This window comes from Podarcis tiliguerta (assembly GCF_965153285.1).
Source record: "Podarcis tiliguerta genome assembly, chromosome: 14".
Classification (NCBI taxonomy): domain Eukaryota; kingdom Metazoa; phylum Chordata; class Lepidosauria; order Squamata; family Lacertidae; genus Podarcis; species Podarcis tiliguerta.
The window spans coordinates 635,920-923,560 of NC_139547.1; the positions used below are offsets into that span (position 1 = coordinate 635,920).

Consider the following 287,641-nt stretch of genomic DNA (forward strand, 5'->3'; position numbering starts at 1 on the left):
GAACTCACCATGAACACCTCCCTCTTTCTCTCAGAATGGTAATAGTGGCCACCTGGAAGGTGATGGAACCCACTGAGAGGTGCCAGAACAGAGCTATGGTGCGTTCCGGCTGCAAAGAAACCCTGGTTGGAGGGTTAAAGATGTGCTGCCTGAGCCTTAAAAACTTGCAGCCAGCTGGCAAGGGGTTAGGCATGAGGTGACCAGCAATGGTTTGGGGGAACTAAAGTTTTTTAGGAACTGTATGAAAAACCTGCTCTTCTGGTTTCCTGCCAATCGGGAAGGGAGCGTGGATCTGATCATCTGATCAGTCTGAGACCTGCAGGGGAAAGAGGAGAGAGCTCCAAGGCAACCCCCCCCCACAAGTTCCGCTATGTTGTGGAAAATTGAGAAGTCCGGCAGAGCGCCGATCTCCCGCCCCTGAAAAACACCACCAAAAGGCAAGTAGCGGGGAAAGAGTGGTCTAGAGCACTCATGGCTGCATCTCGAACCTGTGGGTCGAAGCCTCAATCTGCCACTGTAAGCAGGGGATTTTCATACCAACATTATAAAACCGAAAAATATCAGTAAGAAGATTTCTGTAAATGTTTGAAATTTCTTTCTTTCAATTCAGTGAAAACGGAAACTAGAAAGGAAGTCAACTTCCATTTTCTGGCTACTTTCCAACTGCTGGGGAAAGATTTGTAAGTGGAAGATTGACAAGCCACTTCAATCGCTCTGGTAATAAATCCTTTTTTTGAGCTTCATTAGCATATCTATCTTATTGGAATACTGGACATACTCTTTGATCTTTAACTTGAACTTGAACACTGAACTTGAACCGTGATATAGAATATTGGATATAATTTTGATCTTTAACTTAAACTTGCACAGTTTCTGATTTGGAAAATACCTTACTGAACTATTTGGAATTATTTGGAACTACCTGGAACTTCACAATCAAACCCAAACCTACGTAGGGGAACACTCATCTAACTTTGGACAAAAAAGTCCATGGAAAAGCCTGGAAATAGCTGGAGGCTGGGCAACTAATCAGGCCAAATAAAGTGATTGGTGAAGACCAGAGTATTTGGAACTTTGGAAGGAAATAATAACTGATCACAAAAAGAAAGTAGACTACATTTAATTGGACTTGGGGAAAGTTTCTCTTTGTCCTTGCGGCCTTTTCTTTCAACCGACGGTTCTGGATTGATGTTGAGAGAACTAATTAACAACTACTGCATACCATCTAGACATTGTAAACAGTATCATTTTGTTAACTTTCCCCACTTTATTAGCTTTATTTTCTGTCATTATTTTGTGGAACTGTCTTTGTTAATTTAAGGTATTTCCATTTCCGAATTGCTCCTATCCCTTTGTCTGATATTTTGCTTTCTATTTTGCTTGCTCCCAACTAAGGCTGGGTGGTGAGAGCAACCAAGGGGTGACTTGTGGCCTTGAAGGAGTGGTAAGACTGAGCTGAAAGAATTATTGTTTTGAGAATAAACCAGAAGACTGGCTAGTATAGAAACAGTGTAAACTAATTTAGAATGACAACATCAGAAAACAGGCTGCTGCAGGCAGAAGGAGATCTATGCAGGAGACACCAGACAGACCTGTCTCTCCAGAAATGGCAGATTTTCTCGCAGAATTTTAAAAAGACATGTTGAAAGAAATGCAAAAACAGTCTGAAATGATGGTAGTGGAATTGAGAAAAAATACTAAAATGGTCACAGAAATGTGCAATAAATTAGAAAATTTAACAAAAAACCCCCAGAAGCTTTGCCGCCTTGCCGACGTGGGGATCCAGGGCACAGTCCTTCAATGGCTGCGCTCGTTTCTCTCTGGTCAGGGACAGAGGGTGGCGCTTGGGGGGGAATTGTCATCCCGCCACTCCTTGGTGTGTGGAGTGCCTCAGGGTGCGATACTCTCTCCAATGCTTTTTAACATCTTTATGCGCCCTCTCGCCCAGCTTGTCCGGAGTTTTGGGCTGGGTTGCCATCAGTATGCTGATGACACCCAACTCTATCTGTTGATGGATGGCCATCCTGACTCCGCCCCAGACACACTGATCAGATGTTTGGAAGCTGTGGCTGGATGGTTACGTGAGAGCCGGTTGAAGTTAAATCCTTCGAAGACAGAGGTCTTCTGGCTGGGACGGGATGATATTGTTGGATTCCAAGCCTTTATCAGGAGAAACTGGCAACTCTCCCAGGCACCCGGCTTGGTCTCCTGTTGACCTCCCGGTCTGCTCTCCCGGCAGGATCCAGGCAGAGGTCGCGATAGGCGATCCTTCTCATCGTGAGAAGAACACACCCCTCTTTCCTGCCCCCCCGGCAGGGGAAAGAGATAGACAGAAATGTATTTACATGGCTTTATTTCTGTCTTTGCAGTGTTACAAAAAACATGTCTGCTCTCTTCAAACTCCAGCAGACGACTGAACAAACACTTCCTGTGCAGCTCATATTACACTCTGAGCTAATTCCGGTGCTGTCTGTTTCCCACAGACACTCCCAACATCATGTGACTTTTCCAAGCAATCAGCTCTCAGCAGCATTGTTTCTATATCGTAACATACTCCCCCATATGAATCAATGTGCACTGCGAGCAAAGCTTGACCCAGAGAAGAAAACAAACAGTTGTTATACATATAACACTCCCCTGTTGTTTCAGTTCCACCCTTGGAACTACCCGCCACTGGTTTCCCCAGTGTACCTCTCTGGTTGTCTGACCTCCAAGGAATGAGTGCATCTGCATTTCCTTGGCTAGGGAATGTAGTGTTACGCTTAGCAACTCCCTGTTGTGTCTCTGTCTCTGACTTAGACACAGCTTTAACCTGTCTTGAGTTGTCAACAATAGTAACACATGCTACAGCTGAGTTAGCAAACTCAGGACTCTTTGGAGAACCAGTTCCAATAGTAAACAGTGGTTCATCCTTCACCTGTGAAGGCCTAGCCATTGTGTGAGATTTCCTCTCAACGACTGTGTCAACTGAGCTCTTCGAGCTATCACTATCACTCTCAGTACCACTGTAATCAGTAAAATCATCATCATCATCTGAATTGTCCTCAGTGGGAAATGTGTGAACAATTACTCTCTCCTGTTCAGGAGCACTCTCTAGAAATTTTGTGAGAATCACCTGACCAGATTCAGACAAAATTACTCTGTAGAGACCCTTTTCATAACCCACAAAAATGCCTCTGGCATTCTTTACCCCATCTGGAGTTTCAGTCCTGATTTAAGATCCAAAAACCTTAAAATGCGCGACAGAAGGTTTTCTGTGGAACAGCTTTTCAAAAGGAGAACATTCCATACCTTTTGAAACCTTTCTCACCCAACAGTAACAAAAACATGATAAAGATTCAGCCCAGAATTCATGTGGCAAGTGTGAACTCAGCAATTGCGCCTTCATTCCATTTTGCAATTCTTTGTTCACTTGCACACAGACACTTTTGTTCCATGCATCTGCTGAAACAGCAATCTTGTGCCTTATTCCTTTCTTATCCAGGAAATTCTGAAAATCCTGTAAAAGAAAAACTGGCTTTTCATCTGTGAAAAGACAATCAATGTTAGCATCATGAATATACCTTGTCACAAAACTCTTTAAATCTTTCTAAGGCTTCTTGTGGTTTGTGCAATGTATATATCCACACATAATGAGAGAAATAATCCACACACACAAGATAAAATCTTGCATTGCCTCTAGATGGTGCTAGAGGACCAATCACATCAGCATACACTCGCTGAAAAGCTTTGGTGACTCTCGCCGTCTTCTGAACGTTTTTCGTCGTACCTGCAAGAGAAATCATGTTAGATTCAGATGCATTATGATTTATGCAATCACTTTGATCAAAAGTCAACAAATACAGTCCATCTTTCTCTCTGGCAGAAAGATACAGCTCTCCATCTTTGAAGATTTTGCAGCTTTCTTCATCATAGGACAAAATCAGTCCTTTCTTTGTGATCTGCGAAACACTCAGCAGATTGTACTTTAAATCAGGAACCAAATACACATTGTTAATAGTCAAGTTCAGACTTTCAAGATACACAGTTCCAAATCCGATCGCTTTCAGCTCCTGGCCATTGGCCTGTTTCACAGTGAAGCTTTGCTTCTTAAACGTGGAAAACAGTCCTCGGCGCGACGTCATGTGTTGCGTGCAACCCGTGTCAATAACAAAAGCGTTCTCCGTTGAAGACTCTGCTTTTGTTGACAGCAATGCTTTTTCAGGTTTCATCTGGGACTTGGTACGACTTTTGCCTGACGCCTCAGGCTTTGCAGAGCTCCCTTTTGCTCCTTTCTGTTGACGTGGCTTCTTACAATTCCGCTGAAGATGCTCAGTCTGTCCACAATTGTAACAACGGACAACGCTCAAAGCAACAGCCTGTTCTTCACTTGCAATAGCAGTGGGGGTGTCAGAACTCCGAGCTTCTCTCCCCCTGTCTTTGACATCTATTGCAGCAAGTCTGTCTCTCTCATTCAAAACAACTGAACAAATTCTCTCCACCGTTAGATGAGCGGCTGGTAGAGAACCCAGCTGACTTGCAACTGTTTTATAAGTCCGATTAAGGCTGTTAATAATCATGAAGCAGAATATCTCTTCCTGTAGAGGGAAATTGCGTTGCGCCATCTGCTGGCGTAAGAATTTCATCTCTGTCAAATGCCCTTGTACATCTCCATCAGGCGCTAGCCTTAGATTGGTCAGCATTTCGAAATGCAGCAACGCTGAAGAACCAGCATCTCTTTGATGTATTCTACGCAGCGTTTCCCAAATCTCACGCGCGTATTCCAAATCCTGAATATGCACGAGTTGATCATCTGAGATACACAGAATTATGGCCGTCCTGGCTCTCACATTCTGTGAATTCCAACCTGGCGTTGGTGCAGGAGGGATGGGGTTATCAATCACCCCATAAATCCTCTGATTCTGTAGCAGGGCTTTCATCTTTATAGACCATGAGGAATAATTGTCATTGGTCAGTGGAGGTGGGTAAGGTAAGCCTCCCCTCTTCTTGGTATCCATTTTGAATCCAAGCCTCAGCTCTCACTCTCGAGCCTGTAAAATCCAAGAGTCTTTTGGCAGCTTTGGAAAGTCCCTCCAAGAGCAGTGAGATAATAGACAAAACAAACGCTGGAATGTTTACTGGTGTTTTTCCAGCCTCTTACAGTCCCAGCCTCTCTTCCGTTGGCTAGTAAATTTCCACTTCCTTTTCAAGCTAACTTTCTCCGAAGTAGCTGAAAAGATTGACGTCTCGTTGCTTAGCAACTGGACATTCCAAGCTTGAGCAACAAGCTCCTTATCAAGCCCTGGTATGCGAAGAATGTGGCTCTCTCTCAGTGCTGTTTCTAATCCAAAAAACAGCTTTTGTGAACCAGAGAAGATTCAATCTGCGTTCACCCTTTTAGCCCATAAAATCAGCATACCTTGGGGGTTCCGTTGCTCGTTAGCTTATCAGCAAAAATGATTCCTCCGGTGCTCTGCCTTTGTTGTAGCCTCCATCTGCCCGCTACCATATCTTCCTTTATCTCCTTGCAGAGGATGAAGTTACGATCCATCAACCTCTCTTGCTGCCTTCATGGATCAAAACCATCCTCTGCTACCAGATGTTAGATTCCAAGCCTTTATCAGGAGAAACTGGCAACTCTCCCAGGCACCCGGCTTGGTCTCCTGTTGACCTCCCGGTCTGCTCTCCCGGCAGGATCCAGGCAGAGGTCGCGATAGGCGATCCTTCTCATCGTGAGAAGAACACACCCCTCTTTCCTGCCCCCCCCCCCCGGCAGGGGAAAGAGATAGACAGAAACGTATTTACATGGCTTTATTTCTGTCTTTGCAGTGTTACAAAAAACATGTCTGCTCTCTTCAAACTCCAGCAGACGACTGAACAAACACTTCCTGTGCAGCTCATATTACACTCTGAGCTAATTCCGGTGCTGTCTGTTTCCCACAGACACTCCCAACATCATGTGACTTTTCCAAGCAATCAGCTCTCAGCAGCATTGTTTCTATATCGTAACATATATGGGATTGAGGGGGCAACTCCCATCTCTTGCGGGGGTGCAATTAGTGCCAGCACCGTCCGTTAAGAGTTTGGGTGCAATCTTCGACACCTCCCTTTCCATGGAGGCGCAGATTATAGCTATAACAAAGGTGGCATTTTTTCATCTCCGCCAAGCTAAGCAGTTGGCTCCTTACCTTTCTCGCTGTGACCTAGCCGCTGTGATCCATGCGATGGTCACCTCCAGACTGGATTATTGTAACTCGCTCTACGTGGGGCTGCCCTTGAGACTGACCCAGAAACTCCAGCGGGTGCAGAATGCTGCAGCGAGACTCCTTACGGGGTCTTCGCTGCGAGATCACATTCATCTGGTACTATACCAGCTGCACTGGCTCCCGGTGGAGTACAGGATCAGGTTTAAGGTGCTGGTTTTAACCTTTAAAGCCCTATACGGCTTAGGACCCTCGTACCTACGGGACCGCCTCTCCTGGTATGCCCCACAGAGGAACCTACGGTCTTCAAATAAAAACATCCTGAAGGTCCCAGGCCACAGAGAGGTTAGTCTGGCCTCAACGAGAGCCAGGGCTTTTTCGGCTGTGGCTCCAATCTGGTGGAACGCTCTGTCACAAGAGACTAGGGCCCTGCGGGTCTTGACATCTTTCCGCAGGGCCTGCAAGACAGAGCTGTTCTGCCAGGCCTTTGGCCAGGGCACAGCCTGACTCCCTCCTTTGGCAATCTACGCGGAGCTCTGGCCCAATGGTTGCCATCAGTTTGATTTGAATTAATTTTTATAATGAAATGTTTTTAGAATGTTGCACTATTTTATTGTTGTTAGCCGCTCTGAGCCCGGCTTCGGCTGGGGAGGGCGGGATATAAATAAAATTTATTATTATTATTATTATTATTATTATTATTATTATTATTATGAAATACAAAGATCTTTTAGAGAGGAAAACACCCAGATGGCTTTCGCCAATGGAGGCAAAGGTCCAGAAAAAGTTAAATATGGAAACCAAGTGGTTGAGATACTCTGATCTGTTATTGGAAGATAAAGGATACAAATTAAAACCATTTGATCAAATTAAAGATAAAATAAATTGGCTACACAACCACCAGATCAATGAACTGTACAAATTAGATAAGAAAAATGGTTTTGCTTCAGAAAAAACTAAGTTAAAAATTGGTCTAAAATGTATAATTTACTGTTGGAGTGGCATACAAATGATAAACAAGTTAAATCTGTGATGATAGATTGGGCAATAGATGTGGGACATAATATAATGTTTGAAGATTGGCAAAGATTGTGGAAGAAAGGGGTCAAGTTCATCGCATGTACTTTGCTAAAGGAAAATATAATGAAAATGATGTATAGATGGTACTTAACCCCTGTAAAACTAGCAAAGATATATCATAATAGTAATAATCTATGCTGGAAATGTAAAGAAAAAGAGGGTACCTTTTATCATATGTGGTAGACCTGCACCAAGGTGAAAGACTTCTGGGAGAAGATTTATAATGAATTGAAAAAAATGTTGAAATATACATTTATTAAGAAACCAGAGGCCTTTCTTATTGGAATAACAGGTATGGAATTGCCCAAAAAAGATGTTAGATTGTTTTTGTATGCCACAACTGCAGCTAGAATTTTGTTAGCCAAGAATTGGAAATCACAAGAAGTCCCAACAGTAGAGGAATGGCAGATGAAGATGATGGACCTGACCGGAAGAATCTGTGACCAGAAGGAGGAGGAGTACTAGGAGGAAATTCAAAGACTATTTACTTAAATATGCTAAGATAATTTAATTGGAAAAACTTGCAAATATCAGATAGGCTTAGGATTTAAATATGTGATGTTAGAGAATAATATGTTTAAAGTTAAAATGAAAAGAAAAGAAATATGTTAAGTGATTAAGTTAATTTTATGAGAAAAAATGGTTTTGTAAAACTGTTACAATGATACACACTGAAATTCAGCCAGGGGGATTTGAGGAAGTCACTTAACAATGTTACTAAGATTGGATCAAGTACAGTTAAGATCTATGTTTGTTTGTCTGTTTAAAATTTTGGAAAATCAATAAAAAAATTTGGGGAAAAAATAGATCAGGGGTCAGCAACATGCAGCCCATGGGCTGGATGCCGCCCACGAAGACCATTTTACCGGCCCATGAGCCGCCTCTGAACCGAGCCACCTGCTTGGCCAGTCTCCTGCGCGCTTCGCTAAACCAGTACAGTGTGGCACAGGGACTCACCAAGCGGCGCCAGAAATCGTGCCTGTGCATGTCCAGACACCAAAAATCGCTTCCGCACAGGCACAATTTTGGCATCTGGGCATGCGCAAAATTGATTTCCGCCGCCGCAGACATGTGCAAATGCAATTTTTGCATTTGTGCTGCGCCAGTCTGGCCCACGGATGATCTCCGTGAGAGTGATTCGGCCCATGGCCAGTAAACCTTGCCGACCCCTGCATTAGATAGAGAGTTTACAGTCTTTTCACATGTCTACGAAAGTAGTGCAAGAAGTCATGCAATGTGGCTCTCTAAAGAATTGGAATTAAGAGAAAAGAAAAGAAAAAGAAATAAGGCCAAGAACACAATCCATTAATTTTAGAATTGCAAAATGAAAAACATTCCACTCTGAGATGGAGATTGAATGAAGATTTGTTAGACAATCAGAATCTGTTAGAGAAAACAGAAAATATTAGGGGATTATTCTGAGCTAAATTTTTAAAAAAGGAACAGACCTTCAGATTGTTAGGGATGCCAGTAAGGCTGTGATGAGAGGTTTTTTATTCAACAAAATGCATACCAAAAGAAGGTGAGGGAGCAGAAGAAAAGGGAAATTTTAGAGGCTCTGATAAAAATGGAAAGAGTTAATAAACAAACCAAATAAAGAGAGTACAAAGCAAGCTATTAAATTATTACAAACACAATATTCAATGATCATTAGTAAAGAATTAGACTGGAAAATTAAAAAAAATGAAACAAAAATATTATGAGAATGCTAACAAACCAGGGAAGTTGTTGGCATGGCAATTAAATAAAAATGAGATGAAAAATACTATAAGTAAAATTAAAGTTAAGGAAAAACTTATAGATAAGGAGATTAGGAAATAATTTTTCAAAAATTTCACAGATCTATATAGGACAGGACTAGAAAAGAAGATTGAAATAGAGGAATATATGAGAGCAAGCAAATTACCAAAAATCACAGATGAGAAATTAGTAATTCTAAATGCCCCAATAACAACTTCAGAGGTATTGGAAGTAATTGATCGGGCAAAAACAGGGAAATCGCCAGGACTGGATGGAATATCAGCCAAATATTATTAAAAAATAAATAAACAATTATTAGCACCATTACAAGCTACAATGATTGAAATTTTCATTCATTTTGAATGAAAGAGAGAGGAGTATATAACCCTAATCCCAAAACAAGAGACAGACTTGACCTCAATAAAAAATTATAGACCGATTTCGCTATTAAATAACGATTATAAACTGTTTGCCAGTATATTGGCTAATAGGAGGAAAACAATATTGGAGGAATTTATACATCACGGTCAGGCAGGTTTTCTTCCGGGGAGACAAATGAAGGATAATATAAGAAATATCATAGATGTGATAGAATACCTGGAAGTAAGAAATGAAAAACAGGCAGCGTTGATGTTTATAGATGCTGAAAAAGTGTTTGATAATGTTTCATGGGAATTTATGAAAAAAAGTCCCTGAAGAAATGAATTTTGGAGAAAACTCTGATCAAAAAGCCAAACTAATTGTAAATCAGCTGGTAACAGATAATTGTAAGATACAGAAAGGAACAAGACAGGAATGTCCATTATCACCTTTATAATTTATTTTGATTCTAGAAGTCCTGACAAGAAACATCAGGGCAGATGAAACCATTAGAGGAATTACGGTGGGGAAAAAGACATAGAGGCATATGCAGATGACCTTGGAATTACAGTTGAGGACCCTAATAATTCTCTTCCAAACGTTTTAGAAAAAATACAGAAATTTGGGCAAGTAACAGGTTTTAAGTTGAATAAAAATAAGACAAAGCTGTTGGTGAAAAATCTATCAGAAAAGGATAAAGAACTACAGCAGAATATAGAAATAGAGATCCATAAAAAAGCAAAATATTTAGGAATTTGGTTGACAACCAAAAACATTAACATTATTAAAGACAATTATGAAAAAAAATGGGATGAAATAAAAAGGAATTTAGAAATATGGGGGAGAATGAATTTATCATTGTTAGGAAGAATTGCAGTGATCAAGATGAACGTATTGCCAAAAATGTTATTTTTATTTCAGTCAGTACCGGTTATAAGTAATGCAGCATGCTTCAAGAAATGGGAAAGAGATATTACAAAATTTATCTGGAAAGGGAAGAAACCAAGTATAAAATATAAATTACTTACGGATATCAAAAATAGAGGAGGTTTCTCTCTTTCAGATTTTAACTTATATTACGAAGCTGCTTGAATTGCTTGGATCTGGGACTGGATTAAATTAGAAAATAGAGATCTGTTAGACTTCGAAAGACATAACAGATTTGGGTGGCATGCGTATTTGTGGTATGATAAAGGGAAAGTGTATAAAGAATTTTACAATCATATAATTAGGAGATCACTTCTAAAAGTCTGGGAAAGATATAAAGATTTATTAGAACAAAAGACCCCGTGGTGGTTGTCACCAAGAGAAGCAACATTAATAAAAATTAAAAAAAAAAGGAAAGAAAAATGGCTTACCAGAAAAAGAAGGGAAATTAAAACTGAAAGATTGTTAAGAGATTTGAGAACATGTCAATGACTGGTTGCAGTACAGTGGTACCTCGGGTTAAGTACTTAATTCGTTCCAGAGGTCCGTTCTTAACCTGAAACTGTTCTTAACCTGAAGCACCACTTTAGCTAATGGGGCCTCCTGCTGCCGCCGCGCTGCTGGAGCCCAATTTCTGTTCTTATCCTGAAGCAAAGTTCTTAACCTGAAGCACTATTTCTAGGTTAGCGGAGTGTGTAACCTGAAGCATATGTAACCTGAAGCGTATGTAACCAAAGGTACCACTGTATTTCCAAGTAAATGAGATATTTAAAGAAGATAAAAAGAAAGGATTCAGTTATACTTTATCTAGAGTTCAAAGAGAAATTATAGATGACAATACCAAATTACTGAAGATGTATAATTTATTGCTAGAATGGGAAACCAAAGATGAAGAGGTTAAATGTGTATTGATTAAATGGGCACAACATTTAGGACATAACATACAAATGGGAGATTGGGGAAAATTATGGCAATTGGATTTAAAATTTACTGACTGTATAACTTTGAAAGAGAACTACTTGTATATGAAAACGATGTATTGATGGTATATGACTCCTGTTAAACTTGTAAAAATGTATAGAACAAGCTCCAATAAGTGCTGGAAGTGTAAAGAGAAAGAAGGTATGTTTTATCACATGTGGTGCACTGGTGGAGGGACGGGGGAGCGGAGGAAGTGAACCGCCCCTGGCACCACTATTCCGGTAGGGTGCCATCACAGCACCCCCCTGGACACACGCTGTGTACCCCGCGTGCACCGGGCACCACGCCCCCCCAGACGGCACGCCACACCCCCAGAACACGTGCCACGCCCTTACGGGAGGCATACCACACCCTCAGGATACGCGTCCCGCCCCCTAGGGGCGCCAGTCATGCTCCCGCCTGCTCTCCACCCCCGGTAGCGGAGCATGCAGCTTCGCCACAGATGTGGTGGAATTGGACAGGAATTGCCAAAAGAGCGGAAGAAGTTGTTTATGTATTCTGCAGTGGCAGCTAGGATTCTACTAGCTCAAAAATGGAAAGAGGACAAGATACCGACGAAAGAAGAATGGCAAGTCAAACTTATGGAATACGCTGGAAAAACAAAACTCACGGGAAGACAATGATAATGAAGACTTAAAAAAAAGATTGGGAACGATTCATGTTGTATCTACAGAAATATTGTAAAGAAATGGACTCACTAGCAGGATTTGAGGAAACACAACTAAGAAAACAAGTGTAAAGGTTAAGAAACAACAACATGGAAATTAATTAAGTGTAAGATGTAATTTGAAAGAAATTTGGTATAAAAATGATAAGAACATAAGAGCATTTAGCTAAAAGATCATAAAAATAAGATAAAAATTAAGCAGAAGTAGCAAATATTTAAAGAATCAGAAGGGGAAGTTGAGGGAAGTCACAGGATGGAGGGGTTTTGTTTTCTTTTTCCCTCATTTATATGATAAATGTGTTGAATACTAAATTGTAAAATTTCATATACAAAAATTTGAAAAGAAAGAAAAGAAAAGAAAGAAAAACCTGCTCCTCTGTTGCTGAACTTTTGATTTGCACAAGATGTGTCTGCATCCGCCTCTCCAAGGGCTGCCTCACATGGGTCTTTTTGCTGCATTGGCCAATGAGAGACTGGCCAATGAGAGATCTTGGGGCTTTTGGTTGTGGCACCCTCACCATGCAACTGTCTCCTCGCAGGTGCTATACTGGCTTGCTTAGCATTTGGTATAGTTAGAGAGCTGGCAATCATGTGGTAAACTTTAAAAACAAACAAACACATTCTCTGATATTATATTAAAATTATCTTGGGGATTGTTACTGTTACAGTGAAATTTTGTGCATTTTTTTAATATTAAAAAGTTATATTTTCCCCCTTCATTGCACACACTTTATTTAGTCATTTTAGGTTATTTATTTAATTTGCATAGTGCTTAAATGTAAATAAAACCTCAAGTGGTTATGAACTCTACAATTCTATGATATGAAATCATTGGACAGCAGAACAGTAGAGGGAAATGGGGGGACGACGACACCAAGCATGGTTTCCAATACGAGAAAACTTTTCTGATTCACACACAACACACAGCTTGCAACAAAACATTGCAATGTGAAGTTCCCCTGTTCAGTATTCCTGCCAACCAGCCTGCCATGCCCTTTCCCACAATACTCCATTCCGCCTCCCCCCCCCCCCCAGGTCTTTTGTTTCCCTCACTTGTCTGCTGCACACTTAGCCAGATCAGCCCTTCTGTTTTGCACCCCTCCTTAAGTTTTTCCCCGCCTCCAAATCTTGGAGTTCTTGAAGCTATGTTAGTCACCCCTAATCTGAACAAACATCCATGTTGCTGTTGTGTAAGAGCTGGAGGACTTCATTTCACGAATTTTGCACAATAGCTGCAGAGTCTCCCATGCTGAGATTAAGCAGTATGAATCTGGGTTTTGAATGATGTGTGCCCCACATTCCATCTTTCTGTCGGTCTGTTGCAGAAATGCCTTAAGAATTTCAACACCCTTTCCCCCAAGTCAGTGACTGAGTTCCAGTTCTGTCCTATAGAAAGAGAACCACTCACTATCCTACAAAATATAATATTCAAATAAGAGAACTGGAATAATTTGAACCAAAGATTAGAAGGGGGGGGGGGGAGCGAGCGAGAGAGAGAATTTGCATCTTAAAAAGCAGCAGTCTCATTGACATTCTTCTCATGGATATTAAAGAAAGGCAAAGGAAAGTTGTAACTGTTGAACACCATCCAAGCACTGATACATTTTTTAGCATGGTCAGTGAGAAATGGCTCCTAGGAACTCTGAGTCTCCTCCTATTGCATTACGTCTTTGACTAAGAAAGTGACCATTTGCTCTTGGTTTCCTAAGTCGTATCAGCTTATTTCTGCCTGGCCATACAAAACTCTTAGCATATTTGAAGCCAGCATTCGTCTGCCAAAGAAGTGGCACCTCTCCCCCAACTCCCATCAAGGATAAAACAATAAGCGGAGAGAGAATGACCGAAAGCAATGGAATCAGGTAAAGTAATTTTTGTAAATTTGATATTTCTTTCCTAAGAAATGGTGGCTGCAGTCCAATGCAAACTTACCAGCTAGAGTCCTACTGAACGCAGCGGGGCTTGCATTTGAGTGAACATGAGGAGGGTTGATTTTCTGTGCATTCTGAGAGCATGGACCTGATTCTGCTCTTGTAAGAAATTAAATGAGTGTACTCTCTCATTCCATGACAACAAGTAGTAAATGTTGTAGATTTCAGCGAACGCTCCCTGTAAATCAGCAGGCTATGGGTTGCTCATTTAAAACTGGTAACAAGGATAACCAAACAAGGAATTCTTTGTCAATGGAAGGACATGGAAGTTTGCGCACCGTTTCTCATTTGCTGACATTGACTTGGGAAAGAGATCTTTTGCCCTTCAAAAAATAGCTACTTTGCACCTTTTTTTTTTTGAACAACAACAACAAGCAAGCAATAATTATAAGTTGCTGAACCTTCTAATATTAGCATACTATGTATGTTAGTACATAGATGTGATACTATCCCCCCCACCCCCCCCCACCTGAAACCAGTAAATGGAGAAAATAGAACAGGAGAGAATGAAGTGGGGAAAGTAGCAATTTGCATTCCGACATGGAAACAAGTGCTGCTCAGTTGGGAGTGAAGCCAAGTCATAAGAATGCATGCAGAAAGGGGCAGGCAGGGAATGGGAAAGGTTTTGTAAAATCGCAAGGTATTCTGCAAACCACATACATGTACACAAAGCAGCAAAAATTGCTGTTATGGGAGTAAAAAACCAAACAACAAAAAAATAATAATAGTAACAACAACAACAACATAATTTGCACTGATTTTCTATACTAGACACCATTATGTTGTTGTTGTTGTTGTTGTTGTTACTATTATTATTTATGAGTCTCTGGAGGTGGTTGGAGGATGGATGGCGGCAAACAGATTGAGATTGAATCCAGACAAGACAGAAGTACTGTTTCTGGGGGACAGGAGGCGGGCAGGTGTGGAGGATTCCCTGGTCCTGAATGGGGTAACTGTGCCCCTGAAGGACCAGGTGCGCAGCCTGGGAGTCATTTTGGACTCACAGCTGTCCATGGAGGCACAGGTCAAATCTGTATCCAGGGCAGCTGTTTACCAGCTCCATCTGGTACGTAGGCTGAGACCCTATCTGCCCGTGGACTGCCTCGCCAGAGTGGTGCATGCTCTGGTTATCTCCCGCTTGGACTACTGCAATGCGCTCTATGTGGGGCTACCTTTGAAGGTGACCCGGAAACTACAACTAATCCAGAATGCAGCAGCTAGACTGGTGACTGGGAGCGGCCGCCGAGACCATATAACACCGGTCTTGAAAGACCTACATTGGCTCCCAGTACGTTTCCGAGCACAATTTAAAGTGTTGGTGCTGACCTTTAAAGCCCTAAACGGCCTCGGTCCAGTATACCTGAAGGAGCGTCTCCACCCCCATCATTCTACCCAGACACTGAGGTCCAGCACTGAGGGCCTTCTGGCGGTTCCCTCACTGCGAGAAGCCAAGTTACGGGGAACCAGGCAGAGGGCCTTCTCGGTAGTGGCGCCCTCCCTGTGGAACGCCCTCCCACCAGATGTCAAAGAGAACAACAACTACCAGACTTTTAGAAGACATCTGAAGGCAGCCCTGTTTAGGGAAGCTTTTAATGTTTGATGTATCACAGTATTTTAATATTCTTTTGGAAGCCGCCCAGAGTCCTAGACGGGCGGGTTATAAATAAAATAACAACAACAACAACAACAACAACAACAACAACAATAATAATTTGTTGTTGTTGTTTGGTTTTTTTTAACCAAGGTAATTCAAAGCAACTTACAACATATAAACAAACACATATGTTGAAACTGTCATAAAAGAAAGAAATCTAAAAGACAGTTCTGTTTTTAAAAGGCAGGATTAGAACATCCCACCAAGGATAATTAAGAGCCAAAGACCTGGAGAAAAATAATGGTGTCTGATGTGTGACATTGGGAGTGTGGCAAGTGGCAAGGCAAGGCACAGCTGGATTGGGTGTGGGGTTGGCTGTGGGGCCCAGTTCCCCATGGGGAACTCAATCATGCAGCTAATCCCCACTCAGAAAGCAGCTCTGCCAACCAAATGCAGGGTGCTTTGCTGGGCATAGAGCTTGCAACGCCCCTTGCGGTTCCCAACTTCTCCCAAACCAGGTCACTGTCAGATAAATTGTCCTGCCCATCCTGGAGATTAATGAGCAGGGCCAGCCACCCTGGGCTTACCTGAACAATGAATATAAGACTGAAATTATTATGCAGCTCAGGACCACCATACCTCAAGGACTGCCTCTCCCTATGAACCTCTGAGGCCCTTCTTTGTGTGCTGCCTCCTTGAGAAATCTGGAGGGTGGCAACATGAGAAAGGGCCTTTTTTGTGGTGTCTCCTCAGTTGTGGAATGCTCTCCCCAGAGAGGCTCACCTGGCGCCTTCACTTCATGTTGTTAGGCACCAGGTGAAAACATTCCTTTTCAACCACATTTTATGCAAATCTATCTCCTTTTTTCTTTTGGTGATGTGCTTCTTCTGAGTCCATGCAAAACTCTGCCTACAGACTTTCTTCCCCCTTCAGGAATTTGTCAGAAGCACAAAACAACTGGAAAAAATCTGGAACAGGGCAAGAAGATTCCTCAGGTAAGCATATGTCAGCAAAGGGGATGCCCACAGTGTAGTCCATAATTGCCTAATTGGGCCTTCTGTGAAAGGGGGGAGTGGAGGAGGACGCACAAGAGGCCAATTAACCTGCTCCAGGTGTAGCACCCATCTTTGCTGCAGGTAAGCGTGGGGGGAGAGCAACTGCTAAAGCGCAGCAAACGCAACCTATTCCTGCGCCTACAGAGCAGCCCAAACCGCCTCCTGAGTGCACCGGCACTTTCTCCCACATAAGTTGGATGGGAGCCTTCTGGATTTGTCCGTGGTAACTTTTTATACTGTTAACCTGAGTTTCATACCTCTCCCTGCTGTGCGCACAGAGTTTCAAATGCGGCTCCTTTCCCCTCTTGTGGTCTGCGACCTCTCTTGCTCAAAGCATAATCAGGAAAAAGCCAAAAATGAACTAGTTGTCGGTGTCTGCAGAATAAAGGAGCTTTTGTGGGGACCTAGAATGGCTTTTCTGTTCCTCAACAACTTTGTGCAGGGTTTTGATGGCACTCTGCCATTTCTTGCTATGGGAGCATTTTGCCATTTTTGAACAGAGCCAGCTTTAAAAAGGGGCTTCCTTGCTTCTGGGGCTCAGAAGGGCTTCCCCATTGTGTCTGTTCCTCCTTTGTGTGCGACAGCTTCCTCAGTGGTGAGAACAGCCCTCTTGGATCAGACCAAAATCCTGTCTGATCCAGCATTGGGTTCCCTAAGGGGGGGGGGGGGGCAGTTTGAATCAGTCTGCATTGAAAGGCAAAACTATCTCTACTTCCCCAAACAGTATTCTCACAGAAACCCAGCCATCCTTTGAAATTTGTACTTTGTTTAATTTTGCAATGCAGTTTTCCCACCAAATAATGCACACAAAAAGGTATATACTGAGGATAAAGTGTGCCACTGGGCTGCATGTTCCTCACCGCTGTCCCACATGAATGACTTTGTGCACGTAGAACCGTGGCACAGCAATGAGAGGACAAGGCCAGATCCTTTGTCCTGGCTTCAGGAAGTTCTTATATGGAAGAGCATTCAAATATTGTTATCTCCCACCTGGGGGGGAAACAAACAAACGGGTTTTGCACCTTCAACAATTCCAAACAAGAGGGACCCACAGGAATGTCTAGCTCAGGGATACAGAGGCCCCGTTTTGAATGGCGGTGGCAATCCAGAGTAGCTCCACCAAAGAGTTTCCAATCCCTTTCAAATCCTCTGCTGCCTTCCTCCCTGGCTTTCCTTCCCTGGAAAAATGCAAACTTTCCCTCTGCCTTTCTTTGGGGGATTTGTTCTCCCTTTCCATGCCTTGGTGGCAAAATGATCTTCGCCTTAGTTTTTCTCTCAGCTGAGGATGCAGCACATTCCAAAAGGGACTCTCAAACTTTCTTTCCTTCCCGCCTCCTTGTTGAAGTAAGAGTCGAGTAGCACTCCCCCCCCCCTCCATGGGTTAGAAACAAGTGCTGCTCTGGGGGCTACTTGAGAACTAAGTGTGTTGTTGTTGGGCTAAGCCTTGTCCTATTCTGACTGCCAAACCCTCTACCTCCATGCTTACCAAATGTCTGTCTCCCCTCCATGGATCCAAGTCCTCCCTCCCTGCCACTTTCTGGATCCCTTCACTTTGTCGCACTCTAGCACAGCCATGAAATAAAACACATGGCTCTGTAGCACCTCCTCGTTTGGAGGCAGTGATGCATCTGAGTTGCAGCTGCAGGAGAGAGGCTCCTTCTTATGCGTTGCACTTTTGGGCATCGGGCCGTGGTCCTGGGTTGGGGGTGGGGGCTGAAGACCTTTTGCTCTTTCTGCAGTGGGGTCTCTGCAATATCCCAGTCTCCAGGGCCCTGGAGTCACCCCACCAACATAAGAGGGGAGCTGTTTAGCCACTGCATGCTCCAAAGTTGAGCATTCAGGAACTCCGAAAACATTCAGTGCCTCCATTTCCAGACAATGGGATGCAGCAAGTTCTGTGACATGCAGTGGAACTTCCAGGGAAATACGACTTAGGTCACTCTGAAAGTGATGTTGGAGCAGCCTGCGTCCTTTGCCCAGTATGTGCACAGCAAATAGCAGATCTTGGTGAAAGGCAACATGTAGCAAGGATCATTCTAATGAATTCCTTATTATTATTATTATTATTATTATTATTATTATTATTATTATTATTATTATTTATAAGATTATTGTATCATCTTAGAAGGTTGCACAATCTTAGAAGGGTCATGGCTGTGACTATTGTGAAGGACCCCACACTTTTGAATTTGCTACCTCACTCCTGGTGTTGGGTTGGCCTCTGTGCGAAACAGGGCCCTGAACTAGATGGACCTTTGGTCTGAATCTTGGGCTCTTATTAGCTATGATTTTTTTTTTAAAAAAATATATTTATTAAAGTTTTCAATATGTTACAAAAATTAGAAAAAAGAAGGAAAAAAGTAAAAAAGTAAAAAAGAAGTAAAGAGAAGAAGAAGATAGAAACAGTTAAAAGCAAATCAATCTTTCCATATCATATCTTTCATTTACTTGTTTCCCCAACCTCCCCACACCTCCCTTTCTTGCATTTCAATTCAGTTGATTAATTCAGCAAATCCTTTCCCTCTTTAATTTTATCTTAATCTTTTATCTTAACATATTATAGCTTTAAATTATCACCTATTAGCAATCCATTTTTACATATTCCTTAACATTGCTGCTAAAAAATCCCACTTAACTTCAATCCAGCATCATTCTAACATTCATTAATTTTACAGTGTTTCTGTAAGTAGTCTTTAAATTTCTTCCAACCTTCTTCCACTGACCCTTCTCCCTGGTCTCGGATTCTGCTGGTTATTTCCGCCAATTCCATATAGTCCATCACCTTCATCTGCCATTCTTCCAGAGTGGGTAATTCTTGTGTCTTCCAATACTTCGCGATAAGTATTCTTGCTGCCGTTGTAGCATACATAAAGAAAGTTCTATCCTTCTTTAACACAAATTGGCCAACCATGCCCAGGAGGAATGCCTCTGGTTTCTTCAGAAAGGTATATTTAAATACCTTTTCATTTCATTGTAAATCATCTCCCAGAAAGCCTTAATCCTTGGGCACGTCCACCAAAGGTGAAAAAAAGTACCTTCAGTTTCTTTACATTTCCAGCATTTATTATCGGGCAAATGATAGATTTTTGCTAGCTTGACTGGTGTCATGTACCACCTGTATATCATTTTCATGATATTCTCTCTTAAGGCATTACATGCTGTAAATTTCATACCTGTGGTCCATAACTGTTCCCAGTCAGCCATCATTATGTTGTGCCCAACATCTTGTGCCCATTTAATCATAGCAGATTTTACTGTTTCATCCTGAGTATTCCATTTCAGCAGCAAGTTATACATTTTTTACAAGATCTTAGTTTTGGGTTCTAGCAATTCTGTTTCCAATTTTGATTTTTCCACCTGGAAGCCAATTTTCTTATCCAATTTATATGCCTCCATTATATGATAATAATGAAGCCAGTCTTGCACTTCGTTTTTTAACTTTTCAAAACTCTGCAATTTCAATTTATCTCCCTCTTGTTCCAAGATTTCCCAATATTTCGGCCATTTGGCCTCCATATCGAGCTTTTTCAGAGCCTTCGCTTCCATCGGTGACAACCACCTTGGGGTTTTATTTTCAAGTAGATCTTTATATCTTATCCAGACATTAAACAATGCTTTCCTGACAATATGGTTTTTAAATGCTTTATGCACTTTGACCTTATCATACCACAAATATGCATGCCATCCAAATGCATTATTAAAACATTCTAGATCCAAAATGTCTGTGTTTTCAAGAAGCAGTCATTCTTTCAGCCAGCAGAAAGCTGCTGATTCATAATACAGTTTGAGGTCTGGCAGGGCAAATCCACCTCTTTCTTTTGCATCCGTTAATATTTTAAATTTTATTCTAGGCTTCTTGCCCTGCCAGACACATCTAGAAATGTCTCTCTGCCACTTCTTGAAACAATCCATTTTGTCCATGACTTGCAATGTTTGAAACAAAAACAACATTCTAGGCAATACATTCATTTTTATCGCAGCAATACGGCCTAGCAGTGAAAGCTTCAAATATGACCAAATTTCTAAATCTTTTTTCACTTCCGTCCAGCATTTTTCATAATTGTCTTTAAATAAATTCCCATTTTTAGCTGTCATATTAATCCCCTTCTTATTAGCTATGATAAGAATGGAACCTCCATGTACAAATACAGTATACCTCTGAATATCAGGCAGCAGGGGTAAACATGAACAAGAAGTGAGGACTATTGCCTTCAAGCCTGGGCTTCCTGCTGGCAACTGGTTGGCTACTGGGGGGGGGGCAGGACATTAGACCCTAATGGATATTTAGACTTACTCAGCAGAGCTCTTACCTTCTTAGCGCTCCAAGCTTTCGTAGTTTTTATTCCTTTAAAAATCTTGACAGTGAGGAATTGCATCTAAATGCCAAATCCCACCTTCTCTATAGCAGAATAAGCTGCCTGTAGAATGGGTGGCAAGCACTGAGACATCATTAATGAGAAAATTGTTATGTGCCGCTCAATCGCTAAGCATGGAGAAACTTCAGGGATTCCAGGGCTCCGTTTCCTTGGAGATGGTGGTGTCTTGAGGATGTGTGGTTTTAGTTGCACACATATAGAACCTGAGCCTAAGATGGAGGGGCTCACAGCATTAACGCCCTGAAATATACTCAGAGTCGCAAAGTGATTTCATGCTCTTTATTCAGCTCATAGTGGTGAGAAGGAATGAATGAAAGTCCCCTCAAAGTATCTGCTTTATATACATTATTTACACAATGGGCTGCACATGATTGGCTAATTCTGGAATTCTTCTGTAAGCCAATCAGGTTGTGGATTCACTTATATCTGGAGCATGATTGGGTGGTTCCTGCCAACCAATCATACTGCTGCATTGTTCTAGGCCCAATCAGACTGCTGCATTCTGAATCCTATTGTTCTAGGACCAATCAGACTGCTGCAATTTGGATCCTATTGTTCTAGGACCAATCAGACTGCTGCAGTTTGGATCCTATTCAACTCAGTACATAACACCCCTCCCCTCTAAGTTCCAGTCCTGCCCGGGAGGTCGCATTCATGGTCCTCGAGGTACGCTGGCGGCCTACGTGTGCGTTGCGGCCTGTGGTGTTCCCTGGTCCGGGGTTCAGCTTCTGGCTCGTGTTCCAAGGATGCTGGCTGTGATGGGCCTGTTTGGTCTGGCGCAACCGGCTCGCTCAGTCGTGGTTCTGGTTCCGGTGTCCTTTCGGCTTCGCGGGTCCTCTCTGTATTTACTGATTCTGCCTCACCTGCTGGCCCCTCCTGCTCTATGGGCCTCACTGCCCCTCTGTTCCCTTGGGACTCCTCTGACCTTTCCTCCTCCTGGTTTTCTCCCGGGAATCGTCGCCGTATCTGGTCGCAGTGGCGGCCCCAGCATTGCCCCCCATCCGTTAGCACCTCGTACGACACGGGGCCAGTGACCCTGGTGACTGTGACGGGTATCCATGCTGGGTGGGCCTGCCCCAAAATTCTTTGCGTACACTGGGTCCTGGGCCTCGAAGGTCCGGGGGTTCCTGCCTTCCCCCACCACTACCTCATCCTGAGCTCTATCGGGGTGAAGGCGGTCCAATCTGATTGCAAGGTGCCGACCCATTAGTAATTCAGCGGGGCTCCGGCCAGTCATTGAGCTGGGGGTGCTGTGCTGTGCTAGAAGGAATGTGGCAAGGCGGAACTCCCAATCCCCTTGCGTCATGCGGCGAAGGGTGTCCTTGGTGGTCCGCACCATGCGTTCTGCTTGGCCATTGGTGGCAGGGTGGAATGGCGCCGAACGGATGTGGCGGATGGCGTTCTGCGCTGTGGAGGTTTGGAATTCTCCTGGCGTAAATGCAGTCCCGTTGTCTGAGACGAGAGTGTCAGGGAGCCCATGGGTTGCAAACAGCCTGCGTAGTACCCGGATGGCTGCAGATGTAGAAGTGGACGGTACCAGTGCGACTTCCAGCCATTTGGTGTAGGAGTCCACCACTATGAAGAATGTTTTCCCCTGAAAGGGGCCAGCGAAGTCCACATGCAGGCGTGACCATGGTGCTCGGGCGGACTCCCAGGACTGGACTGGGGCCCTTGGGGGATCTGGGTGGGATTCTTGGCAGGCCTGGCAGTGTTTGACCCAGGCCTCTATCTCTCCGTCGATCCCCAGCCACCACACATAACTCCTGGCCAGGGCCTTCATTCTTACTACCCCTGGGTGTGTCTCGTGTAAGGCTGTGAGGACCCTTTTGCGGAGGGGCTGGGGAACAACGACCCTGCTTCCCCATAACAGGCACCCCTTGTGGGCTGACAATTCATGTTTGCAGGTTGTGTAGCCAGCGAATTCTGGCCCAGGGCTGCTGCTGGGCCATCCCCTCCACACTCAGTCCAGGACCTGGGAGAAGACCCTATCTTTCTTGGAATGGTGTGCAACTTCTTGTACCTGAATGGGGCAGTCGGGAAGCAGCTCCAGGCTCATAACCTCTTGTGCAGGTGCTGGGTCGGGGCCTGTTTCTGGTAGTGGTAGCCTGCTGAGGGTGGCCGCATGGCCCATCGCCTTCCCCGGGCGGTGAATCAGTGCATACTGGTAGCTGGGAAGGAAAATTGACCACCTGAGGACGCAAGGAGACAGCACTTGGGGGGTCTGCTTTTCGGGGGCAAACAAGCCAAGCAACGGCTTGTGGTCAGTCACCACGGTGAAGGGCTGCCCGTACAAGAAATCATGGATTTTTTTTACTCCCTTCACAATTGCCAGCCCCTCCTTGTCTATTTGCGAGTAGTTCCGCTCGGTTGCGTTGAGTGTCTGGGAAAAGTATGCTACCGGTACCTCTCTTCCATCCGGGAGTTGGTGTCCCAGAACAGCACCAATGCCATAGGGCGAGGCGTCGCATGCTAGCACCACCGGCAGCTTCTCGTCGAAGTGTGCCAAGACCGAGTTTGAGACAAGCAAGTCCTTGACTGCCTGGAATGCGGCCTCCTGGCGCTGGCCCCACACCCAAGGGGCCCGCTTGTCCAGGAGTCTGTGTAGGGGCTCCGCTACCGCCGCCTTGTGGGGAAGGAAGGAAGGAAGGAATGCTACAAGTTCAATACTCCCAAGAAGGCCTGAAGTTCAGTCTTGCTCTTGGGCGCTGGGGCATCACAAATGGCCCGTACCTTGTCCCCAGTCAGGTGGACCCCTTCTGCGTCCACCATAAATCCCAGAAAGTCCACCTGAGGCACTCCTAGTAGACATTTTCCCCGCTTCACCTTGAGACCCGCCGTCTGGAAACGGTGCAGAATGGTGCGGAGGCGGTCCTCAAACTCCTCTGGTGTGGGCCCGGCAATCAACGCATCATCGAAGAAGGGGGTGACGCCAGGAATCCCTTTAAGGAGTGAGTCCATTAGATTCTGGAATATGCCTGGTGCCACACTGACACCGAATTGCAGCCGCTTTACCCTGAATGCTCCTCTGTGCGTCACAATCGTCTGTGCCTCTGCTGTGGCCTCATCTACTGGCAGCTGTTGATATGCTTGGGCCAAGTCCAGCTTGCCAAAAATTTTCGACCCAGCCAGGGTGGCAAGGACATGGCTGACCACTGGCACTGGGTATGCATGGGCCGTGAGGGCCTTGTTTATGGTACATTTGTAGTCTGTGCAGATGAGGTCGGAACCGAACCATTAGGCTTGACGGGTGTGACAATTGGGGTTTCCCAGGGGGCATTAGGCACCGGCTCCAGCACTCCTTGCTCCACGAGCCGGTCCAATTCCTCATCTATACGGGGTTTCGGGGCGAATGGGACCCAGCGGGCCTTGAGCCTGACCGGTCGTACTGCGGGGTCAAGCTGTAGAGCAATGGGGGGGCCCCGTATACTGTCCCAATTTCCCATCGAAAACCCCTGGAAATTCCTTGCATATGGCGTCCACGTCCACTTGTAAGGTAGTGTGGTTCACCCCGGTGATGGCTAGCCCCAGTGGTCCTAACCATGCCAATCCAGTAAGCTAATGTAGGGGCCCTTGACCACAAGCAAGTCCAGTTGCCGCGTCCGCCCTCGGTATTGCACCCTGAAGGTCCCCACCCCCATTGTGGGGACCTTACGTTTCTGGAAGTCCCGGAGGGTGAATGGGGCCGGCCTGAGTTTGGGACCCCCAGTAGGACACAGTTTCCTTAAGGTCCTTGCCGAGATTATGGATAGAGTTGAACCTGTGTCAAGCTCCATGCGGCATGGGGCCCCCTCTATCTGTACCTCTACATAAATTTTCTCTACGTTGGGGTGGGGCAACTGGTATACCTGGAAGTCCGTGAGCTCCGTTGAGTCGCCTTGGTGCGTTGGGCCCTGGGACCTGGGGCTCTTGGATTGGTCATCTGATGCCTGGCGTCGGGTGGGCTGAGCTCGACACACCCAGGCGATGTGTCCCGATTTTCTGCAATGCCTGCACTCTGTGTTGCGGAAACGGCAGGTCCTCCTCTCGTGACTTTCCCCGCAGCTTGCGCGGTTCCCTCCTTCTCGTTGAGGCAGCTGTGGTATGTGGGCTGCTTGAGTGCACTGCTGTACTCGGTGCAGCTCCTCCCTGTCAGATCCTGAGTCGTCGGTGAGGTCTTCATGGTGGACCCTCAGTTGGGATGGCAGGCTCGGCCGTGCCTCTTGCGTCAACCTCTTGGCAGCTTCCGTTGCCAGGGCCTCCTCCAGAGCGACCTGGAACGTTAGGTCCTTCTTAGCGTAGAGGTGTCGTTGCAGCTTCTCATCCTTCAGGCCATCAACGAGGCCGTCCTGAAGCATGTTCTCCAGCTCTGATCTGAGAAGTTGCAGAACTGGGCAGCTTGGCAGAGAGAGGTCACAAACACAGTTATGGTTTCCCCAAGGGCTTGCCGCTTAGCGTAGAAGGCATTTCGACGAGCCACCACTGAGGGCTGCGGCGAAAAGTGCCCCTTCAGCTGTTCCATTATTGTTTTGTATGGAACAGTAGCGACGTCTTCAGGTGCAAGGAGAGCGCGGGTGATTTCAAACGTCTCCTCTCCGCAGACGCTGAAGAATATCGCCCTCTTCTTGGCGTCTTCTTCATCGGTGACCCCTTCGGCTTCTAGGAGGAAGGTGAAACGGGAGGCGTACGCTTCCCAGTCTCCAGATGCTGGGTTGAATGGCGAGAAGCTGCTGTCGGTTGCCATTCTGAGTTCCTTGTGTCCTGGGGCTGAAGCCTGGATACACGGTGCGAGGCAGCGGTGCGGCAGGTGGCGGTGCTGCGGTGCTGTGTGTGGCAGTCAGCTCAGCATGATCCCACCTTCGTCGCCAGGGAAATATACCGTACTCAGAGTCGCAAAGTGATTTCATGCTCTTTATTCAGCTCATAGTGGTGAGTCCCCTCAAAGTATCTGCTTTATATACATTATTTACACAATGGGCTGCACATGATTGGCTAATTCTGGAATTCTACTGTAAGCCAATCAGGTTGTGGATTCACTTATATCTGGAGCATGATTGGGTGGTTCCTGCCAACCAATCATACTGCTGCATTGTTCTAGGCCCAATCAGACTGCTGCTTTCTGAATCCTATTGCTCTAGGACCAATCAGACTGCTGCATTCTGAATCCTATTGTTCTAGGACCAATCAGACTGCTGCAATTTGGATCCTATTGTTCTAGGACCAATCAGACTGCTGCAGTTTGGATCCTATTCAACTCAGTACATAACACGCCCCAACAGATGTTGCTTCTCCATTAGTCTCAGCTTGAGAAGTAGCACAGAACAAGCAGGGTTCTGGGTCTCCGGATTCAATGGCAGACCTTGGCAACTCAGATTTCAGTGGCCCCCTATGCGATGCCAACCTCTGGTGCCCCCCACCTCTCGCCTTCCATTGGACACCATAGTTGTGGCATCTGCTGCAGTGCCTGCAAGGCTCCCTGCCCTGTGCAACTGAACTGGCCTAGATCTGCCTCTGCCTGCTTCCAGCTCAGCTCTCTCCCCCCACTCTACCCACAGTTCTCCTCCCAAGCAGCTAGTGGGGGTGGGAGTAAAGGCCACCCAATAGCCTGGAGGGCAGTTAGCTCTTACAACTGAGCTCAGGTTTTTAAATATGCTGATGAAGACCCTTAAGTGGCCCCCTAAGGTCACTTAGCCTTACAAAGAAACCTGTCTGACCAGTCCAGCAACCTCCTCCATGAGATTCCAGTCCTCCTGGGCCCAAGAGCCCAAGATCTGGATGGGACCCAGGGCGTCATACAGACTGGCCCCGCTCCTGCAAAACACAAGAGAATATTTCATTGTCTGCATGGAGATGCATGGGTGCTGCAGCAGTCTTCTATTTCTCTGCCTGTTCCCCAGTGCCTCTCTGGACCACGTCTGCTGATGGGCTGGTTAAGCTGAGGATGGACCCCACATGTCTGCAAGCTCCCATAACTGTTCATCAGATGTTTCAAGAATCCTTAGAGAAATATGGGTCTCTCAATGCAATGGTCAGCAAGAAGGATGGGGAATGGGAAAAGATCACCTTTGCTGAGTATTACAACTATTCTCGCAAAGCAGCTAAAAGCTTCCTGAAGGTAAACTTGGGGGGCCTGAAGCGGGAGATCCAAAATGCTGTCCTTTGGGGTGTGGCTCTTGTGTGGTTGCTTTTCAGAGTAATTTTTAAAGCTTAAGGAGAGGTGTGAACAATAAGGCCACCCAATAAGAACAGACGAGCATCCTAGGAGGGTGGGCAGGTCCCTGGCAGGAAGACCAACAGCCCCAACGTTGAGAGCAAGCCTGAGAGATGTCTGGTCCAGAAGCTGTCTGTGTCTCGGGGGGGGGGGGGTTACTGATGTGCCAGTGGGCCAAGCTCATAGTGTTTCTATTAGTGTTTCAAGCCCTAGCAACTTGGGACCAGCTGACCTACAAGATGGCCTTACAAGATTGCTTCTATCTGCAGAACTGGCACTATTGTAGGTGCCACATAATCCCAGTTCCACATGTGCTGGAAACTGATCTTTTAGTGCAGCAGCACCTGCACGCTGGAACTTCCCACCTATTGACCTCAGGCAGCATTCAGACTCCTATTTCTTTTGCAAAAAAAATGTGCTTTATCTTCTCTCTCTCTTTCTCTCTCCAGCTTGGCCTTGAGCGATTCCACAGTGTAGCGATACTTGGGTTCAATTCCACAGAATGGTTCATTTCAGCCGTGGGAGCTGTTTTTGCTGGGTAAGCTTTGGAGGAGGCATACAGGACTTATTTCAGGCACTGTTCAGCCAACCTTGCTTTGCAAGATCAGAAACAAAAGGAACCACCATTTATTCCATTATGTCACCACCTCACCAGTATTTCATTTTATTTTTTTTTACTCTTATATTTTTCTTATTTTTTTACTCTTTTTTTACTCCTTTCTTCCAGCTTGGAACCCTGAGCACATGTGCTTAGCTTTTGCAAGACTATATCCTGGGGAACACATTCTATACTGTAAAGCCAGTGATGTGGAGCCTGTGGCCTTCCAGATGTTGTTGGACCCAACACTCATCAGCCTAGCCAATGGCAGGGGTCAGAGTCCGGCAACACCTGGGTGGTCCAGAGGTCAGGGTAAGGGACCCCTGACCATTAGGTCCAGTCGTGGCCGACTCTGGGGTTGCGGCACTCATCTCATTTTATTGGCTGAGGGAGCCGGCGTACAGCTTCTGGGTCATGTGGCCAGCATGACTAAGCAGCACATGGAAATGCCGTTTACCTTCCCACCTATTTATCTACTTGCACTTTGAGGTGCTTTCGAACTGCTAGGTTGGCAGGAGCAGGGACTGAGCAACGGGAGCTCACCCCGTTGCGGGGATTCGAACCACCAACCTTCCAATCAGCAAGCCCTAGGCTCTGTGGTTTAACCCACAGCGCCACCCGCATCCCAAGAGGTCAGGGTAGAAGACTCCAATTTCCAGTGTTACTTGCACTGTTTCCATTACACTGCTGTTTAGTTTCCAACAAAAATTACATCATTGGGCTTGCTGTTCACTGTGGTGGAATTTTGTGCAATTAGCTGCATTGTTATTATTATGTGATATTCCATACCGTTAGTTTCAGTGTGAAAGAAACACAATGACAATGGGTGTATATCATCCATTATGTGTTGATTTGTGGACTGAAAGCAACAATAACAGTAAATACAGTCCATATGCATCAGACTGATTTCCATTCTGGACACAGGACGAATGAGTAAACATTGTCAATTTCCACACCAGTTTCCGTCGGCATCCTCCGACCTCCTGAGCCACAGATTCCCCAGCCTTATGAGTAATTCTGGCAGGGTGAGGAAGGAGCCTTGGAGTACCATGGTGTGACCTAAGCCCTTGCAAGGATGGTCAAATTTCCTATCTGGACTTGGAATAGCCAGCCAGATTACCAGTGTGGCTAGAAGCTGATGCTGGAAGCTAGAGAGACAGAGGCATCTCTGCTCAGCACTGGACCCCCAGCTGGGGGGGGGGGCACTTCCCTGGCAACCTAATGGGGACGTGACATCTGCTGGAGGGTTAATGCTGTGACTGCCTCCATCCCATACTCAGTTTGTGTATGGGTGTAAATAAAACCACAGGTCCTAAAGACACCACCGTCTCTGCTGACCTTTGTTGCAAGGAAAGTGCAGGAACCCCTAGAGCCTCTCGGAGATTGAGGTGCACACAACATTGCCAGGAAGCAAAGCTTTCAATTTTTAAAATCTTTCCCTCCCCTTCCAGCGGCATTGTGACAGGGATCTACACAACCAGTTCTCCTGAGGTCTGCCACTACATTGCTCAGGACTGCCGAGCTAATATCATTGTGGTTGAAAACCAGAAACAACTGGACAAAATCACGCAAGTAAGAGACTCCGGCTTCTTCTTCTTTTTTCTGACCCGCACAAGAAGGTTTGTGCTAGAAAGCTAACCCATCCCAGAGGAATCGACTGGGGGCTGAAAGGCAAGGCTGGTTGCAGCTGGAGAAGGACCTTGCTCTGGGGTGAAGCACCTGCTCTGCATGCAGAAGGTCTCAGGTTCAATCCCTGCCACCCCCAGTTAACAGGATCAGATAGCAGGTGCTAAGAAATAACCTTCTGCCAAAGAGCTGCTGCCAGCCAGGGAAGACAATACTGGGCCAGGTGGAGCAGCGCTCTGATCTGTCTGCAGGAGGGCCTTGTTTTCTGGGAAGGCCTGAAGAGCAGAGTCAGGCCTCACTGAGTTGGGTTGTATTCTATCAGCCTGAGCAGCAGCAGATGAGGAGGACACTCCCCAGATCAGCAGACCTTGCACTGGTCCTGGCGAAGGGGGGGGGGGCTGTGTGGGTGGTAGTGCTCCCTGGGGTGGGATCACTTGGCAGGGTGCTGGGAGGCGAGGGGCGGCATTGAAAAGCTGGGCTCACTGGATCAAGTTCATCCATTTTGTTGAATTAATTAAACCAAATACAAGCACCCCCTACTTACTCACATTTTACTTGCATGCAACTGTGTATACGCACATGTCAGAGCGTTTCCTCGCTCCCTGACGGGGGTGTGGTCACTCCTGCCTCATGTTCTCCCGCTGCCCGCGCGCCACCTGATCCCGATGCCTGGGACTCCTCCCCCCTACTGCACTCTGGGGGGGACGCTGGTCCTGATTTCCAGCTGCTGCTCTCTGAGTCCCCTCTGGCCCCTTCTTCCCGAGGTGTCTCCTTGGGCACTCCTCTTGCCCTGACTATGGGGGCCCCTTTCTGTGAATCCTCCGAGTCACTGGAAAGACTCAGAGAACTCGGATTGCTGTCATCGCTGACATTTCCTTCGGACTCCTCCCCCTCGCTCTCCATTTCCTCCCTCTCCTGTGCCTCTGCTCCTGAACCCCTGACAGCACAGCACCAGGAAATACCGGTAAATAAATAGAGTCCAGCCAGGTAATGGTGGGAGAGAGCTGGAGAGTCCTCATGACTCTCAAGGAGACCCTCCCTGGAGCCTGAAGGGGGCAGCAGTGAGGGCAGTGAGTGAGTGAGCAGTGAGAGACCAGTGGCGCAGCGGGAGGACTGCAGGGCCTGTGCCCTTCCAGGGCCTTTTCCAGCTGGCCCAGGCCCTCATTTGGAACAAACTTTTGGGGAAGTGCGGGAAGTTGTTCTGCTATTGCTTCCCTGTTCCAAGTGGCTAATGTGTTTTAAAATGTCCTTAAGCAGTCGGTGGCATTTTAAATTTTTCTTTCTTTTTCTCCTTTTTTGCTTTGTTGGGGGTGGGGGGGTGGGATGGATATCTGGTTGGGGATTAGTTTTAGTATAATTGTTTTTGTTTTTTGTTGTTTTATTGGTTGTTGTATAGTTTGTATTTTGTTTTTAAGGGGCGGGATCAGGGCTGCCTGGGAGTGGGGCCCCAGCCAACACAATGGCTGGGGCAAGTTCCACAGGGGGGGGGATGCACTGGGACATCCGATCTCGGTGATCATGGGCAGGAGGCGGAGTTACGCTAAGACCAGACCATGTCATTACCAAGGAGGCAGGTTTAGTCGTTGTTTGAAGACTATCCCTGCCTCCGGGTCTGGTCTTGACCGGATGAATACTGGAATCAACAAGGGAAACCCACATGACCTGAAGGTGTTGCTGTGTAATGCCAGGTCAATGATGAATAAAACCACTGCCATCCATGACTTGATCGTGGATGGAGGACTTGACCTAGCATGTGTAACAGAGACTTGGTTGGATGAAGCAGATGGGCCTGTCTTAGCTTCTGCTTGTCCACCAGGTTGATGATCTCCGGCGAGCTAGGGACAAAGGTGAGAGTTGTTTCCTAGTTCTGCTGGATCTCTCAGCGGCCTTTGATACAATCAACCATAACATCCATCTGGACCGTCTAGAGAGGCTGGGAGCTGGGGGCACTGTTATACAGTGGTTCCGCTCCTTCCTCCTGGGCTGTGTTCAGAAAGTGGTGGTGGGGGATGAGTGTTCAGACCCCTAGGCCCTCACTTGTGGGGTGCCTCAGGGTTCCGTCCTCTCCCCCATGCTTTTTAACATCTATATGAAGCCATTGGGAGAGATCATCAGGGGGTTTGGACTGGGTGTCCATCAATATGCAGATGATACCCAGCTCTACCTCTCTTTCAAATCAGAACCAGTGAAAGCGGTGAAGGTCCTGTGTGAGTGCCTGGAGGCAATTGGAGGATGGATGGTGGCTAATGGATTGAGGTTGAATCCTGACAAGACAGAAGTACTGTTTTGGGGGGACAGGGGGCGGGTGGGTGTCGAGGACTCCCTGGTCCTGAATGGGGTAACTGTGCCCCTGAAGGACCAGGTGCGCAGCCTGGGAGTCATTTTGGACTCACAGCTGTCCATGGAGGCACAGGTCAATTCTCTATCCAGGGCAGCTGTCTACCAACTCCACGTGGTACGCAGGCTGAGACCCTACCTGCCCGTGGACTGCCTCGCCAGAGTGGTGCATGCTCTAGTTATCTCCCGCTTGGACTACTGCAATGCGGTCTACGTGGGGCTACCTTTGAAGGTGACCCGGAAACTACAACTAATCCAGAATGCGGCAGCTAGACTGGTGACTGGGGGCGGCCGCCGAGACCACCTAACATTGGCTCCCAGTACGTTTCCGAGCACAATTCAAAGTGTTGGTGTTGACCTTTAAAGCCCTAAACGGCCTCGGCCCAGTATACCTGAAGGAGCGGTCCACCCCATTGTTCTGCCCGGATGCTGAGGTCCAGCGCCGAGGGCCTTCTGGCAGTTCCCTCATTGCGAGAAGCAAAGCTACAGGGAACCAGGCAGAGGGCCTTCTCGGTAGTGGCGCCCGCCCTGTGGAACGCCCTCCCATCAGATGTCAAAGAGATAAACAAGTACCTGACATTCAGAAGACATCTTAAGGCAGCCCTATTCGGGGAAGTTTTTAATATGTTACATCTTAGTGTATTTTTGGTCTTTGTGGAAGCCGCCCAGAGTGGCTGGGGAAACCAATAATAATTTACATGGCTCAGCCTCCCCGCCTAACAGCTGGTGTGCTGGTAGCCCAGCAGCAGCCACAGAGGCCCTTTTCCTGCGCATCCTCCAGCCGACTCCAGAGCTTCAACTCCAGTTGTGTGGAGAGAGAGAGAGAGCAGGAGAGAGCTGGAGAGCAGGGTTAAAATGGGTGTTTGGAGGCTTTTTCGAGGGTGCTCCCCACTTTATGTGGTTTCCTTTATGTGCATGGGGGCCCAGAATGCACCCCCCGCATAAGTGGTGGGGGGACTCCTGTACCTTAAAATGGATTTTGAATAAATGTGGAATTGCTGATTGGTCATGAATTCAGAAGAATGCCTATTATAGGGTAAGGGGGAGGGATACTGGGGATGAGTTATGGAACCAAAGGCGGGGGTGGCCCCTAAAAGTTTGGGAACCCCTGATAAAAGCCAAGCCTGCTGGGCGGGAGTTGGGTACATAAGCAGTGGCTCTTGTCAATAGATTGCTGGGGACAGGAGGAATGCAGGGGGCCCAACCCGCAGAGAGTGTCCTTGGCCCAGGAAATCCTATGTACATGGCTGCTTGGAAGGAGCAGGGTCTCTTCCCTCCTTCTGCTTGCGTCATCCCTAGAAAGCACCGACCGAGCAGATTTTCCCTTGCCCTGCTCCTTTCCAAGGGAAAACCTGCTCTTCAGTGACAGATTGGAACCAAGGGCAATCCAGGGAAGTTGTCGTTTGCTCTGACTGAGCGCCAAAGAGTGGTTTTCCCTGAGGGAGGCCATGGGTGGTAGCTGGGGAGCAGTGGAACAAGAGGGGGTTTGGAGAAGCCCCAGGGCTGCGCTCCTGAGTCAGCTTGGTCACTAGCAGCTCAGGTGGCCCCATGGCTGAGAGTCTTTTCCCAGCTCTTCCGGGTTCACTAGCTATGGGGCTTTTTTTGGAACAAGGATTTAAAATGCAATAAATTCACATATGTTTCATCTCTCCCCCCCCCCTTTAAATGTTGCACAGATCCAGAATTGTTTACCACACTTGAAGGCCATTGTGATGTACAGGGGCCCCTTGGCTGAGAAGCATCCCAATTTGTACACGGTATGATGGGCAAGGAACCACAAACCATTCAAGAAATTCTGCTTATTTCTGCTTATCTGATTCATTTTGTCTCTTCTTCCTTGTTGCTGAAATGCCTGAAAAACAATGAAAAATGCCTCCAGGAGTGCAAGTTGTTAAAAATAGTAAAGAACAGCTTTTCTTTGGAATACATTGTGCATGCAGAATATAGCTTACATATGAAATAGTTGGTGAGCTTGTTATTCTGCAAGCAGAATGTCCCAAGGACTGTTTTCAGGGAGTCTCTTTCTTCCTTTAGTGCAAGGATGGGAGAACCTCTCTCAAGCCAAGGGCCGCATTCTCTTCTGGGCAGCCCGGCAGAGGTCACACATGAACTTGACACACATTTGCAGTTCAAGGGCACTTTCCAGGCAGGCCAGGGCACCAAGAAGGCAGGTGAGAGGGAAGCCCAAGAGCCAGGGAGCAGCCTAAAGGGCTGCATCCAGCCTCTGGGCTGCAGGTTCCCATGCCGGCTATACCAGCATTCTGCATGAATTCCCTGAAGCCTCTGCAGAAGAGCCCTGGGGCTCATTTCCCCTTTGCTCTTCAGATGCAGCCCAGCCTTTTCAAATGGCGGCATCAAATGTCTGTGGAAACGGAAACTTTACCCTGATGCAGGAGCTTGCCAAGAAATCCGCAGCCAGGCGGCTTGGGAGCAGAAGGATTAGCGCTTCATGGGATGACAGGGATCACTTGGCCAGGATGAGGGCATTATGAAGCGTCACCAGGGAAGGAGAACTAATCCTTGACCCATAACCAGAGGGATGGCACCTGCCCAGCGAGCGCAGAGGGCAGAAAAGGACGTTGGCTCACAGAGACTCGCCACAACAAGGAACGTGGATTCAGGAATCTTTAGCTCAAACATCCATTCTTTATCATCATGTAGCTATGCCTTAGACTTGACAAACAATTTGGTGTAGATAAGGGCAGCTTCAGATCAGCCCCTATCACTGACTTCAGTTAGATTAGCTCTCCAGTAAGTGTCTGCTTACACATTATACATTTAAAGCACCTCACCCCCAGAATCCCGGGAACTGTAGTTTGTTAAGAGTGCTGGGAACTGTAGCTCTGTGAGGGGTAAGCTGCCATTACCATCTGAGCGTGTTTGCAGCAAGTGTCTTTAGTACAGGGGTCACCAACCTAAGGCCCATGGGCCGGAAGTGACCCGTGGAGGTTGTTTGACCGGCCCATGAGCTGCTCCCAAACTGAGCTGCCCGCTCACACTGCGCTAAACCGGGACTCGCTTCCATGGCACTGGGAATCGTGTCTGCGTACGTGCAGATGCCAAAAATCGCATCTGCGCAGACGCAGAGCCCGAAAATTGCGGGTGCGCGGGTGCAATCCAGCCCACAGAGAAATCTCCATGGGACTGATCCGCCCAGGCAAGATAAACCTTGCTGACCCCTGTATTAGCTGATTCACATGTACTTGTACGTTGGGGGAATTTAGTAAGAGTAACAAAGATCAGAGTTTTTTATTTCTCTCTGATAAACAGGCTATCAAGGAACAGAAGTTCAGCAATATTCACTGATTTATTTAGCGCACGTGCGCCCTGCAAAAAGGCTCCCAAAGCAGAACACGACAGTCCCGACCCTCAGGCTTATGAGAGCCCACCTGCTTTTGACATCTGCTCCTGAATTCCAGATGGTGCTTATAAGAATTGCCACACAACTCCAAAAATTAGCTATTTAATTTGCTTGTTTTACTCTTCCCTCCTCTTCCCCTTTTTCTTTTGTGTCGTGTTTGGTTTTGCTTTCTTTTATAGATTGTAAGACAGCAGGGAGGGACTGTCTTGCTTTTATTATTATATGAGCTGTTCTGGAAGTCACGTGGCTGAAGGGCAGGGTAAAAATGCTTTATATAAATGATGTTAAATAAGCAATGTCTCTTCTTCCTGTTCTATTTCAGATGGATGAATTTATGGAGTTGGGCAATGAGATCCAGGATGGAGAGCTGGATGCTCTAATTGAGTCCCAAAAGCCAAATCAATGTTGCGTTCTGATCTACACATCCGGAACGACGGGGAAACCCAAAGGGGTGATGCTTAACCATGACAATGTGTGTATTCCAGGCACCCACCTCTCCATGGGCTGGCAGGAAAGTGCAGTTTAGTCTTCAGCTTCAAATAGCCACTACCTGGTCGTGGGAATGCTTGGAAGTGACTTGCCTTAAGAACACAGCAGGACAGGAAAAAATGTTTCTTAAACTCTAAGCAAGGGAGCAGAACAATCCATGGGGTTTGTTGGGACATCTCTCAAAAGCCTGCCTCCAGAATGTCAAAAATTTCACCCAAACCAGAACGGTTCAGGCCATGGCAGCTGCAGGTAGGGCTGGGAATGAACCCATTTGAAATCATGGAGAGCTGCTCCCAGTCAGTGCAGAAGAGCCAGTGGTCTGAGTCCGCATAAGGCTATATTCCACATGATTTGCACACTGAACTCCCAGGGTTCAGTTGCTGGCTCCTCCAGCTGGAAGAATAAGCAGACAGCAGGTGATGGAGAAGACTCACTCCCCCAGGCCCTAGAGAGCTGCTGCCTGCCAGAGTCTACCGTGCTGGGCTAGATAGACAATAGGCTACCTCTGCAAAAGGCTGCTTCCTGTGTCCCTGACGGTGGATGCAAAGTTGGTGACTCCTGTTTCCCTACGTGATTTCTATTCTGGCTGGTCGACCTGCTCCTGACAGCTGTCAGCGGAGAGGTTATTTATAATGTCACCCTCAGCCTGGAAAAATCCCTTGCCCACATGTGTGGGCTGATGCCCTCTTTATTAAAGTATGTTTCCCTCTGCCTGTGATTAAATTCGGAGCCACAGCATCACAGGATGATGCAGAAAAGCATATTTAGATGCGCAGGCGACACCAAAGCCTTGGACTCAGAAGAAAGCTTTCTCTGCCACCAGCTCTTGCACCTGCTTGATCTCAGCCTTTGCCCAGCGGCCTTCTCCTCACATGCCACAAAGCTTCCCAGTCTTACTCCGTTCCTAGTCAAAGTGCTGTGGTCAGAGTGCCGACTGGTGCTGGTCACATGACACAAGCTCTTCCCCTACTGAAACAGCTTCACTGGCTACCAGCCTGTTTCTGAAGTTTGGGCCCAAGAACCTAAGAAGAGGCTGGCTGCTGGATCCGGCCCATCTAGCCCAGCCCCTTGTCCCCCAGCCAGATGCCCCCAAGGGCAGCCTGCAAGCAGCACCGGAGCACAAGAGCCCCTCCCCTCCTGCTGCCTCCGACTGTGGACTTTGAGAGCCCTTTCCTCCATGAATTTGTCTAATCTTCTTCATCCCTCTTTACACATCTGCCCGGGTGCTAAGCTCCTCGGGGAGCACCTTCTCTGGGTCCTGACAACATCAGAAGCTCAGCTGGTGGTGAGACAAGAGAAAGCCTTTTCTGTGGTGGCCCCCAGGTTGTGGAATTCCCTCCCAAGAGAGGTCAGACAGGCTTCCTCTGTCTATACTTCTGCTGGGAGGTTAGGAGCTTCCTGTTCAGGCAGATGATGCTGAGCACGGGGCAGCTGTCACTGCAAACTGAACTTTAATGCTGATTTTAAATGTGCTTTTATGTATTTTAACCATTGTTTTAAGCTAGGGTTTACTTTGTATTTTATAATGATGTTTTAAAATGTTGTAAGCCACCTTGAATCCCAACCTGGGATTCTCCCAAATCCTTGGAGAGCTGCTGCCCTTCAGAGTCAACATTACTAGGCTAAATGAACTAATGGACCACGTAGCATTTCAAGAAGTGCTAATTGGTGAACACAAATTTGAAGTGGGCCAAAATCCCCCCTCCCGTCCCCTCTGATCATGGAGCGACAATTCCCAGAGTTCTCTGGGGAAAGGGATTGATTGCTAAACCACTCTGAAAACTGTAGCCCCCTGGACCAACTCCCACTCCCAGAATTATTTGGGGCAAGCCATGAACTGCTTCAAGTGGACTCAGTGTTTTCCATGCATGGTGTGAATGTGACCTTGGTCTTTGCTGATGGAGGGCTCCTCGTTGTCAAAGGACATCTGCTCCATTATCTAACGCCTCTGTATTTATCTGCACAGATAACCTGGACTTCAGCCCATGCCAGCCGGGCAGGGGACATGCAGCCGGCTGAAATCCAGCAGGAGACCATCGTCAGCTACCTTCCTCTCAGCCACATTGCAGCCCAGATTTATGACCTCTGGACTGGAATCAAGTGGGGAGAACAGGTCTACTTTGCAGAGCCGGATGCCTTAAAGGTCTCTGTACAAAAAAATGTAAAAAATAAACATGCCCCAGTTATTTTTCACTCTTCAAAACTGTCAAGTTGAACTTGGTGTTTTTCAGTGAGATGATGCAGAAGACCCTTTAAAGCTTTGGAAACCCCTCTGGGAAACAATAAGAAGCAGACTATATGGGGAACAAACAGTTAATTTACTGCCTTCGGGGGTGATTAAACCCTTCAACACCCTTTAAGTGTAAAGTCAGACTAGTGATCAGGATGGTTAAAGTATCATTGACTGCAGATATATGTCTTTATTCTAACTGTCCCTTCCTGGACAAAGAGTCTGTAGATTTTGAAAGAACTACAGAACTCAGGCTGAGCCGAAAGGGAGCACTTTTTGAGAATGTCTTTGGTAGCCACAAAAAGCCTTCCCCTCTTTTCAACAATGGGGTCTTCTCTGAAATGAAGCTTCACCCATTCCAAGTGAGGGCAATTCCTGTCTAGGAATGATTGCCTTCACTCTCAAGTGGCTTTGTTTGACCTCAGAAATATCAATAATATGTAGCCAAATAGGAGTAGCTAGCTAGTGTCAGGCTATATTGTGTTGTCTATGCAATTTCTGGTTGTCTGTGGTCTCTGCTTTCCAATTTTGCCATCCATTCTTGATCTTCTTAGGGGGGCTTGGTGGGTACCCTGAAAGAGGCGCTGCCCACCTCACATATGGGAGTTCCCCGAGTGTGGGAGAAGATCATGGAAAAGATCAAAGATGCCTCTTCTCAATCTGGATTTGTGAAGAAGAAAATCCTCTCTTGGGCCATGTCGGTCAGCTTGGAGCAAAACCTGAGTGCCTCTTATAGGTATGTCATACAGATCTGGCCAGCAGGAGATTCAGCAGAGATTAGCACCAGGGACTCCTAGTCCTTAAAAACAAGCTCAGGGTAGACTTCCATTTTTCCAGGTTAAAAAGGTCAGGTGGTTTTTGTAGGTGACAAAAGACTCAGCTGAAACTTTCAGCTTTCATTTTAGAACAAGCTAAAAACTAGCCAAGTTCATCAAAGTTAGAGTGCAAGAGACCCTTTACAAGTTGCATGGAACCAGGCAGAGGGCCTTCTCGGTAGTGGTGCCCTCTCCATGGAACGCCCTCCCATTAGATGTCAAGGAAAAAAAGAAAGATCTGATTTTCCATAGACGTCTGAAGGCAGTCCTATAACGTGAAGTTCTTAATTTTTGAAGTATCGCTGTGCTCTTTTATATTCTGTTGGGCGCTGTCCAATGTGGCTGTGGCAGCCCAGTCAGATGTGTGGGGTATGAAAAACAAACGATTATTAGAAATAGAAATAGCGCTGAATAAGACAAATACCAGGTGGAAATGGGGGGAAAGGCCTTCTTCTCTCCCTTCATTCCAGCCTTGCAAAAGACACTCCAAGAGAATGTGAGGCAAGGCCCTTGAAGGGGGTGGAAAACACCTGGAAAACCACAGGTGGCCCATCTCTGGAGCAGAGCATTTTTTGCCTCTGTCTGTCTCGGGAGACAATGGAAGAGAGTGTTTTTGGGAGTGAAGTCAAACTGCTGGAGGGTAGCAGCCCCTGCTGTGGCTGTAGAGACCAATTCAGGAGAGACAGGTTTGGTTGAAGCTGGGGCAGAGGAAGGTGTCTGGTTGTGCTGATGCAGATGCACAGTAGAGTAGACTGGAAGAGATATTATTCTAGGCAGCTTCCTGTGGGGGGGGGGGAGCCTTTTCCCTGTGGCTGCTTTGCATATTGTTCCATTCTTGATGTCAGTTAGAAAAAAATTCCATTTGGCCTCTTTTTCTGTATCTCAAAGCTATTGCCATTTCTCTTGTGGGGGGGTCTCCCTCCCTCCTCTTTTATTTTCCATAGTGATTTAAAGCCCTTTCGAATGAGGTTAGCAGACTCTTTGGTACTTGCTAGAATCCGCCAGGCTCTGGGCTTTTCTCGGTGTGAGAAGCACTTTTGTGGAGCCGCTCCTCTCTCGACAGAAGCGCTGCACTTCTTCCTGGGCCTGAACATCCCCTTGTATGAAGCTTACGGGATGAGCGAGACCACTGGCCCACACTGCATGTCCAGCCCATATGTTTACCGGCGTTACAGGTAAAGCTGTGCCATCTTTGTTCTTGCAACCTGATCAGAAACAATCTTGCGGTCAGGACAATGGCCCTCAGTTAGGGATTGGTAAGAAATTTGATTCTGTTCACATTGAAACGTGAACCAACCTAATTTGTGCTTTCTGAAACTGTTCACAAACCACAATACAGTCATCTTTGAAACTTGCATTTCTCTGAATCTTGCAATGCAATTCTCTAGCCCAAGTAATGTGGTTCAAAAATACATATATTGAGGTAAAGTATGTATTTGAATCCATGTGTCAGTGAAAATAAAGTACAGAAATGCTGGTATTGAGTAATGCTGCTTCTGGGACAAGAAGGGCTTAGGGGAACCAGACGGTGTTAGCTGTATTCCTTCCCACTGCTGATGTTTGCACATTTAACTTAAAAAAAAAAGTTTTTAAAGCTTCCAGCTGCCATCTTGCCTTTGTCCCCCAGTGCCATTGAAGTCGAATAATTCCGAAGCCTTGTGCATTAAAACAGATGCCCGCCATCTATTTTTATTTTAAGCTGGAGCCATCTTCCCCAACTCCTCCAAGACTACAGAATAACTCCAGTTCTGGGGCTCTGAGTTTTACAGCAACTGTGTGTCAGAACACTCACATGTTTCCCCCCCAACAAACATACACAATTATTTATTTTTCCACATGGGAGCTCAGAAAAGGGACCCAGGCAGGACTTTGGAGGATGTTTGGGCCCTGTCACCTGCCCAAGCAGGGCTTGGGGGGGGGGTCAGGCCTGCTGGGGGAGGACCACGATGATGCGACTGTCTGCTCTTTGGGCTGTTGCTGCTATTGCTGCTGCTCCTCATCTTCTCTTTCCCTTGCAGCTGCGGCAAAGCTGTCCCAGGTTGCAAAGTGAAGTTAATGAACAAGGACGACGATGGCAATGGGGAGATTTGCTTCTGGGGGCGAACTGTTTTCATGGGCTATTTGAACATGGAGGACAAGACCAGGGAAGCGATTGATGAGGATGGCTGGCTGCATTCTGGAGATCTGGGGAAGATGGACAGCGATGGGTTCCTCTACGTCACAGGAAGAATTAAAGGTGAGATGCCCTTGTGCAACACTTCCTGGGACCTAGTCATTCTCAGCAGGCCAGCATGCTTAGCACCAAGGTTGCTCAGTGGAGAGGGTCACACCTTCTTGGTGTGTTTTTAGGGGGACCCTCATCAACCAAGCATCCTGTGCCTTCTCCCCTTGTTAGCATCTACAGGGCCAGCCCACCCCTGAGGCAAGGGGAGGCAACCACCTCAGGCTGCCTGAGATGTAGATCTTCCCTCACCCCTTCTTCCTTGGTGGGGAGGGGGCTCCTTTTTGGGGTCTGGCCCTGGCAATCTCGCTCTCTGCTCTTTTGCTATTCCAAATCTGCGGTGAATTGTCCTGTCCTGCCCCCTTCTGGTGGTTTTGCAGCTGGCACTTCAGTCTAGCATTTCCACAGGGTGACACAGAGGCTCAGCTGCTCACCTTCTATGCTTTGTGCATAGAAGTTTCTGGGTTCAACACCAGGCATTTCCACTTTAAAGGTGATGGGGAAAATCTTTCTCTGCTGGAGGTTTTCTCCTCCGGTCCTTGTGGGAGTGAGGGCAGCTCAGGGTTTGTCTGCTCCCAATGCATAGAATCATAGAATCCTAGAGTTGGAAGAGACCACAAGGGCCATCGAGTCTAACCCCCTGCCAAGCAGGAAACACCATCAGAGCACTCCTGACATATGGTTGTCAAGCCTCCGCTTAAAGACCTCCAAAGAAGGAGACTCCACCACACTCCTTGGCAGCAAATTCCACTGTTGAACAGCTCTTACTGTCAGGAAGTTCTTCCTAATGTTTAGGTGGAATCTTCTTTCTTGTAGTTTGGATCCATTGCTCCGTGTCCGCTTCTCTGGAGCAGCAGAAAACAACCTTTCTCCCTCCTCTATGTGACATCCTTTTATATATTTGAACATGGCTATCATATCACCCCTTAGCCTCCTCTTCTCCAGGCTAAACATGCCCAGCTCCCTTAGCCGTTCCTCATAAGGCATCGTTTCCAGGCCTTTGACCATTTTGGTTGCCCTCCTCCAGACACGTTCCAGTTTGTCAGTGTCCTTCTTGAACTGTGGTGCCCAGAACTGGACACAGTACTCCAGGTGGGGTCTGACCAGAGCAGAATACAGTGGCACTATTACTTCCCTTGATCTAGATGCTATACTCCTATTGATGCAGCCCAGAATTGCATTGGCTTTTTTAGCTGCCGCGTCACACTGTTGGCTCATGTCAAGTTTGTGGTCAACCAAGACTCCTAGATCCTTTTCACATGTACTGCTCTCAAGCCAGGTGTCACCCATCTTGTATTTGTGCCTCTCATTTTTTTTGCCCAAGTGCAATACTTTACATTTCTCCCTGTTAAAATTCATCTTGTTTGTTTTGGCCCAGTTCTCTAATCTGTCAAGGTCGTTTTGAAGTGTGATCCTGTCCTCTGGGGTGTTAGCCACCCCTCCCAGTTTGGTGTCATCTGCAAATTTGATCAGGATGCCCTTGAGTCCATCATCCAAGTCGTTGATAAAGATGTTGAATAAGACCGGGCCCAAGACAGAACCCTGTGGCACCCCACTAGTCACTCTTCTCCAGGATGAAGAGGAACCATTGATGAGCACCCTTTGGGTTCGGTCAGTCAGCCAGTTACAAATCCACTGAGTGGTAGCATAGTCAAGACCGCATTTTACCAGCTTCTGGAATATCATGGGGCACCTTGTCAAATGCCTTGCTGAAATCAAGGTAGGCTACATCCACTGCGTTCCCTTCATCTACCAGGCTTGTAATTCTGTCAAGAAACGTACATTGAGTTGTGGTTCTCCAAGCCACATAGTCCCCCTCAGCACACCAGTGTAGTGGATGCAATCCTGGTATGGACAAATTTGTCCAGTTTCTCTCGGTTTCTCATTATTCTGACCATAAACTTGTCTTCTCACATTTCCACATCACTTTGCTTTTTTAAAAAATCCTCTATATTTCAAAAGATAATTGTATTTCAGTTCACATGTTGAAGTGTGAATTAAGTAGTTTTTCATTAAACTACAGAGAGAAACAAAATTTTCTCTCTTCCCCCACCATCCCCATAGTCCCATAGCAAGGGCTTTACATTTTCCCCACTTTCTTTTTTCTTCTTCCATGGAAAATTGGGTTAGCACTACAGATGGGCAAATAAAACGATTTCAGTTTCTCATCTTCCCAATCTTCAGTTCAGTTCTACACAGCCACACATTGATTGTTCAAAATTACTTTTTTAAAAAAGAATTAAATTGCCAGACATACAACCTGTTACAGTTCACCCCTCCCCCCTTGCAACAGCAACCCCAACTACATCCAGTTGTATCTAGTACAAATTTCTCCTGACATCCACCTTTTAAAAATGCAATTTTGGCAATTATAAACATTTTTTGCAAAGTAATTTCCCAAATACAAGGCAGTATACCCTGCTATTTTCACTATTCTAGGCAACTATTTTTGGCACACTTTTTGTATGCATTGCTTGACTGAAGAACTGTCCTCCAAAACCTGGAGAAGTGTGGATTTTGAAGGATGCCTGACGGGGCGTATATTTTGCAAATTTCTCCCCCATCCTAGAAGGCACATGCATGTCCTTTCTTTGGGCTTCCTAATGTCTCCTCTGGTGTGACTCATCAGAAAGCAAGCTAAGCCATCCATAAGTAAAAGAGTGAGATCTAAACTCCACAATGAGGAATGCCTTGTCTGTCTGTCTGTTTCTCTCTGAGTGCAAACCAGTGTTTCCTGTTCTCAGAGATCCTGATTACAGCTGGGGGTGAAAACATCCCTCCAGTCCCCCTCGAAGATGCTGTCAAGAGGGAGCTGCCTCTTGTGAGCAACGCCATGCTGATTGGAGATCGGAAGAAATTCTTGTCCATGTTACTGACTTTAAAGGTACAGGTCCAGCATTTCTGGCAGATGTACAAATGAGGCATAGAATTCAGCGGCTCACTCACTTGGTGTTGAGCAGGAGGGGGACACCTTCTCCACTGAAAACTGCTTATGGCAGTGGTGTCTCCTGAAGGGAGGGGGGAGGCCAGAGGCAGGGGCGTAGGAAGGGGGGCGGTGCGCCCTGGGTGCCATCATGGAGGGGGGGGTGACAAATTATCAAGGAACAATTACTGCCCTACTAGGGCGGTTCATTAAAAACATTTTTTTGGAAAATGGCTGAGGGGAAAAACAGAAGATGGGTGGCCATCGGTCAGGCATGGTCTAGTTGAGATCCCCAGGGGTTTGGCTAGATGACCCTCGGGGTCCCTTCCAACTCTACAATTCTCTGGCGCAGGCTTGTGCAGAGTTTTAGGTACAAGTTGGATGCAAGGAGTGCATAGGATTGCAGCCCATCTTACACACCGTCAGCTCAGGAATAAGTCCCACTGATCAGGATGCGACTAGATTGCTGCTGTGCAGTCCTGTTTTTTAAATCAATGTTTTCCTTTTCAGATGATAGAGCATGGTGAAATCACAATAAATAAAACCTCCCCTTCAGTAGTTTCAAGCACTACTACAGGTTCCACAGAATATCTGTACTGCATTGTTTACTGTGACGGCACCTGCACTTTGGAACTCCCCACCTACTGCAACAAAGCACGTGCCTTTGCTAGACTCTTTTCGGGCACCTGCTAAAAGCATTCTTCTTTAGGCAAGCATACCTAGATGCTTGCGGGACGTGGGTGGCGCTGTGGGTAAAACCTCATGGTCGGCGGTTCGAATCCCCGCGGCGGGGTGCGCTCCCATCGTTCGGTCCTAGCGCATGCTAACCTAGCAGTTTGAAAGCACCTCCGGGTGCAAGTAGATAAATAGGGACCGCTTACCAGCGGGAAGGTAAACGGTGTTCCGTGTGCTGCGCTGGCTCGCCAGATGCAGCTTTGTCACGCTGGCCACGTGACCCGGAAGTGTCTGCGGACAGCGCTGGCTCCGGGCCTATAGAGTGAGATGAGTGCACAACCCTAGAGTCTGGCAAGACTGGCTTGTACGGGCAGGGGTACCTTCACCTTTACCTTACCTAGATACTTAGGAAGTAGAAGTAATTTTAATCTTTATATTTTAGCTTTTGTATGTTCTAAAGTAGGATTGTTAATTTTTCTTGATTTTACTGCTGTGGTGTTTTTTGTTTTGCAGGTTTTTTAAAATAAATTTTATTACATAAATAAACAATAAATATAAATAAAATAACACAAGCCTAAACACACTCCATCCTGTAGATTTAAGTATCTCTCCACAGTCGTCTACTTGTTATTAGAGGCCCAGAATAAGAAAATACGAAATAACGTAAAACCATTTTTGCAGGCAATTTTTTTAAAAAAATTCAGTGTGGGGGGTGACAATAAATTTTCCGCACTGGTTACCACCTGACCTTCCTACGCCTCTGGCCAGATGCCGCCCCAATGTTGTCAGATTCCAGCTCCCATCAGCCTCTCAGCCAGGACTGCCTAATCTCAGCGATGGCGGGGTGTAGCTCTCTCCCTGGTCTGTGAAATGCCGTCCCCAAAATGGTTCAGCTGGTACATGCAGTATCATCTTTTCCAGAACTTTCTGTTCTCTAAATTTTTAACTCTCATTGTGCTGCTTTGGAAATTCTGTTTCTGCATTTTTTTTTAAGCATGTGCTTTTATTCCTTTAAATTCCAATATGCTTTCTGGGGCTTGCTGCAGTTTTTAGTTCTCTTTTACATTTACTTGCTGCTTTTATATTGTTGCATTTTAAATACTGTGGATGAGTGCATAGTGTGGAAAAGAAAATGGGACAGAGAGACGCTTCTCTACCTTTCTCCTGTTAGCAGAACTTGACTCATCCAACAAAACTGCTAAGTTCAGAAGAGGCTTCTTCCTAGGAGTCAATTGCTGCCCCAAAGGGCTGAGAGCTGCCAGCTTACCTTGGCCCTTAATTGGGAGTTGGCAAAGAGAGAATCCAATACTGTCCCAGGACCTGGAAGCTCTGGGTCTGAGATGAGAAGCCTCAAGACAGAGGTGCCCCCCTGACTCCACTATTGAACCCTCAGCTCTTCCCAAGCCACAACTCTCAGTGACTCTGCTCCCCCCCACCCCACCCCCCAGTATTTTGGCCTGACTGAAATGTCTCCTTGAATGCAAATCCTCTGGCTTGTCTGGATGTAAGACTCTCTGTGTGTAGCAAAAATGAAACAAATCCACATTTGCTGCTCTGCTCCCTTTTTGCCACTGGCAGGTGTCCTCTCCCCTGCAAAGGCTGCCCGAAAGGGCATGTGCCTGGCTGGAAAAGGTTCCTCCCTCTGGACTAGATGGAGCTTTGGCCAGATCCGGCAGTAGGGAAGTTCAGGCTGGGTAGCCTCCTTGGTACTAGCAGGTCCCCTTTCCACACCAGGATCACTGCCACATAAGTACCTGTGTGAACACTTTATGCTGTAAACCACCCTGTGATCTTCAGATGAAGGGTAGTATATAAATTTAACAAATAATAAAAAGCTGTTTATTTCACCACACTCTCCTTCCCCATTTCCAGTGTGCAGTGGATCCTGAGACTTCTGAGCCTACGGACAGCCTGACCCAAGAAGCCAGGGAGTTTTGTCAGAAAGTTGGCAGCAAAGCCACTCAAGTGTCTGAGGTTGTGCGGACAAGAGATCCGGCTGTTTATCGGGCCATTCAAGATGGCATAGACAGAGTCAACGGACGGGCAGCGGCCAATGTTCAGCGCATTCAGAAGTGGGCAGTTCTACAAAAGGATTTTTCCATTTCCGGTGGGGAATTTGGTAAGTTTTCCAAGGGCTGGGTTACAATCTGGAATTCAGTTATATTAAAAATTCCAGATATATCTCTTTGGAGCATAGTAAGACTGCTAAATTTGGGGTTTGACTTTGATAAATGTATCCAGTAAAGTAGAACTGCAGGATCTCTGGTGTGTTCCATCCGTCATATGCAGTTCTTCAGCTGGGATCATTAAGCCTCTGGATTAGAATCCACCTTTTCCACACACACTTTCCTCATGACAAACTGCTAATATCAATTCATTTCCATTTTAGGTCCAACCATGAAATTAAAGCGGCAAACTGTTGTTGAGAAGTACAAAGATGAAATTGATTCCTTTTACAAAAAATAAAGTCAGCCGTCCAGTATTGCTCTTCAAGCTCCAATAGAACAGAAACACGCATTCTGTAGAATATGTAAGACCATCTTTCCAAGGAAGCTGTTTGAAGACCACCACCATTTTGAAGAGGAGCACCAGATACTAACAAGAGCACGTTTTGGGTTCCACTTCTAAATGCCAATTAGGCTACAGAAGCCAGAGAGAAGCACGCACCCCAGAATCAGTGTTGGAAGTGGTCCAGAGGGTCGTCTAGTTGAGCCCCCTGCAATGCAGCAATCTCAACTAAAGCATCCATGACAGATGGCCAGCCGATCAATCCAATATTCATTCCAGTGAATATAGATTTTCATTCCGTTATTGATAGGGATGGACCAATCTGCCAGTTGTGATTTCTCATTTTCAGTCCAATCTTAAATAGGATTTGCAACTTTTCAACATCAGTTTGTTTCTTTAAAGAAAGCATTCACTAAAATTCACCATCATTTTAGTGTGCATTTCTCCAAATACACAAATCTCTCTTCTGCCTTGGTCAGACCACACCTGGAATACTGTGTCCAATTCTGGGCACCACAATTTAGGAATACTGACAAGCTGGAACATGTGCAGAGGAGGGCAACCAAGATGATCAAAGGTCTGGAAACCAAGCCTTATGAGGAACGGTTGAGAGAGCTGGGTATGTTTATCTTGGAAAAGAGGAGACAAAGAGAAGAAATGATAGCCATTTAAAAATATCTCAAGGGCTGTCACATGGAAGATGGAACAAGCTTGTTTATTCCTGCTCCAGAGGGTAGAACGCAAACAGTGGCTTCAAGTTACAAAAAAGGAGATTCTGACTGAATATCAGGAAGAACTTTCTGGTGAGAACTGACAGTGGAACAGACTCCCTTGGGAGGTGGTGGCCTCTCCTTCCTTGGAGGTTTTCAAGCAGAGGCTGGATGGCCATCTGTCAGGGATGCTTTAGTTTAGATTCCTGCATTGTATGGGGTTGGACTAGACAGTCCTCGGCTTCCCTTCCAACCCTACAATTTTGATTCTTTACTGTCACAATCAGTGAGTAGGATTCTCCTAATATACATATTTTGTATGCGGTTTTCCTAAGTATAATACATTTTGACATTAATTTTGACCAATATATGTAGTTTTATGCACACTTTCCTATAAGATATATACCTCTGGTTGGAGATCTGCACTGCAAAATTCAGAGAAGTATAATTTCGAAAGTTAGCTGCGTTTTTGTTTCCTGCATTGTTTTGGGACACGCTAATTTGGTCTGGTCACATTAAAATGTGAACTAAGCTAAATTTTTTCATCTTTATTTATAGCTTTTGGAAACAATTCAGATTCAAACACTATTTCTGTTGAAAACATAACCATATTTTTTAAAGTTATGTTTTCTAGCAAATGAAGTTAAACATACTAATTTGTACTAAATGCCACAGGACTGCTTTCATTGAATGGGTGCTGGTTGTATTTTTGTCAGCTGAATAACAAATTAAAATAAAATTATGTAGATCAGACTACAGAATTCAAGTTTTGCAACAAATGAAAAACAGGCATTGGCACAAGATGTAACTATGAGTTAAATCAAAGGTCTTTTAACCCAATCTTACAAGTTAAGGCTTTTTCTGGCCCTGGCGAATCCAGGTCTCTCTTAACTGAAGATATGAACCAAGCACCTTCTGAATGCAAAGGTTAAAAACACCTCTTGAATTTATGCTGATTCATTGTAGTAGCAAAGAACATGACAACACAAAACATATTCCTTATGTTCCTTAAAAGGACTTATTTCCAAATCAACATGTAGGATTGCATTGTTTGTGTTGAGGCAAGAGCAGGGATAGGGAACCCCTGTGGAGAACTAGCCAAGGATATTTTTACTGCACACCCATAATAATAATAATAATAATAATAATTTATTATTTGTACCCTGCCCATCTGGCTGGGTTTCCCCAGCCACTCTGGGCGGTTTCCATAGAAACCAAAAACACACTAAAATCACAGATTAAAAACTTCCCTGAACAGGGCTGCCTTAAGATGTCTTCTGAATGTCAGGTAGTTATTTATCGCTTTGACATCTGATGGGAGGGCTTTCCACAGGGCGGGCGCCACTACCGAGAAGGCCCTCTGCCTAGTTCCCTGTAGCTTTGCTTCTCGCAATGAGGGAACCGCCAGAAGGCCCTCGGCGCTGGACCTCAAGGTCCGGGCAGAACGATGGGGGTGGAGACGCTCCTTCAGGTATACTGGGCCGAGGCCGTTTAGGGCTTTAAAGGTCAACACCAGCACTTTGAATTGTGCTCGGAAACGTACTGGGAGCCAATGTAGGTCTTTCAAGACCGGTGTTATGTGGTCTTGGCGGCCGCCCCCAGTCACCAGTCTAGCTGTTGCATTCTGGATTAGTTGTAGTTTCTGAGTCACCTTCAAAGGTAGCCCCACGTAGAGTGCATTGCAGTAGTCCAAGCGGGAGATAACCAGAGCATACACCACTCTGGCGAGACAGTCCGCGGGCAGGTAGGGTCTCAGCCTGCGTACCAGGTGGAGTTGGTAAACAGCTGCCCTGGACACAGAATTGACCTGCGCCTCCATGGACAGCTGTGAGTCCAAAATGGTCCTTCAGGGGCACAGTTACCATATTCAGGACCAGGGAGTCCTCCACACCTCCCCCCCCTGTCCCCCCAAAACAGTACTTCTGTCTTGTGAACTTCAATCAATTGAACTTCAATCCATTAGCCGCCATCCATCCTCCAATTGCCTCCAGGCACTCACACAGGACCTTCACCGCCTTCACTGGTTCTGATTTGAAAGAGAGGTAGAGCTGGGTATCATCTGCATATTGATGGACACCCAGTCCAAACCCCCTGATGATCTCTCCTAGCGGCTTCATATAGATGTTAAAAAGCATGAGGGAGAGGACGGAACCCTGAAGCACCCCACAAGTGAGGGCCCAGGGGTCTGAACACTCATCCCCCCCCCCCCACTTTCTGAACACGGCCCAGGAGGAAGGAGCGGAACCACTGTATAACAGTGCCCCCAGCTCCCAGCCCCTCTAGACGGTCCAGATGGATGTTATGGTCGATTGTATCAAAGGCCGCTGAGAGATCCAGCAGAACTAGGAAACAACTCTCGCCTTTGTCCCTAGCTCGCCGGAGATCATCAACCAGCGCGACCAAGGCATTTTCAGTCCCATGATGAGGCCTGAATCCCGATTGAAAGGGATCCAAATGGTCCGCATCCTCCAGGCGTGCCTGGAGTTGTTCAGCAACCACGCGCTCAATCACCTTGCCCAAGAATGGAAGATTTGAGACTGGGCGATAGTTGGCCATACTGGCCGGGTCTAAAGATGGTTTTTTAAGAAGCGGTTTAATGACCGCCTCTTTCAGCGGATCTGGGAATGTTCCCTCACAGAGGGAAGCATTCACCACCCCGCAGAGCCCATCGCCCAGCCCTTCCCGGCTTGCTTTTATTAGCCAGGATGGGCAAGGATCAAGGAGACAGGTGGTTGGTTTCACGCGTCCAAGCAGCCTGTCCACATCCTCGGGGGTAACGGATTGAAATTGACCAGATAGAGCTCTAGCACTCTCCCGCCCCGGCCCTGCTCCCACGGTGGTATCTAGCTCCTTCCGAATATGAGTGATTTTATCTGCAAAAAACTTTGCAAAATCGTTGCAGGAGATCTTGGGGTCTTTACAAGGCCCCGGTGGTAAAGGTGGTTCTGTTAAATTGCGGACCACCTGAAAGAGTCTCCTGCTACTATTTTCTGCAGATGCAATAGAGGCGGTGAAGAAAGTCTTCTTCGCCGTCGCTATCGCCACTTGGTAGGCTCGAAGCTGAGCTCTAACATGTGTCCGGTCAGATTCGGAGTGAGTTTTCTGCCACCGACGCTCTAGCCGTCTCAACAATTGTTTCATCGCCCTCAGCTCCGAAGAAAACCACGGGGCTGTCCGGGCTCCATGCAATCGGAGAGGGCGCTTTGGAGCCAGACAGTCGATAGCCCTGGTTAACTCCGCATTCCAGCGGGCCACCAGGGAATCAGCTGAAAGGCCATCAACATGGGATAAAGCATCCCCTACCACTCTCTGGAAACCATTTGGATCCATTAAGTGGTGGGGGCGGACCATCCAAATTGGTCCCACCTCCCTGCAGAGGGGAAGGGTCGCGGAGAAGTCCAGTTGCACGAGGAAGTAATCTGACCATGGCACTACTTTTGTTTCTTTTACTTAGTGTCAGATCACCCACGTCACTAGAGGTGAACACCAGGTCTAAGGCATGTCCATGACTATGAGTTGGGCCAAACTTACAACAACACGATTTGTGCTCGTGATGCTGTCAGAGCAGTGGCATGCTGGCCTACCAATTCTGGGATGTTGCAGAATACACCCGCCATAAAACTGTGGAGAGGCCACTCAACTACAGTCAAACCTCGGTTCCCAAAAGCCTGTTTTGGAACGTTTCGGCTCCCAAATGCTGAAAACCTGGAAGTGTTCCAGTTTTCAAACTTTTTTGGAAACCTAACATATGACATGGCTTCCGCTTGAGTACAGGAAGCTTCTGCAGCCAATGGGAAGCCACGCTTCATTTGTTGAACATTTTGGAAGCCGAACGGGCTTCCAGAACGGATTACATTCAACAACTAGGTTTGACTGTACCTCTTTCTTCACCTCTACCACTGGCCATGCCTGGAAGCAAGACTTTGGGGAGATGGGAAAGGAAGCCTAGGTCAGCTTTCATCAACCTGTTGTCCTCCAACTTTTTTGGGGACTATTAAAGTTGTAGTCCAATAATTCTGGATCGTGCTCTAGGTTCAGGAAGGCTGGTGCACAATTGTTTTTTAGATTATGCAGCAGGCAACATTGATGTGGAGATGTTGCCTGTGGTACATTTTTTTGAATTATAAATTACACACTTCAAAGGAGCAACATGGCCATGTTACTTTGGGGCACTTATTTGCCCATCAAAAGGCTTTAAAACTGATTAACCAATCCATCCTCTGCTACACTATGAATGAAAACCAGTAGATTCTGGACTGAGGACATTGCAACATTTATTGCTTAACACCTCAGGCACCTGAAATGCATTTCTTCACACCAACACTATTTAGCACATTATATATTTTTAATGAGCCAGTTGTATGTTACTTGCAAAAGCTACTAAGGGGACTAATTTTTGCCTTCCAGTTTAAAGAAGATGTACTCAGAGCTGCCTTTTCCAGAAGAGCCAATATGGACTTCCACAGAGGGACATGAGCTCTCTGAAGGCTGGATTATTCAAAGCACTTAAAACTAGTCACCTAATTAAGAACCAAAACAAAGGCAGCATATCTTGGGGGGAGGGACTTTATTTTTTCCTTGCTTTGTGTGCGAATGGTAGCCTCAGTACAATCCAAGAGACAGACAGAAGCAGCAAAAATATAACACACACAGATCAAGCAAGAGCTCTGTTTCCCAAGTTCTTTGAGAAGCCCATCTTAATACACAATATTGAAAGGTACCTCTCAGTGCAGAAGCAAAACACAAAAAAGACAAGTTCCCAAGGCCTCACTCTCATCCCTACTTCTGGCTGTGCAGATACTACATGGAAACTGGCAAGGCAAAGCAATCCTGCACGACGGCTTTAATGTGTGGGAGAAAAAGCCAGACTGGTGGCACCAGCCAGCTGCAGGCCCAGCCACAGTTCTCCTATTCCTCTTGGATAGAGACACAATGGAGAGAATCTGGCATGGGACTTCTAGAAGATCAAAAGGTTTGTAACATTCATGCCCATAACAAAACGTGCAAGGGGCATGTTATGAACTTGCAGCAAGAGTTGTTGCAAAATACAGCATCCCTGAAAAGTTCTCTTCCTTTGCCCCTCGATAACATCTGCTCAACACAATCTACGCACAATGATGCTGTAAGATTGCCCACCCATTTTCCCACTTCATCTGTTGTTGCTCTGGGAAGGCACAGCTCAGGGGTACAGCATCATGCACTTTAGTGTTACCAAATGTCACCAGGAGGTGCAAAGCTGCTGTTTCAAGCAGCAGCTATGAGCCACGCACCATTATCTCCTGGCCTGGATTAACTATAAAATCTCTCCATCTGATTGGCTCAAAAAAATTAATGACCAAGCAGCCTATTTAACGGTAAACTGAAGATATGTATATATATATATATATATATATATATATATATATATATATATATAATTGAGCACAATACAAAAGCCATTACATACATACAGTAGTAACTGTAAATTATACATTTGGTATCCCATCTAGACAGGAAAGCATTAAACATTCCCTTCACAATCTGTAGCCGACAAAATCAAGTTGCGTAACTAATCTTCATTGAGGAATGCTAGAGCAAGTAATGTGCAGAGAAGACTAAAAAGGAGTAGTCATTTTTACTTTTAACACTTTCCCTTCAGTCCCAGAAGGATAGAAATACCTTGCATTTTATATATAACAGCTCAATCCCATGTTTCCACAGTTACAAGTCTTTATTTATGCTTCTGAAGGACAGATTCCAGGAGTACCTCTGTATAGCAAGCTTTCTTATTCTTTGCTTTAGAAAAATATATTGTGCTATTTTAAGGCTGCGCCACCTCCTGCATTCCTAATGGATAACAAACCAAGCCTCCTTCAAAGTTGTAGTGATAAAATCAGACTTTTGCATACATCAAGTGTTTCTGAAAAAGCAGGAGGACTCAAAATGGAAGGTTGCCAATTGCGTGCAATATGAGCTAAAAAAAAGGAATTTGACTTTACAAAAACGTGTCTGACATGTAATAAATAAAAATAAGCACTTGGAAAAAGTCCACCAGAAGCAGGCATAAGAAGAATCGCACCCATTTGGGCTGAATTTATTTAGCAGAGAGGCTCTCCGTCTAACAGTTTGCTTTCCTCAAGAGAAAGGCAAACAAAATGGAAATGAATTGCAGACAGCTAACACGTTTTAGTAACAGCTTCCATCAGGGGCAACTGAAACCAACAAGCTATGGAGATGCTTTATTCCATCGCCCTTACTCTGCGACAGATCTCTGCTGTGAACTCTGAACACTTTGAGTTACCTCCCAAATCTTTGGTCAAGACCTGAAAAGAAAGATGGAAAAAGATGGTGAAGAAGAATGGACACTTTAAACGCTTCAGTTTAATGAAATGTAATTAGCTAACTACAGCCACATAGTCTTTTCCAGGATCAGGACACATAGTGTGGTGTTGTCCTTCTGTGCCCAAAGTTAGAAGACTTGTGCTAGTTCTTGATTAAGGGAAGGTTTTCCAAACCATCATCTCAAAGGCTGGACATTTTGCAAAGTGGTGCCCAACTCAACTGGATGGACATCAAGTGTTTTGTGCTCAGCAGGGCCAAGTGCCAGTTGCTCCATCTGACTGTGTCCTCTCCATAATTACTGTGACAAGTCTGGGTTGAGCCAAGAAAGGCAATGGATTGAACCTGGGATCTTCTGCTTGTATAGCAGGTGCTATAGTATCCCCCCGTGTGCCACCTGTATGAATTTTGAGTGCCAAAGGCACTCTGAACGTCTAATCAAAATCTTATTCAGCACCTATATGCTCACTTAACACATAGCGCTGGGATGATAAGAAAGCTCTCCGTTTTCACCGCTGCTCAATTCAATCATAAGAAACCAATCTAGTTCACCCAGAAGAGAATCTACCTACCCTGCAGGTAGAGATAAGCACTCCTTTCTCCTCTTTGCAGAGCACACATGCTTGTTGCTGGATACAAACAGCTAAATATTGTCTCCCAACTAAATGCCAACCTCCAGTTAACAGATAATGCTAGCAGCACTGTTTATAAGCTACAAGCTAAAGCAAATACTGAGATACAAATTGGAGCTGGTGGCGCTATAGACCTAGTAGAGTTTTCGTGTATGTGCTGCAAAAGAGAGCATTTATAGACCTGGTAGAAGAGAGTGGGAGACTTGTTCAGTGTCAGTGGAACTGGACAACAGAAAATTCTTCCAACCTGGCATAGCGTGTGCTCTAGTCCTAGCTGAATCACATTCTGTAGAAACTGGACTGCAAGATCGCCAGTGATAGGTGAACCCTGACAAGGCATACCTTTCCATCTTTGATGGTATCAAAACAGGCATCTTCTATTTTCGTGGCGTATTCTTGCATTCCCATGTGTCGCAGCATCATCACTGCACTCAATAGAAGTGCTGTTGGGTTTGCCAAGTCCTTTCCAGCAATATCTGGAGCTGTTCCATGAACCTATGAAAATAAAGAATGCTGACCTGATTCTTTGGCTAAAACTAAAGCATTGATTCAGTGGATTATCTTGCACCAGCAGTGGAAAGTTGGTGCTTTTTACAAAGCCTGTCTATTATCACATGTCAACTGCTGCCAAGGTAAGTGGTGATGCTGGTAGTGGCAGATGCAGCTGGCCTCTGTGCTACACCAGTGTGCGACCAAGATTCTAAGCAATTTCCCAAGAGTGAATGCTAGTCAACATAAAAACCAAACCAAACCAAACCAAACACTACATCCTTGTTTGGAAGAACAACAAACTCAGCTGTATATTGAATAATATTTCCGTATGAGAAGTGAATTTGAACTCCTAATTCTACCTAATTCTTCCAAGGCAGCTTAAATGCTGCCTTGGAAGAGCCTCTTTTCAAAATATTGCTACGTTCAGTAATTCTTATTTGACAAAAATTGTATACCCTTTGATTGTAAAAAAATAAAATAAAAAACCTCTTAGTGTTTTACACAAATATAGACTAAAACATTAAATTGGTTTAAAAAAAGCATTTAGAAATATTCCAAACAATTGCTAGAAAGAAACAAAATAGTTGCAACTTCTACATATCTGGGTAGGCTTGTCTAAACAAAAATGTTTTCCTCTGGCATTAAAAAGAGTACAGTGAAGGCGCCTGCTTGATGTCAACAGGCGGGGAGTTCCAAAGCGTGCGGGTTGCCAGACTTGCAGATCTATTTCTTACAAGTGAGGAACAAGCATGATGCAGCACCTGAATAGACTGAAGCAGTTGAGTGGCCATATATGGGACAAGGCAATCCTGCAAACAAACATATCCTACCCTGTTATGCAGTTATACCTCTGTGAACATCCACCTTGTCTAGCATCCATTCCGTCGGACATCTGTGGCAAACCTGAAAGTACTGGAACAGGTTACTTCCGGGTTTGCCAATCGCGCATGCACAGAAGCACTAAATCGCGCTTTGTGTGCGTGCACAGAGGCGGCACTTTGCCCTATGTCCTTTCTGGCTAGCGGCCAGGACTCCAGAACGGATCCCGGACACAAAACAAGGTACAACTGTATAGCATTAGTAACCCTTTGAACCTGGCTTGGCAGCAAATGGGCAGGTAGTGCAGATCTCTGAGCAGAGGTGTCACCTGCTGACAGGTTCTCCCTTCAGCGAGCAACCATGCTGCAGTGTTCTGCACTAACTGCAGCTTCTGGACTGAGTGCAAGGGAAGCCCCCCTCAGAGCGCACTGCAGAAATCTAGTCCTGAAGTCAAGCTTCTTTGTTACATGCACTTGAACAGACCTGTTATGAACTTATTAAAACCCCGCAGAGAGAGGCATTTGCTTTTCCAGAAAGCAATTATGTCAAAAATCAGAGTTATTTCAGAATAGGAATCTTACTGATTCAAAGATTGCGACTCCATTGGCACCAATGTTTCCACTTGGTGTTACTCCAAGACCTCCAATCAATCCTGCACACAAATCACTGGAAGGAAAATGCAAACACACAATAAATATTTGAGTTGGTATATTTAGGCTCTTTAAATTATTATATACTTGCAGTGGGAAGTTCGGGGAAAAGGGGAGCTAAAAAGCAGAGCTAGTGGAAAACAGATGATCTTCACAAGGACCTAAAACACAAAAGGAGTGTTTGGTAGCAGAGTGCAGTCACGCACAGCCTGTTTACTGGGTGCAAATAGGAGCAGGCCAGTGCAAAGCATGGCTTGAGGAATGGAGGAGGCCAGACAAACTTAGAAAGCTGCAGCACAGGAAGACCCAGAGAAGCTGTGAGCAAGTGATGCACTCTGATGGACTTTTTAGGTATCCCAAAACCATTCCTCCAATCAGAAGTACAGGGTGGCCAACAACACAGACTTAAATGAATAGAACATACAATTAAAAAACAACAACACAAAATCAGTGGTGACAAATAACTATAATCACCTCTGAAAAATCAATTCCAATCGTGGTCCAAAAACCTGGACAAATGAGATGTCTTTAGTCTTCATTTAATACGTTTTTATTGTGGGTGTGAACTGGATGTCGGCTGGAAAAGTTTTATAAGCAGGGCATCACCACAGAGAATGCCACCTCATGACATTGTCCTGACAACTCCAACAGATGGGATGAGTAAGGCATCTCCTGCAGATTGTTACGCAGGCATCAGTTGGCACTGGGGAAGACACCCAAGTTACTGGGTCCCAAGTGGTTTAGGGCTTTACATGTAAAACAGCAAGACCCTGAATTGGGCTCACAGCTGACCAGCAGCCAGTGCAGTGCTTTAAGAAATGGAGGGATGTGGTCCTTCCCTGCTGGCCAGCAGCATTCTGCACCAGCTGCAGCTTCCAGAACATCGTGAAGCTTAGCCCTGAGCACAACACATTTCAGAAGTCTACCCAGGATATAACTAGTGTGTGTCTGAGAGGCCAGGCTATTCTGATCCAGGAAGAGCTGCAGCTGGCAAACCAGGTGGAGCAAGGCACACGTGCCCCTTGGGCATCTCCAGTGGGCACTTTCTGAGTCAACATGCTTCAAGTTCCGTTTTATGCAGCAGGCCAAAATTGGCTTCTGCAAGAAATAAGGCCTAGTTTTATGGCTGCTTTTCAGAGATTTGTTCATTATTTGCACACCACTTTGAGAGCTTGTGTTGAAGAGCAGTTTATAATCATCTTATAAATAAATACGTACATAAAATCCTTCACACTAGCTCAAGTCTCCTTACCTAAGGATGTCACCATACAAGTTTGGCATTACAAGGACATCAAACTGAGATGGATCCTGCACCATCTAAGGGACAAGAAATAAGCTGCTGTTTTTAGGAGGAAAATAGCAACTATGAAGCACCTTAATCATGAGTTTACTATATACTCACATTCAGACACACAGTGTCGAGATACATTTCATTAAACTTAATGTCTTTACAGTTTTCTGCTGCTTCCCTGCATTTTTTCAGGAACAACCCGTCAGACATTCGCCTGTGCATCAAGGGGAAAAAAGCCGCATTTTAGAGTCCTGGATGTGCGTACCAGATTAATGCTGCATTCAGACATGGGGGAGGGGACAGTAGTAGAGAGGGAAAGCACCTGTCGACGGCAACTATAGTGTAACATGCCGGGCGTTTAGTTTGAGTTCAGAAGCAAATATCCATGTTTCAAAGGTAATATTCCTTTCTAATCTTAAGCAATTCACAAATTTTAAGAGAATGAGAAAGATGGAAAGTTATTTTTATGCTCTCTGCCCTAAAAGCAGAAATTGTATTTCTCAGGGAAAATTTATAACCTCCCTTTCCTCCTAGATGCTTAAGGGAGCAAACGTGTGTTTTGTTCTCCCAATAAACCTGTGGAGCAGGTGAGGCTGAGACTGGCACAAGGTCTCCCAGTAGCTTCATGGATGAACGGGGATCGGAACACTCTCAGTCACTAAATTACACAGAGACCTTACAAGCTATTGTTATATTTGATACTGTTCTCTTGAATGGTCACAGAGATCTATACACATAATGATGCGCGCACACACCCCTCTGGAAGCCAGCGAGGTCAAAACGTTTCTCTTCTTTTTGGCTGTGCTCAGTATATATTATAGTAGACAAGTCCACGGAAGAGCACGAAAGGTCAAAACATATATGACCAGCCAAGAGAGATTTTTCACTTGCCGCTGTAGCTGATCCGCTAGGGTGGCTGGCAAGGGCCCTCCAGATATACAAGGGAAGGTCTCTTTCATGCCACCCAGGGACAATGCTGTGGTACTATTTGAGTCAGGATTGTTCAGTGACCGTAACATGATGTAAACTCTTCAGAGCAAGGATGGCTAAGCTGTGGCCCTCCAGATAATGCTGGACTTCAACTCCCATCAGTCCTAGCCAGCAAGACCAACGACGAAGAAAACGGTAGTCCAAGATCACCAAGAGAGACACAGGTGAGCCATTGCTGCTTTGGCCATGGTATCAAGTGGCCTTCAAAACTGTGTTTAAGATACATAAATACAAACTGTCTATATCCTCACCCATCATAAAATTTTCAAAGCAAGGTATTTAACCATAGACTATTAAAAAAAGAAGTCTGTGGTAAAACTGAAAAGTTGCTCTGCCTTCCTTGTTCAGGAGCATCGTGATTCCAAGTTATGGAGACAAGGGAAGTGGGCACACTCAGCTATAAATAATACAGCAACACTGTATTGTACCAAACGTTTGGCAAAAATTTCTTTTTTCCCCCTAGGTGCAGATTTGAATACAAATTCGATTACAGTATTCATGCAGCAGCATCAGGTTTAGGTTATTCTCAGTTACAGTTTTAGACAAATGTTGCAAAATTTAATTGTGCTATCCTGGATTACTGAAACATCCTTATTAATACAAAATTAGCTTTTTTCTATGCAAAACCTTTTTTTAGTTAAGGCTTACTTTCATAATTACCTCTAGTATGCACCATCTGCCAAAAACAGGAAAAAGAGGTGAATTATTTTCATCTAATAAACATACTGGGCTATGGGGAAAAAGGTTTTCTAACCGAATGGAATTTAGGAGGGAAGGTTTCTAAACAAGAGTGCTATTCTTACATTCTAATATAGAGCAGACTAAACTGGGGAGAGAGAGAAACAGGAGCCCTTCTGATGGCCCCAGTGGAAGATGAGAACCTGGCTGTTATTTATTTAGAGCATTTTTATCCCTCTCTTGAGCCAAAAAAGGCTCTTCAATGCGATCAGAAATTAAGAACGTAAGAAGTGCCTGAGGGCTCAGGGCAAAGGGGGCTCATCTAGTCCAGCCTCCTGTTTTCACAGGGGCCAGCCAGATGCCCCCATGGGAAACCAGCAAGTGGGATCAGGGGCACACGAGCCCCTTCCCCTCCTGGGGTTTCCAGCAACCACTATTCAACCGCATTAATGTCTCAGATAATGGAGGGAGAGCATAGCCATTGTGGCTAATAGCCAGTCCCAGCCTTTGCCTCCACGAATTTGTCTAATCCTCTTTTAAAGCCACCAGACTCTGCCCAACACCATTCCCAGACATGCACACAACTCCGTACTCAGCTTCTGGATGTGGGGAGGCTGGGAGCAGCAGGTTATCTTCCCACTCTCCTCCGTGGTTTTGACGGAGAGAGTGGCTAATAATTTCATAAACACGTGAAGAACTATTTTTTCGTGAGTTAACATATAAACTGGTTTTTTTTTAAAGTAGAGCAAGGGAATGGAGTTTAAACTTTGACAAAGGCCTGACTGCCAAAAGAAGGCTCCATCAAATGTATGGCATCCTCTTCCGGCAGCAAACCGACACACGCTTGTCCCTTAAAAAAAGCAGCATGACTTTTGCACATTAGAACTGGGTTACCATCATGGTCACGTACATAATGTTTGCTTTGTGCACAGCTGTAACTTTGCTTCTTTGATTATTTCTGGCATACTCAAAGGCAAAATCAGCAATGCGTTTGCTGGCATCTTCTGTGATGAGCTTGATACTCTGTACAACACCATCAACAATCTGAAAGACACAAAACGGTTACACGGGTAGTCAAAAGCAGACTCCTAAGAAAGTAATTCTGTATAGGTCCGGCAGGGCTGGGCTGGTGAATCATCCAGGCCTAATGCAGAATACTGCATTAGAAAATTCTACAGCAGTTAAGGAAGCTAATTTGTTCAAGTGCTTTCTAGCTTCTGGCTGCATTCTGCACTCATACCACGTGCTCGATTCCGCTGTATTCCCCTTCTGTGTTCTCTCGTATTGTGACTATGTCGACATCTGTGTAAGGGGTTTTGTAGCCTTCAATCGATACACAAGGGCGGACGTTTGCATAAAGGTCAAATGTTTTACGAAGCAGCAGGTTCATTGATGGGTGGCCAGCAGCTATGGGTGTTTTCAAAGGGCCTGAAACAGACAAAAGGAATGGACGAGGTACAATTGTCAAACCACGGCCTGCTCCTTAGCAACAGCATTCCTCCCCGCCACTCCAGAGTTAAACCCTCTGGGAGGAGGGGACGTTCTCCCTCCCTTGTTGCCAGGCTCTTGCTACAACTTGCCATGGCATACTGCTCAGCACTAAGCAGAATTTTACACAATGGGTGTCACGGATGATTGGTGGGTGCTAGAAGAGATAAGAGCCCGGGACTCCAGCCAGCTTTACAGGATTTATTAGGCCCATTTTACTATTTACACCACAGAGCTCTCAGAGCACGTCCGGCTCTTTCGGGATCAGTTGCCGAGACTGACCCCTCCTTTCGTTTTCTCCAGCATAACCATTTCTGGAGCCCTCCCCTCTTCCTTTCTCTTTTACGTGAAGAGCTACACCCCAGAAATTGCTCCCCCCTCCCTGATTCATTGCTTCCTGACAACCCTTCGTCATCCTCCCCCTATGATGAGGTGCAGCTGCTTATGATCAGAGGCTTATCTCTGTATTTCCCCAGCATTTCCCCCTTCTCAGCCCCCAGTTCCCTGACAATGGGGATATATTCTGCAGGAAAGTTGCCTTATTTCAAAAGGCAAGAATGATTTCAAACTTTTGGAATCTGCTGAAGGAAAACCTGTAAGAGAAGCGGCTGTGTGGGGATCAGGCAGGTCAGACTTCCCTGACACGGCACTGCCAGAGATGACAGAAGTGTTAGTCCAAAACATTTGGAGGTCACTAGATTATAAATCATTGCCATTTTTATTCTGTTTGGCAAAAAAAAAAAGGCTCCCAGACCAGCTTAAAAATATCACTGACAATACAGTCCCTGTCCTCGGGCCCACAATCCAAGAGATGCAACTCAAAAGGAAAAGGGACTGGGAGGGAGAAGGGGGGAAAGCAGGCCTTAATTCTTAGTAATGGAGACTTTGCAGCAGGAACAGAAAATTTTGGAGAGGAGTCAGAGATTGTTGGTTCTTCAGGAGAGGCAACGGAAAGGTCCTGCAGCCCCAGATCTTCCTCTCCTTCGGGAAACTGCACAGGAACCTGCTTCAAAGAAGGCCACAGTTTGTCTATTGTCTAGCATTGTATACAATAGCAAATAGCAGATCTGCAGGATTTCAGGATGAGCTCTTCTCTGTCACCTGCTGTGTTTCTTTTAAACAGAGCTGCAAAGAATTACTTTGGACCTTCAGCACGCACAGGATGCACTCCACCACTGAGCTATGTTACCTTTACAGTTAGCATAACACAGAAAATTCAGCATCAGAATTGAGAAAATATTTGGAGGCAATTTTGGGGAGAAGTATGCATGAAAATGTACGCAAGCAGAAGTAGGTAGAATATTTATTTAGGACTCCCCTCTATTTCTGGGAATGGAATGGGGCTGGGGCGGGCAGAGGCTGGGTTAGGTGTTGCTAGACTACAAGCCCTATCATCTCTGGACTTTGGGCCATACTTGCTGGACCTGATGGAAGTGGTTCCTCAGCCGTTATGTGAAGGGCTACAGGTTCCCTTCCCCAGTCATCACTCTGGACTAGAGATAGGAAGGTCTGGGAAAAAACCAGAAAAATTTGGGGGGAAACCAGGTTTCCCCCGGTTTTTCCCAAAGCCATTTTTTTTCGGAAAATTTGAAAAAAAAGTAGTTTGATATAGTTTGAATATTCCATACACTATTCTCCCCCTGCCCATTTTTCCTGAAAAAAAATGGCTTTGGAAAAAACCTGAAAAAATTGCCCCATTTCCCCCCCCCAGGCCTTCCAGCACCCCCCCCCCCCTTTGGAGCTCCCTGCCGACTGACACCAGGCAGGTTCTCTCACTGTACTCTCTCCGGCAACTGCTCAAAACATTTTCATTAGGGCAGCCCATCTGAACACGTGGAAGCTGCATGCGATTTACTTCCTTTTAACCATTGCTGATCTTCTGAATACTCTTAAATACCTGCTTTTAACTGTGTTTTATCAATCATTTTAATCTTCTGTTGTACATTTTTGTAAACTGTTTAGAAAGCTCTCTTACCATCATGCGGTTTATAATATATAATGACAAATTCAATTCAAAAACACACACACTCCTTTTCCTTTCAAACAGAGTTTGAGCCTTAGTGCAACATACTATTCAGTAACTGGATGTTGGTTCCATCTGGGCCTGGCATGCAAAAAATCTTCCTTATGCTTTGCCCCAGATGGAAAGGCCTGGGGGGGGGGAATCGGAATTTTTTTTTGGGGGGGACAGCCCCCCCCTTTTGAAGTCCATGAGAAAAATGACAAAGAAGGAATGATGGCAGTAGTTCAGAAAATGAGATAGAATAAAATGACTGTATATCTTGTGTCTCCCCCCCCCTTCTTTTTAAAGCAGTACTCAAAGGGTAGACCTCCTATGGAGTTTAAATATTGAGGTGGACCTTAACTTTATTTGCTGTTGGTGCTAAGAGGCAAATCTGATTGTTTTTTATGTTTATGGTTTCTTGCCTTTTTTGTTGCTTTTGAGGGAAAGGGGGTGGCTACCTGTTTTATTGCAAGCAAATACTTTTATCTACAATGTGTTTCATGCAATTTGTAACACTGAACTTCTTTTCAATTTTTCCAAAATGTCAATTATTTCTGGGGAAAAACAGGGGGGAAACGTTTTTTCCTTATGGCTTCAAAATTTCCAGAAACTTCACACCTCTACTCTGGACCTTCACACCCATCAAAAATTAGGCTTAGGGAATGTTTCTCATGACACTTCCTATACATACTGGGGGAAAGAAGGGGAGCTTGACATGAACAGAACAAATTGTATGTTAGATTTGTGGATCTTGTTTGCTCCAGGAGATCAGAGTTCATGGGGTTTTCCCATTTATCAACAACTCTTTGAAGGAGGTTAGGTTGAGTGATAATGATGGGCTCTGGCTAGAGGTCACCTAGTGAGCTTCATGGCTGAATAGGGATTTAGCCACAGGTTTCTCCAGCTGAAGTCCACTTTCTACTACACAACACTGGCTGCCCCATATGTAAGCGAGCTGAGTCATTAAGCACCAGTAGAAGGAAACTCTGAATGTTCTTCTGTATGCGGATGATGCCGCACTTCTTGCCAGATCCCCTATTGGACTGAGGAGAATGTTGCAAGCTCTACATGAATACTGTGATCAGCATGAGCTCCAACCCAACTATGCTAAGACCAAGATCATGGTCTTCTCTGCCCGACCGAGAATCCATCGATGGTCGATGAACGGGATCCCCCTAGAGCAGGTTAACTGCTTCAAATATCTGGGACAAGTAATACGGGCAAATAGGTCTTTTCTGGCCCATAGAGACTATATAACAACTAATGCATCTAAAGCAGCCATCCAGATTAGATCTCTATATGCTAAGAATCAGGCTCAATCAGTGAAGATAGCTTTGAGACTCTTTCAAATGAAAGTCCTCCCCCTTCTTTTGGTGGGCATCTCTTTAGGCTCCCGTAGGGATTTTTTGAAACTGGATTCTATTCAAACGCGATTCCTTAGAGCCATCCTTAGGATTCCCCCCTCGGTAGCGGGTGCGGTTATGAGATTAGAGGTTGGCTGGCAAGCTCTACGGTACGTGGCCTTGAAGACGAAGCTCTGGCTATGGCTCAAGCTTTGTTTTAAACCAGTGGGTATTGCCCCCTTGATATTGAGGGACGATTTCCAATCATCATGGGAAAGGGAGGTCATTAATGAGGTTCAATCCTGCGGATTGTCTCACCTTTACTTTGAGTCTATGACGTATAATCAAGCTAGAGCTGTGATCTCCCGGAGACTGAGTGACATTGCCAGGCAAGAGGACATAGCCCAGGTAAAACCAGGGATGGTCCTAGGGGACCAGATTTACCGGACCATACCAGCCCCCTACCTTGCAGAAATCTACTATGTGGAATACCGCAGACTTTTTACAGCGGCTAGATTAAATGTCCTTGACTCTGTGATATTGTGGGGAAGGTACAGGGGAGTACCATACGCCCAGAGAACCTGTCATTGTGCCATGGGTGTGGTTGAGTCCACCGAACACATTCTCGACTTGTCCTTCTTATGCAGAGCTTAGACAAAATTTTATAGACCCACTTTTATGTCAATTTAGCTTCCTACCCGGAGAAAACCAGGTTTTACACTTGCTGAATAATGTCACTAGAGCTATACCTTCCTTGGTGGCCAAATTTCTTTTTTTAGCTTTTAAGCGTCGTAAGACTATAATTGACTGTATTGATATGGGGCTATCGGTTTAGCCCATTTTAGTGTTGGCTAAGTTTTAAAAATCTTTTTCGATGTTTTAACTGTGTACTGACAAATGTTCCTTTTTTCTGACTGACGGTCGAATAAAAGGCTGATGATGGTAGAAGGAAACACTTTTGAGGTTGTTATTTTCATAGTGAAGGGTTCGTATTATTCTGGTGTCTTACAAGAAGACTTACATGGAGTTCAAATGCAATGTTTGAAGAATATATACAAGTTGTCCTTGAGAGGCTGCAATCCTACTCGCACAACCTGGGGGTAAGCCCCACTGAATAGTCAGACTTACTTCTGAGTAAACACACAACTAGGGTGCTCTGTGCACTTTACAGAGCTGGAGAACATGACATGCTGCAACAACACCATTTCTCCAATAATGATGCTTCTGTCCTTAGACACAAACTATTTACGGCTTTGTGGGCTTATAGAATAAGGAAGTTCAGAACATTACTAAGAAATTTATTTGTATAGAGCAAAACTCTGTACAAAATTAAACACAGGTTTGTTCAGTAAAGATGCGCCTTTTTTTCTTTCTTTCTCTCCCCCCCCCCCCGTCAACAGGAACCTCCAACATACCTTTCAGTCCTATTTTGTTCTTGTCCATGGATTCTTTGGCATCTTGAGGTATTGTCCATTTGCCTCCTGGCCCTTGTATTGCTGTCACGTTTCTCTCTTCAAACTGAACAGGTGCCTAAAAACAATTGTTTCACATTATCTTCTGATCTGTTTTGGGGGGAAATGATCAATTGCCAAAGGGACTTTGTCAAAACACACCCTGAAAAAGAGACACACCCTGCAAAAGAGAAAACACAGCCAGTGTTTTCAGGTTGGATAATGGGAAATATTTACACAGGAATACAAGCTAGCAGGAAGGATGAAAGTATTATTATGAGCTGCTGTTTCTGGATATTGTGGGCTCATGGGAGTATAAGTGGGTGATAAGAGGAAACACCATCAAGCAAGTTAAGTGGTTTAAATATCTAGGCGTTTATTTTCATTTTAAGGCTGGCTGGGTAGCTCAGAGAATCCGCCATTAATGCTGCTAAAAGCAGTGCGTCAGTGATCACTCGTTTCTATTATTCCAAAGGGAACCAGTATGTTCCAGCAGTCCTGAGGGTGTTCAATGCTAGATTAAGCACACAACTACCATATGGGATAAATGCCTTCAATCAGGCTACTGAAAGACTTCAGTTTTCCTTTGAAAAAAAATTGGTGTACCAAATCGTGTCCCCTACGCTGCCCAATGCCTAGAAACAAACCAATGCCTTTTAGTAACAAAAGCCTGGCTGCTAACATTCAAGTTCTGGTTGCAGCTGCATTTTAGAAATGAACCTAACAGTCTGGTTACAGACATGTTAGCTGAATAAGCAACCGTCATGATGGTTGAGAGGAATTGAGAAGAAAATTAAGCAGACACCCTGTACTCCTTACCGGAAAATTCTGCATTTCAGACAATTAAATACAGATTGTTAGACAACACATTTCACGAACTTAGTAGCCAAATCAGGAATAGTGTCTGTGTAAGTCTGGGGATGACGCGAGGCAGACAGCCAATGGTGACTTACCTTTTCCACTTGACCAACCCAAATCAACGCAGGGCAAGGTGGATAAAAATCAATGGTATTATTATTATTATTTTAAAAAAATAAATCGGATTTTAAAAATTTAAATTGGATTTTTATAATAAAATGTTTTTGGAGGGAACATCTTTCTAAATATAAGGTAAAGGTAAAGGTACCCCTGCCCGTACGGGCCAGTCTTGACAGACTCTAGGGTTGTGCGCTCATCTCACTCTAGAGGCCGGGAGCCAGCGCTGTCCGCAGACACTTCCGGGTCACGTGGCCAGCGTGACGAAGCTGCTCCGGCGAACTGGCACCAGAGCAGCACATGGAACGCCGTTTACCTTCCCGCTATAAAGCGGTACCTATTTATCTACTTGCACTTAAGGGTGCTTTCGAACTGCTAGGTAGACAGGAGCTGGGACCGAACGACGGGAGCTCACCCCGCCGCGGGGATTCGAACCGCCGACCATGCGATCGGCAAGTCCTAGGCACTGAGGTTTTACCCACAGTGCCACCCACGTCCCTCTTTCTAAATATAGCTTTCTATATAGTTACATTATAGTAATTTTTGATATAACTGTAAAAACTACTCTGAAAATTTATTATTCCAAAAATGAAACCTTCATCTGGTTGTAAATATTAAGATTATACCAGCAAGAATGCGTCTTCCTGTAAAAAAATAAAATTAAATCAAGTCTTACTGACCAGTGATTTAAATCAAGTCTTACTGACCAGTGATTTAAATCAAGTCTTACTGACTAGTGATTTAAATCAAATCCACCCTTATGCAGAGTGTACATCCTAGTCAGACTGAACGTGCTACCTTTGGCAATACTACAGAGGAGACTCTAGAAAATGCCATTTGCAGAATGCCATTTGCCCCTGTGGACAAAGGCAAATAGAAACCATCGCATATGTTCTTTTGTCCTGTCCCTGGCATCAGACAATTCTATCTAAGTTTATTATTCAGTTGGTTGCTAGTAGGGAGTGGCATTCAGACAAATGTTAGGTAGCTTCCTTATGCTTACTCAGGTTGGGGATAAGATGCAGATAGCAGCCAGGTTTCTGAAACATGCTATGAGGATTTGTGAATGTTATACAACATTATCATAAGTGTTAGTTGCAGGTTTTGATGAGCAATTTTATTGTACTGAACCCTACAGGAATCTTGCATATATGTCAATTAATGTTTGAGAATTTGAGCATGAGTGGGTTCATGTCAGCAAAGTTGAAAATTTTCTGGTGGATTTTTTACCCATTTTTAGAAATTCATTGTATTTTAGAAAATTGGTAAAATAATAAAATGAAACATTGCAAGTTGAATTAGGGAACAGGAAGGGACAAAATGTTGGCCTTCATTCGGTCTTCATTGCCTTCATTCCCTACCCCTTTAGGTCTAAGTGACTGGATTCTAATTTACAAAGTATTTTCACCAAATACACTCTAGTGATTCCCGATCCCATGCCCCACCTACTTCCACTACTATTGGCTATAGGGTGGAGTGGGGACTTCTTAGGTCTTTACTAAAACTAAGTGGTCTTTACTAAAGGCAAGTCAAATAAGCAAATCAAATCAGGTCTCCAACATCTTAGGGTAGGGATAGGAAACTTTTGACTCTCCCTGTGTTGCTGGATCCCTACTCACATCAGCATGGCCATTGCTTAGGAATGACTGAGGGGAGTTGTAGTCAGGCGGTCCATGGAGGAGCAAAAGAAATGTTTCCCAAAACACACTGGAACTAAATAACATCTCTGGTTCTGAGAGGTTTTGTTAGACAATGTTCACAAGGGCTTGGAACAAATCCAAGACTTCTGATATAGCAGTAGACTAATCTAAATTTAAGTGTTCCAGTTGGTGGAGTCTCTCTCACCTTTCTTAGATGACAGTCACCTGGGGAATATCCTTTTTTGCAAGCAGCTTATGTGACTCGGCTTGGAGCTCTCATTTGATTACAAGGATAGCCTATCACATCAAAGTCTCCTGCTGTTATGCGCAGAGTCACCACAGCCAAGGCATTTGTTGCTCTGAAAGCTACTGCTCTATCCTAAAAAGAAAAACAACGGTCCCCAAACAAGCAGATCGCTTCTCAAAGCAAGAGACCCTTGCTCTTTTGAACCTCTCCTTCAACTGAACTTTCATTAACTTATACCAAAAGTGAACAAATCCCAATGGTGTCCAACTGAACCTAAGACATGCAGTCAAAGAGTAACTTACTTTAGCAGCTGCGAAAATCTCCACGACAGCAGCAGATATTTCTGGTCCAATGCCATCTCCTGGGATCAAAGTTACTGTCTGAACCTAGATGTTAAAAAAAAAAAAAAAAGCCACCACATACCATGATTAAACACAGATTGACAGAAATCTGTATGCCACTTGGGGCTTGCATGGTTTTAAGTTTCTTCTTCTTTTTATTCTAACAGAAATAGAAAGAGCAAGAGCAACCCTCTCAAGCAGCAACTGGCAGAGAAGCAACAACAGTGCATACTAAGCTTTCAGAACAGCATCGCTACACAGCAAGGCACACGACTGAAAATAAAGTGGAATATGATACTCAGATGAAAGTGACAGTTCTGCTTGCCTGAGATTTATTCGTTTAACGCTAATCCTTTTACAGTTACACAAGTTACAATCCTCCAGATTTCCTCATTCTCCACTGACACATGGTTATTTCAGCATTACCACTGTCAGCCAATAATTTTTTGAAGTTCTCTTTGCCTATGAAACACTAAATGCTACTATGAGGGTTCCCTTACTCCCCATCAAGATGTACATGTGAGATATTTTAATATGGGTACCATATTCTTCGCTCTATGGGACGCACCGGACGATAAGACGCACCTAGTTTGGGGGGGAGGAAACAGGAAGAAAAAAATTCTGAACCCCAGAAGCCAGAACAGCAAGAGGGATCTGGCTTCTGGGATAGCCTCTTGCTGTGCTGGCTTCAGGGACAGCCTGTGAAGTCTCCGCAGGGTGAAGGCACCCCGCTGCCCTGTGGAGGCTTTGCGCAGCTAACCCCAAGCTAGAACAGCGAGACGGAGCGCGCAGCGCTCTGTCTCTCTGTTCTGGCTTTGGGCTTAGCCGCACAGCCTGCATTCGCTCCGTAAGACGCACACACATTTCCCCTTACTTTTTAGAAGGGAAAAGGTGCGTCTTATAGAGCGAAAAATACAGTACCTAAAGTGTGAATGTGACAAACACTTGGGAGGGAACCAAGGAGGATCACCAGGCACTGTCGTTATATCGCTTTAGGTTCCTTTCTTCAGGCCTCTGGCTTTTAACTATCTATGGTCTTCTTGCAGAGGTGGGATGTTTGAATTTTATTTTTTTTAAGTCTTTTAGACTTCTTAAATTGCTGGTTTTAAATGTATGTATGTGTTTGCTTTTTGCTTTAAATATTGTAAGTCACTTTGAGCTGCCATCTCAAAAAACTGGATAATAAATGAATTAAGATAGACTACAGTTCCTTGATGAACTGCATAATGTCTCCAATTTATTCAGTTTTCAAGATCCTACTCCTGCTGATTTTTATTATTATTGCATATGCATCAAGTATATACATCAAGCATATGTTTGCAGCAAAGTTAAAAACAAAATAAACATGCTCAAAATAAAGTCATGGACAAGCTTGAAGAAATATGGAAGATTGGCAAAAGGCAACTCACACTATGCTAATAGAAGCATATGTGACAACTGTAATTAAGCACTATAAAAATCGTTGAAATAAACCAATGAAACAGTTCTGAATATCATCACTGTTGAGGAATCATTCTAAAATAATTAAGGATTTAAGCTGCAGAGAAATCTACTCTAGATAGCAAAAATGAATAGGTCTACTGCCTGCAGGGGAAAATATTCAAAACAATGGTGCCAAAGATAAGAAGGTTCTCAACTGTCTGTCCTCCACCGCTTTGAAATTTTCCAACCGAGAAGCATTAAATACAAACTATTATTTTCTTTGTAGACTTAGACTCGTGATAAAAACCAAGGCTTGGGTTGGGATTTGGTTTTTTGCCACTATTCAACAGGGTTTCCTCCAAATGTGTGACCACACAGAGATCTATTTAGTCAAGTTAGACTGAAATGTGGTACTGCACTGAAGTGTATTGGAACAGAATTAGGCTACACTGGCAGAGAAATTCCACAAGCTTGGTTTTATCTTGGTATTTAGCACTTTTATTGAGAAGCTTCTCAAAAAGAAAAGAAAAAGTTATACTATTATACTCACAGAACTACCAAAACTTCTGGTCACCTGTTTTTGGCCTTTGAAAGCCCCTAGTAGACGAAAGACCTGTAGAAATGTAACAAAAGCAGAAATGCCAATATGTTACACAATCCGGGCAATTAAAAAAATAATAATTCAGTATGGCTATATTCTAAGTCAGCAGTGAAAAGACTTTTACAGTGGTACCTCGGTTTACGAACTTAATCCGTTCCGGAAGTCCGTTCTTAAACAAAAACAGCTCTTAAACCTAGGCACGTTTTCCCCAATGAGGCGTTCTGCCACCGGTGCCCTTCCATCGATGGGATTTGGTTCCTAGACCAAGGTAAAGTTCTCAAAACAAGACACTATTTCCGGTTTTACAGAGTTTGAAAATCAACTAGTTCTTAAAGCAGATTGCTCTAAAACCGAGGTACCGCTGCACTTCATAAAATGGTTTGCATGTATGATTGCAATGAACCTATTATAAGATGGCCTACAAGAAAAGAAAGAACTTTTTATATTACAAGAGTTCCTAACTGTGATTTCCCCCCTGATCTCATAGGTGTCAAAGAAGATGAGAAATTGACTGGAGCAAACTGCAGGAGGATTGCTGTTGATGAAGTTTTCCACTCCTGAAGCCCAATGTCTCCTTCCTTTCAAGAGTCAAGTGGGTACTCATCTACATATACATCTCTCTTTTCTCAACACAACCATAATTGCAAATACAATTCCATAAGTACTCTTGAAATTGTGATGAGGAAAGCTTATTGCATCCACAACAATCACATCAAATACAGAGTGTGTTGCAGTGATGTGCTACAGAGAGCTGCAATATGAAGTAGCATGAAAATCTGCAAAACATATTTAACTAGACACTATGGAAAGACATGATTTGCACCATATGCAGCAACAGACCTACAATGTCACCTCTTACATATCTGATAGAATACCATCACTACATATTCTGAGATTGAAAGATGCTGCAGTATGACCAGCCAAATTCACCAGCTCCAAAAGAGAAGTCAGAGTAGAATATCAATTTTTACCAAGCCCATTCTTTTTGTATCACTTCAGCAAGCCAGAAAATTGTCAAGATTACTTGAGGACAAGAGGCCATGTCACATTTAATCTTGACAAGCACAAGTAGCAACATGCTCCACTGACCCTGCATAATCCAAGCGCTCAACCATTCTCCCTAATGGACAAGACCAGCGCAGGAAAAGCCTCTTCACCCATTTGAGGAAAGGACAGCCAACATAATGTTCCATAGTAGTCTGGAATACGACACGTTTGTTGCCACACCTGGCTGGGTGCATACACAGATCACAGTAACTATCACATTTGCTCAAACCTGATTCGGAAACATTCAATTCCCACAGCCCAAACTGCCCTCTCTCCTGTTTTCCTCCCCATCTGGCAGGAACCAGTATGACCTATAGACGACAACTGGCAGGCTAGATTTTGGCAGCAAGCAGAGTGTTTTCCCTCATGGAGCAAAGTGTTCTCACCCCTTCTTCAGATTTAGGATTCACACTGCTGCAACCACAGGATAGCTCTGTATGGGAATAAGCCTCAAAGTTCAAGTCACACACTCAGCTGCAAAGCTTATTAACAAACTCTGACCATCTCTCATGGGCATTTTTGCACCAGCACTTTGGACTTTTCTTCTCTTTGCATGATAGTGAGCATCATACAGAGAAAACAGGGGTGATGAAGCATCTGGAACTGTCACATCGCTCTTTAGTAACACAGCTCCTTTGACATATTCAGCAAAAGCAATCTTCTGCTGATAAAGGATGCAAAGCCATGACAATAAACAGAATATCCCCTTCACAAAAGTGCTTCTGAGCTCGACAGGGAAGACTCCACAAAGTAACCAAACACTTTTAAGTGCATTGCCAGTCTACTCAACTCACTCTTTCACAGAGTTGCTGCAATTATTTTAAAATTTGAATACTATTGCTAACACACTTCAAGCCCTTGGGAAAGAGCAACAAAGGCATTTTAATTAGAAGAAAGCAAGCCAATTAAGTGTGTGAGGAAATCCAATGGAATAATACCTCCAATAAAGGATGGGATGAAAACGGGCTGAAGCTTAGATTTGAGGGAAAAAATACTATCAGTCACTTAAAAAACCAAAATATACCAAGAAAGATGACTGCCATCCCTCCCCTTTCCAGTCATTTATCCACATGTGAATGAGAGGTGAAGGAAATTTACTCAGAGGTTTTATCCGTGACTCTCTTCCCACACTAACAAAATAGTACAATAACACCACTGAGTTGCCTTCCAAACCTGCTTCTGAGCATCCCAGAGGTACCTGGTTGGGCACTGTGTGAAACAGAAACTAGCCCAGAATCCTGTTTACATATTTATCACATTTATATATCACCTTTCCTTCCAAGGAGCTCAAGGTGCAGTACATGGTTCTCCCTCCCAAATTTTATCTTCACAACCCTGTGAGGGAGGCTGGGCCAAGAGACAGGCCCAAGGTCACCCAGTGAGTTTCATGGCTAAGGATTTGAACTCTGGTCCCTCCAGGGTCAGAGTCCAACCCTTCACCACTGGGCCAGCTCACAGATGCCCCGAGGAGAAGCTCCCGTGGCCTCTCTTCCGCTTCAAGAGCGCTTCCTCCTTCGCCCCCTTCCTCCGTTACTTGCCCTTTCCTTCCTTCACTTTCCTGTCGTGATTCAACTGCCATGAACAAAATGCAGCAACACGTGGTTATGAGCACCCAACAATCACCAATGACCAATTAATAGCAATCAACAAATGTCCTTTGTGGGCCATTCGGGGTGGGAAGCTGCCGGGTCAAGCAAAGCCCAGCGCCGGCGCCACGGGGCGGGCAGCCAGCGGGCCCAGCGGGCGGAGCGGGGAGAAGAGCCGCCCGGGGCCCCGAGGGCTCCTTCCAGGGGGGGGGCCGGGAAGGTCACGCAAGGTCACGCGAGAGGGAGGGGCGCCGGGCGGGGCGGCCTGAGGGACAGAAGAAGCCTCGGCCTCGCGCCAGCCCCTCTCGCCTCACCTTCGGCGCCCACCAGGCCATGGCGGAGGCGGCGGCGGCTCCTTCTCCTCTTCCGGCTCCTTCCCTTCGAGGCGCCTCTTTCGCTCCGCGACGACAGAAGAAGCTGCGGCCTCCTCGACGGCCTCTGCCCGCTCAACCTCGCGCTCGCCGGCGCGGCGCGGCCAATCGGAGCCGCCGCCTGCCCCGGATGTGGCAGCTGGTTGGCCGGGAGCCGCCGGGCAAGGCGGGGCTTCTGGCGGGCACGCCTCCGCGCTTCCTCACTGGCGGCGTGGGGCGGGGCGGGGCCACCGGGCGACGGACTCCGCCCACTCGCCTCGGCCCGCTAGGGGGCGCTGCGGGCGAGGTGGGGGGGGGCGCTCCGCCCGTTCCCTCCCGGGAGCGCCAGGAGATCCCTGCTGGAGCAGCCGGCCAATGGGCTTGCCTTGCTTTATTTCTAGAGTATTATTTTTTACATACCGTACTCTTGGTTGAAAGCGCAGCGGAGGAGGCAGCCGCCTCTGGTTTCTCTCGCTGAGGAGGGAATGTCTTCTAACCTCAGCATGCTTGTAGTGTGCACGTGAGAATCATCTAACAAACAAAGGCCTCCGAAATATTGTTTTCATCACTTGCAAATGTAGTTGACAGATCAATTAGCCATCTAAAATCCATATGCTTAATCAACATTGCTTGTAATAGGGTTGTTACTCTATTAAAATGCTTAAAGTCTCCCTGAATGGTGCTTACTTCCAACTGGCCTGTTCCACAGAGTTGCTATATCCTGATGTGCATTGAGAAAACTTACTTTTTTAGGAAAGATGCCCAACTGCCACATTGTGTGCTCGCTTACTTGGGAATTCAGTAGCAGTTATTGCTGAATAAACATGGTACCTGCTTGCAGGGTCACTATATCCTGTGTCCAGGCACAATGGCTACATGTTATGCTTCCATGGCTGGAGGCAATATGCCTTGATGCATATTTCCCACAATGGGGAAGGTGCCGTGGGCAGAATTGGCAGGGGAGAAGAACTTCCCACCTGTCAAACACCTGATGACTGAGTGCACTGAAGTCCCAAAGCAAGAGCTTCAAAGGGCCCAGAGTGGCTTGCAAAGAGTGGCTTGCTTTAAGGTCCTTGAGGCTACCCACCAGCAGATGTGGTAGGGCCAAATCCTACTTTCCTTTGTCAATGCCAATCAAGAGAGCACTTTACCTCTCCACACCTGATGTCCCCACCTGCCGCAACCTTGTGCCACAGGCAATGCCAGGTGTGCGATAGGTGGCTGTGGTTTGAGGATAATGAACCCATGTTGAGCCAGATGTCTGGTTGGTGGCTGTGAGAACCGAATGCCAGACTGGACAGGCCTCTGATCTCATTCCACTGGGCTCTATGCCTACATTCTATGCATGCTTACAAGAGTGAGCTCCATTGAAAGCCACAGGACTTGTTCTGCATAATCACACTTCAGATCCATGGCTGCAATCTAATGCCCACTTGAAACTGAAGTCCCCTTCAAGTGAGTGGAGGTGGCTGCACTTCAGGTTTGCAACATGCAATACTGGGGCCAGCCCTATCATTGGCTTCAGGCCACAGGTGTATCATTTTATTTGTGTGCTGCGTCTCCACAGTTAAAACCATGTGAGATGTTGAAGCACAGAGCTGTGTGCACCATGTGTCTGATCTGTGTTCTCCTGCTCTTATGTGTGGTGGGGGACACGGTTGTGCGTGGTGAAATAAGACACAGCTGCCAGCCTGGTTGGCTTGTGTGGGTCAAATTGGGTGGCAGTGGCACCCACTTGACCTTCACCCCAAGCAGCCAAGCAGCTGGGCCCAGCCCCGTGCAATATATGGCTGTTTCTGTCCTCAGACAGATGGCAAAGAACACAGCTGAACAGCTTAGCAAGTCACTGACTTTTTGAGCCTGTTGAATAGATAAACCTCTGAGGACTGACACCCTCCGAGTAACCGGTGGTTGGGAGCGGCCGCCAAGGCCATGTAACACCAGTCCTAAAGGATCTTCATTGGCTCCCAGTGTGTTTCCGAGCACAGTTCAAAGTGTTGGTGTTGACCTTTAAAGCCTTAAATGGCCTTGACCCTATAGATCTGAGGGAGCACCTCCACCCCCATCATTCAGCCCAGACTCTGAGATCCTCCTCTGAGGGTCTTCTGGCAGTTCCCTCACTGTGAGAAGTGAAGCTACAGTGGTACCTCGGGCTACATACGCTTCAGGTTACAGACTCCGCTAACCCAGAAATATTACCTCGGGTTAAGAACTTTGCTTCAGGATGAGAACAGAAATCGCGTGGCGGTGGCACGGCAGCAGCAGGAGGCCCCATTAGCTAAAGTGGTGCTTCAGGTTAAAAACAGTTTCAGGTTAAGAACGGACCTCTGGAACGAATTAAGTACATAACCAGAGGTACCACTGTATAGGGAACCAGAGACAACCTTCTTGGTAGTGGTGCCCGCCCTGTGGAACGCCCTCCCATCAGATCTCAAGGAAATAAACAACAATCTGACTTTTAGAAGACATCTGAAGGCAGCCCTGTTTAGGGAAGTTTTTAAAGTTTGATGTTTTATCACGTTTTTAATATTCTGTTGGGAGCTGCCTAGAGTGGCTGGGGAAACCCAGTCAATCAGTCAATCCACCCATCCCTCCCTCCCTCCCTCCCTCTCCTATAGCCATCTCTAGCACTTTCCTCCATGGGAAAGTTTTAACTTTGCACTGCACAAACCTCCCAACCTTCTGCTTAATTGGATCCACAAATCATTGTGTTTTAGAGGCCCTGAGGAAGGAGCTGAAGATTTATGACAACACTGGGAGGTTATGCAAATGAAATTTGAACATGCCCTCTGCAAAAAGAGTCAACGGAATGTTCTTTTCCCCAGGGGAAAAAGATGATCTCTGTTCCGGGGGGGGGGGGAGTGGAGTGCCTGCAACCCAGAGGTGAAGAACCTGTGTTTCCATCAGTCCAGTCTTAATGGTCAGAGATGATGGGACTTGTTGTCCAGCAGCATGTGGAGGGCCTCTGGCTGGGGAAGACCAGTCAGTGTTGGGCATCAGTTTAGGAATGGATTGGGGGAGTGGCAGTGAGCACACTCAACACAGATCCAGACAAGGCAGGGTTGCTGTGGTCAGGAGTCTTGCTGATGGGAGAGAAACTGTTTAATGCAGATTTCCCCACCTGTTGCACTCCAGATGTTGGACTCCCAAACAACAACAACAACAACAACAACAACAATTTATATCCCTCCCATCTGGCTGGGTTTCCCCAGCCACTCTGGGTGGCTTCCAACAAAATATTAAAATACAATGGTCTGTTAAACATTAAAAGCTTCCCTAAACAGGGCTGCCTTCAGATGTCTTCTGGTAGTTGTTCTTCTCTTTGACATCTGGCGGGAGGGCGTTCCACAGGGCAGGTGCCACTACCAAGAAGGCCATCTCCCTGTAACTTAGCTTTTTGCAGTGAGGGAACCACCAGAAGGCCCTTGGCGCTGGACCTCAGTGTCCAGGCAGAACAATGGGGGTGGAGACGCTCCTTCAGGTATATCCCATCAGCAACATCCAGAATGGCTAAGGAGGGGAACTGTAAATCAGCAGCATCTGCAGGGCAGCACATTCCCCATCCCTGATGCAAACAAAGGAACACATGCAGAAAGGTGCTTGGTTCCTAGTCCTGTACACTTTCAACAATGTTGTTCCAAGGCTTTATCTGCAAAACCTTTGATTGCCTGTGATAAATTTTTATTTGGCCATGCAATCTTTGGGCAATTGGTTGGTCATTTGCAAACAATTCAAAACAAAGTGAAGCTGAAGCAACACCCATGATGAAAGATGTTGGAGCTGATAACACAGCAGCACCCACAGAAATGTGCTGATGTCGCATGGCAAGTTTATCTCGCTTGGATAAATATTGCAAAACAGCCAATGGGAGCAATGGTCAAACATCCTTTGGGGCTGTCAGGCTGAAGTCTCAGGCCCACTAACTTGGGAGTAAGTGTGACCTCAGAGGGACTTCACTTCTGCATAAACATGCCTTGGGGATAGGTGGGCAAAGAAAGCACCCTGGTGGCACATGGCTTCCCCCAAAGAATCCTGGGAAATGTAGTTTGTTGAGAGTGATGGCAATTGGAACACTGTAGTTGATAGCATCTTAAAAAGCAGAGACATCACCTTGCCAACAAAGGTCTCTATAGTTAAAGCTATGGTTTGCCCAGTAGTGATGTATGGAAGTGAGAGCTGGACCATAAAGAAGGCTGATCGCCGAAGAATTGATGCTTTTGAATTATGGTGCTGGAGGAGACTCTTGAGAGTCCCATGGACGGCAAGAAGATCAAACCTCTCCATTCTTAAGGAAATCAGCACTGAGTGCTCACTGGAAGGACAGAAGGACAGATCCTGAAGCTGACACTCCAAGACTTTGGCCATCTCATGAGAAGAAAAGACTTCCTGGAAAAGACTCTGATGTTGGGAAAGATGGAGGGCACAAGGAGAAGGGGACAACAGAGGACGAGATGGTTGGATAGTGTTTTTGAAGCTACCAGCATGAGTCTGACCAAACTGCGGGAGGCAGTGGAAGACAGGAGTGCCTGGCGTGCTCTGGTCCATGGGGTCACGAAGAATCGGACACGACTAAATGGCTAAACAACAACAGATGACCCCTCACAGTGTGGAAAGGGAAGAGTCACATCCAGTGACCCTGCCCACTGCCAGCATGTGGCCTTCAAGCAGAAGAAGATCCTTGGTGTATGCTGCAATAACTTGGTTAGTTTTTTAAGATGATATAAGACCCAAGTTCTGTTTTTAAGTACGGTGGGCAATCACAATGTCATATTCAGCTGCTTCTCCTTCCCATCGATTTCTTGAAAGGATCCAGAGTCCCTGGCTGGATCTTGCCTGACCTTTCTCCACCCTAAGACAGGAGCAAACAAGGACACACTATTTTTAAAGCTACAAGCTTATTGCTACAGGGGTAATCTCATGATTAAAGGGATCTAAATGTTTGCCTGTGTTATTCTATTGATCAACTAGGAGTTTACAGTGGGAACAGATTTACTTTCTTTAAACTATATCAGTGTTTTCCTTTTCTTTCTTTCATATGTCTGAACTCATTGAACACAGGCAGGGAGCTTGAAAAATCTGATGTGCTCAGAGCAAACTACATGTTCCATGTCTGCACACATGCTGTACATTTAAATCACAGGACTTCCTCCAAAGAATCCTGACAACTGTAGTTTGCACCTCACAGAGCTACAATCCCCAGCACCCTTGGCAAACTACAGTTCCCAGGATTCTTTGGTGGAGGTTGTGTGCATGAAATATAGGGTGCCTACACAGCCAATGTCTGGTGCACCCGAAGTCATTTTCTTTTTTGGCAATAGGAGGAAGCAGGGAAGAGGCCTTGCCTGGCACTGTTATTAGCTGTGGAGGGGAATACTTACATGCTACGACAGCATGAGGAAGGCACAGCACAGCCCACCCTCTTTTTTGCAGGGAGGACAAGCTAGTCTCAGTAGGGGTGGGGCCAAGGTGGTGCCCCCAGATGCTGTTGGGCTGCAATTCCCACCAGCCCCAGCCACCACGGCCCATTAGCCAGGATGAGGGGAGTTGTAGTCCATCATCCCATGAAGAGCATCCCACTGGCCACCCTTGCCCTACAGCCTGTTTCAGGTGGGTCCTCTACAAGCAGCAGCTTCTTCTGCCCCGCCTTTTGGCGAGTGCGGTTAGCATCACGCCTGAAGAAGAGTTCTGTGACACTCCGAAGTCGGCCCGCTCCCCGCTGCGCGATCTTCCTCGGCCCTAAGCGGGTCGGGCGGAGGCGAGTCTCTTGGCTGCCACCTAGTGGTGGAGAACCTTCCCGCACCGCGAAGCTGCAGAGAGGAGGGAGGGGTCTTTCGCCGGGGGCGCTGGAGATCAGAGGCAGCCGAGATGGTTTCTCCAGACCCTGGAAGCTCCGCATCAGATTTTCGCCCTTCGGAGAAACCCTTCCGTTGCACCCGAGGAAAACGCAGGGCAGTGAAGGAGGCAGCCTTCGGGGGCGATATCCGCGTGGGATTTTAACCCCCTGCCTCCTGCCTTTGCTGGTTGCTGCTGCCCAGACGGCAGCCGGGAGCCTCCCCGATGCGGGCGCGGAGATGCTCTTCCACTGGCTCCTCAAGTTGCATGTCTGCTCTCGATGCCTGCAGGTCAGAGAACTCCTGAATCTTGCCATGGGATGCCTGTGCGTGCGGAGAGGAGTCCCCCTTTAAGATGGGCAATAAGCAGACGATATTTACAGATGAACAGCTGGATGCCTACCAGGTGAGCGGCCCTTGCCTTGCAGGGACGGGGAGGTCGCTCTGCTGCTCTGTATATATTCTCTTGCCAGAGACAGAAAATCCAGGGAGCACCCCCCCCCCCAAGGTGGCAGTCCTCTCCCCCCGCCCCCAATGCACAAAATACTGGATGCTTTTGAGTTGGTCTTGGGCAGGGGTCAGCAAACTTTTTCAGCGGGGGGCCGGTCCATTGTCCCTCAGACCTTGTGGGGGGGGGCGGACTGTATGTTGCCATGATTATGACCCACATTTTTGGCAAAACCCCTTATTGGGACCAGCCCCAACGTTGCCCAAATGTGACTTTTTTGGGGGGGAGGTGTTCCCTCATACACCCACGCTGCTTCCTTTGCATTTTATACATTGACAGTTCTTATTTCTCCCGTAAGGTGGGGGGCTGAGGTAAGCGTGCCATTCCTGCCAGCCCTGGAGAGCGTGTGCGCATGTGTGTGCGAAGGGAAAAGCCGTTGGCCACGCTAAGTCAGGCCGGCGCCGCTCAAGCAAAAATGTTCTTTTCCCCACGTGAGGGAAGATGAGGCGGCGGTGGGGGCGATTTACCTTTCCTCATGAGTGGCCTCCCCAGCAGAGCGCAGAGCTGCATTGGAGTGCCGCCGCCCAGGCGCTCCCCGCTTCCTCCAGCACCGCTGCCACAGACTCCGGCGGGCGTCGCTCCCGAGGCGCCTCTGAGCCCCTGCCGCCGCAACTGCCCTTCCTGAAATCCAAACTGTGGCTCCTTTCCCCTCTCCCCCACCCCGGAAGAAAAGATTGCTGCGCATGCGACGGGCGGAGAAGGGGCTTGTCTTCAGCAGCCGCCCGCCTCACTTTTGACCCCCACACCTGGCTGAGTCACAAAAAGCATTGTGCATGTGCGCGCTATGCCGGCTGCCTGGATTCCTGGCGCGGGCCGGATCTAGAAGGCAATTGGGCCTGATCCGGCCCGCGGACCATAGTTTGCCAACCCATGGTCTTGGGGCTACATTTGTTTTAACTGCAGTGTAACAGTGTAATTCTGTATACAGCGGTACCTCGGGTTAAGTACTTAATTCGTTCCGGAGGTCCGTACTTAACCTGAAACTGTTCTTAACCTGAAGCACCACTTTAGCTAATGGGGCCTCCTGCTACTGCTGCGCCGCTGGAGCACAATTTCTGTTCTCATCCTGAAGCAAAGTTCTTAACCTGAAGCACAATTTCTGGGTTAGCAGAGTCTGTAACCTGAAGCATATGTAACCTGAAGCATATGTAACCGGAGGTACTGTACCACTGTATGTTTGGTAAGAGAAAAAAGAGCCTCACCAAGTCCAATGCAACTTTCACCTGTCTATGATGACAGCCCAAGAGAGCTAGCAATTTACAGAGAGGTGATAGCTCCATGGCAGTGCTCCTGTTTTGTGAGCAGAAGGTCCCTGGTTCAATCCCTGACATCTCCACTTTATAGTCATATCATTTATATTCTACTTTTCCTGCAAAGAGCTCCAGGGCATGGATGTACATCCTTCCCCCCCTTTATCATTACACATCCCTGTGAGATGAACAGAAAGCTCCATTTCCTTAGACCATTTGTGTACCTAGCTCAGGGTTTTCTGGACTGACTGGCTGTGGTTCTCTAGGACTGTGGGAAAGGGGCACTTCCATCCCCCCATGGAAACACCAGGATTGAAGTGAGAAAAGTCTCCCAGCTCAGAGTCACAGGAGAGCTCTGTCCCTCAAGGAAAGACCTGCCTATACAGAATCAGACCAGTCCAGATGTGTCTAACCCTTCTTTAAAGCAGTAACAGCATTTTCTAAACAAACAACTTTTCTATTATGTAGTGTAACTTTTTTGTAATGAATGTTATAACTGGAATAATCTTATGTAAACTGCTTTGTGAGGCCTGCCTGAAAAGTGATATATACATCCTACAATTTTTAGTTTATGAACATAAGGCTTTAGGGTTGAATCAAATTTGTGCTCTGCAGTTGGTCTCCCCCATGTGGCTCTTCCCCATGTTACCCATAGACTGGGGGGGGGGGTGTCATCCTGCCTCTTAGCATTCTTTGACACAGGGGAGAATCCATCAGGAAGCTCTGCTGTGGAAGTCCAACCAAATGTCATGGTAGGTTGCACCCTGTGGATTAAATCTGTCTCCCCCTGCTGCCCTCCATGGCTTCTTAATGGCACCCCAGATTTCATAACCCCCCCTCTCTTGCTGAACGGGGGGGCAGGGGGCAACAATGCACATCACTCTGCTCGCACTCACACTGAGTTTCACCTGCCAGTTCCACTCGTTTTGCAGAGACCCTTTTAGAACTCCCCGCAATTCCCTTTTGGTTGAATCCCTTTGAACAATTTGGCATCCTCAGCAAACCTGGCTCCTTCACTGCTCACTCCTGGGGGGGCAGTATCCATTTCTCCCCCCCCCCCAAATCAGGAGAATAGCTTGTTTATTCCTGCTCTCCATTCCTGTTTCAAGCCATCTTTTGTTCTGTAAGAGAAACTCTCCTCTAATTCCATTCCTACCAAGCTGGCTCAGGAGTCTGGGGGGACAAGTAATTCATCAAAAGCTTTTTTGACCTGTCAACAAAATGTTAGTAGACAGTCCCAGTCCCAATATCAAAAGCTTATTGGAAGTCCAGGCATACAGCATCAACTGGCCATTCTGTGCTCACACATCCACATTGTGAAACAGCAATAATAATAACAGTAGTAGTCGTCGTAGTAGTAGTAGTAGTAGTAATAATAATAATAATCCTGCTCTTCCTCTTAAAGGAGTTCAGGGCTGCAAACAACTACCCAAACTTTAAAAACAACTGGATATATTCACAGCTAAATAATATAAATGATCCAAGGAACATTATCTTTCAGCCACCCAGTGTCTGGATGGACAGGAATGTTCTTAAATTAAACCATAATATGGGTATCCACAGGGACATTTTCAACCGTTTGTGCAAACATCGTGTTTCGATATGGAATAGGATTCCCCCTTCCCAGGATTTAATATAGCTAATATATTAAATCAAATATATTAAATCATATCAATAGAGCCAAAGTAGTGTAGTGGTTAGAGACTCAGACTATGATCTGGGAGAGACAAGGGTTTGAATTCCCACTTGGCCTTGAAGCTCACTGGGTGCAGCGGCAGAGGAAGACTCTCAGCCACCTGGGGCATCCCTATGGGCGCCACATGCCCCATCCCATTCCTATAGGGACGGCACAGGGAGGGATGGAGCGTGCCGTGGGGCCTCAGCCGCCCTACAGCAGCCGGCGGACAGCGCGGAGCCTGTGGGCGCCAAGATGCGTGGCTTGTGCGCGCTGCAGGCCCTGCAGTGAGTGCCGCCGGCCATTTTGTCACCCCCCGTCAGGGTGGCACCCGGGACACACCACAGCCCTTGCATCCCCCTTCCTATGCCCCTGACTGGGTGACCTTGGGGGAGGAAAAATGGGGAGGAAGAGAACTCTGTAAGCCACCTTGAGCTCCTTGGAAGGAAGATGAGATATAAATGCAATCCATCAATCAATCAACCCTCTGGACAGATTGCAAAACCATGTGTTTTGAATTAACTCCATCCACTTCTTCCCTGACAGAGGAAGAAAGTCTAATGTGTTCATTAAGTCATTCTCAACGCTGGTGCAATTTTATAGCCTAGGGAAGCTGCCTGATCAGATGTGGATGATTCATCTCCATCTTTCTCCAGGCAGGCCAAAACATTTTAATTGAATTGGAATTCAATTGCCAGAGCTCCAGCTGCTACAAAAATAAATAAAAAATAAATTGGAAGGTAAAGTTGGCTTTGTGTTTGCCTGGTGGAATTGGCCAAAGATTTGTTTAAAAGAGCAGGATATTTTCTAGATAATGGCTTGGATCCAATTCTAGTCTTACTTAGAGTAGACCCACCAAAGTTAACAAGCATGGCTCATGTATGCCATTAATTTCAATGGGTGTACTCTGTATAGGACTGAGTTGGCTACAACTTGACATCGTAAACCTGATATTTAATATTTACTGAGCTGGCTTGTAAAACATGATGACCTAGATAGAATAAATAACGTAAAATAATTTCAGGCTACAACTTGAAAGCTGCAGAGAATTGCAGTCAAACTGTTTTATTGTGTGTTGCTTTAACTGGACAGATGTGCAAACCGCCCTGGGACTTTTCTTGATGAACAGGGTGGTTAAAACATCATGTAGATTAAAGCAAGGAAGCAAAGAAACAGGCAGGTGGTTTGGGCTGCCCATGAAAGAGTCTGGAGGCACAGCATGAGCAATCACTGCTAAATATCCCTTGTTCCCTCCTTGTTTATTTGCCCCTCTCTCCCTCCTATTTCTGTCCTGCAAGGATGGAGAATTTGTGACTTCCAGAAGTTGTTGGACACCATACAGTATCCCATCATTCCCAGCCAACTTGGCCACTGCTCTACTGCCTCCCCTGTGCCAATTTTTATATTGCACATTCCTCGGGGCAGGGACCTTTTCATTGTTACATAGTAAAAGCTATGGTTTTCCCGGTAGTGATGTATGGAAGTGAAAGCTGGACCATAAAGAAGGCTGATCGCCGAAGAATTGATGCTTTTGAATTATGGTGCTGGAGGAGACTCTTGAGAGTCCCATGGACTGCAAGAAGATCAAAACTCTCCATTCTGAAGGAAATCAGCCCTGAGTGCTCACTGGAAAGACAGATCCTGAAGCTGAGACTCCAAGACTTTGGCCACCTCATGAGAAGAGAAGACTCCCTGGAAAAAACCCTGATGTTGGGAAAGATTGAGGGCACAAGGAGAAGGGGATGACAGAGGACGAGATGGTTGAATAGTGTTCTTGAAGCTACCAGCATGAGTTTGACCAAACTGCAGGAGGCAGTGGAAGATAGAAGTGCCTGGCGTGCTCTGGTCCAGGGGGTCACGAAGAGTCAGACACGACTAAACGACTAAACAACAACAACAAAAAACAACAACCGTGCACACCAATGGTGCCTTGTATGCCTCTGAATTTGGGGGTGGCTAATGAAGATAGGGCCTTATTTGTGGTGGCACTGCAGTTGTGAAGCTCCCCTCTTTCACTACCTGTGCCAAGTGTCTGGTGACTTTTAGGAAGCAGGTGAAGGCTGCTTTATTGTCTGGCACGTCCAATGGTTCTAAACACATTTCTAGTGGCTTTTAGCAATCTAACAAGTGAGGTCTGCAGCAAAATGTTATAGTGTGGAGTGCTCCAGTTTAGGGGGCCAGTCAGCCATGCTGGATACTCTGTGATGCTTTATTCCATCCCCCCTGTCCTTGGTTTTCCATGCCTGCTTAACAGTGCCCAGTTCTCACTGGGCTATTTTTGTTTCATGCCCTAGCTATGGGGTCTTAGCCCACCTCCCATTTTTTATTGTACTTCTGCATAACTTGGTGTTTCACTGCAAGTCTTTTAAAGCCCCCTTTCTGAGTGTGGCTGGTGACTTTATTCCTAGGAAAGGACTGGCACTCAGAAAATAAGTTCTCTGTTTGTATACAGGATGATTTTACATAAAAACCTAAGTTGTTTGTGGTAAACTGTCTGGACAAATTCACAGAAAACAGATTTCGGTTTAAAGCTGCTAGTCCATGGCAGCTTACATATTTATTTGGAGATTTGACGATTCGCCACTTTTCAAGGCAAAATGTCTCTGCAAAACAGAGGGGGCCAGATGTGAGTGCAGGGATCAGATCAGAAGCTCAGGCCCTTTGGGAGCCCCCCCCCTCCCCAGCAGCCCTTCATTTGCCTCCTGGACAGGCTGGAATGTATCCTTGCTCTGCTGCTTTCCTGCCTGTGGAGAGGAAAGAGCTGGGGGCAGGCACAGAAATCTCTGACTCCTCTTGCCCCTGACCACGCCTACTTGGAAGAGACCCCCTGGCCCCTGGAGGGTGGCCTGTGGCGGGAACATGGCCCTCTGGGACTGAAGGTCATTTGGAAGAATCAGTGGAGGCTGCTCTGTATGGGTCAATGGGGCACTGCCCCACCAAGCTCCCTCTTCATTCCTCCAGACGACCTCCAGGCTGTCTACTCCCTCCTTATTCTGTCTTGCCATCCTAACAGCAGGGACAAGGGTAGAATTTCCCTTTCTGTCTGTCTCCCTGCCTTCTGCCATATCCGCCCTAAGAAGCAGCTCTGGGAAGAAGAAGCATTTCCAGGGCTCTTGTGTTTTCCTATCCTTGCACAGTACTGGGGAAAGGCATCATCATCATCATTATTATACTGCCCTATACCTGGAGGTCTAAGGGTGGTTCACAGAAAAGTCAAGGCAGTTCCTGTTTTGCTTCTGAGCACTCAGAGGCTTTCAGCAGACCACTGTCAGAATGTTGGGCTAGCCAGCCTTTATATTTTATAAAATAAATCCACGGTTTGATGGATAGTTAGATAGATTTTCTTTATTGAAAAATAAGTATAAAATTACAACTGTGCAAGGTAAAATAAGACATGAATAGTAATATAATAAAATAGCACCCATGTAAAAAACAAACAAAAAACATAAACATTACAAGATTGTTATTGTGCTTATCTTAAACCTAACCTAATACAGTGTTTATAAAAATGATTTCCAAATATCGTAAAATTTGTCCACAGCATGTCTATGTTTGTACGCAACTTGTTCATGTGTTGCAAGTTTATACATATCTTTTTTCCATTCGTTGAAGAGAACCTCATTTTTATTCTTCCAGTTCATCAATACCTGTATTTTTGCCATAGTAGGGGCACGGAGAGTCCATTCATATTGTCCCTTTGTATTGGATATATAATTCAAAAGTATATTTTGCTCTGCAAATTTAAGAGTTTTCTATACAGTCAGTCATTTCTATTCTCTGCCAAAAATTTACCAATGTAGGACATTGGAAGAACGTATGTTTTAAATTCACCGCTTGACTGTAACCTTCCCAAAAAAACCCTCAAAGTGGTTTCCCTAAAATATATAGCAATAACATTATCAATAAAAAAGAATTAATAATAATTTATGACTTTTGGGGGGAAAGTAGGCTAAGAATTTTCTAAGTTGCTAAACATGTGGGTAGGCTAGTCTATACAATGTTTTTTTCAGCAGACACCGAAAAGAGTGCAGGGAAGGCACCTCCTGATGTCAGTGAGCAGGGAGTTCCAAAGTGTAGGAGCCGCCACAATCAGGGATCTCTTTTCTACCAATGTGGAACAGATGATGGTAAGTGGCGTCTGCAACAGGGCCAGTTCTGCAGATGGGAGCGTTGAATTGGCCTATATGGGGCATCACGATACTCCTCCCCAGCAGTAGTGCAGTATTATTATTATCCCTGATTGAGCTCAGTGCCGCTCGTCTTCTTCCTTGCTGACTTGGACATTTGGATGACATTCCACTCCCTTTCTTGTTAAGTACTGGCCTTGGCTGCTTCTCCAGGCCGATATAATTACACAGCAGGTTGCTTTTGCGAGAGTTAACCCACTTCTCTTTGTTACCTTGCGCCAGCCTTTTGAAATGGAGCTCCCTGAAGTGATAGCTCTCAAAAAATGAGGTGTTTTGCACATTCCGGGATGAAGGCAGACGTGGCCCTGGCAGCTCTTATTTCCCTTTGTGCCGATTCAGACCAGGTGACATCACCGACCAGGTGCCTGCTCCCCCCTCCCCCTGTGCCACGTAATACAAGCCCAGGAAAGAGCCTCACTTTCGGATCACTTGGGGGGGGGGAGGGCTTAATAATTGATGCTCCACTAGGCACAGAGAGGGCCTTGAAACCCAAACCAGTTTGGCCCAGCCCAGGTCTGCTGGTACAGCTTCTTTCCTTTCTTATGGTTAGTTAGAGCTGGCAAATTAGAACATGTTTAGCTAGTCAGAATTAAACTAGTTTATTGGGGCATCCTGATTGTGTGTTTGGGGGTCTGTAAGAGCACCTCTTGCACCCTTGGCACCGGAGAGGAACACAGGCGCCTGCCTCATACTGAGTCAGACCACAGAGCTCAGTACTGACCACACTGACTGGCAGCAGTGGCTCTCCAGGATTTCAGATGGTGGACCTTTCTTCTATCAATAAAATAAAATAAAATAAAATAATTCACTCTCATGAGTGAAGTGCAGGGGCTCTTTTTTGGTCTTGCTTACCTAACTTTTAAGCTGACTGGGGGTGGTGATTATGTTTTTTTTTAACCTTTTTTATTTAGTTCATAAAATTTATATACAACTTGATTGGAAAAAAACCCCTCAAAGCAGTATTTGTGATTGCTCTTGCTTTCATTCTGTAAAGCATCTCACTGGCGCACCGACTATTGCAGCCTTCCTGGCTTCTTGCACTTCAGTTCAAGACTCCTCCCATGGGGCCTTTTCAGCCCAGGAAGGGCCGGCAGCCAGGGAGGCTGAAGAGAGATGGAGAAATGTTTGCAGCAAAGAAGCAAGCAACCCCCACCCCTCCTTGGCTACTTTGCCAGGTGTAAAGGTAAAACCCTCAGACAGGCACCGTCTCTTTTGACAAGTAAGAGGCAACATGATAGAAGTATATAAATGGAGAAAGTAGGTGGAGAAAAGGTTTTCTCCGTCTCTCATAATACTCAGACTCATGGACACCCAATGAGGCTGAACGCTGGAAGATTCAGGACAGAGAAAGTGCAGTACTTTCCCCACCGACACACAGACAAACTATGCCACTTGCTCCTCCAGGAGGCATTGGATGGCTTTAAAAGAGGATGGGAGGCTTTCATGGCGGAAGAGGCTGTTGGCGGGACAGGAGGGGGCTCTTGGGCTGGCATCCTGCTTGCGGGTTTCCCTGGTTGCAGGCACCTGGTTGGCCACTGTGAGAAGGGGATGCAGGACCGGATGGGCCCCTGGCCAATGTCGGAACCTGCGATCGGCCAAGCTCCTCCGGAATCGCCTCTGACGTGATTAACGACCTGAGCCTTTGATAAGGCTCCAGGCACATTCCATTATGCAGAGAATCAAAGCAGCATGTGGAAGTGATGAGATTTATGGCTACATTGCAAAGAGTTTTATTTTCCTAACTACGCAGACAGAAAAAGCCTGGTAGATGAAGGGGACGCAGTGGATGTAGCCTACCTTGATTTCAGCAAGGCATTTGACAAGGTGCCCCATGATATTCTTGTAAAGAAGCTGGTAAAATGCGGTCTTGACTATGCTCCCACTCAGTGGATTTGTAACTGGCTGACTGACCGAACCCAAAGGGTGCTCATCAATGGTTCCTCTTCATCCTGGAGAAGAGTGACTAGTGGGGTGCCACAGGGTTCTGTCTTGGGCCCGGTCTTATTCAACATCTTTATCAACGACTTGGATGATGGACTCAAGGGCATCCTGATCAAATTTGCAGATGACACCAAACTGGGAGGGGTGGCTAACACCCCAGAGGACAGGATCACACATCAAAATGACCTTGACAGATTAGAGAACTGGGCCAAAACAAACAAGATGAACTTTAACAGGGAGAAATGTAAAGTATTGCACTTGGGCAAAAAAATGAGAGGCACAACTACAAGATGGGTGACACCTGGCTTGAGAGCAGTACATGTGAAAAGGATCTAGGAGTCTTGGTTGACTACAAACTTGACATGAGCCAACAGTGTGATGCGGCAGCTAAAAAAGCCAATGTAATTCTGGGCTGCATCAATAGGAGTATAGCATCTAGATCAAGGGAAGTAATAGTGCCACTGTATTCTGCTCTGGTCAGACCTCACCTGGAGTACTGTGTCCAGTTCTGGGCACCACAGTTCAAGAAGGACACTGACAAACTGGAACGTGTCCAGAGAAGGGCAACCAAAATGGTCAAAGGCCTGGAAACGATGCCTTATGAGGAACGGCTAAGGGAGCTGGGCATGTTTAGCCTGGAGAAGAGGAGGTTAAGGGGTGATATGATAGCCATGTTCAAATATATAAAAGGATGTCACATAGAGGAGGGAGAAAGGTTGTTTTCTGCGGCTCCAGAGAAGCGGACACGGAGCAATGGATCCAAACTACAAGAAAGAAGATTCCACCTAAACATTAGGAAGAACTTCCTGACAGTAAGAGCTGTTCAACAGTGGAATTTGCTGCCAAGGAGTGTGGTGGAGTCTCCTTCTTTGGAGGTCTTTAAGCAGAGGCTTGACAACCATATGTCAGGAGTGCTCTGATGGTGTTTCCTGCTTGGCAGGGGGTTGGACTCGATGGCCCTTGTGGTCTCTTCCAACTCTATGATTCTATGAAAACACATCCTCTCTCTGTGAAAGCAGAGAGCAACTGAAACAAACAAAGGAACAGGAAACAGTAACATCACGTCCGTCTCCCGTCTCCTGTGAGACATCCAACAGCATGGAATGCCTCTGGAATGTAAACAGAGTCTTGTGACTCAAAGCACTGCACAGTGGCAAACAGAAACTAACATCCTCCCCCTTTCTGTGAACATCACTGGGCAGTGTGTTAGTACAATCTCAGTACAAACCCAATTTGTGTACATAGGTACAGTGTTGATCCTTTGAAACATCCTTGGACAATAAATCAGCATGAATTTCATTACCTGGCATGTAGGACACCGTTACGAGTCCTTTCTGAACACATTCTCTAGCATGTTGCAGCTTCAATTGCAAGTGCTTCGTGCTTTGCTTACAACCTTCAGAAGTCAGCAAAGCCAAACATGCTTTGTTGTCCTGATAAACCTGGATTGGACACTTTACAGGAATTCTCATGACTTTAAACAATTGTAACAACCATGCACAATCCACAAGTGAATAAGACAGTGCATTCAGTTCAGCTTCATAAGAACTTAAGCTTACTGTTGTTTGCTTCTTGCACGACCAATGAAATAGACCCTGGTTGTACATATAGCAAACTCCAGACATGCTTTTCCTGTCTGTAGTGTCACTTCCAAAACTCGCATCAGCAAATATCTCAAGACCATCAGACTTCTGATTGTTAAATCTCTGTCTGTAATGCATTTGTTGTTGTTGTTGTTGTTGTTGTTGTTGTTTAGTCGTTCAGTCGTGTCCGACTCTTCGTGACCCCATGGACCAGAGCACGCCAGGCACTCCTGTCTTCCACTGCCACCCGCAGTTTGGTCAGGTTCATGTTTGTAGCTTCAAGAACACTGTCTAACCATCTCATCCTCTGTCGTCCCCTTCTCCTTGTGCCCTCCATCTTTCCCAACATCAGGGTCTTTTCCAGTGAGTCTTCTCTTCTCATGAGATGGCCAAAGTATTGGAGCCTCAGCTTCACGATCTGTCCTTTCAGTGAGCACTCAGGGCTGATTTCCTTAAGAATGGATGCGTTTGATCTTCTTGCAGTTCATGGGACTCTCAAGAGTCTCCTCCAGCACCATAATTCAAAAGCATCAATTCTTCGGCGATCAGCCTTCTTTATGGTCCAGCTCTCACTTCCATACATCACTACTGGGAAAACCATAGCTTTTACTATATGGACCTTTGTTGGCAAGGTGATGTCTCTACTTTTTAAAATGCTGTCTAGGTTTGTCATTGCTTTCCTCCCAAGAAGCAGGCGTCTCTTAATTTCATGGCTGCTGTCACCATCTGCAGTGATCATGGAGCCCAAGAAAGTAAAATCTCTCACTGCCTCCATTTCCTCCCCTTCTATTTGCTAGGAGGTGATGGGACCAGTGGCCATGATCTTCGTTTTTTTGATGTTGAGCTTCAGACCATACTTTGCGCTCTCCTCTTTCACCCTCAATAAAAGGTTTTTTAATTCCTCCTCACTTTCTGCCATCAAGGTTGTGTCATCTGCATATCTGAGGTTGTTGATATTTCTTCCAGCAATCTTAATTCCGGCTAGGGATTCATCCAGCCCAGCCTTTCACATGATGAATTCTGCATATAAGTTAAATAAGCAGGGAGACAAAATACAGCCTTGTCGTACTCCTTTCCCAATTTTGAACCAATCAGTTGTTCCATATCCAGTTCTAACTGTAGCTTCTTGTCCCACATAGAGATTTCTCAGGAGACAGATGAGGTGATCAGGCACTCCCATTTCTTTAAGAACTTGCCATAGTTTGCTGTGGTCAACACAGTCAAAGGCTTTTGCATAGTCAATGAAGCAGAAGTAGATGTCTTTCTGGAACTCTCTAGCTTTCTCCATAATCCAGCGCATGTTTGCAATTTGGTCTCTGGTTCCTCTGCCTCTTCTAAATCCAGCTTGCAGTTCTGGAAGTTCTCGGTCCACATACTGCTTGAGCCTTCCTTGAAGAATTTTAAGCATAACCTTGCTAGCGTGTGAAATGAGTGCATTTGTGCGGTAGTTGGAGCATTCTTTAGCACTGCCCTTCTTTGGGATTGGGATGTAGACTGACCTTCTCCAATCCTCTGGCCATTGCTGAGTTTTCCAAACTCGCTGGCATATTGAGTGTAGCACCTTAACAGCATCATCTTTTAAAATTTTAAATAGTTCAGCTGGAATACCATCACTTCCACTGGCCTTGTTATTTGCAATGCTTTCTAAGGCCCATTTGACTTCACTCTCCAGGATGTCTGGCTCAAGGTCAGCAACCACACTACCAGGGGTGTACGAGACATCCATATCTTTCTGGTATAATTCCTCTGTGTATTCTTGCCACCTCTTCTTGATGTCTTCTGCTTCTGTTAGGTCCTTACCACTTTTGTCCTTTATTATGGTAATCTTTGAACGAAATGTTCCTTTCATATCTCCAATTTTCTTGAACAGATCTCTGGTTCTTCCCATTCTGTTGTTTTCCTCTATTTCTTTGCATTGCTCATTTAGGAAGGCCTTCTTGTCTCTCCTTGCTATTTTTTGGAATTCTGCATTCAATTTCCTGTATCTTTCTCTATCTCCCTCGCATTTTGCTTGCCTTCTCTCCCCCGCTATTTGTAAGGCCTCATTGGACAGCCACTTTGCTTTCTTGCATTTCCTTTTCATTGGGATGGTTTTCATTGCTGCCTCCTGTATAATGTTTCGAGCCTCCATCCATAGTTCTTCAGGTACTCTGTCCAGCAAATCTAAATCCTTAAACCTGTTCCTCACTTCCACTGTGTATTCGTAAGGGATTTGGTTTAGATTGTATCTTACTGGCCCAGTGGTTTTTCCTACTTTCTTCAGTTTAAGCTTGAATTTTGCTATAAGAAGCTGATGATCTGAGCCACAGTCAGCTCCAGGTCTTGTTTTTGCTGACTGTATAGAGCTTCTCCATCTTTGGCTGCAGAGAATATAATCAATCTGATTTCGATGCTGCCCATCTGGTGATGTCCATGTGTAGAGTCGTCTCTTGTGTTGTTGGAAAAGAGTGTTTGTGATGACCAGCTTGTTCTCTTGACAGAACTCTATTAGCCTTTGCCCTGCTTCGTTTTGAATTCCAAGACCAAATTTGCCAGTTGTTCCTTTTATCTCTTGATTCCCTACTTTAGCATTCCAATCCCCTATAATGAAAAGAACATCCTTCTTTGGTGTCATTTCTATAAGGTCTTGTAAGTCTTCATAGAATTGGTCAATTTCAGTTTCTTCAGCACCAGTAGTTGGTGCATAAACTTGGATTATTGTTATGTTAAAAGGTCTGCCTTGGATTCGTATCGAGATCATTCTATCATTTTTGAGATTGCATCCCAGTACAGCTTTCGCCACTCTTTTGTTGACTATGAGGGCCACTCCATTTCTTTTGCGGGTTTCTTGCCCACAGTAGTAGATATGATGGTCGTCCGAACTGAATTCGCCCATTCCCGTCCATTTTAGTTCATTGATGCCCGGGATGTCAATATTTATTCTTGCCATCTCATTTTTGACCACATCCAACTTACCCAGGTTCATGGTTCTTACATTCCAGGTTCCTATGCAATATTTTTCTTTACAGCATTGGACTTTCCTTTCGCTTCCATGCATATCCGCAACTGAGCGTCCTTTCGGCTTTGGCCCAGCCACTTCATCAGCTCTGGATCTACTTGTACTTGTCCTCCGCTCTTCCCCAGTAGCATGTTGGACACCTTCCGACCTGAGGGGCTCATCTTCCAGCGTCATATCTTTTATATGCCTGTTGTCTTTGTAATGCATAGTGCCTTTCAAATAGCGTTCTTAAGGAAATCAGCCTTGAGTGCTCACTGGAAGGACAGATTGTGAAGCTGAGGCTCCAATACTTTGGCCACCTCATGAGAAGAGAAGACTCCCTTGAAAAGACCCTGATGTTGGGAAAGATTGAGGGCACAAGAAGAAGGGGACGACAGAGGATGAGATGGTTAGACAGTGTTCTCGAAGCTACAAACATGAGTCTGACCAAACTGCGGGAGGCAGCGGAAGACAGGAGTGCCTGGCGTGCTCTGGTCCATGGGGTCACGAAGATTTGGACACGACTAAACGACTAAACAACAACAATATTTTAGTACACCAGTCACAGAAAATTGCTGATGTGTTAACCAAACTAAGCCTGATGGATGCTAACCCTGTAGACACACCAATGACAACAGGTTATCAGGTAGATGATACTGAAGAAGCATTTTCTGACACTACACTGTACAGAAGTGTGCTAGGCAAACTAAACTTCATTGCCAGATGTTCAAGACCTGACATTGTAGTTAGCACAAATTTGCTGAGCAGACAAGTCAACAATCCTACTGTTAAGGATTGGACAGCTCTGTGTGCAGCATCTGGAACAAAAAGAATGTTGCGTATCGATGCACCCAAGCTGTGAAGAACAACCCTTCCATAGCCTTGACTGGAGATCGTGTGGTCATCTGCTTGGTGAATCGCACCTTCCTGCGGAGTAAAGGACACAAACAGGTGTTTGTCTTTGCAGACGTGCCGGGTCGCTCCCGCGTCAACGATGAAGAAAGATATAGACGTCTTCTGGACCTTTGGAGTGAAGCGTGAGACCATAGCCTTGTGTTGCGTTGTCCTGGACATTGGCCCTTTGCCTTTGCCTTTTCCACGTGTTGAGCTTTCTCTGCGCTGCTCTGTTGTCTTGGCCTTGGGATGTTTGTACTCCCTCTTCACGTGGCCAAGACGTCCACATGAGTAGCATTTCACTGACTTCAAAGCTTTGGCACCATCTAGTGGTTGCACTGCATTCTGGGATGACGTCTGTGAGGACTCCCCCTTGATGATACAGCTAGAGCACATACCTCTCATCAATCTTCTTGACATGCAGAGAAGATAAGCTGCATCTTCTGGGCCCATAACCAAAAATGTTGGAAGCTGCGAGTGGCCGAGCTCCTCCGGAATCAAAGCAGCATGTGGAAGTGATGAGATTTATGGCTACATTGCAAAGAGTTTTATTTTCCTAACTACGCAGACAGAAAACACATCCTCTCTCTGTGAAAGCAGAGAGCAACTGAAACAAACAAAGGAACAGGAAACAGTAACATCACATCCGTCTCCCATCAGACTTCCAACAGCCTGGAATGTCTCTGGAATGTAAACAGAGTCTTGTGACTTAAAGCACTGCACAGTGACAAGCAGAAACTAACAGCCAGATCCAGCAGATGCTCTGCTCATGTTCTTAGAGTCTTGTCTTTTTGGCAACAACTGAATAAGTTCTTCTTCTAAATAGAGAGCTTTATCCCTGCTGTTTTTATTTAATCATTATTTCTTATTCTTATTCATTTTATTTCTATACTACTTTATATTTTTAACATTAATACCTCAAAGTAGTTTGCAATCAACATTAAAACATCAAATTTTTAGAATTAAACATTACAGAAGAAGATCAAACATGAAATATAAACTCAAAGCAACATAATTAACAAAAAAGTAAAATATTGTAAAATCATAGAATTATAGAGATTGAAGAGTCCCCCAAGGGTCCTCTCAGCCAGAAAGCATCCCTGGCAGATGGCCACCCAACCTCTGCTTAAAAACCTCCAAGGAAGGAGACCATTCCATTGCTGAACAGCAATTACTGTCAGAAAGTTCTTCCTGATGTTTAGTCGAAATCTCCTGTCTTGTTTGACTCCTGCCCTTCAGAGCTGGAAAAAGCTTGCTCCATTATCTTTCTTATCTTAAAGATTTCAAAACAAGACATTTTATGCAGCAAACTTTTTTTATTATCCTAAAGTTTTCAAAATAAGACATTACTAAAGGAGGTCAAATGTAGAATACACATTTAAAACAGCATAGTTAGCAAGAGAATAAAGCATTTTCTTAAACACAGAACATAATTGTGCTGTTGTTGTTTTAAGTTGTTTCTCTATATGTAATTGTTTTCTAATTGTTCTTACAGATTCCATTGTTTTAAATGTTTTCTATATGCCAGCTGTTTTTGGATGCCACACAGGAAGCGATTCATAAATGAAATTATCACCACCACCCACTTTTCTTACCACCTTCCCAATGAAAACACAATGTTTCCTTTCTCTTTTTGTCTCATTTGCAGGACTGCACTTTCTTCACACGAAAGGAAATCCTTCGGTAAGCAGATCACACTTCCTTCTGCTCTGCTAATTTGTGGTGGGGCTGGTGGTGGTGCTCACATCATTCCCAGTGGAAGGAATTCAGGAAGTTCAGATTCCTTTTTAGAAGAAAGGGTTTGTGTACTGAGATGTAATGCTTGGTGATATAGAAACCACCCAAGTGAAGCAAGATAAAACTAGTCCAGTTAAACTATGGAACTCCCTGCCACAGGAAGCAGCGATGGCCACCAACCTGGATGGCTTTAAAGAGGATTGCACCAATTCATGGCGGAGGAGAGGGCTATGGATGTCTGCTAGCCAGGGTGGCCATGCTCTGCCTCTGCAGCGATGCCTTTGAATACCAGTTGCGAGAAACTGCAGGGAGAGGGCTTTTGTGCTTGTCAGTTTCCCACAGACATCTGCCACTGTGAGAACGGGATGCTGGGTTAGATGGGTCCTAGGCCTGATCTAGCAGGCTGTTTGCATGTTCTTGCGTTCTTATCGGTTTGGTTTAAGAGGGAGAAGATGATCCCAGTGAGGGCAAGCTGCTGCCTGGCACCATCTGGCGGCCACCGCCTTGGTCTGCCTGATCTGGACCATCGTTGTCTCTGCTGAGGACTCATCTGCACAGGCCTTTGCTGGGGGCCCTCTAGGCACAAGTCCATCCAGGCTTCCCAGGCGCAGCTGAGCGCTTTGTTTTGTCCTGGTGCTTTCCCTTGGAAAACCTGTGTTTTGCCCCTGAATTGGAGCAAGCAGCAATTCTCAGAACCTGATAGCTGGTTGCTCCAATTCAGCGGTAAAATGTGTTTTTTTTCTGGGGAAAGTGCTGGGACAAACAAACACCCTGCTTGGAGACGGACCTGGAAAGTCTGGGCGTATGCCTAGAAACATGGAGCAAAGCTGAGTGGATGAGGCCCAGCTAGCTGTGCCCTTTCCAGGGCTCTGGCAGAGGTCTTTCCTATCACCTCCTGCCTTATCTATTGTGGAGATTCCAGGGATCTATGAAGCAGGGACCATACAAACCACACTTTCTACAACGGAGTGATTGTCCTGCTTCCAGGCACTGTCTGGCTTTCCTACCATTTAGCCCAGTGTTGTCTACTCTGGCTGTCAGCTGCTGCCCAAGAACTCAGGCCAGGGTTGCTCCTGCCCTCCTAGCTGAGAGCCTCCTGAGATACCGATCAATGAACACGCTCAGATGATGATGACCCAGACAAGGAGTCTCTGCTCCCTTTTACAGATGTTTCCCATACCAGAAGAAATGTCATGTCTTCATGCTTTCAGGCTGGTCTCATCACAAATGTTTTCAGCAGACACTGAAAAAAGTACAGTGAAGGCACTTGCCTGATGTCAATGGGCAGGGAGCTCCACAGAATAGGTGCTGCCACAACCAGAGATCAATTTCTTGCAGGTGCAGAAGGGTTTTATGTGGCACTTACAGCAGTGCCAGCTAGTGTAGACCCTCCCTAGAATTATATGTATTCATTTCAGCAAAAACAGGTGTCACTTCTGTGTTCAGTGTACCTAAAAGGTAAAATAAAAATGAATGATAATTCTCTGTCCAGCCAAGGCTGCAGGACTTTCAGTTCCCACAAAGAACATAATAGTCTGAGGAGAAGAGAATGTGTCAGGCAGGCACTGGAGGGTGGAATAAGGGAACTGTGCTAATGGGTACAGTCTCCGTTGGTTTATGGATGCCCTGCCTGGCTGACCCTTCCTCACAAATATTTCCCCTTAGGAACAGCCAACATTTTCTGTCTGCTAGGTATGCTGCATCTTTGCATGGCTCAGCCAAACCCCCCATCCTTCCCAAACTGGTGTTCTGTCTGCTTTTGCCTCTGGCCCCTGAAAACTTTCCCATGTGGAAATGTGGCCCTTGGACTGAAGGAGGTTCTGCACCCTGAACAACTTCTCTCTTTCATGGCTGCTCATCATCTACTGGTATTCAAAATCTTGAGATTAACTGCAGCCGTGATGAGTAGCCAGGGGTGGACTTTCATTCCAAGATGACAACTCCCCACCTTGCCCTTTCCCAAAGGACCTAGGGTCAGGCTCCATGGCCCAGTTCCACCTTCTCCTTCCTGTAAAAATGTTCAAGAGAGTAGAATAATTAAATCTGGGAGCCTCCCCTGGCTAATGGATTTTTGCCTGTCTCCTTCTTCTTTCAATGATAATTTGAAGAAAACCTTTAATGAGGGAATATGATTGATGCTTGTCCACAGCAAGAAAGAAAGAAAGAAATAAATGTGCTCCAAGATCCCATTAGTAACTGGCAATAGATGGAGATAAAAAGCAGGCTTTTCAGGGTAGCTCAGCAGGCATCCCAGTTGGAGCATGGATCTCTGAAAGTGTATGCGGCACAACATCCATGGGAGCACATAGCACCTCGGGACTTGGCCTCTGAGAGATGCAACACCCTCCCGCCTATGGATTCACGGAGGGGGCCGTGTTGCTTTCCACTGAGCCAGCTAATTGGTTCTGGGTCTGTCTGTCACAACATGAAATCACTCCTAAGGAGAATTGCTTTCAGCTTTGGATTTTTTGGAAGGCCACAGGCAGAGGTGTAGGAAGGTCAGGTGGTACCTGGTGCAGAAAATTTCTTGTCACCCCCCCTACCCATTGATTTTTTTAAAAAAAATTGCCTTCAAAATTTTGGTTTTACGTTATTTCATATTTTCTTACAAAGGAATATGGATTCTGCGCCTCTGATAACAAGTAGCCGACTGTGTACAGATACTTAAATCTACAGGATGGATTGTGTTTAGGCTTTACACAGAGAGGAACCCCACATGGGTTTCCTCGCATGTAACGTAACAGGCAGGGAGCCAGCGCAGATAGAGAGAAAGACCTTGAGGGAGGGGAAGACAAAAGAGTGCCAAAGTCCGCCCATTGGATCCTCTTTGGGGTGGGGGCGCTAGGGCTCTGGGACCACCCTCCCCAAAAGATTTACTTGTCTTCAATGTATTGTTACCAGTGTTATTCTATAGTACAGATCCTTTTGAAATTAAACACTTTCTCTAAAATTAAAACAGCAGAAGTAATCAGTAGCATAGATATCAAAGGAAAGGCGAGAGAATAGTCCCTAATAGATACAAGGGAGACACAGATACACCAGCACACAAAAGTAAATCAAATCCAGCCTTGGGGAGACGGGTGGGAATGTACTGTTTGCTGTACTTAGCCTTGAGATGGGAGACTGAAAGGGCTTAAGAAATAAAAAATAAAAGTCTTGCGTCTAGCAATATTTTTCTGCAAAAGCATCAGACTGGTTGTCAAAAGTGTGAACTTCATTAATAGACCCTAATTGGCCACAGAATAGCTTTGCTGCTTTTTCTCATCTTCTTTTAATTACACAACTGCTTTTGGGGGGTCCCAGCTTCACGCAGGGGAGGCTGGGGCAAAGGGGAGGCCGGCCTGCCGAGCGCCCAGGGCGGCGCTGAGCTGCTCCTCCCGGCGCCACACGCGGGCGAAACGGGGCGGCAGCGCTGCCATGGTCCCGCACGCTCCACTTTGGGGGGCAGCAAAGGTTTTTCGGAGGGGGGTTCGGGCCCGAAGGGGGTGCGCAGGACAGGCAGCGGCCTTGGCAGGCCTCCTCAGCAGCCCGGAATGTCGGCCTAGGAGAAGAAAAGGAGGCCGAGTAGACTAGGCCTTGCCTTACCTTCGCCCCGCCCCCAACCCAGCTGGCCAATCGGCTGTGTGCAGGGGGCGGGGCGAAGGCAAGGCAAGGCCTAGTCTACTCGGCGGCGTCTCATTTTCTTCACCTAGGCCGACTTTCCAGGACCCGGGAAGCCAAGCGGAGGGTGGGGCAGTAGGACGGGTCATAAAAAACTTTTTTAAAAAAATGCCTGCTCCAAAGGTCTTATTTTACTAAACTAGGGAGTATATAGCTATATACTTTTATGCATATCAGTTAATATCTCGACCCTGCTCCACTGAATGGAAATTTCAGCCTTCACGACATAGGAAAATGGCCAAGTAATCAGCTATTTGGAGGGTCGAGATACTAACTGATATGCATGGAATTTCACATATAGCTATATAATCCCTAGTGTACTAAGATAAGACCTTTGGAGCAGGCACTTTTTTTAAAAAAAGTTTTTTATGAACCACCCTAGTAGAGCATTAATTGTTCCTTGATCATTTGTCACCCTCACCATGATGGCACCCGGGGCGCCCCCCCCCGCCCCCTTCCTACGCACAGGTAAATTTTATGACATCAGCTATTGTCTGGCCATAGCCTCCCCCCCCCCCCCATTTCTGTGTTATTTATGGTTTTTGGTGTCCCAGGGATATCTTGAGAAGAGCCAAGCTTGATTGCTGTCCTTCACAGGAGTTTCCGAGGAAGCTCTGAAGGGACCTCTTCAAGCTGGGGGTGGAGGGGTCTCCTCACCAGCCAGAGGCTTCTTGGGGCTCCCCTCCTGCCCCTCTAGCCTAGTATTTCTCTACACTGACTGGCAGCATCTCTCCAGGGATTCTGGTAGGAGTCCCTCTGCACACCCTGCTTGGAGGGGTGGAGGTTGAACCCGGGACCTTCTGCTTGCAAGGCAGATGCTCTACCACTGAGCCCTGGGGAAGGCTGGTCTCATCCAGTCTCTAGCAAACCTCCCTTCCCAGCTCTGAGACGCAGTTCTTTAACTGGAGATGCCAGACATTCAGCTTGAGACCCTTCTATATGCAAAGTGGGCAGAGTTAACTTGAGTTGCTGTGGTGTCCAAAGCTTCAGCCCATAATTAAAAAAAAATTAAAAAAGAAAACCCATAAGCCATCATTTCTCTCCATCACATCTCTCCCCCCCCCCCCATAATGCCTACTCATTTCGCAGCCCATCTGTTTTTTTAAAAAAAATTCTCCCTTTAGGCTTCAGGACAAGAAACCCAATTCAGCAAATCCAGGTGCCCAGGAATGCTTTTTGCTCTCCTGCAGAAGCATCACAAATGAAAATGGAATGTTCAGTCAGCTGGCAAATTGCTGACTGAACATGGCCCACCCATCCATTGGCTGAATGTGATATTTATCCTGGATAGCTGCCCAGTTTCTGTCTCCACCTCACCTGGCCCCTTCTCCCCTCACATTCAAAGCTGCTCGTCTGGACAGAGCAGGGATTGGATAGGTCTGAGTGGAATCCCTCAGCTCCACCTCATCATTGCTCCGAGTTCCTGGCATCCCTTTGTATCTGCTCCAGTTGAATCCCAGAAGGACTTTGGGATTTCAGAAAGTCAAAAGGATTCTGCTCATGTATCCTAAATTTGTGGGGTGGGAAGAGAAAAATCTTACAAACTAATATGCAGAGAAAATTGAAATCCATCACTTCTGAGTTTGAAAAAAATGTGTAAATAAAATTTCTTATCAGCACCATTATCCCACTTTTAGAAGGTAGCAAATTCTTCTGAAGCAGTTTACAAGTTTTTTTAAAAAAATCAGTAATAACCTTACAATATCAGGATACTTCCCACAGTGGTGGTGTTCTTGTTTTTTATTTATTTTTTTTTTATTTATATTGTTACATCATTACAATTTTAATATAACCTTGCAATCTTTTAAAAAAAATGAACATTGATTTCCCTTCCTCCTTTCCGTGGGTTCTAATATCTTTTACTACTGCATATGATTATTACTCCGTATTGTCTCGTTTCTCGTTTCATCTCTGCATATTTTGTACTGCTGAATTTATTCTAAACCTGCTAACGTTTTTACCTGTTTACAGTAGTTCTTCATATATTCTACAAACATTTTTCTAATCCTCTTTAAATACTCTTTTATCTTGCTCTCTTATTCTGCTGGTTAGACTCACCAACTCATTGTTTTCAGCATTCCTCTCTCATTGGGACTGCTCCCTCCCTCTACATTTGGGCATATACAATTCGAGTTGCAGTTGTTGCATAGTGAAATAAATTCTTATACAGTAGTTCTTAGGAACATCTGACTCAATTATTCCTAAGAGAAACGCCTCTGGTCTTTTTGGGAATGAACTTTAAAACATTTTTTATCACATTATAAATAATCTCACCAGATTCTTTAGCTGCTCTGCATGACCACCACATATGATAAATGTCCCCTCTGTTTCTTGGCACAGTGTGGCTGTTCAGCAGTATTGGGTGGGAGAAAGAGGGCCTCAGGCACATTTTAGGAATGTAAGACTATATGTTCTCATTGAAAATGAGAAAATCCCCCACCAGTGAGGAAAACAGTTGCAGAAAATGCATCGAGCACTGCAAAATGTATGCTGGAGCAGTTTTCTACTAAATCTCATAAACACTGTTTGGTTCACGTCTCAGGGTTTGATGTTTCCTTTTTTGGTGGGGGTGCATCAGGGGGAAGGAAAGGATCCTCCTCAAATCCGAGGCTCTGGAAATGGTGAGATATGTACCCCGCCCCTGTCCATGCACATTCCTGGTTTGCAATCTCTTCTGCAGGCATTGTTGTGGAGGAGACATAATGAGATGCTCAGAATCTCTCATGGTCTAATGGCCACTCAAGCCTTCCTAATCAATGAGCTATTACCAGCTTTTATCTTCCATTCCCAGCAGTTTGCCTCCTGGGAAGTTCTTGTCACAAAGGTGGCAGAGGTCTGCATAGCCGGCTAGAGTTGGCCTTACAGCCTAGCAAAGAGGGCACTGCCCTGTCAACTGCAGCCATCCCCCCACCTGCCTGACTTGTTTCTTACAACCCGTCAGGTGCTGGCTTCACCTGCATTGGCTCTGGCGCCACCCTGCCTTTCACCCTACCAGTCCCAATATGCACCAGCTGAGATGAGCAGGCCCTGGGTCCACCTCCTGGTTCCCCGGCAACCAGTGAGAGCTGGAAAGACTAGCAACCAATCAAGAGGCAGAATGGAACTTAAGTTAGCTACTGACAGTGGGATAGGGACTTCCTGTCTGGGTAGGCAGAGGGATCATCTTCTCTCTCTCTCTCTCTCTCTCTCTCTCACACACACACACACACACTGTATTTTTCGCTTACCATAAGATGCACCTAGTTTTTAGAGGAGGAAGACAAGAAAAAAAATATTCTGAATGAAACAGTAGATGTATGATTTTTGTGGTTCATGCTGTGGCCATGTGATCTGATGGTGAATTTGGGGTGACCTAATGCAAAAATCCTGAGGATCCATGTGGATCCATACTTTGTAACCATGTTTTTGCTCCATTGCGGCCCCAGGCAACAGTGGGTGCGTGATTTTTTTGGTGCAGGCTGTAGCCATGGACATGTTATGTGATCTGATGGTGAATTTGAGGTGACCCAATGTAAAAATCCTGAGGATCCATGGGTTTTTACCTCCTCCCTCCCAGGCAGCTTCCGCTAGCATCCCTTATCTCTCTTCTGATCCCACTGATTAGCTGTTTCCTTTCAACCCTCCCTTCCCTCTTGTTTGTCTTAGGGTCTTTTCCATAGCTGGAGCAGTTTTTTGCTCCCCCTTTTCTTCTAATTTCTCTCCTTGTTGCTTTAGTCTTCCTGTTTCCTCACTTTGCAAGTTTGCTCTCCTTACCTCCCCCCTCCCAGGCAGACTCTTTTATCTCTAGCGTCCCTTATCTCTCTCCCCGATCGGCAAACGATCAGCAGCTCTGTTTCGACATCCACTTCCCTCTTTCAAAAAAAAAAAAAAAAAAAAGAAGGGGAAAAAAAGCACGATCTGCTTTTTGCCCCTGGGCAATTCGGCTCCAGGGACCACACATTCGCTCCATAAGATGCACAGACATTTTCCCTTACTTTTTAGGAAGAAAAAAGTGCGTCTTATGGAGCGAAAAATACAGTACTTTATCGAAACAATACTTTAAAAACAAACGAACAATAAAAACAAAATAAAACAATGCAGTAACAATACCAAAGAACAAAAAGACCCCCCAAAAAATCACATGTTCCTTTGATTTCCATTCATTCCACAATGTTTTCTAGGCTTCATTTTCGATTTCACACTTTGTATTATCATTTCTTAATTTTAATTATCACTTTATCTATTACTGTCCCATATTGTCCTGCAAGGTTCAGTCTAGACTCATCAAAGCGTTTACGTTTTTACAATGTATCTGTAAATATTCTTTAAAAACATTCCATTCTTTATTTAATCTTTGTTTTGAATCATCTCTTAAACTTCCTGTCATTTTGGCTAGTTCTATATATTCTATCATCTTCACCTGCCAGTCTAATTTGGTGGGTATCACTTCTCCTTTCTAATTTTTTGCTATCAAAATTCTAGCTGCAGTTGTTGCATACATGAAAATTCTTATAAATTTTTTTGGGGATCTCATTATACATGATTCCCAACAGGAAGGTTTCTGGGGGGTTTTTTGAATGAACATTTAAAGATTTTTTAAAAGTTCATTATATATAATGTCCCAGAATTCTCTAACTTTCACACAGTTCCACCACATATGTAGCATTGTACCTTCTGACTTCTTAAACCTCCAGCAAACATTCAATTTTTTAAATACATTTTGGCTAATTTGGCTGGAGTCAGGTACCATCGGTAAAACATTTTAATCAGATTTTCTTTCAGATTATAACATGCAGTGAATTTTATGTCTACCTTCCAGAGTCTTTCCCACACATCCATTTGGATATTATAGCCAAAATCCTGGGCCAATCGAACCATAACTGATTTTACCTCCTCCTCCTTGACTTTCCAATCAAGGAGGAGTTTATACATCTTGGATAAAAGTTTTTATTTCAATTGGATTAAATCTTTCTCTTATCTTGATAACTCTGCTGCAAAACCCCTTTGTTTGTCTTTTCTAAATATTTCATTATGTTGAGAATATTGGAGCCAATCAGTTAGTTGTGTTCGGATCTCCTCAAATTTCTTTAGGCTTTATTTATTATTTTTTTCTTCCAGCAAGGTTTTATAAGTTTTTATAAGTTGCCCAGTTCTTTTTCATATTTTTTTTCCCTAACTGCAAAAGCTTCTATAGGGGAAAGCTACCAAGGGGTTTTCAGTTCGAGTAAATCTTTATATTTAGTCCATACTTTGTAAAGGGGTTTTCTTATCATATGATTCAAGAAACCCTTGTGGACTTTTACCTTGTCATAAGCCAAGTATGTGTGCCAACCATAATGGCTGTCAAACCCCTCTATGTCCAACAGGTCTGTGTTTTGCAGTACTACCCATTCACGGATCCAAGATAGGCATGCTGCATTGTGATACAATTTGTGATCAGGCAAGGAAAAAACCCCTCTCTCCTTAACATCAATTAATAGCTCATGCTTAATCCTAGGTCTTTTCCCTTGCCATGTGAATTTTGAAATGTCTCTTTGCCAGTCCTTAAAGCAGCACATTCCCCCTAACACCGGAATAGTCTGGAGGGAAAAAATCATTTTCGGAAGGACATTCATCTTAATTGTGGAGATTCTTCCTCAAAAAGAAAGATGTAGTCCACCCCAAATTTCTTTTTATCTCATTCCAAGTTTTTACAGAATTATCCTGATATAGGTTGATATTCTTTGCCATTAGCCAAATCCCTAAGTACTTGACTTTCTTCTTCACCTCTAATCCAGTAATTTTTTTGTTCGTTCTTTTCCTCCGGCCCTATATTTTTAACTAACTTTTTTTTTTTTACAGTTAATTTTAAAACTGGCCACCTGTCCAAATTCTTTTATCACCTCAATCACTTTGGTAAACTTTCTTGGGGGTTTTCCATAGTAATGATAAGGTCATCAGCGTAAGCTCTCAATTTATAAGATTTTTTCTCTTACAACTTAATCATTCCTTATTTTCCTATTCAGAATTTCCAACACCAAGATAAATAGTAATAGGGACAGGGGACGCCCTTGTCTGGTTGAGGGGTCATCTGCACTCAGGGCTCCTCCACACTTCCCTTTGTCCCACTCCTTTTCCACTGTTTAGTGTGGAATTGGAACAAACCACAATTGGGGTATCTGCAGATTGCCAGAAATGTATTTGCCAATAACAACGAAAGGCTAGACTTTCCCAAATTGTTCCTGACCCAAATAGGAATTCAAATTATGGAAAAGGGGAAAGGAAGGTGTACTGTTTCAAGACTCCTGCCTATCCTCTTGCGGGTTCTAAACCATGGTCTGAAATTGTCTCATGGTCTATTAAACAGTAATCCCCCCCCAGCAGCAACCCCCCTAGAGATATGTGGTGCCATTAATTAGCAACTTATTTCTGATTTGGTTGCAAGAAAAGTGAGCATCTCTTGGAAGAATAAGCAGTGCTATTAGTACATTTTCCTAGCGGGGACTTCTTGAGGATGCATTGCTAGCGTTGCTCTAGTTCAACAATCAGACCTTCTGCAGAGATGATCAGTATAACATGCATGCCTGGTCTTGGGCTAAGCTGAAATTGCTTTGAGAGGAAGACTCAGCAGCTCAATCCCCAGCCTATTTTGTTTGCAATAAAAGAGGGCTTTAGAGCAGCATGTCTGCCTGAGTCTGTCTGCACTGTGGAATGGAAACAGTTCCTTACAGCCTCTTCTGTGTGTTGTTCTGTTTGTGTCTGTGTGCTTGTTTACAGGTTGCACGGCCGCTACCACGAACTGGCACCAAACATGGTACCTATGGACTATACGAAGAATCCAGATGTTAAACTACCTATGCAACTTATAGTGAACATGCCAGAGCTAAAGGTATTACTTTTCATGTCTCCATTCTGCCATTCTTCTGCAGCCCAACCCCACAAAATCTTTGACTGGGGGGACTGACTTTGGCTGTAAGGCTGCTTACACACCATACATTTAAAGCAGATTTGAAACAGATTCTTTCTGTCAAAAAATTCCAGGCACTGCAGTTTTCACCTTCACAGAATTACAACCCCCAGCAAACCTTAGCAAACTGGTGCCCAACTTTTTGAGGCGGGAAATGTGCTGTGCCTCCTCCTCACCACACTATCTCCATTCCTCCATTCTTCCTGGGAGTTACCAATGGGGAGAGGGCTGTTGTCCTCAGGTCCTGTTTGTAGGCTTCTCAGGGCCACCTGGTTGACAACTGTGAAAACTGCATGAGGGCCTTTGGCCTGACTCAAGAGCCAGGCACTTCTTGTGAGCTTCGTTTCTTTGCTTAGATCGGTTCCTCACTTCCATGTAAATTCAGCTTCTTTCTTTTTAAAAATGTTTTCATATTTGGCTATATGGGTATACCACCTCCCCCTGCCTCCCTTCTTCCATAGATTCCCAGGGCAATCCATGACTTCATCCAGAGTCTATTCTCGAGCCATTACAGCTTGGTTGCTTTGACCTGCTCACAACCTTGAAGATTACTTTACATCATATCCATGGCCTTGTAACTTCATATATGCACAGGGTGATCGACCACTCAAGACATTATATACAGGAGTCTAAATTCTTGGGTTGAGTCAACAGATGAGTTAATTTTAACGCTTCACATTTTGAAGGAAGCTTTGGGATGATCAGTTGCCATATGATATATTTGTATGCTCAGTATGGAACAAAGGAAGGTGGAGGGGAGAAAAAGGTACCAATTCATCAGATTGCAAAATGGGAGATCACAACATACAATATGGAGCCTAGACACTGAGGTCCACCTCCAAGGATCTTCTGGCGGTTCCCTCACTGCAAGAAGTGAGGTTGCAGGGAAGCAGGCAGAGGGCCTTCTTGGTAGTGGTGCCCACCCTGTGGAACAGCCTCCTGTGGAAGGGCAACCCAGTCAGATGGATGGTCTACAAATTATTATTATTATTATTATTATTATTATTATTATTATTATTATTATGCAAGGTGGTGGTCACCTGCTTAAGCCAGCATGTCATGGAGGTGCTGCTTGTATGAACCTGTGCCTTCACATGGAAGGTGGACTCAGGGTTTCCATGATTTATTGCAGGCTGAAGAAGAGTGGCCTAACTCCTGGCATGATGAATGGCATGGTGCCTGCCACGTGTCCAGCCCCATTTGGAAGACAGTGTTTACTTGCATTTCTCAGTATGTCTAGATGAGTCTTCCTGGCTCAGGAACTCAGCCAGTGGCCCACACACTGGTGGGTTCCAGGTGGAGGTTGCAGCCAGTTGAGGGTTTACAGCAGGAGTTCAAGTTCAGGGTCACACCTTGAAGTGGAGCTCAGGTTGGCAACTCACACAAGCAGACATGAGTGTTGCTTCCCCCATCCCACTCCATCAGCTCCTCAGAAGCCATGGCATCACCCTCTGAAGGGGAGGAATTTGGCTCAGGAGAGCAGGATGCAGGTGTTCCTGACTGTATGATCCAGACCTCTTGAGTAGCCACTGCATGCATTGGAGCACCCCAATATTCTCCAACTCTTTCAACTTTTTTTGGGGGGGGGTTCCCCCAAATGAATGAAATTGTGGGCATTTTTTCTCTGCACTTCAATTAAAATTAGGTAGGGTCACCTGAGGGCCAGATAACATTTGTTGGCAGACCGCATGGGGGGCCCTGGTATAAGAGTGCAGCCCTGCGGTACGATTTAGGTTCATTACCTGCTTCTGAGTGTCCTTAATTCATCACTTTGCAAACTGCCATCACCGTAACTGGATCCTGTGGCAATATACTCAGTTGTAAGAGAAACCGGTTGGTGGTAATGCAGGGGCGTGGAAAGGAGAGAGAGGCTGCTGAAGTCCTGGTTTGCCCAGGATGTTATGTCTGGTGCAGATAATAACTCTTCAGACGGCTGCTGCTCACGTTCCAACCTGGGCATGGGGGGAGACGGCAAATGGCTCTGCTTTGCTTTTTGCAATGGAAAGGCATGTCTTACTGTTTCGTCCCAGCCTGGCCCATCCTCCCGGTGGACTGGCAGGGGACTTGTGTACAGGGACTGCAAGAAAAGAAATGTGCCTTGTGTGGCCACATTGGCATCACTTTAGAGGAAGCAGTATGGAACATTCTTGGCATGTGCAAGAGATCTCCAGGTAGGGGCTGGGAAATATCCTTCCTAAAACCCAAAAGAGCTGCTCCCGGTCAGTGTAAACAGTGTTGAAGGAGATGGACCAATGGCCTGACTTTGTATAAGGGAGCTTCCTGTGTTGCTGGAACTGGCGGACTGAGTAGATGAGACCAAGAGTGGGTCCAACGGTCAAGAAGGCAGTTTCTGCCCGTGCTATGGAGGGAAGTGAGGGGCAGATGGGGCTCATCCACCTGGGAAGGGAGCCCATCTAGGAGAAGGAGAGAGAGAGCACAGACTTTGCAGGCCAAAGGTCTCCAGTTGAATTCCTAACTTCTCCAGGTAGGACTAGGAGATTTCTTCCTGAAACCTTGGGAAACTGTGGCCGTCAGTGCAGACGGGACTGAGAGTGGTGTGCAAACTATCTGAGTCAGCAGAAGGCAGCTTCCCATGATACACTGCTTTTCCAACTTGGGCTGGGATGTAAGCTTTGGTGAGACAGGCTTCACAAAATCCCGGCTCCCCGCTGCCCTCCCTGCCTGCTTTCTCTAGCCCTCTGAACAAACTCCTTCCCAGCCCCTCTACTTGCCAAAACACTGTTTCCCTTCCTGACGTCCTGGGTGGTAGTAAGAGTAGGGATGGGGTTGCCTGGGGAGAATGAAGTCTGCCCCTACCCTGCTGTGCTGAAAAGTACATTCCTAAACATTAGGAAGAACTTCCTGACAGTAAGAGCTGTTCGACATCTCCCATGAACCACTGGGCTTTCACCCGGGGCACCTGTGCCACTAGCAGGCTGCTCCTGGTCCTACCACTTGGGAAGTCTTGAAGGGGAAGCCCTGGGACATGGGTAGGAACCTCAAGCCCCCAGCCTGGAAAAGCTTATTCATTCTTGCAGCTCTACTTTCACGCTTCTTTTCCACTGGTTAACTTAGAGGCTCCAGCCATCTGACATTTGCAGCTTTACCTGTGCAACTAGTCAGTCAGTCAGTCAGTTTTATTGCACATAGCCAAAGGATACTGCAATGTACACAGAATCATTCAACAGTTAAAAGGAAATATGCTGAATTAATACAAAAAAATTAAAACATTTATATTATCAAAACATTACCTACTCTAAACAGAGCTATAGAAGTACCTTAATATACAGGTTAAGACTTTGAACAGATTTATAGGCTAAAATCACCACATGTCCACTAATATATTAAAAATAATGTTAATTAATACAGTATGCAATTATATTCGGAGTTTGGTGATAAAGATAGAATATATAGAATCATAGAGTTGGAAGAGACCACAAGGGCCATCGAGTCCAACCCCCTGCCATATCTTGATGTAAAGGGACCCCTGACCATTAGGTCCAGTCGTGGCCGACTCTGGGGTTGCGGCGCTTATCTCGCTTTACTGGCCGAGGGAGCCGGCGTACAGCTTCCGGGTCATGTGGCCAGTATGACTAAGCCGCTTCTAGCAAACCAGAGCAGTGCACGGAAATGCCGTGTACCTTCCCGCCGGAGTTGTACCTATTTATCTACTTGCACTTTGACGTGCTTTTGAACTGCTAGGTTGGCAGGAGCTGGGACTGAGAAAACGGGAGCTCACCCCATCATAGGGATTTGAACTGCTGACCTTCTGATCAGCAAGTCCTAGGCTCTGTGGTTTAACCCACAGCATGACCCGCGTCCCTTTAGCTTGTAGGGTCAAATAAATTGTAGGTATGGTCAAATAAATTCATCTCCTTTACAGTTGGTGGCTATCTTGGCTATATAATTTGCTCTAATTTTCCTAGCGGCGACTGTAAAGAGTGCTACAGGCCAGGTCACATACTTATCTATGTCTGCGAGCAGATATAAAATCATGTCAGAGGGGTTCTGGCCAGGGGAGCTTGTCATTATAGGTGCTAAAAATCATTCTCTTGCTTCGTTATATAAGGGGCAGCGCAAGATATAATGCATAAGGTCCTCTACTTCAGGACATCCCCTAATGCAAACACGTTTGTTTGTTGGTATGCCTCTGTGTCTCCCATCTCTATAAGCAGAGTTTATTGTATTTAATCGTAACTCTGTAAAAGCTTTGCGAAGTTGTACAAAAGTCAGTTCATTGAAATAAGGTGTTTGTTCATGGGCCTCTCTAAGTTTAAAATATAATGGGGTGCATGTGGATGTGTACATAGAGTTTAGGTTGTTTTTAATTTCCACTGCCCTTATGGTTCATTTAAAAATGTTTTTCTGGGAATATAAGGGAAGTTATTTGATCTCAGTCACTGAGAGGTCATATTTGCCCATCAGTTGGGCAGCGTGATGTACCCAGTTTTTAAGGGGTAATCCATTTGAGAGCTCAATCGGGCATTTTTTTGGTAGCCTAGCGTTGTCCATCTGTTGAATTCTAAACCAGTAGCAGATTCTTTTATTTATTTGGCTCTCTATGCTCAACATGGGAGTCTCCAACCTGACCATGGCAGATTGCATGTCTCTGGGTAAACCTAAAAGGACTCTTAAAAATAATTCTGTGGGGGTTCCAAACCAGAGACCTTTGAGGTACCCCAAACCTCTGCACCATTTAAAATCTGGGCCATTGATTTGGCTTTATACACAGATAGAGCTGGGTTAAGCAGATTTCCACCTTTACAAACAGCGAATTTCAAAATAGCTTTTGCTGATTTAAAGGCTTGCAAATTTAATATTGGAGAGCTGTATATTCTGAGATGATGCTTCTGAATAAACAAATCCCGGATATTTAAACGTATCTACTTGGTTTATGATGTGTTCATCCAGGTACCAAACATGCTTTTTAGGGCGCTTCCCAAATACAATGACCTGTGTATTTTATAGATAAAGCATTCCTCGTGCAATATGAACTTAATTTCGCAAGCAGCCATCTCAGGCCTACCTGGGTTCTAGATACAAGTACAGTGGTGCCTCGCAAGACGAAATTAATTCGTTCCGTGAGTCTCTTCGTCTAGCGGTTTTTTCGTCTTGCGAAGCAACCCTATTAGCGGCTTAGAAAAAGGGGGTGGGGAGCGAAAAAAAATCTCAAGAATCGCAAGACATTTTCGTCTTGCGAAGCAAGCCCATAGGGAAATTCCTCCTGCGAAGCGCATTGAAAAACGGAAAACCCTTTCGTCTAGCGGGTTTTCTGTCTTGTGAGGCATTCGTCTTGCGGGGCACCACTGTACTAGGTCATCAGCATACATTAAGACTGAGAATTTTTGGTCAAGAATTGTGACAGGGGCAAGCCGTAGGCCCTCCAGTTCTTTAACCATGTCATTAATATAAAAATTAAACAAGAAAGGCACCAAAATGCATCCCTGTTTGACTCCAGTAATGGTCATAATTCTAGTAGTAAGATGGCCGGCCAGATCCACCTTTACTTGTATTGATGTGTCAGTATATAATGTTTTGATGAGAAATAATAGATGACGGTCTATATTTGTCTTTTCTAATTTCTGCCACAATGCATGCCTAGGAACCGTATCGAAAGCTGACTTTAGATCGATAAAAGCAACATATAGTTTTTGCTTCAAATTATGGATGTATTTACATAGCAGAAAGCACTGGTCCTATGTGGATTTCCCTCTTTGGAAACCTGCCTGGGCTTCAGATATTACCTTATTTGTATCTGCCCATTCTTCTAGTCTTCCAAGAAGGAGCCTGGCATATAGTTTGGAGGCTACATCTAATAAACTAATGGGTCTATAATTGGCAGGATTTTTCTTATCACCACCAGCCAGTGTGGTGTAGTGGTTAAGAGCGGTAGTCTCGTAATCTGGGGAACCGGGTTCGCGTCTCCGCTCCTCCACCTGCAGCTGCTGGGTGACCTTGGGCCAGTCACACTTCTCTGAAGTCTCTCAGCCCCCCTCACCTCACAGAGTGTTTGTTGTGGGGGAGGATGGGAAAGGAGAATGTTAGCTGATTTGAGACTCCTTAAAGGGAGTGAAAGGCGGGATATCAAATCTAAACTCTTCTTCTCCTCCTTATATATTGGGGCAATTATACTCAGCTTCCACCCTTCTGGTATGCAACCTGAGCTGTTAATGTATGAAAACAGTTTTGCAAAAATGGGTGACCAGAAATCCGGTCTTATCTTATAGATCTCCATTGGGACCATGTCTTCTCCTGGAGCTTTATTGGCTAGTTGGCTTACGATTAGCCTCTTAATCTGATTGGGTGTGACGTCTGGCCATTCTGGCAGTTCTAATAACTGAGTATAGTAAACTTGTGAGAATGAGTCAGAGCGGGGGCTGTATATTCCTGTAAAATATGTCACCCAATCCTTTCCTTGTACAGATACTTCTAACGAGTAGCCCAGCCCATTTGTACCTTGGGCAACGAGATGCCAAAATTTTCGTGAGTTCTTTTGAAGTGCTGCATCTCCCAATGCTTTCCACTGTTGCTCATAATATATTTGTTTCTTGCTTTTAAGTAATAATTTATAATTGTATCATAATTGGGCTACCTCAGTTTGTAGAGCAAGATTGTGCTTGTCATGTTTTAACTTCAATTTTCTAAGATAGGCATTTTTTGCTATTCTGACATTCCTTATCAAACCAAGTCTGTCTTTGAAACTTTTTATTTTTTACTCACTAGCTGTGGACATCAGTGGGCGCATTTGGTTGATTATGTTCTAATAAAGTCTGATTATGTTTCCTGTTTCTAACAACATTTCCCCCTTTAATAAAGCAAATTCATGAAATCCAGGATCTGAATCATTTTTTCTTGGACCTGTGCATTCCATTTTAACCTCCTCTTTCCAAGTATCAGATATTCCGTTTCATCCAATAATTTAGGAAAGTCAGGAGAAACGAATGATGTCAGAGATAACTCAAGTGGAAAGTGGTCACTTTCAGCTCTGGGAATTATCCTAAAGGTGTCTCAGTCAATTGGCACATTATTGGATGTTAGGATATAATCTATGGTGCTAGTAAAGCCTCTGGGGGAGATAAAAGTAAAATAACCCTCGATTTACAGTCAAAGGGGGAGGCGAGCCACTGTTCTGTTATCATGTTTGGATTGTACGTCTGATTTGGCAAAAACTCCCCTGGAAAGGCTGATTTATGGAGCAACTGGTCTGGGAAAATTAATGAGCAGACGCTTAGACTTTATTTCATCGGAACTGTCAAAATGGCGCCTGCCGCTCAAATAGGACTTTTGGATCAGTGTGAAAGTCCACAGAACACAGAAACATAATAATGCTTGCTTCAACTCGCCTGTGGAAACAACTCAGAGGTTATTAAGAAGAAAAACGATAACAACAAGAAGATTGGAAGATGGGACTTGTGAACATTAAAGCAGCAGAAATATGAGATGATTGGATCCTAACTGAACTCGAAGCATGGGTAGCCCCAACAAAAAAAATAAAAATTCGGCAAAATATTTGGATTTTATGATATGTATTGGTATAATTCGGATTAACTAATGCTATATGATTGGATTGTTAAATGGAAAACTTAATAAACATTTTTTTTTTAGAAAAGTAAAATAACCCTCTTGATCCCTTTGACCATGCCCATTGCATAACAAAAGGTTATGCTTAATTATAAGCTCACAAAGATATTTCCCAGTGTGGTTAGAGGTGGTGTCCATTGCTGCCCTCTGACAGATTTCGGGTTTGTCCTCCAAGTTTAGTCCAGATAATATTGTATTTTGTGGGGAAACAAGGCCAATCTGGGCACTGAAATCACCTCCCAAGACAAGCTGAGGGTTGGGAGACAGAGAGTCTATACTTTCGAGTAGTTGGGAGCAACTAGTCATTCCTCAGGAGTTGAAAAGCACCAATGATTTGCAGGAGCTTGAGAAAAACTCAGCGTTGAAATGGACTTTTCACCAGTGATCTCTTGTGGGGATTCAGAGTTCTTACTTATAATTGGGATTTTGTATTAGGTTGTACACAGTGGTTTTCCCCCTAGAAAAATAGGTCCCGGTACTCAGCATGAAGTTGTAACCGTAAGTGCCGCACTTTTTAACAACAAAAAAAGAGGTGCTGGTACTGCGTACCCTTGAGTGCCCCCTGGGAAAAAAGCCCTGGTTGTACACTTGTTTTGGGTGATACAGAGAGACTTTTAAAGGGGTGTTTCAGCTAAAGTGCTGCCTTTTTGGGTTTCTTTTTAAAAGAGAAGCAAATCTGCAAGTTGCTCATGCATTCTGTCTTTCTGCAGGAGAACCCCTTCCGGGAGAGGATTGTCCACTCCTTTTCTGACGATGACGAGGGGAGCCTCAGCTTCAATGACTTTGTTGACATGTTCTCTGTACTCAGCGAAACGGCCCCTCGAGAGCTAAAAGCAATCTACGCCTTCAAGGTCTATGGTAAGGAGAGGAATTGGCATTGGGTTAGAACATCGACCAGAAGGGAAGGGAATTTTGTTTTGGTCCATTTCAGATTTATATTTAATAAAATTTATACATTGCTTAATTGTAAATAAAAATGTAATAAATAAATAAGTGATAAATTGGAAACAGATTAAAACACACAACAAAGTTCTACATATCAGCGTAGGCTTGTCTACACAAAAAGATTTTAGCAGGCGCAGAAAGAGTTCAGTGAAGGCTGAGGTCAATAGACAGAGAGTTCCAAAGTTCTGCCACACTTTTTTTTTACAATGCGGAATGAATATTATGCGACACCTCTGGCAGTTCTACAGATTGAAGCAGCTGAAGGGGCATATGTGAAGTAAGGCGATCTCATGGGTAAACTGCATGGCAGGGGTTGGACTAGATGACCCTCAAGGGTCCCTTCCAACTCTATGATTCCCTCAGCTTCCTGGGGGTGCTGTGTAGTTGGAAATGGTGCATTCACTCTTGCCGTATGGAACAACGGCAATTTTTTTTTTAAAAAAACAAACCTTGGGCTTCTGAGAAGCAACATTCTCAGAAGCATATAATTGATTTAGTATAACAACTTCTTTTAAAATTCACCAAAGCGTTTTTTGGGTGAGGTGGGGGCCCGATATTTTTTAAAAAACGCTTTCTGATTTATTTTTTTTATTTCAGAATGACCTACCAGATGCCAGAGCTTTTGCAAATAAATCCATGCCGACTGTTTTACTGACAATTACCCAACATGCTAAATGTCATTCTGCAGCTCTATAATTAAATAGGGCTGATGCTAATCCTGCTTCTTGGGCCAAAGACAATAAAACAAATCAAGGCAATGGCCTTTTAATTGCCATTCTCTTATGCATTTGCAAGATTAATCGGCAAGCACCTGGTGTAGAGCAGCCAACACCTGCCGAATTCACCCCCTTGGCCTGCTGTTTTGTAAAGTGGAACTGGGGAGGACTGTAATGGTCACTTAATGGTTACTTGGAAAAGTCGCCCCTGTAGCTCTAAACTCTGTGGAACCCGCCCCCCCCCCGTGCTGTAAAGCCTTCTGGGCCACAGACCTGAGCCTTCCCCTGGCCGTGAAGCAGATGAGGAGCCGTGACCAGGGGCAGGAAGCAGGTGAAGTCATGGTCTCTCCTCAGCTCTGAACTGTGGCCACAGCCACAACATACATTGAATGCACATGGCTTCCTCCAGGCATCCTGGGAACTGTAGCTGTGAGGGGGCAAACTATGGTTCCCAAGCCCATGTGCTTTAAATTTGATTTGAATTATGATCTGGATGTGACCCATGAATCGTGGTGGCTAAGAGTGGGACCTTCACGCCCACTTCTCAATTCCAGTTGCTGGGGGACAAACAGTCCCCATTGGTGGGATTTTCAGAGGTATCTTGTTGGCAGGATTCTGGATGAATGGTTCAGTCCAGCAGAGCTCTTCTGATATTCCTGACTGAGATAACGTTCACACATCCTTTAGTCACCTGCCATCCAGGGGTTCCCTTTGGGCTTCCTTGGAGAAGAGGCATATTGACCACCTGTTTTCTCCCATCTTTGCTCGCCCAGATTTTAACACAGACAACTTCATTTGTAAGTCTGATCTGGAAAAAACCCTCAACAATTTGACAAAAGAAGAGCTGACAGAGGAAGAGGTGAGCCTGGTTTGCGAAAAAGTGATCGACGAAGCGGATATGGACGGTGATGGCAAGCTTGGATTTTCTGATTTTGAAAACATGATTTCCAAAGCACCTGATTTCCTCAGGTACATGTATAAGCATTTGCAATGCTCCCAGAATGGATTGACTTCCCCTCACCCACCAGTTTCCATTCCCCCCTTTATTCTCTTTGCATGTAACTATTTTTCTTCACTTAATTTCAAATTCATTTTCACATCCTAATTTTACCTTTAGTTCATAAATGCTACAACCACCCTGCTAATGTTTCAACATTTTTACAGTGTTCTTTAAAATACTCTATAGTTTCCCCCCATTCTTGATTAAATTTTCCATCATCTTGTTGCCTGATCTTCACAGTTAATTTTGCCATTTCGGTATAGTCTATCATCTTAGTCTTCCATTCTTCTTTCATTGGGACGTCCTCTTCTTTCCACTTCTGGGCAAGTAGCATTCTGGCAGCTGTGGTTGTCTACATAAATAGTCTCTTTTGCTTCTTTGGCACTTCATCTCCTAATATTTTTAAACATTTTTTTCATTTCATTGTATATCATTTCCCAGAAGCCTTTTACCTTTTTGCATGTCCACCACATATGAAAAAATGCACCTTCTTTTTCTTTACATTTCCAACATAAGTTAGATGAGTTTTTATACATCTTAGCAAGTTTTACAGGTGTTAAATACCATCTATACATCATTTTCATATAGTTTTCTTTTAGCGAACTACATGCCGTGAATTTTAAATTTTCTTTCCACAGCTTTCCCCATGATTCAAATGGGAGCAGGCTTTCCTTTCAGGATGGGATGAGGGCATTGCTTCTGTAGCGTTGTTTGCAGATGTGTGGAGAGGAGGAGCAGAGCATAAAGGAAGGTGCAGTCAGGATCCTGAAGATACGGGGTTGTAGCCAATGTAGCGCCAAGTTAAAATCACTTAGCAGTTGTGCTTACTGTGTTGGTGAAATGCTTTGCACCAGTGGAATGTAGGTGAGCAAGAGAACACCTACCATAAGCAAGTTGCTGGCAATTTTGTGGTGCCATAGATCATGAAAAGGGTTGTTCAATGGGTTTAACCTAATGCAACGGCTGTACTGAATTCCTCTTTGCACAACATTAACACTCACCCATCTGCTAGTGTTCTTGCACGAGTGGACACAGAATGGTGGCTACAGACCATTGGCTGCATTCTGCCCCACAACACTCTAGAGACAGGAAAAGGATAAAGCCACTGCTCAGATATCTCCAGATGGAACTTGCAAGTTCCTTTTGAAGATAGGGTTTTACTCCTGCGAGGTGAAGGTAAGAAATCCAGGAATTTAGCATCACTGCAATGGGGCAGCAGCACATGCACATGCCTGCGCACACCCACACGCACCCACTAGAAAGGACTGCTCAAGAGGTAGTAGCAAAAGACCGGAGTTTGGGTTCTTTCTTATTTGGGATTTGCTTAATGGGGGAATTCAATTACAGGTATAACAAGATTCAGAGTTTCAGCACAGCCTTTCCCCAAACAGTTCCTACTGCTTAAGTGGTGTATTGGGTTGAAAAATAATAATTAAATTAGGATTGATGAATCAAATGCTGTGGTTCAAATACCACCTTCTCTCCCTTTTTGGAACTGAAATAGTCAGCATTACCGGAACAGCTACTTATTTTAGGAGTTACGTAACATACATTGATTATACACTAAAAACAGAAAGATATTCATATAAAATAAAAGTTAAATATTCTAACTGTATGATTAAACAGAACCACTAATCAGATTATGATACTTTTTTTTTTTAAAGAAGAAAGCTCCCTTGTATATTTGATTTGACTTGCTTTTAAGTGGTAACAACTAGGCTCATTACTAAACAAGAAAGTTGTAGCACATCTACGTTGATAAATTTTAACTTAATTCACCCAAAGAACCACAAATTTTATTTATTTTTTTATTTGTTGGGGGGTTGCAAGGCTTCTTTCTGGAATTCACTCAACTTTCCACTGAACTACAGTTCCAGGGGGCTTTGGGATTGAAATACAGGCCTACCAATCATAGGAAGGCACCTTATGTTGAATCAAACTATTGGTTGATCAGCCTTAGGATTATTGACTCTAATTTGAGCCTGTGAGGATTCCTCCACCCATCTAGCTGGGACTAATTGCCCTTTTCCAGAACTGTCTCATGCAGTGACCCTGATCACCAAACATGCTCATTTGATTCTTCCCCTTTCGCTTGCTTTGCATCATTCATGTTTATTAAATTAAATTAAATGGCTGGACTTTCTTTAAAACAATGAACTTCCTCGGTGCAATGCCCAGAAGGCACTATGCAAATTAAACAAATAGTCATGGAAGGAGATGGGATGAGGATTGGGGTGGAGGAGAAAGCACTCTAACTTCATTGTGTTCAATTCATTGTTGCCTTCTCTCTGTCTTCCTGTCATTATCTATCTAGAGGTCCTAGGATGGGTTACAATAGTATAATGTACAATTATAAAAAGATGAAACCATTGCATTACATGCAAGAATGTTGGTTTGACGACATAAGGATCCACACTCACCATTGAACTTTGGAAACAGCAGATAATTCCTGTAAATGGCAGGGTGAAGAGTTCTAGATTGGCCTCCTCTGTGTGCAGAGACATTTGGGGTACATGGATTCAATCCTGCGAGCCTCCTGCCAACCCCCTTCTGCACTTTAAAGAGGCGCTGTCCAAACACCTGCTGACCCCCCCAGCTGCTTGTGAAATGTAGGCCTTCTGGCACAGGGGCTCTGGGTCGCAATCTGGACAGATAGCTTGACTAGGCAGAGTTGATCAAATCATTCTAAACACACTTTTAAACACATGCTCTCTCCCAAAGAATCCTGGGAACTGTAGCTTGCTAAGGATGCTGGGAATTGTAACCCAGTGAGGGGTAAACTACACTTCCCAATAATCTTTCTCTATGGTGGGGGAGCCGTGTTAAATGTGCTTTAAATGTTTTTTGTGGATATGTTGGTCTTTTGCATCCAAAATATTGGACTGGCCTTTATAATCCCTCCCCCCTAAGTGCACGCTATCCCTGAGAATGACAGCAATCCCAGAGGGTTTTAAATTACTCCATAAAAGAGGAAGAGTTGGCGCCAGAGGAACCCAGTATCTTTGAGTTACTGTCCTGCTGCTTCTGTATATTGTTACCTTCATTACTCCTTGTAATATTAGTCAGCTTCATCTCAGTACATCTGGGCTGCCTTTGTTTATACTGCACAGGGAACTTACCAGATCATGATTGCCTCTCTGTTCCAAGTTCTTACGTGCATATTTTCGAAAGGATTTCACCCTTTGAAATCTTTTTTGTTTTTCTTTTGTTTTGCAAAAGCAGATATGCATAGAAGTGCTGGAGGGATCTGGTCAGTCATCTAGTTCACCCCAACCCAGCTCAGTGCAGGAAATCCAGATTTTGGCCATATCCACAGTGGACAACAGGCCACAGGAACTATAAAACAACAATGAAACAATTGGTCCGTCTAGCTCCGTATGACCTCCCCAGACTGGCAGCAGTTCTCCAAGGTTTCATTCAGATGGGAGACGTTTGAAGTCCAGGGATTGAACCCGAGACCTTCTGCGTGCAAAACTGATGCTGCACCCCTGGAGCTGCAGCCCTTCCCTATAAGCGCGGAAGAGGAAAACTAAAAAAAAACTCCAGCGACAACCTACCCCTCTGCTCTAATAGCTGGCCAGGACAGAGGAAATTGTCTGTGCTGGACAGAGTCCAGAAGTAGGAATAAGTTGTAAATGACTGAGGCAGTGGCTGGTTCAGAAAATTTGATCCCTGTAGGTTTATTTCACTTTAAAAAAATGTTATCATTTTGAGGCTGCTTGTATTTTAATGGACCCATTAGCACTCAGAGCTGGCCATGGCTTAAGTGTTCTGTTCTACAAGACTGGTTACATTTCCCACAGGAAATTGTTTTATAAATCATTGTGGAAGCTAAAACTCTTTTTTATTTTTTTAAAAACAGATCTGTATGGATTGGTACAGGTGGTGCAGCAATAGCTTCAACAGTGCCTTGCCCAGGGTTATCTGAGCCCCTGATAGCAACCTGGCTTGATTACTGCATTGCATGGCTATGTGGTTAACCTTGGAAGCTATTTTAGCCAGTGCAGAAAGTGGCACAGCCAAGTTACTGACTGACACCAGCTCCTCTGATAACGCCAAGGTTGCAGGTTCAATTCCCACCTGGTACAGCTGGGGTTGGGCTAGATGATCTTCGGGGTCCCTTCCAACTCTAGAATTCTAGAATTCTGTGAACCACCCTCAGACCTCCAGGCATAGGGCGGTATATAAATTCAAACAACAACAGAATTCTATGTTTCTATGATCTTTACCAGTCTCCGGTTTGCTTTCATGTACAGCGGTACCTCAGGTTACATACGCTTCAGGCTACATACACTTCAGGTTACAGACTCCGCTAACCCAGAAATAGTGCTTCAGGTTAAGAACATTGCTTCAGGATGAGAACAGAAAGTGTGCTCTGGCGGTGTGGCGGCAGCAGGAGGCCCCATTAGCTAAAGTGGTGCTTCAGGTTAAGAACAGTTTCAGGTTAAGTACAGACCTCCGGAACGAATTAAGTACTTAACCCAAGGTACCACTGTACAATTCCAGGCGCTGTTTGCCCAGGGGTGTTGCAAGTATTTGAAGGGGGGGGGGGCTCCAAGATGTGAGCCCACTGTTCAGATATTTGTGACAAAATATTTAATCCACTACACACACCTGAGTTTTGTCTGTACTTCATTTATTTACTGCATTTATATCTCACCTTTGTCAGCTCTTCCAAAGCGATGCTTCTGTTCTGCTGTTACCTTGAATCTTGTTTATGTCTCTGCAGCACCTTCCATATACGAATCTGAAAATATTGGGCTGAGCTGCTAGGAATAATTTGACGCCTGTCCTGCCTCTCTGAATCTCAAACACTGCATGTGTTTGCAGGGGGAGGGGGCCTACATGTCAGCCTCCTCCTCTGAATTCTGTAACAGAGGAGTGAACAAATCTCAGAGTTTCACAGTAATGAAGAGAAGAAGCTGTTTCTCTGGAATGAACCTGTGGAGACATTTGGCTCCCCCCACCTTCACCGTTGGCCAGTGATGTGGCAGGCAGGTGAAAAGTTGTGGGGTGGCCACATTGTTTTAACCAGACCAGATGCTGCTCTGTGCGTCTCCCTGCAATTTTTATATTTGTAAAGATTTGATGTTGTTGTCCCTCCAAGCAAAAAGGAAAGAGCGATCTAGCAGAGACTCCCAGAAGGTAATGGATAAACATAAAAACCGGCCTTACAGGAGATGTCTCCACCGTTGCGTAGCACCGTCTGTCCGGAGCTGTCACCTGACACAGATGGATGTGGCTGCATCCGTGATCATGGAAGATGGGTGCCCGTGCCCAGGGAGCCACTGGGCTGGCTTTAGGTGCTTAAGCAACCAGTATTGTATGGATGCTCACATCCTGAAGAAACTTGAAACATTTATCTTTTTTTTAAAAAAGTGTCATATATTAGCAAACAATTCGTCTTCAAATGGACTCTTTTTGAATCATGTTGCTGGCATCCAATGAGGGTCTCATTTAGTTTCATATTAAATTCAATATTTCTGACATATTGCAAAACAACAACAACCACACACATAAGATCAAGCCAAGAACATACTCATGAAAAAGTAAAGAGGAAGTACATCACCAAGAATAAGGACATCTCCTGCTTTTTAAAGAAAGCCAGCTATGCAATCTTCCTCCTCAAATGCATGACAGCAACCCCTGACTCTTGGCTCTCATACCCTCTCTACAAAACCAGCTTCCTTCCTTTTCTTTTCATGCCCAGTCTTGGCTGAAAACTGGGGCAGGATGACAATCACACATGTACAATAACTGTTCTCTAACAGTCTTATAGAAGGGCTCTGATACATATTTGTGGCTTCTGTATCCAAGTTGTCCATGATTAAACTACTCCTGATTTTATTCTTCTTGGTGGTTTTTTGGCCTGGTATAACGAGAATGATTTCTGAAATTAGTTCTGGAATAGGACCTTTAATATTCATTCATTGAATTTATAGCCCACATTTTTTATTAAAGGTGCTCAAGGTAGTGTAGATGGTTCTTTCCTTCCTCATTTATTCCCCACAACACCCCTGTATGGTGCCAGTGTGGTGTAGTGGTTAAGAGCGGTAGTCTCGTAATCTGGGGAACCGGGTTCGCGTCTCCGTTCCTCCTCATGCAGCTGCTGGGTGACCTTGGGCCAGTCACACTTCTCTGAAGTCTCTCAGCCCCACTCACCTCACAGAGGGTTTGTTGTGGGGGAGGAAGGGAAAGGAGAATGTTAGCCGCTTTGAGACTCCTGAAGGGAAGTGAAAGGCGGGATATCAAATCCAAACTCTTCTTCTTATTATTATTCTGTGAGGTAGGTTAGGCAGAGAGGTAGTGACTGGCCCAAGGTTACCCAATGAGTTTTGTGGCTGAGTGGAGATTTGAACCCTGGTCTCTCCCTGGTCTTAGTCCAACACTTTAACCACTGCACCACACTGCCATGTGTGTTAAGCAGCATTTTATTAGGTTCCTTTGCATTGTTCCCACCCTTTGTTACACTGATGCATGTCTTGCTAAAACACTGCACAAAAAAGCACTCCACAATGGCTCTGCTCTGCCTCTACCATCAAAGGCATATGCATCTGAATACCAGCTGCTGTGGATTATACAAATCATCACACCAAAACAGGTGTACAAATCACACTACAATTGCTTGTAGATATGCTTCTGTGGGTTTTAAAAAAATCATTGTCTGCATGTGCATTGGTGATGTGGAGGGGGCAGGATTTTAAAAAGGACTGAATTCACTCTGAATTCTGAAGAGAAACTTGTCCAAAAGGGATGGAGGAGGCTCAATGCATCCATTCTGCTTTGGAAAGAAGACCAGGTAATTCAGAACTCCCAAACCAGGGGAGAAATAAAGACAATTCTGGAGGCCTCTCTGGACAGAGGGCCAGGGCACCTATTACCATTTCACATGTGACCAGCAAGTTCTCTCTTGCTATCATGACACCGTCCCATCGCATTGTGAATTTTCATGCTTTCTCCTAATGGCTGCTAGAGAGAGGGGGCAAAGAAACTTGCCACAGCATGTGGGAATTAACCAGGACCAGCCCAAGGCCTTCAGGCAGGCAGGCAGAAGGTCCCAGATTCAATCCTTGGCATCTTTTCCGATGATCTTCCTGAGGGGAGAAGTGACGGCTGCCCACAAGAAAACAGTTCATCCAACGTAGAAAGTTGCCTTATATGGAGTCACACCATCATCCCAGGATTCCAGACATGGCTGCCTCCCAGCAGAGGCAGTTTTAGGATAGTGCGACCGCTTCTGCCACACTGGGCACACTGCCATGGGGGGGGGGGGGGCAGAACAATGATGTCAAACTGAGCATGAGAGGCGGGGGAGGGGAACAAATATTAGCATTGCAGAGGGCACTGCTGAAACTTGCGAAGCCAAAGTCTCCACAGCTCCCAGCCCTTCTTGGAGGCGCCAGGGGTGGAACCTGGGGCCGTCTGCATGTAAAGCAGATGTTCTGTCATTGAGCTGCAGATGGAGCCCCAAGATGGGGAAGGGAAGACTTCAGAAAGAGAGCAAGGAGGACCGAGTGCACTCAGGGACCATGAAATACTGATTGAAAATATTACAGAGGGACAGGATGAGAAACTGGGGAGGAGGGCCGGGGGAAGGTGGAATTGGGTGAGTGGAGCACTGAACAGAAGCACCCAAAAGGAAATGTTTTGTTTAGGTATCCAGGATTTTAATATAGATGCAGTTTGAGGATAGTGTGTCAACCCCGAAACAAAAAGTAGCAGCAAAGTAATTTTGAGTATTGGACCCTCCCCCCCCCCATTATCGTGGGTGCTTAGGGTGATTCCAGATGCTGTTGGGCTCCAAATCCCATCACTCCCGTTGCATCCCAGTGATGACAGTGGCTAGAGAGATTTCCCTCTGTCTGTCTGTCTGTCTGTCTGTCTGTCTGTCTGTCTGATGAGTGCTACTACAGCAGCCATTCCCAGCAGGGTGCCCTGCTTGACTTCAGTCCTACCAGCCCCAGCCAGCATGGCCAAGAGGAAGGGATGATGGGAGTTGTGGTCCAATTGCAAAGGGAGAAACACAGATTCCCCATTCCTAGGGGAGAGAGTTATATGGACCAAAAGGTGTACTGAAAATCCCCATAAAAAGCTAAAGGACCCCTAACAGTTAAGTCCAGTCGCGGACGACTCTGGGGTTGCAGTGCTCATCTTGCTATACTGGCTGAGGGAGCCGACGTTTGTCCGCAGACAGTTTTTCCAGGTCATGTGGCCAGCATGACTAAGCCGCTTCTGGCGAAACCAGAGCAGCGCATGGAATCGCCGTTTACCTTCCTGCCTATTTACCTACTTGCACTTTGACGTGCTTTTGAACTGCTAGGTTGGCAGGAGCAGGGACCGAGCAACGGGAGCTCACCCCGTCATGGGGATTCAAACTGCTGACCTTCTGATTGGGAAGCCCTAGGCTCTATGGTTTAGACCACAGCGCCACCCGTGTAGCTCCTAAAATCCCCATAGTCCTGTGATATCCCCGGTCTGTGAATTTGGGGTCTCCTGCTCAAAGCAGGGCAGATGGGTGCTGTGTCACAGTGCTGGCTGCGGCTGATGGGAGTTGTAGCCCAAAAGCATTCCGTGGGCACCAGCTTGACAAAAGTCATTATAGGAGTTGTCTCCTGGTGAGACTCTTCCTGTTACTTTTCTATATACATGTTCTTTCATACACCACGCAAAACAGAACTTTGTTAAATGACCCCCAACTGTTTTTCTTTAGTTTTAGAATTTATGCTTTTATTCATTTAGGATGTCCATGTGGCCCCTGGAAGGTTGTGCACGAGGGAACTTGGCTCTTGGCATAAAAGCCTCTCTGCTCTAGGGCAAAACTAAGCAAATGAGGGGACACTGAAAGGAGGAGAAAGGGGGGCTTGTGATGGGCTTTACAATGGTGCTTTTGAAACATTTCAAAGGGGGGAAAGTGCCAGAGCCTCTCAGGCCTTGACTTCTGTCAAGGTCAGGGGTCAGCAAACTTTTTCAGCAGGGGGCCAGTCCATTGTCCCTCAGAACTTGTGGGGGGCCAGACTGTATGTTGCCATGATTATGACCCACATTTTTGGCAAAACCCCTTATTGGGACCAGCCCCAACGTTGCCCAAATGTGACTTTTTTTTGGGGGGGGGGTGTTCCCTCATACACCCACGCTGCTTCCTTTGCATTTTATACATTGACAGTTCTTATTTCTCCCGTAAGGTGGGGGGCTGAGGTAAGCGTGCCATTCCTGCCAGCCCTGGAGAGCGTGTGCGCATGCGTGGGCGAAGGGAAAAGCCGTTGGCCACGCTAAGTCAGGCCGGCGCCGCTCAAGCAAAAATGTTCTTTTCCCCACGTGAGGGAAGATGAGGCGGCGGTGGGGGCGATTTACCTTTCCTCATGAGTGGCCTCCCCAGCAGAGCGCAGAGCTGCATTGGAGTGCCGCCGCCCAGGCGCTCCCCGCTTTCTCCAGCACCGCTGCCACAGACTCCGACGGGCGTCGCTCCCGAGGCGCCTCTGAGCCCCTGCCGCCGCAACTGCCCTTCCTGAAATCCAAACTGTGGCTCCTTTCCCCTCTCCCCCACCCCGGAAGAAAAGATTGCTGCGCATGCGACGGGCGGAGAAGGGGCTTGTCTTCAGCAGCCGCCCGCCTCACTTTTGACCCCCACACCTGGCTGAGTCACAAAAAGCATTGTGCATGTGCGCACTATGCCGGCTGCCTGGATTCCTGGCGCGGGCCGGATCTAGAAGGCAATTGGGCCTGATCCGGCCCGCGGACCACAGTTTGCCAACCCACGGCCAAGGTGAAGAGCCACTTCAAATAAATAGGTAAATATGGTTTTTGCTGCTAAGGATATCTCTAAACATCAGACCTGATACTTATATGTCAACAGAACTGTCTGACGGAGCAGATAGGGCATTCTAGAAAAGCATGCATGCCTTGTGATGGGAAAAGGGACTTCTGTAAAAATGCAACCATTGCAGCCCAGAGTAGGAAACAATGAGGTTTCGTAACATAGCGGAAGAAGACTGTTAGGAAGCCAAGCTGCTGCTGGTTCTCATTTAGTGATCTTTAGTACAGGTTGAGGCTCAGAGCGACAGTTCAAGCACAGTGCTTAGAATTTAGTCTTCTTTTCTGCAAACGGGAATCTTCTGGGCTTATCACTCTGGTAAGGAAATGAATTACATGAAGGTTTACTTCAAAAGGAAGGCAGAGAGAGATTTTTAGGTAGTCTACCGAGCAGTTCTGCACGAGGGTAATTGAAAAGGTAAGCTTTGCACCCTGGAAAGTTCATCTTCAGCTTGGATTTTAATCTGAGCTGGGGAAGAAATCAGGGCTCTTTCCCCACTTCCCACCTGCCACACCTCCTTCAGAACACCCCCTCCTCTCCACTGCTGTTCCATCAGGGGCATCATGGGAGGGACGGAATCATAGAATCATGGAATTGTGGAGTTGGAAGGGACCCCAAGGATCATGTAGTCGAAGTCCCTGCATTGCAGAAATATGCAGCTGACTCATAAGGAGATCAAACCAGCAATTTTGGTGTTATCAGCACCACAAACTATCCAATTGAGCTAACGCAAAACTCTTTCCCTGCTCCCTTTTGCCTTGCATGCTGCTCTGCTGTGACCCAGACACCAGGAGCACTGGGAAGTATGAATTTCTCAGCGTTTCTGAGCTTGCTAACTGCATTTCCCAGCCAGGTGCCTAATTTGCAGCTGAAGCAGTGTGCTGGGCACCAGAAAGGCATGGGGCGGGAATGGAGAGCAGGAAAAACTTCTATTCCAACACTCTGCTGCCACCACTGGAGCAGCAAAAACAGATAAGGGAAGTGGGCACATGTTGGGATCTGGGGGAAGGATTGGGCCCTGTTCCATCCCGGGTGACACCAAAGGGGTGCAAGTGCAACAGGATCTGATTTGGATTGGTGCTGGGTTTGGATGAGCGGAGCTATTTTATGCAAGCTGAGTAGAGTTTACCTTTTGGCTTGTCTTGCATTCTGCTTCTTTTCCAGGACTGAAGTGAATTTGTTCATAGGTGTTCTCTGCAGTGAATACATTCCTTTTTGAGGAAAAGGCTTTGGAGAATGGATCAGGGCCCTTTTTGCATGGATTCACAGTATAGACCTGTGCCTTAGAGGATCTCCCAGTCTTCACAGAGATTTGATCATAAGTCTCTTTGGGCTGTATTAGTGAAGACTGGAGAAGCTTTTCTGAATTGGGGTCATGGGTGATGCCCTTTGACCAAGTAAAAGGAATCTGTTCATAAGTATTGCTTGCCTCATCAAGATCATCACCTTGGAGGGGTGCTGTGGATTTAGGGTGTTTCATCTTAATAATCTGCCCATGCATGTTTCCCCTTGGCAAATCTGGCAAACGCTGGGGGTGGTTTGGTTCCTGAGGCTCTTTCTCGAACACAAGAGAGCTGGCATAGGCTGCAAATGGAGACTGCGACCCCCAGAGTTCTGAGGAGGTCACAGGCTTATTAGGTAACTTAGGAGACAGCTTGGGAGGAGCTGAAGCAGGAGGGTTTAGCATTGCTTTCTTGGGTGTAGCAACAGAGGATGGACCACTGGTGGGGGCAGGGAATGCCAAACAGCTCTTGTCTTGGTCTCGGCTAATTATGGAGTAAGTAGTTTCTGGATGGGAGTTTTCTGTGACTTTTTTGCCATATAGACTATCAGATTGCTTAGTCAATGCAAACACGGTACTTGTTTTTTTCTTGTACGGAGAGGCACTAACTTGGCCGGGTTCTTCAGGCTTTGGCAAACTCTCCACCAACACTTTGCACATGTCTTTTGGCACCTCCAGGCTCCTGTTGTCTAACGGGTGTTTCTTCACTGCTGAATAAGCAATGCTTCCTTCGGTTCCAAAGTCTTCCTCAAAGGTTTTTGCTATTAGCAAGCAGCTCTTGTCTGGCACCAGTGGGGCTGCTTCGGGGTCCTGCTGAGATGGAAAGGGGCAGGAAAGCAAGAAGAAATGGCTGAGATTAATGTCCAGTTCTTAAACAAGGATTTCAAGATGAGAGAGGACAGTGATCTTTTCAAAGAACATCAAAAAGAGCTCTAGTGAGTCAGGCCATTGGCTTATCCCTTCCAGCATCCTGTTCCCACAGTGGCCAGCTGGATGCCTATGGGAAGCCCTGAGGCAGGAGCTGAGCACAGCTCTCCACTTCTGATTTCCAGCAACCAGCATTTGGAGGCATATCACGCCCCCCCCCCCCCCGTAGAGGTACAACACAGCCATCCTGCCTCGTAGTCAGTAGGGTGGAGAAAGAAGTTTGATTCAGTTCACATTTCAAGGTGAACCTACATAAAGAATTTCACTGGCTGCTGGCTATGTTCCTGGTTTTGGTGTGTGAAGCCCTATAGAGCTTGGGATCAGGATACCTGAAAGATGGTCTCACCCCTTCTATACCTAGCTGATCACTAGGCTCTTCAGGTGAGGGTGACCAGCAGATCCCATCTTACCAGAAGGTCCATTCTGCGCAACATAGGAACCAGGCCTTTTGTGTGGTCGCACCTCCTCTTTGGAATTTCCTCCCCTTGAATATTAGGCACTGTCTCTCTTACCTTTTCGACACCTACCTTTTCGAGACCTTCCTCTTCCAACTTTTAAGTAGAGCGAGGGTTTGCCTCTTTTAGTAATTGGTCTGTTTAAAGCCATTTAAACTACTGAAAACCACTGCCAGCATCTTTCTAACAGTAGCCACTCAGAGCTTTTTCCTCAAGAAAAATCTACCTCTGGGCTCAGCTTCCAGTTCTCCCTTGACAAAGACTCCTGCTGCTCCTGAAGCTTTTTCCTGGGTGTTCCTGGCTGGGGGCTGCTGTCTTCTTTTGCTGGCCTGGGGGCTGGTGAGCTGCCAGACACTTCTCTGGTCAGTTCCGAAGTGGTGCTTGCAGAGCTTTCCTGGAAAGCTCTTGGCTGATGCACAGAGATTTCATCATAGATGCTTCTTTCCTCTTGCTATCAGGGTATGGAAAAGAAATAGAAAGGAGGATAACAGTAGTTAGATTTACAAGAGGATTTGGAGGAAAAATGGAATGCTGAATTAGATGGACCTTTGCTCCAAAGAATATGTCACTTTCAGTTTTTCTCAACTTTTCATTTTCCCAGCCTTAAATGTTAACACATAGAGTTTTCAGGCAGCTGTAGAAGTTAAATGAATCCTTTCCTGGAGCATCCCTGCAGTTGAAAGAATACAAAGCCTAGTGTCCCTTGACCCCCATAACCTCCTTGTCCACCCCACACCCCTCAAACTACACCCCCCCCGGCCTGCCTGCACCCTGCCAGCTACAGCCTTCCCAACCACCCCAATAGCCCCAGGGCCTGCTCCTTCTCAGGGTCTCCTTATTGTTTTTATTCAGCATGGCAGCTGGATGGGTGGCTGCCAGGCCGGAGAGTCAAAGCTTCCACGGTGGCACTGGCACTGTCAGCAGTGGTGCCCCCCTTGTGCCACTCCCCCTTTCTCTTCCCCCGGGCCTGGTGCAAGACTTTCCCCCTCTTTCCCTCCACCCACCTTCTCCAACTTGGGCAGAGGAGGTGGCGGCGGCGGCGGCGGAGGAGAAGGCCTCACTTGGCAACTCTCTCTACCTCTGCTTCCCCCAACACCAAGCCATTTGCGGTTAGCGTATCTCTATGAAGATGGGAATTTGGGACTTTGTATGAGAAAGTGAGAAACCGTGATGGTTTAAGGGTTTTTGTGACGATCCCAGCATTTTGGGGGCAGTTGGAGACTATGCCCTAGACTTGTGTTTTCTAGTCCAACCTTCAGGATCAAACAACAATAACAAAGTTATAAAAAGGTAAGGGTACCCCTGCCCGTACGGGCCAGTCGTGACCGACTCTAGGGTTGCGCGCTCATCTCGCTCAAGAGGCCGGGAGCCAGCGCTGTCCGAAGACACTTCTGGGTCACGTGGCCAGCGTGACTAAGCTGCATCTGGCGAGCCAGCGCAGCACATGGAAAAGCCGTTTACCTTCCCTCTAGAAAGCGGTACCTATTTATCTACTTGCACTTAGGGGTGCTTTCGAACTGCTAGGTAGGCAGGAGCTGGGACCAAACGATGGGAGCTCACCCTGCCGCAGGGATTCGAACCGCCGACCTTTCGATCGGCAGGTCCTAGGCTCTGTGGTTTAACCCACAGCGCCACCCGCGTCCCCAACAAAGTTACAATAAAACATAAAAACAACACAGAAGATCAAGCATGGAAATGCACCCCCAACCCCCCAATAAAACCCAACAAAATCCTGCAAATTATATCAGAAAGTTAAAATAGGCTATAAAACGTGTTGGAACATCTGGGCACATAAAGAGGTGCTTATCCAATTTTAGGGTACCATCATGTCCAGATGAACTGGATTGCTGATCACTTTGCTGTACTTGACTAAAAGCAACAGGATGACTCTATCTGTGGTTGCTTTTTGGCAAAATTTAATGCTCAGATCAGCAATTCAGTTCACATGATAACTATAGGAAGGATTATATATTTGAAACAAAGTCTCTAATGCTTGACTCACATTTGGACAGGCCATAGTCAGATTTTCTCCGAAAGGCTCTATCTTGGAAGTCTGGTAGTAGCTTATGAGCTCCGCAAGGCTTGGATGGGTCTGGGTGTCCCCTGATATGACATAACATCCATTCCGTTGACAACTGATGACAAAATGGCGGCATCGATCTTTCCCCCTGCAGTCAAAAGAAGTGTCCGTTTTAGGACTAGGCAGAGAGGAATTTCCACTGGTCTAGGAGTGTGGGCAAAGGGAGCAGAAGATCTGGGCGCATTGTTAGTGACAGGTCCTGTACCCTCAGGCAGCTACTAAGTGCGCTTCAGAGAACATGATTCATGTCCTTGACTGTGACGGGGGCAACTCAGCTCCATGCACAGCCTGAAAACAGGGCTTGACCAGGGATGCTTCCAATGTCTTCCTCGTTTAAATTTCAACCTGAATTAGCAAAGCACTCAGCCCATACAATCACTCAACACATTAAAAAATATATATTTTATTTTAATAATAATAATTTTATTATTTATATCCTGCGCATCTGACTGGGTTTCCCCAATACAATAGAAATGTTTGAGAGATTCAGAAATGAACAATAGCTTTCCTGTTTGACATCGTATGGTCCACAACTCAATACAGCATACATGTAAAGCATTATTATACTACTTTTAACAGCCACGGAGAAGCTTGGGAACTGTAGTTTATAGTTTATCAAGGGTGCTGATCTCACAGAGCTGCAGTTTCCAGCACCCATAACAAACTACAGTTCCCAGGATGCTCCATGCCTATAAAAGTTCTTTAAGCGTATGATTTGGAGGTAACCCCAGTTGATTCTTCGTTGTTCTGGGTTTCCTAACTTTGTCTGGATTACTGTGCAGCCAGGTTGGCAGCCATCGCCATGTCTTGTGGCAGTGAGTTCTAGAGTTTAACTATTCTGTTCAGAAGTGCTTATTTCCGTCTGCCCCAAATCTCTCACCATTTAGCTTTGGTGGACAATCCCTGGTTCTAGTATTAATGAGAAAGAGTGAAAAACGTCTCTCCCATCAGTTTCTCCACAACAGACATGCTTTTATAAACTACTATCGTGCCCCCGACCTGCTTCACCCTTTCTTCCTAAACTAAAAAGACACAAATGTTTGTGATCTTTCCTCATACAGGAGTTGCTCTAGACCCCCATCATATTGGTTGCTCTGCTTTGCATTGTCCACTTCTCTCCAATAGCCTTTTTTAGTAACTGCCACCAGAACTGTTGGCATTGCATTTGCGGGTAAAGCCCAACCACACTAGCAGCGAGACTTCCGGGTTGAGCGCCATCGATCATGGCGGCCCCCTGCTGAGCACCGGAGGGGGAAGCTCCGAAAAAAATAGGGTTCTACCGCCACGGCGACGCGGGGGACCCTTGAAAACGTGGACGGAGGAGGTCTACGTCCGTGGGACTCGGCGGGCACCAACAGCGCTCTCCCAAAACGTCTCCGGGGCTCAGTAAGAGCTCCGGAGCGTGGCGGGGGTTGAAGCGGTGCTGAGAGTCAATCGCTTCTTTTTCGGAGTGACGTCGCGCAGCTGTGATCGGAGTAGCGCTCAACTTTTTCCTGTGCAATTGGGACTAAAAAGAAGGATCTGTGAGTAGGAAAAATACAAATATCTTAAAGGATCTGATGAAATTAAGCAAGAATTGAGAAGTAATTGGATTTAAATTGGACTTAAATTAACAACGTAATATGATACCGAAGCGGAAAGGTTTAAACAGGGAGTCAGCCTTCCGCCTGTAAATATTGGAAAGCAAAGACGTGAGGACTAAAAACCCTACAAAAATAAAGTTCGAAAGGGTTGAAATCTGAAGTCTTTGGAGAGAAATCCCCCCCCCTCGGGAAGCAGGAAAAGAGGGGGGGAGTTTAAAGAAAACTTTTTTATCGCCTGCATTGAAAGAAGTTTACTATAAAGTTCACTGCCTGGACTCCTGGTCCTGATCTGTCAAACCTGAAAGTTAAGCCATATGGACTGTGGAAGTGCTTAAAAGGATTTGAGTTGTAAATATTGAGAGGGAATATTACTGATACAAGTTTGCTGTGAAAGGAGAGGGGGAGACATATTATCCCTTCAGCTGCAACATCCGCTAGGTCCCCCTGGTGGCTACTGGAATTGTTACAGAGCTACAAAATAACTGAGAAAAATTTCCACTGTTTACTTTGGAATAGATAACAAGTTACAGCTGCAGAGTAACCTTGAAACAGTCGGCCTATGGCAGAGGAAAGAGGGAAAGTACAGCAATTTCAAGACAAAACAACAAGATCTGGCAAATCTTTTCACACGGGAAGGAGGGGATCCTTCCCAGAACCTACAGGAAGTGCCTCTGTCACACCTAAAGTTAAAGTAATGTCGGGGACAGAAGACCTTATTACGGCAGGATTTGCAAGGGTACAGGGATCCTTAGACAAACTGACAGAAGAACTGGCAGATACTAAAAGACAAGTTACGGAATTAAAAAGCCAGGTTGCAGAGACAAATAAAGGAGTAACAGAGGCCTTCCAAAAAATAGAACAAAATTCTGCAAATATAAAACAAAATACAGCTGCAATTAAGGAATTATTGGAAGCATCGGCCGAGACAAGAAAAATTGCTGAGGAGGCGAAGGAAGTTGCAGTTGCCACTGAGGAGAAATTACCACCGATGAATAAGCAACTAGAGGAATATAGAGCAAAATTTTCTATGCTGGACTTGAAAGAGAGACAAACGAATCTGAGAATTAGAAATATACCAGAAATTGAGGAAGGAAGCCTGCGGGACTTTCTTACACAAGAATTTGAGAAATTTTGGAATTTGGAATCCGAGAAAGAGGAATTTAAGATCTTGAGTGCCTTTCGATTGGGAAGAACAAGTAAAAGGATCAAAATTAGAGACTGTTTGATTACGTTTCGAACCAAAGAAGAAAGAGATAAGGTTCTTGGATTACACTTTCAAAAACCCTTGGTAATCAATCAATCTAAAGTTGAGATCTTTAAAGATATTCCAAAATTTCTTTTGGACCTTAGGTCAAACTACAAGGACCTGGTTATCCAACTAAGAAAAAACAATATCGTCTTCAGGTGGGAATTCCCGGAAGGAATTTCTTTCAGTATCAAGGGAAGAAAGATAAAGATAAAATCAGTGGAGGATAAAAATATATTCCTAGAAACCTACGAGGAGGACCTACAGAAGGGAACTTTAAAAGTAACAGACCCATCGGAATCATCAGAGGAAGGGAGTGAAGGCGTGACAGGAGCAAAACCAAAGAGGACTCGGAAGAAAAAGACACCACCGGATTCGACAGATAAGGATAAGACGTTGGGAGCAACTGGAGGAACATAATAGAATAAATTCACCATGTCTCTGCAAATTTTAAGTTGGAACTGCAATGGTCTTAACTCAATTCGACGGAGGAAATCGATCTTTCATATTTTAAAAAAGGAACAATTGGACTTAATTTGCTTACAAGAAACACATGTGACAAGGCTCCATAGGAAAATTTTAATTAATAAAAGATTGGGCCAAGAATTTATCTCATCTGACAAAGTTAAAAAAAGAGGGGTTGTAATATATGCTAAAGAGAGCCTTTCACCAAAGTTTATGTTCAAAGATGAACAAGGGAGATATTTGGCAATTGAAATCCAATATCATGGACAAAAATATCTGATAGTAGGTGTGTATGCACCTAATGATGGAAAATCCGAGTTTTTCAAGAAGTTGCATGAGACATTGATGGATTATTTGGAGTACAATGTGATGTTGATGGGTGACATGAACGGAGTAGTTTCGACAAATATGGACAAGGCACAACGACAGGTAGTCACCAAAGATGGAAGACTACCAAAAACCTTTTTTGAATTGACTGATAACCTGGATTTGGTGGACATTTGGAGAACTAAAAACCCCCTAGGAAAAGAGGGTACTTTCTTCTCTGAAGCCAAAATGACCTGGACAAGAATCGACCAGATATGGATTACGAGAGGACTGGCACCGAAGACAAAAAAAGCGGTAATCTGCCCAAAGACTTGTTCCGACCATAATGCTGTTAAGATGGTAATGAACTTAATACCAACTGGCTCCTTTAGATGGAGGATGAATGACGCTCTGTTCAGAGACGAGGAAATAACTAAGAAGGCCCAGAAAACCCTGAAGGACTATTTTGAGATAAATTTAAACACTACAGTGGAGAAAAGAACTGTATGGGACGCAAGTAAAGCTGTTATGAGGGGGTTCCTGATCCAACAGAACACGTTTAAGAAGAGACTACAAAAGGAAAAAAGAGAAAAGATCTTAGAGAAAATCAATGAGGGAGAAAAGAGACTAAGAGTAAAACCAAAATCACAGGAAATTTTAAGAGAAATTAAGTTATATCAAGTTGAATATATGCAAATGATTAATCAAGAAATTGAATGGAAAATAAGGCAAATGAGACAACGGACCTTTGAATCAGCAAACAAATGTGGAAAGTTATTGGCATGGCAAATAAAGAAGAGACAAAAACAGAACACGATAACAAATCTGGAAGTGGAAGGAAGAAATATACAGAACCCAGTGGAAATAAGGACTGCCTTTCAAAAATACTTTAAACAGCTTTACTTTCAGCAACCCCAGAATGAAGCAGATATAGAGGAATTTTTGAAAGAGAACGGGCTATCGAAACTATCCCAAGAAAGCAGATTGAAACTGAGCGACAGGATAACAGATCAAGAAATTCAGAGTGCCATCCAGAATATGCAACTAGGCAAGTCTCCAGGACCGGACGGACTGACTGCCAAATATTACAAAGTACTGAAGGACTGGTTAATTCAGCCGTTGAAAGATGTTTGTAATGAAATACTGCAGGGGAAAAAAGCACCAGAAACGTGGAAAGAAGCTTTTGTCACGCTTATACCGAAGACAGAGACTGAGAAACATCAACTTAAAAACTACCGCCCAATATCGCTATTGAATGTGGATTACAAAATCTTTGCAGATATTTTGGCTAGAAGACTCAAGAAAATATTAATAGAGGAGATTCACAAAGACCAAGCAGGTTTTCTCCCAGGAAGACATCTATCTGACAATGTGAGGAATATAATAGATATATTGGAATTTTTGGAGGAAAAAATAAATACAAAAGCAGTTTTGATATTTGTGGATGCGGAGAAGGCCTTCGACAATATTTCTTGGAGTTTTTTGAAGAAGAATCTCCAAGGCATGGGGGTAGGCCAAGAATTTGAAAATGGTATAAGTGCAATCTATTCTGAACAAAAAGCTAAACTAATTGTAAATAATGTAATAACTGAGGAGTTCAGAATAGAGAAAGGTACAAGACAAGGTTGCCCAATTTCCCCTTTACTTTTTATATCAGTCCTGGAGGTGTTGCTGAATATGATCAGAAAGGACCAATTGGTTAGAGGGATACAGGTCGGATCTAAACAATATAAACTAAGAGCATTTGCAGATGATTTAGTTTTGACATTGCAAGAGCCAGAATCCAGTGTAAAAAGAGTCTTAGAATTGATTCAAGAGTTTGGTCGATTGGCAGGGTTTAAATTAAACAAAGTTAAAACCAAGGTTCTGACAAAGAACTTAACAGAAATTGAGAAAGAAAGGTTTCAGAATGAGACAGGATTGACAGTAGTGAAAAAAGTGAAATACTTGGGAATTACCATGTCTGCTAAAAATGGGAACTTATATAAAGACAACTATGATAAATGTTGGTCGGAGATAAAGAAGGATCTAGAAACATGGTCTAATTTGAAACTCTCGTTAATGGGTCGCATTGCCGTGATAAAGATGAATGTACTGCCAAGAATGTTGTTTCTATTTCAGACGTTGCAGATTATAGACAAAACTGACTGTTTCAGGAAGTGGCAAAAGGATATATCTAAGTTTGTCTGGCAGGGCAAAAAGCCAAGGATAAAATTTAAAATATTAACTGATGTCAAGGAAAGAGGGGGCTTTGCCCTGCCGGATCTAAAACTTTACTATGAAGCAGCAGCTTTTTGCTGGCTAAAAGAATGGCTACTTCTTGAAAACACCGACATGTTGGACTTAGAAGGATTTAATAATGTTTTTGGTTGGCATGCATATTTATGGTATGACAAGGTCAAAGTGCATAAAATGTTTAAAATCCACATTGTCAGAAATGCATTGTTTAAAGTTTGGATGAGATATAAAGATTTGCTTGAAAATAAGACTCCAAGGTGGTTGTCTCCAATGGAAGCAAAAGCACTAAAAAAACTCAATATGGAGGCCAATTGGCCAAAATATTGGGAGATTTTAGAGCAAGATGGTGATAGAATGAAATTACAGAGTTATGACAAATTAAAAAGTAAAGTTCGAGATTGGCTCCATTATCACCAAATAATGGAGGCTTTTAAAATGGATAGAAAAATTGGTTTCCAGGTGGAAAAATCAAAATTGGAAACAGAACTGTTAGAACCCAAAACTAAGACTCTGTCAAGAATGTATAACTTGCTGTTGAAATGGAATACGCAAGATGAGGAAGTGAAATCAGTGATGGTTAAGTGGGCCCAAGATTTGGGTCATAACATAATGTTTGCTGACTGGGAAAGGTTATGGACCACCGGTATGAAATTTACAGCATCTAATGCCCTAAGAGAGAATATTATGAAAATGATATACAGGTGGTACATGACACCAGTCAAGCTTGCAAAAATCTATCACTTACCTGACAATAAATGTTGGAAATGTCAAGAGGTTGAAGGTACATTTTTTCACCTTTGGTGGACATGCCCAAGGATAAAGACATTCTGGGAGATGATTTATAATGAGTTGAAAAAAGTTTTTAAATATACATTCTTGAAGAAACCAGAGGCCTTTCTCCTGGGTATGTCTAACCAACAGGTGCACAAGAAGGATAGGACATTTTTCATGTATGCCACAGCAGCAGCAAGGATACTCATCGCACAGTATTGGAAGACTCAACAGCTACCCACACTGGAAGAATGGCAGATGAAAGTTATTGACTATATGGAATTGGCAGAAATGACTGGCAGAATCAGAGACCAAGGGGAAGAGACGGTGAAGGAAGACTGGAGGAAATTTAAGGACTATTTACAGAAACATTATAAGATAACGAACGCTTGATGACATCGGATTGAGGGTGAATGGGTATTTGGGAAAAAGTGATCAGAGAAAGATTCAATATTTTGTCAGACTTAAGGAAATGCAACTACCTACTAGTCTTTAAGAGTATTAGAAAATCAAAATATGATAGAGGAAAAGAATTTGCAGACAGAATATTTGTTTTGGAATACAGAGAAGGAAGGTCTGGGGAAGTCGGAGAAATAAGTTAATGTAAAGAATATAAGGAGACAAAAATTGTTTTTTAATGTGTTTATTTTCTTTAATATATTTTGCTGTTATGTGTTTGTGTGTTGTAGTATCTATTTTCTCTTGGTTTTTTTTTTCTTCTTCTTTTTCCTTTTGTTGTTGTTCTGAGATTGTTTGTTTATTGTTGTTCCAAGTTTCTGTTGTAAAACTCAATAAAATATTATTAAAAAAAAAAAAAAAAACCACACTAGCAGCAACCAAGAGACCTCTCCAGGATACAAACCGGGGCAGTGTGCAGGGATGTCCTGGGCTTCCCAGAGAACAAGACTGATGTGGTCCAAAGGAAAGCAGAGCAAGACGTTGGGCACCAGCTTGGCTGCAGGAGTTGTTGGAAGGAGGCAGACAAGGCGCCATCCAACCGTCTTAGGGACTCCACTCCGAATTTGTGTGGGGTTTACTCCTTAGCCTTTTCTTCTTCTGAAGATATTCCACAAGGCAGCAGAGCTTTAGGATCAGAGTTTTCCTTCTCCTAGATGGGCTCCCTAGGCGGACAAGCCCCATCTGCCCCTCACATCCCTTTATAGCACGGCAGAAACTGCCTTCTTAACCGTTGGGCACACCCTTGGACTCATCCACTCCATCTGCCAAAGCCTGTCTTCGCATGCAGGGGAAGACACAACTCTCTGAGGGTTTGAGTCCCATTAGCTACCCACACCTGGTTGAGCTGGCCAGTCAAAGCCATTCCTGGGATTGTGGCCACTGTTGCATGCTGACAGCTTCTAGGAGCCACAGGTGAGAGCTGAGTGCAGGGTGAGGACCAAAGGTGGACAAAGTACCTCAGAAGGAGCAGGACATGTTCCCAACCAAAGGTACAGTCCCTCCGCTAACACATGACACACCCACCAGAACTGTACACATTTACAAATCAGGCCAGTTGCTGCTTCTGAACAATTGTCAAGGCAGCTCCATATGTGCAGCACTGCAGTAGTCCAGAAGTCCTGCCTGGAAGTCAGTGGGGCGCAAAAAACAGAAAGGTACAGAATAGGGACCTCCATGATCATAGGCTTCATTTGGCCTGTTAAAAACTCCAAAGCACCCTAGAAAATGTTCCTAAGAGCCACTAGCTCCCATAAGATAAATTTCATTCTTTTGTTTCTCTTATTTGTTTACAACATAGCAAGTATAATAACAGATGCCAAATAAAGTAAAAGTCGAAAGGATATCTAGCGGTAAACATATAGGAACAAATTTCCATACCAAAATCAAACATAATAAATTAACATCACAAAGGTTCTGCTTAGCACGAGGGTTTACCTTATTATACATTAGTACATTAGAAAAAGACTGCATTTTTCGTGGGAGAAGTTATCTTGTTGGCTGTGCTCTCTGCTTCTCATCATATATTTAATTCTTTTAAGCAGAGCAGTACCAGAAGCCTGAATACTGACCTTCTGTATAAGAAGGAGTACCTCTTCATGGAAAGTCACCACAGAAGGATTGAATTCAGACATAGCATTTGAGAGAAGAGATGGACAGAGCCCGTCATAAGGCTTTGGGTGTGCAATAAATGCTTTTCATTTGACAACAAATGAGCCACAGTGACAGAAGCCACCATGCAGAGACTCATCAAGGGCCTTCGACACATTAACACGTCTGAATTTGCATGAGTACTTCTTTCACCATTTGTGGTATGACTAGCAAACTATCTGAATGGTCTTGATCAGGAGTCAGTTTTCTCTGAACAATCGGCTGCCTAAGGACTGGAGTTGCTCTTATGTCACAGAAAGTGATGCTTTGAAGGGGAGCCAGGCTCCACCATAGGACTGGGGAATCCTCCCATGGTCACTGGGCTGCAACTCCCAGCATTCTGGGCCATTGGTCCCGCTGGCTACGGCTGTGGGGAGCTGGAGTCCAACATCCCTGCTCTGTAACAAAATGGACAGCACCAAAGCTTCAAGGGTCTCACAGTTGTGGGGCAGAGGTGTCCATGTCATGTCCTGGCCATGCTGAGGACATCACAAATGGCACCCTGAGAGGAGAAGGCACTTTCCCACAAATCAACTCAGAAGCCTGTAAAAATCCATGGAGAATAAGGCTATCAAGGGCTGCTAGCCACACCAGTCACTATACAGTTTTTCAGAAGGTGGCTGAAAGAAGGCAGAAATAGTTCCTGCTGAAACTCTACTGGCATGGAGTTCCACAGGGCAAGTTGCCAGAGGGAAGCTGCCATATCCCATATACTTACCAAACAATTGCTTAAGGATGGTAGACCAGGATCCATCCCCACCCCACTTATAAACCTTGGGCCAAAATAATCATTTCAGTGTCAACAGAGCCAAACAATATCACCAATGGATCTCACCACCTGTAGATGAAACCTGCAGAATTTGATCCAAAATCAACTCACAGTAAATCCACTGAAGTTAATGGACATGCCTAACTTAGTTCCCCTCATTTCAGCAGGTCTATTCTGAGTAGACCTTGATTCAATTCAGTCTTAGGAGGGACAACTGAGAGTATTGCATCACAGTATTGCATTTCCTCCTGATTGCAGTCAGTGGCCTCAAATTACATGCATCTCTGGAATTTGTTCCCGGTTGCCCCATCATTCCTTCTCTTTCCAGTGCTCGGGTGACACACACTGCTCCCTAAGTAGTCTACCTAAGACCATCTACACACAAGAGAGAAAGCTTTCAGGAGGCTTGAAGGGGCCCAGGGCTTTCAGAAGAACACCAAATTTATATAGAGGCAGCAACCCTTGGGTTGGCCATCCACCCGAACCACCCCATGGGGACTGAGTGGCCACAGAAAGCGGACTGCCTATTGGAGGAGAATGGCAGAGAGCGAGAGCAGCGATTCCACATGACATTCTGCTGGAAGTCCAAAACAAACAAACAAAAACCCAGTATAAGACAATTTGAAAATGGTGACATTTTCCAGCCCAAAGAGACAATCTAAACTCAAAAGCTTACCTGTAGGAGAGGATGTATCCAAACGATCTCTCGTTTAATCGGATGAGGAAACTGCCAAAGCTTTTTTCTTTCAGCTGCTCTTCAGTTTGCCTGTACAAAGAGACAGCTTCTTTTATAATGTCACAGCCTGATTTGGTACAGAAGTAGAAGTTAGACATAAAAGATTCTGTCAGTTTTTGTTTTTTCTCCATTTCTCATTTTTCCAATTGTAAATTCAGTTCTTAACATTTCCACATCAGTTTGCATTTTTTAAAGTCCTCAAGAAAAGTGGATCTAATAAATCCTATCCCGATGATCTATTCACTAACCCACAGCAACCCTAGCATGGACTCTCCTGTTAAGCACATTTTCTTTTCTTAATAAAAAGAGAAAGGTACAAAACCAGCAGCCTCCCATCAATCCCAAATCATCTAGTTCATAAGACAGTGGCAATTAACTAAAACATTCATTTCAGTGCTTTTCTCCTTACTTCCTTGTAATGAATCCATGGAACCATTCTGGCAAGCTGCCGTCCTGTAACATAAGAGGAACTTGCGTCTGCAGAAACCACCTCAGCACCAGGTCTTTGAGCATCTCGGAGGGCTGGTTCTCAATTTCCAGGCTGGCTTCCATCCCTCAAGCAAATTGCTGGTGCCTACTATTTATCCAGAGATGGAAATAGCTGAAAGGGGGAGGGGAGGAAAGGAAGAGTTGCGTGGTTTGTATTATAGCCTCCTAGAGATCTCATTTCCTTACAGCTTTCTCTTCCAAAGAGTAAAAATATAAACAGAGGATCATGTTTCCTCAATAGCAGGGATAGCATGCAACTTTCCTTTGGGGCAACTCATGTGACTTTCAAATTGTCTGACAGAGCCTGAACCTCTAGCTATTGTATTTTCTTGCATTTTTATCCCACCTTTTTCTCCAAGGAGCTCTAGGTGACACATACAGCTCCCCTACTCCTTATTTAATTTCCACAACAACCCTGTGAGGTAGGCCTGAGGTCACCCAGTGAGTTTCACCGCTGAGTGGGGAAGCAAACTCTGGTCTCCCAGGTCACAGTCCAACACTCTAACCATTGCACTTCACTGTTAGCAGAGGTCCAGCAGCTCCTCTTGTTAACCTAGTGATCCAATCAATGTCAATGCACCCCATGCCAAATCCTGGCCAATGCACTAACAAGGCCCACATGTGACCCCTAGCAGCTGTTATTCAGAAGCATATCAGTTGCAACAGGGGAGGCAGAACCCAGCCATCATGGCTGTAGCCATTAGGAATGCGGGGAGAAATTGGATTCCGTTCTCAGTTAAAGGTGGACCTACATAAAGAATGGAAAGAACCGTACTGGCTGCTGAGCTAAGGTCAGGGTACTGGCTTTGGTGTGTATCACTTGTAACTGGAAGCAGCGTCTCATCCCTTATATCCAATTGATATCCAATTGATCAATGAGCACTGCAAGGGAGCATCTCCTGCAAATGCCGTCTGCTCAGGAGGCCCATCTATGCAATGTTGGAATTGGGCCTTTTGTGTGGTGGCTCCTCCCCCTGGGAATCCCCTCCCTGTGAATATTAGGCAGGTGCCATCTCTGTTGCCTTTAAACATCCACCGAAGATCTTCCTCTTCCAGCAAGCCCTTTGAGTTGGGATCTTTCCTAGTCCAGATCCATACTGGAATTGTTTATAAGATGTTACTCATCATTGCCAGCCCAGGGCTCCATTGGGCAGAAGGCTGGGATGTAAATTTAATAATCAAACAAAGAACAAACAAGCACTATTAGGGTGGATAACATTTTTCAGGCCAAGGGCCACATTGTGCTATGGTCAACCCTCCAGGGGCCACATGCCAACATTCTGTTTTTTAAAAAGTACACTAGATGGGGTTCTGCAGGGTTGTCACGAAAAACTTTTGACATCATAGAGTCAAAGCAGGAAGAACCAAAATTTTGTTTTTTAAAATATAATTTTGAGGGTTTCTGAAATATACTCAGAGTCGCAAAGTGATTTCATGCTCTTTATTCAGCTCATAGTGGTGAGGACGAATGAATGAATGAAAGTCCCCTCAAAGTATCTGCTTTATATACATTATTTACACAATGGGCTGCACATGATTGGCTAATTCCGGAATTCTACTGTAAGCCAATCAGGTTGTGGATTCACTTCTATCTGGAGAATGATTGGGTGGTTCCTGCCAACCAATCATACTGTTGCATTGTTCTAGGGCCAATCAGACTGCTGCATTCTGAATCCTATTGTTCTAGGACCAATCAGACTGCTGCAGTTTGGATCCTATTCAACTCAGTACATAACACCTTCTCTGGTGAACTACAAAAACATTGTGTGTGTGTGTATGAGCACTGATAGAGCTTCATGCTCTGGCACCGGGGGGGGGGGCAGAGAGCAGGCAGGGGCAGGGCTGGCACACGTCTTGAGGGCATGGTGTGCCGCCTGCAGTGGCGTGATGCGCATCCTGGGGGCATGACGCGCCGCCTGCGGGGGCATGGCGCCCAGCACGGGAGGGGGGCAGCTGCGATGGCACCCCACGGGATCGTGCTGCCAGGGGTGGTGCGCTCCCCCCGCAATCCTCTTCCTCTGCCAGTGTGCACGAGTGCACATGCGTGCCTCACAGCCTGTTGTTTTGCCAGCCCTGATACAGTAATACTTGGAGAGGTGTTCAGACAGTGCCAACTAGTGGCCACTAAGAGGAACGCCATACTTCCAGGGGCCATTTTTTTGTACCCCACCCCAGAAATGCACCTCCTGGGTCTAGAAAACTGGCAAAACATGCCTGTGTGAGAAAGCATTTCAACTCATTTTCAGCAGACACAGGAGGAAAAAACTTAGTTTGCTCACTTCCCCTCGTTCTGCACAGCTGTTAAAAGTGTGCACAAAGTAGCATGCCTCCTTCTGTGTTCTCCAGAACTCTTCTCAGGCTGGATGGCAAAGAGGGGGGGTTTTCCGCGGGGGGTGTGGAATTGGCAGGACCCTAAGCAGAGTGTTCGAATTTGGCCAGGCTCAAGATGGGAATGTTGGAGGCTGCAGCAGATGCTCCAACGAGGCTCCGTTTGGTTACCCCAAGGGCTGCTGGGGTGATGGAGCAGACAGTGGTTGATTTCCCCACCTCTGGAAATATAAAGCCCAACCACTGCTCAGTTCTGTCTCCATTGGAGCCAAAACACCCGGATAGTTTGAAAAGGTATATTAGCTTTTCTGTTCTCCTGATCATCTCACCCCCTTCAAAATGGAAGCAGGCAATGTATCTGCATTTGAATAAAGTCCGTTACACTTTTGCATGGTGTTCCTTCATTTGCAAATCTGCTAAAAATAGGGAAAACATGAACTCTTTCCTTATTGGCTCCTTTTCTTATTAGATGAGGCAGTGTGGGCCCAGCACTGCAGACTGACCCTGTCTTTGCACGGCACCCCAGAGGCAAGGGCCCCAAACTGCTTCAGTGGGAGAGATGGGAAGCAGGGCTCATGCCATCAACTCTGCTGAAGGCCAGCTCCGACAGGCAGCTTCTACCTCCGAACGGTTTCCATTTCAGCCAGTTCTTATAAGAACTACTTATTTGATTTTGGGGATTGGTTTTCTTCTTCCCTCCCAGCTCCTTTTTCCTTTTGTGTTGTGCCTTCTAGATTGTAAGCCTGTTGGCTGGGACTGCCTTATTTTAACTGATTGCTTGTAACATCCTCTGGAAGCTTAGCTGGGTGAAGAGAGTGATAGAAATAATCTAAATAAGCAAATAAATGCCACAGTGCCATGAAGCCTCTTTCAAGTGAAAGGTGTACTGGGTCAAAAGGAGACCATGATAGGGATCACCTGCAACTTTTCTTTCCTTCTCCTTGAAACATGGGGCTACTAATCTGATTAGGTGAGCGATGATGAGGCTCTGACCTTCAGCACATTTCCCCTCAATCTACTTCCCCTCCCTTCCCCCATTAGCTATAATGTCTGCAAAGGGCCAAAGCAGGTGTAACATCTGGATTGAGACTGCCTCATCCCCTGCATACCCAGCCGATCTCTGCACTCTGCTGGAGAAGGCATCTTGCGGATCCTGTAGCAGGGGTAGGCAAGCTAAGGCCCATGGGCCACAAGCGGCCCGGGGGGGTCGTTTAACCGGCCCATGAGCCGCCCCCGAACCGAGCTGCCCGCTCGGCGAGTCCCCGCTTGCTGTGCTAAACTGGCACAGCGTGGTGCGGGGACTCAGTTCCGCGGCGCTGGAAATCGCATCTGCACATGCGCAGACACTGGGAATCGTGGGCGCGTATGCTCACACGTGCATGCAATCGGGCCCACAGAGGGATCTCCACTGGAATGAACCGGCCCAGGTGAGGTAAACCTTGCCGACCCCTGTCCTACAGTATCAGGAAGTCTGCTCTACACGATGCTGCAACTGAATGTGGTGCCCCCCCCCACTTCCGGGTCTGAGCGCCAGCGGAAATGGCTGCTTTCCTCTGATCTCTCAGAGGAAGAGCTCCGAGAAGGACGGGGTTTTACCGCTTCGACGACGCGGGAACCCCCTGAAACCGCAGGCGGGGAAAGCCTACGGCCGTGGGACTCAGCGGGCACCGAAAGCGCAGCCCCAGATCGTCTCCGGGACGAAAAAATAGCCCCGGAGAACGGAGGGGGGGGGGCTAGCGTGGTGCTGTGAGGCTATCGCTACCTTCTCAGAGCGACGTCGCATTGCCGGACCGGAGAGCGCTCGACCTCTTCTTGTTACAATTTGGATTACAAAACAGAATAATCGTGAGTAAATTGCAGTAAATTTGAAGGACTTTAATTTGGAAAAATTGAATTGAAAAAGAATCGGGACTTTAAATTTCTTTAAGAATGATCGGATCAGAAGCGGAAAGGTCTAAACAGGAAGTCAGCCTTCCGCTTTGTATATAGTAGAAAGTAAAGACTGTGCTATTAACATTCTAAAACAAGAGACTGAAAAAACTATTCTGAAGGACTGTAACCCCCCCCCCCCCAGGATTGGAAAGGAGGGGGAGAGATCTGAAAAAGTTTAAACCCCCAGGAGTAAGAGGCTGCGGTAAAAGAAGCACCGCTCTGACCCCCAGGTCCTGAGCTGTCAAATTTGAAAATACAAGCCTCAGAAAGGGGATTGTGGACGGCGCTTGCTAAAGGAGAGCTGAAATTGTCACAAAATTGTTATAAAGGAGTTGGAACTGCCATAAAATTGTTACAAAAAGGACTGGAATTCTTAAAGCATGAATACAATATTGCCTTGATTGTAAACTAAAGGACATTTTATTTCTTCTAACTTTGGGATCTTAGAGTCCCCCTAGTGGGCATGGACATTGCTACAAAGTTTCTTGGTAACTTTCCACTGTAACATCTTATTGTAACTTCTTATCTGACTGTCTGCCAGTGTTATAAGCCCAGCTGCAGTCTGACTGTGGGAAAGTTTATCTTATGGCTGAGAAAAAGAGTTTTTATCAGGAAAAGACGACAAGATCAGGCAAATCCTTTCTACCAGGAAGAAGAGGATCTTTAGACCCTGCAGGAGGTACTACCTCACAACAGAAAGGGAAAGGAATGTTGAATACAGATGAACTGATAAGCTCTGGCTTTGCAAGGCTGCAAGGAGCCATTGATAAACTTACAGCGGAGGTGTCAGAAACGAAAAGGGAGGTTGCAGAAACAAAAAAACAAGTGGCAGAAACAAATAAGGGGATTGCAGAAGCATCCTCTAAAATAGACCAAAATACATTAAGCATTCTGCAAAATACAGATTCAATTCAAAGATTATTGGACGATTGGGAAGAGCAAGTAAAAAGATTAAAATCAGAGATTGCTTGATTGCATTAAGATCTAAAGAGGAAAGGGACAAGATCTTAGGGTTGCATTTTCAAAAACCTTTGGAAATTTCTCAATCGAGAGCTGAAATTTTCAAGGACATCCCCAAACATCTTCTTGACCTTAGAGCCAGATATAAAGATCTGGTGACCTTGCTGAGGAGAAACAGTATTATTTTTAGGTGGGAGTTCCCAGAAGGACTTTCTTTTAATTTTAAAGGACGGAAGATAAAAATAAAATCAGTGGAAGACAGAAACAGCTTTTTGGAAGCCTACGGGGAGGACCTACAGAAAGGGACGGTAGATCTACTAGAAGAAAAAAGAAAAAAGACAGCAGAGGCAATATTGAATTTGGACGGAAAGGCACCACCGGGAGCGGAAGAGGACAAGCTATCAGAAGCAGCGGGAGGAACAGAATAACAATAACACAACATGTCTCTGCAACTTTTGAGTTGGAATTGTAATGGCCTAAACACAGGTCAAAGAAGGAAATCTATCTTTCATATATTAAAAAGAGAGCAATTGGACCTGATTTGTTTGCAAGAAACACATGTGACTAGGCTTTACAGGAAAATTCTAATTAATAAAAAGTTGGGACAAGAATAAAGTTAAAAAAAGAGGAGTCGTAATTTATGCAAAAGAAGGCCTGTCACCAAAATTTGTCTTTAAAGATGAGCATGGAAGATATTTGGCCATTGAAATACAATATTACGGACAGAAATATTTGATGGTGGGCGTGTATGCGCCCAATGAAGGGAAATCTGAATTTTTTAAAAGGTTGCATGAGACATTGCTGGACTATATGGAATACAATGTGATTTTAATGGGAGACATGAATGGAGTAGTTTCAACAAATATGGATAAGGCACAAAGACAGGTAGTTACCAAAGACGGGAGACTACCGAAAACTTTTTTTGAAATGACTGATAACTTGGACTTGATTGATATTTGGAGAACGAAGCATCCCTTGGAAAGAGAGGGAACCTTCTTTTCTGAAGCCCAAAAGACTTGGACCAGAATCGACCAAATTTGGACCACTAGAGAACTGGCCCCAAAGATAAAAAAAGTGGAAATCTGCCCAAAGACTTGCTCCGACCATAACGCTGTCAAGATGGTAATGAACTTACAACCAATTGGATCCTTTAGATGGAGGATGAATGACTCTCTTTTTAGAAATGAAGAATTTGTTAAGAAGGCCCAGAAGACTATGAAAGACTATTTTGAGATAAATCTGAATACCACAGTGGAGAAAAGAATCATTTGGGACGCAAGCAAAGCTGTTATGAGAGGATTTTTGATACAACAGAATGCACTTAAGAAAAGATTACAACAGGAAAAAAGAGAAAAGATTTTAGATAAGATCAAGGAAGGTGAAAAGAGACTGAGAACAAATCCAAAATCACAGGAAATATTAAGAGAGATAAAGTTGCACCAAGTACAATACATGCAATTGATAAACCAAGAGATTGAATGGAAAATTAGACAGATGAGACAAAGAACATTTGAATCGGCAAACAAGTGTGGAAAGTTATTGGCATGGCAAATAAAGAAGAGACAAAAAATGAATACTATTACAAATTTGGAAGTTGAAGGAAGAACGTTGCAATATCCCAACGAGATTAGGAGTGCTTTTCAAAAATATTTTAAAAAGCTCTATTCTCAACAACCACAAAAAGAAACAGAGATAGAAGAATTTTTGAAAGTGAACGGGCTACCAAAAATATCGCAAGAAAATAAACTTAAATTGAGCAGCAGGATAACGGAACAAGAGGTTGAGAGGGCCATTCAAAACATGCAACTTGGCAAAGCTCCGGGACCTGATGGGCTGACTGCAAGATACTATAAATCATTGAAAGACTGGTTAATTCAACCCTTAAAGGAAATATGCAATGAAATACTTCAGGGAAAAAAGGCTCCAGAATCGTGGAAAGAAGCTTTTGTGACCCTTATACCAAAGACAGACGCTGAAAAACATCAACTCAGGAACTACCGGCCTATATCATTGTTAAATGTGGATTATAAAATATTTGCAGATATTAGGCGAGAAGATTGAAGAAAGTATTAATAGAGGAGATTCATAAAGACCAAGCAGGCTTTCTCCCAGGAAGGCACTTATCAGAGAACGTAAGAAATATAATTGACATTTTGGAACTTTTACAGGAAAATATAAATACAAAAGCGGCATTGATATTTGTGGATGCGGAGAAAGCCTTTGACAATATCTCTTGGAGCTTTATGAAGAAGAATCTCCAAGGCATGGGGGTAGGCCAAGAATTTGAAAATGGTATAGGGGCAATCTATTCTGAACAAAAAGCTAAATTAATTGTAAATAATGTTTTGACAGAGGAGTTCAGAATAGAAAAAGGAACACGACAAGGCTGCCCAATTTCCCCTTTACTTTTTATATCGGTCCTGGAGGTGTTGCTGAATATGATTAAGGTAAAGGTAAAGGTACCCCTGCCCGTACGGGCCAGTCTTGACAGACTCTAGGGTTGTGCGCCCATCTCACTCAAAGAGGCCGGGGGCCAGCGCTGTCCGAAGACACTTCCGGGTCACGTGGCCAGCGTGACAACGCTGCTCTGGCGAGCAGAGCCGCACACGGAAACGCCGTTTACCTTCCCGCTAGTAAGCGGTCCCTATTTATCTACTTGCACCCGAGAGTGCTTTCGAACTGCTAGGTTGGCAGACGCTGGGACCGAGCAACGGGAGCGCACCCCACCGCGGGGATTCGAACCGCCGACCTTTCGATCGGCAAGCCCTAGGCGCTGAGGCTTTTACCCACAGTGCCACCCACGTCCCTGAATATGATTAGAAAGGATCAATTGGTTAAAGGGATACAGGTCGGAGCTAAACAATACAAATTAAGAGCTTTTGCAGATGACCTGGTTTTGACGTTGCAGGAGCCAGAATCTAGTGGAAAAAAAGTTTTAGAACTGATTCAAGAATTTGGTCAATTGGCAGGTTTTAAATTAAATAAAACCAAAACTAAGGTTTTGACAAAAAATTTGACAGAAATGGAAAATGAAAGGTTTCAGAAAGAAACAGGTTTAACGGTGGTGAAGAAAGTAAAATATCTGGGAATAACTGTGACAGCAAAAAATGGGAACTTATTTAAAGACAGCTATGAGAAATGTTGGGTGGAGATAAAAAAGGATCTAGATACATGGTCTAATTTGAAACTTTCATTACTTGGACGTATTGCTGTAATTAAGATGAATGTATTGCCAAGAATGTTATTTTTATTTCAGACATTGCAGATTATTGACAAAATTGATTGCTTCAAGAAGTGGCAAAAAGACATATCCAAATTTGTCTGGCAGGGCAAAAAGCCAAGGATAAAATTTAAAATATTAACAGATGTAAAAGAAAGAGAGGGCTTTGCCCTGCCAGACTTAAAACTCTATTATGAAGCAGCAGCTTTCTGCTGGTTGAAAGAATGGCTACTTCTTGAAAATATAGACATACTGGATTTAGAAGGTTTCAATAATGCATTTGGTTGGCATGCATATCTATGGTACAACAAGGTTAAAGTGCATAGAATGTTTAAAATTCACATTGTCAGAAAAGCATTGCTTAATGTGTGGAATAGATATAAAGATCTTTTGGAAAACAAAACCCCAAGGTGGTTGTCCCCAATGGAAGCGAAAGCAGTAAAGAGACTCAATATGGAGGCCAACTGGCCAAAATATTGGGAGATTTTAGAACAGGATGGTGACAAAATGAAACTACAGAGCTTTGATAAACTAAAAAGCAAAGTCCGAGATTGGCTTCATTATTATCAAATAATGGAGGCATTTAAAATAGATAGAAAAATTGGCTTCCAGGTGGAAAAATCAAAATTGGAAACAGAATTGTTAGAACCCAAAACAAAAATATTGTCTAGAATGTATAATTTGCTGCTGAAATGGAACACACAGGATGAGGAAGTGAAATCGGCTATGATTAAATGGGCACAAGATGTTGGTCATAACATAATGTTTGCTGACTGGGAAAGGTTGTGGACCACTGGAATAAAGTTTACGGCATGTAATGCCTTAAGAGAGAATATAATGAAAATGATTTACAGATGGTACATGACACCAGTCAAGCTTGCAAAAATGTATCATATGCCTGATAACAAATGTTGGAAATGTAAAGAATCTGAAGGTACTTTCTTTCACCTTTGGTGGACGTGCCCAAGGATTAAGGTCTTCTGGGAAATGATTTATAACGAACTGAAAAAAGTATTTAAATACACATTTAGAAAGAACCCAGAAGCCTTTCTCCTGGGCATGGTAAACCAACAGGTTCAGGTGAAGGACAGAACTTTTTTTATGTACGCTACAACAGCAGCAAGAATACTCATCGCACAACATTGGAAGACGCAAGATCTACCCACGCTGGAAGAATGGCAAATGAAGCTTATTGATTATATGGAACTTGCAGAAATGACTGGCAGAATCAGAGACCAGGGAGAAGAGACGGGTGAAGGAAGACTGGAGGAAATTTAAAGACTATTTACAGAAGCACTATAAAATTATGAACGATTGAGGATATCATATTGAATGTAAAAGAATGTTATTATAAAAATGTTAATGATAAAGAAAGTATATTTTGTAAGACATAGGGAAAGGCAATGATTATTAAGACAATAATATTAATCTGAACTAAAGATACGCCAGAGGGAAAGAGTTTACTATCAGAATATAAGACCTAGAATACAGAGTGGGAAGGCATGGGGAAGTCGCAGACCTAAGTTAATGCTGAAAAACGTAAAGACACAATATTTGTTTTTAATTCTTTTATTGTTATCTTTCTTTTTTTGTTTTTCTTTTTGTCTTTGTACAATGTATGTATTGCTTCTTTTTTCCTTTTTCTTTTTGATGTGTTTGTTGACTTGTATTTTTTGTTCATTGTATGTGGGAAAATAAAATATCATTAAAAAAAAAAAAAAAGAATGTGGTGGCCCCCACCCTTTGCCGTTCCCCCCCACCACATGCCGGACAGACACCTTCTCTATTGTCCTCCTAGAGTGCACCAAAAACCTTCCTCTTTCAGTGAGGGTTTTATCTCAGTTGCTACCTGTACAGGATTGGAATTGATCTTATACATAGGTGCTGTTGTAACCCCCCCCCCACACATCTGTTTTATACAGTGCTTTTTTCTTTAAAAATGTTTAGGGGTAATATCATTTTCCTACTCATATTGAAATACTGCCCCTCCATGAGGTCAAAATTAGATTCACAAAATGTTTAGGGGTATGTGTACCCCTGTGTCCCCCCAGAAAAAAGCACTGGTTTTATATATGCAAATTTTTCAACTGTTTTTATATATGCCATCGTTCTATATATGTTTTAGTGTTTTGCAAATTGCTTTGGGATGCCTCATGGGAAGTGATTCATTAATGGGATAAATAAATAGTGATCAGGACCATAACACAATGGTCACATTCAACTTGGTTTTGGCAGCCTTTTCCTTGTGCAACTGAACCTCCAGGAAAGGCACAGACAGGTGCAGCTTCTTTCTTGACTGCTTCCTGAAATGCACAAGATTTAGAAAGAAGTTAAGTAGTCGAACCTAATATTTCAGAAAAAGGTACAAGCAGATGGCTAAAAAAAAACCCTGAATGGATGCGGATCTTGTCATTTTAACGAATGTGTAATGCTCATTGTACAGTCCATAAGCTGTCATTAAAATATTGTGAAACCCAGCTTTTGGTTGTCATGTGGTTTTAAAAGAAGAAGAAGAAGCACCTGTCCCTCATGAATTCAGAGCTATGCTTGGAAACAGGATGTAGAAGCAAACAAGCATGACGCTTGGCAGCCAGGAAGCCAATCACAACTCCAGATCCTCTGTGCTGCCAGCTCTGCATTTTGATATATTTAGACCTGCTGCTGTTGGTTGAATTATGACATTACAAGGTTAGGCATCACAGTGGAACATCATGCAAATAATTCCTTTGGCCGTGCGTAAGTTGCTAAAGGAAAAATGCAAATTGGTCTCTGCTAGAAGGAATATAGCCAGCTGGAAAATATGCAAATATGCAACACCAGTACTGTTTTCAATTCGTTGTCTGACTATTGGATACTCTAGCCACCAGTATATCCAAATTTCAGACAAAGCACTGGGAGCAGAATTGAAGGTTTGTTGTTGTTGTTGTTTAGTCGTTTAGTCGTGTCCGACTCTTCGTGACCCCCTGGACCAGAGCACGCCAGGCACTCCTGTCTTCCACTGCCTCCCGCAGTTTGGTCAGACTCAGGGTTGTAGCTTTGAGAATTAAAGGTTTACATATTTTCAAACCAGCTTAGAGTCTATAGAGTCCATAATTCCTGGGTATTGCACCTGGAGGTGAACAGGTTCAGGGATGGGGAATGTCTGGCCCTCCAGATGCTCATGGGCTCCACCTTCCACCAGTCCTGCAGGTATGGACAATGGTCAGGGATGGTGGGAGCTGTTGTCCATTTCATTTCACCATCATCACCTTTGCTATGACAAATCTCGATTCATGCCGTTGGATCTGGAGTTCTCTTCCTGCCACCATAAGGACTCTTTCCAATGGCAAAATGGGTAGGAATTCTGCTTCTGGGCCAACAGAGAGATCCTGGGTAGGACCTTACAGTTCTAAGAAACCAAAAGGGATGAAGGCCGTGAGATCTCTTTGTAGGAGATGCCCCTGAGATGTCGCTGAGAAAAGGAAGAATCAGCACAAAAAACATAATACTCAAATGGGGGGAAAGGCAAATGGTCTTCTCCAGTGCTTGCTTTCTTTAAAGAAAAAAAGGTCCCGGTACTCACCATGAAGTTGTTACAGTAAGTGCCACACTTTTAACCTGGGGGGGGGGGAGGTGCCGGTACTGAGAACCCTTGAGTACCCCTAGAAAACAGTACTGGTCTTCTCCCCTTCATTTTTCTTCACACAGGAAAGGAAAGAGAGCTGAAGAAGTGTGCATGCACATGAAAGCTCATACCAAGAACAAACGTAGTTGGTCTCTAAGGTGCTACTGGACAATTTTTTTTGGTTTTTGTTTTTTATATATATTTCTACTGCATCAGACCAACATGGCCACCTACCTGAATCCAGAAGTTCCTCCTTATCCAGAGGTAGAGAGGCAGGCTTGGCAGCAGAGGCAGCAACTCTATGATGAGCCATCCCCAATCTTGAGGGTCCCACCGGGCCTCCCTGGGCCTTGTAACATCACACACATGCAAGAAGCTTGTGTGGAACTTGGCCCCTCTGCTTGGAGGGCCACATTCCCCTTGGGCCTAAGATCCCCCATTGCTGGTCACTGCTTGGAAAGTTCAACCGCCTCCAAAAAGGAACGAATTCTGTTCACAATTCACAATTTGCCCATGTGTCCTCGATGTGCCCACCCAGCTGCTGCCTTCAGAATTTCGCAAGCTGCCTGCTAAAGCTTAAAATATACTTCAGAAAACATCTAGACACCCCCCCCCCCACTGTGTCATGTTAACAATGGAATTATTTAACTCCTCCAAGTATTTTGGTCTTTAAGTTTCAACAGCTGACATCACTTTTCAGACATGCAGAAATGGTAAATGCAATGAGTTAAGGGACAACCCTTCCCCCGGGGGTTATTAAACTGAAACTTTAGTCAAACTGAATTGAAAAACACCCAGAGTTCCACAGCAGAAGGAACTCGATTCACATTAAGTTCAGCTGGAAATTATAGGAAATACTTTCAGGTGCAATTCCAAGATTTCTGAATTAATTCAGTGAATTAGTTAACATGAATTAGAGTTCAGTCCAAGCCCTGTTCCTGCTTTATACTCCTTTCCATGCACAGTGAGGACTCTCACTCTGCCTACACTAGGCATATCTTGCTTTCCCGTTCTAATCTACACACCCCGTTTTATGCAATCTGTCCCTTCTCCCTATTTTGAGCAACACTAATTAGATTTAGAATGTCAGAGAGAGGAAATGTTGTTCTGCCACCTAGTGGTTGATCAGGGTAATACATGCAGAGGCCCAGAATGCGACGAGCTAGTCCGGAGCATTTATGGATCTTGAAACTTTCGAGTTCACTCATTTTCACCCGCTGCAGTGAAGGTCTCCTAGGAGAGATGGTTCAAGGGGGTGGGGGTGGGGCAAGGGAATGAGCGCAATTCGTGAGGAAGTATTAGAGCGCAGGCTATGAAGGCAAACCACCCCTGCTCTTTCCAGGCGGGGCTGGCGGGGGACAGAGCTTGCTGGCAGCCACAGGAGGGGGCCGCCGAGAAGGAGCAGCAAGACACGGCTTGGGATGTGGCTGGAGGGGTTAATGGAGCTACAGTCATTAGACCACATCTAGCATTGTCTTGGGAAGTGTAATTTACCTCTCCTGGATCTACAGTTCCCAGCACTCTTAACAAACTATAGTTCCCACAATGCTTTGGGGGAAGCCATGCAATTTAAATCAGATTTAAATGTATGCTGTGGATGCGACCTGGAATCCTCAGAAGAGGTCTCCCTGGGGTGCCACCAAGGACGGAAGAGCTGGAGACTGAGGTCTGAGCTATGGGCAAGAGTTGCTTAGAAGCTCTCTTTCAGAGGCTCTATTGTAATGACTAGGAGTAGTGCTTGTGCAGTAGAACGTCCCAGGTAAGGCTCCTCCATTTAAGCTACTGGCTAACAACCCCACAACCTCTCTTTTTTAAAAAATAAAATTCTTAATTTTCAATTACTAAAATCCAATATAAACCACATTTTAACAATCTCAAATTACAATTCAAATTCAAATATATATCAATTATAAAGCCAATTATACATTTTGCATGGCCTCCTGTGTACTAGATTTCAAGGTGACATAATTTTATTTCATCTTGCTTCCGAAGTCTTAATCCATTTACATTCCGTCTTGATCTTAATCCCTTATCAACAGCTGCAGAGGGTTTTTTTTACTTCCATTCATATTGGCACATTTAATAAATTTTATTTCTGCAAGAGGAGTATCCCATATATTTCCTCTGTGTGATGTTTATTTTGTCCATGTTGTTTCTTCATTCTTCCTATTCTCCATCACGTCCTGCACAGCACCGCTGCTTCCGCTTCGCTCTTTCTTTTCCTTTGTACCCAGAGAATGAGGCTGTAATTTCAACTGTGTCACACACCATCTTTTTGTTGTTACTGTTTGAGTTTAGATAGAGAGTAATCTGGCGTCCTGCCAAAGCCTTGGCCGATCTTCAAAGCTCAAAATCCAGGTCCTCCCATGGCAATACAGTGGAAGTTTGATGCTTTAGATCCATTTCAATTTTCTCACACAGTTCTATTTTTCATTGTAATCCATGAATATAACCCCGTTCTCTTTTGTCTCCTCTTGCCTTTTATCAGTTTCTTAGCATTCAAAGCGGGGGGGGGGGGGGGAGTTGCCGAATCATTTATGTAGAAAGAAAGGGTAAAGACTCCCCCTTCACATACCATATTTTACATGGAAGGAAGTCTTTCCAGTTTGAATCGTAATGGCTTTGTAGCTGTTTCAATTTAGCAGTTTATGATCTTGTTCTATCTGCTCCAGCACGTGTCTGTATATTAGTCATAATTTCTGTTATGTACTGAAGTTCTCACCCTGGGCCAGCAGGGGGATACTGTAGATAGTTATGCAAATGAAGGATCGAAAGTGACATTCAGTGATTGGATAGTTTTAGAAAATGGCAACAGTTACATTGTTCTGGAGCTCTATATAAGCAGGCTGACTGAGCTCCTCAGTCAGTTCTGTTCCAGCTTACAAATAAAGAGCTGCTTTGGAAGAATCACTGTGTCGTCTGATATGTTCGCCCACAACTTAACACTGGCAACAAGGATGGGATCGATGGAGATCAGAGCACAGCCAGATGCGGCCATCCTCTGAACTGAGCTGAATCACTGAGCGAAATCACTGAACAGAACCAATTCAGAGCTGACTGTTCTGGCTAGAGCACTGTGTTCCATCCATCACCCTTCACGCCGGCATCGGAATCATGGCTTCACTTGTGCCTCTACTGCCGTTTGTGCCAGCCTCTGAATCATGGGACTCCTACCTCGCTCGGTTCGACTGCTACCTCCAAGCCAACGAGCTGACAGCAATATCAAAGGAACGGAAGCGGGGCCTATTCCTCAGCCTCTGTGGGCCTGAGGTGTTTGAGACGGCCTGAGCATTGGTTGCGCCTGAAGTAGTCCAGACAACACCATGGGACATGATCCAAGAGAAGCTCTGCAACCACTACGCACTGAAGCCGTCCAAGATTGCTGCCCGCCATGCATTTTACCACTGGAACCAGGCAGAGGGGGAGTCAATCAACAACTACACCACTGCCCTGCAACAGGCTGCAATGCACTGCAAGTTCCGAGAGTTAGAAGATGCCCTGATGGATCAAATTGTCTGCGGGGTCCGGGACATCCATCTGCAACGACGTCTCCTCGCCAAGCCAGACCTCACGCTGCAGAAAGCCATTGAGGAGGCTGTGGCCTCGGAAGGCCCAGGAGATCCGCAAGGCCAGCAGCCCGCGTCTTGCTAGGAAGCCAGTTCCAGTGCATCACAAAGAGGTCAGCAGTGATGAGGCATCCTCCAGTGAAGACGATGACGTGCACCAGACAAAGCGGGAGCACAGGAAGTTCCAACAGAAGTCCAAGGGCCAACCGGAATGTGCCGGCTGCGGAGGCAACCATTCCTGTGCCAAGTGTCGATTCAGAGACGCCATCTGTTGGACGTGTTCCAGAAGGGGCCACATTGCTAAGGTCTGCCGATCGGCTCCGTCTGACACCCCCCCTTCACCGACTCGCAAGTCCAAGTCTTCATTCCAGTCCGCCAAGGAAAGCTGTTTCACTCTCACCAACTGCCGCTGCCCGTCTGGAACCACGATTGGCCAAACCGACTCATCTACGCAATGCAAGCTGAACGTCACGGTGCTCATTGAAGGAGCTCCATGTGACATGGAGATCTGCCCTGTCCATCGTGTCTTGGAGCACCATCAAAAGACTGGTACCTAGAGTGTCCAAAAGGCCACTCGACTCTCACCGCGTACACCTGAGAGACTACCAGGGAAGCAACATTCCTGTGGTAGCCGTTGGCCGGTTCTGGATCACCTTCAAGGATTTTTCGGGCCTGCTCCGACTGGTGGTGGTCGAAGGTCAGCGGCCAAGCCTCCTAGGGCTAGACTGGTTTGATGCCCTCGGCCTGGAAGTCACCGGCATCAACTGCATCTCTAACGCAGAGACTGAGAGTCTGGTCAAAGACTTTGCCGAGGTTTTTGACGGCACTTTGGGGCAATATACAGGTACGCCCATCTCCTTTAGAGATCCACAACTCGCGCCCATCAAGCTAAAGCCACGCCGGGTTCCCTTTGCTCTCAAGGCTAAGGTGGACGAACAACTAGACAAGCTGATCACCCAAGGAGTTTTGGAGCCGGTTGACCATGCCAAGTGGGAAACCCCCATCGTCACGCCTGTCAAGCCGGACGGGTCGGTGAGAATCTGCGCCGACTACAAGTGCACGATCAACAGGGCACTTCAGCAGCACGCTTATCCGGTTCCTGTTGTCCAACACCTGCTGCATTCCCTGGGTGAGGGTAAGGTCTTCGCTAAGCTGGACCTTGCCCAAGCCTATCAACAACTGCCTGTCGATGATGCCACTGCTGAAGCCCAGACGATCGTCACCCACCGAGGGGCATTCCGTTGCCGCCGGTTGCAGTTCGGGGTGAGTGTGGCTTCTAGCATCTTCTAAAGCCTTATGGAGCATCTCCTGCAAGCACTTCCGGGCGTGGTACCATATTGTGATGACATCTTGGTGTCCGCAGACTCACACCAGCAGCTGTTCGAGCGCTTCCGTGCCATGCTGACCAGGTTCCAGGAGGCCGGACTCAAGGTAAAGAGGGAGAAGTGCCAGATCGCTACGCTACAGGTGGAGTTCCTAGGCTATCTTATCGACGCCTCCGGCCTTCACCCAACCACATCCAAGATCCGCACTATCCAGCAGGCCCCCATCCCAAAGAATAAGACGGAGTTGCAGGCATTCCTGGGGCTGCTGAACTTTTATAACATGTTCCTGCCCCACAAAGCTACGGTGGCTGAGCCTCTTCACTGACTCTTCAGCACAAAGACGCCTTGGTCCTGGGGTCATTGGGAGATGGCGGCCTTCAATGTGGTCAAGGCTCTCGTTTCATCGGACAGTGTGCTGGTACAGTACAGTGAAGCCAGGCCGCTGGTCCTTGCCTGCGACGCCTCACCTTTTGGCATCGGCGCTGTCCTTAGTCACCGTTTTCCAGATGGAAGAGAAGCACCGCTCGCCTACTTTTCCAGGACCCTATCTCTGACTGAATGGAATTACAGCCATCTCAACAAGGAGGCACTGGCACTTGTGGCTGGAGTGAAGAGGTTTCATGAATACCTCTACGGCAGGACTTCTGATCTCATCACCGACCATAAGCCGCTCCTGGGCCTCCTCGCCGGTGATCGTCCAACTCCACTGGTCCTCTTGTTGCGCATGCTGCGATGGACTGTTTTCCTGGCTGCCGACCACTACCTGCTCATCCATCGCCCGGGGAAATCGATGGGCCATGCTGATGCCCTCAGTCGTTGCCCTCTTCCAGCGTTTGTGGAAGACCCGGCTCCTGCTTCATCACTCCTCCTGACTGAGGATCTTCTGGCAGCGCCTGTATCGGCTGCCACTGTGGCCTCCGCATCTGCCCAGGATCGCACCATCAGCCGTGTGCTCAACTGGGTGTGGAGGGGGTGGTCTGCTGTGGGGAGACCGCGTCGTGATTCCCCAAAGGCTCCGTCAACGTGTCCTGGAGGCTCTGCACGTTGGCCACCTGGGAATCCTCCAAATGAAGGCGTTGGCTCGGTGTTATGTCTGGTGGCCAAACATGGACGATGCCATCACTTTCTGGGTGTCCGCCTGTCAAGCGTGCCAAGAATTGAGGCTTCCACCACCGGCAGCTAAGGGACACACCTGGGAGATGCCCAAGACACCCTGCTCGAGGGTGCACATCGATCTGGCCGGCCCCTTTCACGGGCGGCCCTTTATGGTAGTGGTGGACGCCTATTCCAAATGGCTGGAGGTGGCCCTGATGCCCTCCACCACTACCGAGGCCGTCATCCGGGTGCTGCAAGGCCTCTTTGCGACACATGGGTATCCTGATGTCCTTGTCTCCGACAACGGACCGCAGTTCACATCAGGCACTTTTGAGTGGTATCTTTTGGGACCGGGCATCCGCCATGCCCTAACGGCACCATTTCATCCATCCAGCAACGGGCAAACAGAGAGGATGGTGCGCTCGGCAAAAGAGGCACTGGTGCGCCTGGACCGGGGAGATTGGCACAAGCGGGTCGCCGAATACTTGTTCGTGCAGCACATCACCCTCATGCGGCCACAGGGTGGAGTCCTGCTGAACTGCTTATGGGCCGCCGCCTCAGGTCCCCACTCGGCCGGCTGCACCCAGACTTTGCCATGGTCGAACCCCCAGGCTGTGCCAACGCGCCACGGTCATTTGTTCCAGAAAACCAGGTCTTTGCCTAGAACTATGTGGGGGACATTCCTTGGGTGCCAGCCACAGTAGTGGGAGTGGGAGTCACTGGACCTCGCTCGTACCAGGTGGCACTCAAAGACGGACGCTTGTGGCGCCGGCACATAGACCAGCTTAAGTGCAGGGTTGGGGACTTGGACACTACTGTGGTGCCCCCAACTGTGCTCGTGGCTCCGGAAGAGACACTTACAGATGGTGAAGCTCCACCTCTCTCGCAAACTGCCAGCGTGGAGCTGAACCAAGCCACTTCAGAGGGTCTGCCAGACTTACCACAGGCTCAGGCCACTCCACTTGCGGAGGCTCCACCCACAGCAGCGGATCCAAGGGACTTGGTTTCAACTCCACCTAGGGTCGCACCACAGCCACAGCAAGAATTGTGTGGCCCCCTGGACATGGCTACCAGTCCCCGGCAGTCTGGCAGAGTTTCCAAGTGCCCAACTTATTTAAAGGACTATGTTGTTGGACATGTGTCACTGGTCTAAGTATGTGAAATGTAACCAATATGCTTTTGTGCCTAATTGAACCATTACGTGTAGTGCTGTATATAAGGAAACCATTACGATTGTAACCAATGCCTTATCTTGGTGGGGAGGGGTGTTATGTACTGAAGTTCTCACCCTGGGCCAGCAGGTGGATACTGAAGATAGTTATGCAAATGAAGGATCGAAAGTGACGTTCAGTGATTGGATAGTTTGTATGCAAATGAAGGATCAAAAGTGATGTTCAGTGATTGGATAGTTTTAGAAAATGGCAACAGTTACATTGTTCTGGAGCTCTATATAAGCAGGCTGACTGAGCTCCTCAGTCAGTTCTGTTCCAGCTTACAAATAAAGAGCTGCTTTGGAAGAATCACTGTGTCGTCTGATATGTTCGCCCACAACTTAACAATTTCACTCTAATAAACAGAAGTATGTCTGCTTCCTAATGGCTGCGTAGGCGGGTTACCGATAGGCGAAGTACTTTTGCACTCAGTGCCTCCCTGCCTCCTGTATTCCATGCCAGAGCGAGAGCCAGGTACTGAGACAATTTGCAAGTGAAGCTCATCCCCCCCCCGCGCCCCGGGCCCTGTGGGGAGCTTGCAAGGACAATTACCCTCAAATCATCCTTGTTTATTCTTCGCTAACTGTCTCTGCTGGGGACGAGGGTGGCGCTGTGGGTTAAACCACAGAGCCTAGGACTTGCCGATCAGAAGGTCGGCAGTTCCAATCCCCGCAACGGGGTGAGCTCCTGTTGCTCAGTCCCTGCTCCTGCCAACCTAGAAAGCACGTCAAAGTGCAAGTAGATAAATAGGTACCGCTGCTCTGGTTCGCCAGAAGTGGCTTAGTCCTGCTGGCCGCATGACCTGGAAGCTGTACGCCGGCTCCCTCGGCCAATAAAGCAAGATGAGCGCCACAACCCCAGAGTCGGTCATGACTGGACCTAATGGTCAGGGGTCCCTTCACCCTTTACCTTTAACTGTCTCCGCTATTGTGGGAGTGGCATCCATTTAAGGGAACAACCCCACCAACCTCAGTCCACCCTCAGCTACCCGCTGGTTGCATGTCTTCTAAATCACAGCCAGTCTATGGAATGGCACCACCAATCAGCTTCCAACTTGGCAGCGAGGAGGATGGACACAAAACTAGAATTAGTTGTCTCTGCCTATCATTGGCTTTGATCTCGCCAATATAGGCTGGTCTTCCTGCCTTCTGCCCTGCCAATGCCATTGGGCACCAGCCACCTCTGAAACTTCCTAGTTTGGTTGTATCACGTGTTAATTCCCCAGAGGAGGTGTTTGAGGGGGAGTCAGTTGCGGTTAAAGTTTCAACCTTGAGTGATTTCTAAGCAGAAGGGAAGTGAAAGGCTGCTGCACTTGCAAGTTGCTTCATGTCAGCTGTCTCTTCTTCTGCTTTCCTTTCCTTTCTCAAGCGAAGAGAACTTAAGGCGACAAGACCATTTGCCTTTTTTTGTTTTCCATTTCAGGATTATGTTTTCCATGCTGATTCTTCTTTTCCTAAGGGAAATTTCAGGTACGTGTCCTACAAAGAGATCTCATGGTCTCTGCTCCTGTTGGTTTCTTAAGGAGGGAGAGGAACTGTGAGGGAAGGTCCACCAAGGACCACGCCAGGCAGAGCAGCTGCTGCCACAACTTCCCTTTTCTTTAAAACTGTTGTGAAGTCATGGAGAGCCCCTGGCACTTCTGCAAAGCCAATTTTGGGCTCCTCAGAGCAGATGGAAGATGTTCAGTTTGGGGCAGTGCCTGAAACAGCCTTTTGTTGGTAATAGTAAAGACGAAATGTGAATCTACACCACAGACTGAAACTGACTTAACCATCCTTCCTTTTACACCATGAGAGTGAATGTGAGAGGCCTTGACTGTGCTGTTTTCAGTGCATGCTTAAAGCATCTTGGTTTAGACAAGCCTACCCAAATATCTCAACTGCTGATGTGTTTTTAGTTTATTGCTGGTTTTAATTTTCTGAATCTTTTAATTGTTTTTACTAATGATTTTACTGTTTTATTCCTTTCATAAACTGCTTCAAGGTTGTTCAAAATTGGGCCATGTATACATTTTATGAAATAAATAAGCAATAACAATCAATGGGCTGGAGAGGAAAGGTTATTTCATTTAAGGAAAATGGCAGGTGAGGGGAACACAATGAGGGGTGTAGGAGACATCTGGAGAAAATGGAAACAGTAGCAGAAATTGCTGATGTTTGCTTACTTCTTCCATGCCCAGAATGGAAATCAGTCTAGCAAATACCATCAGTAGTTGGTGCTGTTGCTATTTTTTCAACCTCCAAATCATATGTAACTGATTACAGTTTCCCTGCTCCCATTTGCATTGCATTAATATTAATATATTGGAATAATGTAATGACAATGTAATTTACATATAATTGATTGTTTAAGTTCTGTAATTTTGTCACAGCCGATAGCTGCCCTACATCCTTTGGCATGGCAGAGGTGTCTAAAAGTCTGCATGATGTAAAGAAAATGGACAGAGGTCCATTTTTCTCCCCCTTTGTTGGTCATCCAATGAATCCAAAGGGGGTGAGATTCCCAGTGGCCGAAAGGAAGAACTATCTTGCAAGGCATTTACTTAAATTATGAAATATGCCTTCACAGGAAAGAGTGACAGCCACCCATTTAGATGGCTTTAGACAAATTCATGGAAGATAAGGTTCTGAATGGCTACTGGCTTTAGTGGTTACATACCACCTCTGGTGCCAGAGGCAGCAGGGCTCTGAATTCCAGGGGCTGAGACTTGCAAGGGAGTCTTGCCATCAGGTCCCCTTGGGGCAGTGGTTCTCGACCTGCAGGTTCCCAGATGTTGTTGAACTACAACTCCTATCACCCCTGGCTAGCAAGGCCAGAGCTCAGGGATGATGGGAGTTGTAGTCCAACAACATCTGGGGACCCACAGGTTGAGAACCGCTGCCTTGGGGGCTCCCCATAGGATAGGCATCTGGTTGGCCCCATTGAGGGCAGGATGCTGGAGTAGAAGAGCCTTTGGGCTGATCCAGCAGGCTTTTCTTAGGCTCTGTCAGCCACTCTCCAACTCCAGCTCTGTATTAGTTTGGGGAGGTGATGGCAGTTAAAACGGTGTAACACTGAAGAAATATATACTAGCATAGATACATTCAGGAGAGGGACCACATTACAGCTTCCAAAGGTTCAGGGAATTCTTTTGCCCTGAAGTGCAAGATCCTACAAATACGAGCCGTTAACACTTTCCTCCCCCTACAGGTGCAACCTTCATTAATATTTATGAAAATGAAAATCACTGGCTGAGCTGCAGCAACACATCAGCCGATCAGAAGGAATCAAGATGGTGGTTGGGGAAAGACTGCTCCTCCTTGGTCCAATTTCAGCCAATGCCTTGTGATCCAAGTTCTCAGTGCCCAGCAGGAAAGAACCCCACAAGCAGATATCTAAACTGTACACAAAGGAATGTCTCTATTGCTGCTTTCCCAGGTGGTGGAATATTTGCATGCAAAGCCCTGTCAGGTAGCAATGCGTCAGATCCACACCCACTTATTAATAAGGAGGACCACTGCAGGAATTTCAACTTCTTCATTGTAGCAATAATAAACAACACTGTAGGTGAGTGCATTAAAAGACAGCAGGTCATTTTGAGGTGAATTCAGAAAGCATAAGAGTAACAGGTGCACTGGAAAAAGAAATAGGAACACAGGAAATCTGCCATACAGAGTTAGCTAAGGATTATCTGCACTGACTCCAGGGTTTCAGAGAGGGTTCTCTCTTGCTCTCTGCCCCTGAGCTAAGAACATAATTTCTCTTTTAGAACCATTTCCATTTATGTTTGCTAGTGGGAATGCAGGCAACAGCCATGAAATTCACAGCAAAAGCAAAAATGATGTGCTTCCAACTGAGGATAACTCTAAGAGTCAAAATAAATGAAATACCTTTTTTAAAAAAGAGAGAAGGCGTTAGACCAGATGGATGTGCCATCTTAGCCCTACGCAGATTAGACCCATTGAAGTTAATGGGCACAGCTCACCTGGGTCCATGAATTTCAGTGAGCCAATTCTTGATAGGATTAGTAGGATGCCATAACTAGCTGGTGTTTACTTTGGCAGGGAGACAGATTGCAAACCAGTTCAATCAGATCCATGCAGAATAAGCTGCAATAATGCACAGGTCAAAATTCACCATTGGAAGCAAAAGTATTGGAAAGCTCTCCCTTTTCAAACTTTGCCCATTTTGCTTGAGGGTCACTGACTTGAATATGTAATGTTAGTTTTCAGTGAGGTACAAATGCCAGAAAGAACCAAGGGGAAGCTTTTGCACATTTCTAGCAAATTGTATGAAAAAAATGTCATGATTATGCACTGGTACATCGGGTTAAGTACTTAATTCATTCCGGAGGTCTATTCTTAACCTGAAACTGTTCTTAACCTGAACTACCACTTTAGCTAATGGGGCCTCCTGCAGCCGCCATGCCGCCGGAGCACGATTTCTGTTCTCATCCTGAAGCAAAGTTCTTAACCTGAGGCACTATTTCTGGGTTAGCGGAGTCCGTAACCTGAAGCATATGTAAACCGAGGTACCACTGTTACTCTCATGTGACTATGCCATTTTGCATTGCAGAGAGTAACATGCAATCAGAAGAATTAGTGGTTGTTGAAGGAGAACAGAACTTCAGTCTTCCTTGTGAATTTGATTTGACTGGTGCCAGAGACATATTTACTTTGTATTGGATTAAGGAAACATTTGAAAGGAGGTGCCTTGCTTCTGTTTCAAATGAAGACCACTGTTTTTCTAATAATCTAAACTGCTGTGTTGGCACCAAGATCAAAAAGAGACAGATCAAAAATTTGACTGACCCACTTGACAGACATCAAAGTCATAACCTGACAATTTTCAACACCACCACTTCAGACACTGGAGTGTATTTCTGCCTGGTTGCTGTTTACACCAACAGACACGTGTGGAAGATTGTAAATAATGTGACTGTACAAGTGCGAAAAGGCAACAGTGAAGGTGAGTTTAGAAATTATTTTTAAAAATGTGTTCTTTTCCTTTAGTTGAGTGTTGGATGCTCAGAAACTCTCCTCATTGACTGGGGACTTAGGCAGGAAGGGCAGGCACCCCGAAGGCCTTCCCTCACCACTCAAGACATTTGGGAAACTCTTGGAGAAACCCTTGTGGGGGACGGATCATGGTCATCTGCCCTCAAATTGGGCTCTGCCACGAGTGGTGGGGGAAAACAATCAGTTCAGAACTTTCTAGTTTACCCTTCTTGAAACACTGAAATTAATACAAATGTAAGGTTCTGCACTGAGGCAGGAAGAACCAGATGCACAAGTACAAAATGGGAGACACCTGGCGTACATGTGAAAAGGATCTAGGGATCTTGGTGGACCACAAGCTGAACATGAGTCAACATGAATGTGATACAGCAGCTAAAAAAGCTAACACTATTCTAGGCTGCATCAACAGAAGTCTAGTGTCCAGATCAAGGGAAGTCATAGGACCACTTTGTTCTGCCTTGGTCACACCACACCTGGAATCCTGCCTTCAGTTCTGGGTACCACAATTTAAGAAGGATGTTGACAAGCTGGAAGGTGTGCAGAGGAGGGCAACCAAGATGATCAAGGGTCTGGAAACGAAGCCTTATGAGGAATGCTTGAAGGAGCTGGGTATGTTTAGCCTGGAAAAGAAGAGACGGAGAGGTGATAGGACAGCCATCTTCCAATATCTGAAGGGCTGTCCCATGGAAGAGGGAGGAAGCTGGTTTCCTCCTGCTTTCGAGGGGAGAACACAAAGCAATGGATTCAAGTTGCAACTCCACTTACCTTCAACAGGCTTGTGCAGGACAGTTGCTGCAGAGGTTTTCTCAACTGGCTTAAACCCAAAGCAGACAATGTTTTTTTTTTTGGGGGGGGAGGGAGGTGCTGGTGCTCACCATGAACTTATTACACTGAGTGCCACACTTTTAACATTTGAAAGGGGGAAAAAAAGGTGCCGGTACTACTCACCCTTGAGTACCCCCAGAAAAAAAAGCACTGGAAGGAGTATCCCATTAAAAGGATTTGGGAGAAGTTGCTTCTGTCCAGACATCCAGGCAGGGGCCATAGCACTCCTCAAGGTGGCGATCCCATGGGGCATTCCTACTTGATGTATGTCACAGGACCTCACCATTGTGTTGACCTCCAAAAAGGCTACTTCCAGCAGGTGGCTGGATGTTGATGCTTGTGTCCAGTGCTTATGCCAAACCTCTGACATTTGCAATCGATAAAGAGGTGGCCTGATTAGACTCAAAGCAGTGCTGTTCTGTCTGGTTCTTCTCTGTGAGTCAGGCAAAGTGGGCTTGGGGTGCCTGGGCATGCAGAAAAGAGATTCTGACTAAAGACCAGGAAGAACTTTCTGACACTAAGAGCTGTTTGACAGGGGAACAGGGTCTTCTTTGAGTAGGACTAGCATTGAATTCCACTCCCCATAATCCCCAAAGTTCTAAGCCCGAGAAAATACAGATAGGATTTTGGCTTGTATGATCATATCAGCAGATCAATGTTTGCCATCCATTATCCTCACAAAACTTTGAGGAATGTTTAAGTAATTTGGAAACAATAAAATTAGCCTGAGGCTGCCTTGTTTCTTTTCCTCCACCTGATACCATATCCTATTGGGATCTCTTTTCAGGGTCTACTTTTACAAAAGAGCTACAGATCTCACTGGGAGTGGTAGGAGGAATTGTTCTGATTAGTGGGATAATATTGTTCCTTTGCTGGAAGAAAAAGTCTAAAGGTAATGAAAGAAGAACATATTATAAGGTGGAATCAAAGGTGACTGTGTGATTTGCAAAAGCATTTTAAACTGCTACTTAATAATGCATATATTTTTTGTTTGACAGGAAAGGCATATGAATCGCAACAAAGGTACTACATGTCAAACAATATAAAGAATTCTGCTGGTGCTTCTCTCCCTTCCAGACCATAAAAATGACTCTAAATTTATCTCTTCTATTTAGGGACCAGACCACAACTGAAATGGAAGAAGACTGTAAGCATAAGCCCCCTTTTGAATAATGTTATAAGTGGTGTCTCATGTAATAGATATAGGCAAATGTCCAACACATATTCCTTAGAGGATGTTACATGTGTCACATTTAGTGGACATGAATCATTAAGTGTGAATTCAGATGTAGTTAGCATTCATGCAATTAAAATTCTGCATAGAACTTGAGCAGGTTAGGAAAGGAGACTAGGTCGGCGAATGCAAAGACGTCATGCAAGAAAAAAATCTTGCTTGTTGGAGAGAAAGGTGCACTTTCTGCCATAGGAGCCAACTCCGAGGGGTTAAGGTCCTTTCGCCCTCCCAAAAATATTTGAAGGGGCTCCCCCCCCCCAGTTGATGGGTAGTGCCATTTAAATGGTGTGTGTGTGCTGTGCCATGTGATTGATTATGCAAGGTAGGGCTTACCTGCCCCCCATATTTTATTCAAGTTGGCACCCCTGCTCCCTGCCATGCTAGTTGTCTAGATGCAGGGAAACATTCACAAATATGATCTCTCAGCTGCTGTAATGGGAAGGTGGTGGTTCATTTTACCACCTTAGGATTCTAGAGCTTCATTTGCATCTCATTCTGTGGGGGACTCTTTCCTTTTGTGTGGGGGTCAGCCATATTTCCAGACTGCACTGGGGTAATAAAAATCCTTAAGAGGCCCTCAAGAATGACAGTGACCATTTCAGTTTGGAGCAGCAGGGAAGGGTCTAGCAGAGGTTCAAAATAACAACAACAACAACAACAACAACAATAATAATTTATTTATACCTCGCCCATCTGGCTGGGTTTCCCCGGCCACTCTGGGCGGCTTCCAACAAAGATTACAAATACATTAAAACATCAGTCATTAAAAACTTCCCTAAACAGGGCTGCCTTCAGATGTCTTCTAAACCTCAGATAGTTGTTTAGCTCTCTGCCTGGTTTCATGTAACTTGCCTGGTTCCATGTAACTTGGCTTCTCTGCCTGGTTCCATGTAACTTGGCTTCTCGCTGTGAGGGAACCGCCAGAAGGCCCTCGGAGCTGGACCTCAGTTTCCGGGCAGAACGATGGGGATGGAGATGCTCCTTCAGGTCTACTGGGCTGAGGCCATTTAGGGCTTTAAAGCACCAACACTTTGAATTGTGCTCAGAAATGTACTGGGAGCCAATGTAGGTCTTTCAAGATTGGTGTTATGTGGTCTTGGCGACTGCTCCCAGTCACCAGTCTGGCTGCCGCATTCTGAATTAGTTGTAGTTTCCAGGTCACCTTCAAAGGCAGCCCCACGTAGAGCGCATTGCAGTAGTCCAAGCAGGAGATAACCAGAGCATGCACCACTCTGGCGATGCAGTCCACGGGCAGGTAGGGTCTCAGCCTGCGTACCAGATGGAGCTGGTAGACAGCTGCCCTGGACACAGAATTAACCTGCACCTCTATGGACAGCTGTGAGTCCAGAATGACTCCCAGGCTGCGCACCTGGTCCTTCAGGGGCACAGTTGCCCCATTCAGGATCAGGGAGTCCTCCACACCTGCCTGCCTCCTGTCCCCCCAAAACAGAACTTCTGTCTTGTCAGGATTCAACCTCAATCTGTTAGCTCTCATCAATCCTCCAACCTCCTCCAGACATTCACACAGGACCTTCACTGCCTTCACTGGTTCTGATTTGAAAGAGCAGAACCACTGTATGACAGTACCTCAAGCTCTCAGCTCCTCTGGACTGCCCAGAAGGATGTTATGATCGATGGTGTCAAAGGCATGTTGTGTGCAGGCATTGGAAATGACATGCTGTGCAGGTCTGCACTTTCTGACTGTGCATCTGGGACAGATGTTTTGCACCTCCAGATGTTTGCCGAACTAAACTCCCATCTGCCCCAGCAAGCAGGGCCAATGGCCAAGGATGTTGATGATAATAATATTATATAATTTTTATTTATTTATACCCCGCTCATCTGGCTGACTTGCCCAGCCACTCTAGGCGGTTTCCAACACAAAGAATAATCATAATAATAAAACATCAAACATTAATAGTAACAATCTGATCCTATATAGTCACAATATCTTTAAAATAAACAACCTACATCAAATAAAGCAAAATTCAACAATCCACTAAAATTCAATAGTAAATAGCAAAATCAAACATCAAATAATAATTAAACTGTTTAGTAATTCTTTATTGTAATAAATGTAATCTATAACACTGGTCAACAACAAATTTGTTGTCTGCGTTTTTTCAGTTGATTTAGGATGAATCTGATGCACTGAATCCAAAAATCACATTGGTTTTGCTCAATCAGGTCAAGTTATTGAGCTATGGCCACATGTCTTTTTTATGTTTTTGTTCACATGTACGCTTGTGTGGAGCATTTTAGAAGGAGTTGTGGGGGTAAAATGCCATGTCGAATAATTGTTTTGATTGGAAAGGATTATTTTAATGACAAGAAGTATTCAGGTCCGATAGTTCTGGGTGATTATGTTGAAAAGGGATCAGTTTGAAGTCATAAAACCTCGAAATCTTCCATAAATTGGTGCGGCTGGGATCAACAGAAAGAACCGGAGCAGCCTCAAGTATCTTCAATCAGCACGTCGTCCTGTAGCTCATTGTGATGAAATTCCAGTGCCTATCTTCGGAGAACTTCCTGACATTAGTGACGAAGATGCCTCCAGTGTTGAAGGACATGAAGAAGAAGAAGTGGTTCTTGAAGATGATGCTCCACATCCATTTTCCTAGAAGGAGTTGAATGATCTAGTTCGCGACCTCAGCTTGTTGAAGGACTCTGCCGAACTGTTGGCATCCAGCTTGAAGGGAAAAAACCTCCTCTCTGACAGTGCTCGCATCAGCTTCTTCCGCAACAGGCATCAAGAGTACCTCCATTTTTTCTTGGAAGAGAAGGACTTGGTGTACTGTGCAGATATTGTGCAGCTTCTGCTCAAGCTTGGAGTGCCACAGTATGAACCCAAAGATTGGAGACTGTTCATTGACAGCAGCAAGCGATCACTGAAATGTGTTCTGCTACACAACGGCAACCAGTTTGCCTCTATACCCCTGGCTCACTCAAGTACACTGAAGGAGAACTATGAAGCGGTGAAGTATGTGCTGGAGAAAATTGGTTATGATCAGCATAAGTGGTTTATTTGTGTTGACCTGAAGATGGTGAACTTTTTGTTGGGACAACAGTCTGCCTTCACCAAGTACCCATGTTTTCTGTGCATGTGGGATAGTAGGGACCGTGCTCAGCATTACACGAAGAAGGACTGGCCTGTGCGGGAGGAATTGGTGCCTTGCAAAGAAAGGAACGTCATCAACGACCCTCTGGTGGACAGAGACAGAATACTCTTCCCACCGCTGCACATCAAGCTCGGTTTAATCAAGCAGTTCACCAAGGCTCTGGACAAGGATGGTGACTGCTTCACTTACTTGTGCCAGGCTTTTCCAGGATTGACAATGGAGAAGTTGAAACCTGGCATCTTTGACGGTCCTCAGATCCGTCAGCTCATCAGAGATCCAGAGTTCGGAAACTCAATGAACGAAGAAGAAGAAGAAGAAGAAGAAGAAGAAGAAGAAGAAGAAGAAGAGGAAGAAGAATTTGGATTTGATATCCCGCTTTATCACTACCCGAAGGAGTCTCAAAACAGCTAACATTCTCCTTTCCCTTCCTCCCCCACAACAAACACTCTGTGAGGTGAGTGAGGCTGAGAGACTTCAAAGAAGTGTGACTAGCCCAAGGTCACCCAGCAGCTGCATGTGGAGGAGCAGAGACGCGAACCTGGTTCACCAGATTACGAGTCCACCGCTCTTAACCACTACACCACACTGACTCTCAAACGAACGAAGTGGAACTGGAAGCGTGGAAGGCATTAGTCAAGAACTTTCTTGGCAACAATAAGGCCAGAAACTATGCAGAACTTGTCAACAACATGCTGACTGCTTTCAGAAACCTGGGCTGCAACATGAGCGTCAAGATGCACTGCCTATTTTCACATATGGACCGGTTTCCTGAGAACCTGGGTTCAATGAGTGATGAGCAGGGGGAGAGATTCCATCAGGACATGAAAGAGATGGAGACCAGGTATCAGGGTCACTGGGACGCAGTCATGATGGCTGATTACTGTTGGACTCTGAAGAGAGACCTCCCTGCTGCTGAGCATTCCAGGAGTTCCAAGAAATGGAAGTTCAAGCCCTGAAGTTTGAAAAATGGTGAAGCAACATGCAATTTACGTGTACTTACCTTTATCTATGCCCACCATTCAGTTTACAGTAAACCTGACCTGATGGAGAGAAACGGATGCCATTTCCTGATGGCAGTGCAAAAATACCCTAAATCAGTTGTAGAAATCTAGACAACATTCAAAAAGTAAAAAATTGTAGCCCAGTGAAAAATAACAGCAAACCATAATGCATAAAATACCACAAAACACACAAAATCTTTGACAAACAAGGACACACAACTCCTCCCATCCCAGCTGCTTCTGCTGTTCTCAAAGTCATGGTCTGGGAAAGGCTGGAGGCAGGGAGCGAGAGGAGGCAGGGAGCTAGAGGAGGCAGGGAGCTAGAGGAGGCAGGGAGCAAGAGGAGGCAGGGAGCTAGAGGGTGGGGCAAGACAGGTGGAAAAGCCATTGCCTGCAGAAAGTCTCTCCTACGTGGAGAGAGTTGTAGGTCAACAACATTTGGAGGGCCAAAGGTTCTCCACACCTGATCGAGGGCATTTCACATATTAAATTCAGGTGGTGAAACATACAAGAACATACAATATCCTGAAGGATGGCACGACTGAGTAACCAGAATCCTGAACCAGGAACAGGAGACAAGGCTACACGGCACCATTATATTGCAGTTCACCCTTATTGATTCTAATAAGCTTTCAATCAGTTCTTCTCTAGAATGGCTTAACTGAATGCTGGGTCAAGGATTTACTGGACTGAATCACTGTAGCTGAATCATGTCAGGGTTCATATTTCTGCATGCTGGCCAGGCTAATAAAAGATCCATGCATGGAGAAAGCTGACTCACAAGGAGAGCATTTGGCTAGGACATTTCCCCCTGATGTGCTTGGTTTCTATGTGCAGGGAATCCACACAACTCTTTTTATTTTTAAAAAACACACAACAGCAGACATAGATCAACATCACACAGAACACAACAAACAGTACATAGGGTAGGATCTAATGTTTGTCCTACTTAGAGTAGACCTGCTGAAGTTAATGAGCATGACTAACTTAGGTTTATTCAGTTTATTGGGGCTACGCTGAGTAGGACTCGCATTATTATTATTATTATTATTATTATTATTATTATTATTATTTATCCAATTCGTTCAACACAGAAATATTGAATGTAACACTGGAAAAGAAGGATATTGTAAACTGCCCTATGATCCTTGGATGAAATTAAATTAAATTAAATTAAAATATAAAATAAAATAAAAATAACATACAAACCCATTTGCTTATCTTTAGTATAAAATGGTAGAATTTAGAAAGGACTTTGCCATATGTTAGTTGTAGGTGCATAGCTTGGTTCTAAAGTGGTGCATCCATTATTTTCAGGTCCCCCTTTAAAAATAAGATAGTTGAACTTTCCATCTTAAAAATCCCTTGACATAACTTTGTAGGATAGGATTGAAAACTCATCTGAGTCTTTCCCCCTTTTCCCCTTACAGGCTCCCCATATGCCGTTTCCAGCCGCAATGACATAGATGGGAATGAAGTTGTGTATTCACTCGCGATGAGTCCTGGTGTGAACCCAGATAGTCTCTATTCTTTACCAGAGAGCAAATCCGATCCTGGAATGCAACCTGGAGAGAATGTGCAAGCCATTTATGCTGTGCCAAAGAAAGAGAGATCTTGAGTAGAGCCATGGATCGAATGTTAGCTACAGATGCGGAAATTCTGGCTTGATGTCCACACTAACTATAAAGCCAGTGGCCATGGACGAGTGTCCTTGATCTCTCAGCTTCAGTCAGGAATAGGCCATAAACAGTCTTGGCTTCCCCCAGAGAATTCGGGTTGCTAGGAGATCCCTGTTTTGGCCCACAGAGCTACAGTTTCAGAGTTCCCTGTGAAGAGGAATTGATTGTTAAACCACTCTGAGAATTGTAGCTCCAGAGGCGTAATAGGGGGATCTCATAACATAGGGTTGCCATAAATTGGACACAAAAGGTTTTTGAGCTTTTTCGGGGAAAGTTGTTGAGCTTTGGAAGTTTGCCCACAGAAAGTTGGCAACCCTATCATAACAGCACTCAGTGCCCTTAATGAACTACAGCTCCCAGAATTCTTGGAGGTGAAGCCAAGACTGTTTAAAGTGGTATCATGGTGCTTTTAATGTATGGTGTGCATGCATGCCTCCCTCAAGAACCTGTGGCCTTCCAGATGTTGACCCACCCTTCCCTTACACCCTGCTTGGGGGCTGAATAGGATTTTTTTCATAAGCCCCCAGTTGGCCTGGGGACTCACTCCTCTTTTTTGCTGACACCATTCTGCTGGGAGTCCTGTTTTTGGATTGGTGTTCTGGACTGGTTTAGTTGGCTTTCATTTTGGGCAGGATAGACAAGTTAAGATCTGGTGGGGCAAATACCTGAGGCACGACTGGGTTAAGGGCACTCTTTGCCACCCTACACTGCCTTGACGTTGGGTCCTTTGGGATGTCCTTTGGCCTTGGCAAGTGCCTGGGCGTGAACTCCAGCCCGGTGGTGCCACAGTGCGCTTGTCAGGTTCACATGCCCATGGGGACAGCATCTTAGGGGTGGGCAGGGCCAGAGGTGGATGTGGTTGAGGCAATTGTTGTGACTCTTCCCTTTACAGAACAGGCTACTTACCAGCCATGCAAAAGTCAGAGGTTTCTGCTTACACCCCCATCTAGGCAAGCAACAGGCGTTGATCCAAGAAGTGTGTCAAAGAGAGATCTTTCCCAGTCTGCATCTGTATTGGAACTGTTTTAAATATGTTTTTATTACTTTTATTACTTTGTTGCTTGGTGTTTTCTACCTTGAATGCTTTTAGGAGGAAGGATGGGATATAAATTTAATGAACAAATAAAATTTAAATAAATAAAGCAAGTAAGTTGAGTTTGATTACCATCACCATCAGGGTTCTGGGACACATTTCAGCCTGGCAAAAGCACTCAAGGAGGGGATGGAGCAGAGCTGGAGAGGGTCTGGTCTGGGAGAGGAGGGGCAGCCTGTGAAGGGTTTGGGAGGCCACACAGGGCTCATCCACACACCTGCTGCTGCTGCTGCTAGTCCCATGCCTGCAAAACATGGGCCCAAGCAGCAGTGTAGCTAGCTGCTCAGGTGCCCGGGGTGGCACACATGCCCTGCACCCGGAGGTGGAATGAGCCGCCCACGGGGGCAGGGCGAGTCTCAGCCGTAGGGCGGCTGAGGCGGTGGGCAGACGCAAGCCCCACGGTGTGGCACCCAGTGCCCCCCGCCTCACCTAGCTACCCCTGTGCCTTCATGATCACCTAAGTGTGGACCTCCAAACATTCCCAGAGCCCTCCCCCCATTGCTCTTGCTCCCTCCCATAGGAGCCAGGGAGAGGAATGCAGCCTGCTTATGGAGAGGGGAAGAAATGGGGCCGGCTGGTGGGTTTCTGGCTTATTTGCAGAGATTCAAAAGCCGCTTTTTAGGGCAACGAGCCTCCAAAGGCGGCTTCCACCTTGCAGTCATAAAACCCAGAGCAACCCAGACCCACCAAACGTATTAACTCACTCCCACACCGCCCCCGACAGTACCAGAAAAGCAGCCCTCATGGAAACCCGTCCCATGCAGCCTCAGCCCATTTCAACCCAATCAAGCCTTGGAAGGTTTTCCGGGTGGCTGAAACCTGGCAGGAAGATCCCTGCCGCCCCTCCTGGCTCCGGGGGCAGCCTCGCTCTCTGCCCGGCTGGCCGCGCAGGGACTCTCCTGGTTCCTGCGGAGGGAAGCGGTTTTCCTCCGCAGAGACTTACTGTGCCAAAGTGAGCAGGCGAGGGAGACGGAGAGGAGGAGGCAGCTTAGGCAGATTCATGGAGGAGAGGGCAGTCAAAGGCTACTAGCCATAAAGGCTGTGCTCTGCCTGCAAAGTTGGAGGCAGCAATGCTTCTGGTTTCTGGAAATCACGCGAGGGGAGAGTGCGCCTGCAGTGGCGTAGGAAGGGGCGTGCGGTGGGTGCCGGGGCTATTTCTTGTCACCCTCCTCAGTGATGACACCTGGGGTGGCCTGCACCCCCCTTCCTAGCCACTGGGTCCAAGTGGTTTTCTGCTTGTCCCGCCACTTTCCCAGGGAAAACCCACTCTTCAACCCCAAAGAGCAGGTTTCCCTGGGTGAAAGCGGTGGGACAAGCAGAGGTTTGGATCGGCCAATAGAGAGGCTGGGGGGGGGGGGGGAGTGCATTTGGTCCCCAGGATTGAGGTTCCCTAGGTTCTGCCTTATATGTGCAGAAGTTCGTTATGCAATTATGCAGAAGCATAATTTTTGCCTGAAGATTGCTATTTCCCCTCCCAGTAGTAGGAAAAGCTGTGAAAGCAAAGGGATAACAGTTCACCTCTAACAAGAACATCAGTGGCAAAATCCTCCTATAAGGCTCCATTTCACAGCTTCTGCTAGTTCTTTTTCACAAGCTGTATTCTGCCTGAAGGCTAAAGAACCTTTTTCAGAGAAACAAACCCTGATTTCTTTATTATATTACTCATTTGGATAATATACTGACATGATTTTTAAAAATGGAATGCTTCTTCAAAGCAGCTATCCAAAAGGCTGCCTGGAGATGGCGAGGTGGATTTTATTTCTGGACCACTAGATGCCACCCTCACTCTTGCTAGAAAGCTAAGCTTTCCTTTCCTTTCCCATGGGAATAATATTCTGATTTCTGCACAGCTGGAAATGCCAGGCGCTCCTCTCCCCTGCCGAGGGGCATTGGACCATTTCCCTCCTGCTGCTGCCCTTGCAATATTCCTGAGGTGTGCTCCTCCTCCCTCTGGGGCTCCAGGGCAATAGTGGCCAGGAGGGGAAGGACTAAGCACCCACCTTGCTCACCGCGTCTCCCCTGCAAATCCTTCTTGTCATTTTGAAGTGAAATGCACCTGGCATAGATGTCAACTGGATGCCAAACATTTGATTCTGGCATTGGGGAAGCTTTGTAAAAGTGTTTAATCACCTCCCCGCAGGCCGATCCTGTGCATTTTTACCAGTCAGTGCACGGCCTCAGGTCTGCAAGCAATCCTGCGTTCCTCTGCTTGAGAGTGAGCAGTTCCTTCTGTCTAACCATGCATTTACTTTTATTGACATTGCAACCCTAACCATGTCTTTTCAGAAGTATTATGGTAATTCAGTGGCACTTAATTCCAGTTAAGTGGGGTTAGGTAAGAGGGGCTCTTCAAGCTTACCTGGGAGTAAGTCCCCTTGGCTTACTTCTCAATAAATATGCATAGGATTGTGCTGTGAATGTGTTAAGAGTACAGTGGTACCTCGGGTTACAGATGCTTCAGGTTACATACGCTTCAGGTTACAGACTCCGCTAACCCAGAAATAGTACCTCAGGTTAAAAACTTTGCTTCAGGATGAGAACAGAAATTGTGCTCCGGCGGCGCGGCAGCAGCAGGAGGCCCCATTAGCTAAAGTGGTGCTTCAGGTTAAGAACAGTTTCAGGTTAAGAACAGACCTCTAGAACGAGGTACCACTGTAATAATAGTCCACATTTATATAACTCTGAATATTCAGCGTTTCACATACATTATCTTATAGTAATGTATCTACTGCATAATGGATTTGTGTGTGCATTTATATATGCAGTTGTTTTATGGATATTTTTACTGTATTGTGAAATCATTTCAAGATGCTTCATTGGAAATGCTTCATAAATAAAATAAATAAAATACTACCACTGCTGCTGTTACTACTAATTCTTTCAGCAGAGTATTACAGCCTCCTCATTGGGGGTGGGGGATGAGGCTGAGAGTCTTCAGCTTGCATAAGATCAAGAGGTGAGTTAATGGAAGAGGCAGGATTTGAATGGATAACTTCTTGGTCTGCAGCTCTGTTTCTTAGCCACTGCTGCACCAGCTAGAGCAGGCCAGGCCTCTTTCATCAAGGTGGAGTGCCCTTTAGGTGGCTTTGACAATAAGTACATTTAAAAAATGTAAAGGCTGTATCCAATGTAAAGCTCCCGTAAGTTAAAGTCACTTAGTGGCATTCTTCTTGCGGAACATTGTTGCATGTTGCAAAATGCAAGTACAGTGGTGGTTGTTGTTGTTTAGTCGTTTAGTCGTGTCCGACTCCTCGTGACCCCATGGACCAGAGGACGCCAGGCACTCCTATCTTCCACTGCCTCCCGCAGTTTGGTCAGACTCATGTTTGTAGCTTCGAGAACACTGTCTAACCATCTCGTCCTCTGTCGTCCTCTTCTCCTTGTGCCCTCCATCTTTCCCAACATCAGGGTCTTTTCCAGGGAGTCTTCTCTTCTCATGAGGTGGCCAAAGTATTGGAGTCTCAGCTTCACGATCTGTCCTTCCAGTGAGCACTCAGGGCTGATTTCCTCAAGAATGGATACGTTTGATCTTCTTGCAGTCCATGGGACTCTCAAGAGTCTCCTCCAGCACCACAGTTCAAAAGCATCAATTCTTCGGTGATCAGCCTTCTTTATGGTCCATACAGTGGTACCTCAGGTTAAGTACTTTATTTGTTCTGGAGGTCTGTACTTAACCTGAAACTGATCTTGTCATGAAGCACCACTTTAGCTAATAGGGCCTCCTGCTGCCGCCGCGCCGCCGGAGCACGATTTCTGTTCTTATCCTGAAGCAAAGTTCTTAACCTGAAGCACTATTTCTGGGTTAGCGGAGTCTGTAACTTGAAGAGTATGTAACCTGAAGCGTATGTAACCTGAGGTACCACTGTACATTACCAACAATGAGAATCAGCTGCTACGTGACAAGCTTTCACTAAGGCAGCTGTTGTGTTGGCTTCCCTTTTAGTTATTAAATATAACTTCTTATACATGCTTTTTTCTTGGCTTCCCTTTTAGAGCAACCTTTAAACAGAGCATCGGCTCTGGATCCATTCCAGTCCGGCTTCTGCGCTGGTCATGGGACCAGCTAACAGATGGTTGCCCTAACAGATTGCCCTAACAGATGATCTTCGTAGACAGCTGGATCGAGGTGGGTCAGGGCTGCAGATTCTTCTAGATCTGTCAGCAACTTTCGACATGGTCGATCACGAACTTCTGGACCACCGCCTTGCCAACGTGGGGATCCAGGGCACAGTCCTTCAATGGCTGCGCTTGTTTCTCTCTGGTCGGGGACAGAGGGTGGCGCTTGGGGGGGAATTGTCATCGCGCCGCTCCTTCATGTGTGGAGTACCTCAGGGTGCGATACTCTCCCCGATGCTTTTCAACATCTTTATGCGCCCCCTCGCCCAGCTTGTTCGGAGTTTTGGGCTGGGTTGCCATCAGTATGCTGATGACACCCAACTCTATCTGTTGATGGATGGCCATCCTGACTCCGCCCCAGACACACTGACCAGATGTTTGGAAGCTGTGGCTGGATGGTTATGTGGGAGCCGGTTGAAGCTAAATCCTTCGAAGACAGAGGTCCTGTGGCTGAGACGGGACGATATGGGATTGGGGGGGGGGCAACTCCCATCTCTTGCGGGGGCGCAATTAGTGCCAGCACTGTCCGTTAAGAGTTTGGGTGTAATCTTCGACACCTCCCTTTCCATGGAGGCGCAGATTGCAGCTACAACAAAGGCGGCATTTTTTCATCTCCGCCAAGCTAAGCAGTTGGCTCCTTACCTCTCTCGCCCTGACCTAGCCACTGTGATCCATGCGACGGTCACCTCCAGACTGGATTATTGTAACTCGCTCTACGTGGGGCTGCCCTTGAGACTGACCCAGAAACTCCAGCGCGTGCAGAATGCCGCAGCGAGACTCCTTACGGGGTCTTTGCTGCGAGATCACATTCACCCGGTGCTATACCAGCTGCACTGGCTCCCGGTGGAGTACAGGATCAGGTTTAAGGTGCTGGTTTTAACCTTTAAAGCCCTATACGGCTTAGGACCCTCGTACCTACGGGACCGCCTCTCCTGGTATGCCCCACAGAAAAACCTACGGTCTGCAAATAAAAACATCCTGAAGGTCCCAGGCCACAGAGAGGTTAGTCTGGCCTCAACTAGAGCCATGGCTTTCTCAGCTGTGGCACCAATCTGGTGGAACGCTCTGTCACAAGAGACCAGGGCCCTGCGGGACTTGACATGTTTCCGCAGGGCCTGCAAGACAGAGCTGTTCCAACAGGCCTTTGGCCAGGGCACAGCCTGACTCCCTCCCTCGGCAATCTTCGCAGAGCTCTGGCCCAATGGTTGCCAGTGGCTTGAATTAATTAATTTTATAATGAATGATTTTAGAGTGTTGTTTGTGCTGTACTTTTGTACTGTTTTATTGTTGTTAGCCGCCCTGAGCCCGGCTTCGGCTGGGGAGGGCGGGATATAAATAAAATTTATTATTATTATTATTATTATTATTATTATTATTATTATTAAACTCTGCCAGGTGTTGGTGCAATGGGGCTCTTGGACTATCATAGAATCACAGAATCGTAGAGTTGGAAGGGACCCTGAGGGTCATCTAGTCCAACTCCCTGAAATGCAGGTATCTCAACTAAAGCATCCATGGCAGATGGCCACCCAAACTCTGCCTAAAAATCGCCCATGCAGAAGAGTAGCGGTCAGGGAATGCGCCATACAGTCTTAAGCAAAGTGAGGAAAGTTAAAAGGCCAGTGTGCTGTATGTGTCAAACAAGGAGCTGGTGGACCACAGTTCAATCCCCACTCGGCTATGAAGCCCATGGAGTGATGCTGTGCCAGTCACTGACATGAGGACACAGAACGCTGCTTTGTATGGCTCAGGCCACTGGTCCACATGGCTCAGTATTGACAACACTGGCTGGCAGCCGTTCTACAGGTTTTCAGACAGGGAAGCCTCCTAGCCCTACCTGGAGATGTCCTTGGGGATGGAACCCAGGACTTGGTGTGGGCAAAGCAAGTGCTCTCCTGCTGAGCTAGGAGGGCAGGGGGAGAACCACGTGCGCTTCTCTGAGCTCCTCAAGAGAAAGGCAAGATATGAAATGCAATGGAAATAAATATATAAAGCAAACCTTTGACTGGTTGACATAGCTAAGAAATCTGTCAATTTCAGTTTCTTTCTGTTTCACATTTTTCCATTTGCCTTATTTGCACATCATTGTATTTTTCTTTTTAAAAATCCTCATGACAATTTGCCAGCAGTTTCGTACACAATTAAAATATGCACATTTTTGTATCCAGTTGTGCCTAAGATACACATTTTTTTAGGCAAGAAATTCTCCTAATATAAGACACTCTTGTCTGTTTCAATTCAAATATACATATTTCTCCCTTATATATGCATCTTTGAACATATTGTTGGGTTGGAGAATTGCACTGCAAAATTAATAGAAGTACAGGCTCATGGAACCAAAGAATTATAGAGTTGGAAAGGGCCACAAGGGTCATCTAGCCCAACCCCCTGCAATGCAGGAATCTTTTGCCCAATGTGGGGATTAAACCTATGACCCTGAGATTTAGAGTTTCATGCTCTACCAACTGAGCTACCCCTCATAATATGCAAGTGTTTGTATGCAATTCCGCCTTTAAATGTGTACCGAATCAAATCTCTCCCTCATGCCCAGAGAAGGAAGGCTCAGAGCCAGGGGACTGGTGGTGGGACACCAGGGAGAGGGCAGAGGGAGAAGAGTGGAAGGCGTTGTTGGAGGCTGAAGGGGCAACAGGATTTGGTGAGCAAGGTGAGCCTGTGACAGAGAGCAGTTCTGACTCAGAGGCTGAAGCAGAGGTGGGGGTGGGGCAAAGGCTGCAGAAGAATACAGATTGTCCTACTGTGACAAGCTCCCCTCCCCATTTGTCTCCAAGGACACACAGAGTGATGCACAGAGTGGAACAGAGATCAGAGATGCCCCGTTGCAGTTTGAGACTGCTTGGGAAACTTCTGGCAAAGTAGGAGGCTTGGAGGTGGGTGAAGGTAGGGAACCTCAGTCCTGGCAACCGCTCTACTGGGGCAAAACTTGCTGGGATGTATTGCTGAGTTGTATGCCATTTCTTTGAATAAAGAGTTAGCTTCTCTGAGAAACTCTTGTTTCTTGCTTGCTGACCTGCGTCTGATATATTTGCAGTTGTAAAAGCAGGACAATGCAGAAGGTCCATGGCTCAACCCCTGACATCTCCGATTAAATAGAAGCAGGTAGGAGATGCCACTCGCAGTCAGAGCAGAGAAGCCGAGGCTGCAGAGGCCTTCTGGATGTTGCTGAACTACAACTCCCTCCAGCCAAATGTTCCCCATGCCTGACATAGATAAATACTTTGACCAAGTACAAAGCAGCTTGGAAATAATATCTTCTTGCACCTTGCAGCCAATTTCTTCAAAGTCTCTTTGGCCTTACAATGCAGCCATTTCTAAGGAACCAAGAACTCTCAGAGCTTGCATACAGTTCACTGCCAATGACTCAGACACACCAACATCAATGGCAAGGGGTGCTTCTGCTTCACAGGCAGCTGCTATCCACCCCTCCCCAAAGCAAGACGGAACTGTTAATTAAAAGAAAAAGAAACAAAATCAAACCTCCTTGATATTTCAAGTTGGTCTGCTGCATGCTGTAAGTGTTTCCTGTTCGTTACATTTTCCTCTTACAAGAGAGAGCAAACCTGCTGGCTGCTCCCTTTCTTCCTGACACCCTGAAGCCACAGCTGACACAGACAGCATCAAATGTAGGCACTCAGGGGTGCCAAGTATGAGATTGCTCTGTAACCATCACGTCTTAAAGAAAAATGTATTCATGGTTTTTAGATCCGAAAGCTCTGATCCAGCGTGCATCATTAATTCAAGGAATCTATTCAAAACCATCCATAGGAGCCAAAAAATAACCTCACTAGATGCTTTTAACTCAACACTTTGTCTCCAGCAGTGGTCATTCAGATGCTTTCTGATGAATATGTATTTTCAGACCTGAAAATTGTGATTCAATGTGCATCAATGTTTCCATGAGTTAAAGAAAGTACCAGGGGCATCATCTCACTCTCAGGATTGTGGGTGCCCACCACCTGCATGTAGTGTGTGTGATGTCACACACACAGTGTGCAATGTTGCATCACATTTTGGGAGGGGGCTCCTCTTCCTCCTCCTTCTGCAGTCAGTGAGGCACCCTTTTCTGGCTGTGGAGGACGGAGCTGAACTGCTTCTCTCTTGGAGGCAGCACCACAGAGGTTGGCTGGCTGCATCTCTCTGGCTTTCCTCACTGACTTTGTGGGTGCCCAGCTCCCACAATTATATTATTGTGAGTGCCCATGTACCCAGGGCCCCCTGGAGTTGGCTCCTATGGAATGTACCTTTCACACCAACAGTATCTCCAAGGGGAGGGTTTTATACAACCAGGGCACCACCCCAGTGACCAACCAGTGGTCAACCAGCTGTGTGCCAGCAAACAAGACCCAAGCATAAGAGAAGGTTCCCTTCCTGTGGTTTCCAGCAACTAGTGTTCAGAAGCATTGCTGCCTCCACCATTCGAACATAGCCAGTGTGGCTAGTTAGCATCCATAGCCTTATCCTCCATGAATTTGTCTAGTCCCCTTTTAAAGTTGTCTAGCTTGGTATCCACCGCAGCCTCCTGCAGGAGGGAGTTCCATAGTTTAACTGCATGAAGATGCACTTCCCTTTAATCTGATACCGTGCCCTAGGTGGGGTGTCAGCTGGAAGTGAAGAGAGCTACATCTAAGCAAGGTGTGCTGACACCACCCACTGACGGGCAGGATATGCCCTGCAAGTGCTCAAAGTGACTTCTTGCCCTTCCTCCCGTTTCCCCCAAAAGGCTTCCACTGCCCAGATATTGCCAGATATCAGAACAACAATGTTTCTATTTAAATCAATGGGACTGGAAAGTGCATCATTTTGGCTACAGCATGTGCAGTGAGATTAATTGACTGAATAGAATGGGCTCCTCAAAACCAAATGCATTGGAATCTGGAGCAAAAGAGCCACAGACAATCCACTTCCAAATTAAAGAATTGCAAATGCAGAATAATCAATAAAACATCATTGATGCATGAATTATAGGCTGGCCATGAACACTTTTTTGTTGTTGTTTAAAAATTAAAGTACTTATATGGATCACTATCCCTGCTGGCTGCAGTAGATTAATTCTCTTTAATGCATTTTGTTATCTTTCAGTTTTAATGGCTATTGAACTTAGATTGGCAAGGCTTTTAAGCAGCACAAGCCTTACATTTTTTATTCTGCAGAGCTCCAGAGTCTGGTTCAAGGGACAGGAGGACATGAAACCTGAGGCTGCTGGCTTGGAGAGCCGTACAACAAAATTCAAGGAAGTGTGAATTTCAAAGGATGGCAGTATGTTGATTCTTACATTGTTTCAAAAAGTGTGAATTAGCTGGGCTCAACTTTAAATGCAAACTGAATTGAATTTCTCCCTCACTTCTACTCCCAGGATTGTCGTCCGGTGTCTGAGTGCATGAGAACCTAAGAAGAGCCTTTAGCTGGATCAGGCCAATGACCCATCTAATCCAGCATCCTGTTCCCACAGTGGCCAACCAGATGCCCCCAAGGGAAACTGGCAAGGAAGGCCTGAGCACAAGAGCAGAGGCAGCCACTGGGGTCAGCAGCCATCCATCGCCCTCTCCTGCTTTGGCCCTGAGAACAGGAAACAAAAATGATGGAACCAAAGGTTATTCAACCAAGTAATGTCTAAAAAGGGAGGGACACATACTGGCATAAAATGTGCATAGAATGCATGTACTATGGAAAACCACAGACAAAAATGTGTTACATTAAGGAAATATATTAGACAAGATTGCATAGAAAAATGTGTATATTAGGAGAGCATCATACTAAAATGCTGATGAATTTTCATGATGATTTTTTTAAAGAAAAAGAAATTGTAAACTGCTGTGACAATGTGGAAAATGGAACTTCAGTTTGGTAAAAGGGGAAACTGAGAAAGAAACGAAATGGACAGGTTTACCATCCCTGCTCGTAAGGGAAGTTATGCTGAGAAACGGACGTGCTTCTAAAGAAGGATAACAACAGGAGGACTCAAAGAAGGAACTTTTGGAAACTCAAGGCAGTAGAAACATAAGATGATTGGACCCCACTGAACTTGAAGCATGGGAAGCCCCAACAAAAATGTATAATTTGGCAAAATATTTGGACTTTATGATATATATTTGTATAATTTGGAATATTTAATGTGATTTGATTGGATTGTTAAAATGGAAAACTTAATAAAAATTATTATATAAAAAAGAGAGAAATGGACGTGCTTCTGGTCAACTCAGAGGAAGACCAGGCTGTTCCGAGGCCCCCAGGGCTTTGCAAGCAGAATGCTAATCTAATCAGCGGAAGAAAATATAACTACAGGTATCTGACAATGATACATTGGAAAAGCACGGACGTTGATGCACCTCCAAATGCTTGAATTATCTCTTGCTTCTAGACTAATTAAAAGTATCACACTGAGCCCTTGACCCCTGCTTGACAGAGGAGGCTGGCCCCGCTTTGTGTCACGGCAAGGGGGAGAGTCTAGGAGGCAGGTCTTGAGCTACCTTCATTCTCTGTTGCCTGTGCCTGCTGAGTCTGTGCCTACATAGTCTCTAGTATTTCTTGCCTTTTGAAGATCCCCAGTTAAAATGTTGATGGTCTAAGTTGCTACAGTTGGCATCATCAGCAGGCGGCTTCTTGCCCCAGTCCTTGGAAAGCAGGAGTGGGAAATGGCTATATGTAAAAAGGAAAGGGCCACAGTCATTTTCCTGCCCACTTTGTCTGTGGCTCCACTGGAATGTCACCCCCAAAGTGTTGTGCCAGGGATATGTGGCCCTTGGGCTGAAAAATGACCTTCAGCTCTGCTTGCAGGTCTGCCAGCTGGAAGTGGAAGCATCATTCAAAAAGAGCAGCACAGCTGTCTTGATTTTCTGGAAGCTGAACTCCACCGTTGTTGGGTTTTTTAAAAACTGACTTTCAGTCTAAATATGGTGTTCAGCCTGTGGATGTTCAGCTTGGATGAACAACCGGTAAATAACAATAGATGCAAAGCCGGAAAGAACCAGGTGAACACCAAATGTCACACTAGGGGGCAGCACTGAACCATGGATTCTTCCTTCACCTCCTGCTGCTTGTTGAGGGTCTTGTAGTTTTGGTTTGCAGGATCACAAATGGAAATATTAGAAGTATATCTCACAGCTACGGCATAATAATCTCCAACATTGTGGGATGCAGATGATGAAAGCACCTGTGTGTCTCTAGGGGCTGGCTCAATCTTCCTCCTGATTCAGGTATTTTTCTTTCCCCAAACTGTGTTTCTGTGCCCCTCTCTCCCTCCCTCCCTCCCTCCCTCTCCAGACACATATACAAGAGGAAATATGATATAATTCAACTCCAATCACACAGTTTCAGATGAAAGTATCTGAAAGGCTGTAGTCATGCCAAGGACAAATTTTCCTTTTTGGCCTTTTAAAGACTACATTGCAAAACACCCTTAGAAACTTAGGGAGCTGCCTTATAGTGAGTGAGACCAACGGTCATAGGAGCCAGCCCTGCCAGTGGCCTGCCTAGCTCATTACTGCACACAATGACAGGCAGTAGCTCTGCAGGGTTGCAGACCAGGGGACTCTCTAAGCCTTACCTGCAGAGGCCAGTAACCAGGTCTGTCACCTTCTGCATGCCAAGAAGTTGCCCACCCCTGGGCTACAACCCTTTCCCTTAAAAAAAGTCAAATGTGACCAGAGTGATGGAGGTAACTTCTACCTTGTCCAAGTAGGCATCTTTCTTCCTTCCTTCCTTCCTTCCTTCCTTCCTTCCTTCCTTCCTTCCTTCCTTCCTTCCACAACTGAACAAAATGGGATCTGCTGTCTAGTTTGGGGCTGAATATGCAGCTTTCCCCCCTTCAAACCCACATGGGAGTTCAGCGCATAAAAAGCAGTCAATACAATCCTTCTTGGGAATTTTTTCGTTTATCCAGCAGGATTATATCCACAATGGTATGCTGAAAGTGAGCAAAAAACACGAGAGGAATTGTATTGTCATACTACAAGGCAGTTATTGGACTACAGCTCCCACCCTGACTCTTGGCAATAGGAACTTGGGCTGATGGAACTGGAGGGCTGCAAAGGTTGAAGGATGACATCCTATACTAACTTGCCTGGGGCCAAACACATTCAGACGTTCTTCTGGCTTACACTGTGCATAAGCTTACAGTGGAGCCTCCTTTCTTTGAAGGGAAGAGTGGGGCAACAGTGACCTGTGTTTGCTGATGGGGTCAGATTCAGGGAGTTGGACGGCGCCTTGTAAGCCAGCTACCCCAAAGACATGTTCAACACAGGAAATCCAGAATCAGGGCATTGTGGAAGTACAGATATGCTGGATGGGATGCTTGCACTCTGAATGCTATACGTAGGGCTGCCTCTGAAGATGGTTTGGAAAATTCAGCTTGTGCAGAATTTGGCAGCCAGATTGCTCATTGGGGCAAGCCAGTTTGGGCATATTACACTGATCCTGGTCTGACTACACTGGCTACCAATTAGTTTCTGGGCCCAATTCCAAGTGGTGGTTTTAATGTATAAAGCTTTAAATGTCTCAGGACTGCAATACCTCAAGGACAGCCTCCCTGCATATGAACCCTGCAAGCATCTTCTGAGGCCATGCTTTGTGTGCCTCCTCATTGAAAGGTCCAGAGGGTGGCAACATGAGAACGGGGCCTTTTCTGCAGTGACTCCCCACCTGTGGAATGCTCTCTCACTGGCAGCTTCTTTACATATCTTTACATGGCAGGCAAAAACGTTTCTCTATAACCAGGCCTTTGGTTGATTGACATTCTGCAGCCTTTAAAAAATATGTGTGTGTGTAGGGAGGTTATTTGTTTTTTGTTTTATTTTGCATTTTGTGTTCTCATTTTGTATTTTTATGTTGTGAACACTGGGCATGCTGTCTGCGGCTAATGGGAATTGGGAGTCCAGCCACATCATAGAGCATCCTATGACTACTTGTTCCATAAAAGAACTCACCGTAATGCAATCTCAATTACACCATGAAAATTAACTCTCAGCTCTTGATCAACTGATTCTAAATTTTGGCAAACTCGGTACTAAGAAAGAAAAACCCAGGGAAGTTGCAGCCTCATTAAGGAGGTGGGAATAGCAAAATGACCTAGCAGTCTCAATTATTTCGGTTAGTCTTTCAGACACCCAATTGGTTCACACTAACATATGTGACACAACTACTGAGATTATTACAAATTAACTAAAGGCTTTTGGATTGACAAGCAAGCTTTCATATTGTGCTTGGATGAGAGATTTGTTTAAATTAAAGTTTGAACGCAAGAAAGACTGTTAACAACCACATGACAGAGTTCCTAGCCATCACTGAGAAGCTGGAACTTGCAGATTTTAAACTGGATGGTGGACTGAAAGTTTGCTACTTTTTGGGGTCTGTGCTGACATTCCATACCGTTGGAGTCATGAGAATGGAAGTTCAGTTACATTGTTCCATTATGTTGTACTATTGCTGGTCCCATCACCTCCTGGCAAATAGAAGGGGAAGAAATGGAGGCAGTGAGAGATTTTACTTTCCTGGGCTCCATGATCACTACAGATGGTGACAGCAGTCACAAAATTAAAAGACGCCTGCTCCTTGGGAGAAAGGCGATGGCAAACCTAGACAGCATCTTAAAAAGTAGAGACATCACCTTGCCAACAAAGGTCCGTATAGTTAAAGCCATGGTTTTCCTGGTAGTGATGTATGGAAGTGAGAGCTGGACCATAAAGAAGGCTGATCGCCGAAGAATTGATGCTTTTGAATTATGGTGCTGGAGGAGACTCTTGAGAGTCCCATGGACTGCAAGAAGATCAAACCTCTCCATTCTTAAGGAAATTAGCCCTGAGTGCTCACTGGAAGGACAGATTGTGAAGCTGAGGCTCCAGTACTTTGGCCACCTCATGAGAAGAGAAGACTCCCTGGAAAAGACCCTGATGTTGGGAAAGATGGAGGGCACAAGGAGAAGGGGACGACAGAGGACGAGATGGTTGGACAGTGTTCTCGAAGCCACAAACAGGAGTCTGACCAAACTGCGGGAGGCAGTGGAAGACAGAAGTGCCTAAACAACAACATTGCTTTTAGTCTGCTCTCTCTCAGAGAAAAGGAAGAGAGAAGATCCATGTTCCTTTGTTCTGTAACACTTGTATATATTAAGTAGCTTAGATTCCACACCTCAAATGCCTAGTTTCTGCTTGGACTCTGCTATCAGATTGTGTGCCTATATCCTCAGATATATGTCGCAGAAGCGCATCGGGAAAGAAGAGTGATGAATCATCCCGAAGGCTGCTTGTGGGGGAGAATGCAGCTGCCTGGCGTTTTCCAAGCTGGTTCAGAAGCGCAGTGTGGCTTATACATACCAACAATGCATTCCTTTTTGTCTCGCTGTGATTATTAAAGAAACTAACTGGTAAGAACGTTCCTTTCATTTGATCTGCTTATTTACTGCCACCAGGGGAGGGATCCTATTCCCTGAAGACTGACGTTTAGTCAGTGACAATGGAGGTGAGTTTACATCAAGCCACATGAAAACCCTCCTGGAAGAGGAAGGGATGACTTACACACATGAGTGTTAGTCACACCCCACAAGAAAACTCAATTGCTGAGAGAAAGTTTAGAACCCTTCTGGAGATGACCAGATGCATGCTGAATGTCTCTGATCTCCCCCCCCCCACACGTGTACATGTGTGTGTGTTTGTGTGTGTGTGTGTGTGTGTGTGTAATGGAGTAGACCCTGCAGCATATTTCCAGAACAGGCTGCTCACCAAGAGAACTACATGCACACCTTTTGAACTCTGGTATGGAAGAGGGGCACATATATGTATTTGGCACATGGGTGTTGCCAGGATTTTTTTTTGGGGGGGGAGCCAAAGTTCTTGACTTCTTTTTTTTAAGAAAGAAATCAAAGTTGTTGAAGTTTGCCATTGAAGAGTGGCACATATGCGTATTTGACTTTGGCAGTGTTGCCAATCAACTTGAACTGCCAGCCAAGAGCAATCTAAAACTAACAAGTTACATGGATGCTGTCTGAGTCAGAGACTCTAAGGATTACAAATCAACAGTTGGGTTTCTCTTTATGTTTGGAAATGGTCCTATTTCCTAGGCTAGTTATAAACAAGGATGACTAGTTTTTCTTCCATAAAGTGCTTGCTAATGATATTGTTAGCATGAGCACTTTCAGCAAAACGATTAAAATGAAACCAACCCTCGGTGTACGAGGAAATAGGAACAATACTAAAGTGGAAGAGAAAAGACCAGCCCAGTTTACTGTTAGTCTAACATCCATCTGGATCCTGAGTTGGCAAATCTGTTGATGCAGCTTTCTATCTTAATAAGATGGTTTTCAGATTTTTAATTCCAAGAGATTCCTTTGCAGAACAATGCTGGTTGGCTGAATGAGCATCTTCACAGCAGGGGGAGGGCAGCTTCTTCAGTCCAAGGACTGCATTCTCTCTTGGGAAAGCTCCCAGGGGCCACAAGCCAGTAGCAGGCAGGGCCAGAGGCAAAAGTGAGGGGAGGAGTGGGCTGCTGGGCTGCATTTCAGCCATGCAAAAGCCAGATGTTTCTGTTGGACCTTCTTCGCCAACCGAGTTTGTGCAGTGACTGCGGCAAGGGAATAAAAACTTGCCTGCAATATCTTTGCTTACCTTTATTTTTAAATAATAATCAAACAGCTGGAAAACACCCCTTCTCACCACCTTTCCTCAACAGTATTCTATAACAGCACACACTACACCACTTGATCAACTTAAGTACAGTTTTCAAATCAATTACCCTATCACATCACTGCATTTGGTGCAGTAAGTAAACTCCCCCTGCTAATTAGTTAAATTGTTAAGATACCTCAGGTGTGTCAAAAGCTCACAGATGTGCTGCCATGCAGGTTATACTTACAAACACACACCTCTGAGTAGAACCATTGACCACATTAATATTAAAAAAATCCCCCCAACAACCCCCTGCTGGTCAATGATGCGTAGCAGAGACATCTAGCATTTTCCTTGTATTCAAACATAACTACAGTACTTTATCGTTAAACATTTATTTTCAAACTCCAAACGTATATTTTTCAGGTTTGGTCTACTATTGAAGAACCATCTGCAGTCCTGTCAATTTTTTGACTTTCCCAAACTTTTCACATCAAAATGCTTTGGTATTCTTTCACATTCTTACAAGAAAATAACAACTCATCAAGGTAAACAGCCAATTTTACAATAGAATTAGCATTTTGTTTGGTAAACACACAATTATCAGCTTTCCCTTGCGCAAACCCAAATTCATTCAAGGTTTGTTTCAAGGTTTTGTGCCAATTCCTGCTGCTTTGACGCAGGCCATAAAGAGACTTGTTTAACTTGCAAACAAGATTTACACCCCCTCCCCTAGATTTTCAGGAGCCAATTATGAGGGGAGGGGTATATAAGACTAGCAGTTCCCTCTGGCTCTTTGCTACAGCAACACACTACCCACCTAACTGTGTTTCGGCTTCCTGACTCCTGGTTTCCTGATTCGTGGACTCTTGGCTTCCTGACCCCTGGACTGCTGCTTCCTGCTTCCTGACCTCTACCACGGTCCCGATGTACCAAGCTGGGACTCCGACTGCCTGTAACTCGGACCGTGACACACAGGTGCAGCTTTTACACCATCTGGAACCTTCATGTACATATTTTTATACAAAACAGTATTAAGATAAGTTGTAGAAATGTTACATGATACACATCACATTTATTCTTAACAACATCCAGTGTCATTAGCTTTATACTTTCATATTTCACACTCTAAGAAAACACATTTTTATAATCAATGCCTTCCACTTACTGGCATCCTCTCGCTACTAATCTAGCCTTATAACTCATCTTATTCTTATCATTAAGCTTTACTTTGAACACCCATCTTTATTCAATGACATGCATATCAGGTGTTGGTTTCACAAAAAAAATTTGGTATATTTTTACCACAATGTGTGTTAACCCAAATTGTCTTATCATCTCTAGTGCTTAAGTGTTCTTAGAAATTACATATGTCCAAACATATCTGGGTTTTCTGGTCCACAAGTGTTAGCCAGAATCGGGACCCTCAAGTGTTTCTGGCAATGGTCCTACCAGATCACAATGAAACCTTTCAAAGGGCTCAGCAACCTCTCTTGACTTCATGAGGCTGTGGTTCTGCGAAGAATGCCTGTGGCTCGGGCCAATTCCCTTGCTGCCGTTGTTCCGACAGCTTCCACGCCTGAGTGGATCTGTGTCCCTTTTGCGACCTGCATGATAAAGCTGCTGGAAGAACGCCAAGGCAGATGCGGACTCCTTTCTTAAATGAACCCCAGCCAAACACTCCCACATGTCTTTAGTTGACGTTTTATCTCTTATATACACGACTTGTTGATTGGACACTGCTAGATTGGCACTGCCTTGGGTTTGTTATCTCCCCACGTCCATTCTGGGGTGACTGATTGAGGAGGTGAATCCTGGGTGTAGCCAAAAAGGTCCTTGGAGTCAAGTAATACTCTCATTCTAAAGGACCAAAGGCTATAATCAATTGGGGAAAGGTAAGCATTGTCTTTACGCCATCGACCATTCTGGATATTTTTCCAGCTTCTCTCCGACCGGCAAACAGCTCAGCTCTGCAGCCCTTTCAGCAAGCAGTCCATATGCCCATGCGCTGCCTCTGGGCCCATAACCAGATGTTGGACCTTCTTTGCCAACTGAGTTTGTGCAGCGACTGGGGTGATGGAATAAAAACTTGCCCGTAATATCTTTGCTTAACTTTATTTTTAAATAATAATCAAACAGCTGGAAAACACCCCTTCTCACCACCTTTCCTCAACAGTATTCTATAACAGCACACACTACACCACTTGATCAACTTAAATACAGTTTTCAAATCAATTACCCTATCACATCGCTGCATTTGGTGCAGTAAGTAAACTCCCCCTCTAATTAGTTAAATTGTTAAGATACGTCAGGTGTGCTGAATTGCCAAAAGCTCACAGATGTCCTGCCTTGCAGGCTATAATTACAAGCACAGACCTCTGAGTGGAACCATTGACCTCATTAATATCAAAAAAACACCCAACAGTTTCTACTCCTACACACACACCAGCAAGCTAGAGGCATCATCACATTCCAGCGATACATTGCTGCCAGAGAAAAGTCCTTGAAGGACTGGTGAGGAGCTGCCATGATAGAGGGCCTGATAGAGAGTCCCACTCCATGAGAACAAAGCTAGAGAGAAGAGGAAACAAGATGTACTGCTCAATGATAATAGTAAGACTTGAATTCTCTAACAACAAAGTCTCAGAAAGTTCCTCTATTACTATTTTTCTTAGAGTCCAGGGACTCAGGTCTAAATACATGCATTTTTAAAAGGTACACCGTGACTCTTATTCAGAATTAGGTATGACAGTTGATAAATTGCAATGCTTAATTTATTGTATTATTCAGTGCAGAACTATTTACTTCCTGCCACATACAGAAACACTATGTTTGTGTGCATATATACAGAGAGAGAGAAAGAAAGAGAAAGAGAAAGAAAAGAAAGAAAGAGAAAGAAAGAAATCTGGATAGAGATACCCACTCTCACAAGGGAATCTAAAACCAAGGCTATGAAAGTGCATTCATAATCTACTTGTCTGCAATTACTTAAGAAGCTACACTGGGGGAGAGGAAAATAGTCAGCAGCCCCAAACAGAAATCTCAAGTAACACCACCATTACTTGTGGTGGAGCTTGTGGGAGGAGCTTATCAGACCAAATCTCAAGTAATACCACCATTACTTGTGGTGGCGCTGTGGGAGGAGCTTATCAGACCTTGCAGGCCAGCGGCTGAAGAAGGAGCCAAAAGGGTTTTCTTGTGTGTGTGATTCTTTCTGGCTGATTAGCTGCTCTCCCTGTGCAAAGGTCAGAGGGGGCAGGGTTTCTGTTCAGGCAGGTGATTAGCTGTGGGAGGAGCTTATCAGACCTTGCAGGCCAGCGGCGCGCGCCTAGCAGCGCGCGCAGTTTGATCCATCTTTTAGATTTAGGGGAGCTAGTCTCAAACGTTTGTTGGGGGAGACCTAGGTTTTTTTTGGGGGGGGGAGTTATTAGTCCTGTCTTCACGCTTTTTAAGATGGAGGACCACTGTAGCCACCCCCAACGACCCGTTCTCAAGATGGAGGGGGAGGGAACAGCTGCAGTCGCCTGCAGTTCCTGCGCAATGCTTGCCATCTTGCCAATGCTTCCCACCAGCATTTGATTGGCCACTCCGAGAACAAGATGCTGGACTCGATGGGCCATGGGTCTGATCCAGCAGCCAGGCTCTTCTCAGGCTCTTATGCTCCTGTAGATGTCTGATGCATCTCAGTGGGAACTGCTGTAGCAGCTTCCAAAGCATCAATTCTCTTTAATCTAAGGATTGTCTCACACAAGCATTTTGCAAGCACATCATTAAATAACGCTCTAGAAACCATCCTCAGAGAAAGGTTGTGTTTATTCAAATATGACAACTTGGAGGGTTTGCAAACTGTAGATCAATCTGATTAACTAATCAAAATATAGTATGTGCAGGGAAGTTCCCTAAGACAGAAAGGACCAACTCCTCACTGGGCAGATTTCCAGGCTCATCCTGTGGTCCCACAGCAAAGGTTTGGGAGGGCTTCTCCCTTCTTACAAAGAGCACCTTGACCAGTGCACCAGCTCCACCAGTTTGGCATTCACTCTCATGTGCTCGCTGAGCCCAAAGGGCACCCCAAGGCCCTGCAAACTGAAGCTGGCATTGGATGACCCAGGAGTGCCCTCAACCCAATATTGCCTCAGGTATTTATAAAGGTAAAGGTACCCCTGCCCATACGGGCCAGTCTTGACAGACTCTAGGGTTGTGCGCCCATCTCACTCAAGAGGCCAGGGGCCAGCGCTGTCCGGAGACACTTCCGGGTCACATGGCCAGCGTGACATCGCTGCTCTGGCGAGCCAGAGCCGCACACGGAAACGCCGTTTACCTTCCCGCTAGTAAGCGGTCCCTATTTATCTACTTGCACCCAGGAGTGCTTTCGAACTGCTAGGTTGGCAGGCGCTGGGACCAAACAACGGGAGCGCACCCCGCCGTGGGGATTCGAACCGCCGACCTTTCGATCGGCAAGCCCTAGGCACTGAGGCTTTTACCCACAGCGCCACCCGCGTCCCTCAGGTATTTATAGCAGATCTTAAAATTCTCTTTCTGGTCTGGCCAAAAGCCAATTAAATCAATCAGAATGCCACTCCAGGGGTCATGGACTGGCTGGGGACAGAAGAGTGGTAGGAGGCACCAGTCGGGGAGCCAGCCCCCTAGGGAACCTGCAGGGGAAGAAGGCTCAGAGTTGGTGATGGAACAATGAGTGGTCAGAGGGAGAAGAGGGAGCAGACTGGGAGGAGGAAGTGTCAGAAGCAGAAGAGGTGACAGGGTTTAGTGAACAGGAAGAGGCTCTGGCAGAGCACAGTTCAGGCTCCAAGCAGAAGTAGGGGCTTTAGAGGGGTGGAGCCTGAAGACAGAGAGGCAGGTGGCTGAAGAAGCCAGGAAGTCTCTCCCTCCTGCTGAGAGCAGCTCCCCTCGCCCCTGGTCTTATACAACTCACCGAGAAATGAAACAGGCAGAGCAGAGGGCTTGTGTATGCAGACGCAGCCTGAGTGTGTGGGGAAGACCCTGGAGAGGGGGAGTCCTAGTGGGCACTGGGAAGGCAGGGATCTTCTGTTCTCACAACTGCTTCATCTGGGCAAGACCTCCTCAAAAGAGTTGCTGAGACCGCTAGGCTGGAGCTGTGGTTTGTTTCCTTGGATAAAGAGTTAATTTCACAGGCCTCAGTTGATTTATTGTTTTGTTGCTGACTTATGCCTGACTCCAGCCCTGACACCAGGATAGAAACCCCCCAAAGTATGAAGCAAGTGCAAAAGGGAAGTCCCAGGGTCAATCAGCTCCCCCCCAATTCCTACTCACCCCCGAAACAGTCAGTTGGAAAAAAACCCCCAAAACCCAGCCACAATGCTGGTAGATCTTCTTCTTCTCTGGTGATCACTAGTAGCCGAGTGAGATTGAAAATGATGGCAGTTCTGCGTTCAGGATGCTCACTATCTGTGTTATCTGACAAAGTCCGTATATTCCATGTTGCAAAGTTCAATTGTCTTTTATGACTGCTAGGTGGTAACCCCACTGGGCGCGGTAATCCAGTCAGGGAAAAAGGGAGGCAGACTATGTTTAGGGCACCTATTCTAGCTTCTCCCCCTTTTTGGGGTGAGCAGAGTTGATCCTAAAAAAGGTTGCTCAGTCGTGGATACAGCTGCTGAGCTGCTCAACTGCTTCATTCTTTGAGTCGGAACGACTAAATCTGTATCCACCGCCCATGTGCTGGTTCATGATTAGGGCTTCCAGATTTCACAATCCTGCCCCCATTACCATTTGCCAAATGCCATGGGACTTTTTGGGTTTGGGATGGGTTTTTGGAAGATGCCTGTTTTGTTTATGTGTGTAGATCAGTGCACGCTTGTAGAGATGATTGCGGAGTGGGGAGTGGGGTCCGGAGGGAGCACACTCGCCACCCGCAGGCAGCCTCAGCCTGCCTGCATGCGTGACCTTGGGGTGTGGAGCACACACACCCCTCACAGACAAAGCCACGGCTGTCTGAACATCGTTGCCTCTGTCTAACCTTTTGCTGTCTCAGTAGTCTGCGGTGTCCTGTCTGTAACCTTTGTCTCTGAGACCTTTCGTGTCCTTTGTCATACACTGTGCAAGGGGAAAATGACGCAGTGGAAACAGGTGCCAAAATAACTTTGTACCACCCCACGATCTAGGGACCAGAAGATATGTAAAGGTCACAGCCCAAAATGTATCTGCCTGGTTTGCATATTGGTCTCAATAAAAGGAGGCTCCACAGGGCTGGCTGGCAGCTCGTATGCAGACCACCTGTGCGCAGCTCACCTGCATTATCAACTCCTGCCTCATGTCCGTCACTTCACACGCTGACCAACGCACAGTCTTCGCAGTAGGGCTCTGTTCCAATGGCATGAGTAGTCACAACAAACAGGTAGATTGCTATCTGCTGCAGCCTTCATCCACCTTCACAGCCGTTGTAACATACTGCTTGTTATTATCCGCCTGTTCTGCTGTGGAGGACTTCTTGGATCATTCTTTGTCTAGTTCCTTCCCCTTGACCTTACCGCCTTGGGTGACCCTGCTGGGGGTACGAGATTCCTGGCGGCTTTGCTCACAAGGGTCATAGGAACGTGCAAGCCCACTCACCATGACATGGTGATGATCCAGAGACTGAGTATTAGATCTAAGGCGTTTCTTGCATAGGCACCCTGCCTGTGGAACTCCATTCCTTGGCCACCTCACTACTGAGTTGACCAATGTGCTTTTATGTAGAAATATGAGCTGGGGCTTCTGGAAGGAGATTGGGTTTTGGCTGCACTGTGTGTATGTGTGTGTTACTTTCATATTAAGTAGACAATCCAACCCCCCCCCCCAAAGTTTTAAAAGTTTAACTTACCAAATGGCTGCAAAAGAAGTTCTGGAAAAGCTTCAAAAATCACTGAAGTCTTCAAAAATCGCAAAAAAGGCTACCACACTGCGTGCTATGAGTTGCTCCTCAAAGTCAAGTCGCAACTGCACCTCTTCAAGCAATGCACCCTGGGTATTAACGGTTTTAAGAAACAGGAAACAAACTTGCAAGACGTTTTCATCTTGCGAAGCAAGCCCATAGGGAAATTCGTCTTGTGAAGCACCTCAGAAAACGGAAAACCCTTTCGTCTAGCGAGTTTTTCCTCTTGCGAGGCATTCGTCTTGCGGGCTACCACTGTATCCAGGGAGCAGCTGTGTCCTTTTTGTGGAGGTTTATGAGTGCAGCCTGCAAAGAACTTTCTGATAGTAAGAGCTTTTCAACATGGAACAGACTACCTCCGAAGGTGGTTTGTTCTTTACTGAAAGTTTGCAGACAAACCAACAGAGGTTGGATTGTCATCTTCCAGGGATTCTCTAGCTGTGATTCCTGTATTGCAGGGGTTGGATGAGATGAGCTTTGAGGTCCCTTCCAAATCTACAATTCTATGGTTCTGTCTGTCAGGTTGTGAGCAAGCCCAACAGACATTAGTTCTCACTTGCTTTCCAGTTCCCTTTAATGGACCCAGTTGTCAGAGAGCAGGTTTACTGGTTGGATCAATAAAATTATGCTTGATTTGTTTGTATGGATGGATGTAGAGCTAATGTCTACTATGACTTTGGACCAAGATTTCAAAACCACCCATAACAGCCAGAGAAGCCGTAGCAACTTTGCTCTGACATCACAGCAGAGCGGGGAACTCTCGGAAGGCACATGTTTATATTGCCGCATTATGAAATTGCATCCATCTCCCTCTCCATAGGGTTTTTCATGGGAGGAATTCCAGTGCAGAAGGCTGAGTATATTAAAGAAAACAACTCCGTATGTTCAAGATTTCACATCTGCCTTTGGCGTGTGTGTGTGTGTGTGTGCGCGCGCATTTAGCCAGCTCAATCCAAAGTAGCATATTCAGTCGATGTTCATATCTTTCTTTTTCCCCTGCACACTAATTACTTGGAATTTGTGATTTAAAGATGGCAGCCTAATTGTTTGTTTCCCTTGGAAATGTGGCTTTACTGTATGTTGTGGTTTAGTGAACTGTGAAATATCCTGCTGATGCTAATCTGTATAAATAAAAGATTCATAAGGCTCTTTGACAAATGGAACTCTCTGCTTGCAAGTCTGCTCTTGACAGACACTTTAAGTAAGATCTACGTTTTTGTTCTCTCTCTCTCTCTCTCTCTCTCTCGTGTGTGCGTGCACATATGTGTGTGTGAGATCCCATGCTTGAGGTCATTACCTATCAAACACTCATGAGAACTGACAACATTTCACAGACAAATGACACTATCCCATTGGGTTATTTGATATTAATATTAAATGAAAATGTTTCAGTGTCTCTTCAAAATGCTTGGAACAATAACAGTCATCCTCTGGTTACAACAGAACCATATGTGCTCCACAATTTTGCATGAAGACAGGTAAAAGACAGAAAATTGCTTTGGGAAATAGAAGGCAGTGTCCTGAGAATCTCAGCTCCCCTTTTTTAAAAAAATAGGATTTTGGTCCCTGGTGCCTGAAAAAGCAGAGGCAGTAACAGGGGGCAACACAACAGAAGTTTATAAAACTGCATGTGGGGTAAAGAAATGTGTGTGTGTGTGTGTGTGTGTGTGTGTGTGTGTGTGTGTGTGTGTATCTATCCCTTGCCTCCCATTAATGCTAGAAGCCCAGGTCATCCAATGGAATAAAATGGCAGTTGATTCAGGAAAGTCAAAAGTTCTTTCCTGAACTGAAGTCCTTCTTCACACAACTCAGTGAATTTATAGAATTATCTGACATGAGATATCTGACATCAATCTGCTATGAGCAGTGCTTGGGCAATGATCTTGGCTCAATCAGGAATCCTGGAAGGCTCTCAGTGTGCAAAAAAAAATCACTGTTAATTGGATACTGTCCAACTATTACCCAGTGAGCTTCATGGTGGACTGATGAACCAGGTCCTAGTAAAACACTTAAACCCCTATACCACACAGTCTCTCTCTCTCTCTCTCTCTGTCTCTCTCTCTCTCTTAGGAGATTTTTAAAAGAAGTCTCTGGTGCTGAAAGGATAGCAAGGTTGACACCAGGTAGGCTTCTCTGAGAAACTAATTCCACAAATGGGACACCACACCACAGCAAGAAGGTCACCTGATCATTACCTGCTTGCTCCACCTTGGGGGAGAGCCTCTAAAGGTGATCTCAGTGCATGAGTGGGGTGGTTCAGATAACTTGTTTAAATATCTTGCTTTTAAGAAACTCATAACTGAAGAAATGCTGACAAAATAAACTGGGCTTCATATGGTTCATTATTTAAGAGTAATTTAATGAACCGAGAAAGAAATGTTTGTGGAGTTCAAAAAGTTAGTATTACAACTGGGGAAGCAGCATGGAAATGAAGGCAATATTCGTATTGTCATAGCCCACAACTCAAATAATGCATTGTTAAAGTGACCTTTCTTAAGTGAGACATTACTAGCAAAGCTCACATATTAGAGAATATAGAGGTAGCACTAGGACTCATGGACATCCCATGATGCTGGATGTTGAAAGATTTAGGGCACAGTAAAGAAAGTCCTTCACACAGCACATGGTTCCACTATGGAATTCACTCCCACAAGAGACAGTGAGGGCCACAAACCTGGGTGGTTTTGAAAGAGGATTAGACAGATTCATGGAGGAAAAGGCTAGCAGTGACCTGCTAACTCTGATGGCTAAGTTTGAACTGTACTGCTGGAGGCAGGATGCTTCTGCAGGCCAATTGGTGGATATAGCAGGGAGAAGAGATGGTTGTTTCACTCTGGTCCTGCTTGGGATTTTGCCATTGTGGCATCTGGTTGGCCCCTGTGAGAACAGGATGCTGGATTAGATGGGCCATTGGCCTCATCCAGTAGCCTCTTTGGATGTTCTTATGACCTTAAAGGAAAGGTAAAGGTACCCCTGCCCGTACGGGCCAGTCGTGTCTGACTCTAGGGTTGTGCGCTCATCTCACTTAAGAGGCCGGGAGCCAGCGCTGTCTGCAGACACTTCTGGGTCACATGGCCAGCGTGACGAAGCTGCTCTGGTGAGCCAGCACCAGCGCAGCACACGGAACGCCGTTTACCTTCCCACTATAAAGCGGTACCTATTTATCTACTTGCACTTAAGGGTGCTTTCAAACTGCTAGGTGGGCAGGAGCTGGGACCGAATGACGGGAGCTCACCCCGCCACGGGGATTCGAACTGCCGACCATACGATCAGCAAGTCCTAGGCACTGAGGTTTTACCCACAGCGCCACCCGCGTCCCTTCTTATGACCTTAGAGTTAGTTAAATGTCATCAGGAGGCCTCTTAGCCAATCCACATCTTCTTGACTTCTTCCAGTCTCCTGTGGGAAATGTGTAGAAAGAGAATCAATTGGGGAAGATCTTTGGTTTTTTTTTGTCAGAAAGCTCCTTAATAATTCATAGAAAACTTTTGACTTTTTTTTTTGCTTCCAACAGTTACCACTATTGTTTTTTTTAAACCTTGCATGCTTGCATGCTATACCATGTTACCTTGTAAATATTGTTTGATATTTCTAAGCAAGCAATATTTTTCTTAATACCTTTCAAAGTAATTTGAATAATGCTTAATGTCTGTGCAATACCTGTCACGACCCATAGGAAAATCCAGGTGTATATCACATTCTGATGAATTTTATTAATGAAATTTATACACTGCTTGATTGTAAAAAAGCAGTTTACAAAAACACAAAACAATAAAATTATCAGTTAAAACAGCTCTTTAAAACACTCAAAAGAGAAAATCAGCAATAAACTTAAAACAAATTAGAACATACATCAGGGTTTTTTAAAGCAGGCACTACAAAGGGTAGAGTGAAGATGCCTGTCTGGTGTTAAGAGACAGGGATGGTGGAATGTTTTAGAACATATGTGAGTAGTCTTTAGAAACATTTTTTCCCTGAAGAACTCAAGTAGCCTACAGACTGAATGCCCAGAAGCAGATTTTAATGAGGTGAATGGATCTTATTATTTGTATGTTTCAAACAGATGTTATACATGCATATAGTTTTATTGTTTTTCCCCCAAGTTTTTAGCGAGTCTTGTTTTTAATCAGTAAGCCACCTTGAGTCCCATCAGAGGAAAAGGTTGGGCATAAATAAATAAATAATTATAACCTTACCACCAAGTAAGTGAGCATCTTGAGTAGCTACTCTAACAAAAACTTCACCTGTCTATTTGTGGAGCCTGCATGCCAAAGGGCACAATAAACTCTTTCCTTTGAAGAAAAGAAAAGTTGCAGATTTATATTGTCAACATGGTTATAATGAAGTAGCCAGCGGGTGTTGAGTCCCAGATACGTACGTTCAGGACTGCAGCCTTAAAGTGTCCGTGTGAGTGACAATTTAATTTTGAATTTATTTTATAGCAGATCTTTACATCGTGCAGCACACCGCACCGAGAGCGCCTCCGAGACTGTGAGAAGCTCCTCTCCATCGCTACGAAGCTGCCTCCGCGCAGCTCTGACAACCGGATCCTCGATGCCCATTTACGTTTACTCGGAAGGCGCTGTCACATTAACGGGACTCCAGATGGGCGTGCGATCGGATCTCAGGCTGAAAAGAAATGCACCGAAGTCCTGCCAGTCTCCCTTGCACGCTGGCTCGGGAGGAAGCCCTAAACACATCCAACGGCTTCCTCCCCGCAGCCCCCCGCCCGGGAAGCGTGCGCCTGGCTCCGCTCTAGGTTGGGACCGACCGAGGTGGGCAGGCAGGCAGGCAGGCAGGCAAACGCCGCTGCGGAAGCGCCGCCAACTCCCCCAGGCAGACTCTGGAGCGGGAAGGGACTGAGCCGGAGCCAAGCCAGAAGGGACCAGAGGTGGGTTGATGGCTGAGAAGGAGGGAGGGACGAGAGAGGAGGAGGCGGGGGCCAGGCTGGGCGCTCCCCCTATAAAGGCGGCTCTGCCCGGGCTGGGGTGCTGCATTCTTGCCTGTCGCTGCTGCAGGATCAGCCTCCTTCTGGCAACGGATGGTCCTTGCCGGTGGATCTACTCGCAAGGAGGGATACCCGTCACGTGGGGAGAGGAGGGGGTGGTCGCGGAGGAAAGAAAGCAGCGCCAGGCGATTGGCATTCCGGCGCCGCGGCTGAGCCGGCAGCTGGCGGAGGAGAGAAGCGGAGATCAGCCTCGAGAGGAGGAGCCTCCATCTAGCCCGGCGCCGCCAGCGCGGGGCTCCACGGCCCGCCGCCTGCCAGGCATCCCCGAGCTTCCCGCCGGCCCCCGGCCCTTCCTCGCGCGGAAGCGCCGCCGCTTCCAGACCGCGGGAGACCCAGCTTGGGCTGCCGGGGCTGCGAGAGACCCGCCGCCGCCGCCGCCGCCGCGATCCCGGGATGGGGACCAGGGAGCTGTCCGTGGTGCTGATCCTCGCCGGGGGACTCGTGCACGGTGAGCCGCTGCCTCCGAGCCAGGAGCCGTCCTTGGTGCTGAAGGAGAGTTTGCTGCTGGGGTGGCTTAGGAGTGTCCGACCAGGACTTTTGGTCTGGACCGCACACGTCTCACAGGCATTGCTCGCCTCCCCCCCCCCCACATCGCCAAACACATGCATTCTGTCTTAGTTTGGATGATCTAGTCTGGATAGAGAGGAAGTTTCCTCTGAGCTTGTGGGAGCATTTCCACCTCCTGATATTTCCCCTGCATATTGGTATTTGTGTGGCTTCCAGAGAAGAGGGCGTACTTTGATGATATTTATGTTATTTATGTATGGTGTGTATTTTAAGACCCTTAGAGCCTGCCTTTTAATAGGGTTTTTCCCTCCCTGAAAAACCTCCATAGTAATGATGTAAGTAATATGCTAAAGTAAAGAAAGAATCGCAAAAAGAATATACTAGCCAAACAAGGACAAAGTATGGATTGCTTTCAGCATGCATGCTTTTGGACCTGCTCTGCATGTCTCTCTGGATAAAGCCTGGAATTGGCTCACCTGATCATTGCAGGGTATCAGGAAGGTGCTCAAGATAATGGGCATCAGCAGGTAAGGTGAAAGATTTGTATTATCAACTCCTAATTCAGCTTGAAGATCATTAGGAGCTTGAGAACATGAGAGCTTAAAAGGACAAGAGTCCTTTGGCACTTTAAAGAACAACACATTTATGATGCCATAAACTTCCATGGACGAGTCCACCTTGTCAGGCTATCTTTATTGCAATTATAGCATTTATATCCCAGCCTTTCCTCCAAGGAGCTCAATATGGTGTACATGGTTCTTCTTCCTCCTTGCTGAATCCCCACAACAATCCTGCAAGGTAGGTTAGGCTGAGAGGAGCAGTGACTGACCAAGGTCCCTCAATGAACTTTTGACTGAATGGTTGAACCCTGGTCTCCCAGGTCCTAGGCCAATACTTTAACTGCTTCACACATGGCATTAAGTGTATATAAGCACTGAGTGTACATACACATGGCTTTGGAGGTGGGTGGGTGATTGTAAACAGGGAGTTCAGTGGGAAATTGAATGCAGAAAAGTATAGGTAGTGATAATCATGTAACTAACAGAAGCAAGTCACTAAAGCATTTCAGCATTTCAAAGTTATGTTGTTCTAATATGATTTTTTTGTAACATTCTCAGTGACAGATACTGTTGGATTTAGCCCCCCCCCCAATAGATTAAGGGCTACAGCAAAGCATTTTAAGTCCCATTGATTTTCCTTGGAGAGATGTGAGGATGCACTAACCTCTCCTGAAGTACTTGAGTTTGCATCAAGCCCAAGGTGTACTAACTTTGGCTTCATCAAATAGATACAAAGCCTGAAATCCAGTACTTGAGAGTAAAGTTCTGTTGAATTCAGTGGGACTTAGTTATTTCCACACAGGTTGTAGTTGTGCTGTGAAGCTGAAAAACTAACTTAAGAGGAAGCCTGATTGAACTTGATAGGGGTTACTTCTGAGTAGACATACAAAAGATTGCACTGTTAGTGCAACTGTGTGAAAATGAATTAGGAAGACTAATTTCCTTTTTAAAGTATCCTTCAAAAGTTGAATTTCCACAAAGATACAGTTGGTCCATTCTTAGCATTTCTGTGAAGTTTAACATAAATGATATGTATTATTAGAATAATAGATTCATAGAATTACAGAGCTGAAAGGAACCATGAGGTCATCTAGTCCAGCCCCCTGCAATGCAGGAATCTTTTTGTCCAATGTGGGGCTTGAACCCAGAACCCTGAGATTAGGAGTCTCATGCTCTATCAACTGAGCTATGTTCATTTATATGGTTGTGTGTGTGTGTGTGTTTGGTGAAACTATATAAAGACACCAATACTTCAAGAGGAAACTTTGAAAATGTGGACATTAGAAAGAAAAAAGAATGCTGAAAAGTTTGCCAGTTTTCAAATTTGTGTGAATCTTCATTTCAGTTCCTATCCTCACAGCAGCTTTTGATGCTCCTGCTTAAGTGTACAATTTTTTAAAAAGGTGAGCACATGAAGTGTTCTGGGAAAGGATTCTCCCATCAGATAACCAGTGACCAAGCAGCGCACCGAACCCCTTAAATAACTGCAGGACGGTTGTGGGGAATCCTCACTCTCCCCGTCTAAATTATTCACACGCCCATTTGGGACCAAATCAACCTTCCTCATTGAAATGTTTCAATTTTGACTTAAAGCCCTTGAATGAGGGTCTAATTCTGACATGATATTTCCACATATGCAGATCCTTATCAAAATGCATGCATTTGTGTGTACATGGTTATGCTAGTGTGCATTTGTGACATGTGCAGGTGAGTTGATGTGGGATTGTTGTTGTTATTTTCTATAACAGCCCCATCAATGAATATGACATTTGGTAGAAGTCATAAAATCAAATACAATCTGAATTTCAGAAGCAGAGGGAAATAATTAAGGGAAGGAGGAAGGATGGGGAAGAGAAGGAGATGGAGATACAAGAACAGCAGCACTTTCTAACATATGCATTGGGATGACAAATAAAATGTGTGGTCCCTCATATTTTTCCTCCCCATCCCTTTTTCCTTTTGTGTGTCATGCCCTTAGAGTGTAAGCTTGTGGGCAAGAACAGTCTTACTTTAATTGATCATATCTAATCTGCTCTGAGAGCTTTTTCAGCAGAGGAGTACAAGGCTCTAAATAAATAAACAAACATTACAAAATGCATAAGTCAATGCATATACAGGAACACAATGTGAGGAATGACACCAGTTTGCCAAAGCTATCTTCTTAAGTAGAGCAATGTCAAACTGGTGAAAAGGCTAGTATCCAATGGTAGCCAAAAACCCTGAGCAGAGAGAGATCCGTTGCATCATTGGCCTTCATTCAAGCTACCAATGACAAGGAGTGTTTGCACTTACAGCAAGCTGTGCTTTAGGTCTTCTTATAAATGCCAATCCCCCCAGTGGGCTTGCTCTACACGCAATTTTTTCTAACCAATCAGCTTTGAGCAGATATTGGTCATGCTATGGAGTTCCCAGTGAGAAACTCAATAGCAATCCCAGCGGGCTTGTTATCATAGTTGATCAGCTGATTGGCACTTCCAGCAAGCCTGCTTTGGGCAAGCATTAGCTGAGCTACAAAGTTTTCATTGGGAACTCTATGGCACAGCAGATCAAGTTTTTGGCTCTTCTAGCAAGGCTGCTTTGGGCAGGCATCAGCTGTGCTATGAAGTTCCCAGTTCCAGCCTGTTTGCAGTTGCCTCCAGCCAGCTGACTGGCACTGACTGCAAGCATTCCTTGCCAAGGAACAGTTGGGAACATTATAAAAAAATAGAAAGGGCCTGCTAGATCAGGCCAATGTCCCATCGAGTCCAGCATCCTCTTCTCACAGTGGCCAACCAGATGCCCCAGTGGGAAACCCACAAGCAGAACCTGAGCACAAGAGCAGCTCTCCTCTCCTGTGGTTGCCAGCAACAGCTATTCAGAAGCCTTGCTGCCTCCAGCTGTGGGGGTAGAGCAGGGCCATCATGGTGAGTAGCCAATTCTCCTCTAAAGCCATCCAAGTTGGTGGCCATCACTGCCTCCTGTGGGAGAGAGTTCCATAGTTTAACTATGTACTGTGTGAATAAGTACTTGCTTTTATTTGTCCTGAACATTCTTCCTCAGAAGCCACATCACCACCTGATGCACACTTGATGACACATATGAAGTCAGGTGTGAGGGGCAAGTGCTTTTGGGGGAAATTGACTTATTGGCCAAATTTGGAGCCCCACCAGGCCCAGTTTAGCCTGTGGGGTGGATGTTCCCCACTTCTTCTGCAAGGGAAGTAATCAGGAGGAGTGTCTCCCACTGTTCAGAGGATGTACATGGAGAAAGCACTTGAGAAGAGATGGCTATGTTGTTTGGACACCGAAACTTCTTCTCACAACTGTAATCCTGTACAGACACAATGCATGCTAATAACCTTCACTTGGTCCAAAATGCAGTGTCCAGGTTACTGGCTGCGGTTGCATTCAGAACTCTTATAACCCCCATTTTAAAACTGCTGCATTGGCTGCCAGTTGGTTTCCAGGCCCAATTTAAGGTGCTCATGCTAGTGCTTACAGCCCAAAGTCACTTGGGGCCCAAATACCTGAAAGGTTGCCTCCTTCCCTAGAGGCCTTCTTGGGTGCGGAGATCATCAGAGGGGCCTCTTGGCAGAAGTGCTGGTGGTGGTCCAGGAGATAGGGCATTCTCTGCTGCAGCCCTTAACTGCGGGATTCCTTTCCCATAATGATTGTGATTCCCCCCTGGGAGCTTCTAGGGAAGGGCTGGGAATAACTCAGGTTAATAACAACAGCTGCAGCAGCAACCCAGAGAAGTGAGCTTTGCAGGGTCTACAGCAGCAGCAACTGACCACCTAAATATTTAGTATCATGTGCACTTGTGAGATCTGGCTCTGTTTCCTTTCCCCTGAATAATGTACACTTTGTCCAGACCCTGCTGGATGGATTTATAGAAGCCAGGATGATTTTTTAAATGGATCTTGACAGGTCATTTTGACTCTAGCCAACCTCACACTCCCACTCTTGTCTAGGGCTCTTTTTGCTGGTAATTCCCAAATTATCTCTGGCTGAAGGCATATTTTGTGTTCCCTGGTCATCCCCACTGGACCTCAGTGGTGTAGTTGAGCTTGTAATATATTCTTGGCTGCAGGAATAAGAAATCTCTCTCTCTCTCTCTCTCTCTCTCTCTCTGTGTGTGTGTGTGTGTCTACATCTATGGTTGGAGTCTTCTTCATCTTTTTAAAGCCACGGCATCTCATCCAACCCTCATCCTTGATACAACTCTCAATTAAATGAAGCTTTGCGCCTTTCCAAAGATGCCTGATTTAGAAGGGCCAAGGAAGTGATCTGGTCCTAGGCGAATCTCTCTCTCTCTGCTTTGAACTAAAGCAAAATTAAAAGTCCACATCCAGATTCTGCACCAAGAAAAGAAGAATTCTGCAATCAAGATGAATGATTAAAACTGAGCAAAGTTGCATATTTCTTTCATTTTTTTTGATAATCAGATTTTTTACTACTTTGGGAAAACTGCCAAGATCAGGCAAAGAGACAGAGAGGGGGCACTGCTCCAAAGATGACTAGTGAGCTTTGGAACTGAGCAGGGATTTGAATTCAAGTCTCCCTATTCATTTTAATCACTATACCACACTGTGTCTTATTACTCTCACAGGGCAGATGCCAGGCTCTGGGGCTGATGGGAATTGTGATTCAAAACACCATGGTGGAAGCGCACCTGACATTACCTACAGAGTGCTTTGTGGAGTTGAGATTTAAATGGAGCCTTTCTGGCTCAAGGGTTGCACTCTGAGCTGTTGCCTGTCACCAGATCTCAGTAAGATTTTTCAGTAGCATGGCAGTTTAGCTGTTTGGCTCTACCCACTGCTGATTTGAGCAGAGTTTTGAACCTGTCAATGACATTGAGTTGACAGTGAGATTTTTGTAAACTCCTCTCTATTTGCCTCTGTTTCTCCAGTGTCCCTGCAGGGAGAGTACCAGAGGAAACTCTACAAGGAACTCCTGAAGAATTACAACCCTTTGGAAAGGCCTGTGGCCAATGACTCCCAGCCGCTCACTGTCTCCTTCAGCCTCAGCCTCAGGCAAATCATGGATGTGGTAAGTCTTTTCATTTGTATAATCCAGATCTCAGTGACTGATAAGGTCTTATGTAGTAGCAGGTTCACTGGCAAACACTGGAACCAGTTCCAGGGGGCCGCGAGTGCTTTGGCATCCACAATAATACATTTGTGGGACTGGGGCCACACAAAGTCAATGGGCAAAATTGAAGCCCTTCATTGCAGGGTTGAGATATTACCTGCAATGCAACTGGTCAGTTAGTTAAGTATTTTTATGTATTTACTTAATTTAGTTGCCCCCCCCCCCCCCGCCCACTGGCTACACCCATGCATGCCACCTTATGAAATGCATTGGGCCGTAATATATTGTCCATTGTACACCTTTAGAGTAAGATTACCAGATTTTTTTCAAAGAATCCGGGGACACTTTTTTAAAAAAAAAAAAGAGAGAGAGAAAAAGTTTTTTTTTATAAAAAAAGAAGTAATATCTTCTCTTCTGTGGTCTCCTCTGTCGCGTGGCCTTCCTGTGGGCCCCGGCCTGCTCTCTTGGAGTACTAGCCACCGTGGAGTAGGCTTGGGTCGGGCTTGGGCTCAGCCACATGTTCTTGCCCTCCTGGTGCTCTCCTATTTCTCCTCCTCAGCGGCGGCAGTGGCGTGGCGAGGTCGGGGCTCTCCTCTTTTTTCTCCTTCCTCTTTCTCTCTCTTCCTTCTCCTTCTCCTCTCCTCCTTCTCCCTGCGTCAGCTCTGGGGTTTTCCTGACCCTGGAGCACCGCTTGGCAGTCGGCCGGGTGCTCTCGCTCCCGGCTTGATTTGGGTCGGGGGGAGGGTCAGCGGTTCCCCTAGTTGACACCCCAGGCACCCCCAGTTCGCCCTCGGCAGTGGTGGCAGCAGCGGCAGTCTCAGCAGCCCGGAGCCAGCCTGGTAGTGCAGTTGGCTCTGGCTGTCTTCAGGAGCTGCTTGCTGTTGTGGCGCCCGCCATTTTGCCTTGCCAGAAGTCCCCATATGATGTGTCTTGTGCCATTGACCAATCATGCAACATTCATTCCCTACTAATAAATCTACAACACTTAAAATATAAATCTGAGAACATTAAATGGATTCCGGGGACATTCCAGGGACGGATTTTGTCCGGGGACAGATTTGTAAATCCGGGGACTGTCTCCGGGAAACAGGGACATCTGGTAACCATACTTTAGAGGCCTCCTCTCTCCTCCATTTCTGGTTTATGACTTTAAAGAAGACTGTTAAAACGTTGCATTTCCGTTCTCTGGCTTCTGCTTTATATATTCCATAGCAAATACTCTTGTTCTTTAATAGCAAGGCAATAAACTTTCTGTTATTTATAGGATGGATTAAGCTATTTTGCTCCTTTAAGTAGAATATTTTGTGGGTGGGGGGAACAATATAAGAAAAATGATTAGAGTTATGTAACTGTTTTTGTTGTCTAAAGCTGTGAAATTGTTTTTTCAGACACTTTGGGGAAAAACACTCCTGAAGTTTTTCTTCCCGGTGTGACACTAAATAGAAATTCTGCAGTTGATCTGCTTGATATGTGAATGACCAACAGGCAAGGGCAACATCTGGTGATTCCTTATTCCTGGGTATATCAGACATAGGATTGCAAAATTTAACAATAGCCACAGTAGATGGAAATCAAGGGCAGGTTGTCAGCTGATTAGGATAACACTCTGCACCCACATATTTATCTGGAGAATTTTTATTCAACCACCATTCCATTGTCAAAATAATGCTCAATTTGGCTCACATCATATTTAAACCCCCTGAAAGGCACCTAAGTTTCATGATGTACTTCATAAAATCCATTAACAATGGCATCTTTTGCATACTAAATTGAGCAGGTGGCAAAGCATCAGGGATGCAGGAAGCTGTGGCCCTCCAGATGTCAGACTCCAACTCCCATCAGCCCCACAAGCATGACCAATGACTAGGGATGATGGGACCAATAGTTCAACATCTTCCCCATCCCAGCCATGCACAGGGGTAGTAACAGATACATTTTTAAAAGTGCCACAGGGTTCTGTATTGGGCCCGTTGTTGTTTAACGTCTTTATAAACAACTTAGGTGAAGGGATTGAGGGGATGCTCATCAAATTTGCAGATGACACCAAACTGGAAGGGGTAGCTAATGCCACAGAAGACAGAATAAGGATACAAAATGACCGTAACAGATTGGAGAACTAGGCACAAGCTAACAAAATGAATTTCAATAGGGACAAATGTAAGGTTCTGCACTTAGGCAGGAAGAACCAGATGCACAAATATAAGATGGGAGACAGTTGGCTTGCTAGCAGTACATGTGAAAAGGATCTAGGGGTCTTAGTGAACCACAAGCTGGAACATGAGTCAACAGTGTGGTGAAGCAGCAGCAGCAGCAGCAAAACAAACAAACAAACAAACAAGCTATTCTAATGCTATTCTAGGCTGCATCAGATCAAGGGAGGTAATAGTCTCACTCTATTCTGCCTTGGTCAGACCACATCTGGAATACTGTGCCCAATTCTGTGCACCACAGTTTAAGAAGGATGTTAACAAGCTGTAACGTGTGCAGAGTAACGAAATCAAGAGGATCAATTGTCTGGAAACTAAGCCTTATGAGGAAAGGTTGAGGGAGCTGTGTACGTTTAGCCCGGAAGATATGATTGCTACCTTAAAATATCTCAAGGGCTGTCACGTGGAAGATGGAGCAAGATTTTTTTTTTAATGCTCTGGTGGGTGGGACTTGAACCAATGGCTTCAAGTTACCAGAAAGGAGATTCTGACTAAACATCAGGAATAACTTTCTGGTGGTAAGAGCTGTTTGAGAGTGGAATTCTCTCCCTTGGGAGGTTGTGGACTCTCTTTTCCTGGAGGTTTTTAAGCAGAGGTTGGCTGGCCATCTATCATGGATGCTTCAGCTGATATCCCTGCATTGCAAGGGGCAGGACTAGATGACCTTTAGGATCCTTTCGAAGTCTTCAATTCTATGATTCTAAAGACAAGTTTTAGGAATAAATTGAAGTGGAATGTAGCAGTCCCCAATAATTCAGCATTTAAGATCCCCCAAAGTAGAATCCACTGCTAGCCATAAACTTCCCAATTACTTTATCTCTCTGCTTTGCATAGAATCATAGAATCATAGAGTTGGAAGAGACCACAAGGGCCATCGAGTCCAACCCCCTGCCAAGCAGGAAACACCATCAGAGCACTCCTGACATATGGTTGTCAAGCCTCTGCTTAAAGACGTCCAAAGAAGGAGACTACACCACACTCCTTGGCAGCAAATTCCACTGTCGAACAGCTCTTACTGTCAGGAAGTTCTTCCTAATGTTTAGGTGGAATCTTCTTTCTTGTAGTTTGGATCCATTGCTCCGTGTCCGAAGGAACCATTGACTAGATTACTTGAGGTATTGCATGCCTCCTCTGACATGGATCCTGCTCCATTGCTCATCTGGTTCTCTCATAGCAAATGTCCTTTGGCCTTCTCATTCCTTCATCCCCTTGCTTGTTAATTCACAGCTGGGTGTGCCAGGCATTCACATGGATGAGAATGGCTTCTGTGGGAAAAATGCCCCTCTTCAAAAGGAGAAGAAAATATGGGAAAGCAAACCGTTGCTAAAGTAGCAGGCACATTTGGCAGCGGAACCCAGAAGATATATAAGCTGCTTATCAAAACTCTGCAGCCTCTCCTACTTACAGTAGCCTTAGGAGAAGCTCATCAAATCAACATTGTTCTTTTAATTGTTTGAGTTTTGTAAGCAGATTGGAGTGGGGGGGGGGGAACCTATCCTTCCTATCCACCATTCTATTTTGAGATTTTTCCCTTGTGAAACCTCAATCCTCCTCAATTTGCCACCACACTAGGATGAAGACTCAAGACAATGAAATGTAGGTATTTTATTAAAATTTAACAACTTGAGGACCTGCAAAACAAAATTTATTAGCCAAATTCAACCAATGTAACCAAATCAAATTTGTGCAGGTAGTTTTTAATAGATGGGGGTAATTCAACCCACATCACCTGTGCAGGTTAAGAGCTACAGTTGGGGTATATGAACCCACCAGGCACATCATGTCTCCCTTAGCCAACATTCACCCCATGTGTCCGCCTGGTCAGAGGGCACCCCTCCCCAGCACCTGGGGAGCAACAGCAACTAAGAGATACCCACACCCCAACACTACCTCAGGTAGGAGATTAATCTTTCCTAGTCTACATGCCAATTAGTGTGGAAGAGGCAAACAAGAGAAGACCCAAAGCCGGTCAGGATCTCCCCTCCCTTAAATCCACTACTCAGCCCCTTGGAAACAGACAACTTGCCTTAAGGTCCACACTGCAAAATGGGTGTCAAATTAAGAAGAAGATAGAGTACAGGTGGAGCAGGCTTAAATCCCCTGCCCTGCCTCTCCCCATTCGGCAAAATTGCCATCAGGCAATAACTGTCTCCATCTTGTCTTGTCATCTTCCAGGAGAGGATGGGTGCGGAAAATTTGTACCCCCCAATGGTGGAATGGCATTCTTAGGAGGCAAGTTGAGATTTATCAGTTTTGTTGTTGTTTTTAAAATTCAAACATATTTCTAACTAATGGTCCATCCCAAGCAGTTAAATATTCTACAGGCACAGCTTTTTATAAAACATTATCAATACAATTTGGAATAAAGGCACTTTCCCCCTCATCCCTCATGGGAAGGATCACAGGGTTGTTTTATTCTGGAATGAAATTTATCAGGAGTTATCAAAGAATACTAAACACATACTCAAATTTATTCCCAGTTTCCCCTACTAAATATGTGGATGTGTACTTTGAAGATATTTTGCCAAAAGGAACTTTTGACATGGATGCTGCTAGGAATTCTGTAGCACAGCAGTGTAAGCCATTTTAAAAACTTGACTATATCCTTATGCTATAAAAATACCTGGAATTTGGTTATTGCAGAAAAAAGTAACACATAAGTTACTGGCCTCTAAGGGACAGGAAGATCCTGTTCAATTGCATTCAGTATGGGGAGATTTTTAGTTCATATAGTGTTCAGATTTGCAGGCGCCACCTAGAGAAATATGGTTGTCATTATTTTAGGTTGGATGTTTAGGTTTTGCACACCCCGCCTTTAGTTGGATGTATTATTGAGATTTTTTTATTTTTTACCTGCCCCTGAGGTTCTATAATAATTGGAAAACTTATAAATATATATTAAAGAATAATAATACTAATACAAAAACTTGCATTCGAGATACAACTTAGACTTGATATAGCAGAAGACCCAAGACAAGGGTCACCCATGAGGTTTTTCCTTGGTTTTGCTTATTTGCAGCTCACATGCTAGGGCCGGCCCTGTCATTAGGCTGAGTGAGGCAGGGGCCTCAAGTGGCAGATGCTAGGGATTGTGGCAGGAGCCTAATTCAGCCTTACTTCACATGGACTAGCCTGCTCTGTGCTCCTTAAGCTAGCCACACAGGGTGCTGTTGCTCACCTGCCCTCAGAAGGCCAAACATGTCCTGATGGTTCCTAAGAGGGGATCTCCACGCAGTGTGGGTACAGTGGCAGTGCCAGTCCAATGCTCCTGCTGCCACACCTGCACCATGCTGAGGACGCTGTACCTCCCCTTCTCCCTCTCCAGAACTGGCAGTGATGTTCAGTATTGGTACTCAGAAAGCCATTCATGTGAAGAGGACATATTTTGTGCCACCCAGCTGATGGAGAGGTTTCTGGGCACCATTGTCATTTGTTTACCCCACCCCCTTAATCCAGAATAAAGAGCACTGGCATATGAAAAAATAAGAATAATAAGAATCATTTTATTATTTATACCATGCCCATCTGGCTGGGTTGCTCCAGCCTCTCTGGGTAGCCTCCAACACATATAAAATCATAAAATCAAATCATGTTGCAACATTTGGGACTTTTTAGTTTAGAGGAAAAGGCAAGTAAGAGGCAATATGCTAGAAGTTTATAAAATTATGCAAGGCATAAACAAAGTGGATATAGAAAAGTTTCTCTCTCATGACACTAGAACTTGGGGATATCCAATGAAGCTAAAGGTTGGAAGACTCAGGATAGATGGAAGAAAGTATTTTTTCACGCAGTACATTGTTAAACTGTGAAACTCCCGTGGGAGGCAGTGCTGGCCACTAACCTAGTTGGCTACAGAAGTGGAAAGGGCAAATTCATGGCAGAGAGGGCTATCACAAGCTACGAACCACGATGTCAAAGGCTCTGCCTCCAGGGTTGCAGGTAGTAATGCTTTGAATGCCACTTGTTGGAAAGCACGCAAGGGAAGGGTGCCTCTGTGCTCAAATCCTGCCTGCTCCTCCCCCCCCCCCCCCGGGATCAGGCCACTGGGAGAACAGGAGGCTGAGCTAGATGGGCCACTGAGCTCTTTTTATTGAGAAATAACACAATAGTCTTAAATGGTCATCTTTGAAAAGCATTCGTAAATTGTATATGTCACTTTAATTGGAAATGTTTGAAGCAGAAACAAATGGAGCATTCCTTTTTAAAGAAAACACACACATCCTTTCAATCTGATTATAATTATTCCATGTATCAAATTTTCATCTCACTTCCTTCCTTAACAGCATAAAATTCTTGGTCAACAAATCATCTGTTTTATGCAAAATATTGATCCCTGAGAATTTTACAGCTTCTTGATCCATGTAAAAATAATAATTGCAAAACTTCACAGAGCTGGCTTCATCACCTGAATCATATTTCACCCATTATTACTGTATTTTCAGTATTTATCAGCTAACCAGGTACTGCTGCATAATTCTTGGCTGGTAATTTTAAAACCCCATAAAGTAAGTAAATGTGTTGTAACCGAGGGGTTGGCATTTGCATATCTGATCCTTAAGCCTTTTATGCTCTGGCACCTTTATTAGAACCACCTTTCATTCAGCATCATGTTTTGCACACCTGATTGACTCTTGTGGGAAACAGGACAGTGAATCATAGAATCATAGAATCATAGAATCATAGAATCATAGAGTTGGAAGAGACCACAAGGGCCATCGAGTCCAACCCCCTGTCAAGCAGGAAACACCATCAGAGCACTCCTGACATATGGTTGTCAAGCCTCTGCTTAAAGACCTCCAAAGAAGGAGACTCCACCACACTCCTTGGCAGCAAATTCCATTGTCGAACAGCTCTTACTGTCAGGAAGTTCTTCCTAATGTTTAGGTGGAATCTTCTTTCTTGTAGTTTGGATCCATTGCTCCGTGTCCGCTTCTCTGGAGCAGCAGAAAACAACCTTTCTCCCTCCTCTATGTGACATCCTTTTATATATTTGAACATGGCTATCATATCACCCCTTAACCTCCTCTTCTCCAGGCTAAACATGCCCAGCTCCCTTAGCCGTTCCTCATAAGGCATCGTTTCCAGGCCTTTGACCATTTTGGTTGCCCTCCTCTGGACACGTTCCAGTTTGTCAGTGTCCTTCTTGAACTGTGGTGCCCAGAACTGGACACAGTACTCCAGGTGAGGTCTGACCAGAGCAGAATACAGTGGCACTATTACTTCCCTTGATCTCATTGGTCTCATTGGTATTGCCTGAAGTTGTGCTTTTACTATCTCCCTCTTAACAAACTCCCAGCCATCATGAACTCCCTTTCCTTTTAGTATTACTGTCCATGGGATCTCACCCAGCACTTCCCTAAGTTTTATGAAGTCGGCTTTCTTAAAGTCAAGAAATTGAGTCCTAGTATGCTTGGCTGCTCCTTTCCGTTGTATAGTAAACTTCAGAAGAGCATGATCACTTGCGCCTAATGATCCTTCCACTTCTACCCCATTAACCAGGTCATCAACATTGGTTAGGACCAGATCTAAAATGGCTGTTCCTCTTGTTGCTTCTCCCACTTTCTGGACAATGAAGTTGTCTGCAAGGCCAGTGAGGAATCTGTTTGACCTTATGCTCTTGGCTGAGTTTGACATCCAACAAATATCTGGGTAATTGAAGTCCCCCATTACCACTATCTCCCTTCCTTTTGCATGCTTGGCCATCTGTTCCAGGAAGGCATCATCTATGTCCTCCGTTTGGCTTGGGGATCTATAGTAAACTCCCACAATTAGGTCACTGTTATTCTTCTCTCCCTTAATTTTGACCCAAATGCTCTCACTTTGGCTTTGAGGTTCTAAATCTTGGATCTCTTCACAGGTATACACATCCCTGACATATAACGCCACTCCTCCTCCTTTCTTGTCTGGTCTGTTTCTCTGAAATAGATTGTATCCCTCCATTTTTACATTCCAATAGTGGGACTTATCCCACCAGGTTTCAGTGATGCCTATTATGTCATATTTAGTTTGCTGTACCAAGAGCTCAAGCTCATCTTGTTTATTTCCCATGCTTTGTGCATTAGTGTACAGACATTGAAGTCCATTAGTCATTCCCCCGTGTCTCTTATTTAAGGATTTTTTCCTCCCACCACTAGGTCTGCTTGCTGTTTGCTCCATTTGGTCTATGATATTTGGATGATCATCTTCATCAATTGATAGACTCCTACCTTCAGGAGCACTGTCTCCCTCCCCCACATTAGTCAGTTTAAAGCCCTCCTGATGAGGTTTCTGAGTTTTTTGGCAAAAACATTCCTCCCAACCGTTGTGAGGTGCAGCCCATCGCTTGCCAGAAGTCCATCTTCAAGAAACTGCAGTCCGTGATCTAAGAATCCAAACCGTTCCTGTTTACACCATTTGCGAAGCCAGCTGTTTACTTCCACTATTTTCCCCTCTCTCCCTGGGCCATGTCGTTCAACTGGGAGGACAGATGAGATGACGGTTTGTGCATTTAATTGCTTCAATTTCCTGCCCAGAGCCTCGTAGTCTCTTTTGATCTTCTGGAGGCTATTGCTTGCAGTGTCATTGGTTCCCACATGAACCAAGAGGAAGGGGTATTTGTCAGTGGGTTTTATGATTCCTGGCAGTCGTTCAGTTACATCTTGGATCTTAGCCCCGGGGAGACAGCACACTTCCCGAGACATCTTGTCAGGCCCACAGATCACTGCTTCTGTTCCCCTCAGTAGGGAATCCCCTATCACCACTACACGCCTCCTCTTAGGTTTGGTCGGGGTTCTTCCGTGAGTGGTCCATTCCAAGGTCGCCTGCACATTCCCTGAGGACTGACTTTGCTGCTCATCTTCACATACCTGATCGACTGTAATGAGGGAGAGATCCTCAAATGGAGTCTGCTCTTCGTCTTCCATGCTAGGGGAGAGGACTTCAAAGCGATTGTGTATTTCTAAACAATCAGAGCGAACCCTGGGCCTCCTACTTCTTTGAGTCACGTTTCTCCACATATCGGGCTCCTGTGTTGGTGAGATGGGTGGGATGGGATGCATTCCTGGCTGGATCCAGCAGGACTCCTTTTCTATCCTTCTTAGCCTTAAGACAGGAATGGGCCCTCCATGCATCAAGGAAGAATACCTTGAGCACTGCTTCTCTATCCCCTCCCACCCCCGTCTGTGACAGACGAGGAAGCTGTGCAGTGCTTGGCTCTGGACAGGGGCAGGATATGTGGGACTCAGAGTGTTGTAGCCAATGTGAGGGAGTGGTCAGGCCAGGGTGTATAACTCCCACCCCAAATCACTTTGCTCTTTGCAATTTGAGCTCTGCTTCTGGCCTTCTGCCCAGGGTACAAGGCAAGGTTACTTGGTCCTGAAAAGGTCCAGGAGGGTGGCTGGCTTTGGGTGTCTCCCAAATTAGCCACTGGGGTGGGCTGGATGGAGCTCTTTCTTGTTGCTGCTCACCTTACACCAGGGGCAGGGAACCCTTTTCAGCCCAAGGGCCACATTCCCTTCTGGATAACCTTCTGGGGGCCACAGGCCATTGGTGGGCAGCACCAGAGGCAAAACTAGGCAGAGCAAGAGTGGCATTTTTAGCCTCTGCCCACAGGCCTCTTACTGCATGTGCTTGCACACCTCTCTATGCTCGCCAGCATCCGAGGACTCTGCTTGAATGGAGTTTAAATGGTTGTCACTTGCTCTGGGACCTCATGGATTATTTTATTATTTCAAATAATAAAATAAAACAATAAGGATGCATTCCAGCCTATTAAAAACTCTCATCTGCGGTGCAAGGCAGGGCTGGGGAGTCGTGGGGCTTGGGAGGGAGCTTAGCTCAGGAAGTCTGAAGGGCTTGACCAAGAGGCCTGGAGCGCTGCCTTTGGCCAGTGGGTCGAGGTTCCACCTCCCTCTGCCTTCTTACTGTATGTTTAAAGGGGATTAGAGATTAATGATGGGGGCGGGGACTAGTCTCAGTCTCAGTCAGTTTTATTGCACATAGCCAAAGGCTGCCGCAATGTACACAGAATTATTTGACAATTAAAAGAAAATATACTGAATTGGTAATAAAAGACTTAAAACATTTATATTATTAAAACATTACGTATTCTAAACAAAGCTATAAAAGTACCCCAATGTACAAATAAAAACATTAAACAATGAAATTCATAAGCTAAAATCATCACATGGTCACTAATGTTAAAAACAATATCAATTAATACAGTGTGCAATTTATAGTCAGAGTTTGGTGACAAAGATAGAGCATAGCCTGAGGTAGATAGATAGGATCAAATAAATTCATCTCCTTTACAGTTAATGGCTACCTTGGCTATATAATTTGCTCTAATTTTCCTAGCAGCAGTTCGTTTAAAAATATTTTTCTGTGAATATAAGGGGAGTTATTTAATCTCAGTCACTGAGAGATCATATTTGCCCATCAGTTGGGCAGCATGATGTACCCAGTTTTTAAGGGGTAATCCATTTGAGAGCTCAATCAGGCATTTTTTTTGGTAGCCTAGTGTTATCCATCTGTTGAACTCTAAACCAGTAACAGAGAATTCTTTTATCTATTTGGCTCTCTATGCTCAACATGCGAGTTTCCAACCTGACCATGGCAGATTGCACATCTTTGGGTAAACCTAAAAGAACTCTTAAAAAATAATTCTGTGGGGGTTCCAGACCGGAGACCTTTGAGGTACCCCAAACCTCTGCACCATATAAAATCTGGGCCATTGTTTTTGCTTTATACACAGATAGAGCTGGGTTGACCAGATTTCCACCTTTACAGGCAGCAAATTTCAGAATGGCTTTTGCTGATTTAAAGGCTTGCAATTTAATATTCGATAGCTGTGTATTCCAAGATGCCGTTTCTGAATAAATCAATCCCAGATATTTAAACGTCTTTACTTGGTTTATGATGTGTTCATCCAGGTGCCAAACATGCTTTTTAGAACGCTTCCCAAATACAATGACCCGCATCTTATCATAGTTTATAGATAAAGCATTCCTCATGCAATATGAACTTAATTTTGCAAGCAGCCGTCTCAGGCCCACCTGGGTTCTAGATACAAGTACTAGGTCATCAGCACACATTAAAACTGAGAGTTTTTGGTCGAGAATTGTGACAGGGGCAAACTGTAGGCCCTCCAGTTCTTTAACCATGTCATTAATATAAAAATTGAACAGGAAAGGTGCCAAAATGCATCCCTGTTTGACTCCAGTAGTGGTCTTAATTCTAGTGGTGAGATGGCCAGCCAGATCCACCTTTACTTGTATTGATGTGTCAGTATATAATGTTTTGATGAGAAATAACAGACGTAGGTCTATATTTGTATTTTCCAATTTTTGCCACAATGCGTGTCTTGGGACCGTATCAAAAGCTGACTTTAGATCGATAAAAGCAACATATAGTTTTTGCCTCAAATTATGGATGTATTTACATAGCAGAAAGCACTGGTCCTATGTGGATTTCCCTCTTTGGAAACCTGCCTGGGCTTCAGATATCACCTTATTTGTATCTGCCCATTTTTCTAGTCTCCCAAGAAGGAGCCTGGCATATAGTTTGGAGGCTACATCTAACAAACTATCAGGATCTGTCCTTCCAGTGAGCACTCAGGGCTGATTTCCTTCAGAATGGATAGGGACTCCTTACACTGCGTTTAAAACCAAAATCGCATTTGGGTAGAACCTGTTTCTCAGGCGGCTAGTCCTAGTCTTTATAACCCTGTCCCTCCTTCCAGAAGGCAGAAGCTGAAAGAGATCATTTTCGGGGTGCGCACTATCCTGCGCTATCTCTGCAGCTTTCTTATGGCACCTGGAAGCATAGATTTGATCCAAGGTGGGAAGAGTGCGCCCAATTATTCTCTCCGCAGTTTTTACAACCCTGGACAGCATTGTTTTTTCCCTGGCCGTGCAGCTCCCAAACCACACACACAGACATTTCTGCAGAGTGCTAGAGCTGCCTCCCTTTACACAACAGACGGGCGCCATCTCTGTTTTGTTTTCGGCACCTTCTAAAGGCACTCCTTTTTCCATAAGCCTCCCAAAGGGAGATCTTTATCCCAGCTGGTATCTGCTTTGGATTCGAATGGATGTTGTTGTTTCCGCCTTCCCGGCGCCCTCCAGCCAGTTTGAACTACAACTCCTATCAGCCGCCACCCGGCAGAAGGGCACCCGCTTGGTGAAGACACAGATAATTGCTTTTTAAAATGTTTTCATAAAGGCAGTCGCTCTGTTTTTATACAGGTAACCGCTTAAGGCATGTTTTTATCCTGTTGCGAATTGCTTTGGGGTGCCGCATCGGAAGCGATTCACGAAGGAAAGAAGCAAGCGAAATTTTTAGGCAGTGTGGCCAAGTGGTTAGAGCGTCGGACAAGGACCTGGGAGCGGCGAGGCTTCAAATCTCCTATTTGGTCATGGAGCTCACTGGGTGATTTTGAAGACACTCACTGTCTCTCAGCCTAACCTACCTCACAAGGATGTTGTGAGGATTAAATGAGGGGAAGAACCATTTGCAGTGGACACTCGGGTTGCAAATGTGATCCATGAGGGATGTTCGCAACCTGCAGCGTTCGCAACCTGCAGCTGCGCTTCTGCGCACGTGCTGGTTGCAATTCGGCACTTCTGCACATGTGCAATGCGCGTTTTAGCGCTTCTGCGCATGCACGACCTGCAAAACCTGGAAGTAACCTGTTCCGGTACTTCTGGGTTTCGGCGGTCTGTAACCTAAAAAAACGCAACCTGAAGCGTCTGTAACCTGAGGTATGACTGTACCCCAATTTGAGGTCCTTGGAGGAGAAAAGGGTTTGATAATAATAATATTAATAATATTATTATTAATAATAATAATAATGCAAAGTATATCCAACACACATTTAATTCACACGACTTTCCCCAAAGAATCGTGGGAACTGTAGTTTGCTAACTTGCAACTACAAGAAAAAGATTCCACCTAAACATAGGAAGAACTTCCTGACAGTAAGAGCTGTTCGACAGTGGAATTTGCTGCCAAGGTGTGTGGTGGAGTCTCCTTCTTTGGAGGTCTTTAAGCAGAGGCTTGACAACCATATGTCAGGAGTGCTCTGATGGTGTTTCCTGCTTGGCAGGGGGTTGGACTCGATGGCCCTGGTGGTCTCTTCCAACTCTATGATTCTATGAAACTAATGGGTCTATAATTGGCAGGGTTTTTCTTATCGCCCTTTTTATATGTTGGGGCAATTATACTCAACTTCCACCCTTCAGGTATATGACCTGAGCTGTTAATGTATGAAAACAATTTTGCAAATATGGGTGACCAGAAATCAGGTCTTATCTTATAGATCTCCATTGGGATCATGTCTTCTCATGGAGCTTTATTAGCTAGTTGGCTTGCGATTAGCCTCTTAATCTGATTGGGCGTGACGTCTGGCCATTCTGGCAGTTCTGATAACTGAGTATAGTAAACTTGTGGGGGTAGGTCAGGACAGGGGCCATATATTTCCGTAAAATATGTCACCCAATCCTTTTCTTGGACAGATGCTTCTAATGAGTAGCCCAGCCCATTTGTGCCTTGGGCAACCAGATGCCAAAATTTCCGTGAGTCCTTCTGAAGTGCTGCATCTCCCAATTCTTTCCACTGTTCATAATATATTTGTTTCTTGCTTTTAAGTAATAATTTAGAGTTGTTTCGTAACTGGGCTACCTCAGCTTGTAAGGCAAGATTGTGCTTATCCTGTTTTAACTTCAATTTTCTAAGTACCCTAGCTAGGCATTTTTTGCTATTCTGACATTCCTTATCAAACCAAGTCTGTCTCTTAAACTTTTTGTTTTTTATCACACTAGCTTTGGTCATCAGTGGGCGCATTCGGTTGATTATGTTCTCATAAAGTCCAATTAAGTTTCCTGTTTCTAACAACATTTCCCCCTGGGAATCCAGGATCTGAATCATTTTTTCTTGGACCTGTGCATTCCATTTTAACCTTCTATTTCCAAGTATTAGATATTCTGTTTCATCCAATAATTTAGGAAAGGCAGGAGAAAAGAATGATGTCAGAGATAACTCAAGTGGTCACTTTCAGCTCTGGGAATTATCCTGAAGGTATCTCAGTTAACTGGCACATTATTAGATGTTAGGATATAATCTATGGTGCTAGTAAATCCTTTGGGGAGATAAAAGTAAAATAACCCTCTTGATCCCCTTGACTGTGCCCATTGCATAACAAAAGGTTTCTGGGCCCAATTCAAAGTGCTAGTTTCGACCTATAAAGCTTTAAATGGCTCAGGACTGAAATACCTCAAGAACCGCCTCTCTCCATATGAGCCAACCCAGCTCTGAGATCATCCTCCAAGGGCCTTCCTTGTGTTCCCCTCCATGAGAGGTCTGGAGGTGGCAACACGAGAGCAGGGCCTTTTCCTATGGTGGATCTATGTCCTTTTAAATGTGTTTGTGAAGGGGTGGTATTTATTGGTTTGTTTTGTGCTTGTTTTTATTATGTATTTTGGGTTTTTATTTTGTATTTTTATGCTGTGAACAACCCTGAGATCTTTTGGTAAAGGGCAGTATAAGTAAGTAAGTAAGGACGCGGGTGGCGCTGTGGTCTAAACCACAGAGCCTAGGACTTGCTGATCAGAAGGTCGGTGGTTCAATTCCCCGCGACGGGGTGAGCTCCCGTTGCTCAGTCCCTGCTCCTGCCAACCTAGCAGTTCAAAAGCACGTCAAAGTGCAAGTAGATAAATAGGTACCACTCCAGCAGGAAGGTAAACGGCGTTTCCGTGCTCTGCTCTGGTTTGCCAGAAGCGGCTTAGTCATTCTGGCCACATAACCCGGAAGCTGTACGCCAGATCCCTTGGTCAGTAAAGCAAGATGAGCGCCGCAACCCCAGAGTCGGCCACGACTGGATCTAATGGTCAGGGGTTCCCTTAACTTTAAGTAAGTAAGTAAGTAAGTAAGTCAGTCAGTCAGTCAGTCAGTCAGTCAGTCAATAAAAGAATAGATTGTGAGGAACTAAGTTGCAGTTAAGTCACTGATGAACACTCAAAAGCACCAGGATGGTGAGCAGGGAGTCCAAGTCTCTTATCTAGGGTTTGAGACTTGAAATCAGGGAAAGGGACCCACAGCCAGAGTTTTGGGGCTAGTGTGTGTGAGCTCTGTGAGGCATCCTTCAACCCAGCCAGAAGAAGGGGAGCCAGATGGGACAGAAGCAGTTAGTATATTGCTTTCAGCTCAGAATGGCATCAGACTTGCAGAGGTGACTCCTGTTTTGGGTAGGTTCCCACACAATGTTTGAATAGGAGTAGAGGAGCATAGAAAGATGCCTTAGACCAAGTCAGATTCACGGCCTATCTAACTCAGTATTGTCAGTGCTGAGTGGCAGCAGATATCCAGAGTTTGAGACTGCAGACACATCAGAACCTACCTGGAAATGCCAGAGACTGAACCCAGGAGCTTTTTAATGCAAACCAGGTGCTCTGCCACTGACTGAGTGCATTCTCCAAATCATTGCATATCTCCATGCTTTGTAAATATAATTGTGTTCCTAGTTTGTCTTATAGCAAGTGTCTCACCTCTTTATTAAGAGTGTAGGTGCAAATACCAGATTCCAGGGTAAAAACAAATTATTATTATTTATTAAATTTGTATATTGCCCCATACCTGCAGGTCTCAGGGCGGTTACAACATGAAATCACAATATAAAAACAGAAAATACATAATAAAAAACCAAACAATCCAATAACCTGCCCCCACCCCAACATATTTTCAAATCAGCCAAAGGCCGGGTTGCAGAGGTGTTTTTCCTGATACCCTAAAATATATAATGCAGGTGCCAGGTGAATCTCCCTGGAGAGAGCATTCCACAAATGAGGAGCCCCTGAAGAAAAGGCCTGTTCTCATGTTGCCACCTTGTGGACCTCTTGTGGAGGAGACACATGAAGAAGGGCCTCTGAGGATGATCTCAGGGTCCAGTACATATGAAAAGAAAGGTTGGGCAAGTGCTTTCACACCCCACTCAAGCATTTTGAGAAACATCTGGCTGGTCAATGTAGCAAGTAGGATGTTGGAACAAGTGACTCTTCAGTTTTATCCTGCAAGCAACTTCCTGTGCCCTTGAAAAGGCCCACTTCTTCCTTTGTACTTAGACCTGGGTTTCATTGACGCCTTATAAAAATGTCAGTGACCATTACGCAAAAACCTAGAAATGCAAAAGAAAAAAGTCCAGAAATATAAATATATAATAAACATTTATTAATAGTCAATTGCCATTATGACAAATCATAAAATGTAAAACCAACCAACCAACCAACCAACAGGGATTTTGTTGTATTGTGGAATCAACTTGTTAAACATAGACACATCAGTGACAAGGCTGATGTACCCTGTAAATGTCCATGCCTTTCATTTCTGAGGCTCATAGTTTATTTTATTTTTTACATTATACCTAGTAAACTCCTTTCTCACCTCCTTTTGACACCTAGGATTTTATTCCCGCCCTGTGCGCCCTGGACTTTGGGAAATCCTGCCTGTACTGCAAATGAAGCCAACAGAAACTGGATCACTCTGGCAGGAGGATCTTAAATGTGGTCAGTGTAACTGAGGACACAATTCCCTCCAGTAGCTCATCAGAGCTATTCAAAATGTAAAAAATTAGGTGGACATTGTGAATCAATTACTTTGATTGTTTTTTTAATGGGATAAAGCTGACTTTGTTAGCAAAGGGGCTATTTTCACAATTTCCAAATAATTATTTCTGTTGCTAATAATCCTTAATGGTAAAGGTATGATCTGCAGCAAATCTGCAAATGATCAAGCTACAAAGTTCTCTAGTTGTACATTTCCCAAGCAGGTACAGAGGCACATTGTACATGACTGATTGCCATAGGCTACTGGGGCCAGATCATAAAACTTCCCCATTTAACACTAGAACTCTTACTAAAACAACAGAATCAGCAAATCCACATGCCATGGAATAGTTATGGTCACCATTAAGCAGCTAATGCTTAACAGAATTACTGCTCTGTGTGTAATTTTTATGCCTCGGGCATGCATGGTTCAAGTGTCCCTTGCTCATGTCAGTTCCGTTTTATGTAAGTTTTTTTTTGGGATTAAATATATCCAATTGCAAGGGAATAACAGAGTGGGCTACCACATCAGAAACTACCGTAAGTGGAGGGCAGCTGCTAATTAGCATGCAACATTTACACATTATTTCCATGTATGGGGTGAGTTGCAATCTAGACATTGCTGGGGAGTAAGACCTTTGCTAGTGACCTTCAACTAATGTTGGGAAATAGTAATTGTGGCAAACAAGGCAGAGGAGGAGGAGAGCTGTCCCCTTGTAAACTGGGTAGGAAAAAAAAAACCATTTATGGCTGTTTTGATTTAGGAAAAAGACAGGGGGCTATAGACAGACGCTTCTAAAATGGCACATGTGGTGGACGTGAGTGGGGATAAGTTTTGTTCTCTGTCTCAGCTCATGAGAACTCAAGGTCACCAGACAAAATTGGTCCTCCCTAGATTCAGTACAGAGAAAAAAAGGACTCCTTTGCACAACGTGTCATTAACTTGTGGAGCTTGTTTCCACAAGATGTAGCAATGATGGCCATTGGCTTAGATGGATTTAAAAGGGACTTGGACAACTTCACGGAGGAGAAGTCTTTTGGTGCAGCCTGAGTTTCCATGTTCAGATGCAGTGTGTCATTGAATACTCATTTTTGGGAAGCAATAGTGGGCAGAGTTGGAGCCTTTGTGTCCCACTAGAGAATAAGTGGAACAGAAATCTAAAACAAAAGGGATCCCTTATGGTCCAGTGTCCAGACTCACAAATCTTAGCATTGGATTAAGAGGGATCTGTGGACCCTAAGACATAGACATACACGCATTCCCCCCACCTTAGGATGCAGCCACTGGGGAGCCTTTTGCATCAACGACAACGGAGACAACCCCCACATTTAGTATTACTATGCTTCCTCTAGCTTCTGCCTCCTAAATGACTTCCTGCCTACATAACCCCCCTCATCCCCAATTGCACCACCATGACATTTCCAGATATGTCAGATCTATTTCCACAACCAAAGTGTTTCTCCCATAAATGGGGACACTACTGCAGGAATACTGTTAGCATTACAATTGTAATTTTAACTGTTTGAACTTTTGGTACGGTTCTGCTCAATGCTTAGCTCCCCCTGCTCTGGACACTCTGTTCTCTTGCATGCCAGCCTCTGTCCAGAGTCCTGAAGTTACCTGCGCCACTTGAAACTTCTGACTGATGCTGTAGACTCACTGCTAGTTCCTGACTATTTTATAGGGATGGAGGAGAATTTCATTCAACCCACATTTAAAATGAACTAAGCTAATTTGCAATTTCCAATCCTATTTGCAAATCAGAACACAGTATTGATCAGATTACTCATATAATACTCATATAATATAATTTGCAGTGCTGTTTCAGGTTTGTTTTCAAGTTTCTAAAATGCATATATAAATGTATATATTCTACAGTGTAAATGCATTTTAGGAGACTGCATAGAGAAACATGCACAATACATATTGTAGATGGAAATGACATGCGAAATGTGTCTATTCAGAAAAATTCATACAAAAATGTGACCTTTTAAAGGAAAGATCAACGATTTAAATGTGAAAGTACAATGTTTTTTCTAAAAAAACTGCAGAAAACAGGGTAGGTTGAGCTCTGCATTCCTATCATGAAATTCGAGTCTGGACAATTTCTAAAGTTCTGTCTTTGCTGCTGGGAAGTTTTTCTTCTGTGGGCTTTGACCCTAAACAAGAAAAGATCTAACCTAAAGTGGGTTTTTTAAAACAACAACAACAACAACAACAACAACAACAACAACAACAACAACAGGATGGCGGTAATATTTTTCGAGGCAGGCATGTATGGAGGAGTTTCCTCTGTGAAAATGACTCTCAGTTCTTCTTTTCTTACTGCATTTTTAGTGAATGTTCCTCCTGACAAAGTGATCGATCAGCTTCCTTAACACTCTGGACAAATGCACTGCAGGACATGTTTATCTCCAGAGCAGCTTAACAATCTTTTTATAGGTTTGTTCTTTGCGTAGAACTGTTTTCTAGCATTACTTAGCTCTGAAGCCTCAGGAAGATTCCCAGGGAATCTTCCATCATGCTGTCTGAGAACAAAATCCTTGTTCAGATTGATGAGATAATTGCGCTGCTAAAAGGCACCAGTTAAATGTAGCCCAAGCAGGTAATGGAAGGATGATGAATGGAGGGCAGGCAAACAATCACTGGAGATCTGGGACCCAATACAAAGGTTTTGGAGTAGAGTCCCCTTGGGTTGTGCCTCTAGAAATGTCTTACCACTCAAAGCTAAAACTGTCAACAGAGCTGTGTGTATTATTATTGCTATTAAAAGTAAAAAGGTAAAAGGTAAAGAATGGTTTACCTTTTGCTTAAGTCCAGTCAGATTTGACTATGGGGTATGTTGCTCATCTCCACTTTCTGGCCAAGGAAGCCGGCGTTTGTCCACAGACAGCCTTCCGGGTCATGTGGTCAGCGTGACTAAACTGCTTCTGATGCAACAGGACACTTGTGACGGAAACCAGAGTGCACAGAAATGGCATTTATCTTCCAGCTACAGCAGCACCTATTTATCTACTTGCACTGGTGTGCTTTTGAACTGCTAGGTTGGCAGAAGCTAGGACAGAGCAATGGGAGTTCACCCCGTCGTGGGGATTCAAACTGCTGAGCATCTGATTGGCAAGCCCAAGTGGTTTAGACCACAGCACCACCTGCCACCCTCAATTAGTGTTATAAAACATGTTTAAGGTCTATGCAATTTTGTAAGCACTGTACAGGAATTATAAAGAAAGAGAGTCTGGAGGTTTGCAGTCTAATAAAATATGACACAAAAGGAAAAAGGGATGTGAAGAGAAAAGGAAAAAGAGCAAACTTAGCAGAGGACTCTTAGTTACACTTAGCACTCCATGAGAGGGGGGTCTTGTCCAGCCCAGGACCTCCAGACACACTGCCCAGGCTTGTGCCTTCGGGAGGTCACTTTGCTGCTGCTAATGCAGCAGTTTGACTTCACTCCCCTCAAGGTTCACTCCATTGTCTCTTGAGGCAGACAAATGCCAGCAATGGATGGCTCCCATTTTAAAATTTACCAGTATGTTTCTAAGCATCATTAAAAGTACTAGTTAAGACCAGCAGTGGGGAACCTCCAACCCACAGACCTAATTCAGCCCACCAAGCCTCCTGACAGGTCTATGGTTAAGCCACACCCACCTGCTATAAACCTGACATCACTGTTGATGTCACATTTTATGTTAGGTGTGGAGCAGGTAAAGACACAACTGAGCCAAAAGTGGGGTTTGAAAGCAAAAAACAATCAGTGGATCATTAGAGTTTCTGAGCACAGTGCTATGCAAGCCTTGACCATCAGCTGACCTTTCACTGGTGAAAATCTTTTCAATCAGGTCTTTGCTCCCAAAGCTGACATTACAGCCATTGTAAATATGTTGCCCATCCTGCTCTGTAGTAGCAGGAGATTGCAGGAGGACACTGAGTTCCTTGAGGTCAATCAGCAGCTTGCAGGTGTATATAAGGACTCCATTTCAGCTAGCTGCTCGCTGGAACAACTTTGGAGCTCTGTGTTCCTGGAGCGCTGTCTGAACCCCACTGAAACCACATCTTTCATTACACCCCTGTTGGACCTTGCCTTGCATTTCCACACCACAGAACAGCAAACAAATCATGCTTTGATATGCTCCGTGCTCATTCTGGATGCACACAAACACACAGATATATGTCATGTACACCACCCATCTACACATCTGCAAGAGCAAGACTTATGTATGAAGCACACCATGCTCTTTACAGGAGTCTTCTCAACTTGGTACCCTCAAGATGTTGTAGACTGCAACTTCCACCATGCCTGACCATTGACCATGATGAGTGCAGCTGATGGGAGTTGTAGTTAGCAGCATCTGGAAGGAACAAGGCTGTGAAGGGCTGCTTTATATAGTATTATACATGCACATCTGCTTTGCAAAACATTCTTTGCAACTTCTAAAAAATGTTATTAATACCCATACACTTATAGTTATTTGAACCTTCCTGACTTCAAAATGAAAATATGAGTTTAGCTTTCAATACTAACTTTCAATTTATGTGTGGAAGTGCAAATACAGTTTCCACAGATACTGCCTTACTATTTTTTTTACCTAATAAGCAAGATAATTTGCCTTGCAGCAGTAAAAAAGATACATTAGTATGTAGCAGATCAAACCTTTTTTATTTGTTTAAAATGTATAAACTATGGTCTTCGAGAGAATGTGGGAAATTTTCAAACACTGGAGATCTGTAGACGTTGACTATCTGAACTTCCTTAAAATCTTCTGAGCAGTGCTTGGCAGTGCATGCAGGGGGGAGGGGGGATCAGCCATGACAATGTTGCTCTGCTTTGTGAGACAACAACATTGGCACAGATATCATATTCAAATGCAGACATGAAATATGCAAATATGTCTAGGAGCCATAGTTGACCTGCTTTCATATGATTTTTTAAAACAATATTTTAGAGATGGCTATTGAAAACTTTTGTTTATTGTGCAAAAGCTGTTGTGTCTTTAGCAGCTTTTAAAATTCAGTTCATTTCGCAAAACCCTTCCAAGTTAAGGAAAGTCATTCGAGTTTCCTTGCAGAACTTGTAACAAAGGTTTCTGCATGCTGCCTCCCACTCCTGATTAGTAGAAGAGCCTTATTTGCATATGTCTCACACAGCCTGACACCTTCCAGATGTCTCCACTCTGGAATGAAAGTCTGACCTAGAAGGAGCAAAACCTGTCATTTTTTTTAAGGCAATGAAGCAGCTTCAAAGCTTAGCTGATGCATTCTTGCAAACATGTAGATGGAAATGTTCCTGTTTGTTTCTGGCTGTGAGGGAGGGAGGGGTTTCAAGGTTTTGCCATGCAGTCCCACTTCTCTTCCTTAGATGGTGTCATTTCCCCCTGCAGAATCACAGGCTTGACTCTGAAAAGAGGTTCTATTTGGCTGCCATCTTAATAGCCATTGATTAAACATCTCTTCCATGCTATACGTACATTGGGGGGGGGGTAGACAGATATGTCAGTTTCAAGTTCCTATTTTTCCCAGTCATGAGTTCAGTTTACCCCATTTCCACATTGGTCAGAGATTTGGGGTTTTAGATGTGTATCAAAAATCATGGGGTGTATTGGGTGTTAGGGGAGGGGTAGCACCTCTGGTGGGGGACACATTGTGCACCTTCTGGGATAGTTTGCGCACCTTTGGTCGGCACCCTGCACTCATCTCTCACCTGTGGCTCCTGGAAGCTGCCAGCATGTGACAGCAGCCACAACTCGGAATGGCTTTGATTGGCTGGCTAAACCCGGTGAAGGTAGCCAATGGGTCTCAAACCCTCGGTGAGTTAGGGACTACCCCAGCGTGTGAAGACAGGCTCCAGTGGATGGAGTGGATGAGACCAAGAGTGGGTCAAGAAGACAGTTTCTGCAGGTACTACAGATGGACATGGGCAGATGGGGCTTGTCAATCTGGAAAGGTACCTCATCTAGGAGAAGGAAAATTCTGATCCTAAACCTCCACTGCCTGCAAGATATCTTTGGGAAAAGAAAAGGCTAAGGAGTAAACCCTACACAAATCTGGAGTGCAGTCCCTAAGAAGTTTGGATAGCTCCTTGTATACATCCTTCTCGCAACACTTGCAGCCAAGCTGGTGCCAAACATACTGCTCTGCTTTCCTTTAGACCACATCAGCAAGGCCAAGAGGGTGGTCTTATTGTCTGGGCAACCAAGGACCTCCAGACACACTGTCCAGACTTGCATCCTGAGGAAGTCACTTTGGTGCTGCTAACACAGCAATTTGAATTCATCTCCCTGAGGCATACTCTATTGTCTCTGAAGGCAGATGGATGTCAACAACAACAACAAAAATACATATTTTTGGGTGCATTTCTGCTAATATGCACATTTTTTTTTAAAAAAAGGGGGGGAACAGCACTGCAAATGTCAGAAAAATGCAATGAAATAGAACTGTAGTTCAAGAAGTGAAAATTAGCTTGGGTGCAAATTAAAGCAGGGGACAAATATATTCCCCCTACTCAGTCATACCCTACCTCATGTGTGGAGAACCTATGCTGAACTACAACTCCCATCATCCTTGGCTACTGGACATGCTTATTGAGGCTGATGGGAGTTGCAGATCAGCAACATCTGTGAGTTTCCTAGATCTGCCCTAGTCAATACTTTTTCAGTGGCTTTTTAAAAACTTATCAGAGGGTCATTGATAAGAAGACAAATAATAGGTTGTTCATCAGCAAATAAAGGTTGTTCACTACCTTCCCCTTGAATAGCAGTAGCTTCTAAATAGAGGGTACATTCTAGGGCACACACAATTTTCAGCACATTTCCCAACAAACCTGGCTGGGATCCACTGAACTGATCCCACACTCTAGAACAGGACTGCCATTGTGATAAATCCCATATAGCTTTCTTCACCTCTTGGGTGGGCGCCATTGCCATTATAAGAGAAAAGGGGTGGTATTCATGGTGAGTTCCAGCACCTCTTTTTCTAGAAAAATAACACTGATTATAAGAAGAGCCTTCTGCGTCAGACCAAAGAGAAATCTTGTCCATCATTCTGCTCTCACAGTGACCAATCAGATGCCTAGAACTTGAGTACGATATTGCACTCCTCACTTACAGTTCCGCAGCCATTGGTATTCAGAGGCATACAGTGGTGGTATCATGGCTAATCCTATTTTAAATTCATCCAGATTGGTGGCCATCACTGCCTCATGTGGGAGCAGATTCCCACTAGAATTGGCTGCATGAAGTAACACTTTAGAGATGCATTTTAAATAAAAGCACACATTCTACTCATGGAAAAACTATTGGAGGGGGAGTTCCAGCCGGTGGCAGAGGACAGAGTGCATATAGGACTACTCCTCTTTTTTAAAACTTTATCTGATGAAATAAATTCTTGGCCCAATCTTTTGTTTATTAATATCTTCCTATGCAACCTTGTCACATGTGTTTCTTGCAAACAAATCAAGTCCAATTGTTCTTTTTTAAGTAAATGAAAGACCCTCTTCCTTTTTTCAGGGGAGTTAACGCCATTAATGCTCCAGCTTAATATTTGCAATGCCATTGTGTAGTTACTTTAGTTTTCCTCCAACTGCACCAAGTGCTTGCTCTTCTTCCGTCGGTGGTGTGTTCGTTAAGTCCAGTCCGAAGTTTAGTGTTGCTACGTCCAGAATTCCTCTTTTTGGATCAAATGCTCTTTGCTCTGATTCTCTGTCTGGTGGTCCTCTGTCTGTCACTTTTGGCTCTTTTCCAAGTTCCTTCTGTAGATCTTCCTCGTATTTGCTCAGAAACTTAACTTTATCTTCTTCTGATCTTATTTTTATCTTCCTTCCTTTAAAAGTGAAGGATAGACCTTGAGGAAATTCCCACCTGAAAATAATTTGGTTCCTTCTCAACAGGGCAGCCAGTCCACCGTAATTAAACCTGAGGTCCAAAAGATGTTTCGGAATATCTTTAAATATTTCCACTCTTGACTGCTTTATTACTAGGGTCTTCTGGTAATGCCGACTCAGGATTATATCTCTCTCTTCTTTGGTTCTGAAGGTAATCAGACAATCTCTTACTCTATTCTTCTCTTTCTTCCCTCCTCTTCCAAGCCTGAAGGCCCTCACGATTCTAAATTCCTCTTGTTTCGAGTTCAACTCCCAAAATTCTGCAAATTCCTGCGTGAGGAAGTCTGCCAGACTATCCTTTTCCACTTCAGGTACAGTTCTGATCCTCAGATTAACCTGTTTTTCCTTGAGCTCAATCATAGAAAGCTTCAACTTATGATCCTCAAGTTGTCTCGCCAGGTCTGGAACACTTTGTTTCCAATTGAGTTAATTTAGCTTCCATGGCAGCAGCTTTTTCCTTGGCCTCCTCTGCAGTCTGTCGTGTCAAATTAGATTCTTTAATCAATTTTTCAATAGATTCTGTGTTGCTGTTAACTTTTTGTTCCAAATTAATCAATCTTTCTGTATTCTTGTCAATTTTTTTTATTCGCATCATCTACTTTTTTGTTTGTCTCATCTACTTTTTTATTTGTGTCGTCTGCCTTTTTAGTAAGTTGTTCCAATGAGTCATTTATCTTCTTTAATGCAATTGCCAGAGCTTTGTCTGTTGCCATTCCTTTTGATTTAGGCTGAGATGGAACAGCCGCAGGTAAAGTAGAAGGCCCAGATACAGAGGCTCTTCACTGCCACGACTTCCCAGACCTTGTTGTTGATAAATTTATTTTTTCTTTCCCATCTGCCATGACACTTCAACAGCTCAAGGTTAAATCTCACAGTCCCAGAGTCAAAACACACAGTTGGAAAATTCCAGCACTTATGGCACTTGTAGCAGTTTCAAAAACTTCCTCTAGAGGGACAAAGTTACTAATTGAATTTATATTGAATCAAAATGTCCTTTTTAAAAACATAATTGCAACAGTAGAACTAGTTTTGCAATTGTTTCTAGTCCCTTTGCCCTTTTTTTGTAGCAGTGAAGGATAGTTAAAACAATGTATCACTCTTATTTAAAGAGCTATCAGAGAACATTTCAAGTACAGCTGATGCGCATTCGAATGGCAGCCCGGTTCCAGGGTCTGAGTGATGGAGCTTTTAGCCCCTTCCCTTTCCACTTCGCAGGCAAGTTCAGTCTCAAAAGAGCCCCCCCTTCTCCTGCTTCCAAGGGGGGGATTCACTATTTTCAATACTAGAAATGTATATTTTACTGTTAATTTTCCAAGGCTTTAGCTCAGTCTCTTTGCTTCCGTCTATTTACAAAAGGGGAAGGTGGACTTCCTGTTTCTAACCTCTCCCGTTCGTAGCCGAATTCAATAAATTTTCTCCTTTAAAAAGTTCCAATTTCCACTTTATTCACGGGTTGTTGTTTAATGCCCCAAATTCTTCAAGAAAAAGTCAGCACTCTCCGGCGACGGCTTAGCGGCTTCACTCCACAGAAGTAGCGGTCAATTCACAGCACTGCGCCACTCACCCCCACTCCGGTAAGGATCACCCCTAAAAAAGAGGGTCCCTTGCGTTTGGGGGGGCGCTAATGGTGCCCGCCGAATCCCAGGCTCACAGGCTTCACCTGCCTGTGATTTCTAAAGGGTCTCTGCCTTCGCCGCGGCAGCCAGACCCGATTCCTGCAGAGCGGGTTCCTCTCTCTCAGAGGAATTCCTCCATCACTGATGGCGCTAACCCGGAAGTCCTTGCATACTCTGGTTTCTCTTCAGATCGTATAAATCTTTCACCTTTTGCATATTGTTTCTTTCAAGTAACTCCATTATTTTGTCTTTTTGACTCAACAAAAAACTTCCATCATTTGTTCTTTGAATTTCTAGACCGAGATAATTTTTTACTGGACCCAAATCTCTTACTTTAAATTCCTTTCTTAGTTGTTCTGCAAACTTTTCCACTTGCTTGTCACTTTTTGTAGAGTAAAGCAAATCATCAACATAAGACAGACATAATTCTTGTTTATCACCCTTTCCTTTAGCAGTTATCAGCTAAGCTTCTTTTAAAGCCAAGATTTTTTAAAGCATTATCAAGACACTCATTCCAATTTCTAGCTGACTGTTTGAGCCCATAAATTGCTTTGTTCAGCCTATATACAGAATTCTGTTTGCCTGCCTCAAAACCTGGCGCTTGATTCATAAAAATTTCTTCTTGCAGATTTGCGTTAAGATAAGCTGTCTCAATATCAAAATGATTTACCTTAAACCCACGTTGTGCTGCAAGAGCTAGCAATAAGCGTACACTTTCACACCTTGCAGTAGGAGAAAAGGTTTCATCAAAGCTTTCACCTTTTCTTTGAGTAAAGCCTCATGCTACCAGCCTAGCTTTGTACTTAACACCACCATCTGCCAAATGTTTTATTTTATACACCCATCTACAGCCCACTGTCTTTTTTCCTTCTGGTAATGGTTCAATGGTAAACACATTGTGTTCTGCTAAAGATTTCATTTCTGCTTTCATTGTATTTTTCCACATTATTATTTCCTGGTGTGGTAACTTTAAACTTCCTCATAATCACAAGGTTCTTTCTTCACAGCAACAGTTTTAACTTCTTGTATAGTAAACCTTTCTGGAGGTACCCCCTTATTGCTTCTTTGTGATCTTCTAACTTGAACACTCTCCCCCTCTGAACTATCTTCCCCTTCTGATTTATCTTGCTCAGGAGAAATTGGTTCAGCTTTAGGAGATTGTATACTGGGATCCTCATCCCCTGAGTCCTCACCACTATCACTTTCAGAACTCTCTTTAATTTGTGGCTTTTCTTCCTCAGATTTCACAAATTTATCTGTATCATCAGAAGATAACACAACTTCTCAATTCCCATGTAAACGAGCCCAACCATCTTGCTCACAAAACTCTGCATGTCTTGATATCACAACTCTGCCACACCCTAGTGCAAAACGATACCCCTTTGAGCAACTTTGATAGCCAACAAACCTAAGTCTCTTTGCCTTGGGTTCTCCTTTCCTCCTCTGTCCTTTTGGGATGTGAACCCAAGCCCAGCAACCAAAAGTTTTAACATGGTCCAAAAAGGGTTTTTTTTCCATAAAGCAAAAAATGAGGGGTATTGTTTATGGTAGAATGAAATAATCTGTTCTGTACGTAGTTAGCACACAGAATTCCTTCCCCCCAAAACTTCCTGGATAAGCCAGAATCACATAGTATAGAATCTAGCATTGTTTGCAAAGACTTATCTTGCATTCTGCAACTGAATTTTCTTCAGGCGAAAATGGACACGATTTACGGTGACTAATACCACGCTTTTTCAACCAGACCTGGAGGGCTTCAGACATGAACTCGCCTCCACGATCACTCTGCAACTGGGTAACTTTGTAGGGAAACTGCCTTTCTATATATTTGACCCAATTCTTAATCAGTTGACCAGTTTCACTTTTGTGTTTTAACAAGTATACCCAAATATATCGGCTTTAATCATCCACAAGAACAAAAAAACCTTTGCTCCTCCTTCAGACTCTGCAAATGGCTCACAAAGGTCTGAGTGTACTAAAGCAAATGGCCTCTTGCTAATTCTAGTATTTTCAGGATAAGACCCTCACTTACTTTTAGACTCCTTACAGGTATTGCAGTCCAGAAAAACTGAGCATTTTTTTATTTTAATTCCCTTACTTAATTCTGGCATTTTTGCAATACTGCGGAAATTGGCATGCCCCAAACGACGATGCCACAGATGCTGGCACTCATCATGCAAGGCTCTATTACAGGCTTTAACACATGCCCCAGACTCACTTACTAGCTGGTCTTTCAAAACAAACCATTTTGTAGTGACACTGTAACCACTTTTCCAGCTTTCTCTATTTTACAGCCTGAACCAGAGAAGGTTACTTTAAATCCCTGCTTAACAAGACTTGTAACTGAAAGCAAATTATTTTCTAAACTTGGTACACATAAAACATTGGTAAACTTGGTGCTTAAACAGTTGATATTCACACTACCCTTTCCAGCTGATTCATGCACTGTTCCATCAGCTAGTACTACATTTACAGATTTACAAGGCTGCTTTTCTACAAGGGTTTGTGCAGACTTAACAAAAATGTTTGTCGCTGCCGAGTCTAAAATCCAGTCTTGTCCAACGTCGTGACTGGTGCCTCAAACTGCTGCAGAAACATACTGGACTCGACTCTTCCTGTCTCCTCACTTCCCAGCAAACGCAGGCCGCCCTTTTCTTGTGTTTTCTCCCACAGACACAGTGCACTGACGTACTAAATGCTTGGTTGACCCACAACGATAGCATCTTCTGACTGTGAAAGCTGCTTCCTCTCTGTGGTCTACAACCTCTTTGGGTTGCTGCTCCTCATCAGTTGCATATCTTTTACTGGACTGCCTCCCATTTCTGGAGTTACGGTGAGGGGTTGTGGCCTTCCTCTCATGGCGTCTTTCCTCCTCATCAAGCAAACGCCCAGTTAAGAAATGCATTGTTAATTGGCTTTCTGGAATTGCCTCCAGAGTCATCACTAAATTGTCCCATGGCTCAGGAAGTGAAGACGGCACTTTCTCTGTTCAGAAAAATGTTCCCCAAGTTCATTTAACTGTGAAAATAAATCACACATTCTTTGAGGGTGTGTTGAAACACATTCACCCTCACTTAGTCTGGCTCGGTACAGAACTCTCATTAGAGTAATTTTGCTACCAGCAGTGTCTCTAATGTGTATCGCTCTCAGTGCTTGCTTCAAGGTCTCGCACATGAGATAACTGAGACTTCTCTAAACTCAAAATTAAATTGGCATAGGCTTTGTCCTCCAGCCTTTGGTCTGCTGCATCTACTTCTTCATCCTCCTCTTTTACAGGAGGGTTAACAATAACAGTCCAACATTGTTCTTTCTTTAAAAACGCCTGCATCTGTAAACTCCATGACATATAATTGGACTCTCCCAGTTTCTCTACTGGAAAATAGGAAGTTCTCCCTTGAGCTCCAGCTCCAAGTCCAGCCATGGTTCCACCCAGCTTTCAGCTTTTCAACTCAGTCCTTACTCACACGTGGCTTGAAGAAATGTTCGGCTCCTGGTCTCAAACAGACACTCCCTGCCGATGCCTTCACACAGCCAGCTGCTTGAGAAATGCTGAGTTGCTTCCAGTCTCTGGGTTCTTTTCACTCTCTGTTTCTGCCCACTCAGGACTGGGTACTGGGCCCATAAGCTGTTGCAGGGGGATTTCCAGCCGGTGGCAGAGGACAGAGTGACTCCAGGAGACATAGGTGTAAAAACCCAAACTAAAGCGAAGAGTTTATTACAAAACAATAAACACAAACTCTGGTGGGTGTTATTCCTGCAGGCAGGCTACAAAACTCAGCTTTTTTCTTTTATAGCAACGGCCAGCTGCAGCCAATTAATCCCAGAAACTTCTTAAAGGTATACACACATGTTCCTGTGCCAAATGTCCCCTAACAAAAACATGCTGATTCCCAGACCATCCGTGGGCTGGATTTAGAAGGCAATTGGGCCAGATCCAGCCCCTGGGCCTTAGTTTGCCTACTCATGAGCCAGAGGAACCTCCACCAGGAACCAATAAATGAACATTTTATATCTAATGATGCTGAGAATAATTAAACTGAAAGTACACAGAAAAAGCAGATAAGAGATAATGAACTGATTAACCTCCTGGTTTTAAGCACGACAACGTTCAAGTAAGTAACAGTAGCTTTCTATATGAGGTGAGACAGAGCCACTGTACCATTGGCAGCCTGCCATTTTCTTAATACTCAAATGAAACATCTCACACTGCTCTCATTATGGGATGTTGTTTTGGAGGCTAGAAGGCTCCCTCTAAGAAGCCTGCATATGGTTATTTATTGGTGCATTCACATCTAACCCTACTGAGCTCAGAGTGGCATTTTATTTTCATTACACCCATCCAGGAAGCAGGTTTATATGATATAGGGTGGCTAAAGATGGACATTAACCAAGTCAGTGTGGTAGTGAAGGTAGTGAGATGGGGAACCTTTGGCTCTCCAGATAGTGTTGGACTACAATTGCCATTATGTTGACCATTGGTCATACTGGGTGGGCACTGCAGGGCTACAGGTTCTCCATCCTTGTTATACTGAATCAAAATATGAACTTGAGCGGCTTGCATTGTCCGCCACCCTCCACTAGGACTCAAAGAGCACACAAACAAGCTTAAGAAGGACCTGATTTTCCAGTCAGTGGAAGCTAAATTGGTACAGTGCTGATTGGTTGGCCCCTTGTGTCAATCATGAAGTTACCTTGCCTCATTCTCAGAGTTGGACTCTGCTCAGTGCTAATTGGCTAGTCCTTGTGTCAATTATTATGTGGGCTGTTCACAGTGCTATCTGGCTGGTCCTTGTATCAACTGTAAAGCTACCTCTCCTTCTCAGAGCAGGGCTATGCATAACACTGATTGGTTAGCCATTATGTCAGTCTTAAAGCCAACATCCATCCTTGTCAGAGCACTTTTCCAAGTGTTACAAAATAGAGAAGGGAAGGCTTCCTACTTCCTGTGCACCAGGGGATGGGTGCCTCTTCCAACACTGTGGAGAGAGACAGATGGAGATAATCAGAAAATGATGGGGGAATTGCATTTTCTGAATTCCTCTTCGGTTGAAAGAGGAACCTGGTTCTCACCTATAGTTTGCCTGGTGGTCTGGCACTCGCTTGCTCCCCTATGGAATGTGAGGGCAGGCAAAGGCACTGAGTGCATGGAGCACTCTGGCTGCCGCGACCTCTCGATCACGTTTTTGGAAGCACAGGTTATTCTGATAATTGGGTTTTTTTAATTGGGCACTGTGGTCTAAACCACAGAGCCTAGGGCTTGATGATCAGAAGGTTGGCAGTTCAAATCCCCGCAACGGGGTGAGCTCCCATTATTCGGTCCCTGGTCCTGCCAACCTAGCAGTTTGAAAGCACATCAAAGTGCAAGTTGATAAATAGGTACCGTTCTGGCAGGAAGGTAAATGGTGTTTCCATGCGCTGCTCTGGTTCACCAGAAGTGGCTTAGTCATGCTTGGGCACATGACCCGGAAGCTGTACGCTGGCTCCCTTGGCCAATAAAGCGAGATGAGTGCTGCAACCCCAGAGTCGTCTGCGACTGGACTTAACAGTCAGGGGTCCCTTTACCTTTACCTTTACAGGTGTGTGCTGGAGACAGTGAGATAAGAAACTGCAAAAATGAACCAAGCCACAAGGATTAAAAAAGTTTGGATTGAGAGGGGTTTTCATTCAGTGAACGAGACGATGGGAGGAGGGGAGCCTACAGTTTGCTTATATCAAAGATGTTCTCTACATTTATGATACAGCAACTCTCCCTGGAATACAAGTTATTTTAAAAAATATCTATACAAGTGAGGAAGGAAGAAATTGGAATATAATATGGAATTTAACAAAACTGGAACTATGTGTGTGAGAGAAAGGAACTGAGAGGGAAGGGGGGGGGGACGACACTACGCTTTGAAAATATGGAGTAAGATCCTCCCTAACCTCCATTATCCACAAAGGAATGTGTTTGAGATAAGGACAATTGGCCATAAATCAGCAAGAAATGTGTCTATCAGCTGCAGGAATAGAAGCTTTTGGATTAACTATTTGCAATCTGAATTCAGACCATTCTTCTTATGCTGGAAGTATGGCGAAGATGGCTTGTTTATTAGAAGCCAAATCATGGGACGAAGTGATGCAGTGACATTTGGAAACTGCGAGATAACTGCTTTTCCTGGGGCATGACGGGAACCATCAACAGTTGTAGGAATGAAGAATATAACACAATGGATGGGAAAACATCAAGGGGGGCGGGAACTGTCACACACAGAAAAGAATAAGGATTACATTTAGAGTTCCTCACCTGAAACTTTATAAATTACTTATTATACCAACATGAATGAAATCATTGCAGCTGTTATATAAAGGATTATTATATCTGAATGGAATGGAATGAAAATTATTAAGATTTTGGAACCCCACAAAAATGCATAATAAGTACAGTGGTACCTCAGGTTACATACGCTCCAGGTTACAGACTCCGCTAACCCAGTAATAGTACCTCAGATTAAGAACTTTGCTTCAGGATGAGAACAGAAATCGTGCTCTGGTGGCATGGCAACAGCAGGAGGCCCCATTAGCTAAAGTGGTGCTTCAGGTTAAGAACAGTTTCAGGTTAAGAACGCACCCCTGGAACGAATTAAGTAATCAAATCTAGCATGCAGGGAGGCCAGTTTGATTAACTTATAATTTGACATTGGACTAATTGGCATTAATAATTGCATCAACTGGATAAAATTGGTACTGTTATAATGTGGCTGATATTGGAACAATATTGGAAAATCAATAAAAACATATTTTAGAAAATGAAATAGAGAAGGGAAGCTTTCTTTAAATGTGCTAAACAAATGGAAAGTGATATGATACAGGTTTTTGGGGAAGAAAAAGTAAAGCCTGAAACACAGGGACACCAGCACAGGCATGAACAGAGACCTCACGCCCAGCCTTCCAGAAGCAGCTCCTGTTTGCTTACCCATTTCAGAGAACAGCCACGCTTGCCACATGGAAGTTGTGCCCACCCCATTTCCTAAGGGCGTGTGTTGCTTGTTGGATCAACCACACCTGGAATACTGTGTCCAGTATTTAAGAAGGATATTGAGAAGCTGGAATGTGCCCAGAGAGCAAGTTGATTAAGCCTTATGAAGAACACTTGTAGGAGCTGGGTGTGTTTAGCCTAGGAAAGAGGAGACTGTGAGGAGATATGGTAAGTGGAGGTTGGGTGGCCATCTGTCATGTATAATCTAGTTGAGATTCCTGCACTACACAGGGTTGGACTAGATGATCCTTAGGGACCCCTTCCAAATATACAATTGTATGATACTGTGATTCTATGATTCTAATAATCTGCTTTTGATCAATTTAATTCCACTGATCCTTTTAAGCAGTGCTGTTGCCTTAATCATTTTATCTTCTGCTTGTAGCATTTTGGGCAGCCTCATGTTGGCCATTCATTATCAGACCACCTTAAGGTGCTTTTTTTTAAAAAAAGCTATATATATATATATATATATATATATATATATATATATATATCTGACCAGATTGGGACACTTGATTCTGGAGGGAGAGAGTCAAAATGCAATACTACATAGGTCTACTGTGCTCAATAGGACTTGCTCCTGGGTAAGAGTGCATAGAACTGCAGCCTTAAACAAATGCACAGCTTCTCTCTCCCCCCACCACTGAAATTAGTGAGACTTAAGAACATAAGAATCTGCAAGATCAGGCCAGTGAAGCACCCTGTTCTCACAATGGCCAACCAGATGCCTGTGGGAAACCCACAAGCAGGACTTGACCACAAGAGCACTTTCCCCTCCATGGATTCCAGACATTCAGACGCATTAGAGCTTCTGACCATTGAGGCTGAGCCATCGTGACTCCTAGCTATAGACAGCCTTGTCCTCTATGAATTTGCCCAGTCCTCTTTCAAAGCCTCTCAAGTTGTTGGCCATCAGTGCCTCCTGTAGGTGTGAGTTCCATAGTTTATCTATGTGCTATGTTTCTTTTATCTGTACTGAATCTTCCAGCATTTAGCTTCATTGGATGGCCATGTGTTCTAGTGTTCTGAATGAGGGAGAAAAACTTTTCTCCATCCACCTTCTCCATGCAATTAATAATTTTATAACTTCTCTTATGTCAGCTCTCACTTGCCTTCTCTGAAAAGTTCCCAGTGCTGCAGCCTTGCCTCAATGGGAAGTTGCTCCATTGCCTCAATCACTGAGCTTGCCCTCTTCTGAAACTTTTTCAACTCTACACTATACCAATGTGTACCAATGATTTTTATAATGGCACTACCATATTTGCAGTTTTGTTTTCAATTCCAAACCTTGAATTTAATTACCCCTCAAAAAGCAAATATTAGCAAGATGCTTCTATTTATTGCTCAGAAATATAGAAACCCCTCCCCTGTTCATTTTATTCTGATTTAAGTGAAGGATGAAATAGCAATGTATGAGAATTTCGCTGGAAAAGGCCACACTGTTTAATGCTTAAACACCTCTTTCTTGCCCAGAGTTCATTTTATTGTCCATGCAAGAATGCTGGCACTCAACTCTGTTAGACAGAATTTATGGCCTCCCATGCCTGACTGGCCACAATGAACATCCCTTCATTAATTATTTGGTCTTAACCTATTACTGCAATTAACTGTGCAACAATTTAACCTGCAAGTTGGAGGGTCATTACTTGGTCAATGACTGATGGAGGAGAAAGGGTTAGCATTGCTTCAGGAAGGGCTGGAAGAAAGCAGAAAATAAAAGTAGAGTAAATTAAAAGCTGCTCTCATCAGCTAAATGGGTTCACTGATAATTTCACAGCAGTTCCCTTGCATCCATAATTCTTCTTCCTTGATTTATGGCATGCATTAGCCAAAGACGACAGTTTTCATCCTATGGGCAAACAAACAAATAAGAGCAGGGAGCCAAGAAGTCATAAAGAAGCTTCCTCAAACTGAACCAGAGCACTGAATCCATCGTGCACACATTGTCTGCTTTGAGAGCCAGGAATGTTCTTAGGCTCCAACTCCCATCAGCTCCAGACAGCATAGCCAATGTCCAGGCATGATAGGAGCTGGTGTCTAATAAAATCTGGAGGGCTACAAGTTCCCAAGTGTTTCCCCCTCAAATGACGGTTCTTCTCCAGAAATGCAGGGCCAAGATCACCCCCTTGCCCTGTGCATTACTATTTAAACTTTCAGTAGGGTTCTGATCAATTCTGGAGCTATACTCTAGGCCAGGGGTAGCCAATGTAGCATCTCCCAATGTTGTTGGACTAGAACTCTCATCGTCCCCAACCAGCATGGCAAATGATCAGGTATTATGAGAGTTGTAGTTCAAAAACATCTGGACAGACCACATTAGCTCCCCCTGCTCTTGGCTCTTTGTTCAATTGCATGTTAGCCTCAGTCCGTGGTCCTGAAATTATATTTGCCACTTGAGACTTCTGACTGATGATGTAGACTCATTGCTACTTCTTGTCTGTTTGATAGGGATGGAGGAAAATGTCATTCAATCCACTCTTGTCCAGGGGGAAGCAGCATGTAGCCTTCCAAATTTCATACAATCATAGAGTTGGAAGGGATCCCTGCAATGCAGGAATCTTTTGCCCAACCTGGAGCTCAAACCCATGATCCTGAGAGAGTAAGAGGCCTATGCTCTGCCAACTGAGCTATTCAGGCATTTGGACTATAACCTCCATCCGGTCCAGGCAGCATAGCTGATCGTCTAGGATAATGGAAGCTGGAGTCCAGGATCATCTGAAGGGCTATAGGTTCCCCACCCATGTGCTAAGGTTTCAGGATGAGGTCTTTGTCAGCTCAGCCTGGTGATGATCAGTAGATGTGGCCTGGGACTGGGAGGGAGGAGAGTTAGAGTTGAAGTTATTGTGGTTGGGAATACAAAAACCAGTGAGTTTATATTCAGGGCTTTTTTTCTAGCTGGAACTCACCAGAACTCAGTTCCAGCACCTCTCAGGTGGGTGCCATTGCCATTCTAAGAGAATGAGGGAGGCATTCCACCACCTCTTTTTCCCCCTAGAAAAATAGTAATGTATATATTGAACTATCTACAGAATTTGTATATTGCACAACACACAAACAGTGCCCTATATGTATACATTGCATGTGCCTGATATGTGATCCAACAACTGTAATTGTTCATTTTAAGAAATGTAGATTTTAACATAACCAAACGAGTCCAGCTGATGTTGGAGGCTGCTTTTTATTGAGTTAGACCCCTTGGTCCATTATTATCTATATGGAGGCTCTCCACAATTTCACACAGAGATTATTTCCCCATCTGGAGATTCCAGGGATTGAACCTGGGACCTTCTGCATGCCAAGCAGATGTTCAACCACTGAGCTATAACACATCTCCAATGAAATGTGCAGATTAGCCCACATCAAGATGTTTAGAACATTCCATCCCTATCTGTACCATATACTTTTTTCTAATGGTGTCACCTGGGTATTTGCAACTCTGCCTTGCAGGTAGATTGGTGGGTGATACATGAAGTGAGACCTGTTCTTGAGCTTATAAATTCACTGTGTTATTCTGAATGAATACTTCTTTACACAAAGCAATTTATCCTCCATTTTTAGCTTCACCCACCTCCTTGTTTACCATGTGTGCCTGCAGGGAATTCTGAATAAAGCATCCACAATAGATTGCCAAACCACAACAGAACAGCCGTTTTGACACCAGCATGGTGTGTGTGTGCTGCAGTATGTGCTCACTACAGGCCATTTTTATAGAAGTTGTATCTGTAGACTCTGTAGCATGAGGAGCTAGTCCTGTATAGCAGATCCCTCCCTTTCCCGTGTCACCTTGTATTGAACTCCACATTCTGTTTCCTCACAAAGTCTTTAATTGACTCATCTTGTTCTTCATCAGAACCTTTCCAAAGAAGATTATTTGAGCGTTTATCTACCTTTGCAGGGAAGTATTTTTTGCACACATTATGTGGCAGGAGAATTGCAATTCAGAGAAATGCAAATTTCAAAGGATGGCTGCATTTCAGTTCACATGTTCTTTTGGTATTGAAACTGTTGCTGATGTTCTATGGCAAAGGGATAACACATGGTTTGGCCTTTGGAAGATGATTTCCTGAGGCACTGTGGTCTTTCTGCTCATTAAGATGTTGTATGCAGCTGTGGGCCCCCCTCCCGCTGGCAACAACAACAACAACCCCCCATTGGGATTATTCACCCTTCAATAGTCATCTTATTTGTTGCCAATATGAAGACTGATATTTTTGCAAAAGGAGAATCCATCCTGTTCATTGTCTGGCAGGCAGCAGCATTATTGGTTGCACTTCGGCCTGCTATGCTATTTTTATGTCTGGGTAACAAGGGGCTGGAAGATTCATTTTGAGGGAAGGGAATCTTTGGTGCAGTAATCCTAGCGGGAGCTATTATGCCCAAGAATGCTCTCTTGAAGCCTTTTTACCTTGTCCCGTCTCCCTTTGCGCGTTGCCCCACGTGGAATGAGAAAGGAGAGTAATGAACACCAGGGTGTGGTTCATGGAGAAAGGATTTATTCTGTTCTGCGCAGAGGCAACCAGCGAAATCGCTTCCAAAGGCTGGCGGCACTTACAGCAAGCAAGCTAGCATCTTTTATACCCTTCACATCACCCCATTCCCCTCATTCCCTTATTTGGCTCATCTAGTGCCCTCTTGGCAGTTTATCATTGGCTCCGGTTTTCTGCATAAGCTGCTTCCTTATGTGGCTATATGGTATGGCTACGTGTTCCTCTTTACACGTGTTTTTCTACATCCTTACAGCGTGTGCTCATGACACAACTCTGTTGCAATTGTGACACAACTCTGTCCTCCTATTTCTCTTAGACACCTTTGTAATTTTCCTTTTACACCGTTATCTCCTTCACTCTTACACATCCCGAATTTTAAAAGTCATGAAATGCACAAGGGAGAGAGTGAGCAGCAACTGCCTGGAGTTGCTTCTTTGTCACTGATGCTGCTCAGTTGTGAGCTCTGCCAAACTGCACAAATTAGTGATTCAGGAACAAGAGTAAGGTACATGGTTCTCCACTCCCATTTTTCTTGATGCCTTGTCATGTCATTTGAGTCATGGGGCTCTTAAGAGCTCATGTAAACTCAGGATAACTCCCTGAGAGAAGAAAAAACAATAATCTAGGCACTTGAGTCTTCATTCTTTCAGTTAGGCAGACAGACAGTCATTTGATTTATATCCCAGTCATTGGCTGGACCAGAGCCCCCAAAGCAATGTACAACAGTCATTTTTAAAATGCAGTGATTAAGCTACAAATCTTTCATTTTAAAAATTAAAGCCATGTAAGGGATGGGCCCACAAGAAAATGCATTGGGGTGGGGAGAGTCGAGAGCCTTTGAAAAACAGAATGATAAAAGACAAAGAAGAAGAAGAAAGAAATGAAAGTTAATGGCTTTCCACACTTGTGTTATTTATTTTATTTGTCTCTCACCTTTTTCTCCAAGGAGCGTTTCATGGTTCTCTCCCTCATTTAATCCCCACAACAACCCTGTGAGGTAGGTTACACTGAGAGAGGCAGTGATGGGCCAAAGGTCACCGCAGTGAGCGTCATGGCTGAGTGGGGATTTCAGTGGTGCATGTGGATTTGCCTCATGCCCCCCCCCCCTTGGGGAAAGAGACCTCAAGGTGGTCTTTTTCTTTGGGACAGGGCCTGAAACCAGGTGGGCCTGAGAGACCAGTGGGAGTGTGCAGGCTAGTCTGGTATTTTTTGGTGCTGAGTAGAAACGGGGGTGGGGAGCTCCTAATTGGCACTTGGGACTTCCTGCTTTTGCCTGTTTCACACTGTTCAGTTTGTGCTGATTTGGCATTCTTTGCCTTTTTTGGCATTCAAGTGAGGAAAGGTGAGCCCTTAATTCACAGCTCCCCTGAGACATGATGGGCAGAGTAAGGGGTACTCCTGTGTCATCACCCACAGGTGGAGGCTTGCAGGTACTTGGTCTGCACATCATGGTGAACCCTGGACAGCAGGGAGACACTTTCCCCACCCTTGGCTGACGAGCAAATAACCAGCTGGCTTACAAACCCAGCTTCCCTCTTATGTCATCATTGATTCCTCCTGTACTTAGTTATTTGGCTGATTGATAGAGTCTCTGATTCATTATATTTCAACCTAATAAGTTGTCTTAAGTCTTCTTCCTGGGAAAATGGAGGACCTTTTAATTCTTTGGAACATGAATGGAGAAGGAAAAGAGCAGCAGGAGGGCCAGCTCTGAGTTGATCCACAGGCAGGTATGGGATGGTGTCCTCACCTCCTCGCCTGCCCTCCTCTCCTGTTTCCATCAGAGGGCAAGTAGTACGTGGGGAAAAAGGAAAAACAAAATGAATCCCATATAACACATTTTAAAACAAAGCAGCATTCTTGTAAATAAAAACACTACAGGCAGCCGGCAGACAGGTCAGACAGCACAAAACCTGGACAAATAAGTGAGTTTTGACCTGGCACCAACATCACAAACATTATCCAGTGGATGAGAAGTCTCTCTCCCTTGTGGCCACATCACAAACTTCACCCAGTGACGGGGCAAGACCCACATGGTGGATCTGAAGACATGGGCAGGCTAGCGTTCTGAGAGGTGCTCCTTCAGCTATTTGAGTCCCACTTCACTTACTTACCAGCCCTTCAAGCACAAGGCTCCAGGGCAGGTATAAAAATACACTCACCCTGCCCATCACTATATCTCTGCTTCTGCCAGGAGCTGGAGTCAGGTATAGGTCAGTAATGAAAAGCATGGTGTATGTGAAGGTAGCTCTTTATTCAAAGGAACCAAAACAATGCAGGTCTAGTGACCCCAGCAGCTCTTCCCGGTAGGTCTTGCCTCAACAAAGCAGTGGTGAGGACTGAAGTCCCCACCTTCCCACCACTTTCTAAGGCTTCTGCTCTCCAGGGTCTTTCCCAAGCATTCACAAACTGTGTCTGTGCACAACCAATCTCTGTTCTGGGAGAGCAGGGGGAAGGGGAGCTGGTTGTAGCATGAGGGGGAGAGTCCCTGGATACTTCAGCAGGCTGTCTCAGCTCTACTTCTTGGCCATTCTCCTCTCCAGCCTTGGAGTATGAACTGCTGTCTGTCACAGCCTCTTCCTGCTCCATAAACCCTGTTACCTCTTCTGCTTCAAACACCTTCTCCTCCCAGTCTGCTCCTTCTTCTCCCTCTGACCACTTATCATCATCCCACCACCACTTCTTCCCCTAGGGGTTCCCTACCTGGTGCCTCCAGCCAGTCCAGGACATCAGCTCTACTCTATCTCTCCTAGGTGTCAAAGGCCAGGTTAAAGAGGTATGTCTTCAAAGTATGAGCAAAGCAATACAATGAAGAAGCCAGATGCACCTCAATGAGGAGGAGATTCCACAGCTTAGGGGCTGCCACAGAGAATGCCCTGTCCTTAACTGCCACCCACAGACTTTTGAGGGTGGTGAAATGACCAGGAGGGCCTTCTCAACTGATCTTGACACACTCTCAAACCAAGATGTTCTCCTCTAAGCCCACATCCCCAGCACATTCACACTCCTCTCTCAGTGACATCTATGCTGGCTTGCTCATGTCCACAGAATGGAAGATGGCAGGATCCCCAAGAACATGCTCTATGGGGAGCTGGCTTTAGGCACCAAGCCCATTGACAGACCACCTCTGCATTATAAAAAAAGTCTGCAAATGAGATATGACAGCTGGCAACATTAACACTGCCACGTGGGAATGCCTAGCAGAAGACGCAGTGCCTCAGTCAGGTCATGTATCTACAGCAGTGACCAGAGATGGAATGACTAGTGGGAGGAGCACAGAAAGAAGAAATGCCACAGCACAACTGCATCAGCACAACCGGATGCCTTCACCTGCCCCAGCTGCCAGAAAACATCTCTCCCGTATCAGTCTCTACAGCCCCAGCAGGTTCTGTAACTCTCCAATAGTTTGACTTCACCCCCAAAGCCACACTCTTCCATTGTCTCCCAAGACAGATCGATGCCAGCCAACTCCTGCCCCCCCAACCATTGGCAGATTGTCTGATGTTCATGGAAACTGGAGTCCAAGAACATCTGGAGGGCTGCTCACCCCCCCTCCCATTCTGCTTTAAAGTTAGCACTGGCACCTTGAATTGGTTTCAGAAGCACCTGGGCAGCCAACGTGGAGCTTTTCTGAGGATGTCATTAACCAGGCAGGTGTTCAAGGCTTAATGGATTCATCCCCTTGGAAAGCAGGGTTTTCATTTATTCCATTTTTTTACTCCCTTCAATAGCCATTTGCTTGTCTGATGAATTACACACATTTCTGTATGCATGGAAAGTAATAATGTTGCCATTAACATGGATGAGGTATGGTTGTGAATCGCTGTGGTAACAAGCCACACCTTTAGGAAGCCATTATGAACAAAGCCTTCAAGGAAACAGAACACAGATAAAGAGTGATGGATTGTTTTCCTCAGGCATCAATGGGAGTCTTGGTGGTAAAGAAAGTCTATTTTCACCAAGGTTCTTAAATAACCATTTGGCTGAAAGGCAGTGCTTATTTGTGACAGATGGACTGTGGGTACAGCTGCTGTTAACCTTCGTGGACAAAATATCCACCCAAGAGGACACCTGAGCTGTGAGGCACAAATGCCAAATTGACCTGCAAAACCAAATCCAGAGGCTAATTTTCTTGGTCTGCTGCCCATATGGAACCTCTGTATTTTTATTCATTGTTAAGCGGGGCGGGGTGGGTGGGTGAGATCCAGCTATACATAGTTATGCATGGGCAGATGCTGGACCCAGCTGTGGATGGGTCAGTCGGTATTCACTTGTTGCCATCACTCCTCTGTAACATAGATTTCTCCGTCTTAATTATGATGGGTCTAGATCAGCTCTTCTTTTTGTCAGGCCTCCGTCTTCACTTGGTCTCCCCACATGTAGGGCTGGTGACAGCAAAAGCCTCAGAGGATGACCTGTTTGCTCTCATTCTAGTTTGGGGCTAGTCCTGAGAGGCAGGTGGTAAGACTGGAGTTGAACCAAAAGTTCTCCTATGAGATTTTTTGTATCTCATGGGATGAGATACATCAACATATATTTCAGCCTCTCCCTCCCACCGTCTAAGACCACCCCCCTTTTTATAAAGAGTTCTTGAGGATTTTGATCTTCTGATTCTGCTATGAACTGACTCTTTCCACACATTTTAAAAATGTGCAGTTTAAATGTATTTAGAAATTTACCTACTTAAATAAATTGTGCAGTTGTTTTTTATAAATCTTATTAATACAGAAATGTAGTGGAATGGAATTATAAGTGGACACATGTGGAAGTGATCCTTATTTCTTAGCAATGTCAAGTGTATACCTGGCAAGGGTGTGTGGCCAGTAGACACAGCAGCATTAGCGTACAGGATGGGTGAGCACCACCAGTCCCTCTCATGTCTTCACTTAACACATGTAAACATCCCTAATTTCTCCTGGGCTTTGTGGATTCAGCTGGTGGGGAGCTAAATTGTTCAATGTCTGAAAGCAACTCTCAGCCTAGGATAGGGGTAGCCAACATGGCACTCTCCAGATGTTTTTGGACTCCAACGTGCAGCAGCCTCAGCCAACATGGCTAACAGTCAAGGATGATGGGAACTGTACTCCAGTAACAGCCGGAGCGCAGCCTGCTGGCTGCTTCTGGTCTCCAAGTTCACCTGATGACTTCTCCAGAGAAGGGTTGGGCAGGAGGCAGAGTGGAATCTCTGGGTGCTTTACAGTTGATCAAGGAGTGTTTCTGGACTTCCAAATTGTTTAACAATCATATGACTTTTGCCACTGCAATTAAGCAGCTGAAATGAAGAATGCTAACCAGGAATGGGTTTTCTGTGCACAAGGACTGTGGCCCCAGTTAAGGTCTGGCACGGCAGACAATAACTTAGGTTCAGAATGTGCGCAAAGGAACCCAGTTCATTCATTCTAGCTGTGTGCTTTTTGCACCTCCAGTAGATCTATTAAAAAACCCCAGAGTTGATCTGAAAAGCCTGAACCCATCCCTGCTCTAGAGGATTTGGTTGAGCTGCCACACAGGATAACCCATAAGCAATAAATAAGCCTGATGCCCTGTATCAACTGTATCAACTAGAATGATAATTCACATTAGTCAGTGACCTATTTCTGAAAGTGCTTGATGCAAGGTATTATGAAGGAAGTAGATGCCTTTCAAGCAGGATCCTTTGGTTTTGAGCAGGCAGCTATTTGAGATTCATAGCAGAGGAAAGCTATTTCAATAACTCTTCATAACAGCTTTTTAAAAATAAAAATAAAAAGAACAACAACCAACATTGATTTGTTCCTTTCCTTTCCTTTGGCAGGATGAAAAGAACCAAGTTTTAACCACCAACATTTGGCTACACATGGTGAGTGTTAAAGTTTAGAAGTTTCCTTTAAGAGGGTGATTTTATCAGTAACTTTGGAAGTTCTCATATGCCAAGATCTAGCTCCAGATTGTCTACACTGGCTAGCAGTTGCTCTCTGGGACTTCAAGCAGGGGACACCCCAGTCCTTCCCAGAGATGCTGGGGATTAAACCTGGGACCTTCTGCATGCAAAGCAGAGGCTCTATCATGGAGCTACAGCTCCTCCCTTTAAAAGAAACATGTGGGCACCATGGAAAGTGAAACTGCAGAGACCCAGAAATCAAGCCAGACCGATGGTCCATCTAGCTCAGTATCATCCACACTGACCTGCAGCAGCTCTCCAGTTTTCCAGACAGGAGTGTTTCCTCAGTCCTACATAGAGATGCTGGGGATTGAACCTGGGACCTTCTGCATGCAAAGCAGATGTTCTACAGTAAAAACAGCAAAAAGACCTTAAAGGCTAACAGAATATGACAAGCCCAATATTTGCTCCTTGTGATTGGTTTAGTGAATGAATTCATTTAATGAAATATTGATTCTTTTCCATTGTAAGACATTAACTGCTACTGCATGCCAGCTGTCAAATATGGTCAGACAAGCTCAGTGTGTCAGTAAGTCAGGTGTCCACTCTTGTGAAATCCCAAATACTATGGTAGGCCAGCTATCAGATGTTGTCCCAAATGGACAGCATTAACCTTCACCTTCCTCTGGTGGCGCCACAACTACGATGTGTAACGGAAGGTGAGAGGCGGGGGGGGGGTTGCGCCAAATGTTGGTGTTGTACAGAGCACCACTGAAATTTGAAACCCCAAGGTCTGCCACTGACATGGATAGTACACACATCAAATGAGCAAACATCCCTTAATCAAAAGTGAGGAGTGCTCACAAGGACTCCTGAAGTCGTCTGAATCTGGAAGTTAACTTCATAAATTTCTACTCTCTTTTCCCATCCCTCCACTTTTTTCACTGCATTCATTTTCCTTCTGAAATATACTTGGGGTTGAGTGTTGATTTCATGCTCTTTATTTCAGCTCATGGTCATCAGTGAGTGAATGAGTTCCCCCCCAAAACCTCTGGCTATATATACATTATTTACACAATGGGTCCCGCATGATTGGCTGATTCAATTCCCCTCCTGGAGCCTGATTGGGCTGCTCCTGCAGCCCAGTCAGGTTGCTGATTGACTTCCTCCTGGACTCGGATTGGGCAGCTCCTGCAGACCAATCACGTTGCTGCCTTCTAGGATCTTACCTGCCTATTGTTCTAGGATCCAAGCTCAGTACATAACACCTTCAGTATCAACCATCAGTTACATCAAAGAGCTCTTTGCTCACAACTGACTGTATTTCAGAAGTTGCACGGTGCTTTGAGCAGCAGGACACAGTGACATAATGGTGTTACTATAAATTGACATAAAGTGTATTTACACAACTCCATTTTAAACAATTTGAGGGGATGGTTACAGGATGCAGAACAGGGGACACTGCGGAAGATAAAGAACTATTCAACTGGAAATGCCAAAAAATGGGAATTATTTTCATATGTGGTGGAAACACCAGTATATTTTAAAAATGGGAAAAAGTTGATAGTTTAATAAGAGACCAGCTACATACATGCAAGGTTCCTCCCCTTTCTTTTTACAGTCCTCCCCAGTTCCAAGTACGGTTTTTGCTGCCCATTTTGTGCTGGCACTCACAGCACTAGTAGAAAATAAAATTAACCTGTGTGTGTTTGCTTATTATTCTTAATTTTCCAGTACTGGACAGACTACTATTTACAGTGGAATATGTCAGAATATCCTGGAGTCAAGAACGTCCGTTTTCCTGATGGCCAGATATGGAAGCCAGATATCCTTCTATATAACAGGTAGGCTTACATGGTGCAAAAGCTGGGAATTGTTGTTGTTGTTATACATAGTTTTCATACCCTGCTCTTACTCTAAGATAGGAACACAGGATAGCTGATGACATAGAATATGCAACAGAGTACAAAAAATATACAATAAAATCAGTCTCAAATCCATGATCAAAGACACTTTAAGCACAAATCTGCAGCATCAAGTAATAAGTACCATCTCTTTATGTTCTACTGAGCTGAATACAGCTTCTGGGAGCTCACAAACAGGACTTGTAAGAAGGGCATTTGCAAGGGCGTTTTGAGAAGGAGGCCACACTGTGTGTACAGGGCCAAGAAACATGGATGGTGAGAGAGCTGTTGCAGTGACCTACCACACCTGTGCCATTTCTGCTGGCGAAAGTGCAAAACTATACCTGCAGCAAGTGCAAGCTGGTTGCCTTGCTGGAAGAGAAAGTACAGCAACCTGAGGTCTGCCTATCCACACTTCGAGCTACTGGGCAAGATGAAGAAATTATCATGATACCAGAGTGGACTCTCTTGGGACAGAGATGCAGGGGGGATGCCTCTAGGGAGGAGGGCACTCACTCCATGCAGGAGACAAATCCCTGGAAGAATGTGACACACAGAAGCGGGACTGTCAGGAGCCATGCTGTGTCACTGTAGTTTCAAAACTGATTTCACCTCAGACGCCTTGCTGAGGAACAAGGACAGCAGTTAGTTCGGTATTTTTATTTATTTACTTGATGGGGGGGGCAGCTGCCTCCTGGCTTTATCCATACTTCCAGGTGATGTTGTCAGAAAAGATTTGGCTTCTTGGACCATGGTCCCAATTCCATGAGAAACAACTTCTGGCAAGATATAGGTTGTATCTCACAATGGTTGGCAAGAATGTGTTTGCTAAGACTCTTGTGAACCTGATCAGGAGAGTGTTAAACTAAATCCTGAGGAGGATTACAGATAAAAGGGGAATACCTGGTACCGGGAATAATAGCTTCTTTGATGCACAGGAAAGTGAGGTGGTGCTGCTGAAACCTGCTAAAGGGGAGGAAACTGCAAGAAGGAGGCAGCTGGAGGGAACAACTCATGGTTTCAGTTGTCTCTACACAAATGCACATAGTATGGGAAACAAGCATTTGCGCTCTTATTACAGGATGGCAAATATGACCTGGAGGCATTGCTGAAACCTGGTGGGATGAGACTCGTGACTGAAATGTAGGAATTGAGGGGTATAATCTGTTCAAAAGAAATCAACCAAACAGGAAGGGAGAAGCAGCAGCATTATATGTAAGGGATGTGTACGCTTGTGAAGAAATCCCATACCTGCAGCATGGAAGGCAGGTAGAGAGTGTATGGGTAAAAATTATGTTATATCATGTTGTTATTATTTATTCTTTGTAAGCCATTTAGGGATTCACTTGAATGAAAAATGGCATAGAAATCTAATAAATCAAATCAAATAAATAATCAAAATGGTGTGCTTATGGGGGTGTGTGTGTCTGCTGTAGACCTCCAAGCCAGACTGAAGTGCTATGTCCAAGCAATTTTTTATCCCTGTGATTTCCCTAGGAAAACCCTCATTTTCTCAGTAAATTAGTGGAAACAGCAATCTATGGAAAACCTGGTTGCCCTTTGCTCTGATTCAGTGGTAAAACAGGGGCTTTCCCAGGGAAAGCACCAGGATAAAAAGCAACAATGCTTGGACAAGGAGTTTTAAAGCCGAGACCTGTGTGGCAGTCTGGAAGAGTCCTAAGTGTGCTCTTTCAACCTAGCACAGCAAATCCACTTTGGTTTTGAAAGTGATGAGTAAATGCATTGAAAAGTGTGGGATGAATGAATGATGAACCCAGATGAATACCTGCAAGCAAATCAGGATGTATAAGTTCCTTACATGCAAATGACAATGAATTCTCAAGAACAACCAGACAAAGCCTACCCACCATGCAAACAGTTCTGGATGAAAGACGAATAAACAGGTTGTCCTGAGAAACTGGAACTGCTGTTCAAAATTCTTACTTTTTTGAATTTTCTGATGCAGTTTGACAACCAAAAATGTGTAGTTCAGGAGAAAGAATGAACAAAATGTATACTAGTGCCACTGGTGTGCAAAAGTGAATAATATTGGGGGAAATGCATCTGTTGGACAAAAATGTGTGTGTTCAGAGAAATGTACATGAAATTTCATACGGATTCGCATGTAGCTTTTTTGTTTTTTTGTAAATGCTTTTTATTAACTTATTATTACAGCACATACACACACGGCATGTGGAAAACAAACTACAAAACTACAAAAGAAAACACAAACTAAATGAAAAACATATAGTGGTACCTCTGGTTACATACTTAATTCGTTCCGGAGGTCCATTCTTAACCTGAAACTGTTCTTAACCTGAAGCACCACTTTAGGTAATGGGGCCTCCTGCTGCTGCCGCGCCACCAGAGCACGATTTCTGTTCTCATCCTGAAGCAAAGTTCTTAACCCGAGGTACTATTTCTGGGTTAGCAGAGTCTGTAACCTGAAGTGTATGTAACCTGAAGCGTATGTAACCCAAGGTACCACTGTATACCCATATATCTGCAAGTATCTGCATGCGGACTTATGTTAGCCAATCTTTAATTCTTATTCTAATTCTAGTAGACTTCATTCCTCCTCAATGCAGGTCTGATTTTAAACTTGAAACTTGCTTCTTTCTCATTTCGTCTTTTCTACCCTTCTCCATATGTTGTATTTGTAAACCATATTTTGTTTTGCAAAAATTATTCCAAGCAAGTCCAGGTTTTAATTTGAGGGCACTGTTTTTGGTTTTTTTAAAAAATCTCTGTACTTTCCCTGCTCTTTTTGAAATTTTTGTTTAGACTGTTCCCTAATTGCCTCCATCAGTTTTGCCAACTTAAGGTAATCAAATAATCTCTCTTGCCACTCTTTTGTGTATCACTCTTGTGTATCAGAGTGATAAAAGCTTCTTCCCATGATTTTGGTCTTTCCCCCTTTTTCAAAATTCCATTCATGACTTTTTTTCATCGGATCTGACAATATGTCTTCTAATTTTTTGCAATACACTGCAGATAAACCGTCTGTACCTGGTGACTTTCTTGTCTTTGCTTTGGAAATTGATTGCTGCACCTCCATCATGGTTACTGGGGAGTGAGAATATATTAGGAAAAGTGAGGGCGATTTCAATAGAAAGGTTTCAGCTTAAGAATGGACCCCCGGAACAAATTAAGTTTGTAACCAGAGGTACCACTGTATTCCTTTCTCTCTCTCTTCTTTGGGTTATATTTTGTTGGCTGTAGAAGCCTTGAATCACCGCTTTGCTTGCATCCCATACGGTATTTATATCAGTTCCCCGGTTTAAGTTGTTATCAAAGTATTCTATTGAAATCACCCTCACTTTTCCTAATATATTCTCATTGTTTAGGATGTTTTCATTATTTTTTCATCTTCTTCTTGTTTTTCTTCCTTCTCTTATTTCCAGCATAGTTGGATTGTGATCTGATAGTGTTTTTGATTGAATTTCTGCTTTTTTATCTTTAGTAATAAGTTTTTTGAGACCCAAATTTTATCAGTTCTCCCTGCAGAATGTTTTGCTTCTGAACAGTGTGTGAATTGTTTCTCATTTGGCTGTTTAACTCTCCATGCATCTTGAAGATTGAAGTTTTCTACCAGTTGGAAGAAGGTTAACGGTAATCTCTCTTCTATACTTTCTCTCTCTCGCACTGTGCTATCCATATCGAGTGAGGTAACACAGTTTAAATCTCCTAATAATATGATCTTTTTGTCACAATAGCCCAGCAGTTTATCCTCCAGTTTTTTGTAAAATTCCGCCTTCCTATCATTTGGTGCATAGATTCCAATGATAATTATTTTTTCTTTTTGATATGCCACTTTTATTGCCATCATTCTCCCTTCTTCATCCTTAAATAAAGGCTATAGGTTGAATCTTGAGTTTGCATATATAACTACCCCTCTTTTCTTAACAACATCTGAGGAAATAAATTCATCAACTAGTTTTTTTTATTAATCAACACTCTTTTATATTATATTATATCCCATTTATTTTTTCAAAGTAGATGGCGATGAAGAAGAAGAGTTTGGATTTGACATCCCACTTTATCCCTACCTCTCTAGGTTCCCCTTTTCCCCACAATTCCGCCCTCCTAATGTCTTACAAAATTTCTCTACCTCACTTTCTGTTGTAAATCTTTTTCTACTTTGCTTAAAGGTAAAGGAAATATCTTCTGGAATTCCCATCTGAAGGGGGTGTCATTCTTTTTCAATGCCTCAGCAAAGTATTTATATTTTACCCTATTCTTTAGCAATCTTGCAGGATTTTCTCTTAGTATTATAATATCTTTATCATCAATTCTCAGCCCCCTTTTCCTGTTAGTTTGTAGGATTTTATCTTTTAGAATTCTGGCATCTTCAACTGACCAAAAAAATAAATGGTCTGGAAACCAAGCCTTACGAGGAAAGGGTGAGAAAGTTGGGTCTGTTTAGCCTGGAGAAAAGAAGACTAAGAGGTGATTTGATGGCCACCTTTAAATATCTGAAGGAATTTCATGTCGCAGATGGAGCAAGCATGTTTTTGCTGCTTCAGAGGGTAGGACCCAAAGCAATCAATTCAAATTACAAGAAAGGAGGTTCCAACTCACCGTTAGGAACAACTTTCTGATGGTAAGAGTTGTTTGACAGTGGAAAGGACTCCCTCAGAAGGTGGTGGACTCTCCTTCATTGGAGGTTGCTAAGCAGAAGTTGGATGGCCATCTGTCAGGGATTCTTTACCTGTGTTGTGGTTCTGGACAGCCAAGAGTTAACACTCCAGAAGCGTTCACTGGGTGCATTGCCCACATGACCTAGGCATTTTCCTTTGATCTGTGCTCTGTGGGGGCTGAGCTCTCTCTGGAGAGCAGTCTGTCTGAGAATGTGAGCAAGGTAGTTTCGATTTTGTTAGAGACAGCGTGCTGCGAACATGCAGCTAGATTCTGTGGGTTTTCTTTTCCGTTTGTTATGCTTCTAAATAAAGAGTGTTAGAATAGAAGCACTGGTGTCGAGCTGAGTTATTGAAGACACCACGTTGACACAGAGAAGCCATTTTACTATGTGTGTGAACTCTGCTATTATCCGGCAACTGAGAAGAGTGGCAGCGCACGAGTGGAAGCGTGTGGGCGCCATTGGAGTTTGTCGGAGGGGCAGTAAATCAAATTTATTGCAGGGCTGTTGCAGCAGACTCAGTGGGTCAAAGGATTTACGACCCACAAACTTTAACAACCTGGGATTCCTGCACTGCAGGGGGTTGGACTAGATGAACCTTGGGGTATCTTCCAACTCTACAATTCTATGTAGCAGGCTGTGTTGAGATCTGGGGTGGACCCTTCTCTGCCTGAGACCTTGGAGACCTGCCACAAATCAGAGAAAACATATGGATTACCCACACTTGTTTTTTGCCCCGCTCTTTCTAGGCACATGTTCAGTATCAATACACCAAGCTCTCCCCGTGCAAATCTGCTCTTTAGCACTCAATTGGAGCACATTTGAGTTTTCCATGGATTGCCGTTTGCTCCCATTGAGCTTTAAGGAATGTGTTTTCCTTGGGAAAGCCCCAGAGGGGGGAAAGGCTGCTTGGACACGGACCTTTAAAGTGTGGAGCATGCCTGGAAAGAGCAGAGGAAAGGTAAGTGTGGATAAGTCCTCAGTACAAGACTGGTTTATATGTCAATATGTTTGGTGAGGCTGATGATAACCATAATCACAAATAATGCATAGTTTTTGTTTTGTTTTGTTTATAAATTATAAACTGGGGATTCCATAGCAGTGCACAAAGATATTAAGCCAAGCCTACATTTGTGTGCCCCATTCTTACCGCTACTTATCTGGGAGTGAGCCCCATCAAATCCTGAAGGACTTAGTTCTGAGCATTGCACTGCTTGTTCTTTGGGGTTATTAACTGTGCTCTTGTGTGTTTAGCTTTATGATCAGCATCTACCACAGAAGGCTTAACTGAATGAAGAGGGAGGGAAAATTCATTGCTGAAGTGCCCCACTTTTTAGCCTCCCTGTTGCTCCAGCTCAGTCTGGGTGAGCCTTTCTGTTAGGCAGAGTGAGGCAGCAGCCCCAGGGAGCAGGAACTCAGTGGCAACTTGGTAAGGTTTGCAGTCTAGATATAAATTATTCCAAAATGGAGGGGATGGTCTTGTCCAAGAGATAAGCCCACATAAGTAGTGCTTAGATCAGGGGTCAGCAAACTTTTTCAGCAGGGGGCCGGTCCACTGTCCTTCAGACCTTGTGGGGGGCCGGACTATATATATTTTTTTGGGGAGGTGAACTAATTCCTATGCTCCACAAATAACCCAGAGATGCATTTTAAATAAAAGGACACATTCTACTCATGTAAAAACACTCTGATTCCTGGACCACCCATGGGCCAGATTTAGAAGGTCTTAGTTTGCCTACCCATGGCTTAGATGGACACATGATCAAACAACGCTCCAGCTTTAAATATCTGGGTATGTGACCCCCCCCTTGGCAGTTGGAAATCCCTTATAGAGGCAGTAGACCTTCAGCTTGGAGGGCAGCTACAGCAGTTCTAAGCCTAGCAGATCTATACTGATCACTCCTGTGACATGTACAGGTGGAGGAAGAGGGGATGGGGGGAGCACACTGCCCCGGGCAGCGCGATCCCGGTGGGGTTCCATAGTGGCTGCCCCCCCCCCGCGCTGGGCGCCCTGCCCCCACAGGTAGCACGCCCCGCCCCCAGAACGCACACTCCACCCCTTTGGGTGGCGCCCCCGCCCCCAGGATGTGCGCCAGCCCCGCCCCCACCTGCTCTCCGCCACCGTGTACAGGCTGTGCTTCTGCACAGTTATTGGGATGAAAGAGTTGGGTGCTCAGCATGGAACCCCTGTGCTCTTTCAAACTTCCTTGCTGAATGCTGAGAAACGGCAAAGCTCTCTCCCTCCCTCTGCGTGTGCACATATATAAAAACATCTGAGGCACATCATTAAAAAACTTGTGCCATAGCTTCTCCAAAGCTGCCTTCTCATCTCCTGCTGCTTAGCTGGCAAATTGCCCTTTGGAAATGATGTTCTGCATTCATGGCTGTCCATGCTCATTTATCTTGCCAAGCTGGACACTGTATCCATGCACAGTGACTGATATTTATGCGCTGGAGAGAAGTGCCTGCCTTGTGACTGCATGTCTGAGAGTGGGATTAAGCTTGACAGGGTGCTTAAATATTCCCAGGTCGCTTGTCTTCTTGCTTTTCACTCTTTTGTTCCTTTGTACTTTCCAGGGACTTTTTGCATGCAAAGCAAATGCTCTACCACTGAGCTACAGCTACAGTCTGCTCAGGAAGGGAGGTCCCTGAAGACAAGGACCACCCTAAACCTGGAGCAGACACTGCCTGGCTAACATCCTTAAAGGTGAACAACCATAACTGCATTATAATTTGGAGCCTGCCTTTGTGAGGATACAGAAAATTTGCTTTCTTTGGTCCTGCCTTGGCTAGAGTAAAAACATAGAATAATATAAGCTTTTTGGGGATGTCAGTTCTTCTTGGGTAGCCTTTGCAGGATCAAAGGGATCCCTGCTTCTCTTTAGCAATTCAACACATTTCCATAGCAGCAGAGCCCTTGATTCATCCGGAGTCTGTGTTCTGCACTGAACTGTTTTTTAATTTATTACTGGCTTTGAATAGCTGAAGATCAAAAGCCCCTGTTAGTTTTCATATGATTTTACATGCTACCTTTGGTGAAAGTGAAAGTGCCACAGTGCAAGTGGGGGTGAGGCTGCTTTAAGATTCCCATTCATCCTTCATCTTAGGCTGTGAGTGGATTGGACAGCAATCCCTTGCCCTCTAACAGAGAAACAAGTCCCTTTCAGCTTGGGGGGGTGCACAAAAAACCTCAGCTGCAGTCTGGCAACAAGCTACGTAGTGCAAATTTGAATGTGGGGGCCCTGGGAACAAGGTGGGACCTTGGGCTGGTCACTCTCTCTCCTCCTAACTTACCTCACAGTGTTGTTGTGGGGATTAAATGAGGACTGGGAGAACCATGTATAGCACCTTGAGTCCTGCAACATCTGGAGAGCCACAGGTTCCCCAGGCCATGTTAATACCAAGGCTGGGGAACCAGTGACACTCCAGATGCTCCAACATCCTGTCATTCCCAGCCAGCATGGCCATTGTCAAGGCAGATGGTCAGGGATGATGTTCATAAGCTACCCCTGTTTTAGATAGAGGAGGATGGATTCCTTCCTGCCTCTGCTAATACTTTTCAAATTGGTACTGGGCATTTCTACCTATCCCCTTCTCCCATCGAAGCCCAATTCTCTAGCATTGGCACCGCGTTGGCTCAACAGGGCTTTGAAGCAGATGCTGCACATCTTATCTAGGATCTGTGTCCAAGACTAGAAGCACTGTTGATTGGACACTGCAGTTGAGGAACCACGCCAAAGGCTCTGAGCAACTGACACTATCTTCCCATCTCCTGCCATGTCCCAGGTCCAAGACTGAAAGGATAAAACAATCAAGACATCTGTTTTTGCACCACATCAAAAGTATGCTTTTCTTCCACCGTTTTTCATCCATTGTGGATGAACACAACTCTGTGGTCACCCTGCTGCCTTGTGGAGGTTTCAATTCTCTTTGCCATATGTCTGTTGATTGAATGCATCCCTGCTGGGTACAAAGAAACCACATTGCTTCTCTCCATCTCAAAGAGCATCTTTCTTTGGGTTTCCCATCTACTTAGAATAGCCAATATGTCAGCTGCAGCTGTGCCTGCCTCCTCTTTCCATCCACCCACTTGATTAATGTTGCTCTTCCAGGTGGTGTTGACTCGTAATATTGCTTTCACTGTGTGTGGAGAAGATGGGTCTTCTGTCACCCTCCTGAATGCTCCTTCTCTCAAAGCTGCCAAACCCACTTTGCTTTTGATATACTCTGAGAACCTCTCCCTGCAGTGTGCTTTATGTTAAATGATTTGGGATGAACCCTGCTCCAAGGTTCACTGTGCCTACCACGTCCATCTGTCAAGTCCAATGGCTGTTTTAAGCTTAAGCATTTGGGTCATGGCTTGGGTTCTGCATAGATAAGTTTCGGAGGAGAGGAAATCAGAGTCCTCTGAAACCTTTCAGGTGTGAGATGGGTTAGCAGATGTTCAGAGCAGGTGTTCTGTTCTAGATTAATCTTGTTGAAATCATTTGCCCCCGTGTAAATTTGGTTTCTCTCCAAGTTAAAGAAAACTGAAGGAATACCATAGGGGCTTTGAGCACTGGTCAACCTCTACAGTGATACTGAGACAGTGAAACACAGTAAAGTACACAACATTTGAACACAGTAAGAAGATACAGTTTTGACTGACAGGCAGAAGACAGTGTAGAGTCATAGAACTGTAGAGTTGGAAGCTACCCAAGGGTCATCTAGTCCAACCCCCTGCAATACAGGAATCACAGCTAAAGAATTCCTGACAGCTGGCCATCCAACCTCTGTTAAAAAACTTCCAAAGAAGGAAAGTCTATTATCTACTGAGGTAGTCTGCTCCACTATCAAAGATCTCTTACCAGCAGAAAGTCCTTCCTAATGTTTGGTTGGGATCTCTTTTATTGTCATTTGAATCCATTGGTTTGGATTTTATGCTCTGGAGCAGCAGAAAAGAATCCTGGTCTATTTTCCATGTAAAATCCCTTCAGCTGTTTGAAGATGGTCTCATAACTCATAATTTATCCTGAGTGTCTGGTACTCAAACCTCCCTGTATGCGGAGGTTCTGTTTTCGGTTTACTATGGTTAATTGCATTGATAGACCCATCCTATATAAGAATTGCATTTGCTGGATCTGACAAGCACTCTGCTTCTCTTTGTGACCAAGCTGATGCCTCTAAGAAGCCCACAAAGAAGGAGGGGGAAAGATTTTCTCTGGCTGTTAGTCTTAAGCCACTGCAGTTCAGTGACATAAAGCCTCTGATTATCACGCCTAAGGCCCCATTCACATCATACATTTAAAGCACAATGATTCCTCTTTAAACTCTTATGCCTTCCCCCAAAGAATTATGGGTGCTGTAGTTTGTAAAAGGTGCTGAGAGTTGTTAGGAGACCCCTTGTTCCCCTCACTGGGCTGCAATTCCCAGTGGTTTAACAGTCAACCCCTCTTCACAGGGATCTCTGGGACTTTCTAGCACAGGGAAGGAAATAAGGGTCTTTAACAACTTCCACCACACTTTGCAAACTAGAGCTCCCAGAATTCTTTGAGGGAGGCCATGGCTGTAGGGGATGATATTAACTTTGTTGCAAAAATGGATTGTTGCTTCAATCAGCCCTGGTAAGTCTATCCTACAGGAGGATTTTAAAAGGAACAAAGGTGCTTCCAAGCTAAACGCATGCCTATGCTAAAGGCATTTTGGCAGGCTCCCTTCATTTCTCTCCAGTAATTGTTAACATGCACATTTCCCAATTTGTCAGCTTCCACAAGGGTCGTTTCTGAAGGGTTGACACTCTGATTTTTTGGAGTCCCCTCTATGTGGCTCTCAATCCCATTAGTGGAGCAGACACCCAACTGATGAGCCCTATGGCATTTGCATAGAGTGGATGGAAACTGAATTCACCAAGTCACCTCTGTGGTTAGGAGTGTCTTATGCCAGCTTTGTCACTCCCTGCCAGAACTGAGCCACTTTCTTACATGTCCACCATGTATCTGGATTAGAAGCTAACATTCCGCACCCTCTTCAACAGTTGGATGAGTAGGAGGAGCTAATATGCACTAAGTAGAGGCATGAGGTGCCATTTTTGCACTATTCATAAATCAGTCCAGATTTTCGGTGAAATGTTTGCGTGACCAAGCTAGGGCACCTATGTGTGTGAGTGTGTTAAATCTGCTCCACTTCCATAAGAGTCTTTTCGGGAAATGATACCCAGAAACACAGAGCGACCAATTTCTTCTTAACAGAGCTTCTCAAAGAGTCCTGTGCTTCTCCAGCTGTGAAATCAGAAGAGGGCAAAAGAAATGTAGGGGGCGACCACACTTGAAACACTCTGTGTACTGTTCTCTGGCCACCACACCTCGTGTGTGTGTGTGTGTGTGTGTGTGTGAGTGTGTGTGTGTGTGTGTGAGAGAGAGAGAGAGAGAGAGAGAGCTGGAAAACTTGCATAAAATGCAAAAGAAATAATCAAGATGCTGGAGCAACTACATCAACAATAATTCTTTTATTTGGAGCTTTTTAATTTAGAAAAAGGCAAGAAAGTGGGAACATGGTAGAAGTGTCCATGCATGGTGTGGAGAAAGTAGGCAGAAATAAGTTTTTATCTTTCCAAAGGGGGGCGGATGTCATCCAAGGAAACAGACAAAAGGAAGCACTTTCTTTGCATAGTGCATAGTTGGACCATGGAATTTTCCACCACAGTATGTACTAGTGGATATCAACAACTTGGCTTTAAAAGGGGATTAGACAAATTCATGGAAGATAAAGGCACTTGATGGGATGGCAGCACAGGAATCGTTTGTGCAATATGGGGTTTGTACCCACAACACTGAGAGTAAGGGTCTCATGCTCTACTGACTGAGCTCAAGTGCAATACCGTCATACCTTGGATCCCAAACGCCTTGGTACTTGTCCGTTTTGGCTCCCAAATGCCAAGCGAGTGTTCCGGTTTTTGAACGTTCTTTGGAACCCGAACATCCGACAGGGCTTCTGTGGCGTCTGATTGACTGTAGGAGCTTCCTGCAGCCAATTGGAAGCTGTGCCTTGATTTCTGAACGTTTTGGAAGTCGAACGGACTTCCGAAACGAATTCTGTTCAACTTCCGCATGTACCACTGTACATGCTTTCCCCATCCTCATTTAATCCCCCCAACAACCCTGTGAGGTAGGTTATAATGAGTGGCACCAGGAAGAATTTTCTGACTGTACTTCCAGGAGGAAAAGATCCCTGGCCAGTTGTTGGCAGAGATACGGTAATTATGTGGTGATTAATGACAACCAAGACATAAAGGGAGATAGGGAGATAAAGGGTTAACCTCACATGCTCTGAAGAAGACTGTTCTTCAAACTGAGGACAATAGGTTTGTGCCCAGACACCAATAGTCTTGAAGGTTAGCATCAGGTCAGCTAAGCCTCCCCTGTTTTAACTACTTCTGGAATTGAGACTAGTTGTGATTTGGGTAATCTGTCTGCCAATTAAACTTCACCTAGAAAGCGAATTGAATGCTGGCATAAACATACATTAACTAACATTAACCAGCAGGCTGAAAAATAATACGAAAGTGTATCTAATTATTTGAGATTAAGAAAGATTACAAATGGATAAGGTTTCTCTGCTTATTAAGAATGGTTATTTTATATTGCTTTGAAAACCATCCTTTCTTTGGGATGCTGGCTACAGAAGTGAAGCTACATTCCTGAGCATGGGAAGCCACTTCTGTCTTAAAGAGACAGACACAAGTTTTCAAGTTTTCAAGGCAGAGACGGTTAAGGTGGAGACCAATATGGCAAAGATATTGCCCAATATCCCACTGTTGGTATCATGTGACAATTATAGGATGAGCAACTGAAAGAGCTCAGAGCTAAGATGTGTAAAATGCTCAGACCAAATAATAAACCGGGCCTTTGGGGGAAAATACTGATCAAGATTGCCTGGGCAGGAGAGTGAAATGGTAGCAGAGGATGGAATTGAGAAGACCTCCACCTGCCTGGAGGAGTGAAACAGACAAATGACAGAGTTGTGATGCCAGAGGAGTGAGATGAAACTATTGACAGAGATAGTAAGAAACATCTTGAGATGGCAGAGGTCGAGCTGAGAGAGAAAGGATCCTGTGTACAAGTTGGAGTGACTTCAGAGGAAAAACCTGGCAAGCCTCTGGCAATTATTCTGGAAAAATAATGGAAGAACAGGAAATGGGAGGAACTTTTTTCTAAATAAGGATGGGAAATCATGACCAACAGGAAATGGGATTGGAAGATATGGCATGAATGAATGAATATACAACAAATAAATAACTATTGGTTATTATCCTAATAATGGGTGTTGGAATTCCTTGAAGATAAAGCCATTATATTGGACTGGAAAAAGACTATTCTCAACATTTAGCAACAATAACAATTGAAGAGCCCCCTTTGGACTTTTTGTGTGGAAAAGAAAATGAATGGGGTTGAAGATTAGGAAAATACTGTCTAGCAGATTGAGGAACAGCTGGATATTACCTTGGAATATAGCTGGATGCCATTCTGGAGTGAAAACTTTGAATAACTTGCACACATAATTGACAGATGGTGAATCGGAAGTTCTCTTTATTTATTTTCCTTCTCTCTTGCTTTCCTTTTCTATTCCCTTTTCTTTATTTCTTGTGCCTTTTCTTTCTCCTATGCATTCTATTTGCCTATGTTTTGTTTTTTGAGGTCCTCTATTCTGGGTTAAGGAGAGTACACACAGGAAGGTGATGAATGTTGGGTGAAAGACCTTGCGTGAGAGGCAGGGAAGGGAAGATTTCCCAGGGTGGGAGAAGAAAGGGAAGCTCCCAGGTGAGAGGTGGGAGGGGCCACACCCTTTGTGTGAGACAAGGGTTAAGATCTACCTCTGACAGAGGGCTTTGTATTTTTTTCTTTTTTGTTATTTCTTTTTTTCATTTTTATTTAGACTAGTCTGTTTTTTATTGTAATATATGCTGAAAAGTTTCAATAAAAATAAATTAAAAAGGAAAAACTTTATGGCTGTAAGCTGTTTGACAGTGGAACGGACTCCCTTGGAATGTGATTGACTCTCCTTCCTTAGAGGTTTTTAAGCAGAGGTTGGATGGTTTAATTGAAATTCCTCCATGGCCTGCATTGGACTAGATGACTCCTGAGATCCCTTCCAACTCTACAACCCTATGATTCTATGACTGCCCAAAGGTGAGAGGCATTGAGCTTCCTGGCCAAGTGGGAGGATTTGATCCCTGGTTCCAAGTTCCTAGTCTGAGACTCAAACTGCTGTACCACCCAGGCTTCACACCTTGCAGTAAACCATGTTTTATTTTTAAACTGAAGGACTAAGTTTGCTTTTCTTCATTATTCATTTTAGTGCTGATGAGCGCTTTGATGCTACATTTCATACCAATGTTTTGGTGAACTCGTCAGGATACTGCCAGTATCTCCCCCCAGGTAAGAATGGCATTTTGCCGTGTGAAAATTCTGCTTTGCAGGGAACCTGGTGTGTTTTCAGAGATGAGGAGAGGAGATCAGGAATCAGTCAGACAATAGGCAGACAGAAGTCCCTTATACAGCCATAACAGCTTTTGCCACCACCTCAGTAATGTCAGGATGGAAGAAGAAATGCAACCCAAGATAGAGAAAACTCAAAGCATTAGTGGTTGCCTTTTTATTGAAGTTAGTGCTGTGCTGAACCCCCCCCCTTTCCTACCCAACCATTCCCCATCATTTAATGAAAAATGAAATTGCATTCAAAAATTATGCAAGGAGAGAGAAAATTTAGTTGATTGGGTTGGGTGGAATATTTTGCTTGTGTGTGTCATGTTTTTCTTTTTCTTTTGAGGTGGCCAAGGGGTGTTTGTGACTGTCCTTCCTTTCATTCTTCAAATCATTTCGCCAGCTCTATGCAGCCTTCCTGGTGCCCATGTGTCAGTCAAATCATGAAGTGCCTCCTTTTCCAGATCAGGAAGTCTAGACAGCCAGGGAGGCTGCAAGTGCTGGGGAAAGACCACTCCCACTCCTGGGGTGAATTTATAAGCCAGTTCTTCCCCAAACTTCTCCCTCTTCTTCACTGTGGCACCCTCCCTCCCTATGCAGTCACCCGTAAAAGGGACTGAGTAGGATTTTCTTTTTTATAGCTCCTCATTGGCCTTGGAATTCCTCTTTTTGCCTGCTTCATACAGTTGGGAGTAATGTATTCAGAATGGCATCTAATTTCTTTCCATCTGGTGTCTGGTTTGGGTAGGAAAGAGAAATTAAAGATCTAGTGGGCTAAAATCCTGAGGCATTTATGCAGTGAGTGCACTATTTGGCCACCCTGCACAGCATTTGCGGGTTATCGGGGATGCCCTGTGGGCTTTGCATGTGCACCAGGATGAATGATAAGCCAGCAGAGCCATGATGCGCTTGTCAGGTTAACAGACCCAAGGTCTTGGCAGCAGGGAGGAAGAATTCACTTGAGCCCTTGCTGCGTGGCCACATGAGACACCTGGAAACATGCCCAGGAGTTGGGAGGGAGGTGATTCCTCCCTCCTTAGGGAACTTTTCTGCTTGGACTATGTTCAATTTGGGTGAATGGGTTTTTTCTGCAGATCCTCTATATTGCTATGTTTTAAATGGATATAACCTTTCCCCACTTTAGTCATTGTGCCTTGGGTCTCCTTTATGGGTGTGATGGAAATGCTGCCTGGAAATAGACACACATGCAAATACCTTGGTCACAGAATTCATCTGCTATGAGCAGATGAATTCAACATTATCCCCAATACTGTATTCAAAAGAAGCTAGAAAGAATATTCTGTTCTTTAATAATGAAAATGGAAGCCTCTTTCTCAGGGGAATACATTTTTGAGAAACTGGAGGACAGATTTCAGCACAAGTGAGAATGCTTTCTTGGTGGTGGTGGCCCCCAGATTGTGGAACGCCCTCCCTTCTGAGGTGCGCCATCATGGAACCGTTTTTGGCATCATGTCAAAGTGTTTTTCTTTACCCAGGGCTTTGGGTGAGTGGATGTTTACCCTGTTGGTGTGCTTGGGTTGCCCTCCAGTTTTGCTGCCCTTGCAATGGTATCAAGCTTTGTAGTTTCAATGAAATAGTTTGAACAGTTTGTATGCTGTTTTAAATTGTGATATTCCATGAGCCATTCAGTGATGGGCAGGCAATAAACATACATAAATAAATCTTATGAGAGTTCATTTTCTAACCATATGAATTTTTCTGGTGTCTCAATTCACACAAGATCATTTCAGTGTGTTGAATTCACTGAAGGTGTGAATCAGTCACAACTGCAAATAATCATGTGAAGCGATGCCTTTGTTCCTGCAGCTGCAATGGATCTGTGAGGTTCACATTTGGAACTACCTGAGGTTGAGCATTTATGTGCGTATGAAATAATTCAGTGGTGGGTGTAAGTGGAAATGTTGTTTTGTGAAATAAAAGTGAAATGAACAACAATCCTCAAATGAGAGAGTACAGAATGTCACTGTTTTGATAACGACGGTGCTGACCTTGATACCCTTATTTTCATTCAGCTTTGGGGGAAAACACTTTCAAGCAGATCAGTTCTTTTAAATGTCAGAGGGTGGGGGCATTTTCCTGCGAGCAGCTATATAAAAGGGAGAGAGAGAATTGCTGAGAAATGTCTGCTCATATATATACATATATTCCCTTCATCCGAAACATCCATCTAGGAATATTCAAGAGTTCTTGCTCCATAGATGTGCGCTGGTTTCCTTTTGATGTCCAGAAATGCAAATTGAAGTTTGGATCCTGGACTTACGGTGGATGGTCTTTGGATTTGCAAATGCAAGAAGCAGAAATATCTGGATACATTTCAAATGGCGAGTGGGATTTAGTCGGTAAGCTGTATGGATATTCCTAAATGCAGTTGCCTTCAGATCAGTCAGGGAGATTCGCTTCCAGAGATGGAACTGATGTGCCTTAGAATGAACCTTGTCAGTGGCATCGGGATACTCTCTTGGGTCCTGTTTAAATGTTTAGCTGAGCCTTTTTAAGTCAATCTTCAATTCCATCCGAAACACAAGTAGTGTTAGATGATTGTCGTCATGTTCGCACACGTTTCCGTTCCTTGGATTTTCAGATTGCGGGAAAGTGCTCCAAGGATTAGGGAAGGATCATAATATTCCTTGAACAATACGAGGGTGGGCCAGTCCTCTCTCCTACATGTTTAATTTAAAAATAAAATAGGATGCTAGCCCTCAGTGGTCCAGTGCTTTGCTGGAAGAACCTTAGAAGAGCCTGCTGGATCAGGTCAATGGCCCATCTCACCCAGTATCAGGTCAACATGTTTTTCTTTGCCCAGGCTCTTCTTTACTTAGATGTCTGTCGGAAACCCTCAAGCAGCACTTGACCACAAGAGCCCTCTCTCCTCCTGTGATTTCCAGCAACTGATATGCAGAAGCATTGCTGCCCTTGACAGGAGGCAGAGCATAACCATCCCTGCTAGTAGCTGCTGATAGCCCTCTTCTGTGTCCTCTTTTAAAGCCATCCAAGTTGGTGGCCATCACTGCCTCCTGGGGGAAGAAGGCCCAGAGTGCTGCATGATGAAGAAGTACTTTTTCTTCCAACATTCAGGTTCATGGCATGTCCATGAGTCTGGCAGAGTAGAAACTTTATTAATTGCTTTATTACTCTCCCTTCACCATAAGTTCCCAGAATGTATCGTAGCAATTTATAATGAAATATTCAGAACAGTTTAAAGGAAAGTAAACTAAAACACAGTAAGCTATTTTATACTGAGTTGGTCCTTTAGTTCATCTATCTCAGTGTTTCCCAAACTGACTGGCAGCTGCTCTCCAGGGTTTCAGGTGAGGGGATTTCCCAGTCCTACCTGGAGATGCCACTGGGAATTGAACCTGTGACCTTCTTCGTGCAAAGCAGATGCTCTACTGCAGAGCTACAGCTCTGTTTGAATGAAAGGGCTTGGGGGTAAGACTTGCAAAAATTGGCTAAGGGATTTGGGCCTTTCTTCTCTAAAGCACCTAAAGGATAAGCAGAATCTCAGTTAATGCTCTTATACATTGCCTGCATTATCAGTGTTTAACTCTCATAAGCCTGAAGATGAATTTAGCCCCTTGCATTATACAAGTCTTCAAAACAGGCTAAACAGTTTGAACATGCTGCTCTGCACCACACACTTATCTGGAGTTTGCATTGCCCAGGTAGATGCAAACTGCAGCCCAGTGAGAGTGATGTAATAACTGAGAAAGGGCACAGGTGTTGGGTGAAATCAGGCCCGATCTTTTTTGAATACAGAAGGTAAGCAGAGTTGGCATGGCAGTAGGGTAAGGATCACTTCCTCCTTCCCCTCAGCCCCTGCCATTGCAAAGGCACCTTACTGGGTTGGGGAAGTGCCAGCCTCGCTCCATGGGAATCACACAGCACTGAACCCTGCTGAGGTGTAAGCCAAGCATCCAGGTTCTCACTGGGCATCTAGAGACAGAGATTCCAGTCAGGCAGAGGCCCCAGCATGAGCTTAGGGCATCCCTCAGCCAGCACTCCTCTCAGGCCACTTATGGGGGCCCACCTTTCCAGTGCTATTCTTGCCCAATGTCATTTCTGCCAAATTATACAGAATTCATTCAATGCTAAACATAAGTCCACTTGGGGAAAGGTGACCCGCATCCCAACCAGGGGAGCAATTGAGATTGGGAGGGGGAAATCCTTTCCAGCCCTGTCAACCAGTGGCCTAGAAGACCCAGTGAAATTGTAATTCTCATGGCAAAATGGCCTTCCCTTTCCTCATGAGATCTCACAGGGGGATCCCTATTCTGCAAGACCTTAGAAGTGTATTGCCAAGGAGATGTAATTCTACCTCCCTCTTGTTTTCTTGGCTTCTGGTCACCTTGTGTGCAGGTCACACCCAGAATGAGGCTAACAGACCATGGCCTTCCCCCAAGGAAACCTGGGAACTGTAGACTGGTGCAGGTGCTGAGAAGTCTCTTGTAGAAGTACATCTCCCAGGTGTTTCTAACTCTGAGGAAAGAGAGTGAGTTACCAGGGTGAGGAAGAGGAGCCCACTGTTCATACTGATGCCCTGTCTCATAAGCCATTGAGGCTACAAGTCGGAGTAACATCTGGGTGATCACCCTCCACTGATGGCCACAAAAGTTTGCCTTCCCCAATAGGTCTCAGGACAAATCTTGGTCATTTGGGGGTTAACAATATGGTGGTTAGGACAGCGAAAGTGGAATTGTTCCATTACAAGCAGCACTGCCTGTAGTATTAGCAAAACAAATTAAAACAGAACAAAGAAGCCTCTTCTACCAAGGGATCGCCTACACATAGCAGCAGCAAAGCTTGACAAAATCCAGGCAGTTTCCTCCACCAACCACTGACCAGAGCTAGATTTGCTTAGCTTCAGCAAGGTGGATACCTCAAGAGTATTTTGACCAGGAAGGAGTAACATTTTTTTTGCTACTAGGTAGTGGCTGAGTGATCAGGGGTGCTATGATTGGAGTCAGCAGTGAGTGGGACCTGGGTTCACTCACACACACACACACACACACACACACACACGAAGGAGATATGCAGGGAGAAGAGTGATGGTTAAGCCATGCTACCTCTGCATCTTCCTAAGAACATATGAAGAACCCTGCTGAATGGCCCATCTAGTCCAGCATCCTGTTCTCACAGTGGCCAACTAGATGCCAGACAAGCAGGGCATGAAGGCAACAGCATTCTTCCTACTTGTGATTTACAGTTACTGGTGTTCAGAGGCCTGCCACCGACAATAGTGGAAGCAGAACATAGTCATCATGGCTAGTAGTCACTGCTAGCCTTATCTTCCCCTTACAGATGTGCTCCCTCAGCTGCTAAACCTCTGCTTGGTGGGGTGATGGGAGGCAGAGCAGTTTTACATGTGGGGGGAAGCACATGGGATGACTCTCCTGACACACACTGTCATCCCCATCACAATCATACTGCTACTCTGACTTGTAGCCTCAACGGCTTACCAGACAGGGTGCCAGTATCACACAACCAAAGCAGTATTTGGTAGGCTGGAGAACGATAATTTCTGATGACAGATAATCATTTATTTGTATCAGTTGCTGTCCTTTGCTAAGCTCCCTGAATGGGGAGGCAGCAACCTTTGGAAGCAGGTAGTGATGTTGGTGGTAACAGAGGGGCTGCTGGAGGATCCATGTGGGCTTCAGTGAAGTTCTGCCAGGGCCACAGATGGAGCCATGAGGTGCCCACATCTGCTCTCAGCAATAACCCTGGGAGACTTTTCTTAGTAACTGCTTTGGTGAAATTCACAGGAGACCTTTTGTCCCACCCCCACAGGTGTTCCCGGGAAAAGAACTGAATCTTTCTATGACTGTTGCAAAGAGCCTTATCCAGATGTGACCTTTACGGTGACGATGCGACGGAGGACTCTGTATTATGGGCTCAATCTTCTCATCCCCTGTGTGCTGATCTCAGCTCTTGCCCTTCTCGTTTTCCTGCTTCCAGCCGACTCTGGGGAGAAGATTTCACTCGGTAAACATATTATTCTATTTGTTTATAAGCAAAGCTATTTTGCATGCATTTCCAGCTTAAATGTCACAGTCAGTTTCTGGCAAGGAGAAAGTAGTTAAAAGCGGAAACTCTCAAGAAGTCACAGAATGCATAGCCCAGGGATAGAGAGAGAAGGAAGATGAATGAAAAGGGGACAGAACCTATTCATGGCACAATCACAGAAGGAGGGATACTGCAGTGCAGACTGTATATGTACCCTGGAAATGGGATGGATGAATCTGTCAAATGCAATTTCTTTCACTTTGATTCCCCCCCCCCCATTCTGAAGTTCAGTTCACTACATTTCTGCACCAGTTTGCATTTTTTAAAAAGAAGGAAATGTGTCTGTAGTTCTAATGCAGAATTCATCCATTTGTTGCATGAATTTTGGCTAGACATTTTTCAAGTATCCCCACCCTCATGAGGGATATTGTACTATTTTTCTGCTAATGTATTGGGATGTGTGGCTGAGTAGGGACAACAGACATAAAGTGTCTCTCCTCCCTCTCCTAGGATGATGTTGGCTGCACCCCATTCCATGCCTCGTTAACCCTAAACCCAGGCAATAGCAGCACCCCGTACCTCTGCCACCTGCCCCCTCTGACCCAGAAACATGGTGCTGCTGTTTGTTCTTTGCACAGCCACTCAGTCCCACCACAGGAGAAATCAAGATACTCCAACCGCCTTCAATTAGGGGAAGGTGTGAGAGGGCTGGGTGGGTGTGGGCAGGTGTGCCATTGGGCCCCCCAATTTTTTTCAAGGAAGGGACCTCCTCAAAATTCCCTGGCAGCTGTGCGTGCACAGTTTAAGAAAGGTATTGACAAGCTGGAAGGTGTGCAGAGCACGATGACCAAGATGATCAAGGGTCTGGAAACCAAACCTTATGAGAAATGATTAAGGGAGCAGGTATGTTTAGCATGAAGAAGAGAAGACAGAGAGGTGAACTATCTTGAAATATCTGAAGGGCTGCCATATGGAAGATGTAGCAAGCTTCTTTTTTGCTGCTTCAAAGGGCAAAACCTGAACCAATGGATTACAAGAAAGGAGGTTTCGGCTCAACAATAGGAATAACTTTCAGATGGGAAGAGATTTGGTTCTTTGGTTTTAATTATTTCTGCATTGCAGGGGGTTGAAGTGCATTACCCTTGGGATACCTTCCCACTCTACATCTTTATGATGGATTGCAGAGGCCTTGTAATTGTCCTCTAAAGACCACAGGCCTCTGATATAGGCCTTTCAATTGTCTAGAATTCTCCTTGTGGAGTTCACAAGAGCTCTTCGTGTGGATTTTTTATCACGATCATCATCATCACCACCATCATTATAGCAGAGCAATGGAAGATTATATCTCTATCTCTCTATCTCTCTATCTCTATCTCTATCTCTATCTATCTATATAACTTAAATGAAGCTTTAATTCTTTTTTTAAAAGTCTACTGTGGCTGAATTTAAGAAAAAAGCAAACAAATAAACAATCCCAGGCTCTCAGTGCCCCACAGGTACTTCTTGCAACAGCCATGAACCCAGGGAAATATAGATGTAGGAAAAGAACAGCAGCCTCCCCGCCCCTCAAAAATTGCAGGTTTTGAAAGGATCAAACTGTGTACATACCATGAAAGCACATGACATCCTCAAAAGAATTCTGGGAGCTGTAGTCTGGGATTTCAAGCTCTGTGAGGGGTAAACTATAGTTTCCAGGGAGATGACCTGGAGATGACCATTGCATGGATCACTGTGGCCAGGTCAGGGCGGGAAAGGTAAGGGACCAACTGCTTGATGCGGCGAAGGTGGAAAAATGTCGCCTTGGCTGTTGCTGTAACTTGCGCCTCCATGGAAAGGGAGGCATCAAGGATTACACCCAAACTCTTAACGAAAGGCAATGGCACTAATTGGGCCCCCGCAAGAGAAGGGAGTTGGTCCCTCATCCCCATGCCATCCTGACCCAGCCATAGGATCTCTGGCTTTGAAGGATTTAGTTTCAATCGGCTCCCACGAAACCATCTAGCCACAGCTTCCAAGCATCTGGTCAGTGTGTTCGGGGCCGAGTCAGTGTGGCCATCCATCAGCAGATAGAGCTGAGTGTCACCAGCATATTGGTGACAGCCCAGCCCAAAGCTCCGGATAATCTGGGCAAGGGGGCGCATAAAGATGTTAAAAAGCATCGGGGAGAGAATTGCGCCCTGTGGTACTCCAAACACTAAGGAATGGTGCGACGACATCTCCCTCCTAGCGCCACCCTCTGTCCCCGACCAGAGATAAAAGAGCACAGCCAGTTACGGGCTATGCCCTGTATCCCCATGTCTGCGAGGCGGTGGTCCAGAAGATCATGATTGACCATGTCAAAGGCTGCTGACAAATCTAAAAGAATCAGCCTTCCTGACCTGCCTCGATCCAGTTGTCTACGGAGATCATCTGTTAGGGCAACCAGAGCTGTCCTGGTCCCAAAACCAAGACGGAACCCGGACTGAAATGGATCTAAAGGATGTTTCCTCCAGAAACCTACCAAGCTGTTCAGCAACCGCTCTCTCAATTACCTTACCCAGATATGGAAGATTTGAAATTGGGCGGTAATTGGATAGGTCTAAGGGATCTAGTGAAGTTCTCTTTAAGAGTGGTAGTAGCAGTAGTAGTAGTAATGCAATTAAGGCTGCACATATAGGAAACAAAGGAAGCCTGCTGTCAGGACTGGAGTCAGATGCAGGTCAGCAAGCAAGAAACAAGAGTTTCTCAGAGAAGCTAACTCTTTATTCAAAGAAATGGCATACAACTCAGCAATACATCCCAGCAAGTTTTGCCCCAGTAGAGCGGTTGCCAGGACTGAGGTTCCCTACCTTCACCCACCTCCAAGCCTCCTACTTTGCCAGAAGTTTCCCAAGCAGTCTCAAACTGCAACGGGGCATCTCCAATCTCTGTTCCACTCTGTGCATCACTCTGTGTGTCCTTGGAGACAAGTGGGGAGGGGAGCTTGTCACAGTAGGACAATCTGTATTCTTCTGCAGCCTTTGCCCCACCCCCACCTCTGCTTCAGCCTCTGAGTCAGAACTGCTCTCTGTCACAGGCTCTCCTTGCTCACCAAATCCTGTTGCCCCTTCAGCCTCCAACAACTCATAGAATCATAAAATCGTAGAGTTGGAAGGAACCTCAAGGATCATCCAATCCAACCCCTGCAATGCAGGAATCTCAGCTAAAGCATCCATCACAGATGATCATCCAACCTCTGCTTAAAAACCTCCAAGAAAGGAGAGTCCACCACCACTTGTGGGAGTCTGTTCCACTGCTGAACAACTCTTACTGTCATAAAGTCCTGCCCTCCAGAGCAGGAGAAAACAGCTTGTTCCCTCTTCCATGTGACAGCCCTTGAGATATTGGAAGATGGCTGTCATATCTCTCTTATTCTCCTCTTTTGCAGGCTAAACATACCCAGCTCCTTCAAGCACTCCTCGTAAGGCTTGGTTTGTAGACCCTTGATCATTTTGGTTGCCCTCCTCTGCACACATTTCAGCTTGTCAACATCCTTCTTAAATTGTGGTGCATGCCCAGAATTGGACACAGTATTCCAGATGTGGTCTGACCAAGTTAGAAGAGAGTGGTACTATTAGTTAGAAGAGAGTGGTACTATACTATAGTGTCCCTTGATCTGGACACTAGGCTTTTGTTGATGCAGCCTAGAATAGCATGGGATTTTTTTTGCTGCTGCATCGCACGGTTGACTCATGTTCAGCTTGTGGTCCACCAAGACCCCTAGATCCTTTTCAAATGTACCACTGGCAAGCCAGGTGTCCCCCATCTTATATTTATGCATCTGCTCCTTCCTGCCTAAATGCAGAACTGTACATTTGTCCCTATTGAAATTCATTTTGTTAACTTGTGCCCAGTTCTCCAATCTGTTAAGGTCATTTTGAATCCCAATTCTGTCTTCTGCATTATTAGCTACCCCTCCCAGTTTGGTGTCATCTGCAAATTTCATGAGCATTCCCTTAATTCCTTTGTCCAAGTCTTTTTAATAAACACATTGAACAACAACGTGCCCAGGATACCACCATGCAGCACCCCACTTGTCACTTTTCCCCAGGATGGTGAGGAACCATTAATGAGTACTCTTTGGGTTCAGTCAGTCATCCAGCTACAAATCCACCTAAAAGTTACCTCGTTCAACCTACATTTTACTAGCTTCCTCAGGGGGGACTTTGTCAAAAGCCTTACTGAAGTTAAGATACACTATGTCCGCAGCATTCCCCATATCCACCCAATTTGTAACTCTATCAAAAAAAGGAATGGGATTCATCTGACATGACTTGTTTTTGAGAAACCCATGCTGGGTCTTAGTCATCACAGCATCCTTTTCTAAGTGCTTACAGATTGACTGTTAAATTATGTGTTCTAGGGCATTTTATGGTATTGATGTCAAGCTCACCGGTCAGTAGTTACCTGGTTTTTCTGCCTCCCGCCTTTTGAAGTTGGGGACATTTGTCCGCCTCCAGTCTGCAGGGACTTCACCTGTTCTCTAAGAATTTTCAAAGGTCATAGACAAAGGGTCTGAGATTACACCTGCAAGCTCCTTCATCAGGTTGATCAAGTTCATCAGGTCCTGGAGATCTGAATTTATTTAAAGTAGCTGAGTGCTCTCTTACCACCTCTTTTCCTATATTGCGCTGCATCTCCCTCCTTACATCAATTATTCTGTTATCACCAGGTTGGGCATCACTTTCCTTTTGGGTGAAGACAGAGGCAAAGTAGGTGCTGAGCAGTTCCACTTTCTCTCTGTCACCCAATAGATGGATGTTTCTCCATCTTCTCCATACAGAGGACCTACAACTTGCTTGCTCTTCCTCTTGGTTCAAACATAGCCACAGAAACCTTTTAAATTATTTTAAACCTCTCTTGCAAGCTCATTCTGAGATTTAGCCAGCCTGACCTTCACCTTGCAACTGTTGGCTAGCTGTGTCTACTCCTCTTTTGTGATTTCCCCTTTCTTCCATTTCTTACACATTCTTGTTGGAATTGTCTGCCTTTGGAATTGTCTGCCTTCAATATTTCTCCTTATAGAATCTCCCATCCTTCTTGGATTCCCTTCTCTTTGACTATTTCTGACCACAGGATCTCACCCACATGCCCTAGTGTTATATGAGAGGGTGAGGCTTTTCTTTATCTTCTCTCTATATATCATGAATAATTTTATAAACTTCTATAATGTCACCTCTTACTTACCTTGTAGGGGAAGAAATACATATTTTCATTAGTATGTGAGCCTCTTAATAATTTCATCCCTCTTTTTCTCAGCCCCGAGAGTGCCTTTATGTCCTGATTCCGTACCAATACTTTGCCTTTCAGGAATCACCGTTTTACTCTCCCTCACAGTGTTTATGCTCCTGGTGGCTGAAATTATGCCAGCGACATCTGATTCAGTGCCATTAATAGGTGAGTAACAGCAGTATTAATGTTCAGTGAGCAATTTTATATTCAGACTTGCAACAAGGCCACAATAATATAGATCAGGAATTGTGTGTGTTCAGTAGATTTACTGGTTTAGAAGTCTTGGCTTATGGTTTGGGGGTAGGAAATTGCACATTTGGCAAATATTCGGTGAGGAAAGAAATCACAATGCTTAAAAGTAAAAGGTTTATGCTGTGGTGCTGGTAGCCAGTTAAGTGGTTAATTCTACTGCCATGACCCAGAGCCTCCAACATGTAGGGACTTCTAATCTCTTCATTCATTCTATAAAAAGAGAGTCAGTGTGGTTACACCAGGGTTCAAATCCACATTGGGTGACCTTGGGTCACTGCCTCTCAGTCTAACCCAACTCACAGATTTGTTGTGAGGATGAAATGGAGAAGGGGAGAACCAGAGACACCACCTTGGGCTCCTTGGAGGAGAGGTGAGGTATAAATGCAATGAATAAATAAAAGGAATTAAATACTGCACATGTGCAGAAGTATTTCCTGTCTTGCACTCATCCCGTGCTTACTTTCTGGCAGGATAGAATAAAATGCCCATATCCACAGGGGGCTCTGTGCACTCCATCCTTTGGATCCAGGATGTAGGGCTATCCAATATTTGTGGAGTTGGAAGGGACTACAAGGGTCATCTAGTTCAACTCCCAGCCATGCAGGAATCTCCCCAATGTAGGGCTCAAACCCATGATCCTGAGATTAAGTCTCATGCTGTACCAACTGCACTGTCCTCTCTCCCGTGGCTTTCCAGACTGTCCTTAGACTCAAGCTTCCATCAGTCCCCAGCCAGCATGGCCAATGGCCAGGAATGGTGGGAGTTGTAGTCCAACAGCGTTTGGACTACAATGTTAGACTATTAGGTGAATGACAGCTATTTGAAGTGGCATTGCAGCCTAAATTCTCCCCATAACCTGGTCATTATTTCCTCCTCCTCCTCCTCCTCCTCTTCATCTTCATCTTCTTCTCCTCTCCATTTGCAGCACAGTATTTTGCAAGCACCATGATTATTGTCGGACTTTCAGTTGTGGTTACCGTGATCGTTTTGCAGTATCACCACCATGATCCAGATGGGGGGAAAATGCCCAAGTGGGTAAGAGCCCAGATGATGCATATTTTTCCCTCCCTGTCTATATATAACTGAAACCCTGCAGATCACAGTCCTGCTACAGGAGCAGGCAAGTCATTCTTGTTCCCCAGATATTAGTTGGATGAGGCAGCAAATGGAAATGGTTTGATAACACATATGTCTTTGCAAGCATAGTTCAGCCATACATCAGAGATGAGGAACCTGTGGCCCTTCAGCCACCATGGCCAATGGTCAAGGATGATGGGAGGTGGAGTTCTGGAGGCAACAGGTCAGGAGCATTGCTAGTGAGTGGCTCAGGGGACCTGAACCTTGGATTTTTCTGCCTGGTCCCTGGTCTCCTATCCTTCTAACTTCAAAAAACATTTCTAAAAATCTTTACTTATGAAGTGGCTGGACGTGCTTCAAACTGCAGTCAGATCTCAGCCATTGGAGCAGATTCTACTCATCCCAAACAAACATATGTATGCATTTGTGTCTTCAGACTTCACTATGTTTAAATACATACTCCTTCTATGTTGTCAAATGAAAGGCAGTATGTTAGGCTGTATGGAATAAGGCATCAAGGTCCATCATGATGCTGTCCCATAAAAATGATCTCAGGACTTCTGCTTGAGACCTTTGTGAGCTATTACCAGTCAGGGCTGAGTGTGCTAGGCAAGATGGACCATTGATTTTGCTAATCACCAGGTAGTTTCTTAACAAACAAACAAACAAACAAACAAACAAACAAACAAACAGTAGAGAGGATGAAGACAGGATATTCAAAAGTGGTTTATGAGTTTCTGTGAGATCTTTTTTTTGCATTAGGTGATATATATATCCCCAACATCTGGTTTAAGAATAGCTCTTAAACATTCCTGCACCGAGAGAGTTTGAACTGTCAATAAAAAATGCAAAACTGAAGATGATTAAAAATAGTGTGTTAAATTGGATTGAAAACAGTATTTTGATTTTGGAGAGTTTGAGATGAAAACAGGAGGAAACTGGGCAAATTGCAAAGCCTAGACAGAGAGAGAGAGAGAGATCTGAACAAAAAGGTTTTTGTAAAGTAGTTTATCTGGAAGACACTTTGCACATGTGTGGCTCAGAAGCCAATGGGGAGGTTTGATTTCACAAGACCCTGGCTCATACACAGGGCCAGCCAAAAACATTTTGGCCCCTGAGGTGGACCCCAAAATGGAGCCCCTCTCCTCACTAGGGAAGAAAGGGTGAGGGAAGAACTACATCAGGAACGGGGCGGGGAGGGGAGAGAAAGATCTAAATTGGAATCTGCTGCCCCCGTGGATCCTGCTGCCTGAGGCGGTTGCCTCATCTTGCCTCATGGGTGGGCCAGCCCTGCTCATACATTCAGCTAGGACAGTTTGGCAGTAGAAGAAGTAGAGAAGCAACAGGAGCCTTTTTGTAGCATCCAGTACAACCTGGGCCATCCAAGTGTGTACCTAATTAATATGATCTTTCCCTCACTCTTTTGAGGGGAGAATTGTGTAAGCTGGCCTTCATGTGACTGGCTAGTCATCTAACTAGCACATGTGGCCCTCCAGATGTTGCTGAACTAAAACTCCCATCATCCCTTACCATTGGCCATGTTGGAAGCAGGAGTCAAATAACATCTGGAGGGTCACAGGTAGGGACGGAAAGAATCAGAGAACTGTAGAGTTGGTAGGGACCCCAGGGGTCATCCAGCCCAATGTCCTGCAATGAAGAATCACTGCTAAAGAATCCCTGGCAGATGGCCATACAACCTCCATTTAAAAACTTCCAGTGAAGGAGGGTCCACCACCTTCTACAGTAGTCCATTTCATAGTCCAACAGCACTTACTTTCTTCCTAAAGTTATCTAGCAACATCTGGAGAGCCACAGGTGCCCATCCCTGTTTCGGCTGGATATTCTAGGCATTGAACTTGGCACCTCCTGCATGCTAAGAATGTGCTCTTCCACTGTGCTTTGGGCTCCCCTTTAAAGACTGCTCCTCCTCCACACTCTTGTAGTGCTAGCCCCCAACTGAATGTATGAACCAGAGTGGAGTGCAGGCACAGGGCTCATTGGTCAATGACCTTACCATTGCTAGACAAGCAAGTAACATGCAAGGGGCCAGATATCTTCCAAGATATAATAGCTACGGTGTGTTTTTATACATGTTTCCCAGACCAGAATCATCCTTCTCAACTGGTGTGCCTGGTTCCTGAGAATGAAAAGACCAGGGGAGGACAAAGTGCGACCAGCATGCCAGCATAAACAGCGTCGATGCAGTATGTCCAGCATAGATGTAAACACTGTGAGTGGGCAGCAATCCAGTAATGGGAATATGCTCTACATAGGCTTCAGAGGCCTGGAAGGTGTCCATTGCACCCCTACCACTGATTCCGGTGTGATCTGTGGGAGAATGACTTGCTCCCCGACTGACGAAGACAACCTCCTTCACAGTGGACATCCGTCTGAAACTGACCCAGAACTGGCAAAGATCCTAGAGGAGGTCCGATATATTGCCAACCGGTTCCGAGACCAGGATGAGGCAGAAGCCATTTGCAATGAATGGAAGTTTGCTGCTTCTGTTGTGGACCGCCTCTGTTTGATGGCTTTTTCGGTCTTCACAATAATTTGTACCATTGGCATCTTAATGTCGGCCCCCAATTTTGTAGAGGCTGTTTCTAAAGATTTTGCTTGACCTGCACTTGTGGACTTGCAAAAAAAGTTTTTTTTATGTTGGCAATCTATTAAAATATGTTAAGTAGCAATAGCATATTCAGTGCACTTGGCTTATATAGGATGATTGGATGCAAACTTCTTTTGGGAGGTACAGTCTAAGAAACGGACAGTATCAGTGTTAATAACCTTGGCAACTGCTGGGGCCTTCTGTATACTGCACCATCTCCCCAATTTACCAAATCTGGTGCCCAGAATAAATTATTTAAGACTATTTGCATCTTCTTTGCATTGTTTATTTTTATGTTCCTATATGCCTTCACACTTTCCCACCCCACATGTTAGACACTGTCTTTATTTCAAAAGAGATGAGAACCAGAGGCCATTGGGATGGCAAATTGAGCACCAGGTTTTCATTTCCATACATGGAAAGCTAGCATACCTGGAGTACATACAGAATATAGGCAACGCTCATCATTTGTGTTCCTGCCAAATGGTTACCAGATTTGGTCTTGATGACCACTGATAGGAACAGTGGAGGCTGGCTCACTGGGGGGCAGGGGGAACTGCCCCACCAACCTCAGCCTGCCCTCAGCCAGCCCCACCTGCCTTCCTTCCTACTTACAAGTAGTCAAGGGGCTTGCCTTGTCTGCCAGCTCCATCCTCCTTGATCTCAGTATTGCCCCTTTTACATCTCAGCAGTAGGGAGGAAGACTGGGACAAAACTATTAATTGGTTCTGCCTGTCATTGGCTCTGCCTCCACATCCTGTTGGCCTCTCCTCCTTCCACCCCACAAATCCCAATGGACAGCAATCTCCAGTGCATAGGAAGGACTCCTGCGTGAGTGCCTAAGGGCCCTGCTCCTGCCACTCACCACTTGGCCCAGGGCGGGGCCTGACAGGCTTCATAAGGACGGTTGCTGCTACTGCTGCTGCTGTCCAGGAGGACTTGGAGGGGCGCAGAGTTCTTTTTAAAATGTTTTGAAATTTTCTTTTTCCCTTTTGTGGGTTGAGTTGACCTCTTTCCAATAAATCTCTTTCGATAGATTTATGGCGTCCGGCACGCTTCTCTGCGCGAGCCTCTGCAGGTCGTAAAATCATCAGCAGAATTGCACAGCAGACGTGTGATAAAAGGAGGCTTTGCTTCTGTTTCTAAAGTCCCTTTATTGTTCCAAAAACACGTATTTACACAGTCAAATCTCCAGCTGACTCTAGCTGCATTTTCTCTGCTCCCTCCTCGGAGCTGCACAGTTAACAGACTGCTCTTTCGGTTTCCACTGAACACAGAGAGCATTCCAAACTGCTCACATCACATCCTGGCTTACGTCCCTGGTAAGCCCTCCCCTTCAGAGCCGAGGCACAGAAGGTTAACCCTTCACTACACCCAACACCCCCTCTTGCCTCGCGTCTGAGGGGAGAATCGACCCTTGGTCGTCCCAAACCCAGACCTTCACAAAACTCTCCATGTCTCTGGAAGGAGAGTGGCTTTGTGAACCCATCAGCTAGGTTCTTCGCAGAGGGACAATACTTCAGCGCTACTAATCCCTCCTGAACGCTTTGGCACACATTCCGAAAGTGAATGTCTAAGTGTTTCGTTCTGGCTTTGTACTGCGGTTGCCCAGTGTCCGTGGGTTTCAAACGGTAAACCCACCTGCAACTCACAGTCTGTTTACCTGGTGGCAACTCTGTGAGTGAAAACACACCTAGATCTTTCATGGACTTCATCTCTTTGTCCATTGCCTTGTGCCACTTAACTGCTACTTCCTCAGGTAAACTCTGAATATCCTCAAAGGAATCAGGTTCACATCTGGCTGAACCTACCCAGATGCCTGAAGCCTCGTACCGATCAGGAGGTCTCCTTGTCCTCGCTGATCTCCTCAGTGTGAATCCTGGTGACCCTGCTGCTTCACTGGGTCCAGCTAACTTTTCCTCAACTCCAGCGTCTTCCCCCTCTGACCTGCTGCGCCTCTTGGGCTTCACAGCTGGTTCAACAGGTGAAGGCGGCTCACTCTTTTGCTCAAGCTTGACACTTGCCTGAGGAGGTGTTCTAGGTTCCCCCCTCTGAGGGATCCTGAGCTGTCCCTGCCTTGGACTCTGTTGCTCTGGACCTTGGTCCCCAGCAACAACTTCCTCTTCCTCCTCAATGTCTGAGTCATAGAACTGCTGTGAAATCATGTCTGGATTAGCGTGCAGACGTTCCCAACTGGCTTGTTCACAGAACTCAGCACTATTGCTCACAACCAATCTAGAATGATCGCCACTTGGGTACGCAAACCGCCAGGCCTTTGAGCCAGGCTCATACCCTACAAAGATCATCCTCTTTGACCTTGGCTCACCTTTCTTGCATAGAGCCTTTGGGATAAGCACCCAGGCCTCACAACCAAACACACGAAGGTAGTGAACCTTTGGCTTCTTCCCATGCAGTAAGAAATACGGTGTATTCCCCACACTAGAGTTGTACACTCTGTTCTGCGTATGGACCACATATTTCCAAGCTTCAGACCAAAACTTTTGGGGTAGCCCTGCGTCCCACAGGATCGCAGACACTGCTTCTTGCACCGTCCTGTTCTTTCTCTCTGCCACGCCATTCTGTTGCGGAGAGTAAGGAGCGGTCAATCTGTGGCTAATCCCCTTCTCCCTAAAGAAATCCTGTAAAGCAGAACCAGTGAATTCTGAACCTCTATCACTTTGAAAACCACGAACTCTGGTGGAAAAGGTTACCTCCACTGCTGTGATCCAACCCCTGATCACTTTAGCCGCCTCCCCTTTAGACCTCAAAGCAAAGGTCCAAGCGGATCTCGATAAATCATCAATCAAGATCAGAGAGAACCTTGGCTTTCCCAGTGACTCAACAGACATGGGTCCACACAAATCTGCATGAATAAATTCAAAGGGTTGTGTGGTCTGTCTCTCTGACTTTGGATAGGAGCATGTCACAACTTTGGCCTGTTTACATGCATTGCAATCTAAAAATTTTCCACAATTCCTAAATTTGCACCCTTCCGTTAATCCTGGTGCCTTCTGAAGATGGTTCCAACTCAAATGGGCGAAGCGCCTATGCCAAATATGGTTACAACCATTGTGAGGCGCTACACCCACACATTGCCCCTTGGCATCTTCGGTGTCCTCTCCTTCTCCTGTGGAAAAAGACACATTAACCGCAAACAAATTATCTTTAGCCTGCACTGTATACACGTGTTTCCCATCCTTGGAAAACTCACACTTGGTACCTGCAAAA

The 287,641-nt window shown here is 45.0% G+C and overlaps 6 protein-coding genes and 1 long non-coding RNA gene across 19 annotated transcripts; 5 read left to right on the plus strand and 2 right to left on the minus strand.

The window, feature by feature from the left end:
• Nucleotides 1-13,560: 13,560 nt before the first annotated feature.
• Nucleotides 13,561-48,323, plus strand: ACSBG1 (acyl-CoA synthetase bubblegum family member 1). Of its 4 annotated transcripts, none has more exons than XM_083412788.1 (14): nt 13,561-13,796; nt 16,393-16,454; nt 26,764-26,981; nt 27,527-27,615; nt 29,127-29,247; nt 33,315-33,395; nt 35,322-35,471; nt 37,455-37,631; nt 38,273-38,454; nt 39,478-39,708; nt 40,552-40,769; nt 43,499-43,638; nt 46,225-46,471; nt 46,742-48,323. In XM_083412788.1, the coding sequence occupies exons 1-14, from the start codon at nt 13,774-13,776 to the stop codon at nt 46,816-46,818; spliced, it is 2,016 nt and encodes a 671-aa protein (XP_083268914.1). In that variant the 5' UTR covers nt 13,561-13,773; the 3' UTR covers nt 46,819-48,323. The 4 variants fall into 4 exon arrangements, with proteins under 4 accessions (XP_083268914.1, XP_083268913.1, XP_083268915.1 ...); XM_083412787.1 differs by having other exon boundaries at nt 13,578-13,796; nt 16,375-16,454; XM_083412789.1 differs by lacking the exon at nt 26,764-26,981 and having other exon boundaries at nt 13,578-13,796; nt 16,375-16,454.
• A 3,797-nt stretch (nt 48,324-52,120) lies between these two features.
• Nucleotides 52,121-74,180, minus strand: IDH3A (isocitrate dehydrogenase (NAD(+)) 3 catalytic subunit alpha). Of its 2 annotated transcripts, none has more exons than XM_083412825.1 (11): nt 73,901-74,180; nt 70,903-70,965; nt 68,892-68,975; nt 65,692-65,806; nt 60,681-60,868; nt 60,351-60,484; nt 57,884-57,986; nt 57,734-57,798; nt 56,413-56,497; nt 54,863-55,015; nt 52,121-53,872 (listed from the first exon to the last, which is right to left on the minus strand). In XM_083412825.1, exons 1-11 carry the CDS (start codon nt 73,919-73,921, stop codon nt 53,789-53,791), a joined length of 1,095 nt encoding a protein of 364 aa, XP_083268951.1. In that variant the 5' UTR covers nt 73,922-74,180; the 3' UTR covers nt 52,121-53,788. The 2 variants fall into 2 exon arrangements, with proteins under 2 accessions (XP_083268951.1, XP_083268952.1); XM_083412826.1 differs by having other exon boundaries at nt 70,927-70,965; nt 73,901-74,065.
• A 5,549-nt stretch (nt 74,181-79,729) lies between these two features.
• Nucleotides 79,730-123,193, plus strand: CIB2 (calcium and integrin binding family member 2). Of its 2 annotated transcripts, XM_083412853.1 has the most exons (6): nt 79,730-80,173; nt 96,431-96,465; nt 106,915-107,026; nt 115,396-115,543; nt 117,120-117,315; nt 122,076-123,193. In XM_083412853.1, exons 1-6 carry the CDS (start codon nt 80,123-80,125, stop codon nt 122,095-122,097), a joined length of 564 nt encoding a protein of 187 aa, XP_083268979.1. In that variant the 5' UTR covers nt 79,730-80,122; the 3' UTR covers nt 122,098-123,193. The 2 variants fall into 2 exon arrangements, with proteins under 2 accessions (XP_083268979.1, XP_083268978.1); XM_083412852.1 differs by lacking the exon at nt 96,431-96,465 and having other exon boundaries at nt 79,731-80,173.
• A 1,798-nt stretch (nt 123,194-124,991) lies between these two features.
• On the minus strand, nt 124,992-143,015 carry SH2D7 (SH2 domain containing 7). 4 transcript variants are annotated; one of them, XM_083412801.1, is made up of 6 exons: nt 142,531-143,015; nt 142,062-142,151; nt 131,824-131,989; nt 130,048-130,272; nt 128,287-129,249; nt 124,992-127,472 (listed from the first exon to the last, which is right to left on the minus strand). In XM_083412801.1, the coding sequence occupies exons 1-6, from the start codon at nt 142,671-142,673 to the stop codon at nt 127,422-127,424; spliced, it is 1,638 nt and encodes a 545-aa protein (XP_083268927.1). In that variant the 5' UTR covers nt 142,674-143,015; the 3' UTR covers nt 124,992-127,421. The 4 variants fall into 4 exon arrangements, with proteins under 4 accessions (XP_083268927.1, XP_083268925.1, XP_083268924.1 ...); XM_083412799.1 differs by having other exon boundaries at nt 124,992-127,795; XM_083412798.1 differs by having other exon boundaries at nt 124,992-127,795; nt 128,287-129,252.
• LOC310664175 lies at nt 126,534-153,527 on the plus strand. The gene is made up of 3 exons (XR_014504809.1): nt 126,534-127,134; nt 145,408-146,436; nt 152,774-153,527. It is a non-coding gene; the product is annotated as an uncharacterized lncRNA (long non-coding RNA).
• A 9,558-nt stretch (nt 153,528-163,085) lies between these two features.
• LOC310664153 (uncharacterized protein) lies at nt 163,086-175,858 on the plus strand. Of its 2 annotated transcripts, XM_083412819.1 has the most exons (7): nt 163,093-163,320; nt 165,041-165,397; nt 166,406-166,798; nt 168,461-168,565; nt 168,672-168,696; nt 168,789-168,820; nt 174,458-175,858. In XM_083412819.1, exons 1-7 carry the CDS (start codon nt 163,278-163,280, stop codon nt 174,643-174,645), a joined length of 1,143 nt encoding a protein of 380 aa, XP_083268945.1. In that variant the 5' UTR covers nt 163,093-163,277; the 3' UTR covers nt 174,646-175,858. The 2 variants fall into 2 exon arrangements, with proteins under 2 accessions (XP_083268946.1, XP_083268945.1); XM_083412820.1 differs by lacking the exon at nt 168,461-168,565 and having other exon boundaries at nt 163,086-163,320.
• A 26,387-nt stretch (nt 175,859-202,245) lies between these two features.
• LOC310664150 (neuronal acetylcholine receptor subunit alpha-7) lies at nt 202,246-284,677 on the plus strand. 4 transcript variants are annotated; one of them, XM_083412809.1, is made up of 10 exons: nt 202,246-203,875; nt 209,385-209,524; nt 253,136-253,180; nt 254,936-255,045; nt 269,078-269,157; nt 271,395-271,562; nt 275,011-275,205; nt 280,555-280,641; nt 281,654-281,763; nt 283,907-284,677. In XM_083412809.1, the coding sequence occupies exons 1-10, from the start codon at nt 203,821-203,823 to the stop codon at nt 284,423-284,425; spliced, it is 1,509 nt and encodes a 502-aa protein (XP_083268935.1). In that variant the 5' UTR covers nt 202,246-203,820; the 3' UTR covers nt 284,426-284,677. The 4 variants fall into 4 exon arrangements, with proteins under 4 accessions (XP_083268935.1, XP_083268937.1, XP_083268936.1 ...); XM_083412811.1 differs by having other exon boundaries at nt 202,246-203,310; XM_083412810.1 differs by lacking the exon at nt 271,395-271,562.
• The last annotated feature ends 2,964 nt before the right edge of the window (nt 284,678-287,641 follow it).

Bases quoted from the DNA above. Each gene is read 5' to 3' on its own strand.
- LOC310664153 (XM_083412819.1), top strand. From the start codon at position 163,278: ATGTTTTCCATGCTGATTCTTCTTTTCCTAAGGGAAATTTCAG. The intron at 166,799-168,460 runs GTGAGTTTAGAA...ATCTCTTTTCAG, and splicing joins GCGAAAAGGCAACAGTGAAG to GGTCTACTTTTACAAAAGAG. The intron at 168,697-168,788 runs GTACTACATGTC...TCTTCTATTTAG, and splicing joins GCATATGAATCGCAACAAAG to GGACCAGACCACAACTGAAA.
- IDH3A (XM_083412825.1), bottom strand. From the start codon at position 73,921: ATGGCCTGGTGGGCGCCGAAG. The intron at 65,807-68,891 runs GTAAGTTACTCT...AATTGTTTTTAG, and splicing joins AGATTTTCGCAGCTGCTAAA to GCACCTGTTCAGTTTGAAGA. The intron at 55,016-56,412 runs GTAAGATTCCTA...TTATTTTCATAG, and splicing joins GAGTCGCAATCTTTGAATCA to GTTCATGGAACAGCTCCAGA.
- SH2D7 (XM_083412798.1), bottom strand. From the start codon at position 142,673: ATGGAAGCCAGCCTGGAAATTGAGAACCAGCCCTCCGAGATGCTCAAA. The intron at 130,273-131,823 runs GTGAGTCAAGCA...ATACCCTGATAG, and splicing joins TGACTATGGCCTGTCCAAAT to CAAGAGGAAAGAAGCATCTA. The intron at 127,796-128,286 runs GTAAACTCTACT...TCTGCAATGCAG, and splicing joins AATGCAAGACAAGCCAAAAG to GGACTTCGACTACATGATCC.
- LOC310664150 (XM_083412809.1), top strand. From the start codon at position 203,821: ATGGGGACCAGGGAGCTGTCCGTGGTGCTGATCCTCGCCGGGGGACTC. The intron at 269,158-271,394 runs GTAAGAATGGCA...ACATCCATCTAG, and splicing joins CTGCCAGTATCTCCCCCCAG to GAATATTCAAGAGTTCTTGC. The intron at 275,206-280,554 runs GTAAACATATTA...TTTGCCTTTCAG, and splicing joins TGGGGAGAAGATTTCACTCG to GAATCACCGTTTTACTCTCC.
- CIB2 (XM_083412852.1), top strand. From the start codon at position 80,049: ATGCCTGCAGGTCAGAGAACTCCTGAATCTTGCCATGGGATGCCTGTG. The intron at 80,174-106,914 runs GTGAGCGGCCCT...GCTTGTTTACAG, and splicing joins AACAGCTGGATGCCTACCAG to GTTGCACGGCCGCTACCACG. The intron at 117,316-122,075 runs GTACATGTATAA...ATGTCTCTGCAG, and splicing joins AAAGCACCTGATTTCCTCAG to CACCTTCCATATACGAATCT.
- ACSBG1 (XM_083412787.1), top strand. From the start codon at position 13,774: ATGACCGAAAGCAATGGAATCAG. The intron at 26,982-27,526 runs GTAAACTTGGGG...TTCTCTCTCCAG, and splicing joins CAGCTAAAAGCTTCCTGAAG to CTTGGCCTTGAGCGATTCCA. The intron at 37,632-38,272 runs GTCTCTGTACAA...TGATCTTCTTAG, and splicing joins CAGAGCCGGATGCCTTAAAG to GGGGGCTTGGTGGGTACCCT.